We start from the raw sequence: 288358 nt of genomic DNA on the forward strand, positions 1-288358 counted from the left end.
TGTTTTAAAAATTTCCAATATATCACAGACTGTGGCTTTTGTAAAATTAAAACTAAATTACTCGAAAAGTAAAAAAAGCATGTACAGATACAAGCTCCATTTTTTAATTATCAAGATCAATGACATGAAATGATTCTGTCCAATTGTAATGCAAGCCTCTCAACACTTATCTTCAATTTCTGTGCTTATTTCTCTGGAAGCTGACAACCACAGGTTCACAGATAACTCTTGGAGTATCACAGAGTGGGGAACTCTGCCTTACTTGGAGGAAGGTCCACTTAGTAATAGAGCAAAGTTCTTAACCTGGGGTTTGTAGATATAATTCTGAGAGCCTGTGAACTTGGAAGGGGAACATATTTACATATCTTTTCTTTGCTAAATTCTAACTGAAATTTAGAGTTAGGCTGCAAACTACAGTGGTGTTAGTAGTACCTATGAATTTGGTTTCAAGAGAGGTCACAGTTACTTTCACATTATATATTTAAAACAATCTCAAAATATTGTTTACGCTTATCATGTTTTTGAAATTGCAATCACTATTAGACATATTGCTTTATTGTTAGTATATCATTAAAGAGGCACGAACTATAATTTAAGAAATATTAGAGTAACTGTATTTCAATGTAATTGATTTTCTTTGTATCTCAGCTCACTGCAACCTCCGCCTCCTGGGTTCAAGTGATTCTCTTGCCTCAGCCTCATGAGTAGCTGGGATTACAGGCACGCACCACCATGCCCGGCTAGTTTTTGTACTTATAGTAGAGACGTGGTTTCACCATGTTGGCCAGGCTGGTCTTAAACTCCTGGCCTCAGGTGATCTGTCCACCTCAGCCTCCCAAAGTGCTGGGATTACAGGTGTGAGCCACTGCACCTGGCCTAAGAATTAATTCCAAGAGAAGTTTATAAGCGTGTCTCAGCTCAATAAGTTCTTCTTGCCCACTGCCCTCCAAAAAGATCAATGAGAACAGCAGGAATTGCAGTAAATAGTTGAATAATCACAGGGCTGGCCAAACGAGAGCAGAGAAAAACTTCTCAATCCCCTCTCCCCCAGGATTCAAAAGCTAAGGTTTGTAAAGGGTACTTTGGTGGGCATGGGGCTGGGGAACTTGTATAATTGATTGGCGGGGAATGAAATCACAGGAGCACCTAAAACTGCCTTTGTGCAGCTGAGTCAGTTCCCAGGAGGAGTGTGTGTGTTGGGCAGGGGGGCTCAAGACTAGGTGGTGTCTCTTGGTCTACTGAAATGCTAACAAATATCTAAAAGACCAGTTATTTAGGTTTCACAATAGTGATTGATATGGTTAAGCTTTGTGTTGGAACCCAAATCTCATCTTGAATTGTAATCCCCATAATCCCCACGTGTCATGGGAGGGACCAGGTGGGAGGTGATTGGATCATGGGGGTGGTTTCCCCCATGCTGTTCTCATGATAGTGAGTGAGTTCTCGCGAGATCTGATGGTTTTATAAAGCAGTTTTCCCTGCTTTTGCTCACTCTCTCTGGCCTGCCGCCATGTTAAGAAGTCCCTGCTTCCCCTTCCACCATGTTTGTTTCCTGAGGTCTCCCCACCCTTGTGGAACTGTGAGTCAACGAAACCTCTTTCCTTTACAAATTACCCAGTCTCAGGCATGTCTTTATAGCAGTGTGAAAACAGACCAATACAGTGATGTTATCTTTGGTCGTTGGGGAAGTTATAAATTTTGTGACACTGGTTATGTGACTGGGGCAGTAAGCAACTTATAGAAAAACAAACTAAGCCGTGGCAGGACATTGTTTATGCCTATTCTTTAGCACAGTCCAAGCCCCTACCATAATTCCAACCTTGCCTTATGAATGTGGCTTTAAGCTCCAGGCAAGGAAGGGGATCATTTTCCCTTGACTCCAAGTTTAACTATAAACTAAATCCCTCTCATAGGTTTCTTGGCCTTTGTACTAGAATAAGCAAAAAGCCAACCAAAAAAAAAAAAAATCCCCCAGAAAACGTAATTTAGCCTGGGAGGTTAGAAGCAAGATGGAGTCAGCCATGTTAGATTTCTCTTATTTATAGTTCTGCAAAGGCAGTTCAAGAGTCACCAGACTGTTAAAGGATTTCCATAATGCAAACAAGCTTAAGGACACCTTAAAGAAGAAAGGAGAAAACTATTTTTAAAACATTTTTAAAACAACTTCCTTCCATCACAATCATCAGATTGTGCTGCTAAACGTCAATGAGTTCCTGAGAGATTCGGAGTCACTGCAAGAGACCAGGGCTCTTTTGGAATACTGGGGTCATTTATTTTTTGCTCTTTATCATCTCCAAATTGTGTCTGTGTCCTCTTACCAGACATACAGGGTGTCCTCACCACTGATTAAACATTCAGTGCCTGGAGGGGATGGAGTGGGTCATGGGAACTGGCTTTTCCTTCCAAAAGTCTTAGGGATGTCCTTCTTAGAGCAAGACCACGATTACTAATTAACTAAAAATTCTGATCCCGGAAATAAAAGCTGGCCATTCGTTTGCATTTGAAAGCCATTAACGTTTTCTTGATAGGTCAGTAAATAGTTACCAGATCTTTGGTTGCTTTGGTGGACTGTGCTCCTCTGCTTTTATTGCTAAGCCATCCTTCAGACAGAGAGGGAGCGGCTGCAAGAGGTAATGAGGTATGTTTGTGAACCTTGGGTTCTTTTACAGTTACAGATGTGTTTCTACAAGTGTGTGTGAATTTGAGTTGATCTCTTTTAGTCAAAATGCCCTTGTTGGCCGGGTGCAGTGGCTCACACTTGTAATCCCAGCACTTTGGGAGGCCGAGGTGGGTGGATCACGAGGTCAGGAGGTCGAGACCATGGTGAAACCCCATCTCTACTAAAAAAATACAAAAAATCAGCCGGCCGTGGTGGTGGGTGCCTGTAGTCCCAGCTACTCGGAGAGGCTAAGGCAGGAGAATGGCGTGAACCTGGGAGGTAGAGCTTGCAGTGAGCCGAGATCGCGCCACGGCACTCCAGCCTGGGCAGCAGAGCAAGACTCCATCTCAAAAAAAAAAAAAGAAAAAAAAAAAGCCCTTGTTAATTTGTTAAACACAAAGATAAACAACACCAATAATAAATCAAAAATTATGCACATGCATACACATGGAACAAAATTCTCATTTATCTTTTTTTCTTAGTGTGTGTATATTTTTCTGAACTAAGGCTGGATCTATAAGCCTGATTGTAGTGAAACCTATGTGTTTGTGTGTGTTTCTGTGTGAGGTGTGATGAATTATTTAATACTTAGGTTGAGGTAGCAGGCAGAAATTCTTTCAGATTCTGGAGATGAAGTGAGAGAAATGAATAAAAGGAGTTAGAATTTGGGAGTGAGGTTAGAGCATTTTCCCTCTGAAAGGGTGTGGAGTTGTGATTGAGAAAATGTAATTGAAGAACCAATTATAGTCAGAAAATTGAGAAATCTATCACTATGCTTATGGGTTTGGTGCCTCTGTTGATCAAATACAGAATAATTTGAGGGGATAGTCTAAGGATGTGTGTAAAATATTGGGATGCATTTATGAGTTGGTGTGCTTTGGGGAGTAGGAGAGGTTTCCTGTGGAATCTGGAAGGAGGTCATAAAGAGAAAGGTAGGGTATCTGTCCTGGCAGTCATGTGTGGAGTAGGATGGGAGTGCTCGTGGGAAGAGGAGAAGGTGATACATTGTTGTTGGCCCTTAAACTTAAAATAAAAACTTAAAATAAAATACTTAAACTAAACTTAAAACTTAAAAAAAAGTTGGATCATTACTAGCTGCTAGAGTCTAGCTAGACACATGCAGGCATTTCTTTTCTGACTGATTACAGAGGTGGGAAGGGAGAGTTACTCTTGGGGAAAGACAGAGAAATTGAGACTAATCCCCATGGGTCTCCCTGAAAAAGGATACCACTAGGCTCTTGATGCAGGATCTGATCAGTGGCTTTGCTGGGCAAGGAGGACTTCCCAATGTCCAAACTGTCTATAGTCTGGGTCCTGGCATGGGACAGTAAGTGTATGTCTGTAGGTGTGCAAAGAGGGGGTGAGATGGAGGGGGTCATTGGTTTGTTGTGCTGGTAGGTCCCTGTGCTACCAGGGACCAAATGAAGTGGGACGCTAAATTTAAGACAGCTCGTTGCTGTTTCACTCACACTTTCACAAGATGCCAATGATTATTTTTTATTATCAGGCATTCCCTCACAAATACATTTTAACGAGCTAATAAAATTACTATAAAAATTGTTCTATAAGCATGGAATAGAACTAGAAGAGGAAATTTTCCATTTAAAATTGGTTCAGGTGGCAGCTGTGGAATGTGATGAGAAATATAAGCCTTTGCACACCCTGTTGCTGGGCTCAAGGAGGAGTTAGCTGTCTCCTAGAGATGATCCCTTTGCAGTTCAGATGGGGAAACTGAGACCCAGAGGGGTTAAGTGGTTTTTTCCAAGGTCACACAGCTGGCTAGGGTCAGAGCTGACTCTTAGAGCTCTCACTTTGGGTGTGACCAGACTTGCAAGAAAAAAGCCATTCATTAGTTACCTTATCCCTTCCCATTCACCAAGCAGCTGGGAAAGGATGGCCCAACCTACTAATATAGCCCAGTATTTTTGATGAATAGCTATGGCTTGCTGGGGTCCTCTTTGCAAGTTGTTCTTGGTCTATCTACAACGAATCCTCTTTTCCACTAGATGTCTTGTGTTAGCAAAGGATTTTAAAAGAATGGCTTAGACCTCCGTATACACATCAAACACTGACTATAATGCAGAAAAGAGGACAAATATCCAGTTTTTCCAAATTAATTTAGATAGCCATTTTAATAATTTGGGCCCCCATGTGGTTTGTCTACTTTGCCTAAAGAACTATAACGGTACCAGGACAATAAGCGTTGACAATTATTCATATACTGAATAATTCAAGAAGAAAAAAATTCTATTGTTTTTGCATAATGTATATATAGTAATAATTCTTTTTTTAAATTTTACTTTAAGTTCTGGGATACATGTGCAGAACGTGCAGGTTTGTTACATGGGTATACGTGTGCCATGGTGGTTTGCTGCACCTATCAACCCATCATCTAGGTTTTAAGCCCCACATGCATTAGGTATTTGTCATAATTCTCTCCCTCCCCTAGCCCTCCATCCCTTGACAGGCCCTGGTGTGTGATGTTCCCCTCCCCATGTCCATGTGTTCTCATTGTTCACCTCCCACTTATGAGTGAGAACATGTAGTGTTTGGTTTTCTGTTCCTGTGTTAGTTTGCTGAGAATGATGGCTTCCAGTTTCATCCATGTCCCCGCAAAGGACATTAACTCATCCTTTTTTATGACTGCATGGTATTCCATGGTGTATATATGCCACATTTTCTTTATTCAGTCTATCATTGATGGGCGTTTGGGTTGGTGCCAAGTCTTTGCTATTGTAAATAGTGCTGCAGTAAACATACGTGTGCATGTGTCTTTACAGTAGAATGATTTATAATCCTTTGGGTATATACCCAGTAATGGGATTGCTGGGTCAAATGGTATTTCTAGTTCTAGATCCTTAAGGAATTGCCACACTGTCTTCCACAATGGTTGAACTAATTTACACTCCCAACAGTGTAAGTGTTCCCATATATATAGTAATAATTCTTACATTTCAGTAATTTTTTTTCTGACCAACCTAATTACAATTGCAATCCCTACCCCAACATTCCTCATTTACCCCCCACTTTTTCTCCATATACTTATACAGTATAACCTACTGTATATTTATTTATTTTGTTTATTGTCTCTTTTTTCTACTCATGGGAACGTAAGTCTCATGAGGGCAGGGATTTTTATTTGCTTTGTTCATTGTTGTATAGTCAGTTTTTGAAAGAATGCTTGGCACATTGTAGGGACTTAATAAATCATTCATGAATGAATAAATAAACTGCAAGCAGATTTCTTTCTTCCAGACATATAGTTTAGATAATGATGAATGAACATGGCAAATAAGGCACATCAGTGGCTTCTTCTAGGTCTCCCAGGTAATTTAAAACACTGCTGTGGGCCATAAACTTAATGTGTTTTTATTTGATAAAACTATAATCTCACAGAAAGCCCAAGCTTGTGTACACTGTGGGGCATAATAGCATGGAATATAGAGTAATGGTTAAAAGCCATGGCTGTGGAGTCCAAAGCGCAGGTGTTCAAATTGTGGCTTTGCTCCTTATCAGCTGTATGACATCAGGCAGGTTATTTGATGTTTCTGAAGCTTAATTTCTTCATCTGAAAGTGAGGATCGTAGCCATAATTAACTTGCAGTTGTTATAAAAATGGCATGTGACAAATTATGGAAACCTCTTAGGATATCTGCTCAATCACTGTTAACCATTATTATCATTAGCATTAAAATTGCGTAATTATATATTTGTCCTATGAAAAATAGTCAAAGATTAAGGACAGATTGGCAAGTAGCAGTTTTTTGAAAAACATTTTTAAAAGCACTTAACCCTATTTAAATTATTTCCTTTTTTATTTGCCTCTTGCCATTTTTCCTGACCTTAGTTTTTCTTCAGTTGCATTTCTAATTGAGATAGGAAGCTCACCATCAAGGGTTCTATAATGTAGGAAGTAAGGTCAATCAGGTAATGCTGGAGGTTTTTTTTTAAGGTTTAAGGAAACCTTTCTCTTGTACAGCTAGAAAATAGATATTATTGTTCCGCAGAGCAAGTAACCATATTTGAATATATGGAGCAAAAGCACTATTGATAAACAGCAAGCATGTTTTTTAAAAAATGCTAATGATATTTTATTAAAAAGTCATATTTACCTATGCATATTAGTTATCTATTGCAGGGTAACAAATTACCTTACAATTTTGTAGTTTAAAACAACAAACATTTATTATCTCCCAATTTACGTAGGTCAGAAATATGGGGGTGGGTTAGCCGAGTGGTGCTGATTTAGGGTCTCTCATGAATCCAGCTAAGATGTCAGCCAGGACTGCAGTCATGTCAAGGCTTGAATGGGGATAGAGGCTTGCTTTCAAGGGACCTCACTCAGATGGCTCTTAGCAGAAGACCTCAGTTCTTTGCTAGAAATTTCCATAGTCCTGCTTGAATGTTATGACGGCATGGTAACTGGTTTCTTCAGGAAATGATCCAAGAGAAAGGGCAAGGAGGAAGCTGTAATGCCTAGTCTTGGAAGTTAGATGCCATCCCTTCTCCATATCCTATCTGTTGAAAGTGAGTCACTAAGTCTAGCTCATCCTCAAAGGGTGAGGTGGTGGGGACTCAGCCTACCTCTTGAAGAGAGGAGTATCAAATAATTTGTGAAATTAAAAACACCTGCCATGTCATGATTTTAAGTAACATTGAATTATATTTTACTTCACTTATTTACTGAGTGCTGTCTCTATGGATATTTACACTGTCTTCAGTCTTTTGCTATTACATGTAATACTGTGATGAAAAACCTTTATTTGTATATACATTGATTCCCAAATGTGTAAGTGTATTTATAGGATGAATTTCTATAAATGCAATTGCTGGGTAATGGGCATGAGTAATTTTAATAGTTTTTGCCAAGTCTTAATTGAGCGTAGGGTGTTTATAGTTTGACCAGAAATCGGTGGGTGTTTCTTCATAGTGTCTAACATAGTGTGTTAATAAACACTTGGAAAAAAATTAAATATTATTATAAAAAGCAATCTCACATCCTACAACTATTAGCGCCTACCAAAGAGGAGACGTGGTCACTTGGATAGACATTCTAACTACTCATCAGTGAACATAAGATCACTCTTTGCTTTATTAGTTAATTTAATTACACCAGGTATGAGAGGTTATTAATCTTTATGGAATTTAACAAGCAAGTTAAATTTTATAGGATTTCTTATGAAGCTGTTTGGAATGTGAGATAGTGGAGACAGTCATGGTAAGAAAGACTAGAATTGGAGTAATTTCTTCTAGAAAACACAGGGCAATCCTTGTTGTAGAGCTGCTTTCACAGCTCCATTTCTTTTTGCATAGTAAGAGGGCATTACGTTGACTAACAGCAGTTTCTTATCAATGTATGAGAAGTAAATCCTTCTTATTCAACCAGTCCTTGGATAAATGACTAAGGAAGGCTGCTTCCTACTGAAGAGAATGTGGGAGGAAATGTTGATTGGGTGGAGAATGAGACTGCAAGGAAATATCAAACAATTCCTAATTTAGGGAGTCATGAATTAAGACGTCACAGGAGAAGAAAGGGGATGTTCTTTTTGAGTAAAGAGAGTATGATTTACAAGGCAGCCTGGGAAAGCAAGGGTTGGTGGGTTGGTGGAGAAAGTAGGCCTTGTATAGGCAAGACTGCAGCTATGGCTCCTCTTCCCGGCTTTCTGCACCTATGTCCCAGGCCATGCATGAGTCATCCAACACATGGGGCCATAAAGCACTTAACGGAGATCATACCAGAGCAAGCCAACCAGGACAGCAGTCAGCATTGTTCTTCAGCTGCTCCACCGGAACACCAAGTCGGGTGTGGTGACACACTCAGGGAAAGTGGGACTAACATATTTTGTAGGAGCATTCTGTTTCTTACCCAGGACCCACTATCTGTCTTCTCTTTGGTAAATAATGAGACCTATGCTTTATGACTTAGAATATTTTTATTTGATTTCCACAATAAGAAGGTGGCAATAGATAATAACAAAAGAAATTGTCGTTTCATTTTACAGATAAGAAAATTGAGACTCAAGAGTGTTACATAAATTGTTTCAGCTACCACAGCAAAAAATGGTAGGGTTGAGAATCAAGTTCAGGGATTCTCATGCTCTATTTAGCACCGCCCTCTGTTCTGAGAAGAACTTGGGGATAGAATAAAAAAAATAAGACACTAATGAAATGTTTAGCACATGTGTCTTTTGTGAAAGGGAGAAACAGTAGTGTGAGATTTCTGTGACTCACTTGAAAATGACTTTTAAAAACTAATATAGAAGCCAACATCACCCTGATACCAAAGCCAGACAAAGATACAACAAAAGAATAAAACTACAGACCAATATCCCTTATTAACAAAGATTCAAAAATTCTTGACAAAATACTAACAAACTGAATCCAACAGCACGTGAAAAAGATAATACACCACGATTAGTGAGTTTTATTACAGATATGCAAGGATGGTTCAACATGCACAATTCCATAAATGTGATTCATCACACAAACAATTAAAAACAAAACCCATATGATCATATCAATAGATGCAGGAAAAGTATTTGATAAAATCCAGCATTCCTTCATAAAAAATACCCTTAACAACCATGTCATAGAAGGACCATACCTCAAAACAATGAAAGCCATTTATGAAAAACCCATAGCCAAAATCATACCGAACAGGGAAAAGTTCAGTATGATTGAAAGCATTCGCCCTAAATGGAGAGAAGACAAGGATACCCATTGTCACCACTCATATTCAACATAATACTGGAAGTCCTAGCTATAGCAAGCAGGCAATAGAAGAAAATAACAGGCATCCAAATTGGAAAAGAGGAAGTCAAATTACCTCTGTCCACTGATGATATAATCTTACACCTAGAAAACTCTAAACCCTCCAAAAGACTCCTAGATTTAATAAATGACTTCAGTAAAGTTTCAGGACACAAAATTAATGTACAAAAAATTAGCAGCATTTCCATACACCAATAACAATCAGGCTGAGAACCAAATCAAGAACTCAATCCCATTTACAATAAAATAAAATAAAATACAATACCTAGTAATACATTTGACCAAGGAGGTCAAGGATCTCTACAGACAACTATAAAACACTGATGAAAGAAATTGTAGATGACACAAATTGGAAAACATCCCATGTTCAAGGATTGGAGGAATCAGTATCATCAAAATGACCATACTGCCCAAAGCAATCTACAGATTCAGTGCAATTGTTATCAAATTACCAACATTATTCTTCACAGGTTTAGAAAAAACAATCCTAAAATTCATATGGAACCCTGAAAGAGTGTAAGTAGCCCAAGTAATCCTAAATAAAGCTGGAGGTATCACATTACCTGACTTCAAATTACTCTAAAAGACTATAGTAACGCAAACAGTACAGTACTGGTAGAGAAATAGACATATAAATCAGTAGAAAAGAATAGAGAACTCAGAAACATAGCCACATACCTACAATCAACTGATTCTTGACAAAAATATGCACTGGCGAAAGGACTCCCTGTTCAATAAATGGTACTGGGAAAACTGGAATGTCATATGCGGAAGAATGAAATCTCTCACCATGTACAGAAATTAACTCAAGATGGATTAAAGGCTTAAATGTAAGACCTGAAACTATAAAATTCCTAGAAGAAAAATCTAGGAAAATCTCTCTGGACATTGGCATAGGCAAAGAATTTATGACCAAGTCCTCAAAAGAAACCGCAACAGAAACAAAATTAGACAATAGGGGACTTAATTAAACTAAAAAGCTTCTGCACAGTAAAAAAATAAAATAGAGTAAACAGACAACCAACAGAATGGGATAAAATATTTGCAAATAATGTATCTGACAAAGGGTTAATATCCAGAATCTATAAAGAACTCAACTCAATAGGAAAAAGACACATAACCCCATTAAAAAGTGGGCAAAGGACGTGAACAGGTATTTTTCCAAAAAAAAAAAAAAGCATACAAGTGGCCAAAAAACATGAAAAAATGCTCAACATCACTAATCATCAGAGAAATGCAAATTAAAACCACAAATGAGATGTCAACTTACACTGGTCAGAATGGCTATTATTAAAAAGTCAAAAAACAACACATATTGGGGAGGATGCAGAAAAACGGAAATGCTGATACAGTTTTAGTGGGGATGTAAATTAGTACAATCTCTATAGAAAATGGTATGGAGATTTATCAAGGAACTAAAATTAGAACTACCCTTCAATCCAGCAATTCCACTACTGAGTATCTACACACAAAAAATAAATTGTTTTATCAGGAAGACACCTGCAATTATATTTTTATTGCAGCAGTGTTCACAATAGTAAAGTCATGAAATCAACCCAAGTGTTCATCAACAGATGATTGGATTAAAAATGTAGTGTACATATATGCCACGGAATACTACTCATCCATAAAAAACAATGAAATCATATTTTTATAGCAACATGGATGGACCTGTAGGCTATTTTTTCTGCATGAAAAGACCCAGAAACAGAAAGTAAAAAACTGCATGTTCTCACTTATACACGAGAGCTAAACAGTAAGTATATATGGACATACAGAGTCATAGACACTGGAGACTCCAAAAGGAGAAAGGGTGGGAGGGGGGTGAAATACTACCTATTGGGTACAATGTACACTATTTGGGTGATGGGTACACTAAAAGCCCAGTCTTCACCACTATGCATATAAATCCATGTAACATAATTGCATTTGTACTCCTAAATCTATAAAAATTAAAATCAGTACAAAATATTTTTAAAAAGTGAAAAAAATGCTGGTAGGAATATCATAGATCTTCTAGTTCAATTTATTTCCTTTGTAAATGAGGAAACTGAGAATGAGAAAGCTTAAGTAAATTTTCCAAGGTAATCTAGCTGGTTATTTTCAGAATGAAGGTGGCAAAAAAGAGAATCAACTAGATTTAAATTCTCCTGGAAGATGCTATATCATCTATGTACCATTCTTGCTAAAAAAAGAAAATCAAACTTAAATCTGATAAAAACTCTAAAGCTAATAATTAATTTACAGGAACTATAAGGGTAGAGAAACATGTTAGCATGCGTGGAGATGTAATCAACAAAATCCAGATTGCAGGAAAAATCTACAGAACAAATTCTGTTAATTAAAAAATACATAACAGATATAAACCAATTACAAGATATAAATCTTACTTGCATCCTCAGGAGAGTAGAACAAATTATAAAAGTTTATCAGACAATGAAAGAAATTTCAAAATTGACTAGATATTTGATGACAGTAAAGAATTGTTATAAACATACGTTAGGCGTGATAATATTCTGTCTTTTGCAAAATTTCTTATCTTTTAAAGAAACATACTGAGTATTTTTAGATTAAAAGACATGAGACCTGAGATTTGCTTCAAAGTAATTCAGGGGTAGGGAGAAAAGTGGGCCAGAATAAAGACAGAATGAATTGGCCATGAGTTGATAATTTTTTAATTTAGATAATGGGTGCTTGGGCGGCTTGTTATAGTATTCATTGCATACATTTGAGCTTTTCCATTAAAAATCTTAGTAGTTATATAGTAAATCAAATTCACATCTAAAATTGTTTTCTCTTACTTTTTAGAGATGGCAAGAAAGAAGCTGAAAAAATTTACTACTTTGGAGATTGTGCTCAGTGTTCTTCTGCTTGTGTTGTTTATCATCAGTATTGTTCTAATTGTGCTTTTAGCCAAAGAGTCACTGAAATCAACAGGTAAGAAGTAACTCTGGGGCTCTCTCCATATGCTGTTCTTATTAGAGCAAACCTTCATCAATGGCAGGAAAGTAATGCTTTCATGCTCATGTGTGTGTGTGTTTGTTGTGGGGGCTGTTAGATGTGTGTGTTCTATGTGTTTTGGACAGCTCAGTAAATATTCATTGTAGGTTTAAGTTCTGATACTTTGATTTATCAATTAATACATTGCAGGATTCCATAATTGACATTTTAAATATATTTGCCAAATTTCCTTAAATAAGTCTAATTCTGCTAAGAATGATAATTAACAATATCCTTATGTGAAAGGCAAGCGAGTATCTGAGAGACTTCAAAAAGTTTGTGGAAAAATAGTAATATAGAAATAGAAAGAAAGATAGAAAGATAAAAATAAAAAAAAACTTTATTTCTCAGTGTAAACTCCATCAAGTTCAAGACACTTTTGTAAAAGATGATACCAGCCATTTAGTCCATCCATAAGTACTGAGGGTCCTGGGAATTTAACCTTTTTAATGCACTTTTTTACATTATTAACTGAAAAAAATGAGTGCCCTTTGTAGATTTTTTTTTTTTTAAATTAGGAAACTAAAAGAAGTCAAAAGGAGCCAAATAGGAACCATAAGGTGGATTTCCCATCAAAACTCTTGCAAAATTGCCTTGTTTGATGATGAAATTAGCAGGAGCTTTGTGGTGGTGAAGGACTCTCTGTGAAGCTTTCCCGGGTGTGTTTTTCTGCTAAAGCTTTGGCTAACTTTCTCAAAGGACTCTCATAGTAAGCAGATGTTACTGCTCTTTGGCCCTCCAGAAAGTCAACAAGGAAAATGCCTTGAGCATCCCAAAAAACTGTTGCATGACCTTTGCTGTTGACTGGTCTGCTTTTGCTGTGACTGGGCCACTTTCCCCTCTTGGGAGCCATTGCTTTGTGCTTTGTCTTAAGGCTCGTACTGGTAAAGCCGTGTTCCATCTCCTGCTACAACTATTGGAAGAAATACTTCAGAATCTTGATCCCCACTTGTTTAAAATTTCTGTTGAAGGTTCTGCTCTTGTTTGCAGCTGATGTGGGTGCAACAATTTTGGTACCTGTAGAGTAGAAAGTGTGCTCAACTTTCATTTTTCAGTCAGAACTGTGTAAGCTGAACCAAGTGAGACATCTATGGTTTTGACTATTGTTTCTGCCGTTACTTGTCAGTCCTCTTCATTAGGGCATGACAAAATTAATTTTTATCTTCACAAATGGATGTGGATGGTCTGCTGCTGTGGGTTCATCTTCAGTGTTGTATTGGTCCTTCTTAAAATGAGTTATTCCTTTGTAAACTGCTGATTTCTGTGGGTCATCGTCCCCATAACCTTTTTGTAAGTATCAGTGATTTCACCATTTTTCCACCCAAGCTTCACCGTGAGTTTGATGTTTGTTCTTGCTTCAATTTTAGCAGAATTTATGTTGCTCTGATAGGTGCTCTTTTCAAATTGATGTCTTATCTTTCCTAGTGCCTCAAGCTAAGTCCTGTTCAGACATGTTGTAACAACCTACTGTGAGTCTATTTTAGTACCAAAAATATTTGAAATTTATAAGTAGTTTTTTCATAATACATATTTTTCATGGACTTTCTGAAGACCCTCATCTAATCAAAGTTTTTTTGTTTATTGAATTTTTATATCCTCAAAAGGAGCTGGATTATTCTGAGTTATCCATGGTTTCTTATCTGATTCATCTAGGATCAACTTCCTAGGAGAACCAGGCAATCAAGGGTTAACCTGTGGCTTCTCTGCCCCTCCTACCCCATCCCTTGTTACAACAATTTCTACTTTTTGTAGAAAAAAGTCTCAAAGGTTGCTCAACTCTTAAAATTATGTGATTCTAAAGATGTAACTAAAACCATTATGCAGACATTGGTACAATTTGAATTTGAAACCCCCAATGAAAAGAAAACCAATCAAAAGACACTGTTTTGTCCTAATGTCATTATTAATTTATTGCAGAATACCTTCAAGAAAGCTCACCTCCTTATTTTAGGATACAATAAAAATACCTTTTCTAATTTACTGATTTTTAAATCTGAATTCAAAGTTCTCTATCCCTTAGGTAAGTCCTAGCTGTCAGTTTTTAGAGTGGTGGGCTCCCTTTACATCTTTTGTCATATAGGACTTTGTATTTACAGAAGAATGGCGTTGCTCAGAAGCATTCTTTGACCTGGGGATTGGCTGTTGACTGAGCAAGCAAAGCTGAGGTTACTAATTAGGATGGCACTTGTACTGCACATGTTCTGTGTGCCCTTGCTGCTGGGGTTGGAAATAAAGAATCAGATCAGAGGTCTGCAGACTTTACTGTAAAGGACCAGATAGTAAATATTTTAGATTTTGTGGGCCATACAGACTCTGCCATAATGGCTTAATTTTGCCCTAGTAGCACAAAGCAGCTAAAAACAAACGAGTTTGTAATTGTGTATAATATATAACGTGCATGTGTGTAATGTTCCAGTAATACTTTGTTTGTAAAACAGGCTCTGACTTAATTTGGCCTGAAGGCCATAGTTACTGACCCCTAGACTAAAGGAAGGGTGGTCCCCACCTTCATGAACTTCTAGTCTAAAGGCGGAGTCCTTGCTCTTATACATACTATCTTGTAGGGGAGGGAGTTGGGGGTAGAAGGAGATGATATAGAGATACACAGAGGTAAATACAGTCAGCAGGAACAAAGTGACATTTTATAAAGTGAATGCATAAATTTAGAGGTCATCAGAGTGAAGCCTACTCAGTAGTGGAGTTAATTGGAGGTGTTGAGAACTATTGAATGTCTGTGAAATTAAATTTGTCTAATGGTCTTTTTATGTTTGCTTTTGGTATAGCCCCAGATCCCGGGACAACTGGTACCCCAGATCCTGGAACAACTGGTTCCACACATCCTAGGACAACTGGTCCCCTAGATCCCGGAACAACTGCTACCACTCCTGTTTCTGCTGAATGTCCAGTGGTAAATGAATTGGAACGAATTAATTGCATCCCTGACCAGCCACCAACAAAGGTTTGAGTTATGAATTTTGTTTCCATTTTAGAATTTATGCAACTTGATAGTTTATTTTTTTTTGTTTTTGTTTTGTTTTGGTTTTCTTCATTAATGACTCTCAAGAGAGGTGTTTATGTTGCAGCTATTAGTGGCTCAGGCAAATTAACCTGTGTCCATGCTTGTATGACAGTGCAGCTTCGGTAAAGGAAGACCTGGAAAATCCCCTTGGGTTGCCAGCTTCAGCAAATAAAAGTGCGGTTGCCCAGCCAAATTCAAATTTCAGAAAAACAATGAATAAGCTTTTAGTATAAGTGTTTCCTGTGAAAGATTTTGGGCTTACTTACTAAAAATGTATTTGTCTTTTATGTGGCCACACTACATGATTACTAGTTCTTTCTGACTCTGTTCATGCCCTGTATGTCTCTCCTTCTCCTTTCAGAATTTCCAAAGCTCATCTAGGATCTACAGTAAAAATTTATACGCGTGCACAAAACATTATTTAAAATAAGGACAAAGTTTCAAGAGCTATGTTTTAGAAGGAAGAAGGTAATTAATACCAGATTAAAAACAGTGCAGACATCTGGGCATTTACCTTAGCCCAGTGTTTCTAGATTATCGGCTGAAGTCCAGCTGATTATGATGATTATAAAGTATTTTGCCCACACCCTATGTTTGGTGTGCCAAATTTACAGAAAGTTGATGCACATGCATTTACTTTCCCTGTCATATTGTGCAAGTTACTCAATAGCTCAATTGAGCTGTACTCAGTAGCTCACTTGAGCTGTACTCAGTAGCTCACTCATTACTTGGAAGCTCACCTAGATTATTACATTCTCAGTATGTCACGTTACTGCAACACTCCATCTTGTCACTGGGTATTGGTGAACTTCAGATCCAGCCATAGTAATGTTTATTTAGTGCTTTATTGTAAGATCTTTTGATAAATACTGTGGTATCAAGATTGAAGTTCAATAAATGAACTTTGGCTTTTCTACATGTCATATCTAACTGAATTACTCCACGGCCTTGGCATTTATTAGTTGGCATGCTCCTTTTTCGCTCAGCCAGAGAGAAATACTGGCACATTCAATGATTCATTTTCTTGTAGAAGGTACATCTTAGACCTTTTGTTGTATGTTTTATGAATCCTGAGAGCTGTATGCTGATCCAGATTGTTGTTGAGAGCTGAGGCTATGGATAATGATGTGTTTGTATGGTGTTCACATTAAAGGGAATATAGCTGAAAGAGGATGGTGGGAAGAAGTTATGAACACAACAGATAGGCTAGGCAGAATGTTCTGGTGTTGAAGCCATTGCTATATAATTTTATCATTCATATCATCTGTCCTCCAAGATTATATGTAAAAGAACTAAAAGAATAACTTTCTCTGCAGATGATTCTTGGTTGTAAATACCATTGTTTCATTCTCCCAATTATGGGAGGGAATCCTTTTCCAGTACAGGAGGAAGTAATGTATCAAGCCACCCTGACACCCTGAGTACTCTTGGGAGACTCTTCTTTGGAGAGAATGGACTCTAGGAGTCCCCTTCATGGATCTTAGAAAAAAAGATCACTCAATTATCTAACTCTAGTTCGGATCTTTAATTCTGGGCTTGAAGCTGGTTGGAGGGCATCTTCACTGAATCTCTTCCTATCACATCAGCTGAACTCGTTACCTCCTCACCAAATCTGCTTTTCCTTCTCAGCTACCGGATTTCTGTTAGTAGTTCTATTAAGCTTCTAGTTCTTGAGGCAGAAACAACAGAACTTCTGCTTGGCTCATCCCTTCTATCCCTTTGGCCAGTATTCCATGTATTTTAAAATATTTTCCTCAACAATATTTTCCAGAAGAGGCATTTCATTTCCAATCTCGCAGCCATCCCTAGATCATCATTTCCTCATGCTTGGGTTGCTCCAGGTGCCCCCTGGCACCCCTTCTGAATTCCATTTCTCCCATCCATTACGTTACATGTGCGATTAGAATTGCTCTTTTTTACATCCAACTTTTGTTATTATTTCTACCCAACTTCAGTACATATAGTGGTTTATTACTGTATGTTGAGCCAAGTTCAAACACTGTCTTCTGTCATCTAAGACCCTACCTCTGTGCCTCTATAGGTTCACTTAGGCTATATTTCTATGCAGATTTTAAAGACAACTCTCTACACTTACTCCGAATCTTTGAATTCTAAAATCCTTTCCACTTTCCTGATGAAGTCTTTTATCCCCAATTCCAGAACTCAGAGGTGAAAGATCCCATTGATGGCAGGGAGCAGGAATATTTCATCAAATTCCAGATATCCAGCTTAGGAAAGAAATGATAGTTAATATTTTTAAATCCTTTGATTTTTCAGGGCTATAAAGCACTGTGTAAACATGGGAGAGCAGGTCACATGCTTAAAGATGAACCCGCATGCCCAAAGTAAACATTGCAGAGTAATTAAGCTGAGAGAAATTCACAATTGTTTTCCAAGGATAACAATAACATAAATGGTAATCTGAATAATTTGAGAGGTTACCGTATTTCTTAATCAGAAGTTTTGTCATCTTTTACAGCAAACACACTTGGTAATTGTCTACGTATTAGTCATTTATTTGGCTTATGATATCCTTTTCCAAATTCCAGTTTATTATCAATGTGTTGGGGATCATGTTTTATGATATAGCAGGAAGGGTATTGCATTTTGCCAAGATCATTGTGAGTCTTCACCTTTAAATTACTCTGTGTTTACACAACATCAGTTAATAGCCATTATATGGTGCTAGGAAGAGGAGTGAGCCCAGATAAGAACTTAAAGTCTTAAAAGACTTAAGTTTATGTTTGGCACCTTGAAATGATAGTGTAGCCATTGGACAAGTGAAAGGATGTAAGGGAAGCCAGGTTATTGAGTTACTCAGTCCTGGCTTTGCTTCTGGAAAGTTCTTTGACTTGACCAGTAAGTCACATTTTCTTATAAACTGTGAAATCCTTCTAAGTAAAATGAGACAGTATGTGCTCAGCTAAACATACTCATTAAACATTCGATTAAATGACTATTGAACACTATACTAACCTCAAAATATTTTAGAATAGTGGTCTTTAAGGTTCTGGCAAATGTTTCTCTGAAAATTCACCACAGTCTGATTTGGGGGACTAGAAAGACTGGATTATGGGAATGGCAGAGGTGGCAACTTTGTTTTAAAAAGTCTTTGCTGTTAGACTTCACCTTGAGGTTAAATGAAGTGACCAGCATAACAAGCTAAATTTCAAAACCTGACTCAAGATGCACATATTATAAAATAGCCTATAATTAAGATATTTCAGAGTCGAGACTAATTTTATTCATTCGTTTGTTCAAACTTGCTGCACATAAAACAGCTAGAGAACATTTTGATGAATAGAAGGTGATTTGAAATTCCTTTATCATCAAGTGCTTTCAACTTCTAAAATTCCTGCTCTATTTGGAGATGGGATACTTTGTCTCATTCTACTCATTTTCTTCATGTGGAGACTTTCTGGTTCCACCTTTTTTGTTCACAACATCAGGTTCTTTTGTGCTGCAATAACAGAATGCCCAAGACTGGGTAATTTATCAAACACAGAAATTTACTTATCATAGTTATGGATGGAGACTGGAAAGAACAAGACCAAGGTGCTGGCATCTTGTGAGGACCTTCTTGCTGCATCCTCACATGGCGGCAGGTAGACGGCAAGAGACAGCCCACTGTCTCCTTTATAAGGACACCTAATTCCCTTTGTCTGGGAAGAGCCTTCATGGCCTAATCACCTCTTAAAAGCCCCACCTGTTAATACTAACATATTGGCAACACGTGAATTTTGGAGGGGGCACATTCCAGCCAAAGCACCAGTCTAACTGAAATTGCTCTAAGTCTTCTATTTTCTTAGACTTCTGTTTTCTTGGGGCACAGCTTCTCCATTTGTCTACTGAATTACAACCTATCCAAACTTTGTGGTTTGCAGCAACAATTGTTTTATTATATCTAGTGATTTTATAAGTCAGAGATTCTGCCAGGGTTTGGCTGAATGGTTCTGTTCCACATAGCATTTACTGGGATTACATGATATGGTGGTATTTAGTTGGTGGCTGATCTGGTCTGGAGGTTTCAAGATGACTTTACTCACATACCTGGTACCTTGGTGAAAATGGTAGTAAGGCTGACTGCATCCTCTTCCCTTCCATGTAGTCACGGAGTCTCTCTTGGTACTCTCTCCAGCAGGGTAGCTGAACTTCTTACATGGTGGCTCAGTGCTGCAAGAGACAGAGGCGAAAGCTTCCAGTTCTCTTAAATACCACACCTAAACCAGCATAGCATCACTTTTGCTGCATTTTGTTGATCAAATCAGTCTCAGGCCGGCCGAGATTCAACAGGAACAGCGACAGACTCCACCTCTTGACACAAAGCGTGTTAGAGAACTTGATGGCCATTTTAAACAACTGCAGAGGAATGCTTATTTTTTTTTCAGAGTAGCATAAAGGCTGCTATTAATGGTGAAGGCTGTGGTGACCTGGACAATACAGAACAGAGCAGGATGGGGTGGCACAGGTTAGAGGAGTAAGCACTGGGAATAGGGTGGGTGGCAGAGCTGAGTGACTGAGGTCTAACACGAATTGTGAGGAGCTCCTCCTGTTCCCTCCAGTGGCAGGAAATGGCTGGTGCCACTGACTCACTCAAGCTGACTCTGCCTCAGTCTGGGATCGTGTCTTTTTAACCAGCTTGCATTTGTCCTTGCAACTTTGCCCTCTGTCTTTCCTGAATGCTGCAGTTGCTGAAGTTTTGATTTTCTTTTTTTTAAAATCTTAGATCTGCTACTTCCTAATGCCCTAAAGGTTTATGCATTTCAAGGCGCCTGTAATCTTATCAGTAAATTATTTTCACCCCATATTGTGGAAAGACATAGGGAATTACTTCCGAGAAAGTTTCTGGTTGATAATTGATTTCACCTTTAGAATAGGCTTTTGAGAATATAGGGTGGCAATTTCTCTTTTTTATATAAAAATATGTGAGAAAATATTTTTAAAACTAAAAGGCCCACATGCTTACTACAGAAAATGTGTTAGGAGAGAAAGTCTGTGACAGATTCCTTTAGGTTTCTTCTGGTTCTTCTCTCTACTCATTACACTGATCAGCCCACAAGCACCTGGGGCTTCTCTGTTTTCCTGTAAGAGTAGGAATCATGGATTATCATTTAGTAGTTTTCATTTTACTACTTTCTGTTTGCTTCTCTTTTTCTCTATTTCCTATTCTCTGTCCCAGAAATTCTGATTTAATTCTTAAGGAGTGGATCCCAGGCCTGCTTATTTTTGTAATTTGCCAGGTGATCCAGATGTGCAGCTAAGATTAATAACCACTGGTCTAGAGCAGCGGTTTTCAAACATTGTTCTGTATTAGCATCACCTAGAGAGCCAATAAAATCCTTAGCACTCCAGCTTCAGTGAAGGAGGATAGGGCCTGAGCTTTTATACTTTTCCTAAATTTTCCAGGTGATTCTGACAGGGACCATAGTTTGAGAATATAGTAAAATGTGTTTGACACAATGTGCAAAGTTGTATATTTTTTAGCAGTTCTGTAGGTCGTTATGTTGGAAGGGATTTTGGCAAAATATGGAATGTTTTCAGTCTGTGTTTTTATATTGTTAGGCATGATTATTATAGTCTTCTTGGTAATCCAGTATATGAAAGCTTGAAAAATAATGACACATTTGGGACTTGATAAAAGATGGGGAGTTGAGAAAATAGGCAGTTCTATATTATTTTCTGTTATTTATTTTCACAATGGTTTTGATTTTTTCTGTATAGCATTAACTTCTTTGAAATAATTATTAATAAATCTTTAAGATATACAAAAATATATAACCATTATCCAGCTTAAGAAATAAAATATTATCAGCAGAGATGAAGTCCCCTGCTCATATCCCTTCTGTATTATTACCTTTTCCTCCATCCTCTTTAGAGGTAACCACACTTTTGAAATTGATATTTACCATGCATTCCTTTCGACCTTTGCTACTTCTATATATACTTGTAAATAATAGATATATACAGCCTATAAACAAAATGCATTTTTGTTTATGCACTTAACATTGTGAGATTAACTATGTTGATAGATATCTCTAGTTCATTTATTTTGCTGTAAAATTGGTACGCAATTGTATAAAATTATATAACAATTTTATGGCAAAAATAAATCAAAATCACTCTTTCTACAGTAAAAAAATTAGTTTTTCTTCACTATCTTGAAGTTACATCAGTCCCATTCTGAATATCTTTGTAAGTTTTTTTTACTTGCATCTGTGTGATTTTAGATATGTATCTTCAAGTTTACTAGACATTATCAAATTGATCTCCGAAGTGGCTGTGCCGATTTACCATCTCACTGTCATTCTCTGTATCTTCTTTGGAATTGACTCTTTTAAAGTTTTGCCATTTGGGGATTATACAATAGTATTCTGTTGTGGTTTCAGTGCTAATTTTTCTGAATACTAATATTGGTGAACATCTCTCATTTAGTTCTTTTCTGTGAATTTTTCTGTCTTGCCCAATTTTATATTGAGATGTTTATCTTCTTGATGTGTACAAGCTTCCTGTTTGTTCATTCATGTGATTCTGGATCTTATTCTGATCATATATGTTGCAAATATTTACTGTTATGAGGCTTTGCTCATCTATTTTATACTGTCTTGATGAACAAAAGTTTTACATTTTAATAGAGTCAAACCTATCAACAATTGTGACTTGTGTTTTGATAACTATATATTCCCATATAACATTGTATCTGAAAAACAATTCCAAGAAGACTAAAAGCCTAAAGACAAAAAACAAAAAGTTATAGATTTAAGAAGAGAAAAAAAGAATCTAATATAATAATAATTGAGTTATTTATTCTGTTTTTTCTATAAATTTTCTTGAATTTCTACCGAGACAATATTTTGTCTGGAAGTAATGGATGATTTGGCTTCATTGTTTTCAGTCTTGTACATTTTTTTTTCTTGTCCTCTTGAATTGTTAGAACCTCCAGTATATTTTTAAATTATAAGCAATCATAGTGATGGGTCACTTAGGTTTTTTTTTTCTGATTTTAAAAGGAATCCTTTTAATATGTTACCATTTAGTAAGATACTTGTGTACAGTTTTGGTGGATATCCATTATCAAACTAAGGAAGTTGCTTGTCATTCCAAGTTTGCTAAAAATTTTATTATGATAGCTGATGAATTCAAATGATTATATGGTATACTTTTTAAAATGAGTTTTTTTTTAATGAATTACACAAGTAGATTTTCTATGATTAAAGGATCTCCTTTTTTTCTGGAGGAAACACCACTTGGTCATTATTCATTTAATATGTTACTGATTTCTGTTATTAATCCTTTGTGTGCTTTTTCTTTTAGACTTTTGCATGTATGTTCATGGATAAGACTGGGCTGTAGTTATCCTTTATGTTTCGTGTTTGCTTTTGACATAAAGTACTTTCTTTGTTTCTTCCCTTCTCTCTCTTTTAAATGTTAAGAAGCATTGGGAATTGGAAGAGGAGATGATAAGGGTAGAGCAGAGCTTGATTGACTCTTAAGCAGTGTCTTCAGTATCTGGCTTCTCTCTATTTCTGAATTCTATTCACTCCTCCTCTTCGTGTTGGTGAAAAAGCCTGTATAGCTATTATATAAAAAGTAACATATCTTTCCATCTTTTATGTACATTATCCATCAATTACTCTGGGTGTTCTTAAAATATTCTGTTATATACTATCTCCCTTAATTTTACCTTGTGATTCTTTAAACTTTTCTTGTATATATTTTGAGTATAATTAGGTGTATATCAAGTTTGAGCTGTAATATCTTGAAACTTTAATCATCATGTACTGACTCTATGTCTCTCTAATAATGAATTTTTACTTAAAGCCTATTTGCCTGATATTAATATGGCTTTTATTTTATTTTATTGTTTTGAGATGAAGTCTCACTCTGTCACCCAGCCTGGAGTGCAGTGGCACAATCTCGGCTCACTGCAACCTCTGCCTCCTGGGTTTAAGTGTTTCTCCTGCTTCAGCCTCTTGAGTAGCTGGGACTACAGCCACGAACCAGCACACCCAGCTAATTTTTGTATTTTTAGTAGAGACAAGGTTTCACTTTGTTGGCCAGGCTGGTCTCGAACTCCTGACCTCGAGTGATCTGCCTGCCTCCCAAAGTGCTGTGATTATAGGCGTGAGCCACTGCGCCCAGCTGGCATTCTTTTTACATATTTGTTTTCCCCTTTACTTTCAGGGCTTTTGTGAGCTTAAGTTTAGGATGTGTAAACTATAGGAAACATTTAGTTGGACTTACTCCTTTAAATGTAATCTTTGTCTTTTAAATATTTACACCCATGTGATCATTGACATGACACATTCTTTCTACGGTCTCATTTTGTGCCTTCTCTTCATTCTGTTTATGTGCTAGTCCCCACCCCCACTCCTTCATAAACATGTCTTTTTTCTTAATTTTTTGAATCGAGGATTTCCACACTCCCCCCAACTCCAACAATTTTCCTTCAGTACTGTTTTGGTATTTACACATTCTATATTATTTTGGCAGTTTCTCTTAAATTTTTAATTATCATATCCAACTTAAAGGGGCATTTTGTGTCCTGGGCCTAATTCTTTTTGTGTGCCCTAATTCTATTCATGCCATCATTTTCCATAGTTTCTTTCTAAATCTATTTTCCTAGGTTTTACATACTTTGTTTTCTCTTATTATATGGGTCTTGCTCCATGTCCCTTCCCACTTCTTGCAATGGCTCAGCTCTGCTGTAGAAGCTGGCATTTTTAACTTGGCCAACAGAGACTGTTTGCATTCCTTGCTCTTTTGGCCGCTCTGATCTTTGTCCTTTCCAGTTTAATGGAAAAATTATTAAACTCTGGGCTGTATACAAAAATCATTATGCTTAACACCCTTTTCAACACTTTTTTCTTTTTATGCTGAGGTTTCATCTGAGTGGGTTTTACAAGAACAAAGACAAAACCGTGGATCGAGGTTGAGTTCACAGTGAAACCGGATCTTACAGCAGTATAAACCACATATGGACATCATTGTTTATCCCTCATATTGGCTATTAGTGTAAAAAATAGCATTTGATTAAATTTCACTGTTCGTATAACTAAGCAAAACAATTTTCTGACCATTTGCAAGGCTGTATTCTCCTGAAAATGTGCTTAGAGATACTCAACCCAGAGTATAGAAAAAAAGAAATGGATAGTAAGAGAACTAAGTTTTGTTCTTCGTTTCTCAATAGCTGAGTAACCTTTGGCAGGTCACATTACCTCGGAGAAGCTTTACCACTATGGGCCAAAGTTAATTCATCTGTAAAATGATCTGGCAGGAGGTATTAGTTATCTATTGCTGTGTAATAAATTATTCCAAAATGTAATGGCCTAATATGACAAATATTTTCTCACAGCTTCTGTAGTCAGACATCTGACCTTGTCTTAGCCAGGTGCCTCTGGCTCAGTGTCTCTTGGAAGGCTGTAGTCAAGGCGTCTTCCAGGACTATGGGATGATCGTTTTCAAGCTCACTCATGCAATGTTGGCAGGATTCACCTCTTCAGGTGTTGTTGGACTGAGAACCTGAGTTCCTTGCTGACTGCTAGCTGGAGACCTCCCTCAGTTCCTTGCCATGTGAGCCTCTCCACAGTATGACAACTCGCCTTTCCCAGAACGAGGACTCCAACAGAGAAAGTGAAAGAAAGCAAGCAAGACAGAAGCTTCAATCTTTCTGTGATCTAATCTTGAAAGCAGCATCTTATTATTTTCTCCGGTTTCTATTACTTGCACATCACTTGATTCAGCACGCACTCAAGAGGAGAGAGTTCTTTGTCCTGTTTTGTATTTAACCTGGTTGCTTCTCTCACATTAGTTGGTGTGAGAAAGAAACTATCTTCATTTTGGCCTTTACTTGATTCAGTCATTAGTTATGTTAGAAGGCACACACCTTTCTTAAGTAAGAATCTATTTGGGTGTCAAGAAGGACTACCTTCTGCCTCTGGAGGAGTTGAGCCACTGTATACATGTCATATATCTCACATATGTATAATCCACATAAATGTAAAGCATATATTTAAAAGTCAAAACAACACTAGTTTGATTTGAAAGCTTCAGAATAAAGATGATTGCAAAGTCTTATTTTCATTTTTAAAAGTCAAAGCCGATATAAATGAAGCTCCATTTGTAATTTTGGATTACTGGTGATATAACTATATTATTGTTTAGACTATTTAAATATATTTATGAGTTTTTTTGTGATAAAAGTTATAGGATGCATTTTGCTTCCCATACTGATACATAGGAAGGACACTGGTCAGAAAAATTGGTTGTAGGTAGAAGCTCTGCCATTTCTTGGTATATGGCACAATTTATCTAAATATCAGTTGCCTTATTTGTAAAATGAAGTTATCGATACCACAGTCTCAAATTAGATGTTTCATGCTTTATAAATGATTGTGTTCTACAACTAAATGGAGCTTCTTTGACTAACCTCTTGTTTCAGGCCACATGTGACCAACGTGGCTGTTGCTGGAATCCCCAGGGAGCTGTAAGTGTTCCCTGGTGCTACTATTCCAAGAATCATAGCTACCACATGGAGGGCGACCTTGTAAACACAAATGCAGGTAAGCCAGAGTCTGCCATGATGCAGGAGGTGCAGACCCTCTGGAGGTTGACTCTGTATCCCCCAGAGGAGAGCTGGGGCAGCCTGCAGAGTTCTGCTCTGTGGGGCCACATAACCACATGTGACAGAAGGTGGGCACTGCTCTTAATCAAGGACTAGAGTCTATGCAGGCACCAAGGAAAAATTACTCTCTGCCTTGGGAGTTGAGGGACCATGTTCTCTTTCTAGCTTCCCCATTATGGACCTTCATGACTGTGCAATAATCATTGATCATTTTTGTTTTCAAGCTTATCCCTTTTGAAGTGGGGGATTTGAAATCAGTAACCTCTCAGACTACTTCCAACTCTAATTTTATGCTATTTTTATGAGATGGAAATAATTCCAATTTTATAAACATGTTATGAAAGTTACCAGTCAATATAAGTGTTCATGGAGTGAATAGCCCCTCTTCTTCCTCCCACTCTAAAATGCAGAGCATAGGCCGGGCACAGTGGCTCACGCCTGTAATCTCAGCACTTTGGGAGGCTGAGATGGATGGATCATGTGAGGTCAGGAGTTTGAGACCAGCCTGGCCAACGTGGCAAAACCCCATCTCTACTAAAAATACAAAAATTAGCAGGGTGTAGTGGTATGCGCCTGTAGTCCCAGCTACTCAGGAGGCTGAGGCAGGAGAATCGCTTGAACCCAGGAGGCAGAGGTTGCAGTGAGCTGAGATTGTGCCACTGCACTCCAGCCTGGGTGACAGAGCGAGACTCCATCTCAAAATGCAGAGTATAATGATGACCATTCTAGGGGATAGCAGAAGGTGACACTTTAGGGAGGCTCTCAGTATAAAGGAAGAGGCATGTTCCCCTTTCAGATGCTCTTGGCCTGATGGACTGTTCCAATAAGATCTCAACTCTCACCTGGTTTACCATTTAATTAGGGAGATGGCATCAATGGATATAATCACCTGTAACGCAATATGAAAATAACTGAGAAGGAATTACGTATATGTATATCAGGTCTGAGAATGTAAAGGGCATCTAATTAACACCAAATGACTGATGGGCTTGTGGAATGAGTGTCAGGCTTATTGGGGGAGGTTTTCAATCAGATTTTGTAGAAGAGAGACATAGATTTTTATATAATGTAATGATGATATCTAGCTCCAGAATCTGCCGTAGATAGTATGTGCATATGATGGGGTATATATCTGTCTTTTCCCTTCTTTTGAGAAATAAAGGCTTTTCATCAATCCCTTTGACATGTATCCTAATTTTTTTTTTTTTTTTGAGATGGACCCTCACTCTGTCATGCAGGCTGGAGTGCTGTGGTGCGATCTCAGCTCACTGCAACCTCCACCTCTGGGGTTGAAGCGATTCTCCTGCCTCAGCCTCCGGAGTAGCTGGGATTACAGGCATGTGCCACCACACCCAGCTAATTTTTGTATTTTTAGTAGAGATGGGGTTTCACCATGTTGGTCAGGCTGGTCTCCAACTCCTGACCTTGTGATCCACCCGCCTTGGCCTCCCAAAGTGCTGGGATTACAAGTGTGAGCCACTGTACCCAGCCCCATGTATCCTAATTTTTATGTAGCTATTATTTGAGAATTTGCAGAGTCAACTATGAAAACCCTTTCTTTCTCCTGTGTTAGGATTCACAGCCCGGTTGAAAAATCTGCCTTCTTCACCCGTGTTCGGAAGCAATGTTGACAATGTTCTTCTCACAGCAGAGTATCAGACATCTAATCGTTTCCACTTTAAGGTTGTAATTTGTTTATTTTTTTTTGAGCTTTTTTGAGAGACTTTTATTCCATATCTGATGACTGCAGTTACTACAAAATAGAAAATTTTGCTACTGGAGGTATTTTTCTGTACTGCTATTATTAATTAGCACCTGTATGTTAAAGACATATACAGAATAGCCTTCCTTTACTGTGATAACTTCCTGAATACGTATTACAGTTTACTAGTGAGTTTGGCTTTCATTCATTTACTCTAGATAACATGTGGAATGTGGTAGGAAGATAAAATAAGGAAGTATCATAGCTTTCAATCCATCTCTGCAGATGTGCTGTGTATGTCTCTACCTAAAGACTAACTTATGCCCAAAGGTGAACCATTTGAATTTGGTAACATAGTGACTACATCTACCTTAGATATGAGGTCAGTTTGATAAGTGCCTGATTCCAGTATCGTAAGTAGGGATATTGGCAAGCTCTGACAAGTTTTTATTTTGGCTTTCCTGCTATTTCTATCTCTGCACAGTTGACCGACCAAACCAATAACAGGTTTGAAGTGCCCCACGAACACGTGCAGTCCTTCAGTGGAAATGCTGCTTCTTCTTTGACCTACCAAGTTGAAATCTCCAGAGAGCCATTTAGCATCAAAGTGACCAGAAGAAGCAACAATCGTGTTTTGTAAGTTTTGGAAACCTATCTAAGGATAAGAGTAGGAAGGTTATAGGGAGGTCTGTAAGCATGAAGAAGGGGGTGTTTCAACAATATTCCTGAAGGTTGTGAGCCCATTATTGGTGACCAGACCCTTTACTTTCTAAAGTATATATTTTTTCTGGCTTTCTTTCTCTTTCTTCTGTTTGCACAATCATTTTTTTCTCTTTATTTTTCCCTTTATTTCCCTATGTCTGTAATATATAACCAGCTGTCCACCAGTAAATATTTACTGAACATCTCCTATCGTAAGTATAGTGTTCTGGTCATGTGGTAGGCTGTCTGGTCTGGGAGACTAATGTAAGAAATTTGCACATGGTCCCTTTCTTCAAGGAGTCCTAATCTCGTTTTCCATAGAAAAATGTCACAGGAGGGCAAATGGGACTGAATGAATGGGGGCTATTGAGTCACTGAGATATAAAGGATGCTTTTCTAAGCACTTATGTTCTCTCCACCCTGCTTGCTCACCCATCCTTGTGTTCTCCACCTGTGTCTAGGTTTGACTCGAGCATTGGGCCCCTACTGTTTGCTGACCAGTTCTTGCAGCTCTCCACTCGACTGCCTAGCGCTAACGTGTATGGCCTGGGAGAGCATGTGCACCAGCAGTACCGGCATGATATGAATTGGAAGACTTGGCCCATATTTAACAGGGACACAACTCCCAATGGAGTAAGCTTTCAAATGGGACCCTTTCCACTGAATATCATAGTCTCATTCTTGAAGGTCACCTCTAGTATTACAGTGTAGTGTTTAAGAGTAAGAGTCTAGAGTGAGACTACCTGGCTTTGAATTCTAGTCTTGCTACTCACCAGTTACGTGGTTCTGGGTGTTACTTACCTCTCTGTCTTCAGTTTCTTATCTATAAAATGGAAGTAATATCTCAATAGGGTTGTGGTGAGGATGAAATGAACTGATACATGTAAAGTATCTAGAAGAATGGCTGCCAGAAAGAAGGTGCTCAATAAATGCCAACTCCTTCATATTTTCCTAACCAGATATGGAGAAGATATTACTAATATCTGTACTCTCAACAACAGTTGATTGTGATCTCCATACTTTTAGGTTCACCTTTAATCACCAACTCACCAGGTTTATCACCACAATAGGATAAAGTCTCAGCTAAAACAGTCATTTTTTGAATAAAGAATGATTGTGGTAGTGAAAGAACAGACAGAGTTTTGTTGTTATTGTTTTATTTTATTTCCACTTTGTTTTGACTGCTAAAATTTGAAGTAACATTGTTTTCTGGATTTGGCAATACTCTGTTGTTCAGGGCCTTTCTTTTTCTTTTCTTCTTCTTTGTTTGAGACGGGGTCTCACCATCACCCAGCCTGAAGTACAGTGGCGCAACCATGACTCGCTTTAGCCTCAACCTCCCTGGGCTCAGGTGACCCTCCCATCTCAGTGTCTGGAGTAGCTGAGACTAAAGGTGCGTGTCACCATGCCTGGCTAATTTTTTTTGTACTTTTTTTGTAAAGACTGGGTTTCGCCATGTTGTTCAGGCTGATCTCAAACTCCTGGACTCAAGCGATCCTCCGGCCTCGGTCTCCAGTAAGTGCTGGGATTACAAATGTGAGCCACTGTGCCCGGCTGGGCTTTCTTGACTAAGCAGAATTAATGGATGGATGAAAGGAGGTTACAGCAATAATTTATTAGTCAACTATATATATATATATATATATATACACACACACACACACACACATACGTGTATGTGTATATATATTTAGCCATAGAGTCTAGAAAATATAATTTCTTGTTAGACAAAACCGAGGCCCAGCGAAGCCAAGTTAATAGCTCAAGGCAAAAGAGTTTGTAAGAACAAGAATGGCCTGAACCCGGGAGGCAGACCTTGCAGTGAGCTGAGATCACGCCACTGCACTCCAGCCTGGGTGACAGAGCGAGACTCTGTCTCAAAAAAAAAAAAGAGTTTGTAAGAACAGAGGAAGAATCTAATCCCTACTTTGTGTAATTTTAAGCCCAGGCTCTGTACTGTACATATGCCTATCAGAAAAGCAGGAAAGCTGTTGAGTCAGAGCAGCTTACCTAGGAATAGTTGGTGACAATTGTTTCACTAAGGAGCCTCAGATCCTTGCTACTCAAAGTGTGTATATGGCAGGGGAACCACTGTGTGAGAGAGGTGGGCCTTCAGTCCCTTCTTCCATCTATTGAATTGAAATCTGCATTTAGGGCCGGGAGCAGTGCCTCACACCTGTAATCCCAACACTTTGGGAGGCCGAGGCGAGTGGATCATTTGAGGTCAGGAGTTCAAAATCAACCTGGTGAAACCTCATCTCTACTAAAAATACAAAAAAATTAGCCAGGCATGGTGGCGAGTGCCTGTAGTCCCAGCTGCTTGGCAGGTTGAGGCAGGAGAGTGGCGTGAACCTGGGAGGCGGAGCTTGCAGTGAACCGAGATTGAGCCACTGCACTCCAGCCTGGGGGACAGAGCGAGACTCCATCTCAAAAAAAAAAAAAAAAAAAAAAAAAATTAGCCAGGCGGTAGTGGCACACACCTGTAATCCTAGCTACTTGGGAGGCTGAGGCAGGAGAATCGCTTGAGCCTGGAGGTTACAGTGAGCCAAGATCACGCCACTGCACTCCAGTCTGGGCGACCGAGTGAGACCCTGTCTGAAAAAAGAAAAAAAAATCTGCATGTAACTAAAATGCCCATGTAGTTTGTGGATACACCAAATTTTGAGAAATACTTTTCAAGAGCAATAGTTATCAAATGTGACTACATGTTGAAGTTACCTGGGGAAATTAAAAAATAACAGCCATGTCTGCTTCTACCTCCAGAGATTCTGTTTTAATTGGTCTGGGGTGCAGTCTAGGTTGAGAACTCCTGTTCTGGAGTCTTGAAGACAAGCCTAGACTAGAGCTCCATCTAGTTACCTGATTCATATTAAAGCATATTGATGGAGCTTTTGCTGATGAGGTTAAGTCAGGTTAAGACAGGCCTCTTTGAGAGGGCAGCTTTTTGAATTACATTTTAAAAATTCCTATCCTCTTACCTTCTAAAAAACATCACAGCCTTCACAGTCCTTCTAGATGAATGATCACAGCTGGCTCATTCTGTAAGAAAACATGAGTTCACTTAGTTAACATCAACTAGATATAGTCCCCATCTTTTAAAAATGTGTCTTTATGACCCTGAATCTCCTGTCAATTAGTTGCATGATTAAGACTGATTTCCTAAACCAACTCCACAGTGTGGTGCTGAGACTTCTTAGTTGTAAATTTTGGTTTTTAATTATCTTTCTGCAGAACGGAACTAATTTGTATGGTGCGCAGACATTCTTCTTGTGCCTTGAAGACGCTAGTGGATTGTCCTTTGGGGTGTTTCTGATGAACAGCAATGCCATGGGTAAAGGAATATTCATGGAAAAAACAAGCACAAGAGTGATTTTCAGTCCCTTTCTTACAGCACTATGATAAAAGGAATGGATCCCTTTAAGAGTGACTGAGCCATAGTGTAGGGAGGGCCTTATAGAGTCTCTAATTGTGCTATCCCTACTTCATTACCTGTTGATCCATGGCAGCCATGAGTAGAGGATTTTCTCCTAGCTTATGATTTTCCTGAATCTGGTGGCCTCTGTTGGAATATTTTCTATTATCAAGTTAAGGAGCTCACCCTTCCCTATAATTTACTCTGAGATAGTTTCCACCAATGTGTTCTTCTCCGTCTTCAGCCTTGTAGTCAGTAGATCCCAGTGGCAATGAATTGCCACAGGGGAAGAGAAGATGTATCCGAATTTCCCAGGATTGATGGTGGGCATAGGGTATTGATCCATACCGCTTCTTAATTGAGAGTCATCGATTCAATCAGTGCTCCTCAAAGTGTGGTCCCTGAATGGGTCACAGACTATTTCAGGTCTATATTAAGATGAGTATAGAAATGGCGAGTAAGCAATGCTGTAGCCTCCACATGCACACATGAACCTTTTTCTAGTAATTCATTTTCATATTATTTTATGAAAATATCAGCTTGCAGTGAAATGGAAATTAAACAAAATAAAGATCTGATTCTCGACCACAGATACCCGAGAAGCACTCTGAATGATCTAAGATGATTCTAGGACATCTAAGAGATGAATCTAAGACGATTCTAATAGAATCTTAGATGGTCCTAAGGTACTTAAAATACCAAATGACCTAAGAATAGACTGAGATAATATAATATAAGGACGGTACAGTTTTAGATAGGTGAAAGGAACCAGAAAATAAGATGAGTCAGACTTGGGAAAGGCCACAAGATCCTAGATACTCTGTATGAGTTGTTCCTATGACCAAAGAGTACATTGCAATATTTCTCGAGGCATTTTATTCCTAGATGCAAATCAAGGTAATGACTCAACTTTTGAGAATGGTGATTGGCACATAGAGGGGTTTTGAATTTATGATACAATTTCTGACTTTTTTTTTAGTTTGGCTTTTGTTTGATGTGAGATTCACTGAGGATAGTTACCTCCATGTCTAGTTGAATTATATTCTCACAATAATGACGGGGTATGTAGTGGGACATGTTCTGTGGTTGTGAAAGTCAGAGAGGAAAAACTTTTCCTCTAACCTCTTAGGGTTAATTCTTGGGAGCCTGCAAATTAAACTGGCAAAAAGGTAGATTAGCAATAGAAAAGACAGAATTTATTTACACATGTAATATACATACACACAGGAGTTCTCAGTGATGAGTAACTCAAAGCAGAGATTATAACTTGGGGCTTCTATACAATCTTAATTAATAGGTGAAAGGGAAGGGGGAAAGACACTTAGGCGAGAACAAATGACTTTTTGGAAAGATAAATGGGCCCTTAGGAGAATAGGTGGGAGGTTGTGATAGTCTTGTGACACTGTCTATGTGGGAATGGTGCCTGTTGTCTCAGAGAAGATTGGAGGTACTGCTTGGAGCAGATTTATGACAATTGCTTTTTATTGAGTTCTTTTGGGAGGCTCTGCTTTTAGGTACATCAGAGATTTCAGTAACTTAAATGCCTTCAGTCCAAAATAATTTTTTTATGTCACAGTGGCTTATTCTGGACCCCTTCATAAGCCTGGCTGCTTTTTCCCCAGAACCTGGGGCCTGGCACAAGACACTAAGACACTCCGGTCAGTATTATTAAAATCTGCCACAGAAAAGATGCCTTGGCTGCCATGTGCTGTGAGGGTGGACTTGGATGGTCAGGGTTTTCCCTTGGTATTCACAATGTGAGGCACTAGGGTCACTTTGTTAATGTTCACATGGTTAGTGATCCTGTGTTATTTTAAAACTTGGTAGTTACTATTCAAGAATCAATTCTGATTTTTATTTTGTTTATTTTTAACCTTTCAAGAGGTTGTCCTTCAGCCTGCGCCAGCCATCACTTACCGCACCACTGGGGGCATTCTCGACTTCTATGTGTTCTTGGGAAACACTCCAGAGCAAGTTGTTCAAGAATATCTAGAGGTAAACTTAGGATGTCAAGATTATGACTGAGGAAATCCTCAACAGCAAATATTTTAAAAAAGTAAAATTCACGTGCAAGTGTGACCCACAAAATCTGCTGTTATAAATTTGAGATATTAAAGAACAGATTTGATATACGCAATGGAAACTTGCTGTATAGCATTTTTATGTTATAAGAAGGTGAGAGACTATAAAGGTGCCCCAAACATGGCCCTACCCTCAAACATTTATGAAGGGGCTGGAAAAATAGACTAACATTCTAACATTAATGAATCAGTGCATTGGGAAATGGACTATGTTTGGTGCCCTGAAAGCAATGCTTCGAAAAATTTTTATTAAAAACAGAGTATTGCTAATTTTCACTTCACATATTTCTTTCAGCTTATTGGGCGGCCAGCCCTTCCCTCCTACTGGGCGCTTGGATTTCACCTCAGTCGTTATGAATATGGAACCTTAGACAACATGAGGGAAGTCGTGGAGAGAAATCGCGCAGCACAGCTCCCTTATGTAAGCAAGGTTTTCAACAGTTCTCCAAAAGTAAAGAAATTCCCTCGAAGAGAAAGAACAACTGTTTATATTTTCTCTCCCTGAGTTTAATTGATTTATTTATTTGATAATGAAAGAAGTTTTAGATACTCAGAATACTAGACATTTTTTTTTTGTTGGACCAGTAATTTTTTCAAGGAACCATAGTTCTTTATAGTATGAAATAAACTGGGAGACCATAATTACGTGTTGGGAGGCAATCTGTTTTTGTCTCTATTTTTCTTATCATGTATTTTATTAGTAAACTTTTTTTGTGCTTACTGTATTGACTACATTTTACAGGTGTTTTTATTTGAGTTTTCAAGGTATTTGTCTCTTTAGCTTGAATTGTAGCATTTTAATGCTTCTCAGTATGGATTTTCTTGCCTTACACATGTTCTTGGTTTGCTTTGACTCAAAAGTGTCATGGCAGGGACTTAACATAAAAGTTGTATCATATTTTTAGAAATTCCTCTAAGATTCTGGCATAAGATTTCATGTCTAAATTCTTAGGTTCTTAGATTTAGTGTCAGGTCATGAATGATGTAGATCCCCAGGCTCCCTACCTATGTTTTAACAGATATTTTAAAGAGGAATTGAGGAAGCGGGGTAGTTCTAGACCCCATGAATTTAGTTCAAAATAATTATATTGCTGGAACAACCATGAGCCATCTGGGTTAGCATCATTTTTTTTTCACAGATAGTAAATTGAGGCTATCAGGGGGAAATACCATGACAAAGACCACATAGATAATTGATGACAGAACAAATACTGCATGACTACATGGCTGTGAAAAATAATACAAGTTTCAGGTCTGTGTGTTTTTACATTGATATTTTGATTACTGTTAAATTGGGAATAAGCAAAATTTCCCTTTCTCTTTAGAGTGGTCATTTTGCAATTGAAGCCAAGCTTCAGTAGACATTTTTTAATTTGGCAGAAAGATAGTCCATAAATATGAAGTGTAAAAGAAAGTGCTGAATGGAATTGAGATTCAAAAAGCCTAGGAACACTGAGGAGATGGGGGAAGCAGAAAGTCAGGGCAGATAAAGACATTTGGGTGGATGAATGCACTCTCAGTTTGGCTGTGGGTCCCACTACTCATTCTCCAGCATGAAATGTCTTTATACCTGTGGGGGTGGGTTGGAGGAGGGATAACAGAAAAAGTGGTAAAAGCACGACTGAGCCAAAGGACAATTAACGTAGCCACCATAATAATGAACACTACAATGTGGTGAACTCTCGTGGCAGGCAGTGTGCTAGATGCCTTCTTTAGTTATCTCAGCAACTCCATTTTACTATTAGAACTCCATTGGCTGGGCGTGGTGGCTCATGCTTGTAATCCCAGCACTTGGGAGGCCGAGGCAGGCAGATCATGAGGTCAGGAGTTCGAGACCAGCCTGGGCAACACAGTGAAACCCCGTCTCTACTAAAAATACAAAAACAAAAAAAAAATTAGCTGGGCGTGATGGCAGGTGCCTGTAATCCCAGCTATTTGGGAAGCTGAGACACGAGAATCACTTGAACCCGGGAGGTGGAGGTTGCAGTGAGCCGAGATTGTGCCACTGTACTCCAGCCTGGGCAACAGAGCTAGACAGTCTTGAGGGAAAAAAAAAACAACTCCATTTAAGATTAGAAATCCCATTTAGTATTAGAAAACTAGAGGAACTAGTTTTCAAGCCCAGATCTCTAATATCATAGTGGCCATCTCTTTTTTTATGCCACTTTCCTTACATATAGATAGACATTTCCTGTTTAAGTGCTCCAGGAAATGAAAGAATTGGACTATTACTGCTGCCTAGTGGTGTGAGATGTGAGAGGGTGTGTTTAGACAGGGAACTGAACACTATTACCTGAGTTCAGTATACATGTCAAAATCTGGCACATTTAACTGAACAAAAGGATATAGTATGGACATGTAATAAAATATTTTTGTACTTTGAATGGCTAACTTTGAATGTACCTATGATATCGGGTACTATTGGGAGTGAAATTTAACAAGAGATGCAAAGGGAAAAGCTCAGTAGTCTCTAGAATAATCCTCTTCTCTCCCCTACTCTATTCCGTTGGAGCCAAACCTAGGTTGTAGAGAAGGGTACATTTTATTCTGGGCTTCACTGTGTTTATACAGGTAAAATTGGGATAGCATAAACAACAAAGATGTGGGGTAGAAGCGAAGTAACAAAATAAAACGTGGGGTAGTAAAATGAGGGAGATGTGGGAGAGAGACAGTCTCTTCCCTTCTTTATCTTGTGAATAGGGTGAAATTTAGGTCATTTCTTAGGTGGATATGTCTGATTGTCTTAGGGGTTTGTCATAATTGGTGTTGTTTGCTTGATTGATTTTTAATGCCAGAGTACCAGGCAAGGATAGGATGATGCAGTTCACCTGATGGCAGGGATGGGGCCAAGCCCTAGGGAACCAACCAGTCATGTGTTTTTGAAATCACCATTGGAAAAGAAGTACTCAGATGCCAGGAACTGATTAAGAACTCTGTTTAGAGCCCAGAACAGAGTTGTTGTTTATCCTGAATAATAACAGTGAAAGTTTGATTTCGTTTTACCATGGAAATTCCTGGGCACTAATTGTGGACTTTGTATATTCTTTCAGGATGTTCAGCATGCTGATATTGATTATATGGATGAGAGAAGGGACTTCACTTATGATCCAGTGGATTTTAAAGGCTTCCCTGCATTTGTCAACGAGTTACACAATAATGGACAGAAGCTTGTCATCATTGTGGTACGTACTGCCCTCTTTCTCCCAAATTAGGTATTTGCTCCTCTGTATCATACACCCATCTCCCCTGCTTTCTCCCTGAGTTCCCAATCTCCTTTCAGTGCCTCCAGTTTCCAGCTAGTTCCTTCATTGTATTCTTCCTCTTTTTAGGATCCAGCCATCTCCAACAACTCTTCCTCAAGTAAACCTTATGGCCCATATGACAGGGGTTCAGATATGAAGATATGGGTGAATAGTTCAGATGGAGTGACTCCACTCATTGGGGAGGTAACTTAATGGGAAGGCTGGAGGCTGGTGGAGGGGCTGCATAGGGGTGTGTGAAATGTGTGTGTGTGTGTGTGCATGTAATTGTTTTATTGTATATTTTCAGTATATTTATATATGCTGGGGATAAATTCTCCTCTGCCCTTTCATGCCCAAGTGCATGCCGGCCATCCTAGCTTTTTGATTCCCTTCACAGCCAAGTAAGTCCCTTTAAACAACAGTTCACACACTGAGTGTCCACTTTCTCACCTCCCACACACTCTGCAGCTGACTGTGGTCTCCTTTCTTCCCGCATCACTTCCCTGACACTGCTCTGGCAAAAAGCAGTGAGGTTACTTTCTCACTGGTAAGTCCAGTGGAACTGTTTCATACCTCTTCCTACTCCATTTTCCTGCAGTATTTGACAAGTGTACCCACTTCTTTCTCAAATGTTTGTTTGTCCTTGTTTTTTCAGGAAGGTGTTATCTGCTTGTTCACTTATAAGGCCTCTGATGACCTTTTCAGAGTATAGTGTCTGGGGGAAATTGGATAGGAAAGAAAGAGAGAAAAGTAAATGATGTTAGAATCCACAGCTTATTGTGGAGTAGCTGAAATTTACACAATGCTCTTCCCCCATTTACTATTCCCAGAATTAAGAACAAAGAAGTGTAGAGAGTAAAGATGACTAAGTTAGACAATGCCTTTATCCACAAATTTATTCATTAAGGACTTAAACATTTTTTGAAATGCATTTTTCTTCAAGTGACCCTGGCATTTATTTTAAGTATTCCGAGCACTGCACCTTCCTAACTAAAAAGGATGTGTTCCTGGGTACCTCGGTTGCTGTGATCATATTAGGAATTTCTTTGCAAAGTACTTTACTTTATTCTGTGTTTGTTTAATTTACTCTTATCAGTGTTTTTCTTTTTCTCCTGAAGGTCTGGCCTGGACAAACTGTGTTTCCTGATTATACCAATCCCAACTGTGCTGTTTGGTGGACAAAGGAATTTGAGCTTTTTCACAATCAAGTGGAGTTTGATGGAATCTGGATTGTGAGTTGTTTACACTTGGATTATTAGGTGACAAATAGTCAGATTGTGCATATCTGTATCTGTATCTTTGAGTCACGGAGCATAGGGAGAGGAGGAGGAGAAGAAAGGAAGTATAACAATCATTGTCAGTATTCACTATCTTACTAATTAAATAATCTTACTAAAACACATAGCTTAGAATAAAAATCAAAATGTTAGAGCTGAAAGGAAACTCAGAATTTTTTTTCCCCAAGTCTAGCTTTTTTTTTTTTTTTTTTAACAAAGGAATGAGCTGAAGTCAGAATAGGTCATGTACTCCTTACGTTGTTGCAAAGTATACAAATTGTTCAATTGCTAGTTGAAGACTCTTCCTTTTGGACATGTTGAACAAATTGATCAGAGCCAAAGTACTCAGGTGCATGAACAAACTATGCCTGTGGTAAAGAAAAATGTCTCATATGATGTCAGATGAAAGAAAGTAACCTAGCTGAGGGTTATCAAAATTTAGGGAGCTCCAGAGTTGAAACTTTTTTTAAGAGAACTGTAGAAAATTCAAACAATACAGAGAGTTAAAAAGATAAAAGCAAAAATCCTCTTAAATTATAGCAACCAAAGACATTTATTATCAATATGTTGGAATGCATCTTTCTAGGCCTTTATGTGCTCTCTCTCTCCTTTTCTCTCCATATATATGTTTATATGTATTTATATGTGTATGTATTTACAGTTATATTTAGATATATGGAAAAACGTATAAGTTGAAACATGTCATCATATAAATTGAAATTTTTTTCACCTGATATGTTTGGGAATTGTTCATTTTCAGCGATTATAGACATACTATTTGAAGAGAGGTTAAGAACCTTCTTCATGAAGCCTTCAGTGGGTAGACAAGACAAGAATACCTGCTCTATTCCATTTATATAAATACCCCTTTAAAATATCTGGAATAATTAATCTGATTAATTAAAAAAAGACACCATCACTACATCATAAGATAACATGTTGCTTTTTCTTAATAGTTTTTGCTCTTTGTCTTGTAGGATATGAATGAAGTCTCCAACTTTGTTGATGGTTCGGTCTCAGGATGTTCCACAAACAACCTAAATAATCCCCCATTCACTCCCAGTAAGTCTTGGTGGTCAGCAGATTAAAGTAGCCGTATGTATTTCATATTATAAATTCATAAGGACAGATCTGAAAAATCTGGCAAGGGAATTTGTTCATAAGTGTGCATAGAAAAAGAAATATGTGGGTAATATATAAGGAAAACTACGAAGGAAAATAAAAACATGCTATGCTTTCCTAAAAGATGCACAAATTCAAAAGGGGCAATCTAGTACTTCTACTTATAGTCAAAGCTATTTCTAGGGAAGATCTAGAGAGGATAAAGTGTAGAGGCCAGAGGCTAGTGGTAAGTTTATGTCATTCTCAGGTATGCACCCACAGGCCGGGGTTTACCAGAGAGACACCAGGTAACCAGCCTTGGTCATCAGGTGAGGGTTATGTCTGATGTGTCCACAGTGTGAAGAACTGAGTCACAGGATGAAAAGACAGAACTCATGACCTGGGAGGTCAAAGTCAGTAAACGTGATGATACTCAGCTTTGATTGAACTTTGGACAACACTATCTCTCAGGATGTGGCCTTGGCATCATAGCATCGGCCATAGTTTGAAGAATGCTAGAGGTTCAAGGACATATTATATCTTGATTGAGAAAGGAAAAAACTGCTAAGATGATAACAACTTATGAAGGCTTCAATATGGTGGGAAGAGAGGAAATTGGGGCAGGTAGGTTAGAATCAAATGCTGAGGGGCTTGGATGAGAGGCTAAACAGTTCATATTTTATTCTTTTGGTGTTAGAAGCTACTTATCTTTTAGTAAGAGAGAAGCATGGTAGTCAGATGGTTTTGGAAATATGAACCTGGCATTAATATATAGTGTGAACTAGAAATAGATACATAGGAGGTAAATAAGACATGACGAAGCTACTGCAATAGTTAAGATCCACAGATAATGTGGATCTCAACCAGAGTGGTGCAATGGGAGCAGAGACGAATAGATGAATACAGGAGAGATTGGAAATCATTCTCTACAATATATGATCAGGGGACAGAAGGAGTCAGAAATTAATTTACACTTTCATTCAGTATTTCCATTCTTGGACCACTTAACTTAGCTGAGTTTGGAGAATTCAGATTGAACCTCGGGCCTGAATGAATCTTCTTACTTCCAAGTGTCTGCCTCTAATCACATGAGAGCTCCAGTGGGAGGATGTGTGTGGGTCAGCAGAATTCATTTCTATATCAGAGGAACTACTCCAAGTGGATAGCATTCTAATAGTAAGGGAGCAGTGTGACTGTTTACAGGATGCCCACAAAAGTGCCTGCCCAGGGGGCTGTCATTTCGGATTGTGTGATAGTCAAGGAGCAGGAAATGTGCAACTTAGGCTCTCACTGATTGATCCTGCTATTGTTTCAGGAATCCTGGATGGGTATCTGTTCTGCAAGACTCTCTGTATGGATGCAGTGCAGCACTGGGGCAAGCAATATGACGTTCACAATCTGTATGGCTACTCCATGGCGGTCGCTACAGCAGAGTAAGGCCACTATGGCTATGACCTGCTAATTATTGAATATAAATAATATATATATATATATATATATATGTTTTTAATTCTTGGAGATTATGGGGCTAATGCATAAAATTTCTTTCATTTTTTTAATATATTGATGAATTTTTGTTTTTTTTTTGAGATAGAGTCTTGCTCTGTCACCCAGGCTGGAGTGCAGTGGCGTGATCTCGGCTCACTGCAAGCTCCGCCTTCCGGGTTCACGCCATTCTCCTGCCTCAGCCTCTCCGAATAGCTAGGACTACAGGCACCCGCCACCACGCCTGGCTAATTTTTTGTATTTTTAGTAGAGACAGGGTTTCACCGTGGTCTCGATCTCCTGACCTCATGATCCGCCTGCCTTGGCCTCCCAAAGTGACGGGATTACAAGCGTGAGCCACCGTGCCTAGCCAGAATTTTTTTATTGTACTTTAATTTTTAGGGTACATGTGCACAATGTGCAGGTTTGTTACATATGTATCCATGTGCCATGTTGGTATGCTGCACCCATTAACTTGTCATTTAGCATTAGGTGTATCTCCTAATGCTATCCCTCCCCCTTCCCCCTACCCCACAACAGTCCCCGGAGTGTGATGTTCCCCTTCCTGTGTCCATGTGTTCTCATTGTTCAATTCCCACCTATGAGTGAGAACATGCAGTGTTTGGTTTTTTGATCTTGCGATAGTTTACTGAGAATGATGATTTCCACTTTCATCCATGTCCCTACAAAGGACATGAACTCATCATTTTTATGGCTGCATAGTATTCCATGGTGTATATGTGCCACATTTTCCTAATCGAGTCTATCGTTGTTGGACAATTGGGTTGGTTCCAAGATTTATAGTCCTTTGAGTATATACCCAGTAATGGGATGGCTGGGTCAAATGGTATTTCTAGTTCTAGATCCCTGAGGAATCACCACACTGACTTCCACAATGGTTGAACTAGTTTACAGTCCCACCAACAGTATAAAAGTGTTCCTATTTCTCCACATTCTCTCCAGCACCTGTTGTTTCCTGACTTTTTAATGATGGCCATTCTAACTGGTGTGAGATGGTATCTCATTGTGGTTTTGATTTGCATTTCTCTGATGGCCAGTGATGATGAGCATTTTTTCATGTGTTTTTTGGCTGCATAAATGTCTTCTTTTGAGAAGTGTCTGTTCATGTCCTTCACCCACTTTTTGATGGGGTTGTTTGTTTTTTTCTTGTAAATTTGTTTGAGTTCATTGTGGATTCTGGATATTAGCCCTATGTCAGATGAGTAGGTTGTGAAAATTTTCTCCCATTCTGTAGGTTGCCTGTTCACTCTGATGGTAGTTTCTTTTGCTGTGCAGAAGCTCTTTAGTTTAATTAGATCCCATTTGTCAATTTTGGCTTTTGTTGCCGTTGCTTTTGGTGTTTTAGACGTGAAATCTTTGCCCATGCCTATGTCCTGAATGGTAATGCCTAGGTTTTCTTCTAGGGTTTTTATGGTTTTAGGTCTAACATGTAAGTCTTTAATCCATCTTGAATTAATTTTTGTATAAGGTGTAAGGAAGGGATCCAGTGTCAGCTTTCTACATATGGCTAGCCAGTTTTCCCAGCACCATTTATTAAATAGGGAATCCTTTCCCCATTGCTTGTTTTTGTCAGGTTTGTCAAAGATCAGATAGTTGTAGATATGTGGCGTTATTTCTGAGGGCTCTATTCTGTTCCATTGATCTATATTTCTGTTTTGGTACCAGTACCATGATGTTTTGGTTACTGTAGCATTGTAGTATAGTTTGAAGTCAGGTAGCGTAATGCCTCCAGCTTTGTTCTTTTGGGTTAGGATTGACTTGGCGATGTGGGCTCTTTTTTGACTCCATATGATCTTTAAAGTAGTTTTTTCCAATTCTGTGAAGAAAGTCATTGGTAGCTTGATGGGGATGGCATTGAATCTATAAATTACCTTGGGCAGTATGGCCATTTTCACGATATTGATTCTTCCAACCCATGAGCATGGAATGTTCTTCCATTTGTTTGTATCCTGTTTTATTTCATTGAGCAGTGGTTTGTAGTTCTCCTTGAAAAGGTCCTTCATTCCCTTGTAAGTTGGATTCCTAGGTATTTTATTCTCTTTGAAGCAATTGTGAATGGGAGTTCACTCATGATTTGGCTCTCTGTTTGTCTGTTATTGGTGTATAAGAATGCTTGTGATTTTTGTACATTGATTTTGTATCCTAAGACTTTGCTGAAGTTGCTTATCAGCTTAAGGAGATTTGGGGCTGAGACAATGGGGTTTTCTAGATATACAATCATGTCATCTGCAAACAGGGACAATTTTACTTCCTCTTTTCCTAATTGTATACCCTTTATTTCCTTCTCCTGCCTAATTGCTCTGGCCAGAACTTCCAACACTATGCTGAATAGGAGTGGTGAGAGAGGGCATCCCTGTCTTGTGCCAGTTTTCAAAGGCAATGCTTCCAGTTTTTGCCCATTCAGTATGATATTGGCTGTGGGTTTGTCTTAGATAGCTCTTATTATTTTGAGATACATCCCATCAATACCTAATTTATTGAGAGTTTTTAGCATGAAGGGTTGTTGAATTTTGTCAAAGGCCTTTTCTGCATCTATTGAGATAATCATGTGGTTTTTGTCTTTGGTTCTGTTTGTATGCTGGATTACATTTATTGATTTGTGTATGTTGAACCAGCCTTGCATTCGAGGGATGAAGCCCACTTGATCATGGTGTATAAGCTTTTTGATGTGCTGCTGGATTTGGTTTGCCAGTATTTTATTGAGGATTTTTGCATCAATGTTCATCAAGGATATTGGTCTAAAATTCTCTTTTTTGGTTGTGTCTCTACCCGGCTTTGGTATCAGGATGATGCTGGCCTCATAAAATGAGTTAGGGAGGATTCCCTCTTTTTCTGTTGATTGGAATAGTTTCAGAAGGAATGGTACCAGTTCCTCCTTGTACCTCTGGTGGAATTCGGCTGTGAATCCATCTGGTCCTGGACTCTTTTTGGTTGGTAAGCTATTGATTATTGCCACAATTTCAGAACCTGTTATTGGTCTATTCAGAGATTCAACTTCTTCCTGGTTTAGTCTTGGGAGGGTGTATGTGTCAAGGAACTTATCCACTTCTTCTAGATTTTCTAGTTTATTTGCGTAGAGGTGTTTGTATTATTCTCTGATGGTAGTTTGTATTTCTGTGGGATCATTGGTGATACCCCCTTTATCATTTTTTATTGCGTCTATTTGATTCTTCTCTCTTTTCTTCTTTATTATTCTTGCTAGCTGTCTATCAATGTTGTTGATCTTTTCAAAAAACCAGCTCCTGGATTCATTAATTTTTGAAGGGTTTTTTGTGTCTCTATTTCCTTCAGTTCTGCTCTGATTTTAGTTACTTCTTGCCTTCTGCTAGCTTTTGAATGTGTTTGCTCTTGCTTTTCTAGTTCTTTTAATTGTGATGTTAGGGTGTCAATTTTGGATCTTTCCTGCTTTCTCTTGTGGGCATTTAGTGCTATAAATTTCCCTCTACACACTGCTTTGAATGTGTCCCAGAGATTCTGGTATGTTGTGTCTTTGTTCTCGTTGGTTTCAAAGAACATCTTTATTTCTGCCTTCATTTCATTATGTACCCAGTAGTCATTCAGGAGCAGGTTGTTCAGTTTCCGTGTAGTTGAGCAGTTTTGAGTGAGTTTCTTAATCCTGAGTTCTAGTTTGATTGCACTGTGGTCTGAGAGACAGTTTGTTATAATTTCTGTTCTTTTACATTTGCTGAGGAGAGCTTTACTTCCAACTATGTGGTCAATTTTGGAATAGGTGTGGTGTAGCGCTGAAAAGAATGTATATTCTGTTGATTTGGGGTGGAGAGTTCTGTAGATGTCTATTAGGTCCACTTGGTGCAGAGCTGAGTTCAATTCCTGGTTATCCTTGTTAACTTACTGTCTCGTTGATCTGTCTAATGTTGACAGTGGGGTGTTAAAGTCTCCCATTATTATTGTGTGGGAGTCTAAGTCTCTTTGTAGGTCACTCAGGACTTGCTTTATGAATCTGGGTGCTCCTGTATTGGGTGCATATATATTTAGGATAGTTAGCTCTTCTTGTTGAATTGATCCCTTTACCATTATGTAATGGCCTTCTTTGTCTCTTTTGATCTTTGTTGGTTTAAAGTCTGTTTTATCAGAGACTAGGATTGCAACCCCTGCCTTTTTTTGTTTTCCATTTGCTTGGTAGATCCTCCTCCATCCTTTTATTTTGAGCCTATGTGTGTCTCTCAACGTGAAATGGGTTTCCTGAATACAGCACGCTGATGGGTCTTGACTCTTTATCCAATTTGCCAGTCTGTGTCTTTTAGTTGGAGCACTTAGTCCATTTACATTTAAAGTTAATATTGTTATGTGTGAATTTGATCCTGTCATTATGACGTTAGCTGGTTATTTTGCTCGTTAGTTGATGCAGTTTCTTCCTAGCCTTGATGGTCTTTACAATTTGGCATGATTTTGCAGTGGCTGGTACCGGTTGTTCCTTTCCATGTTTAGTGCTTCCTTCAGGGGCTCTTTTAGGGCAGGCCCGGTGGTGACAAAATCTCTCGGCATTTGCTTGTTTGTAAAGTATTTTATTTCTCCTTCACTTATGAAGCTTAGTTTGGCTGGATATGAAATTCTGGGTTGAAAATTCTTTTCTTTAAGAATGTTGAATATTGGCCTCCACTCTCTTCTGGCTTGTAGAGTTTCTGCCGAGAGATCTGCTGTTAGTCTGATGGGCTTCCCTTTGTGGGTAACCCGACCTTTCTCTCTGGTTGCTCTTAACATTTTTTCCTTCATTTCAACTTTGGTGAATCTGACAATTATGTGTCTTGGAGCTGCTCTTCTCGAAGAGTATCTTTGTGGTGTTCTCTGTATTTCCTGAATGTGAATGTTGGCCTGCCTTGCTAGATTGGGGAAGTTCTCCTGGATAATATCCTGCAGAGTGTTTTCCAACTTGGTTCCATTCTCCCCGTCACTTTCAGGTACGCCAATCAGATGTAGATTTGGTCTTTTCACATAGTCCCATACTTCTTGGAGGCTTTGTTCATTTCTTTTTATTCTTTTTTCTCTAAACTTCCCTTCTCACTTCATTTCATTCATTTCATCTTCCATTGCTGATACCCTTTCTTTCAGTTGATTGCATTGGCTCCTGAGGCTTCTGCATTCTTCACATAGTTCTCGAGCCTTGGCTTTCAGCTCCATCAGCTCCTTTAAGCACTTCTCTGTATTGGTTATTCTTGTTATACATTTGTCTAATTCTTTTTCAAAGTTTTTAACTTCTTTGCCTCTGGCTTGAATTTCCTCCTGTAGCTCAGAGTAGTTTGATCATCTGATGCCTTCTTCTTTCAGCTCGTCAAAGTCATTCTCCATCCAGCTTTGTTCCATTGCTGGTGAGGATCTGCGTTCCTTTGCAAGAGGAGAGGCACTATGCTTTTTAGAGTTTCCAGTTTTTCTGCTCTGGTTTTTCCCCATCTTTGTGGTTTTATCTACTTTTGGTCTTTGATGATGGTGACGTATAGATGGGTTTTTGGTGTGGATGTCCTTTCTGTTTGTTAGTTTTCCTTCTAACAGACAGGACCCTCAGCTGCAGGTCTGTTGGAGTTTGCTAGAGGTCCACTCCAGACCCTGTTTGCCTGGGTGTCAGCAGAGGTGGCTGCAGAACAGTGGATTTTTCGTGAACCGCGAATGCTGCTGCCTGATCGTTCCTCTGGAAGTTTTGTCTCAGAGGAGTACCTGGCCGTTTGAGGTGTCAGTCTGCCCCTACTGGAGGGTGCCTCCCATTTAGGCTGCTCGGGGGTCAGGGACCCACTTGAGGAGGCAGTCTGCCTGTTCTCAGATCTCCATCTGCATGCTGGGAGAACCACTACTCTCTTCAAAGCTGTCAGACAGGGACATGTAAGTCTGCAGAGGTTACTACTGTCTTTTTGTTTGTCTGTGCCCTGCCCCCAGAGGTGGAGCCTACAGAGGCAGGCAGGCCTCCTTGAGCTGTGGTGGGCTCCACCCAGTTCGAGCTTCCTGGCTGCTTTGTTTACCTAATCAAGCCTGGGCAATGGTGGGCACCCCTCCCCCAGCCTCGCTGCCGCCTTGCAGTTTAATCTCAGACTGCTGTGCTAGCAATCAGCGAGACTCCGTGGGCGTAGGACCCTCTGAGCCAGATGCGGGATATAATCTCCTGGTGTGCCATTTTTTATGCCCGTTGGAAAAGCACAGTATTAGGGTGGGAGTGACCTGATTTTCCAGGTGCCATCTGTTACCCCTTTCTTTGACTAGGAAAGGGAACTCCCTGACCCCTTGTGCTTCCCGAGTGAGGCAATGCCTCGCCCTGCTTCGGCTCGTGCACGGTGCGCTGCACCCACTGTCCTGTGCCCACTGTCTGGCACTCCCTAGTGAGATGAACCTGGTACCTCAGATGGAAATGCAGAAATCACCCGTCTTCTGCATTGCTCACGCTGGGTGCTGTAGACCGGAGCTGTTCCTATTTGGCCATCTTGGCTCCATGCATAAAATTTCTTAAGACAAAACAAAGCAAAACAAAACATATTTAATGATACAGAATGCTCCCAACAGAGACTCTAATTGTACCGAAAGAGAGTTGGAAGAGAATGGGTTATTCACTTTTAATGTCTTTGGTATTGTTGCTCTATCCCCTGGGCTGAGACAAGCTAAGATCCCACATTGACTCCTTAAATCTCTCTCCCTTGCTAGAGCTGCCAAGACTGTGTTCCCTAATAAGAGAAGCTTCATTCTGACCCGTTCTACCTTTGCGGGCTCTGGCAAGTTTGCAGCACATTGGTTAGGAGACAACACTGCCACCTGGGACGACCTGCGATGGTCCATCCCTGGCGTGCTTGAGTTCAACCTTTTCGGCATCCCAATGGTGAGTTGCTACCTCAAGCTCTCTTATGAACCCAAATTCCCAGGCAACCTCATTCTAGAAAGTTTTCAAACCACAAAGCTCCCCTCTCCTGCCTGCCATGGCTGGGGATTTAATGTCTTGAGAGCATGTGCTTCATCCACATCAGCAGGGCTTTGATACCATGACATTCTTTCCTGTACTATCTTATGAAGACAGAAGGTTCAACTTTGATATGTGCTAGAATATATCTTTCTAAAAAAGTATAACATACTTTATACAGAAAAGTGTATGTATCCTTAAGAATACAGCTGATGAATTTCACCATCCGAACACATCTGTGTATCTAGTACCAAGATGAAGCACTATAACATTGCTAGCACCCTACAGGCTTTGGCATTTTTTAGTTAAATCCAACATATTTATGAATTGAGCTCTTAGAATGTTCAAGGTCTTGAGCAGAGTAGGCATGGTGAGAGGGGAGGAAAGCATAAATATGGTAAAGATGTACCTTCTCTTTGCCCCAAAGGTTTACAGTTTAGTAAGAGGAGACATATGTGTAAACAAATAATTATGACAAACTAGGGTGAAAGGACCAACAGGGACATATGAGTTAAATGTTATGGGAGATCCCGAGAAAGGGATTTATCTGACAAAATTATGAGGGACAAAAGAATCAAGGCAGGGAGTCAAGGACACTTCATGGAAAAGATGACGTTTGAGATTAACCTTGAAAAGTGAGTGTTTTTTCATCTGACTAATGGGGGGGAGGTTCATTTTAACACTGAGAAATAAAAATGAGCACAAACAGTATAAAGGGGATTATTTGATGTATCTATAAGGATCGGTGTGTGGGACTGGAATGAGAAATGATGCTAAAAAGATGGGTTGGAACCAGGTTTTAAAGATCTAAAAGGTTGAACAGCAAGGACGTCCTGGAGATTTTTTAATAGGTGAGTGACATGGTCAGAGTTAGGCTTTAGAAAAATAATGCTGATAGTGGTGAGGTCAAAATAATAATATCAACAGTATTACTAGGTACTATGCATCCAAAAGCTCTTGTGTGTAAAGTGTATTACTTTTATTACCTCAGTCATTACCTGTGTAGTAATTTAGTACTCACTGACAAAATGAGGAAATTGAGGCACAGAAGGGTTAAGTAACTTACTCAAAGTCATCCAGCATTCAAGAGTGGACACAGGCTATGACCGAATTTTGACCACCCTCCTAGCCTTCTCGGTAGGAGGTTTAAGCAAGGTTCAGTTGGGAGGTCTCTGGTGGAAAGCAAAGGAGGGTGGTTAGAAGGAAGTGAGGTATACCTGTTGTCTGTGTGTCCTTCCAGGTGGGTCCTGACATATGTGGCTTTGCCTTGGATGCCCCTGAGGAGCTCTGTAGGCGGTGGATGCAGTTGGGTGCATTTTATCCATTTTCTAGAAATCACAATGGCCAAGGCTACAAGGTAAGGCTCCTAGGAAATAGAGTTAGAATAAATTTGGCATACATTAGGACTAGATCTGTCTGCATCCTTGCCAAGAGATCTGCTGAACCAACCTCTTACCTGGTCTTCACTTACTCTAATTTGCACCATCTTGTGCAATTAACCTGTGCTGTATCATCGAAACGCCCAACGGCCTTAGCCTGTTATTTACTGCTGCATTCAAGGAAATGGCGTGTCTGTAAAGGTCTTTCCTCAAACTTCTGTATGCTTTATCTACATTGTTTGCTTTTAAATAAGAAGCAAACAAGGAAATACTTCAAAATTATTTAAATTGCAGCCTCCCAAGAGAGGAATCTTAAAGAATGAGGGAGGCAGGGTGAATCGAAAACCCAAGGAGAGACACTTACTTGGTACTGCTCAGAAGCAAGGTTTGCAACCTTGGCCTCTGTCATTCAGGAGGGAAATTCTTGGTTGTAATGAATGAGGTCTGGAATTCTGCAGGTGCTTCTGCTATCCTGCAGCCAAACCACAACTGCAAACTCCTATTTCCTCCCAGGACCAGGATCCTGCCTCCTTTGGAGCTGACTCCCTGCTGTTGAATTCCTCCAGGCACTACCTTAACATCCGCTATACTCTATTGCCCTACCTATACACCCTCTTCTTTCGTGCTCACAGCCGAGGGGACACGGTGGCCAGGCCCCTTTTGCATGAGTAAGTTCACCTAACCTCCTCAAATTTTATTAACGCATCTGGAATGACATTGACTATATCATCAAATATCAGAGTGAAAACTGAAACAATTCAGGCAGTTATTCATATCTATCTATATCTATATCTGTAATCTATCTATCTATATTCATTAATCTATCTATCTATCTAACTGGAATACCTAGTTGGTATTTGTAAGCCTTGCCTGTTCCCTTTTGGTGAGAGAATTAGCCTAAAAGTCATCGGACTACAGGTCTTTTCTTTGCTCTGCCATTCACTGACTCTGTATCTTAGACAAATCATTTTTTCCTTAGTTTCTTCAGTCTTAATTCAAAGGATTTGAAATCTTGACTGTGATGGTCTCGTCTGTAATGCACTGTAATGCCAGAACTATGTTCAAGCATAGGAATGAGCCTACAGTATAAATACAAATGAGGATATTATAAAGGATTTATAGAATTTCAGAATTCTTATTTCTCAGGCAATGAACATCTCTAATTTAATTCTAAAACAAGGCACTTAAGAGCATTTTCTTGTCAAAATACAGTCAACTCCCTTATGTGGGTGACATATGAGGCCCTCAGGCACATATCAAGCTATTATATATTCATTATTTTGGGAAGTTTTTGTCAGCTCATGAAATTTCTTGTTAAAAGGCAGATATTCTGAAAGAGAAAAAAGTAAAATGTTAAATTATCTGATATTTTGTATGATCAGATCCAGTTTCTTGACAGTCAGCTGAAGTTATGAAACGTATTGATTATTTAACTTAAGTTTTTAATTTTAAATTTTTGTGGGTGCATAGTAGATGCATATATTTATGGGGTATATGAGATGTTTTGATATAGGTGTGCAATGTGAAATAAGAACATTATGGGAATGAGGTATCCATCCCCTCGAGCGCTTATCCTTTGAGTTATAAAAAATCCAAGTACACTCTTTAAGTTACTTTTAAATGTGCAAGTAAGTTATTATTGACTATAGTCACCCTATTTTGCTATCAAATGGTATGTTTTATTCATTCTTTCTAACTATTTTTTTTTGTATCTGTTAACCATCTTGACCTCTCTCCCAGCCCCTCACTACCCTTCCCATCCTCTGGTAACCATCCTTCTGCTCTCTGTGTCCATAAGTTCTTGGTTTTTAGATCCCACAAATAGGTGAAAACATGTGATGTTTGTCTTTATATGCCTGGCTTATTTCATGTAACATAATGATCTCCAGTTCCATCCATGTTGATGTAAATGTCTGGATCTCAACTTACTTTTTTAAAAAAGGAGGGCTATGGAAAATAGAATTACAGCCTGGGACCTGCCTAGCATACATACTGGAATAGAAACATCTGTTTATCCTGAGGGAAGAATAGGAGACATGAGCTGGGGAAGGGGAATCTGTCTAGGGGTGCAGAGGGGCTTGAGTAGGTGTCATGTCACAGAATAAATTGGGGGGTTTGCCTGGGCAGGTGGCCTGCATGCTTTCAGCAGGTTGTGAGGAGAGCTGTGACAAATCTCATTGGCAGTGGCTCAAATCTCAGTGAACTGTCTCTCTGGTCTTCAGGTTCTACGAGGACAACAGCACTTGGGATGTGCACCAACAGTTCTTATGGGGGCCTGGCCTCCTCATCACTCCAGTTCTGGATGAAGTAAGTGTTCCCACAAAGATACACTTAGGGATCTGTGCTTCTGTTCCTGCTGCCCTGCAAACTCCTCTCTCCTCCTTATTCCAAACTCATTTCTGACATCTGTGACTGAGTCAGCCTTGAAGAGAGTGTGCTAGGTTTTGAGAAGCTAGACATCTAGTAATTACACATTTTTCTTTCTAGAATTTCTTTGTTCTCTTGATCAAGTTCCCAACCAGTTTAGAAGCATCTACTGGAAACTCTAGAGTTACAAGTTATTTTAGGTTGTTCTTGCATTGCTATACAGAAATTCCTGACACTGAGTAATTTACAAAGAAAAGAGATTTCATTGGCTCACAGTTCTGAAAGCTTTACAAGAAGCATGATGCTGGTATCTGTGCAGCTTCTAGGGAGGCCTCAGGAAGCTTACAGTCATGGAGGAAGGTGAAGAGGAGCAGGGATGTCACATAGCAAAAGCAGGAACAAGAGAAAGTGGAGTGGTGGGAGTTGCCACACATTTTCTTTTCTTTTTTTTTGAGATGGAGTCTCACTCTGTCACCTAGGCTGGAGTGCAGTGGCAGAATCCCGGCTCACTGCAACCTCCAACTCCCGGGTTCATGCAATTCTCCTGCCTCAACCTCCTGAGTAGCTGGGATTATGGGCACCTGCCACCACGCCCGGCTAATTTTGTATTTTTTATAGAGACGGGGTTTCATGTTAGCCAGGCTGGTCTCAAACTGCTGACCTCAGATGATCCACCTGCCTCGGCCTCCAAAGGGCTGAGATTACAGGCGTGAGTCACTGCGCTCAGCTGCCACACACTTTTAAACAACCAAATCTTACAAGAATTCACTCACTGACACCAGGACAGAGCCAAGGGAATGGTGTAAACCATTCATGAGAAATCCGCCCTCATGATCCAGTCACCTCCCTCCAGGCCCCACCGCCAACACTGGGGATTACATTTCAACATGAGATTTGGGCAGAGACAAACATCCAAACTCTCTCAGGAGTGGTCCTATTTGTTGTTGGATTCTCATAGCGGATCCTGACTTGCTCCATGCCATGGAAACAGGAGGGAGCACTCCCAGCACTCACTCTGAAGTCAGGCTGATTGGGATGTGATTGTTGTCTCTGCCACTTTGAGCCTGTGTGATCAGGGGTGACTTGTGCTGGCTTCTCATCTGTAGAGGTGTAATAATAATAGTACCCACCATTTGGGAATGTTGAGAAAATTAAATGAGATAATCATGTAAAGCTAGAATGTTTTTCACCACTCATGTTTTATTATTATTATTATTCCTAATGTGGCTACATTTGGGATTTCTCTCTGGGTTGCCAAGTTACAGCTTCTATTATTTGTATTAGAGGAGAAGCCGAAGAAAGGCATAATAGCAGAGGATGGAAAGGGCATTCCTGCCCTCTCTGTGTATGATTAAGAAATTCCCTAGAGAATAAAAAGAAATCCATTTTATTTCCCTCAGGGGACACTGAATTTTTTTAATTTCAGGGTGCAGAGAAAGTGATGGCATATGTGCCTGATGCTATCTGGTATGACTACGAGACTGTAAGTAGCTTTGACTTTTCTTCTACCCCTTAAGACTGTAGCTGCAGCTGTGTAGACAAGCTACCTTTCCAGAGAGAGAAACATCCATCTACATGCTGAGGAGTATTTTTGTAGTGTTTTCTGTAATTTCATAGCAGAACCTGGGTAAAGTTAACCTAAACCCCTAACATCCGTCATGATGAAATGTGAAAAAATACCTTCATATACTTTATTCAGCAATAATATAGGCTGACATAATATCTCATAAATTAATATTGGAGGAACTGATGGACAATGTGAGCTTGGTCAGGAATCAGATTATCTGTTTAAAACTATCAGTTTATATAATATATCAAATAGCCCCAGCATGGCAGAAATTTTTCGCAAACCCCCAACTGGTGGCAGAACATGTTATTCTTGATTTTTTTCCTTCTGTTGTTTGATTGCCTGGCTAGACTGTAATTCAGCTAATTGGAAAAGGGAGAGAGCTGTGGATCACCAGGCACGTAGATAATCAGTGGAGGGCAATATGCTGTCATGCCAATGTGTTTGATTTATCTGCATGCATCAGGGGAGCCAAGTGAGGTGGAGGAAGCAAAAAGTCGAGATGGAACTTCCTGGAGACAAAATTGGACTTCACCTTCGAGGAGGCTACATCTTCCCCACACAGCAGCCAAATACAACCACTCTGGCCAGGTATAGCATGGCTGGAGTGTCCTTTCAGAATTCATGTCCTTGCTTAAACCCTTTGAATTTCTTTTTGAAACACACTAATAGCCAGGTGGTCACCCTCTTTGGTTTGGCCAGGACTGTTGCAGCTTTAGCACCAAAAGTCTCTTCCCTTGGGATGCTTTTCAATTCTGGGCAAACCAGGTCAGTTGATCCCTCTGTCTGCCTTGGCCACACTGTGCATCCATGTTTCTTTACTCTTGACTCACTTGTTCTAATTTCTAGAGAATCTTGACTCTCCTCCCTCCTAGAATTTCAACTTCCTATTGCTTTTCTCCCAATAAGATTTCTTTCTTGTGATTCAAAAATTACCTTATGCAAACCTCAAATCTCCAAGTCACTGAATATTCCTTTATACTTGATTCCAAAAAAAATAGATTCCATCTGTACTAAAGAGGTGCACATTTATATCTTCATGCCTTTGAGAGTATTAGCCTACTTGTCTTTAATAGACTAGGAGCTCTTTGGAAGCCAGCAACCTGTCTGTTCTTTTGAACCTCTCTTACTGCTTTAATTTTCCAAGTTGTAGACTTTTTCTGATACTAATGGAAAATATCCCTAAATCCAATGCCAGTTGGCTTCCTTTTTCTAACTGTTCACCTTCAAGCTGTTCTGCACACTGATACCAAATTGATTTTTCCAAAATGAAAATCGCAACTGGTTGCTCCCAGGCTTGAAGTCCAAATTCTTTCATTAATAGGGTATTCAAGTCCAATCACAACCTGGTTTCACGTTACCTTAACAACTCTATCTCCTGCCATACCTTCATGTACATACAGACCAGCTATGCCAAAAGCTTTCTCTTTCCCAGACATACGTATGTATTTTACTACATTTGGGCTTTTGCACTTAACCTTTCCAACATTCTTTGCCTGGTGTGTTCTTAATGATCCAAATGAAACTTACATTTCAGCAGCAAGAAATCTTTCCTTAATCTTCCAGCAGAGGAAGCACTGCCACTTCCAAGTTTCTGGTCATTTTTAATATATATATATTATTTTATATATATATATTTTTTTTGCTCCTTAGATGATTTTTGTCTTTCTTCTTTAATACTGTTAGTATTTCAATAATAGTTGTATACTCTGTGCTTGAAAATTTTATTATCCGAAATGTTTAGGGGAATCTAAGCCTATTGTTAGTTATCTTTGCTGACTTTCTTTCATGTTGACTTATTCCCTTGTGTGCTTGGTGATCTTATTTTTTTTAAGCTGTGATAATCTTATAAATGTGGGTCTCATTCATCCAGAGATGATTTGCCTTCTCCTCTGTTTGCAAGTCAAGAATTGCTTCCAACTGGCAGTACTAATGTTAGCTTCCTTCAAGGATCCCGGCTTCATGTGGGAATCAGAGGTTCACATTTTCTACCTTGGATCACGAGGCTTAGTAGCCCAATTTTAACCTTGCTATGGGAATTTGCCGCACGGAGATTCTAGGTTTTGCTTACTAAGCCCCCTTTTGGTTTTAGCTCAGTGTTTTGTTATCCTGTTATTGTTTTGGTCTCTTGGATATATTTCTTACTTTCTTGCAAATCTAACAATATTTTAACAGGAATATGTGTTGTGATTTATCTAGGGTCAGGGAGTATTTTACTGGGTAAGTCTCCAGAAGAATATCTGGTCCACCATATTTCTGGAACTGTGGTTCTGGACTCCTAGAATATCCTAACTTTTGTGTTGTTTTCATTGTTCGCCTTCATTTTTTTTTTTTTTTTTTTTTGAGACGGAGTCTTTCTCTGTCCCCCAGGCTGGAGTGCAGTGGCGCGATCTCGGCTCACTGCAAGCTCCGCCTCCCGGGTTCACGCCATTCTCCTGCCTCAGCCCCCCGAGTAGCTGGGACTACAGGCGCCCGCCACCACGCCCAGCTAATTTTTTGTATTTTTAGTAGAGACGAGGTTTCACCGTGTTAGCCAGGATGGTCTCGATCTCCTGACCTCGTGATCCGCCCGCCTCGGCCTCCCAAAGTGCTGGGATTACAGGCTTGAGCCACCGCGCCCGGCCATCGCCTTCATTTTTTAATGAATGTGTCTATTTTTTCCTATAATATTTAAGGTCATTCAGATCAGGAGTTGTGATTTATTAATTTTTGTATCTCATTGACTTCCTAGAAATGACTGCTACTCAGTACATGAATATTTAATGAAAGCAGATGACTTTGTTGATAATAAAAACAACTTTCTTGCATAGTGAGAGGCTGAACTGTGAAAGAATACAATGGAGAATGTGAGTCCAGTGACAGAGGAGAAACAAGAAGAGCAGGAAACTGGGAGATTGCTTAGAGCAGTGATAGAATGAGGAGAGATTCCAAATAAAAATTTCTCTCTCTCTCTCCCCCCCTCTTCCTCTCTGTCCATCTACTTTACCATGTCTTTGAGTAATGTTTTGTGTTTCTTATTCTAAATTATAAAGTAGGTCATTAGAATGATTTGTTTTTCTTTCAAAACAAACTGATAACCAATAATCAGATAAATTACTACTAAATAGATGGATCTTATTATATGTTGTTGCTTTCTGAGTATAAATGGTCCTTAGGCAGGTGAAAATGTATCTTCCTCACAGCACTGGACACTTCTACTGAGGGCATCATTGCTAAAGTGATATAACTGAACCAGCTATTGCCTAAGATTTATTTCTCTTCTCACACTCTGTATTCTAAGTAGTAGTTGCAGAAGCAGCTTTTATTTGAGCTATTGCAGAGACTCTGGTGCTTAAATTCTTGCCTCTAACATAGATGTTATTGTTAGTGTTTGGGGGTATTTCTATCTCTTGTGACACTGTTGATATTAAAGATGGGGCGCCTGTCAATTTTGTGTTCGTGCCTGAAGAAAAGCAGAACCATCTGCTGCTAGTAACTTTTCCAATTTGAAATTTGGTGGAAACATTCTCAGCTCAGTTGGCAAAATTCTCTGACTCCTGTCTTTGTCTCTTGAATGTTGTTCCCCACAGTCGAAAGAACCCTCTTGGTCTTATCATTGCCCTAGATGAGAACAAAGAAGCAAAAGGAGAACTTTTCTGGGATGATGGGGAAACGAAGGGTGAGCGCTGTTACGATAATGTTGCTGTTTCCCAACCTGCACTTGTGACTTATGGTCCTTCACTCCTGCTGGTCATTCAGCCATGGGAGAAATCTCAGCAGGCACAGTAGCAAGAGTCACTTAAGTATTTTGTTTCTGGTCGCACCATTCAGAGGTAGTGGTAGATGACCTACAAAGGAAAGAAAAATACATTTCTATCTGTGGCAATTCTCCTATTTGCCAGTGATGTCTATAATAGGCTCTCTTTTATTTATTTATTTATTTATTTATTTTTTGAGGTGGAGTTTTGCTCTTGTTGCCCAGGCTGGAGTGCAGTGGCACGATCTTGGCTCACTGCAACCTCTGCCTCCCAGGCTCAAGTGATTCTCCTGCCTCAGCCTCCCGTGTAGGAGTACAGGTGCCTACCACCACGCCTGGCTAATTTTTTGTATTTTTGTATGTTTAGTAGAGATGAGGTTTCACTGTGTTAGTCAGGATGATCTCGATCTTCTAACTTCGTGATCCGCCCGGCTCAGCCTCCCAAAATGCTGGGATTACAGGCATGAGCCACCACACTTGGCCAATAGGCTCTCTTTTTATTGTCAATGGGTGCTTAGAAGAGATAGTTTCAAGACTGTTCCCGTAACCCAATGTTAATGTCTTCCTCCTAAAATTCTTATGAGCAAATGTTGATGATACAGAAATCATGCCCCTGCCAGTGAGGCAGTGAAAATATACTGTTGTAGTGTGTACTCACCTACATACTTTTTAGCGTATTTGTGGATCCAGTATACTAACAATTCCCGTGCTTCAAGTTTAGGAAGTAGATTCCCTTGAGGCATATGCCTTGGAAGCCCTTGGAAGGGAAGCTTTGCAATGTTCCAGTAGGAAAGAGAAGGAAAAACAATGGCTTGGCCTTTGAGACTCTTGTCCATCTAATCCAATATGTAGATTTAAATATTTATTTTTTAATTGCAAAGTATTTAATTGGCAAATAAAGATGAAATATATTCAAAGTGGACAATGTGAGGATTTGATATATGTATAGGCATAGTATAATGATTACCACAGCTGTTTTAAGGAACGCATCCATCACCACCCATACTATAGACTGGATCCCCAGAACCTGTTCATCTAATAACTAAAAGTTTGTACCATTGACCATCATCTCCCCATTTTCCACACCTGCAGGCTCTAAGAACAACTGTTATACTGTCTGCTTCTAGGAGCTCAACTCTTTTAGGTTTCACGTATAAGTGAGACCATGCAGTATTTGACTTTCTGTCTCTGGCTTATTTCACTTAGTATAATGTCCTTTGGATTCATCTACGCTGTTGCAAATGGCAGAATTTTCTTCTTTTTATGTCTGAATAATATTCTATTGTATATATATACCACAATTTCTTTCTTCATTCATCCATTGATGGACACTTAGGTTATTTTCATATCTTTGCTACTGTGCAAAGTAAAATTAAAAACTTAAACGTAAGGGCTGAAATTGTAAAGCTCCTAGAAGAAAACAGGAAAAAACCTTCTTGACATTAGTCTTGGCAATGACATTTTGGATATGATACCAAAAGCAAAGGCAAAATAGCAAATAATAGAAAATAATAAACAAGCATGACTACATCAAACTAAAAGGCTTCTGCACAGCAAAAGAAACAATCAACAAAGTGAAAAGGCAAACTACAGAATGGATAAAAATGTTTGCAAACCATATATCTCAGAAGAGATTAATACAAAAAACATAAGGAACTCATGCAACTCAGTAGCAAAAGATTGAATGACCCAATTAAAAACTGGGTGAAGGAACTGAACAGATGTTTTTCCAAGGAAGACATACAAGTGGCTAACTGGCCTGTGAAAAGATGCTCAAATCAATAAACGACACAGGTATGCAAATCAAAAATTACAGTGAGATATCACCTCACACCTGTTAGCATGGAAATCATAAAAAAGATAAGAGATAAGTGCTGGCATGGATGTGGAGAAAATGGAATTTTTGTAGACTGTTGGTGGGAATGTAAATTATTACAACCGTTATGGAAAATAGTATGGAGATTCCTCAAAAAATTAGCAGAACTTCCATACAATCCCGTGAAATCCCACTTCTGAGTGTATATCCAGAGGACATGAAACCAGTATCTTTAAGAGATATACTCACTCCCACGTTCATTACAGCATTATGTGCAACAACCAAGATATAGAAACAATCTAATTGTACATTGATGAATGAATGAATAAAGAAATGTGATACACATATACAATTGAAAATTATTCTTCCATAAGGAAAAGGAAAACTGCTATGTGTGACGACAAGACATAGCTGAAAGGAGTGGCAGGGTGAAATCTGTTCTTCTGTGGTGGGCCAGCCAGAATCTGACTTGTCTTTCTCTCACTTTCAGATACTGTGGCCAATAAAGTGTATCTTTTATGTGAGTTTTCTGTCACTCAAGTGAGTAGCATATTTTTATGAATCTTAGGTGTGGGCTTTGGACTGACCATTAGCACATCTGTGCTTGTATGTGTGATTATATTTGTAACTTTATATGCATTATTGGCAGTAGGTGAGCACATTTCTATTTATGATTTCATTGATGTTTTCAAAAGGAGGCATTAATATAGCAGCTAGTGTTTCTAAATACAGTTTTTAAATGTCTGTGTGTTTTTATGATTGTTTTAAATTAGACGATTATCCAAATAATGTTGTACTTCTGGAACACACACTAGTAGAGAAAGCAGAGAGGCATTCAGGGCAGTGGGGGTATCCGGTCTGGAATGGAATATTTGAGTGACTTGAGAATCTGTGTATTACAGGCATACCTTTATGCACAATTGGACTTAATTGTTTTGCAGAACCGCTTGGAGGTGAATATTTCACAATCAACCTATAAGGACCCCAATAATTTAGCATTCAATGAAATTAAAATTCTTGGGACGGAGGAACCTAGCAATGTTACAGTGAAGCACAATGGTGTCCCAAGTCAGACTTCTCCTACAGTCACTTATGATTCTAACCTGAAGGTAAAACCCATTTTGTTGAGATGGTATATTGAGAATTCTCCATAGCACCATGATGTTCCTTCTTGCCAAGGTTGCATGGGTCTCTGAAGGACCAGAGCACCTTTGAGGCCTGTTTTGGGGAAGTGAGAGGGCTGGGGAAAAAAACAAGGTGGCCAGAGCTAGAATGAGTTGGGTATTTTTCTTCTTATTCTTTCCTCTGCCTATCAGTGTTCCCATCTCTCTAGCTGGTTTCACTTGCTTTTCCCAAAAATAGAATAATAATGATGATGAGACACAGGAACAGCGAAGTTGGAAAGTGGGGAATAGCCTTACATTATTAGACTGTGAATTTTGTATGACTAGCGCAAATAAGATTTGGTATTTGAAAAAGACCAGTTTGGATAGGAAACTTGTGGTCAGGTTTTGGAGGGTCTTAGGTACCAACTTGATTTAATTCTCAAGCAGTCTCATACTGATCCTTGAAGGAAGGCTGTGCTACTGTGTGTGAGCACTGTTGGGAGTGGGAGCGTGGGGTGGGGACTAGTAGAACAGGGAAGTACAAGATGGTTTAGATTGGGAGGAGACTAGGAGAAGGATGATAATCTTTAGAATGTGAGTTTTTTACTCCAGACAAGTGAGAACTTTAATTTGGGAAGTGTTGTTTAAAGAAGTGTCAAGATAAGAAAACTATATAGAAAAATATTAAATATTTGAAGTAATGGTATTCAAGGAAGGTTTCAAAATTGGAGTCTTTGGGCTTAGAGAAATGAACACGCTGGGATATTAGAAATAGAAAGAAATATAATGTTTTTTTCAACTTTTCAATTTTGCCGTTGCTAAAATTGAAACCCAAAGAAATGAAACAGAATACCTGACTTACCCTGATGTGATTATTATGCACTGTATGCCTGAATCAACATATTTCATATAACCCATAAATATGTATACCTACTATATACTCATTAAAATTAAAAATTAAAAAAAGAAATCATTTGTCCAACATTCTACAGAAATGTGGGCATGACAACCAGGTCATATGATTCTTATTGCTGTGTTCTTTCTACCACTCCACGCCAATGGGGGATACTGGTTTGGGGATTGGAGAGCAAGAGGATCAGCTCACTTTAGGATGACACCATGTGTCATCTCAAAGCGGGCTAAGAGGAGTCAGGGCAGAAAAGAATAAGGGGTGATCACAACAGGTTTTATTTGACCTAACTGTTTTCATTATGCTATGTACAAGATTCTGCTAGAGTGGAGACGTTTGACCTGTTGCTGCTAAATAGATTCCCCCAGTGTGCAGTTCTCTTCTTATAAGCTAAAGTCATATGTTGCTTGGATGGTTGAAAGTCTGGTCTAATTTCTATTTTTTTTTTTTTTATTAAAGAAAAGCATCAGATCTTATGAGGCCTGTCTCCCAAAGATGAATTTCCTTGTGATTTCCGCATTCCTACAGGTTGCCGTTATCACAGATATCGATCTTCTCCTGGGAGAAGCATACACAGTGGAGTGGAGCATAAAGATAAGGGATGAAGAAAAAATAGACTGTTACCCTGATGAGAATGGTGCTTCTGCAGAAAACTGCGCTGCCCGTGGCTGTATCTGGGAGGTAACCATGCCGAAGGGGTTCATGTGCATAAAAATCTCCACACCTAATCTGTAGTTTCTTAAGCATAGCAGTGGTACGTACATAACTACTTAAAATCCATAGAAAGGACTTCCTAAGGGACATGATCTGGATGTGACGAGTAGGTGGGGACATGTTGGAAACTTTTTAAAATGAATATTTTGTTTGGAGACAAGGAATTGAAATTTATGTTGTTACCGAGTGATAAGTGATGGGCTAGTTTTATCATCATATAAAATGACTTTACTAACCCTGTTTAGATTAGAGAACTGTAAGACCACATGCTGTGCTGATCTATGACTTTGGTCTTACTTTTCAGGCATCCAGTTCTTCTGGAGTCCCTTTTTGCTATTTTGTCAATGATCTATACTCTGTCAGTGATGTTCAGTATAATTCCCATGGGGCCACAGCTGACATCTCCTTAAAGTCTTCTGTTTATGCCAATGCCTTCCCCTCCACACCCGTGAACCCCCTTCGCCTGGATGTCACTTACCATAGGAATGAAATGCTGCAGTTCAAGGTAAACACAGTACATGTATCAGGTAGTGATTAGACCCTTTTCAGTTCCATTACCTTTTATTGGTCTAGGTCACAGAATCCTAAAATAAGTTAATCGTGCTACAATAGACTAGATCATTATCCAGAGAGCATTGAGAAATCATTGAGGGAACAATGAGACCTGCCCTAATTTTCATTTGGAAAAGATTACTGTGGCTACTCTTGGGAAAATGGTTGGGAGAGCAAGAGTGGGTATGGAGAGACAACTTGGGAGGCTGCCAGTTAGGCAGGTCAGGTGAGGGATTAGGTTTGGACTAGACAGTGGAATGCAGGTGGAGAACAGTGGACCTGTCTGAGGTTGAGAAATTTGGGTTACAGGATCTAGTTCTCGATTGCAAGCAGGTGACAATGGAGAGGGAAAATCAAGAATGATGACCGTGTTTCTAGCTTGCATCTTAATATGGATGGTGCCGACATGAACTCAAATAGGAATACTGAAAAAGTTTGTGCTTGATCAGTGTAAGATGACATGTTCAGTTTGGGATGCTGAATTTGAGATTTCTGTAAAATGGCCATCAATGTGCAGTAATTTCATTCCTTTCCAAGATTTAATTGCATCTGAGGACTAGGGATGGACTAGCTGTTATGTCTGTTTTTCTATTAAACTAAGCTTCTCAAGGACAGGAATGTGCCCTTTCCTGTTTGTGCTTCTGAAATCTACAGAGCCTGGCAGATAGCTAGCGCTGTAAGGTTATTAACAGAGTAAGTGAAAGTGGTCAGGACGTTGTCACATTGCCTGAAAGGTTCTTTACAATCTGATATCAACCCGAATTCTGAGTTCTTGTTCATCCTTTAATGCAGAGAAGAATCTCTTGTATGTTTGTACCCTCCTCATAACACTAGCATGTTTTAGGCACCTAATGGGTTTGAAGTGAATGAACTTCCTTGGAGTTCTAGCCTTAACCATTGCCTACTCTACCTCTTGACCATAGAGTAGCTCTTTCCAAAATATTTGCCTCTTTCTGGCCCACTTTCTCTCTGCCTTCGTGGTTGTTATTCTTCATCAGAATGACTTGATCTCCTTTGTTTGGTTAATGACTACCAATCTTTTAATACTCTAGACTGTATTTCTCCCGTGAGACCATCTCAGTCTCCCAGAAACAATGTTAGGCATTTCCTTTTCTAGAATCTCACAGCACTTCTACATAGCTCTCCCTTAGCACACATCACCCAGGTGTTGTGAGCTGCTCTCTTTCACTTCACATTCGCATGTGAATTTTGTAAAATCATAACACTGCCTTATTCAGCTCACATTCCTAGTGTCTTGCGCAGTGTCAGGCAGGAGATGTAGTAGGTACTCATGAATCAGTTTAGATACCACTTTCAGCAAGGACATTCTGATTATTTTAATCAAATAGATTTCATTTTGGGGAGACAGGTTTTTTTTGAACTCATAACGATTTTAAGGTATTTATATATACTCATATACCCACAGAAAATAACAAATAACATATTCATAAATACCACACTGATACCAAAATGATTTTCCAAGTCAGCACCAATGTCCCATTGAGTATATTAATGTAATAGAGGCCTTAATAATGAGAAATGACAGAAAAAAATTAAATCTGACATTGTTATCTGATATATTAATTAAATCTCAGATATCATAAAGAAGACAGAAACATAGCATCTGAACTTTTTGTCCAAAAATAGAAAAAGTTCTGCTAAGGGTATAGGTTTCAAGAGTAGTATTCTTGCCTAAAATTGATTTCCTCTGGCCTAGATTTATGATCCCAACAACAATCGGTATGAAGTTCCAGTCCCTCTGAGCATACCCAGCGTGCCATCCAGCACCCCTGAGGGTCAACTCTATGATGTCCTCATTAAGAAGAATCCATTTGGGATTGAAATTCGCCGGAAGAGTACAGGCACTGTAATGTGAGTGGCTTCTAGTGTGAGTCAGAGTTGATGGCTACCTGTGCCTTCGCTGCCAGGTCCATTGTCCTTGGATGTATCCTGGTTCAAAACATCACATTGTCCACTTCCAGTTGCATGGATGAGTTGTTTCCTTCAGACCTGTTCTTACAGGAAATCTTTAGCATTCTAGAAATAATTACTGAGGCAGTTGAGTGTGCTTGAGGATTCATCCAACAAATGTTTATGGGGTGCCTTCTCTAGATTATGTGCTGCTCCTTATAGACAGCTGAGGTTTCTCTTCTCATGACAACAAATAATAAGTAAATATCACTTTGAGTGCCATGTAGAAAATGCGCTGAGGGGTGCAAGGGTGGAAGGCGGTGCTAGTGTGGAGTGGTCCCAGCTGAGATGCTGAGGAGTGCTTGGATTTGTATTGTGGAGGACCACTGAAAGGAGGCAGTGACAGTAGGAAACAGAAGAATGATGAATAACTCCTGGGCTTTTTAGCGAGGATATCTATGACATTTTAATCAAATTGAGTTTCTGTTTTATTTGGGAGATGAACAGGTTCTGGGTAGGAATAAAGCATTCTGTTGTCCTTGAAAAGTCAGCTGCTGGAAGCAGAGAGAAAAGCCCATTTTCTGTTTCAAATCTGCCTTTTTGCATTTCAGTTGGGACTCTCAGCTCCTTGGCTTCACCTTCAATGACATGTTTATCCGCATCTCCACCCGCCTCCCCTCCAAGTACCTCTACGGCTTTGGGGAAACTGAGCACACGTCCTACAGGAGAGACCTGGAGTGGCACACCTGGGGGATGTTCTCCCGAGACCAGCCCCCAGGGGTAAGGACAGAGCATTTGGGATCTGTGTCTCTGCTTCTCTCCACCCACACTGCTCAGGCTTTGGGCTTCATCTTCCCAAACTCCACTTGGTCATCACATTCTGCTTTTAGGCGAGTGGGCCAATTCTCAGGCTCGTTTGTTTCGTGTATTTAGTTTATTTCATGGAGAAAACTAGACCCATCTTAGCAAGCACATTTTTGTTGAGTTTCTTTCTCAGGCATGTCTTTTAAACTCCTACTTCTTCTCCCCATGACTCCCCAGTACAAGAAGAACTCCTATGGTGTCCACCCCTACTACATGGGGCTGGAGGAGGACGGCAGTGCCTATGGAGTGCTCCTGCTGAACAGCAATGCCATGGGTAAGGCCATCAGCACCTCCCTTATTTTGGGGGGATACCAATCATGCTTGAGTCAGTTTAGAATGTGTTTAGCCTAACTGTTCCTTGAATTCAAAATTTTCATTTTACAGGCATTGGTGTTTATTTTTTCTTGTGCTTAGCCTTTCTGTTTATTTCAGTCTAGTATCGTGTGATAAGAAGATCTAACCCAACTCTTATTTTGGTATAAATCACATAAGAAGGGATAGTAACACCACATGGGTCCCAAATATCCTGGAGGTTAGCTCGTGGGAGCCAGTTATATAATTTGAATTAGGCTAAAACTATGGGTCAGAGAAGTTAGTCTGGGGGTATGAGGGTGTATAGTACATTGAAAAATTACCTATCGGGTACTATGCTCACTGTCTGGGTGAGGGGTCCATACCCCAAACCTCAGCATCATGCAATATTCCCATGTAAGAAACCTGAACATGTATCTCTTCATCTAACATAAAACTTGAAATGTAAAAAATAATAATTTTATAAGAGTAGAATGACAAAATATAGTAAAGTACCCTAAAGAGAATCAAATCCAGGAATGGGACCTGTAGACTTCCACTGATCTTCTTCAGTTCTGTGTGAGTTTGATAGAAAATGCCTGCTCTTACCACCCTATGATAGGGAGGGTGCAGGAAGATGGAGAACGTGTAGATTTCAGGGCTGATTTGTGACATGGAAAGTTTCCAGCTGGGTTAGCATTTTTCTTCATTTTCAGATGTGACGTTCCAGCCCCTGCCTGCCTTGACATACCGTACTACAGGGGGAGTTCTGGACTTTTATGTGTTCTTGGGGCCAACTCCAGAGCTTGTCACCCAGCAGTACACTGAGGTAGGGGGAAATCCAATTGTTTATCAAGTACTTATACAGCACATCCTGGGTGCCAGAGCCCACATTCATTAGTATAACTCTCAGTTGATAATTGGAAATATTGGTCTTTCTTGGAGAGAGATTATAGAACAAGAAAAAATAAATACATTCTAATTACCATTAAATTTATAGCCTCTGTAAGCATTGCAGAATAGCAGAAGTTATAGTGGTACTAGTGGTGGTGATGGTAGTGATAGTAGTGTGATGGTGGTGGTATTTGTGGTTGTGGTATTGATGGTGATGATGGTGCTAGGGGCTGACAGTGGTGATAGTGATGTGGGAATGGTGATAATGATGGTGCTAGGGGCTGATGGTGGTGATAGTGATGTGGGAATGGTGATAGTGATGGTGGTAGTAGTGGTGTTGGTGATGGTGATGATAGTGGTGGGGGTGGTGGTAATGGGTGTGTTGGTGATGATGATGGTGATAGTGGTGGTGATGGTGACAAGGGTGGGTCTGACGATGGTGTTTGTCATAGTGATGGTGATGATGCTGATGGTGGTGGTCATTGTGGTGGTGGTGGTGACAGTGAGGTGGTGTGAGGAGTGTCATGTTGGTGATAGTGGTTGTGATGATAGTGTTTATGGGGGGGGTGGTGGTTGGGGTGGTCGTGATGGTAGTGAAGGGTAATGATAATGGTAATGATGGTGGTGGGGGCACGATCGTGGTACTGGTGGTGATGGTGAAAATAGTGATGATGGTGGCAGTGATGATGGTGTTGGTGACCATGGTGGTTGTGGCAGCAACAACAGACACTTATATACTACCAAGTGCACATCACTGATTTATCACTTGCTGCATGTTAGAGAACTTCACACATATTTACTCATTCATGCCTCACAGAAACACTACGAGGCAGATGCTATTATTATCCGTTATTTACAGATGAAGAAACTGAAGCACTAAGAGATTACTTAATTTTTGCCTAAGGTCACGCAGCTAGCAGGACTGGAGCCTGTATGCTAAGCCAGGCATTTGTCTCTGATTCTGGGCTTCTTAACCAGTTACTTACAGTGTCTCTAGGAATAGAGTAACATCGGATTTTCCATAATTTTTAAGAAGGAGCTCAAGTCTAGCAGAAAGCTTTCTCCAAGTATCCTAGTGACTGTGTATCCTGTCCGTTTTGGTCTGGATTTCAATTAGTTAGTTGACTAGCTTGGGGCATGGAAAAATATTCTTATTACTTGATGTAAAACTTCAATCTGGTGCCTCTGTTCTGAAGACTAATATTTTCTGTCTATTTTCTAGTTGATTGGCCGGCCTGTGATGGTACCTTACTGGTCTTTGGGGTTCCAGCTGTGTCGCTATGGCTACCAGAACGACTCTGAGATCGCCAGCTTGTATGATGAGATGGTGGCTGCCCAGATCCCTTATGTACGTTCTCAGTCATGGCTCTGGAGTTTCAAAACTAACCCAGGTGCCTCTATGTCTGGGTTCATTTGTCTAATGTTTATGGGATTCTATAAATACATAATGTTCTTTTTCAGACAATATCACAGTTAGCCTCACTCCAGCACAGCAATATAGGTAAGGGCACTTGTTTCCATCTTCCAGAGATGACAGCTCAAGACTCACCATGACTCGCCAGAGTGGGAGATAGGCTGGCTCCAGGGCTCTTTCTGCTCTCCCGTGCTTCCTTCCATTTCTTTCACATGACTTCAAAACATGTAGTCAAAAAAGTCCCTGGTTTCATAAGAATAAATAATATCCCACAGTTCTTTTACTTAATTCTTGAAAAGACTAACCACAAATCAATCAGACAATTGTATATGTGAATACAACCTCAGTTCCTGCATCAGCTCTGAGCTAATAACAGATGGATTAAACAGATCCTGAGATGGGTTTCCAGAGGACATACATATGGAAATAAACCTTATCCTTCCCTGGAGGATGGGAGGGGACCAAATCATCAGAGAATTGATCCCATGAACCATCCCATATTTAATTTTATCCCACTTTTCTATTGTTTACAATTGTTCCATTAGTGGAATGTAGTGTTTCCGTTAGTGGATAGTGAAATGCAATATTACAGTCTCAGGAAGAATGTTGTGTTTGATTACGCTCAAGATTCCGTATTCCAAAGCAACTATACGTCTTTGCTTTATTTTGTAGTAGATTTACCATTAGCCCTGGATAATTAACTGTATTTTTCCTAAACATGAACCACTGATACCAGGGGCAGCCTCTTGGGGGAGGTCATCACAATCACACCGGATAGTGGCAATTTACAAAGCACTTTCCAAATCACTGTTTTTTCTTATCCTCAGAATAGCCATGCTAGATAAACATTCTCATCCTATTTTATGCTGACTTTGATTTTTTTCTGTCTTATCACTGAACATTTGAAAAATTAAGTGAATTTCCCAGCACCTGTACCTAACAAATGGCAGAGCTGGGATTTGAAAGCATCAACAAGAATCTGTCTGGAATTCCACCAGGGGTGGTGGAGGGTTGTTCTCCTGTAAAGCTTGGGCGTGTACAGCAGCAGCCACTCAGCTCCCCGTGTCCTCCCGCAGGACGTGCAGTACTCAGACATCGACTACATGGAGCGGCAGCTGGACTTCACCCTCAGCCCCAAGTTTGCTGGGTTTCCAGCTCTGATCAATCGCATGAAGGCTGATGGGATGCGGGTCATCCTCATTCTGGTTAGTCCTGATGTGAATGTGTGCGTTCTGTTTGGGAGCAGGTATGGGCTTTGGTGGAGAAAGCATTATACTTTATTTCCATGTTACAAGTAGATAAATTGAAGTGCAGTAAGAAATGTGTATTTCCCAGGACTCACAGAAACTCTACCGTGCAGGTAGAAGCCAGCGAGTTCACCCTGGAGGAGTTCTCCTTCATTCTGTTTCTCCTCATTCTCTGGCTTTGGTTTTCCCAGCTGACTTATGCTTTGATTTCAGGATCCAGCCATTTCTGGCAATGAGACACAGCCCTATCCTGCCTTCACTCGGGGCATAGAGGATGACGTCTTCATCAAATACCCAAATGATGGAGACATTGTCTGGGGAAAGGTATAATCCTAAGCGATGATCCACTAGTCCCTAGCCTGAGGGTGGGTCACTGTTAGTGGATCACACGCCTGTGTATGTCATTTTTGGCCTTTTCTATTTGGGCTCTGAGGTCAGAAGCTCTCCTTTTCTCAATCAATATTTGTTGATACAATTAACGACTTTTAAAGTAATGTAACGTGTTATGGAATTCACTTTTCTTTTATGTCAATCCTACGTGATAGTCAAAGTATTATTGCTCCTAGGAGCATGGTTTATCTAATAATTTCTTAGGAAATACCATGTAAGGGAAATTGTCTAGTGCATTGCTACTGAACGTGTTTCTCTCCATAGGTCTGGCCTGATTTTCCTGATGTTGTTGTGAATGGGTCTCTAGACTGGGACAGTCAAGTGGAGGTAAAAGGGTCTTTGTAAATTTGGGTGCAGTCAGGGTTTCTAAGCAGGGGCAGCTGTTCCTGGGATTGTGGATATGCCTGTACCGTGGACATGAGCTTGGCAAGGGAGAAACACTTAGGGGATGTGTCTTGGGTGTCAGTCTGTATGCCCATTACTTTATATGTAGTAATACTTTACTGGCCACTGGGATGTAGATATGTATTATTATCCTTGGAATTTAAGACCAGAGAGCTTAAATTATTTGTCCACAGTTTTAGGTGACAGAGTGGTGATTTCAATTCCAAGGCTGTCAGATTCCAAAGGCCGAAGAAATTTCCACTGGTCAATACCTCCTAAAAGTGCTATCTTTTCTCTGAACTGTTATACTTACTGTTGTTGCCTTGGTTATCCCTTTTAAACAGTCTTCAACCCTCGAAGACTGACTAGGTCTTTTTCTTTGTATATCTTTCTTTTTTTTCCCCATAAACAGGTGTCTCCATCTTCATATTTATGAGTCCTGCCCCAAGCCCCATCATTCCTTGGGTTTCTCAACTTTGCTTTTACCTCTCAGTTTCCAGCCTTATTGTAAAACTTGCTCTCTCCTGGGGACAGTTTGTTGCTTGTAATGGATCCAAGTAGTCCATGGTTCTGGACCTGAATCTTTTTCCTGATTGACTAAGCATTTCTTGCTTGAATGAATACATGGCTTCTTACAGGAGAGTGGAGAAAGTGAAGGCAGAAGCCACAAGGCAAGAGTTGAATATGGACAGGCAAAGCCAGCACCTTGGAGAACGGCAGAACATTTTTATGAAATTGGAAGGGGTCATCCGAGCAGTACTTAGGGAATTTCGTACATCATGGTTGGCCAGGTTCCCCACGTGTACCCCATATGGGATACAATTCTGACTCAGATATGGCTGATAATCTCTTTATTCTAATTCTCCAACCCCCACCCATCCCATTGTTTCTAACCCTGCCTGATCTGGAGCTCTCTGTTTCTGGTGAAAGTTTCTCTTTGTCAGGTTTCGTGGCTTCTACCTCCATTTCCTAACAAAAGGCATCCCTGGCATGCCCACTTCTCTCAAGATTCTTCGTGATGTGACCCACTGTCTTCTCACATCCTTGACAGCCAGACCCATGCAGGTTGATCTGTTTCTGTTTTCTTATGTTCCTTTTTCTGCCCCTTATCTAGACATCTGGGTTCCTACCTGCCTTTTATCTGTGGTGTATAAGAACTGGAGCTCCCCTAGACCAAGTGCTCATTCTGTTGCCTCCCCCACCCTCCTCACCAGCCTTCTTTAGCTCTTTAACTCTTATAATGGTGTGATTAGCATAGTGGAGGCTATTTACTGAGACATACAAAGGACCGTAATGTTCCATAACAAACAACATGAGTATATTAAAATGTATGGACATTTATTTGCTGCTTCTAAGTGGTGTGAACCCACTATTAAACACTGAGTATTTATTTTATGCCAGGTTCTAAGCTGAGCATTGCGGGCAATATAAATATCACTCAGAAGAATATAAAAGAAACTTCTTACTCTCAAAAATCTATAATATAGTTAAAAAGTTGTATCTTGAATCTTTCTTTCAGGTTAAAGTAAAAACACTGCTTTTATTATTTGAGGGAAGAGGAAAGTAAGGGGAAGTCGAAATGTCCTCTTTAAGTCCTCTCCATTTATCTTCCACACAGCTATAGTTTTCATGTGATTCTGAAATTGTAGAAAACACTGAGGTGTACTGGTCTAATATCCTGAAATGTAATCTTATTCCTTCCTCCCCTCTCTCAGTAGGAATGATAATAGGAGGGAGTCCCTGGGTGTTTCTTCCTAACCTATTACCATGCATCTCATGTCTGCAGTCTCTCCCTGGCTTTGTCTTTGAGGAGTGCTTAGGAAATGGCAGGACATTGAGGGTTGGGCATCGAATGCATGAGGTCACTAGTTTGGGTCATTGATTGTCATCATCCATGTGTATATGAAGAGAACAGTTTTAGGATGTTTTCCAAATGCTGGGAAGGTGTGCAAATTGCACTAATTTCTCCTCTCATTCTACATTTCTCTAATAAGTTAATAACATTATTTAGGCCCTATTCAGGCCATCTGTCACCATGCAGTTCAAGTATTTGTGCGAGTTGCATTCTCAGTAAGTGCCTGTTTTCTGTCTTATATATTTGTGTGGGACAAAGAAATTATATATTTTTTTATAGCTATATCGAGCTTATGTGGCCTTCCCAGACTTTTTCCGTAATTCAACTGCCAAGTGGTGGAAGAGGGAAATAGAAGAACTATACAACAATCCACAGAATCCAGAGAGGAGCTTGAAGTTTGACGGCATGTGGATTGTAAGTGTGTCTGTGTCTGAGTACCTGTGGCATTGTCTATCTTTGTGTGCCTAAGTACATGTACCACTGACCTTCAGTCAAGAGGATAGTCATTGTCCAAGGAAGACTTTGGACATATCAGACACTTCATCCTCTCAGGAGAGGAACAGCCCTGATAGACCTGACGCTCCTACTGTAAAACCTCTGAGGCGGGACCAGGCGTGGTCGCTCATGCCTGTAATCCCAGCACTTTGGGAGGCTGAGGTGGGCAGATCACCTGAGGTTGGGAGTTTGAGACCAGCCTGACCAACATAGAGAAACCCCGTCTCTTCTAAAAATACAAAATTAGTTGGGTGTGGTGGCATATGCCTCTAATTCCAGCTATTTGGGTGGCTGAGGCAGGAGAATCGATTGAATGTAGGAGGCAAAGATTGCAGTGAGCCAGGATCTCACCATTGCACTCCAGCCTGGGAAATAAGCGAAACTCCGTCTCAAAAAATGAAAAAACAAAAAAAAAACCTGGGAGGCAATTTACTAGGAATTTCTTGGAAATTTGATTGCCTCACAGCCACCTGGAAAGAGATTTATTTTTTTAACCCTCTAGCCAGTCATTCTGTAGGAGTGAAGTCATCTTTCTAGCCAGTTCTCACCAGGATTTGATGAAGCTCCCAGGGCTAGCATCTACAGGGATTACTGGACATTGAACAATTTATTCACTGCTTCCTTGGCTCAGAATTGGCAGGATGTAATTATCTTAAAAAGTGAGGTATGTCTGTGTTTGGCATTTCTAGGATATGAATGAACCAGCAAGCTTCGTGAATGGGGCAGTTTCTCCAGGCTGCAGGGACGCCTCTCTGAACCACCCTCCCTACATGCCACGTAAGAAGCCTTGGCCTCCTTGGCTGACAGAGCTACGACCGGAAGGATTACACTGGAGGAGCCCCAAGGCCAGGGGTGTTCCCTGATAGCTCAGGGCACATCCTCATGGCTGCTGTGGTTTACTGGGGACCAGATACAAAAGCTCTGCACGCGCTTTACCCAGCCGGGCATGTGCAAGTGACTAGATTCACGGAGCAAATTTCTTGAAATTTGTCCAGAAAGCACTTAGCAGAGCTCATGGCACAAAGGGTTCTCACAGCTGGGTTTCTTAGTTTTTAGGCTCATGTGAATTCCATCACAAGAATTTCTTGTGTCATCAGTGAGTGGAAATTACTGGCTTCCCCTTATCATGGAGCTGATGGACTTTGGAGTTATACTTGGGTTCATATCTTGGCTTCAGGAATTGTTCTCTCTAGGAGTTTTGTGACTTTTCACAGATTATGCGATATTTCCAAATCTCAGTTTGCTAAACTGTAGACGACAGATAATGCGGTCCTCTTCGTAGAATTATGGATATAATTGGCAAGTCAAAAGCCTAAATCAGAGCCTGTCATGTAGTGTTTGACAGCTGTACGTTCTTCCTGACACCTCTGCTTTCTTCAGTGAACTTGATGTTGGAAACACAGCAGGCGCCATTGCAGCTCAGAGCTGGAGGCGCTGTGCTCATGTCTCTGGGGAGATGGAGAGCGACACAGGCAGGACTCAAGTTAGTCTTAAGATCCAGGGCCCAATCCCTTGAAGAGAGGTCAGGGAGAAACAGAATCAGGGCTGGATTTCACCTCACCAGTTCTTCCTCCTCAGATTTGGAGTCCAGGGACAGGGGCCTGAGCAGCAAGACCCTGTGCATGGAGAGTCAGCAGATCCTCCCAGACGGCTCCCCAGTGCAGCACTACAACGTGCACAACCTGTACGGGTGGTCCCAGACCAGACCCACATACGAGTGAGTCTCTGTCTCCCTTCTCCAGCTGTCACAACCTGGAGGGATTGCCAGTGACTGACATAGCTACCCTAGTTTTCCTTTCATTCCCCATTCTAAGGGTTAAGAAGATTCTCATGAGAACTGTGTGATGATTCTTAATTATTAAACAAATGCTCATTGACATGGAGCCAGGCCCTGTGATTAAAAGTAGGACAGCTTTAAATAAGGCATGGTCCCACCAGTGAAAAACTTAATGATCCTGGTGGGAAAGACTCACATGGAGACACCATAATGGTCACACAGGGCAGCCAGTGGAACAATAGCTTTAGTTACAGGAGGTGAATGGAACATGGAGGTCTGGGCATCTTTCCCCTTTATTTCAAAGTGAATCGTCTTTGGAGATATTTTTATTTTTGGCCATTCTTGGTGGAGGGTAACTGGTATTGCACCGAATTAGCACAGTCCCGCTTTGCAAGCTCATGAATAGTATGAATTCTCCTAAGGACGATCTTATAATCTTCACTGTGCTCCTCCTCAAATGTAGAAAACTAAGTATTGAGGAAACCAATAGCAAGATGTAGTAATTCCTTATTATTTTGGGGGCACTCCAGTGAGTTCACTACAGTGAAGTTCTTTGTAAAGCGCTGTGAGAACATGTGACTTGTTATCTCCATTATCTGGGATCAGTGGAGCCCCCATTACAGCTCAGATTCCCATGTTCCCTCCAGTCACGCAGCAAACATTGACCAGTCTCAAGGGCTCTGGGAGCAGAAGCTCTGTGGCCTTTACTCTCTGGCCGTGGCCTCAGTTCACCTCCTTTTCCCCTCCAACCAGAGCCGTGCAGGAGGTGACGGGACAGCGAGGGGTCGTCATCACCCGCTCCACATTTCCCTCTTCTGGCCGCTGGGCAGGACATTGGCTGGGAGACAACACAGCCGCATGGGATCAGCTGAAGAAATCTATCATTGGTGCGTGGGTCCTTCCCAGGGCCTGTGCCTGTAGGGCAGGGAGTTGGGAATCTTGGGAAGAGGTGAGGAGGCAGGTCGTCAGAGCGAGCCTGGTCTGACCCAGCTGTGCTTCTCATTGCAGGCATGATGGAGTTCAGCCTCTTTGGCATATCCTATGTGAGTGTCCTTGGGATCCTCCTAAGCACCAAGAAGGTGGGGACATCTTTCAGAAATCATCAGCAGGCTTGCTTTATTTCTTCTTGTTTCAGACAGGAGCAGATATCTGTGGGTTCTTTCAAGACGCTGAATATGAGATGTGTGTTCGCTGGATGCAGCTGGGGGCCTTCTACCCCTTCTCAAGAAACCACAACACCATTGGGACCAGGGTAGGACAGTGGCTTCTACCTCCAGTGTTCTGAGTCACTTGAAAGACAATCTCCATTTCTGAGCTAAAATTAACGCAATCTGTATTTCCTGGGATATCTTTTAAAAAAGGTGTTTTTTTGTTTGTTTTTTGTTTTGTTTTGTTTTGTTTTTGAAACAGGGATTTACTCTGTTGGCCAGGGTGAATCGTGCAGTGTCCCAATCATGGCTGACTGCAGCCTCAACCTCTGGGGCTAAGGCGATTGTCCCACCTCAGCCTTCTGAATAGCTGGGACTACAAGCACATACCTATGTGCCCACCCAATTTTTGCATTTTTTGTAGAGATGGGATCTTGCCATATTTCCCAGGCTGGTCTCAAACTCCTGGGCTCAAGTGATCTACTCGACTCAGCCTCCAAAAGTGGTGGGATTACAGGCATGAGCCACTGCACCCTTAAAAATTGTTAAGCCCTGGTGTCTCAATGAACCATATTCCTCAGTGTTCTTTAGATTATTATTTTTTTCCCTGTATTTTAGGCAGAATTGTACCAAATGTGCCAAAAAGAATGTCTTACAGTGAAATTTTATCAGCTGTCCTAGGAGAGCTTCAGTGACTCTTTCCAGTCTATTAAGAATATTCTCTGGGCCTCACGCAGAGTTATCTTTTGTTTAGCTGCGAGTGATCTTCAACTGGAATATGCTTTCAGTGACCTTCTTAAATCCCCTAGAAATTCTAGGGCGAGCTCCAAACACTGTTCTCTTTCTCCTTTAGAGACAAGACCCTGTGTCCTGGGATGCTGCTTTTGTGAACATTTCCAGAACTGTCCTGCAGACCAGATACACCCTGTTGCCATATCTGTATACCCTGATGCATAAGGCCCACACGGAGGGCGTCACTGTTGTGCGGCCTCTGCTCCATGAGTGAGTGTCTAGCAGGGATCCCGATGACTAATGGATGACTTACTGCATTCTGTGTGGTGGCATTTGATATGCACAACTCTTCCTAATTAAAGACATGATTGCCTTTTGACATGAGCTCCTCAGGCGCAAACCGTACTTGATTGCTCTCTTTAGCACAGTGTTATACATACCATAGGTCATGAAAAAAAGGCTATTTATTGAATGAACAAAACTGAAATGATGCAGTACGGCATAGAATAGTTTCATTCTAATTTGGCTGTGCAAAGGCCTATCTTTTGTAGCAGTTTGGTTATATGGACCCAGGTCACAAAAGAAGGATTTCAGCAAGAGAATTGAGGGACAAGGGCCATCCTTGCATTTAAAACGTGCCATGGTTAAGAAATGAGGTAATATTTTATAGGAGAGAACACATCTACATCCCATACTTTCTGAAGTTTGAGGCACATCCCATGGGGAAAGCAGAGGCTGGGTGCTCCTGATGAAGCCAGGCCTAGGAAAAAAGCCAGGATGGCTCAGGGGCAGCTCAGTTTCCGACTGGGATCTGAGCTTGAGGAGCTTCTTCAGTCTTGGGCTGAGGCTCTGTTGGGCACCTTCGTTTCCCTTTCCAGATTTGTGTCAGACCAGCTGACATGGGACATAGACAGTCAGTTCCTGCTGGGCCCAGCCTTCCTGGTCAGCCCTGTCCTGGAGCTGGTGAGTGTGGAGGCCTCCGACGGGGGGAGGATCCCAGCTGTGAGGCTTGGGGAAAAGGACGAGGAGAAGAGGCCTGAGCTGGTGGGGGTCCTAACACATGGTTTCCTATTCTACCTGTGTCTCCTCTCCTTCTGAGCCAAAATCCGTCACTTAGGTGTTCTGGGCCTCAGTTCTTCATCTTTAAAATGAGCCTAACAGTTCTGGTTCATAGGATGATCAAGAAGAAAACTCCTTATTCAATGACACAATCATTTCTTCGTTGACTAAAATATGGAATAGAAGGTCAGATGGGGGCAGTATTGTAAAGAGTTTATAACAGTCCTCTAGCACTTTTACTTTTCAGAAGGATTGCTTGGCAATGTGTATACTTGTATTGCTGCTGGTTAACCCTTCCCTTCCTCTGCAGGAGCTCCTCCCAGCAGTAAAAGCCATTTCTTTAGTTCTGTTGTTGATTAGGCTTCTGATTAAAATACCAGTTAATTGCACCACCCCCAAATCTTTTTTTTTTTTTTTTAGAGACAGAGTCTCACTCTGTTACCCAGGCTGGAGTGCAGTGGTGTGATCTTAGCTCACTGCAACCTCTGCCTCCTGGGTTCTAGTGATTCTCTTGCCTTAGCCTCTCGAGTAGCTGCGAGTACAGGCACGTGCCACCACGCCCGGCTAATTTTTTTTTTTTTTTTGTATTTTTAGTAGAGACGAGTTTCACTGTCTTAGCCAGGATGGTCTTGATATCCTGACCTCATGATCTGCCCACTTCGGCCTCCCAAAATGCTGGGATTACAGGTGTGAGCCAACACACCCAGCCCCAAAATCTTATTGTACCCACAAAATTTTCTTCTGCCCAAACACAACCTCAGTTGTTTGTCTCTTTAAGAGGAAATGGGGTAAGTCTATGTCTATAAGCGAACAGTGATTTATTTTTTTAATTAAAGTCCTGGATACCAAAGTGCTGTATGAAAGCCACTTTTTTTGTGTAGACAAATCTCCCGTTTAAAAAAGAAAACTGTAAAAAGGTTGCCCCAATTGCTAACCTCTCGAGCCGTGAGGCAGCTGGGTCCAAAGCCATCACAATTATTTCACCTCTTTCCTAAGCAGTTTGGTTACTCTGTCCTGGAAAATGGTGCCACTGCCTCACCTTGTTTGTGTTTCATTTTAGAATGCCAGAAATGTCACTGCATATTTCCCTAGAGCCCGCTGGTACGATTATTACACGGTAAGTTTCTCTGAACGTTTATACAACACGGGAATATGGTAGAGAGTACAAAGGCTTTAGATCCAGTAGACCTTAGGTCAAATGCTGGCTCTGTAACCCACCTGCTGCATGGCCTTAGGGAAGCCACTTTAACCCTTGTAATCTCAGTTTTCTCACCTCCAAGTGGAGTAAGACCACTTCCCTCATAGAACTGTTGTGAAATAACACATAAAGCATCTCACTCAGAGTCTGGTTTTTTGTGGGTGTTATCTTTGTGTTAGTTTTTAATATTTCCTTATATCACCGCTATTTACAATGTTATGTAAAGGCAGATGCTAGCCAACATTTGAGATTGTGTTGCAAACTATAGTTTTTGTTTTTATTGTTGATATCTTTGCCCACTGTAAGTTTGTAAGCATAGAGGCCGTTTTATCTCTTTTGATTAAATATCTCCTTCCATAGCATAGATGCTCAAAGAAGGGCACTGCACATAATTACCTAAGGCAAGCAAGTGATTAGGCAATGTGCAAAACACACACAGAGGTATGGGACCCAACCCTTGTGTGTCTAAGCAGTGCAAGTGCATTTAGAAATGAGGAAGCAATGAAGAGCTCCTTGCCGCATAGTTTCATTGCCAGTATGATTCCCAAAGACTCAGCTGGGAAGCCAGGGTCTTCCCGGGCAGCTCTGGGGTGGTGATCTCTTGCTGGGACCCTGACAAGTCAGACCCTGATTCTTGGGGAAGAATCAAAGGAGGTATTTCCTTCCTTTCTAACTAGGACTCTTCTTCTGACTTTCTGAGGAGAACACAGTTGAGGGCTGGAAATACAGCAAAGGGGTACAAGCAGGGATACAGGAAGCAGAGCATGTGCTGGCCCCTTCATCCAAGGGGTTGCAGTGAGATGAGGTGAAAACTGGAGAAGGATGTACAATTTTGTTCCTTCTCTTCTCAGTCCATTGGAGCCCAAGTCCTCTCCACAGCCCCAGACTCCTCTTCCTGCTGCTAGTCTGGATCTGCCCTTAGGGTGGTAACATGTTAAGGCTCTGCTATGTGCTTCCCAGCCAGGCCTTCCCCAGGAAGAGGTGGCCAGCTTCCTTTAAGTGAGACTGGCCTTTGTCCTGAGTGAGCATGTTGAGTCTCCCATTCACTAACAGAAGATATCTTTGATTGAAGAGGGAAAGACAAAAGAAGTCATGGAGCAAGCTGTTTAGAAAAAGATGAAATTCGGCCAGGTGCAGTGGCTCACACCTGTAATCCCAGCAGTTTGGGAGGCCGAGGTGGGCAGATCACAAGGTCAGGAGATCGAGACCATCCTTGCTAACACGGTGAAACCCCGTCTCTACGAAAAATACAAAAAATTAGCCAGGTGTAAGTGGCATGCACCTGTAGTCCCAGCTACTCGGGAGGCTGAGGCAGGACAATTGTTTGAACCTGGGAGGCAGAGGTTCAGTGAGCTGAGATTGTGCCACTGCACTCCAGTCTGGGTGATGGCACGAGAGTTTATCTCAAGAAAAAAAAAAAAAAGAAAGAGATGAAATTTTTGATGTTTCATTAAAATGAAGATGAATCTCATAGGATTAATGAAGAAGTGTCACCTTAATTAATCTTCCTAAATTTGGGTAACTGTTACTCGTTCTAGAGCACAAGCTGGCAAACTATGGCCCACAGCCAAATCTGCTTGTTAGCTGATTTGCAAATAAAGTTTTATTGGAACACAGCCATGCATATTTGTTTGCTTGTTGTCAACAACAACTGCTTCTTACCTGTAAAGTAGCAGCTCTGAAATGAGAGGATTTTGCCTACCAGGGGACATTTGGCAATGCCTGGAGATATTTTTGGTTGTCACAACAGGGTGGGGTTGAGGAGGCAATGTTGCTGACATCTGAGGATTCTGCTAAATATCAAAAGGCACAGGATAGCCCCATCACCAGAGAATTTCTGGCCCAAATCTCAATAGTCCTGAGACTGAAAAGCCCTGCTCTAGTTGAGAACATGTAGGATGGAAGGATGGTCCCTTAGGTTCTGATTCAGGTGAGAGAGTAGCAGCTCTTCCTGTTACACATCAGGCAAATGTAGCTTGTACGGTGGAAGCAAAGGCAAGAGACCCTACCAAGATATTATAGCAGCCTTGCAAGATTTCTTGCAGCACTGGGTGAATGGAGAATGGGTAATAGCAGGTATGTTGCGAAGAGTGATGAGCAGGCATAAGTTCACAGGAGAGGATGAGATGTCTGGCAGGATGCACTGTTCAGGGAGGGGCCTGTCCTCTCCTTTGTCATCTCTTACCTTCTTCTGCCCACAGGGTGTGGATATTAATGCAAGAGGAGAGTGGAAGACATTGCCAGCCCCTCTTGACCACATTAATCTTCATGTCCGTGGGGGCTACATCCTGCCCTGGCAAGAGCCTGCACTGAATACCCACTTAAGGTGAATGACAGGACTCAGGTTTTCCTTTACATGTCAGTTAGCTCAACAATTTGTAATGAAGTCCACCAAAATGTAAGCGTCACTCTCAAACCCACATGCAATTTTACTCAACACTTGTTTTTGCTTTGTTTGGTTGCTTGTGTGTTAATTTTTTCGGGTTCTATACTCTTTCACCAATTATTAACAACTCTTTTAAGTCTAAGGGAGTGAGATGATAGGTCTAAGAATGTCATTTTTTTAATCTCACATCTGAGATGGAAGTCAAAATAGGAGCAACCACCATTCACAACAGCTTTTCAGAAGCTGTTGTTTTACAAATGTATCCAATGGATTTTGAAAGACTGTAATTCGTGTCCTTCCTTAAACCCTTTGAATTTCTTTTCAAAACACACTAACAGCCAGGTGGTCAGCCTCCTTGGTTTGCCAGGACTGTTGCAGTTTTAGAACCAGATGTCTCCCCTCTTGGGATGCCTCTCTATTCTGGGCAAACCAGGTCAGTTGATGCCTCTATCTGCCTTGGCCACACTGTCCATCCATGTTTCTTTGCTCTTGACTCAGTCGTTCTCATTTGTAGAGAGTCAGGATCCATTTCCACCCTCCTAGAATCTCAACTTCCTCTTTCTTTTCTCCCGCTAAGAGATTTCTTTCTTGTGATTCAAAAGTGAATTCAAAAATTACCTCCTGCAAACTTCGTAAGTCCATGTCACTGAATTTTCCTTCATATGTAATTGATTCCAAAATTATAGATTCCATCTGTACTAAAGAGGTGCACATTTATATCTTCATGCCTTTGAGAGTATTAGCCTATTTGTCTTTAACAGACTAGGTGTCCTTTGGAAGCCAGAAACCTGTCTTTTCTTTTGAACCTCTCTTACTGCTTTAATTTTCCAAATTGTAGACTTTTTCTGATACTAATGGAAAATATCCCTAAATCCAATGCCAGTTGGCTTCCTTTTTCTAACTGTTCACCTTCAAGCTGTTCTGCACACTGATACCAAGTTGATTTTTCCAAAATGAAAATCTCAACTGGTTGCTCCCAGGCTTGAAGTCCAAAGTCTTCCATTAATAGGGTATTCAAGTCCAATCACAACCTGGTTCCACGTTACCTTAACAACTCTTATCGCCTGCCACACCTTAATGTACATACAGACCAGCTATGCCAAAAAGCTGGCGATTTCCCAAACATACCCATGTATTTTACTGCATTTGGGCTTTTGAATTTATCCTTTCCAACATCTTTGCCTGGTGTATTCTTAATGATCCAAATGAAACTTTACATTTCAACAGTGAGAAATCTTTCCCTAATCTTCCAGCAGAGGAAGCACTGCCACTTCCAAGTTTCTGGTCATTTGTAATGTATATATTTTTGCTCCTTGAATGATTTTGTCTTTCTTCTTTAACAGTGTCAGCATTTCAATAGTAGTTGTATACTCTGTGCCTGAAAATTGTATTATCTGAAGTGTTTAGGGCCATCTAAATCTATTGTTAGTGCTTTTTTTGCTGAGTTTCCTTTATGTTGACTTACTACCTTGTGTGCTTGGTGATTTTTTGTTTCGTACTGTGATAATGTTAAGCGTCTAAATGTGGGTCTCATTCCTCCGGAGTTGATTGGCCTTCTCCTCTGTTTGCAAGCCAGCAATTCCTTCCAACTGGCATCACGTTAGCTTCCATCAAGGATCCCGGTTTCATGTGGGAATCAGAGGTTCACATTTTCTACCTTGGATCACGAGGCTTAGTAGCCCAATTTTAACCTTGCTATGGGAATTTGCCACACGGAGATCCTAGGTTTTGCTTACTAAGCACCCTTTTATTTTTAGCTCAGTGTTTTGCTATCCTGTTATTGTTTTGGTCTCTTGAATATATTCCTTACCTTCTTGCAAATCCAACAACATTTTAACAGGAATGTGTGTTGTAATTTATCTAGGATCAGGTAATATTTTACAGGGTAAGTCTCCAAAAGAATATATAGTCTACCATTTTTGTAGAACTGTGGTTCTGGACTCCTAGAATATCTTAACTTTTGTGTTGTTTTCACGGTCCGCCTTCATTTTTTAGTGAATGTGCCTAATTTTTCCTATAATATTTAAGATCATTCAGATGAGGAGTTGTGATTTATTAATTTTTATATCTCATTGACTTCCTAGAAATGACTGCTACTCAATACATGAATATTTAATGAAAGCGGATGATTTTGTTGATAATGGAAACTAACTCTCTTACGTAGTGAGAGGCTGAACTGTGGAAGAATACAGTGGAGAATGTGAGTCCAGTGACAGAGGAGGAACAGGAAGAGCAGGAAACTGAGAGGTTGCCTAGAGAGTGACAGAGTGAGGAGAGATTCCAAATACAAATTGCTCTCTCTCCCCCTCTTCCTCTCTGTCCATCTACTCTACCATGTCTTTGAGTAATGTGTTGTGTTTCCTATTGTAAATTCTAAAGTAGATCATTAGAATGATTTGTTTTTCTTTCAAAACAAACTAATAATAAATAATCAGCTACGTTACCATTTAATAGATGGACCTTAGCGTATGTTGTTGCTTTCTGAGTATAAATGGTCTTTAGGCAGGTGAAAATGTATCTTCCTCACAGCACTGGACACTTCTCCTGAGGGCATCATTGCTAAAGTGATCTGACTGAACCAGTTATTGCCTAAGATCTCTTTCTCTTCTCATACTCTGTATTCCAAATAGTTGTTGCAGAAGCAGCTTTTATTTGAGCTATTGCAGTGCCTCTGGTGCTTAAATTCTTGCCTCCAACATAGATGTTATTGCTAATGTTTGGGGTGTTTCTATCTCCTATGACACTGTTAATATTACAGAAAAATGCGTCTGTCGATTTTGTGTTTGTACCTCAAGAAACAGAACCATCTGCTGCTAGTATCTTTTCCAGTTTGAAATTTGATGGAAATAGTCTCAGCTCAGTTGGCAAAATTCTCTGACTCCTGTCTTTGTCTCTTGAATCTTGTTCCCCACAGTCGAAAGAACCCTCTTGGTCTTATCATTGCCCTAGATGAGAACAAAGAAGCAAAAGGAGAACTTTTCTGGGATGATGGGCAAACAAAGGGTGAGCGCTGTTACGATAATGTTGCTGTTTCCCAACCAGCACCTGTGACTTATGGTCCTTCACTCCTGCTGGTCATTCAGCTGTGGGAGAAATCTCAACAGGCACAGTAGCAAGAGTCACTTAAGTGTTTTGTTTCTGGTTGCACCATTCAGGGATAGTGGTAGTTGAACTACAGTCGAAAGAAAAATACATTTGTATCTCTGACAATTCTCCCATTCACCAGTGGTATCTATAGTAGGCTCTCATTTTATTGTCATTGGGTGCTTAGATGAGAAGGTTTCAAGACTGTTCCCTAATTCAATGTTAATGTCGTCGTCCTAAAATTCTTATGAGCAAGTGTTGATGATATAAAAATCATGCCCCTGCCAGGAAGGCAGTCAGAATATACTGTTGTAGTGTGTACTCATCTAGCCATACATTTTAGCATATTTGTGGGTCCGGTATACTAACAATTCTTATGCTTCAAGTTTAGGAAGTAGATTCCCTTGAAGCATATGCCTTGGAAGCCTTTGGAAGGGAATGTTTGCAATGTTCCGGTAGGAAAGAGAGGGAAAAACAATGGCTTGGCCTTGGAAACTCTTTTCCATCTAATCCAATATGTACATTAAAAATTATTTATTTATTTAGTTGTAAAATATTTAATTGGCAAATAAAGATTGAATATATTTAAGGTGGACAATGTGAGGATTTAATATATGTAGGCATAGTATAATGGTTACCACAGCTATTTTAATGAACACATCCATCACCACCAATGCTGCAGACTGGATCCCCAGAACTTATTCATCTAATAACTGAAAGTTTGTACCCTTGACCATCATTTCCCCATTTTCCATGCCCGCAGGCTCTAGGAACAACTGTTGTAGGCTCTGCTTGTAAGAGATGAACTTTTTTACATTCCACATATAAGTGAGACCATGCAGTATTTGACTTTCTGTCTCTGGCTTATTTCACTTAGTATAATGTCCTCCAGAGTCATTCACACTGTTGCAAATGGCAGAATGTTCTTCTTTTTATGTCTGAAAAATATTCTACTGTATATATGTACCAGAATATCTTTATCTGTTCATCCACTGATAGACACTTAGGTTGTTTTCATATCTTGGTTACTGTGAAGAAAGAAATTAAAAATTTAAATGTAAGGGCTAAAATTGTAAAGCTCCTAGAAGAAAACATAGCAAAAAACCTCCTTGATGTAGTCTTGGCAATGACTTTTTGGATATGATACCAAAAGCAAAGGCAAAATGCCAAAAAGTAAACAAGCGTGACTACATCCAACTGAAAGGCTGCTGCACAGCAAAAGAAACAATCAACAAAGTGAAAAGGCAAACTACAGAATGGATAAAAATGTTTGCAAACCATATATCTCAGAAGAGAGTAATACAAAAAAATAAGGAACTCATACAACTCAGTAGCAAAAGATCAAATGACCCAATTAAAAAGTGGGTGAAGTACCTGAACAGATGTTTTTCCAAGGAAGACATACAAGTGGCTAACTGGCATGTGAAAAGATGCTCAACATGACTAAAAGACACAGGTATGCAAGTCAAAAATCACAGTGAGATATCACCTCACACCTGTTAGCGTTGAAATCATGAAAAAGAAAGGAGAGAAGTGCTGGTGAGGGTGTGGAGAAAATGGAATTTTTTAGACTGTTGGTGGGACTGTAAATTGTTACAACCATTATGGAAAGTAGTATGGAGGTTCCTCAAAAAATTAAAAACAGAACTTCCATACAATCCCATGAATTCCCACTTCTGGGTGTATATCCAGAGGACATGAAACCAGTGTCTTTAAGAGATACACTCCTCCCATATTCATTACAGCATTACTTGCAACAGCCAAGATATGGAAACATTCTAAGTATACATGGATGAATGAATACAATGGAATATTATTCATCCATAAGGTAAAGGAAATACTGCCATTTGTGACATCCGGATGTAGCCAAAAAGAGTAGGGATGTGAAATCTGTTCTTCTGTGGTGGGCCAGCCAGAATCTGACTTGTCTTTCTCTCACTTTCAGATACTGTGGCCAATAAAGTGTATCTTTTATGTGAGTTTTCTGTCACTCAAGTGAGTAGCATATTTTTATGAATCTTAGGTGTGGGCTTTGGACTGACCATTAGCACATCTGTGCTTGTATGTGTGATTATATTTGTAACTTTATATGCATTATTGGCAGTAGGTGAGCACATTTCTATTTATAATTTCATTGATGTTTTCAAAAGGAGGCATTAATATAGCAGCTAGTGTTTCTAAATACAGTTTTTAAATGTCTGTGTGTTTTTATGATTGTTTTAAATTAGACGATTATCCAAATAATGTTGTACTTCTGGAACACACACTAGTAGAGAAAGCAGAGAGGCATTCAGGGCAGTGGGGGTATCCGGTCTGGAATGGAATATTTGAGTGACTTGAGAATCTGTGTATTACAGGCATACCTTTATGCACAATTGGACTTAATTGTTTTGCAGAACCGCTTGGAGGTGAATATTTCACAATCAACCTATAAGGACCCCAATAATTTAGCATTCAATGAAATTAAAATTCTTGGGACGGAGGAACCTAGCAATGTTACAGTGAAGCACAATGGTGTCCCAAGTCAGACTTCTCCTACAGTCACTTATGATTCTAACCTGAAGGTAAAACCCATTTTGTTGAGATGGTATATTGAGAATTCTCCATAGCACCATGATGTTCCTTCTTGCCAAGGTTGCATGGGTCCCTGAAGGACCAGAGCACCTTTGAGGCCTGTTTTGGGGAAGTGAGAGGGCTGGGGAAAAAAATGAGGTGGCCAGAGCTAGAATGAGTTGGGTATTTTTCTTCTTATTCCCTTCTCTGCCTATCAGTGTTCCCGTCTCTCTAGCTGGTTTCACTTGCTTTTCCCAAAAATAGAATAATAATGATGATGAGACACAGGAACAGCGAAGTTGGAAAGTGGGGAATAGCCTTACATTATTAGACTGTGAATTTTGTATGACTAGCGCAAATAAGATTTGGTATTTGAAAAAGGCCAATTTGGATAGGAAACTTGTGGTCAGGTTTTGGAGGGTCTTAGGTACCAACTTGATTTAATTCTCAAGCAGTCTCATACTGATCCTTGAAGAAAGGCTGTGCTACTGTGTGTGAGCATTGTTGGCCGTGGGAGTGGGAGCTGGGGATTAGTAGAACAGGGAAGTACAAGATGGTTTAGATTGGGAGGTTACTGGGAGAAGGATGATAATCTTTAGAATGTGATTTTTTTACTCCAGACAAGTGAGAACTTTAACTTCGGAAGTGCTATTTAGAGAAGGGTCAAAGATAAGAAAAATATATGGAAAAATGTTAAATATTTGAATTAATGGGATTCAAAGAAGGTTTCAAATTTGCAGCCTTTATGTTTAGAGAAATGAAGACGCTGGGATGTTAGAAATGGAAAGAAATATTATTTTATTTCAACTTCTCAATTTTGCTGTTGCTAAAATTGAAATTCAAAGAAATGAAATATGGCCAGACGCAGCAGCTCACGCCTTAATCCCAGCACTTTGGGAGGCTGAGGCGGGTGGATTACGAGGTCAAGAGATTGAGACCATCATGGCTAACATGGTGAAACTCCGTCTCTACTAAAAATACAAAAAATGATCCGGACGTGGTGGCGGGTGCCTATAGTCCCAGCTACTTGGGAGGCTGAGGCAGGAGAATGGCGTGAACCCAGAAGGCGGAGCTTGCAGTGAGCCGAGATCGCGCCAGTGCACTCTAGCCTGGCCAACAGAGCGAGTCTCTGTCTCAAAAAAAAAAATAAAAAAAAAAACAAAGAAATGTAATAGAATCCTTAATTTACCCTGATGTGATTTTTATTCATTGTATGACTGAATCAAAATATTTCATATGCCCCATAAATATGTATACCTACTGTATACTCATTAAAATTAAAAATTGAAAAAAGAAAGCATTTGTCCAACATTCTACAGAAATGTGGGCATGACAACCAGGTCATGTGATTCTTATTGCTGTATTGTTTCTACCACTCCACACCAATGGGGGATACTGGTTTGGGGACTGGAGAGCAAGAAGATCAACTCAGTTTGGGATGGCACCATGTGTCATGATAAAGAGGAAGTGCAGAGAGACCCTTCCTGACAAGACACAGAGGGCTAAGAGGAGTCAGCGTAGAAAAGAATAAGGGGTGATCACCACAGGTTTTATTTGACCTAATTGTTTTCATTATGCTATGTACAAGATTCTGCTAGAGGGGAGACATTTGCCTTGTTGCTGCTAAATAGATTCTCCCACTGTACAGTTCTCTTCTTATAAGCTAAAGTGATATGTTGCTTGGATGGTTGAAGGCGTGGACTGATGTCTATTTGTTCCCCCCCCACAAAAAAAAAAAGTCTTAGATCTTGCAAGGCCTTTCTCCCAAAGATGAATTTCCTTGTGATTTCCGCATTCCTACAGGTCGCCGTTATCACAGATATCGATCTTCTCCTGGGAGAAGCATACACAGTGGAGTGGAGCATAAAGATAAGGGATGAAGAAAAAATAGACTGTTACCCTGATGAGAATGGTGCTTCTGCAGAAAACTGCGCTGCCCGTGGATGTATCTGGGAGGTAACCATGCCGAAGGGGTTCATGTGCATGAAAATCTCCACACCTAATCTGTAGTTTCTTAAGCATAGCAGTGGCATTTACATAACTACTTAAAATCCATAGAAAGGACTTCCTAAGGGACATGATCTGGATATGACGAGTAGGTGGGGACATGTGCGAAACTTTTTAAAATAAATATTTTGCTTGGAGACCAGGAATTTAAATTTATGTTATTGCCAAGTGATAGGCTGGTTTTATCATCGTCTAAGATGACTTTCCTAACCCTGTTTAGGTTAGAGAACTGTAAGACCACATGCTGTGCTGATCTATGACTTTGCCCTTACTTTTCAGGCATCCAATTCTTCTGGAGTCCCTTTTTGCTATTTTGTCAATGATCTATACTCTGTCAGTGATGTTCAGTATAATTCCCATGGGGCCACAGCTGACATCTCCTTAAAGTCTTCTGTTTATGCCAATGCCTTCCCCTCCACACCCGTGAACCCCCTTCGCCTGGATGTCACTTACCATAAGAATGAAATGCTGCAGTTCAAGGTAAACACAGTACATGTATCAGGTAGTGATTAGACCCTTTTCAGTTCCATTATCTTTTTCTGGTTCAGGTCACAGAACGCTAAAATAAGTTAATCATGCTACACTAGACTAGATTATTATCCAAAGAGCATTGAGAAATCATTGAGGGAACAATGAGACCTGTCCTAATTTTCATTTGGAAAAGATTACTGTGGCTACTGTCAGGAAAATGATTGGGAGAGCAAGAGTGGGTACAGAGAGATAAGTTGGGAGGCTGCCAGTTAGGCAGGTCAGGTGAGGGTTTAGGTTTGGACTAGATACTGGAACGAAGGTGGAGAACAGTGCACCTGTTTGAGATTCAGGAAGTTGGGTTACAGGGTCTGGTGCTCGATTGAAAGCAGGAGACAATGGAGAGGGAAGCATCAAGAATGATGACTGTGTTGGTATCTTGCATCTTAATATGGATGGTGCTGACATCAACCGGAATGGGAGTACTGAAAAGGTTTGTGCTTGATCAATGTAAGATGGTATGTTCAGTTTGGGATACTGAATTTGGGGTATGTATAAAATAGCCACCAGTGTGCAGTGATTTCATTTCTTTCCAGGATTTAATTGCATTTAAGGGCCAGGGATGGACTAGCTGTTATGTCTGTTTTTCTGTTAAACTAAGCTTCTAAGGACAGGCATGTGCCCTTCCCTCTTTGTGCTTCTGAAGTCTAATACAGAGCCTGGCAGATAGTTAGCCCTGTAGTGTAATTGACAGAGTAAGTGAAAGTGATCAGGACATTGTCGCATTGCCTAAAAATTTCTTTACAGTCTGACATCAACCCGAATTCTGAGTTTTTGTACATCCTGTAATGCAGGGATGATGCTGTTGTATGTTTGTACCCTCATCATAGCACTCGCATGTTGTAGGCACCTAACGGGTTTGAAGTGAATGAACTTCCTTGGAGTTCTAGCCTTGACCATTGCCTACTCTACCTCTCGACTATACGTTAGGTCTTTCCAAATACTTGCCTCTTTCTGGCCCACTTTAATTCTCTCTGCCTTCGTGGTTGTTATTCTTCACCAGAATGACTTGATCTCCTTTCTTTCTTTGGTTGATGACTACCAATCTTTTAATACTCTAGACTGTATTTCTCCCGTGAGACCATCTCAGTCTCCCAGAAACAATGTTAGGCATTTCCTTCTCTAGAATCTCACAGCACTTCTACATAGCTCTCCCTTAGCACACATCACCCAGGTGTTGTGAGCTGCTCTCTTTCACTTCTCATTCTCATGTGAATTTTGTAAAATCATAACACTGCCTTATTCAGCTCACATTCCTAGTGTCTTGTGCAGTGTCAGGCAGTGATGAGGTAGGTACTCATGAATCAGTTTAGATACCACTTTCAGCAAGCACATTCTGATTATTTTAATCAAATAGATTTCATTTTGGAGAGACAGGTTTTTTTCAATTCAGAAAAGTTTTAAGGTATTTATATATACTCATATACCCACAGAAAATAACAAGTAACATATTCATAAATGCCACGCTGATTCCAGAATGATTGTCCATGTTAGCACCAATGTCCCATTGAGTATATTAATGTGTTAGAGGCCTTAAGAATGAGAAATGACAGAAAAAAAATTAAATCTGTCATTGTTATTTTATATATTAGTTAAATCTCAGATATCATAAACTTAAAGAAGACAGAAACATAGCATCTGAACTTTTTGTCCAAAAATAAAAAAGGTTCTGCTAGGGGTATAGATTTCGAGAGTACTATTATTGCCTAAAATCGATTTTCTCTGGCCTAGATTTATGATCCCAACAACAATCGGTATGAAGTTCCAGTCCCTCTGAGCATACCCAGCGTGCCATCCAGCACCCCTGAGGGTCAACTCTATGATGTCCTCATTAAGAAGAATCCATTTGGGATTGAAATTCGCCGGAAGAGTACAGGCACTGTAATGTGAGTGGCTTCTAGTGTGATGTAATGTGAGTGGCCTCAGAGTTGATGGCTACCTGTGCCTTCGCTGCCAGGTCCATTGTCCTTGGATGTATCCTGGTTCAAAACATCACATTGTCCACTTCCAGATGCATGGATGAGTTGTTTCCTTCAGACCTGTTCTTACAGGAAATCTTTAGCATTCTAGAAATAATTACTGAGGCAGCTGAGTGTGCCTGAGGATTCATCCAACAAATGTTTATGGGGTGCCTTCTCTGGATTAGACCGCTGAGGTTTCTCTTCTCATGACAACAAATAATAAGTGAATATCACTTTGAGTGCTGTGTAGAAAATGCGCTGAGGGGTGCAAGGGTGGAAGGCGGTGCTGGTGTGGAGTGGTCCCAGCTGAGATGCTGAGGAGTGCTTGGATTTGTATTGTGGAGGACCACTGAAAGGAGGCAGTTGACAGAGGGAAACAGATGAATGAAGAACTCCTGGGCTTTTAGCGAGGATATCTATGATATTTTAATCCAATTGAGTTTCTGTTTTGTTTGGGAGATGAACAGGTTCTGGGTTGGAATCAAGTGTTCTGTTGTCCTTGAAAAGTCAGCTGCTGGAAACAGAGAGAAAAGCCCATTTTCTGTTTCAAATCTGTGTTTTTGTGTTTCAGTTGGGACTCTCAGCTCCTTGGCTTCACCTTCAATGACATGTTTATCCGCATCTCCACCCGCCTCCCCTCCAAGTACCTCTACGGCTTTGGGGAAACTGAGCACACGTCCTATAGGAGAGACCTGGAGTGGCACACTTGGGGGATGTTCTCCCGAGACCAGCCCCCAGGGGTAAGGACAGAGCATTTGGGATCTGTGTCTCTGCTTCTCTCCACCCACACTGCGCATGCTTTGGGCTTCATCTTCCCAAACTCCACTTGGTCATCACATTCTGCTTTTAGGCGAGTGGGCTAATTCCCAGGCTCCTTCGTTTCATGTGTTTAATTGATTTCATGGAGAAAACTAGACCTATCTCAGCAAACACGTTTTTGTTGAGTTTCTTTCTCAGGCATAATGTCTCTTAAACTCCTACTGCTTCTCCCCATGACTCTCCAGTACAAGAAGAATTCCTATGGTGTCCACCCCTACTACATGGGGCTGGAGGAGGACGGCAGTGCCCATGGAGTGCTCCTGCTGAACAGCAATGCCATGGGTAAGGCCATCAGCACCTCCCTTATTTTGGGGGGATACCAATCATGCTTGAGTCATTTTAGAATGTTTTTAGCCTAACTGTTCCTTGAAGTCAAAATCTTCATTTTACGGGCACTGCTGTTTATTTTTTCTTTGTGTTTAGCCTTTCTGTTTATTTCAGTCTAATATCATGTGATAAGAAGATTTAACCCAACTCTCATTTTGGTAAAAATCACATAAGAAGGGATAGTAACACCACATGGGTCCCAAACGTCTTGGAGGTCAGCTCGTGGGAGCCAGTTATAGAATTTGAATTAGGCCCCAGCACTTTGGGAGGCCGAGGCGGGCGGATCACGAGGTCAGGAGATCGAGACCACGGTGAAACCCCGTCTCTACTAAAAATACAAAAAATTAGCCGGGCGTGGTGGCGGGCGCCTGTAGTCGCAGCTACTCGGAGAGGCTGAGGCAGGAGAATGGCATGAACCCGGGAGGCGGAGCTTGCAATGAGCCGAGATTGCGCCACTGCACTCCAGCCTGGGCGACAGAGCGAGACTCTGTCTCAAAAAAAAAAAAAAAAAAAAAAAAAAGAATTTGAATTAGGCTAAAACTATGGGTTAGAGAAGTTAGTCTGGGGATTATGAGGGTGTATGGTTTGTTGAAAAATTACCTGTCAGGTACTGTTTGCTATCTACTGACAGGATTCATACCCCAAACCTCAGCATTGTGCATATTCCCATGTAACAGATGTGAACATGTACCTCCTTATCCAAAATAAAAGTTGAAATGTAAACATAATTTTAAGAGTAGAACGACAAAATATAGTGAAATACACCAAAGGAAACAAACCCAGGAATGGGACCTTTAGACTTCCACTGAACTTCTTCAGTTCTGTGTGAGTATGATAGAAAATACTGGCTCTAGGCCAGGCGCGGTGGCTCACCCTTGTAATCCCAGCACTTTGGGATGCCGAGGCGGGCGGATCACAAGGTCAGGAGATCGAGACCATGGTGAAACCCCGTCTCTACTAAAAATACAAAAAACTAGCCAGGCGTGGTGGCGGGCGCCTGTAGTCCCAGCTACTTGGAGAGGCTGAGGCAGGAGAATGGCGTGAACCTGGGAGGCGGAGCTTGCAGTGAGCCGAGATCGCGCCACTGCACTCCAGCCTGGGTGACAGAGTGAGACTCCATCTCAAAAAAAAAAAAAAAAAGAAAATACTGGCTCTTACCACTCTGTGATAGGGAGGGTGCAGGAAGATGGAGAATGTGTGGATTTCAGGGGTGATTTGTGACATGGAAAGTTTCCAGCTGGGTTAGCATTTTTCTTCATTTTCAGATGTGACGTTCCAGCCCCTGCCTGCCTTGACATACCGTACCACAGGGGGAGTTCTGGACTTTTATGTGTTCTTGGGGCCAACTCCAGAGCTTGTCACCCAGCAGTACACTGAGGTAGGGGGAAATCCAATTGTTTATCAAGTACTTGTACAGCACATTCTGAGTGCCAGAGCCCACATTCATTAGTATAATTCTCTGATGATAACTGGAATTATTGGTATTACTTGGAAAGAGATTATAGAATAAGGAAAAATAAATATATGCTAATCACCATTAAATTTATAGCCTCTGTAAGCATTGCAGAATAGCAGAAGTTATAGTGCTACTAGTGGTGGTGATGGTAGTGATAGTGTGGTGGTGGTGGTATTTGTGGTTATATGGTGGTGGCGATGGTGATGATGGTGGTAGGGGCTGATGGTGGTGTTAGTGATGTGGGAATGGTGATAATGATGGTGGTGGTAGTAGTAGTAGTGTTGGTGATGGTGATGATAGTGGTGGGGTGGTGCTGATGGATGTGTTGGTGATGGTGGTGATAGTGGTAGTGATAGTGACGATGATGGGGGTGGTGATGGTTGGTGTTTGATGGTGATGGTGGTGGTGGCTATGGTGGTGGTAGTGGTGGTAATAGTGGGGTGGTGTGAGGAATATGGTGGTGGTAGTGGTGGTGATGGTGAAAATAGTGATGATGGTGGTGGTGACCATGGTGGTTGTGGCAGCAGCAGCAAACACTTATGTACTACTTACTGCACATCACTGATTTATTACTTGCTGCATGTTAGAGCACTTTGCACATAGCAACTCATTCAGTCTTCACAAAACGACTATGAGGGAGATGCTATTATTATACCTTTATTTACAGATGAAGAAACCGAAGCACTAAGAGATTACTTAATTTTTGCCTAAGGTCATGCAGCTAGCAGGACTGGAGCCTGTATCTAAGCCAGGCATTTGTCTCTGATTCTGGGCTTCTTAACCAGTTACCTACAGTGTCTCTAGGAATGGAGTAAAATCAGCTTTTCCATAATTTTTAAGAAGGAGCTCAAGTCTAGCAGAAAGCTTTCTCCAAGTATACTAGTGGATCTATATCCTGTCAGTTTTGATGTAGAATTCAATTAGTTAGTTGTCTAGCTTGGGGCATGGAAAAATATTCTTATTACTTGATGTAAAACTTCAATCTGGTGCCTCTGTTCTGAGGACTAACATTTTCTGTCTATTTTCTAGTTGATTGGCCGGCCTGTGATGGTACCTTACTGGTCTTTGGGGTTCCAGCTGTGTCGCTATGGCTACCAGAACGACTCTGAGATCGCCAGCTTGTATGATGAGATGGTGGCTGCCCAGATCCCTTATGTACGTTCTCAGTCATGGCTCTGGAGTTTCATAACTAACCCAGGTGCCTCTGTGTCTAGGTTCATTTGTCTAATGTTTGTGAGATCCTATAAAGACATAATGTTCTTTTTCAGGCAGTATCACAGTTAGCCTCACCCCAGCACAGTAATACAGATAAGGGCGCTTGTTTCCATCTTCTAGAGATGATAGCTCAAGACACACCGTGATTTCCCAGAGGAGGAGATAGGCTGGCTCCAGGGCTTTTTCTGCTATCTCATGCTTCCTTCCATTTCTTTCACATGATTTCAAAACATTTAGTCAAAACATCCTTGGTTCCATAAGAATAAATAATATCCACAGTTCTTTTACTTAATTCCTGAAAAAAACTCACCCCAAACAGTCAGACCATTGTATATGTATATGTGGATATGACCTCAGTTCCTGCAGCCCTGGTGCTGTAGCACAGTGTCCCGTCGGCTCTGAGCTAATCACTGATGGAATACATGGATCCTCGGATGGGTTCCAGAGGACATACACATAGAAATAAAGCTTATCTTTCACTGGAGGATGGGAGGGGACCCAGTCATCAGACAACTGATCCAATGTACCATCGCATATCTGATTTTATTCTACATTTCTCTTGTTTTACAGTAGCTCTATTAGTGGAACACAGTGTTTCCATTAATGGATAGTGAAATGCAATATTTCATTCTGCAGAAGAATGTAGTGTCTGATTTCCCTCAAGATTGGGTATTCCAAAGCAACTATACATTGTTGCTTTGTTTTGATTTGTTTTGCAGTAGATTTACCATCCACATTGTATTAGCCCTGGGTAGTTAATATTAATTTTTCTAAGCATGAACCACTGATACCAGGGGCAGCCTCTTGGGGGAGGTCATCACAATCACTCCTGATAGTGGCAGTTTATAAAGCACTGTCCAATCCAGTATTCTTATTTATCCTCAGAATGGCCATCTTAGAGAGGCATTCTTATCCTATTTTATGCTGAATTTGATTTTTTTTATCTTATCACTGAACATTTGAAAAATTAAGTGAATTTCCCAGCACCTGTACCTAACAAATGGCAGAGCTGGGACTTGAAATCATCAACAAGAATCTGTCTGGAATTCCACCAGGGGTGGTGGAGGGTTGTTCTCCTGTAAAGCTTGGGCGTGTACAGCAGCAGCCACTCAGCTCCCCGTGTCCTCCCGCAGGACGTGCAGTACTCAGACATCGACTACATGGAGCGGCAGCTGGACTTCACCCTCAGCCCCAAGTTTGCTGGGTTTCCAGCACTGATCAATCGCATGAAGGCTGATGGGATGCGGGTCATCCTCATTCTGGTTAGTCCTGATGTGAATGTGTGCGTTCTGTTTGGGAGCAAGTATGGGCTTTGGTGGAGAAAGCATTATACTTTATTTCCATGTTACAAGTAGATAAATTGAAGTGCAGTAAGAAATGTGTATTTCCCAGGACTCACAGAAACTCTACCGTGCAGGTAGAAGCCAGCGAGTTCACCCTGGAGGAGTTCTCCTTTATTCTGTTTCTCCTCATTCTCTGGCTTTGGTTTTCCCAGCTGACTTATGCTTTGATTTCAGGATCCAGCCATTTCTGGCAATGAGACACAGCCCTATCCTGCCTTCACTCGGGGCATAGAGGATGACGTCTTCATCAAATACCCAAATGATGGAGACATTGTCTGGGGAAAGGTATAATCCTAAGCGATGATCCACTAGTCCCTAGCCTGAGGGTGGGTCACTGTTAGTGGGTCACACGCCTGTGTATGTCATTTTTGGCCTTTTCTGTTTGGGCTCTGAGGTCAGAAGCTCTCTTTTTCTCAATCAATATTTGTTAATACAGTTAACAACTTTTAAGTAATGTAATGTGTTATGGAATTCACTTCTCTTTTACATGGATCCTACATGATAAAGTATTATTGCTTCTAGGAATATGGTTCATATAATAATTTCTTAGGAGATACTACATAAGGGAAATTGTCTAGTGCATTGCTACTGAACGTGTTTCTCTTCATAGGTCTGGCCTGATTTTCCTGATGTTGTTGTGAATGGGTCTCTAGACTGGGACAGTCAAGTGGAGGTAAAGGGTCTTTGTAAATTTGGGTGGAGTCAGGGTTTCTAGGAAGGGGCAGCTGTTCCTGGGATTGTGGACATGCCTGTACCGTGGACATGAGCTTGACAAGGGAGAAATACTTAGGGGATGTGTCTTGGATGTCAGTCTGTGTGCCCCATTACTTTATATGTAGTAATACTTTACTGCCCACTGGGATGTAGACATGTATTATTATCCTTGGGATTTAAGACCAGAGAGCTCAGTAGACTTGTCCACGGTTTTAGGTGACAGAGTGTTGATTTCAATTTCAAGGCTGTCAGATTACAAAGGCCCAAGAAGTTTCCACTGGGTAGTACCTCCTAGAAGTGCTATCTTTTCTCTGAACTAGTATAATTACTGTTGTTGCCTTGATTATCCCTTTGAAACAGTCTTCAACCCTCAAAGACTGACTAGGTCTTTTTTTTTTTTGTACATCTTTTTTTTTTTTTTCATGAACACGTTTCTGCATTTCCATACTTGTAAGTCCTCCTCTGAGCCCCATCATTCCTTGGGTTTCTCAACTTTGCTTTTATCTCTCAGTTTCCAGCCTTATTGTGAAACTTGCTCTCTCCTGGGGATGGTTTGTTGCTTGTAATGAACCCAAGTAGTCTATGGTTCTGGACCTGAATTTTTTTCCAAATTCACTAAGCATTTCTTGCTTGAATGAATACATGTCTCCTTACAGGTCTAGGAAGCCTACAGCCCCGTCCTCTGGCCAAGATGTGTGTCTCCTGAACTGAGGCAGCCTGTGTGCTTTACTATGAATTGTTGTGACAGTATCCACAGGCAGGGTTGTCAGGGTGGGACCGAGGACTTCCTGGAGAGCAAGTACCTTGCCCTACCTCTTGAGCTATTATTCAATAATGCTTACTCTTTCTGGGCAGGAATTGTAGCAGGGCATGTGTAGTCTATGTGACCCCCACAGGAGAGCTGAGGAGATAAGGAAAAGGCCTCTTTTCTAGGACATCTGCCAGGAATTGAAGGGACAAAGAAGCTGGCTTGTGCAGTCAGCAATGTGGTATATGTTGTAGAGTCTACATACTCTGTCAGGATGAAGTGTTAATCAGACAAATATCCATGTTGTGGAAACAAATCCCAGCAGTTGTCAATTCGGTTAGCAGCCACTCAGAAGCCCAGGGGCGAAGACCTCTTTTGGGAGTTCTTTCTACGTAATGTAAGATCATAGCCCATGGACAGTGGTGCAGGAGAAACATTCATCACCAGGAATGTGACTGGCAGGAGTTAGGCCAAATATTCATGCCTTATCCAGATAAGTTGGTTTTCAGGGCAAGTGGTGAGTCCTAGAGGGAAAGTCAGATATTAACAGAACCACGCAATCTGGAGCCAGGGACTGAGGCCTGGCACAGCTCCAATAGGGTATGAAGAACAGACAGTACTGCAAACCCATGATGCGTACTTCTCTGTTGTCAGTCTCTGACCTCCTGGATCCCAGAGCCAGTTGGCAGCAGTAGCACTCTCGATTTAAAATGAGACATACTTGGGACGAGGTTGCTTGGCTATTAGACTGTCAGTAGATGCTGTAAAACAAAACAAATGAAACAGAAGCTGGGGCTGGTTTGAAGATTGGCAAGAATGAGTCAAACTCAGTTCAAGGCTGTTTTCCTTTTGTCTACTACTGAACAAGTATCTATCTATCTATGTATATCCATGTACCCATCTATGTATCTATCTGTCTATCTGTCTGTCTATCTATCTATCTATCTATCTATCTATCTATCTATCTATCTATCTTCAATCTATCATATCTATGTATCTACCGGTCAATGTATTAATTAATCTACCCACTCTATCTATCCATCCATCCTCTATCTATCTATCTATCTATCTATCTATCTATCTATCTATGTATCTATTATCATCTATCTCCACCTCTATTCATCCACTCACCCTATCTATCCAAATCCCTCTTCTATCTATCATCTATCTATCTATTTATATAGCATCTATCTCTATGTATGTATGTATGTATGTATGTATCTATCTATCTATCTATCTATTTATCTATCTATCTGTCTATCTATCTATACTGTTCAAGGGAGAAGACCTAGCTTCCTGTCCTCTTGTCACCTCTCACAGAGAATCACTTGAAGCTTAGTGGTCCAAGCAGCCCACATGGACGTAGGAACCTGCCCAGCCAGAGAAGTTCTGGGTCATGGGCTTCTTGACTTTTATCAAGTAGTCAGTATCAGAACCCCACAGTTCATCAGCCAGTAGGGGCAACACTGCCATCCTGAGGCAATTTGGAAATCTGAGGGCAGTGTTGGTTATCACAGGGACACCAGAGGCATTCAGTGGGCAGTGGGCAGGGATGCCCATAGCTCTGATTTCAGGGAATTCTTCACAAAATACCTCTCACCTCAAATGCCAGTTGTACCCCTGATGAGAAACACTTCATTAGGGAGTCACGGAATCTGTTAGCTCATAAGAGATTCTTGGTAGATAGGATAATTATAACTATTGGTTGGTACAAAGGTAATTGCGGTTTTTGCCATTGAAAGTTATTAAAAGTAGGCTGGGCATGGTGGCTCACGCCCGCAATCTCAGCACTTTGGGAGGCTGATCACGAGGTCAGGAGTTTGAGATCAACCTGACCAACATGGTGAAACCCCATCTCTACTAAAAATACAAAAATTAGCCAGGCGTGGTGGCGCATGCCTGTAATCCCACTTACTCAGAAGGCTGAGGTAGGAGAATCAGTTGAACCTGGGAGGCAGAGGTTGCAGTGAGCCAAGATTGAGCCACTGCATTCCAGCCTGGGTGACACAGTGAGACTCCGTCTCAGAAAAAAAAAAAAAAAGGAAAGAAAGTTATTAAAAGTAATGACAAAAACTTCAATTGCCTTTGCACCAACCTAATATTTATATTGTTAATAGTAAGACCCACTCGATGAAGCTGGTGAGGATGAAGCCACTGATGTCCAGGTCTGGCTTTACTGACTATAAAACAAATAGCCAACGGCCCCATGAAAAGCAGATTTCTGAGTCCAAAGCTCCAGCGATTTAATACAATAAGTCTGTGATGGGATCTAGGAATTGCAGTTTGTAGCATGCGATGTGCCACAAAAAGAGTGCTAGGTGATCCTGAGGCCCAGTGTGTGGGTGGTTATATCACTGTTTGAAGACTGGAGAAAGTGAAGGCAGAAGCCACAAAGGCAAGACTTGAATATGCACAGGTGTAAGGTAGAGCCAGCACCTTGGAGAACGGCAGAACATTTTTATGAAGTTGGAAGGGGTCATCCGAGCAGTACTTAGGGAAGTTCCTACATCATGGCTGGCCAGGTTCCCCATGTGTACCCCATATGGGATACAATTCTGACTCAGATGTGGCTGATAATCTCTTTATTCTAATTCTCCAACCCCCACCCATCCCATTGTTTCTAACCCTGCCTGATCTGGAGCTCTCTGTTTCTGGTGAAAGTTTCTCTTTGTCAGGTTTCGTGGTTTCTACCTCCATTTCCTAACAAAAGGCATCCCTGGCATGCCCACTTCTCTCAAGATTCTCCATGATGTGACCCACTATCTTCTCACATCCTTGACAGCCAGACCCATGTAGGCCGATCTGTTTCTGTTTTCTCATGTTCCTTTTCTTGCCCTTCATGTACACATATGGGTTCCTACCTGCCTTTTGTCTATTGTATATAAGAACTGGAGCTCCCCTAGACCAAGTGCTCATTCTGTTGCCTCCCCCACCCTCCTCACCAGCATTCTTTAGCTCTTTAACTCTTACAGTGGTGTGATTATCGTAAAGGAGGCTATTTACTGAGACATACAAAGGACCATAATGTTCCATAACAAGCAACATTTATTTGCTGCTTCTAAGTGGTGTGAACCCACCATTAAACAGTGAGTGTGTATTTTGTGTCAAGTTCTAAGCTAAGCATTGTGCAAAATATAAATATCACTCAGATGAATATAAAACAAGCTTCTTGCTCTCAAAAGTCTACAACGTAGTTAAGAAGTTGTATCTGGCTGGGCATGGTGTCTCATGCCTGTAATCCCATCACTTGGGGAGGCTGAGGCGTGTGGATCACTTGAGGTCAGGAATTTGAGACCAGCCTGAAGAATATGAGGAAACCACGTCTCTACCAGAAATACAAAAATTAGCCAGGTGTAGTGGTGCATGACTGTAATCCCAGCTACTCAGGAGGCTGAGGCAAAAGAATCGCTTGAACCTGGAAGGCAGAGTTTTCAGCGAGCCGAGGTAGCACCACTGCACTCTAGCCTGGGTGGCTGACACAGCAAGACTCCATCTCAAAAAAAAAAAAAAAAGAAGTTGTGCCTTGAATCCATCTTGCAGGTTAAAACAAAAACACACCCGTTATTATCTGAAGAAAGATGAAAATAAGGGGAAGTTGAAACGTCCTCTTTAAGTCCTCTCAATTTATCTTCCACACAGCTGTAGTTGTCATGTGATTCTGAAATTGTAGAAAACACTGAGGTGTACTGGTCTAATATCCTGAAATGTAATCTTATTCCTTCCTCCCCTCTCGCAGTGAGAATGACATAGGAGGGAGTCCCTGGGTGTTCCTTCCTAACCTATTACCATGCATCTCATGTCTGCAGTCTCTCACTGGCTTTGTCTTTGAGGAGTGCTTAGGAAATGGCAGAACTGACGTTGAGGGTTGGGCATCAAATGCATGAGGTCACTAGTTTGGGTCATTGATTGTCATCATCCATGTGTATATGAAGAGAACAGTTTTAGGATGTTTTCCAAATGCTGGGAAGGTGTGCAAATTGCACTATTTCTCTTCTCATTCTGCATTTCTCTAATAAGTTAATAACATTATTTAGGCCCTGTTCAGGCCGTCTGCCACCATGCAGTTCAAGTATTTGTGTAAGTTGCATTCTCAGTAAGTGCCTGTTTGCTGTCTTATATATTTGTGTGGGACAAACAAATTATATTTATTTTTTATAGCTGTATCGAGCTTATGTGGCCTTCCCAGACTTTTTCCGTAATTCAACTGCCAAGTGGTGGAAGAGGGAAATAGAAGAACTATACAACAATCCACAGAATCCAGAGAGGAGCTTGAAGTTTGATGGCATGTGGATTGTAAGTGTGTGTGTGTGTCTGAGTACCTGTGGCTCTTGTCTATCTTTCTGTGCCTAAGTGTATGTACCGCTGACCTTCAGTCAAGAGGATAGACATTGTCCAAGGAAGACTTTGGACATATCAGATACTTCCTCCTCTCAGGAGTGGAACAGCCCTGATAGCCCTCACACCTTGTACCAGACCTGACATTACTACTATAAAATCTCTGAGGCAATTGACTAGGAATTTCTTGGAACTTTCACTGCCTCACGCCCACCTTGAGAGAGATTTTTTTTTTAACCCTCTAGCCAGTTGTTCTGTAGGGGTGAATTAATCTTTCTAGCTAGTTCTCACCAGGATTTGATGAAGCTCCCAGGGCTGGCATCTACAGGGATTACTGGATGTTGAACAATTTATTCACTGCTTCCTTGGCTAAGAATTGGCAGGATGTAATTATCTTAAAAAGTAAGGTATGTCTGTGTTTGGCATTTCTAGGATATGAACGAACCATCAAGCTTTGTGAATGGGGCAGTTTCTCCAGGCTGCAGGGAAGCCTCTCTGAACCACCCTCCCTACATGCCATGTAAGAATCCTTGGCCTTCTTGATTGGCAGAGCCGTGATTTGGAAGAAGGATTACACTGGAGGAGCCCGAGGCCAGGGGTATTCCTTCACAGCTCAGGGCACATCCTCATGGCTGCTGTGGTTTACTGGGGACCAGAGACAAAAGTTCTGCACGTGCTTTACCCAGCGGGGCATGTGCAAGTGACTAGACTCATTGCACAAATTTCTTGAATTTGTCTAGAAAGCACTTACGAGTGGTCATGCCACCAAAGGGTTCCCACAGATAGGCTTGTTAGTTTTTTAGGCTTATGTGAATTCCATCACAGGAATTTTTTGGTGTCATCAATGGGTGGAAATTATTGGCTTGCCTTTATTGTGGAGCTGATGGACTTTGGAGTTATACTTGGGTTCATATCTTGGCTCCAGAAATTGTTCTCTGTAGGAGTTTTGTGACTTTTCACAGATTATGCGATATTTCCAAATCTCAGTTTGCTAAACTGTAGAGGACAGATAATGCGGTCATCTTCATAGAATTATGGATATAATTGGCAGGTCAAAAGCCTAAATCAGAGCCTGTCATGTAGTGTTTGACAGCTGTACGTTCTTCCTGACACCTCTGCTTTCTTCAGTGAACTTGATGTTGGAAACACTGGAGCCGCCATTGCAGCTCAGAGCTGGGGGCGCTGTGCTCATGTCTCTGGGGAGATGGAGAGCGACACAGGCAGGACTCAAGTTAGTCTTAAGATCCAGGGCCCAATCCCTTGAAGAGAGGTCAGGGAGAAACAGAATCAGGGCTGGATTTCACCTCACCAGTTCTTCCTCCTCAGATTTGGAGTCCAGGGACAGGGGCCTGAGCAGCAAGACCCTGTGCATGGAGAGTCAGCAGATCCTCCCAGACGGCTCCCCAGTGCAGCACTACAACGTGCACAACCTGTACGGGTGGTCCCAGACCAGACCCACATACGAGTGAGTCTCTGTCTCCCTTCTCCAGCTGTCACAACCTGGAGGGATTGCCAGTGACTGACATAGCTACCCTAGTTTTCCTTTCATTCCCCATTCTAAGGGTTAAGAAGATTCACATGACAACTGTGTAATGATTCTTATTAAACAAATTCTTATTGATGTGGAGCCAGGCCCTGTGATTAAAAGTAGGAGGACAGCTTTAAATAAGGCATGGTCCCACCAGTGAAAAACTTAATGATCCTGGTGGGAAAGACTCACATGGAGACACCATAATGGTCACACAGGGCAGCCAGTGGAATAATAGCTTTAGTTACAGGAGGTGAATGGAACATGGAGGTCTGGGCATCTTTCCCCTTTTATTTCAAAGTGAATCGTCTTTGGAGATATTTTTATTTTTGGCCATTCTTGGTGGAGGGTAACTGGTATTGCACCGAATTAGCACAGTCCCGCTTTGCAAGCTCATGAATAGTATGAATTCTCCTAAGGACGATCTTATAATCTTCACTGTGCTCCTCCTCAAATGTAGAAAACTAAGTATTGAGGAAACCAATAGCAAGATGTAGTAATTCTTTACTATTTTGGGGGCACTCCAGTGAGTTCGCTACAGTGAAGTTCTTTGTAAAGCGCTGTGAGAACACGTGACTCGTTATCTCCATCATGTGGGATCAGTGGAGCCCCCATTACAGCTCAGATTCCCATGTTCCCTCCAATCACGCAGCAAACATTGACTAGGCTCAAGGGCTCTGGGAGCAGAAGCTCTGTGGCCTTTACTCCCTGGCCGTGGCCTCAGTTCACCTCCTTTTCCCCTCCAACCAGAGCCGTGCAGGAGGTGACGGGACAGCGAGGGGTCGTCATCACCCGCTCCACATTTCCCTCTTCTGGCCGCTGGGCAGGACATTGGCTGGGAGACAACACGGCTGCGTGGGATCAGCTGAAGAAATCTATCATTGGTGCGTGGGTCCTTCCCAGGGCCTGTGCCTGTAGGGCAGGGAGTTGGGAATCTTGGGAAGAGGTGAGGAGGCAGGTCGTCAGAGCGAGCCTGGTCTGACCCAGCTGTGCTTCTCATTGCAGGCATGATGGAGTTCAGCCTCTTTGGCATATCCTATGTGAGTGTCCTTGGGATCCTCCTAAGCACCAAGAAGGTGGGGACATCTTTCAGAAATCATCAGCAGGCTCATTTTATTTCCTCTTGTTTCAGACGGGAGCAGATATCTGTGGGTTCTTTCAAGACGCTGAATATGAGATGTGTGTTCGCTGGATGCAGCTGGGGGCCTTCTACCCCTTCTCAAGAAACCACAACACCATTGGGACCAGGGTAGGACAGTGGCTTCTACCTCCAGTGTTTCACTTGAAACACAGCCTCCATTTCTGATCTAAAGTTAATGCAGTCTGTTTTCCTGAGAAATCTTCAAAAAAATTTTTTTCTTTTGAGACAAGGACTCACTCTGTTGCCTAGGCTGGATCGTGCAGTTCCCAATCATGGCTGACTGCAGCCTCGACCTCTGGGGCACAAGTGACTCGCCCACCTCAGCCTCTTGAACGGCTGGGACTACAAGCACATGCCAACGTGCCCAGCTAATTTTTGTGTTTTGTAGAGATGGGATCTTGCCATATTTCCCAAGCTGGTCTCAAACTCCTGGCCTTAGCCTCCGAAAGTGCTGGGATTACGGGCGTGAGCCACTTACCCTTAAAAATTATTAAGCCCTGGGGTCTCAGTGAACCATATTCCTCAGTGTTCTTTAGATTATTTTTATGTTTTGTTCTTGTTGTTTAGGCAGAATTGTAAAAAATATACCAAAAAGAATGTCTTCCAGTGAAATTTCATCAGCTGTCCTAGGAGAGCGTCAGTGACTCTTTCCAGTCTATTAGGAATATACTCTGGGCCTCATGTAGAGTTTCTTTTGTTTAGCTGTGAGTGTTCTTCAGTTGGAATATACTTTCGGTGACCTTCTTAAATCCCCTAGAAATTCTAGGGCGAGCTCCAAACACTGTTCTCTTTCTCCTTTAGAGACAAGACCCTGTGTCCTGGGATGCTGCTTTTGTGAACATTTCCAGAACTGTCCTGCAGACCAGATACACCCTGTTGCCATATCTGTATACCTTGATGCATAAGGCCCACACGGAGGGCGTCACTGTTGTGCGGCCTCTGCTCCATGAGTGAGTGTCCAGCAGGGATTCCGATGACTAATGGATGACTTATTGCATTCTGTGTGGTGACAGGTGAATTCTTCCAAATTAAAGGCATGATTGCCTTTTGCCATGAGCTCTTCAGGTGCAGACCATACTTCATTACTCACTTTAGCACAGTGCTATACATGCCGTAGGTCATTGATAAAAGGCTATTGATTGAACAAAACTGAAATGATGCAGTACAGCATAGAATAATTTCTTTCTCATTTGGCTGTGCAAAGGCCTATCTATCTTTTGTAGCAGTTTGGTTATATGTAGCCAGGTCACAGGAGAAGGATTTCAGGAAGAGATTTGAGGGAAAAGGGCCATCCTCGCATTTGAAGTTTGCCATGGTTAAGAAACGTGGCAAGTGTTTTACAGGACAGAACACATCTACATCCCAGCATTTTAGGCACATCCTGTGGGGAGAGCAGAGGCTGGGTGCTCCTGATGAAGCTAGGCCTAGGAAAAAAGGCAAGGATGGCTCAGGGGCAGCTGGATTTCTGACTTGCATGTGAACTTGAAGAACTTCTTCAGAGTGTCGGGCTGGGGCTCTGTTGGGCTCTGTTGGGCACCTTCATTTGCCTTTCCAGGTTTGTGTCAGACCAGCTGACATGGGACATAGACAGTCAGTTCCTGCTGGGCCCAGCCTTCCTGGTCAGCCCTGTCCTGGAGCTGGTGAGTATGGAGGCCTCTGATGGGGGGAGGATCCCAGCTGTGAGGCTTGGGGAAAAGGACGAGGAGAAGAGGCCTGAGCTGGTGGGGGTCCTAACGCATGGTTTGTTATTCTGCCTGTGTCTCTTCCTCTGTTTCTGAGCTGAAGTCCATCACTTAGGTGTTCTGGGCCTCAGCTCCTACATCTTTAAAATGTGCCTAACAATTCTGGTTCATAGGATGATCAAGAAGAAAACACCTCATGGTATATTCAATGGCACAATCGTTTCTTCGTTAACTAAAATAAGGAATAGAAGGTCAGATGGGTGCAGTATTGTAAAGAATTCATAATGGTCCTCTAGCACTATTACAACTTTTCAGAAGGATTGCTTGGCAATGTGTGTACTTGTATTGCTGCTGGCTAACCCTTCCCTTCCTCTGCAGGAGCTCCTCCCAGCAGTAAAAGCCATTTTTTTACTTCTGTTGTTGATTGGGCTTCTGATTAAAAAACCAGTTAATTGCACCTTCCCAAAATCTTTTTTTTTTTTTTTTTTTTTTTGAGACAGAGTCTCGCTCTGTCATCCAGGCTGGAGTGCAGTGGTGCTATGTCAGCTCAGTGCAACCTCTGCCTCCCAGGTTCAAGTGATTCTCCTGCCTCAGCCTCCCAAGTAGCTAGGACGACAGGCGCGTGCCACCATGCCTGGCCAATTTAAAAAGTTTTTTATTTTTATTTTTAGTAGAAACAGGGTTCCACTGTGTTAGTCAGGATGGTCTTGATCTCCTGACCTCATGATCTGCCCGACTCGGCCTCCCAAAGTGCTGGGATGACAGGCGTGAGCCACCGTGTCCAGCCCCCAAATCTTATTATACACAGAAAATTTTTTTCTGCCCTAGACACAATCTCAGTTAACTGTTTGTCTCTTTAAGAGGGAATGGCGTAAGCCTGTTTCTATAAGCAAATAGTGATTTTTTTTTCCTGAAGTCCTGGGTACCAAAGTGCTTTATGAAAGCCACTTGTTTTGGGGTAGACAGATCTCCCCTGTTTGAAAAAGGAAAAGGAATGGAAGGTTTCCTCAAAAGGTGACCTCCTGAGAGATGAGGCAAGTAGGCCCAAGGCCATCACAATTATTTCACCTCTTTCCTAAGCATTTTGGTTTCTGTGTCCTGGAAACTGGTGCCCACTGCCTCACCTTGTTTGTGTTTCATTTTAGAATGCCAGAAATGTCACTGCATATTTCCCTAGAGCCCGCTGGTACGATTACTACACGGTAAGTTTTTCTGAACATTTATACAACACGGGAATATGGTAGAGAGTACAAAGGCTTTAGATCCAGTAGACCTTAGGTCAAATGCTGGCTCTGTAACCCACCTGCTGCGTGGCCTTAGGGAAGCCACTTTAACCCTTGTAATCTCAGTTTTCTCACCTCCAAGTAGAGTAAGACCACTTCCCTCATAGAACTGTTGTGAAATAACACATAAAGCATCTCACTCAGGTTTTTCGTGGGTGTTCTCTTTGTGTTAATTTTTAATATTTTCTTATATCACCGCTATTTGCAATGTTTTGTAAAGGCAGATGCTGTTAAGACTGTGTTGCAAACTATAGTTTTTGTTTTTAATGTTTATATCTTTACCTGCTGTAAGTTTATAAGCATAGAGGCCTTTTTGTCTCTGTCTTTTTATTAAATATCTCCTTCCATAGCATAGATGCTCAAAGAAGGGCACTGCGCATAATTACCTAAGGTAAGCAAGTGATTAGGCGATGTGCAAAACACACACAGAGGTATGGGACCCAACCCTTGTGAGTCTAAGCAGTGCAAGTGCATTTAGAAATGAGGAAGCAATGAAGAGCTCCTTGCCACATAGTTTCATTGCTAGTATATTCCCCAAAGACTTATCTGGGAAGCCAGGGTCTTCCCGGGCAGCTCTGGGGTGGTGATCTCTTGCTGGGACCCTGACAAGTCAGACCCTGATTCTTGGGGTGGAATCAAACAAGGCATTTCCTTGGTCTCTAATGAGGCCTCTTCTTCTGACTTTCTGAGGAGAACATAGTTGAGGGCTGGAAATACAGCAAAGGGGTTCAAGCAGGGATACAGGAAGCAGAGCATGTGCTGGCCCCTTCATCCAAGGGGATTGCAGTGAGATTAGGTGAAAACTGGAGAAGGATGTGCATTTTGTTCTTTCTCTTCTCAGTCCATTGGAGCCCAAGTCCTCCCCGCTGCCCCAGACTCCCCTTCCTGTTCCTAGTCTGGATGTGCCCTTAGGGTGGTAACATGTTAAGGCTCTGCTATGTGTGTCCCAGCCAGGTGTTTCCCAGGAAGCGGTGGCCAGCTTTCTTTACATGAGACTGGTCCTTGTCCTGAGTGTGCATGTTGAGTCTCCCATTCACTAACAGAAGATGTCTTTGGTTGAAGAGGGAAAGACAAAAGAAATCATGGAGCAAGCCATTTAGAAAAAGATGAAATTTTGATGTTTAATTAAAATGAAGATGAATTTTATAGTTAGGATTAATGAAGAAGTGTCACCTTAATTAATCTTCCCAAGTTTGGGTACCTATTACTCGTTCTAGAGCACAAGCTGGCAAAAACTATGGCCCACAGCCAAATCTGCTTGTTAGCTGATTTGCAAATAAAGTTTTATTGGAACACAGCCATGCATATTTGTTTGCTTGTTGTCAACAATAAATGCTTCTTACCTGTAAAGTAGCAGCTCTGAAATGTGAGGATTTTGCCTACCAGGGGACATTTGGCAATGCCTGGAGATATTTTTGGTTGTCACAACAGGGTGGGGGTGAGGAGGTGATGTTGCTGACATCTGAGGATTCTGCTAAATATCAAAGGGCACAGGATAGCCCCATCACCAGAGAATTGTCTGGCCCAAATCTCAATAGTGCTGAGACTGAAAAGCCCTGCTCTAGTTGAGAACATGTAGGATGGAAGGATGGTCCCTTAGGTTCTGATTCAGGTGAGAGAGTGGCACCTCTTCCTGTCACACATCAGGCAAATGTAGTTTGTATGGTGGAAACAAAGGCAAGGGACCCTACCAAGATATTATAGCAGCCTTGCAAGATTTCTTGCAGCACTGGGTGAATGCAGAATGGGTAATGGCAGGTATGTTGCAAAGGGTGATAAACAGGCATAAGTTCAGAGGGGAGTATGAGATGTCTGGCAGGATGCATTGTTCAGGGAGGGGCCTGTCCTCTCCTTTGTCATCTCTTACCTTCTTCTGCCCACAGGGTGTGGATATTAATGCAAGAGGAGAGTGGAAGACATTGCCAGCCCCCCTTGACCACATTAATCTTCATGTCCGTGGGGGCTACATCCTGCCCTGGCAAGAGCCTGCACTGAACACCCACTTAAGGTGAATGACAGGACTCAGGTTTTCCTTTACATGTCAGTTAGCTCAACAATTTGTAATGAAGTCCACCAAAATGTAAGCGTCACTCTCAAGCCCACATGCAATTTTACTCAACACTTGTTTTTTGTTTGTTTGCTTGTTTGTATTTTAACCTTTTTCAGACTCTATACTCTTCGACTAATTATTAACAGCTCTTTTATGTCTAAGTGGGTGAGTTGATAGGTCTAAGGGTATCATCTTTCAATCTCACAATTGAAATGGAAGTCAAAATAGGAGCAACCACGATTCATAATAGTTTTAGTATACCATTGGGTCTAATTGAATCTTTCCTAATAAAACTATTGCTGAAAAATTGTTTATTCCTCTACAAGATGTTAGAATTCTAGATCAAAGTCTGTGTATAAATTAACCATAACTAACATCCAGTGAGTGCTTGCCCTGTGCCTAGAGCTATATGAATATGGGCATTTCCACGTGGAAATTATCTATTTTTTCTTAGCCACAGGAAAACATAAATTCTGTGAAGTTAGTACTGTTACCACCATTTCATAGATGAGCAAAAAGTCTAAGTGATTTGCTCAGAGTCACACAGCTAGTAAGTACATGAATGCGGACTAAAATTCACATCTCTCTGGTATCAATACTAAAATTCTTAGACTCCCTATTCATTTGATTCTAAAGAGTTAAATAAAAATGAAGAACTTAGAACTTTTGAAAATAGAACTCCCTCTATATGTTTCGGATATTAGGTCAGGAAAACAGAAAGATTTTCAGCATCAGGATTTTCCTTTCAAAAGGGAAAGAAAGAACCCAGTTAGTTTGGTTGTTATTACTTTAAGAGCCTTTAAGGAGAATCCTCTTGATTCATTCACTAATTCATTTGTTCATGATATGAAGTCATATAGCCAGACAGAGACAGAATTAGAACTAAGTCACAAGCCTCTTGAATTCTAGTATGCAGTCTTTATCCCCCAAAGCACTTCCCTTTGCTGCTTTATGTTTGTATGTAAACTCTTGGTTTGTGGCTGTGGCTTTGCTTTTAGCTAATGCCTCTCTCCCCACTCACTGCAGCCGCCAGAAATTCATGGGCTTCAAAATTGCCTTGGATGATGAGGGAACTGCTGAGGGCTGGCTCTTCTGGGATGATGGGCAAAGCATTGGTGAGTAGAGGTTGCCTGAGATTCATGCTGATGGCACTGACTACATTCCTGGATTATCTTACAGGCCTGCTTTCACCTTTTCCCTATTAAAATAATTTTACATTTTAAAATATAATCATTTGTTAATTCAAGGGTATAATCCATATTGGACATGATCTTTATTCCTCATGTAAATAAAGCTCAGTTTTGAATCACCTCCCATTATGCAACCTTTGTAATCCTCTATAGAAGGTAGCAATATGGGAGCCATGGGGAAAGTTTATTTGTAGCCAGCTGAGGTAAACTTTCATAGGATTTATGGTCAAGGACACATTCCCAAATTACATGGTTTACTGTCCCAGTAAGAGGGGTAATACCTCTATCAGTTGTATTATTTATGGGATATTTTCTATTAGGAGTTTATAGGAATTGGTAAACTCTCAGGAGGATTGCTCAAGAAATTATTAGCTATTTCTAGACAAGTGCTGTCCAATAGAACTTTCTGCAGTGATGACAATGTTCTGTATCTTCTGCTGTTCAATATTGTATCTAGTAGGCATATGTGGCTATTGAGCACTTGAAATGTGTGACAAGTGCATCTGAAGAATTGAATTTTTAATTTTATTCAATCTTAACAAGCTTAAATTTAAACAGTTACATTTTACTAGTGACTACTGTCTTACACAGCACAGTTCTAAGGGATAGCCTGTGGCAACTGACTGAGTGGTGAGTCATTTAGAAAAGGGCCAGCACAGTCGGGCTCAGTACATCACGCCTGTAATCCCAGCACTTTGAGAGGCCGAGGCGGCTGGATCACCTGGGGTTGGGAGTTCGAGATCAGCCTGACCAAATGCAGAAACCCCGTCTCTACTAAAAATACAAAAAAATTAGCCGGGTGTGGTGGCACATGCCTGTAATCCTAGCTACTCTGGAGGCTGAGGTAGGAGAATTGCTTGTACCCGGGAGGTGGAGGTTGCAGTGAGCCGACATCATGCCATTGCACTCCAGCCTGGGCAACAAGAGCGAAACTCTGTCTCAAAAAAAAAAAAAAAAAAAGAGAAAGAAAAAGAAAAGGGCCAGCATACCAGAAAGAGTGTGACAGCCACAAGGGCAGGGTGTAGGATGGGAATACTTGAAACCAAGCTATTGACTAGTTCACCTTCACTGGCTATGCTGAACTTCATATTCTTCCTGGGCCTGTGACACACATTCAGGATAAAGGACAAAGAAGTCTTTGAACATCTTTGTTCTCTGGAGATCACATTTTTAAATTTGCCTAATACCTCAAGATAAACCCACCAGTGTTGGTGTTTGCATATGTATGTGCATATAAATGTATGTGTGGAGATGTGTACATACAGCAAAAGCAACCTGGAAATTCTGAGCTGATTAAGAAGATGCTGGGAATGGTGACCACAAGGAAGAGAAGTGACTTAAAAATAGTGTAAGGAAACTGTTATATGAAGTGACTCTGTCAGACAGGTGCGTCTATACACATTCATTGCAAACATTTTGTGTAAACTCAGTGTGGGTGCAGAATTTGATTAGTCTCCATAAAGAGGACTTACATTTTAAAATAGAACCCTCAAAAGGCAGAAATAAAAACAAAGATAAGCCTTACTCTCTCAACCAAGACAAGTAGGCAATTAGAACAGCATTTATATATTCTATAGCATAGAGTTCTACAGCACAGGTCCAGGCCATGTTTATCTTGTTGTTTGTTTGCAGATACCTATGGGAAAGGACTCTATTACTTGGCCAACTTTTCTGCCAGCCAGGTAAGTGTGACTGATATGAAGTGAGAATAGGGTTCCACTGGCTTAGGAGGATGCTGAATATTGTAAGGGCATAAAATACCACCTAGAATTTCTTCATTGCTCATCTTGCTAATTCACATTCTTCTACTTCTCTAGACATCCGGTGGAAATTTACTATGCTCCCAGGAGGCTTTCTGCAATTAAACCTATCCACATCTCATCAGTAATGATCATTATTCTAGTTTACCATGTTACAGATGGATAGGCTGTTTCTGTTATCTAGCCCTTGTTCCTGAGTTGCCTTGGAATGGGCTGCACATTTTGTGATTCCTCCACCTGTACAATATAAGCACTTTGAGTTGAGACTTTTGTCTCCTATAGAGCTCAGGGCAGTGCGAAAGACCCTGCAGCTGCTTGTCAATGCAAAGTGGATGGGAGTTGGCAATAGGACATAGAGTGATGAAATCATGGTTTCCATGATCCAAAGATACAAGATGGTGACTCTGAAGTTGTCTTACTTTATGATCTACACTTGTGCCTAAAAAGAGGTTAGAAAAAATTTGAACTAATTCTGCTATTATATTTTTCTTTTATCTCCAATTCGACAGAATACGATGCAAAGCTATATAATTTTCAACAATTATATCACTGGTACAAATCCTTTGAAACTGGGCTACATTGAAATCTGGGGAGTGGGCAGTGTCCCCATTACCAGTGTCAGCATCTCTGTGAGCAGCATGGTCATAACACCCTCCTTCAACAATGACCCCACGACACAGGTTTGTGACCAGTGAAAAGTGCGAATGGTATTTTCCACCCTTAATATGCCTAGTGCAGTGCCTGACTGCTTCCCTTCCAAATGATGCCCTCTCCTGCCAGGCCCTCCGGGAATCCCTGAGTTTTCCATGTGTTAGGAATGGACCACATGGAGATGAATGAAAAATCATGGTTTATCATCATTTGGAATCCAAGGCCTGGATTCTTTCCATGTTTGTCTTCTTGTCTGCAAACCTATGTAAAACTTTGTCTTGACTCCCTCACCTCTGCCTCAGAGATCAACTTCCCAAACAGGTTGGAACTATCATATTTTATCAAATACGATACCATCAGTGAAAATTGCTTCATTATTTCATGTGCCACAAAGAAAGAAAAAAGGGTGACAAAACTATGATAAAATGCTTCCTTACACTGAATTTTTTTTTTTGAGATGGAGTCTCACTCTGTTGCCCAGGCTGGAGTGCAGTGGCACGTGATCTCAGCTCACTGCAAGCTCCGCCTCCCAGGTTCACACCATTCTTCTGCCTCCCGAGTAGCTGTGACTACAGGCGCCCGCCACCATGCCCAGCTAATGTTTTGTATTTTTAGTAGAGACAGGTTTTCACCATGTTAGCCAGGATGGTCTTGATCTCCTGACCTTGCGATCCACCCACCTTGGCCTCCCAAAGTGCTGAGATTACAGGCGTGGGCCACCGTGCCCGGCCTCAAACTTTTATGATAAACTTATAGAAAGTTTTTGAAACTTCTTTAGACATAAACTTTTACCTATATATTTCAATATTGTAAGTGATAATATGAAGGAAAATGTTGAGTGGAGATACATTGATGATTCTGCCTCAAAGTAATTTAGAAGAGGTAGACCCTAAATGTGAAGAAGCACTAGAAATAGCTTAACCAACTTGTATTTAAATTGTACTATTTAAATTTGTTTTAAAGTGTTTTATTTTATTATTTAGTTTATTATATTTATTATTATTTAGAAGAAAAATATGTGTTACAAATTGGTTAAGATATTTCCTCTGTACTGCAAAAGATGTTGGTGATTCAGCATTTTATAAAAATTCTTCTACTAGTGTCTATGAAGTTTTTTTCCTGAGCCACTAACACACTTTATATACATTTTCATCCTAGTGCTTTCTTGATCTTACTAAATATTCCTTCCTGTAATAATATTTAAATGTTTTCAGCCCATCCATTCATAACATAGTAATAGCAATGAAGCTTACATGGGCACAGGCAATAACAATTATGCCATCAGTGCTGCCTGGCTCACAGTAATTCTATGGTTGTCGATTACAAGACACACTCGCGTCGCATGAATGTTAAATATGTGAAAAATCTATACCTTGGGATTAATGCAGTATGGTGGTCCTGACACTTATCATCCCGATGGTAAATGAAACTTTCTTCCTCGTGTGCTTACTTATTATTTGTTTCCTGAACTTTTTTTCTTTCATAATCCTTCCTGATGATTAAGCCTGAAACAAAAGTTTTCTTTCAGTTTTGCATTTTTTACATTTATTTCCTCATACTTGTGGTTTTCTTGTCAACAACTTCCCCAACTATACCATAAAGGACTTTGCCCAATCCTGTTGCTGACCAGCTCAGGGACAGACATGCAAGCTGATGAGGGCACATGCAGTGAAACCTTCCTGACAGCAGCTGCCTAGGAAGAAGCAGGAATAGTGGACTCTTGCTGGGCAAACACTGGGGTGCTATAGTGGAATAGGAGAAGGAGGAAACAGAAGGATGGTGCCAAGGAAAATCAATACCTCAGTAGAATGGAAAAGAGGGCATTCTCTCCAGTTCGTGCAGTTGTTTCTCTTCAGTGGTTGCATATTGAACTTTTTTTTTTTTTGACCGAGTCTCACTCTATTGCCCAGGCTGAAGTGCGGTGGTGCAATCTTAGCTCACTGGAGTCTCCGCCTCCCGGGTTCAAGTGATTCTCCTGCCTCAGCCTCCCTAGTAGCTGTGATTACAGGCGCCCGCCACCACGCCTGGCTAATTTTTGTATTTTTAGTAGAGCCTGGGTTTCACCATGTTGGCCAGGCTGGTCTCAAACTCTTGACCTCAAATGATCCACCCGCCTGGGCCTCCCAGAGTGTTGGGATTACCAGCGTGAGCCACTGCACCCGGCCCATATTGAATTATTTAAAGGCCCGTCTCTACCACTAATAATCCTTGTACTCTAAAAAATTAGAAAACACCCTTCTCATCTGAAACTTTGAGGGCAGTCTTTTAACTAGACAATACAATGTAGAAGTATTAGGGGGTTATTTGGACCGGATACTTGCACCTGATTTATTTGCATGCAGGAAATTTCAACACCGGATGCCCAATTCTTTTCCTTTGGTTCCTAACAGGTATTAAGCATCGATGTGACTGACAGGAACATCAGCCTACATAATTTTAATTCATTGACTTGGAGAAGCACTCCGTGAATTTTTAGAGCAAGATTCTAACTATGAACGACTTTGAAACTACTTACACTTCATACTCATAAAAATTATTGTGTGTTGCTAATTGGTTCATACCCACTATTGGTGAAATATTTTTGTTAATTTTGTTATATGTTTTTTATGTGCACCCTAAAGGTTAAATCTTAGCCCTGTGGGATAGGCAGTTAGGGAGGTGTAGAAAATCTATGCATTACCTTAATGTCTCTGTGTGGTTAGTATGGTAGTGACTGTTCATCATATGACATTTACTGAAGATGAACTGGGTCCATGATGAAGTGTGTGTATGTCCATGTTTGTAATCATAGAATGGACCCCATTCTTTTGTTAAATACACAAGAGAAAGCTTTCTGAGACAGTTCCAGGTCCTGAAGCTAATCAGCATCTCAAGAAAGTATCCAGAAAGAACATCTGCTAGTTGGTTATAGGCGGCGGGAGGAATAATATACCTAATTGGTTATAGGTGGGGGGAGCATGATAAGCAAAGAAAAGGCAAACACAAGGAAAGATCAGATGAAACGGAAGATGACAGTAAAAGTGATCATAAGTAAGAACATAATGTAAAATTGTCGGCAGCCTCATGGGGAGGAAAAAGGAAGAGTCAACTCACCTGAAGAAGAGGGTCTTGAGAAATCCTTAGCATAAAGGGCTAGTGGTGAGATTGAGATCTGAGCGGGCAAAGCTCAAAAGAGAGTTTGGAGGTTAAAAATAATTTATTTTTGCAGTAGTGTGCTTTGAAATGTGTAAATCTTATTTCTAATGTATAGAACCACATTTCACATAAAAATATGCAATTTATATTCCAGATAAAAATAAAACAAGTGAATTTGCAAGTGATTTTGAATTTTGTGCTATTTTGACCATGAGTAATCTCTGTTTGGGGTTAAGGTTCTTGTTTAGCAAACTCTTATGAATTTGTCTTTCTGGTTCTCTTCGGCATCACAGAACCTGCAGCCAAATCCACCAATAGGATGATAACCTTTATAATTATCCTTTTTCTTACATCTCTGCAAGGAGCCTTTTATAAGATGTAGGTTTGTGGAAGGGTCTATTGATTACTATTTTAATCATCATAGCAGTTGCTATATTTAGGAAAATACCAACTCCAGTAAAAATAGGAGTTGCAACCTTCTTGCTTAAAATTCTATAGGGTTAAAATGTGAGATAAGGAAATTATATATTAACGTTCAACAGGAATATTAACTTTTGATGTTAACTGAAAATTAGTTGAAAAGGAATGTGTTTGGAATGAATGAGTCTACCTGTCTGTGTTTTCTTCTTTTCTTATAACCAGGAAGCCATTCATTCTCCCTGCACACTCGTGTGTCAGCACCTGCATAAGGCTAGAGACAAACAATATTGTTAAATCATCTAATTATCACAATAAAGGGCATTTGGATGAGGGCCTGAGCTAACTAGGAAACTGGTGAAATATGGAAAAGCAGCCATGGGAATCCTTTGCTCAAAAAGGTGGGAAACTTGTCAGCTCTCCTCTAACAAACTCAGGAAGGCCACAAAGATGAAAACATTATTTACTTGATATTTAAAAAATATTTAATGTTACCATCAAGGATATGTTGGTGGAATTTGGCTCTGGCTGCCACAAAGTGCTTAAGGAGAGGCATTCTGACTACATAATTCTGATGGCCAAGGCCCTAGTGAGGCCAGTGGGGCTTTGGAGCATGTGAAGTGTCAGGGACCCCACTGACAGCCTAGTGAAACCTACGGAATTCCTCCTCACAACACTGTTTTAAATGCATCAAGCAAAATGCATGCTATTTCAAAGGAAACTTATCATATTACAATACACTTATCCAAATATTAAAGATGATATAGTAAACCCATGAGATGTATTTTTTTCGTTATCAAATTAAATGAAAAGATCCAACAGTGGAAGTAACAATGCCATAATTTCAATGTAATGATCAACATCAACAATATTTTGGGATATCCACTACAATATCATAATGTAATATGGAAAGATCTGTGATTCCATTTTTGACAAACTCATGTGCTGTGAAAACTACTGTGTTCTGTTGTCTACATTCATAACCTAACAAAATGCTAAATTTCAGCCAGAAATGTGTGAAAAAGACATTATCGGTTGGAACCAATATGGCTCACCGGAGTTAACGAAGAAAGAGCTTGCTGACGTCACAGCCTGAATTTCCACCACAGTTTCATACTAACTCCCTCCCAAATTTACACATGGGACCCATGATGAGGCATGAAGAGATAACTGTGCATGCCTGAGGACTTTCTAGATCTCCCCTTTCTTTCACCAATCTCCTGCTAATCCCAGAATCCACCCCCCTAAGCCTTTTCTGATAAAAATACTTCCTTAAAGCCAGCATAGGAAGACAGGTTTAAGCTGGACTCCTGTCTCCTGTGAGTCGACTTGCAATAAAAGGCTTTTCTTCAAAACCCTTTGTCAGAGTGTTGGCTTCTAGCTCATCGAAGAGTGAGCCCTTTTGCTCAATAACACCCCCAGAGGTTGTTCCTCAGACCACACTCTGAGAACCACCTCTCATGGAACCATATCGATTTGTGGCCATCCCAGAGCAGCCCCTACAACATGGACCTATGCTTACAACTCCTGGCCAGCTATTCAGGAAGAAGCTGGGGGCCTTCCTTTTCCACATATGCTCTGTTTTTCAGATCACATAATTTTACTTTCTTTCTTCATAGGTGTGCCAAAATAAAAAAATAACACTCTCAAACTCTTTCACTTAAATAGGGAGACATCTATTCCTTTCTTATTAATGTTATAACATTAAATGTCATATATACCTACAAAGATAAGGTTATGTTGGCCGTGGCAGGTGTCGTCAAGATCTCATCAATATTTCTTTGTTCTTGTCATAGCAGCAGAGTCATTGAGAGTTTTGCATCTGGCCTTGGAGAAAGGTGTTCTGGAAGTTAAGGGTGACTCATATTACTAGTTTCTGATCTGATGATTCCAACCAGCAGCTTGCTGTGACAACTGTTTGAGTTCTGCCAATAGCTAACTTTGCCGTGCCTTATTACCGATAGACAACTGGAAGACGTCGGGTCACGTGCCTGTCTCTACCCTTAAAAGTGGCTCTGTTATTTTCTCATTGGTCAACACCAGTATGGTGATCCAATATCTTCCAATTACTAGTTAGCAAGAACGGATGGTGAAGGTAGCTATTTTCTGCACTTTAGGAAACAGGTTATAAATTAGCTGGGCCTGTTGGTTACCACTGTAACATAAACGAAGTCACAAATGTGCACAGCATGTGGGGAGTTAAAGGTAAAATATCACACAAAGAATAGAAAGATCTTATGTAACAATAAATCTCCCTTCTTGATCTTTTGCCAGGATGCCTTCCCAATTTGAAATGAGATCTTGGTACATTTCCCCTCTAACAAAGGCCACCTTGTACTGGGGCAAATGAAAAGCTGAATATGTCATTCCAGGAGTTCATAAATGCAGAAACCTAGTCTCTCTCTATCCCTCTCTCTGTCTCTCTCACTTTCTCTCTCTCTCTCTGTGTGTGTGGGTATGTGTGCTTTTCCATATACTGAGCATTGGAAGCAAACACGAAAGATTCACTACTATGAACACTGTTATTTACAGTTCTTAGGTGCCACCAAAAGAGCCCTCTCTACCCTCATATATTACTGGCAGGAATGGGGATGTAAAATGCTGCTGCCACAGTAGAAAGCAGTTTTGCAGTTCTTCAAAAAGTTAAAGACTTATCACATGACCCATGATTCCACTCCTAGGTATATTCCAGGCAGAATTTTAAAAAAACATGTCAGCTCATTAGCAGCATAGTTCATAACAGGCAAAAAGTATCAACAATCTAGATGTATATTAACTGATACATATCCAGACATGGAAAGGAACAAATACTGATACCTGAAATGGTGTGGATGAACTTTGAAAATATTATGCCAAGTAAAAGAAGCTAGACACAGATGGCCACATATTGTATGACTGCATTTATATGAAATGTTCACAATAGGTAAATCCATAAGGACAGAAAGTAGGTTAGTGGCTGCAGAAACAGGGGGAGATGGGAATGGGGAGTGACCACTAATTATTTTTGGGGGGTGGCAAAAATGTTCTGGAATTAGATAGTGGTGATAGTTTCAGAATTTTGTAAATTTTTTTTAAAAAAACAACTGTATAAAAGAGTGAATCTTGTGGTTTGGAAATTATATGTCAATTAAAAAATCCACTTCAGCTGGCTTAAGAAAAATTTTAAAAAGATATTGGTGACTCATTGAAACTCCAGTAGGACTAGAGAGTCAGGTTTGTAGGCCATGTGGCTAGGGACAAGCCCCAGGTTACTCTGTAGCGGTTTCTACTGCCACTGCCCTGAGCACATATCTGGCAGCTTGCAACCCCAAATACTGAGCACAGGATGCCACTAGGTCTCTTGTCCCTGCTGCCTCTGAAACGAGCTATCTTTCCAACATCCTGGATTTTACATGGTACCTCCTTATCTACACCTTCTTTTGGATGTAAGTCACTCACAGGAATATCTCATTCACAAAGCTCCAGCCACTTGCCTCTACCTTGGGTGAAAGAAAGGCTGTGAAAGAGAATTTCTAGCTGTTTCTTTGGGGAGGCAGAATTTGGAGAAAAAGTCCTTAAGTTGATTTATTAAGAGGTTTTTTGTTTTTTCTTTTTAAAGATCCTCTGTTTTTAAATTTTTTTCAACTTTTATTTTAGATTCAGGGTGCATATACAGGTTCATTTCAAGGGTGTATTGTGTGATGCTGAGGTTTGGGGTGTGATTGAACCTGTCACCTAGGTAGTGAGTATAGTACCCAATAGGTAGTGTTTCAACCCTTGTCTCCCTCCCCACCTCCAAGAGGTTTTGAAAGATGCTGAGCCATCAAAGAACATGACAAATATCCACTAGAGGCGTCTTCCCACTTTAGGTTTGTACATGTTCTTTCTTTTTTATTTTATTTTTTGAGATGGAGTTTTGCTCTCGTTGCCCAGGCTGGAGTGCAATGGGGCAATCTCAGCTCACTGCCAGCTCCGCCTGCTGAGTTCAAGCGATTCTCCTCCCTCAGCCTCCTGGGTAGCTGGGATTACAGCCGCCTGCCACCATGCCTGGCTGTAGAGATGGGGTTTCACCACGTTGGCCAGGCTGGTCTCAAACTCCTGACCTCAGGTGATCCGCCCGCCTTGGCCTCCCAAAGTGCTGGGATTACAGGTGTGAGCCACTGCGCCTGGACAGGTTTGTATAATTTCTACTTTAATGGTACTTCACTATTTAGAATAATGGGTGGAAAGGATCGTTTGAATTAATGAAAAGCTGAGTTATACCAAGAGAACTCTGGAGGATGAAAATGGAGAAAAGAACAAGTGATGAACTGAGAGCTAATCCTTCTTTCACTTATTAAATAAATAGCTATATATTTAAAAAGAACTATGGATATTGGGCAGAGTGCTAAGCACAGGAGATACAACAGTGAGGAAGATAGATAAGACCCTAGCTCTTGAGCACTTTAGGCTACATGTATAGATGAGGAAACATGACGTGACAAGTAATCAGATACAGAAGTAACAGGGATACAGAAGAGGGACAATGATTAGAAAAAAAAACCACCTTCCCCTTTTATTAACAAAAGGAGCTTTCATTCTGTGTCACATGGAGAGCAAGGGTTCTTTTATGATCTATTGGAATATGCACTCCCCTCCTCCAGTTGCTGTCAACTTTACAGGGCAATAAATTAATCGTGGCAGAAGCTGGCTACCTCGGCCCAGTTACCTTTGCTCAGTGCTCCCTATGAATTGCTGAGGGAGAGACACAGCATAGAAAAAAAAGGTGATGAGGTGAGTACGCTTCTCCATGCAAGCAGGGCTTTGAACAAGGGCAGGAGGGTCCCTTTCTCTTTATGTGATTTTCTGTCTGCTGCTAAGTGATCTGGATGCCCATGTTTTTCTTCTGGACTTTTTATTTTCTTCCTTTTCCATAAAAGATGAGGAGTGAGGATGAGATAGTTGATGGAGAGGAGACTCGTGTGTGTGTGTGCGGGTGTGTGCGTGTGCGCGTGTGTGCGCGTGCGTGTGTGCGCGTGTGTGAGTGTGTGCGTGTGTGTGCGTGTGTGTGTGTGTGTGTGTGTGTGGTGTCAGTGTTTGGAGGACAGGTTGGGGGAGGTCTGGTGTGAGATCCTCATCTCTCATTGGGATAAATTAAGGACAGGGGAAACAGATGGGATCCTTCTGGAAACTATCTCAAGATGGCATGGGTTTGGAGGAAGGTGAATTCCTCCCAGCTTTGGGCAGGAAGGGTTTCTAAGTAGGGAAGAATTTCTACCTTTAGGAATCCCCATCCTATCCTCTGCCTGAATGATAATAGCTCCTAAGGCAGGAAAATGCCCAGGGTTATTCCCAGAGTGTTCCTGAACTTCCTGAGCTAAGGTGCTGAACCTGCTCCCTCAGGAGGATTGAGGAGCTGTGGACTAGGTCCCTGCTGCTGACTTTTAGAGGCTAGAAAGAAAAAAATCTCCCTGTGGTGAGAAATAATACTTGGAGAGGGAGACCAATTGATGAATAACGCGTTTGCTGTGGTATTGAGTTGTGGGCTGTGTGTATAAGAAACGAAGTTTGATACCATAGCATTCTTGGGGTAGGTCCTTCATACTTCTTTCCCTACCTGAAATTCCACCACTGGAGACCGATCCTCTAAGTCTTTAAGCTCTGCAGCCTAGGATACATTGTGGAGAGGGTATTCAAATACTATTTTAAAAAGTAGCGGCTCTTAGTGTTTGTCTCAGTTCCACCACTAACCGTGACTAGACAAAATTCCTTAATATTCGTCTGTAAAATGGAAATCATGATATCTGTCTGATCAGCTTCAATGCAGGGATTTTATGAGAATACAGTAATATGATATATATTTTATGGGGATTAGAGTATATCTTTTAAATAGTTTAGACTAAAAGAGAGAGAGACAACTGATTAATTTAGGTAAACAGTAAAGAATAGTTAATAAACCCCAATTTTAATCCCAAACCTCATGTCTCCAAGGGCTAAGGGTTCTTCCTAAATGCCTGTTGGCAAATTACCTGTAGATCCTAGTTCCTTACCTCTATTTCAATATTAAAGTGCTTATTTTATGGAATTATTACACATTAACCTAAAGGCTACCGTAATTAAAAATCGAAGCTATATACCTATATAAAAATATTTGTAGAAATGGTCCTGGCATTGGGGAGGAGTTGAGAAGAGCAGGGATGCAGGGAAATGTAAAGTAAGAGGAGATGCAAAATAAACATAAAAATAAGAGAGAGAACATTCTTTGTCCCTGTTGACTTATATTTAATAGCTTGTTGCTGCATAAGTGCTGGTTTAGTATGGTGGGAATATGGGGAGAGGAGAGGCTGAGCGGCTGGGGTTAGGAAATGCCCTGAAGACCTTTGATCACAAAGCTAAAGGGTTTTTGGTTTATTCAGAGATCCATTAAAGGCTTGAATATAGGAGATCCAAATGACCCTGTTTGTGCTGGTCACTTGGGTAATGACCCAAAGATACCGGGAAATTAGTCTGACTGAACTGTTAACTGGCTGTGAGAACTAACAGAAAGAGAGGAATTAAAGAAAATTCCTAGGTTTTTCTTTTATAACGTGATTCTATCCCTCAAGTAATTAATTATTTGAGGAACCGATAATTTGGCCAAATTGACAGGAACTGGGAGTGAGGTGTGGGGAGAGACGATTTCATGTTTAAACATGTTAAATCTTGTTGTATCTGTGGGACATCCAATAGGCAGTTGAATATATGAATCTAAATCCCTGGGCTAGAAATACAGGTTGGATTGCCATCACATGTCACATAAAGTCACATGAGTGGTGGAGATTACTCAAGGTGTTTGCGTAGTTTAAAAAAGAAACCTACATCAGAATTTGGGGGACATCAACATTTAATGAAATAGGGCTGAGTGTGGTGGCTCATGCTGGTAATCCTGGCACTTTGGGAGGCCAAGGCGGGCGGATCACCTGAGGTTAGGAGTTCAAGACCAACCTGGCCAACATGGTGAAACCCTGTCTCTACAAAAATACAAAAATTAGCTGGGCATAATGGCGGTGCCTGTAGTCCTAGCTACTTGTGGGGCTGAGGCAGGAGAATCACTTGAACCTGGGTGGCAGAGGTTGTGGTGAGCTGAGATCGTTCCACTGCACTCCAGCCTGGGCAACAGAGCGAGACTCCATCTCAAAAAAGAAAGAAAGAAAGAAAGAAAGAAATAGGAGACTACAAAGAATACTGAAGATAAGCCAGAAATCGAGGTGGAAAGCCAAGATTCCTATCAAGGAATCCATAGGCGGAAAGTTTCATGGAGGAGGAAGTGGTTAAGTGATTAAGACAGCGCCCATTGTATTCAGCCACTATGTCACTAGTAACCTTGGTGGGAGCATTTCCAGCGGAATGCAGAAAACACAGCCAAGCCAATAACACTTGAGGAAGGGAATACAGAAAGTGTGGAATTATCGTTTTGGAAGATTAGCTCTGGAAGGAAAAAGAATGTTATTATGTTACCTGGAGAAGCACATACAGTCAATAACAGAGTTTGGGGTGATTTGGGGTATATTTATGAAGGAAAGATATTTAGAGAGTGAATTTGATAATGCAAAACAAGAAGAGATAATTGGTGGAGTAAAATTTTTGAGAAATTCAACAACTGAGAGATCTAGATAACAGATGCAAGCATTATGCCTAAACAAGAAGAGGAAAAACTGTTTCATTGAGAATAGAGGGGGACAAATAAGAATTTACCCAGATGTGAATAACCTTTGTGGAAAAGCTTGGCTTGAGAAGCAGAGAGATAGTATAGTTTCTGCAAAATCGTTATTTTTTTGTTATATCAGAGATGATATTGCATGAGAATAAGAGTGTAGGTAACAGAGGTCAGGCCTGAAAAGAAGGATAGAAGGAACAATTTTTTAAATTACTGCTGTGAGGACAGGCACGGTGGCTCATGTCTGTAATCCCAGCACTTTGGGATGCCGAGGTGGGTGGATCACTTCACGTCAGGAGTTCGAGACCAGCCTGGCCAACATGGTGAAATCCTATCTCTACTAAAAATACAAAAAGTTAGCCAGACGTAGTGGCATGCACCTGTAGTCCCAGCTACTCAGGAAGCTGAGGCAGGATAATCCCTTGAACCTGGGAGGTGGAGGTTGCAGCGAGTTGAGATTGCGGCCACTGCACTCCAGGGTGAGACTCCATCTCCAAAAAAATAAAATAAAATAAAAATAAAATTACTGCTGTGAAAAGTGAGAGGCACTGTCAAGACCATCAGTCGGCTTGCAGGCCCAGTTTATTTAGGAGATTATGAGCCTCAGTGACACACATTGAGCTAGGTGTGTCAGCACAGAAGGCAGATGTTTGGATGGAGAGTTTCATCCTGCAGATTCTGTTAGCAGATAGGGAGCAAGGAAGATGAGAGCAATGGCAAGTTAAATAATCAATACTGAGGCCTAGGTCAGTTAGGGTTAACAGCTAGGAAGGGCTAAGAGATTAAAAGGAAATGGAAAGATAACAGCAGCCTTGATGTGATAAAATACTTTATTAAAATAAAGTAAGGCAGACCGGGTGCAGTGGCCCATGCCTGTAATCCCAGCACTTTGGGAGGCCAAGGTGGGCTGATCGCCTGAGGTCAGGAGTTCGAGACCAGCCTGACCAACATGGATTAATCTTGTCTCTACTAAAAATACAAAATTAGCAGGGCATGGTGACGCATGCCTGTAATTCCAGCTACTCAGGAGGCTGAGGCAGGAGAATTGCGTGAACCCGGGAGGCAGAGGTTGCGATGAGCCGAGATCGTGACATTGCACTCCAGCCTGGGCAACAAGAGCGAAACTCCATCTCAAAATATATAAATAAATAAATAAATAAATAAATAAATAAAATAAAGTAAGACAATGAGACAGTAAAAGGACATTGCTCATTTGCATATGGATTTACAATTTCAAAAGTGGAACAGTTCTGGGGATGATAAATTCCAGGGGCTAGCTAACATTTGAGGATGATGGAGATGGAATGGCAAAGAAGGCATTGCAGCTGAGGGCTGTCATGGATCTGTGAGACATGTAATAATGTTAGATTTACTAAAATTAGAGCAGAAAAATGAGAACACATCCAGCGTTTGATCTCATTTTTGTGGATGAAGAAATACAGATCCAAATAGGTAAATAGCCCATCTGTTAGTAAGAAAATCAGGACAAGAATTCAAGCCCTTTGATTCCCAGTTCAGTACATCCTCCAATATAGAAAATATTTTAAATCTTGGGTCAATAAATTATCTTCGGGGTTACTGGGAGCCACCAAATTTATGTGAGTTGTGTGGTGTAAACATACCAGCAAGCCTTATGCTGGGTATCAGGGTCATTTTTGTTACCAGATCCTTGAGCGTGTCAGTGATGTTTAAACAGTCTAAACAGTGGCTTCAGCATCATGCCCAGGGCAGTTGAAAGAGGAAGACTTAGATTCAAGTTTTGCTACTTTCTCTCTCCCTGAGCATACCTTCCTGTCTACTACATTAGGTGGATGTGAAGATCAAAGTGACATCTAAAGGGTTTTGTGAACTACCTCAGCCCCTCATCTTTCTTCTGTGTGTTATTCCACAACATTTTCCCTTCAGTTCTTCATGTCTGATATACTTTTCCTTGGACAATCCTCAATTCCTCTACATGCAAAAAAGGCAAGAGCTCTACAGGTGTTGGAGGTAAAGCTAGAGTTAATTAGGGACACTGATAAGTGGAAACAAATATTCTTTAGATTATGTAAAGAGGATGCTGATAATCAAGGTCATCTTGCAAACAATTCCACGTTTGGATACAATGATTATGTATCCTCTTAGATTGGTGGGGCCTTGTGATTTGTTGTAACCCAATTATCTGTGTCTATCTAGATGGCGAGGAAGCTCCGTGTATTGGAAGTCCTTCTGATCATCTTCTGCATAATTGTGGTGGCCATAGACATCCTCTTGCTGCTTCTTGTGTTGGAGGAAACTTCAGGTAAAGGAGATGCTTGTGGGTTGGAAGGCTGGGTAAAGGAAGTCCCCTCTAAATGCCAAAGAGGTTATTTTGTTCTTTTACTTTTCAATATGCCACCACATTGCAGTATTCAAAATTCACATCCATGATTAGTTTAAGTTCAACTCCAAAAGATAAGTGTTCTTTTTCTGCACTGAAACCCTGAATGCTAGTGATATTTAGGGTCTGCCAAGCCCCATTTGGTGCAATTTTAACAAGATGCAAAATTAGGCTCACCAGATGCTTGCCCTTCAACCCAGAGCCATGAAGTCATACTGCCTTCAATGAGAAGGGACTGTTAAGCTAACAGTGCCCAGCCCCATTATATTATGGAAAAGGAAACTAAGGTTACAGGGAGGAGGTGGGATGATTAAGTTGGCCTGGTTATACCAACATACATAGCTATAGTTTCTTCATATGTGCCTTTGAAACTGTTTTGTCTGTCTGTCTGTCTCTCTCTCTCTCTCTCAGGCACCCAGAAGCATCAAACAGAATGCCTTCTCTTTCATGTACATATTATACTTTAAATAATAAAATGTGTGTAATTCAAAAATGTATTTTCAGTTAAAGCTGAATTTGGGCTTTGTTCTGCTTGACAAGCTCACTTTACAGATGTGAATTGAGCCTACAGTGAAAAGAAGCTGTCCTGATAGTAGAACCCTACCTGTTCCATCTCTTTTCACCTCTCTTCGCAGTAAACATTAAGACACTTTCTAGGAACTATTACAACTTTGAAAGATGATCTGAAAACCATTGATATAAGCCATTTTGAGCTTATTCCTACTTCTCCCCTATAAAACATTTTTTGGGTAACAAGTCTCCTGAGATTGCTATCCAGTGTATATGAATAATTGGTTTATTTTATTTGATATAAAACTAGATCTTCACACCTGCATTCACCCTAAACCACATTCTGATTTATGCAGAGTAGTTCTGCTTTTAACTGTCTTACATACTGAACTTTTCTCTGGTTTTTTTTCTTTTTGAAGATGTATTTCCATGGGTTGAAAGGGAGGCTTTAAAATCAATTTGTTTTTATTGTGGTAAGAACAGAACATAACATCTACCCTCTTACTGGATTTTTAAGTGTGTAATACAATATTGTTATCTATTGAAACAATGTTGCACATCAGATTTCTGGAACTTATTCATCTTGCATAACTGAAATGTTATACATGGGGATTAGCAACTCCGCATTCCCTGTTCCCCCAACTCCTGACAACTACCGTTCTCTTCTTTGCTTCTATGAGTTTGACTATTTTAGATAATTTATGTAAGTGGACTCCCAGAGTACTTGTCCTTTTGTGACTGGCTTAATTCACTTTGCATAATATCTTCAAGGTTCATCCATGTTGTTGCATATTGCAGGAATCCAGTTTTAAGACAAGTTTTTATTGCAATGTATACATGTGTACACAAACAAATGTAGAGCCATAAAGATAGTGATAGTGAATATATTTGGGGGCTTTGTTTTGAATCAAAACGAAAGCATTAAAGGGCACCTGCTAATACCCACAGTAACTGTTTTCTCCAAATTCTGATGAAATTCTGGATTTTAGATGGTTCATGGAGTCCATGAACCAGTCCTACTTCTGCTGTTGTTATGGGGAGAAGATTCCACAAAGTTGATAAAGCCTAAAGTAAGAATAGCCAATGTTGAGTGAAGATGTATATTTCCAATGGGGCCAATAATGTCTTCCTGATATGTAGCCTGAGCCCTCTGGTGTCTTTAAGCAGCTGTGCCTATAAATAAGAAACTAAAGAAAAAACAGTAAGAAAAAATACTTTTCCAGCTATTTATTCAGGGCTTCCCTGGTAACAAAAAAAAAAATAATGTTGGATCCCTACCTGACAACATATATAAACATTAACTCAAAATTGATCAAAGACCTAAATATAAGAGCCAAAACTATAAAACTCTAAGAAAATGTAAATAAAAATGTCTGTGACCTTGGATTAGATAACAGTTTCTTAGATGATACCCAAAGCACAGCAACCAAAGAAAAAAATAGGCAAATTGGACTTCATCAAAATTGAAAAAAACTTTGTGCTTTGAAGCACACTTTGAAGAAAACTATCAAGAATGTGAAAAACAATCCACAGATTCAGGGAACATATCTGCAGATGACGTATCCGATGTTAGGCCCTTATCAGATACACCATTTGCAAATACATGTCTTTTTACATCCTAAGATAATACATTGGAATATAAGAGAACATATTCTCTTAGGATGTATAAAGAAATACTACAAATCCAAATTTTTTAAAAAAAGGTTTCTAAATGAGTAAAACATTTAAATAGACATTTCTCCCAAGGAAATCTATAAATGGCCACTAAACCCATGAAAGTGTATTCAACATCATCGGTTATTTGGGAAGTGCAAATCAAAACGATAACATACCACTTTCACACCCACGATGATGACTATAATTAAAAACAGATAAAAACAAGTGTTGTTGAGGTTACAGAGAAACTGGCTTCTACATGGCTAAAATGGTGTGGTTACTTTGGAAAACTTTGTCAGTTCCTGGAGAAGCTACAGATAGAGTTAACCACATGACCTAACAATTCCACTTCTAGGTATATAACCAAGAAAACTGAAAACATAGCTCACAGAGAAACTTATGCGAATGTTCATAGCAGGATTGTGTATAATGGTCCAAAAGTAGAAACAACCCAAATGTACATGAACCGATGAATAGACAGACAGAATGTGGTCTATCCACACAAAAAAAATGTGATTCAGCCATTAAAAGCAATGAAGCACTGATACATACTACAACATGGATTAACCTGCAAAACCTTACCCCAAGTGAAAGGAGCCAAGCACAAAAGGCCACAAATTTTATGATTCTTTTTATAGAAAACGTTCAGAATAGGCAAATCCATAGTGATAGAAAATAGATGAGTGTTTGCCAGGGATTAGGAGAACAGGCGAATAGAAAATAACTGCTAATGTGTATGTTTTTTTCTTTTTGGAGTGATGAAATTGTTCTGGAATTCGACAGTGGTCATAGGTTGTACAACTTCATAACTAAAAACCATTGACATATACTTTAAGAGGATGAATTTTGTGGTATATAAATTGTATATGTTTAAAAAGCAAACAAAGTAGAAATAAACGTGTTTAACCTTGGGGAAGTGTTAAACATCATATGCAAATATAGCTACCAGCTTGGAGAAGTGTTAAACATTGTATGCAAATATAGATACCAGCAGCTACCGGTGATCTGTTGTGTGGAGAATTGGCAGAAAGTCTGTAACTTTGCTGGCTTCCTTCCTGGAGCTGTGATTACACTACACATTTTCAACTTTATCCTTTAATTCCTATGCAGATACTTCATTTACTCCAGAGTGCCCAGAGATTCCCCAATCGGAAAGGATAGACTGCACACCTGACCAGCAGGTGACCGAGGTCAGAGAAATAAGGTCCCTTTTTGTGGCCTACGGGGTGTTATTGAAAAGAAATGAATATGTGAAGTGGGGAAAGGGCAGGGGCGGCATGGCTTCTGGGCCTCTGATTTGTTTGGAGTTCTTTCTTTCTTACCTTATTGAAATAACAGTATTAAGATCATGAGGGAAGCAGGGTTGAGAAAAAGGAAGAGTAGGAAAAGCTAACAAGAATCTTAATCTGTGGATTATAAAGTCCAACGTGGAGGGCGATTACAGGTGTTACTAAGTGTACCTTAGGTGTGATTCCAAGGATTGTAGTAGAAAGGTTAAATGTTTGTGGGCTAGACTATGTATTCTTTGAGAATAGAGGCCATTAAGCACATGCAAATAGGGAAATCCATAGTGATAGAAAATAGATTAGCATTTACCTGAGTCACTGGCTGAGTCACTTATGGAACTCAGGCAACTTGTTACAAGAGCCCTCTGGATTACGTTATTGGTAATAGAGGTCCCAATGAATATGTGCTAAAGAACACAGGTTTTCTCCCTGAGTAGCTTCCATAAAATAGCAGCTACTTGAACCCTGATTAGTTGTGACTTAGGACTTTTTCATAAAGGTTGTACGTATTTATATATTTAAATTTTATTTCTTGGCCCCATATTCTAAATTCTATATCTTCTTGAGATATTAATTAGGACAGTATTGAATTTTAGGTTAAATTTTAAACAATATTGACATTTTGATAGTTTTGAATCTTCTTGTTACAAAAACATAGAAAGTATCTCCATTTCAGTTCTTTTCATATATACATATATTTCTTTCTTTTCTTTTTTTTTGAGACAGAGTCTCACTTTGTTGCCTGGCTGGAGTGCAGTGGCGCGGATCTTGGCTCACTGCAACCTCTGCCTCCCAGGTTCAAGCAATTCTTGTGCCTCAGCCTCCCGAGTAGCTGGGATTACAGGCGCCCGCCACCACACCCAGCTAAATTTTGTATTTTTAGTAGAGGCAGAGTTTCACCGTCTTGGCCAGGAGGCCTCGAACTCCTGACCCCAGATGATCCACCTGCCTCGGCCTCCCAAAATGCTGGGTTTACAGGTGTGAGCCACCATACCCGGCCCATATATACATATATTTATTTCTTAACTGAGTTTTATGTTTCTCTTGTATGTTTTATTGCATGTGAATTATGATATTTTCCCTAGGTATTTCACTTCCTTGGTTTCTACTGTAAATATAATCCATTATATTTTGTAACTTGTGCTTCTTTTATTATAATGCTTCTTTTCTTACTATTATTTTATTTTTATATTTATTATTTTTACTTTATATTATGTTTATACAGTATATTTATATTCTATTTATTATATAATTGATCAAGTTAAATCTCTTATTGTTTATAAAAATGTTTTGTAGTCCCTTCTCTGGATATTAAGTATAGAATTATATTACAGGAAAATAAGGATAATTTTTCTTTGTATTAATATTATCTTATACATCCATATGTCTAATCGTATTGTCTATTTCTTCCAGAATAATATAATTAAACTGATGATGGTTGGCAACCCTTATTTTATGCTTGACTTTAATGGAAATTCGTGGGCAAAGTATCAAGCACAAAGTTAGCTATTAAGAGAATTGTTTTATTGATATATGTTAGGAACCATCTTTCTATTCTTATTTTAACTTTTTTTTAAAAGAAATGGAAAATGGATTTTTTCCAAAAATTTAGTATTGAACTTTTCAAACAAGTTTACAATAATACCCATTACCTACCACTTTAAATTTCACCATTAATATTTTACTTTGCTTTCTCATATTTATCACTTATCCCACACTTCATTCATCTATTAATCTATCTGATTTCTATGCATTTGAAAGTAAGTTCTAGAAACCAGTTCACTTTTTCATAAATTTCTCACCATGTATATTATTAGCTACAGTCCAAAGTTTGATTATAGTTATTTATCTTCAGATATTACACTTATATACAACGCAAATACAAAGAGTTGTTATTAATACATTTTGCACAATTCTTTGGCACATATTTGTTGAATTACGGCAAATGACTACACACATGTAAGCCAAATCATTCTATACCCAAAGATACAGAATGTTACCATCACCACAGAAAGTTATCTTATGACATTTCCCAATAGTTATTCCGACTTGTACCCCTTAACAGGTAATCACTGATATGATTTATCTCCACCTTACTTTAAGTTTTGCTTGTTGCAGAACTTCATATGAATGGAATCATGTAGTGTAGTGTAAAGCCTCTTTCATTCAGCACATTTTTGAGATTCATCTTTATTGTTGCAAATATTAGATAATTCTTTGTACCATTGAATGATATTCCATTATATGAGTATGCCATAGTTTAACCATTCTTCCCTTGGCATATAGTAGGATGTTGTCCACTTCATCCACATTTTCAAACTTATAAACTTCAAGTTATATTAAGTATGTCTTTTTGTTGTTGTTGTTGGATGGAATCTCGCTCTGTCGCCAGACTGCAGTGCACTGGGGCGATCTTGGCTCACAGCAACCTCTGCCTCCCTGGTTCAAGCAATTCTCCTGCCTCAGCCTTCTGAGTAGCTGGGACTACAGGCATGCACCACCATGCCCAGCTAATTTTTGTATTTTTAGTAGAGACGGGGTTTCACCATATTGGCCAGGATAGTCTCTTGACCTTGTGATCCACCCCCTTCGGCCTCCCAAAGTGCTGGAATTACAGGGGTGAGCCACCGCGCCCGACCCCAAAATTATTTTTATGAGATTTAGCCTATTGTTAGGTATAGTTATATTCTTTTCTTTTTTTTTCTGTATCCACCCTACTCTTGATAGGCATTTGTGAGTTTTCATCTAGAGATTTTTTTTTTGAACCATGCTGCTATGAACAGCACGATTCAAACAAATTTGCATCAAATTTTTGGGTATCTTTGGGTGAACAGTTAGAAGAATTTTTATTGGCTCTATACCTAAGGATGGAACTTTCAGTCTATAGGATATGTACATGTTTAACTTTAGCTGACACTGCAAAATCATTTTTCAAAGTATTTGTATCAATTTGCATTTCTTTTAGGAGTATATAGGAGTTCATTTGCTCTACATCCTAATCAACGCTTGGTGTTTTCTCCTTTTTCAATTTAACCATTCTATGGTTTTAATTTTCATGTTTCTCATGACTAATAAGGTCAAATATCTTTAGAAATGCTTATTGGCTAGTTGGTAATCATATTTATGAAATGTCTTTTTAATTTTTTTGCCTTTTTTTCTACTGAACTGTTCATCTTTTTTTATTGCTTTGTAGTAGTTTTTTGTGTATTCTGGATACAAATCCTTTGTTAGATATATATCTTACTCTATGGTTTGTCTTTTAACTCTCTTAATGGCGACTGTTGATGACAAATAGTTCATAATTTTAAAATAGTTCACTTTATCACTTTTTCAGTGGTTGGTTCATTTCATATTCTATTTAGTAATTCTTGCCTACTCCAAGGTCAGAAAAATATATTACTATCTTTCCCTTAAAAGCATTATTGTTTTATCTTTCAAATTTAGATCTTTTATGAATATAGTACTGATTTTTGTATATGGTATCAGGTAAGAGTCCAGAAACTTTTTTTTGAGTCGGAGTCTTGCTCTGTCTCCCAGGCTGGAGTGCAGAGGCGCGATCTTGGCTCACTGCAACCTCCATCTCCCAGGTTCAGGTGATTCTCACACCTCAGCTTCCTGAGTAGCTGGGATTACAGGCACCCGCTATCATGCCTGGCTAATTTTTTGTATTTTTAGTAGAGATGGGGGGGTTTCACCATTTTGGTCAGGCTGGTCTCGAACTTCTGACCTCGTGATCTGCCCACCTCAGCCTCCCAAAGTGCTGGGATTATAGGCGTAAGCCACCACACCTGGCCCAGAAACTTTTTTTCTTGAATTTTTAATCAGTCCATCACCACTTATTGAACTGCCCATCTTTTTCCCTCTCCATTTTAGCGACACCTTTCCTGTAAATTATGTCTTTATAGGTATGGATCTGCTTCTGGAATGTATTTTGTTAAGTTATTAGTTTGTTCTTTTGCCAATACTATACAGCCTTAATTACTATTGCTTTATGATAGGTCTTAATGTGTGGCTGTAGAAGTCCTCCAAATCATTCTTACTTTTCTTCAAGATTGCCTAGCTTATTCTTTGCCCTTTAGGTTTCTGAATACATTTTAATTTTAATGTCTCTCATACGAGCCTGCCAGTTTTCTCACAAAACTTACTAGAAATTTTATTGTGATTACATAAAATTTACAGGTTAAATTTGGGAAAATTACCATCTTGACAAGGGTGAATATTTCAATTCCTAAACATGGTATATATCTTTCTATGTACTGAGATCTTAGTTTTGAAATTTTTGATATAGAGCTTTTGCACATGGTTTTGCTACTTTTTTCCTGTTTGATTCTATTCAAGTCTTATTCTTAAATTTTAATTTTCTGTTTCTCTGTTGTTGATATATAGATTAAAAGTTGATTTTTGAATACTGATCTTGTAACCAGAAATCTTAAATTTACTTATTAATTGTACTAGTTTGTAGACTCTTGTTTTTTTCTGATATGATAATGTTACCTGCAAATAATAACAGTTGGAAGTTTTTTCCAATGTATATTCCATTTTCTTCCATGTCTTTTAACTCATAGGTTACAAGATTCTCTTTTCTTTCTAAATTGTCAATATAGCTTGAGACAGTTTATCTGAAAGGCAACATGCAGCTATAGTAGGTTTTAGAAAATGGAACTTCCTGGAGACTGATTTTAACTAAACGTAATAAATAACATTGCAATAAAATACTAATTATAGAAGAGGAATTTCCTGGTTTTGGAAGAAGTTGGTTACATATCATTTACAGATTTTCAGCATCTATCAGAGACTCTGTTGAAGAAATCCCTGCATCAAATGAAAGTTATACTAGACAATTTGGGGTCTGGGATATTGGTAATGGTTGAAAACTGAAGTAGGGATGTTACAGCAGACCACTTACCTAAACGTTTATTGCTTTTTATAGAGGTCTGTGGACTTTGAAACCATTTATGACAATGAAACTGACCTTTTGAATTACACTGACCCCAGTTTCAGAGGGAGCAGAGCTACTTAATGTCTGCCTTAGGAAAATCAATTATCTACCGGCCACCCAGACCCCCAAAGTCTTTCTTCAGTGATTCCTTCCAGCCTTTTTTGTTATCTGAAGACAATGAGACGGGAATGTCAATTAGATTTATGGAGAGTTAATAAGTACATTTAAAAAGATTGTATGGTTATAATTACTTTGTTTATAATAGGTATGAAGCACTGACTTAAGTTATATTTACACTGTGGCTTTTCAGGAAAATGACATCAGATGTTAGCATCTGAAATACTTGTCAGCGCTATGCCTTTTTCAAATGAGTAGTGTTGTGACATATTCTTGTTTTTGGTGTCACAATCCACACTGAACAAAGTCCTTTAACAGGAAAGATTCAGACATTATAGTTATGTACAGAATAAAATGAGAAAGTATTAATGTTTCCTGTCTATCTCCAAATTACCCCCTCCAGAGTCACCCAGAATCAAATCAATGGCTTAGTGTATATCCTTCTCTTGATCTTTATAAGCTTTTGCATCTATATATTTATTTTGTTTTAACAAAAATTTGATTATACTATATATTTTTCCAACTCGCTTTTTAAATTTAAGGCATTTGAATTTACCATATTATATTTTTAAAATAGGTTGCTTCCGTTGAGATTACCATATGATTTTCTTTTGTCAGTGTTGTGAATTATGTTAAAATATTTCTTAATTTGGAACCATTCTCACTTTTGCTTAATAAGACCTATTCATATATTGTGTATTAATTCTTTTAATATATGAATGAATTCAAATTGCTAATATTTTATTGATATTTTGCACATCTATGTTTTTTAAGTGAAATGGGCCTATATATTTTTGTTTACTTGCTTATTTGGACTGTCCTTTTTCAGTTTGTTACTAGAACTATTCTAGTTTCATAAAATGAATTAGGAAACTTTCCACCTTTTACTATATTCTGAAAATACAGTATGTATAATATGAGGATATTTTATTCCTCAAATCATTTGGGCTTTTTTTTTTTTTAGGGAAGGATTCTTAACTATCTTTCACAATTTTTCATGGTTACTGGTCATTTCAGGTTTTCTATCTCTTCTTAGACAATTTTGATTATTTAAACTTTTACTGTGTAAAGATTTATTTAATTTAGAGTTTCACATTCATTGGCTAATATTTGTTATGAATAAGTTTGCTCATGATTCTTACTCATTCTTTATATCTGTTGTCATTTTTCATTTTTGTTTTAAGCCTTGTTTGTTTCCCTTTTTTGTCAAAATAAGACTTGATAAGGTATTTCTATTTCCTTGATTTTTCCAAAAACACTCTTAGATTGATTGATTTGCCAGACTAATAACAAAACTTATCCTCACACTATAGTAATATCAGTGTGGAGTTATAACAGGAATTGACGTATAAGCCATTTGAATATAAGAAGTTCCAAAATGCATATTCACATGCTTATATGTATGCACTTAAATTTAGTTTATAATAAAAATGACACTGCAAATCAGTGATGGAAACAAGCTGGATTTGATTAATGGTGGTATCTGTCTTCCTGTCCTTGCTGACAACCCTGTGCCACTGGAATCTGGATGAATTCTTTAAACACAGCAGGCACTCAATGGATGTTTTGAGTTGATGAATGTAGTTACTTGCTTCTTTATAATTACTGCTTTAGTTTTTATTATTTTACACACTTTTTGTGGGTGTATTTTGTACTTTTCCAGTGTCTTGGGTTGTACATTGAGTTGCTCATGATCCATGATATTTTATTTGCTTTTTCTTTCCCTCATTTGTCTTCTCCTTTCTCTTTCTGGAGTCTTCTTAGTTGAATGCTGCTATCTGAGTCTGTCAGTCACTTCACCTATTCTTTCTTTCATATTTTCCATTTCTTTATTTTTTTATATTATTTTCTGGGATAATTAAATTTGATTTTTAAAGTTTTTTCATAACACTTCTCTTTCATTGTTTTCTTTTGTAATTCAGTTTAAATATTAAGGAGCTTTAAATCTTGTTGTTCTAAATCTTAGCATTACACATTCCTCATTGTTTTTTTTTTAATGGAAGTGATATGGTTAGACCCTGTGTCCCCAGCCAAATCTCACCTTGAATTTTAATACTCCCAATGTGTCAAGGGTGGGCCAGGTGGAGATAATTGAATCATGGTGCGGTTTCCCCCATACTGTTCTTATGGTAGTGAATAAGTCTCATGAGATCTGATGGTTTTATAAAGGGGAGTTCCCCTGCACAAGCTCTCTTGCCTGCCGCCATGTAAGACATCCCTTTGCACTTCCTTCATCTTCCACCATGATTGTGAGGCCTCCCCCACCATGTGGAACTGTGAGTCCATTAAATGTCTTTCCTTTATAAATTACACAGTCGTGGGTATGTCTTTATTAGCAGCATGAGAACTGACTAATACAGTAAATTGGTACCAGGTAGTGGGGTGCTGCTGTAAAGACTCCTGAAAATGTGGAAGCGACTTTGGAATTGGGTAACAGGCTGAGGTTGGAACAGTTTGAAAGGCTCAGAAGAGGACAGGAAGATGTGGGAAAGTTTGGAACTTCCTTGAGACTTGTCGAATGGCGTTTCTCAGATGGCGATGAGGAACTTGTTGGGAACTGGAATAACGGCGACTCTTGCTAAGTTTTAGCAAAGAGACTGGTGGCATTTTACCCCTGCCCTAGAGATCTGTGGAACTTTGAACTTGAGAGAGATGATTTAGGGTATCTGGCAGAAGAAATTTCTAAGCAGCAAAGTGTTCAAGAGGTAACTTGGGTGCTGTTAAAGGCATTCAGCTTATGTATTCACAAAGATATGGTTTGGAATTGGAACTTATGTTTAAAAGGGAAGCAGAGTATAAAAGTTCAGCAAATTTGCAGCCTGATGATGCAGTAGAAAAGAAAAATCCATTTTCTGAAGAGAAATTCAAGCCAGCTGCAGAAATTTGCATAAGTAACAAGGAGTCAAATGTTAATTGCCAAGACAATGGGAAAAATGGCTCCAGGGCATCAGAGGTCTTCAGAGCAGTCCCTCCCATCACAGGCCAGGAGGCCTAGGACAGAAAAATGATTTCATGGGCTGGGCCCAGGGCCTCCTCTGCTCTGTGCAGCCTAGGGACTTGGTGTCCTGTGTGCCAGCAGCTCCAGGCATGGCTAAAAGGGGCCAAGGTACAGCTTTGGCCATGGCTTCAGAGTGTATAAGCCCCAAGTCTTGGCTGCTTCTACATGGTGTTGAGCCTGTGGGTGCATAGAAGTCAAGAATCGAGGTATAGGAACCTCTACCTAGATTTCAGAGGATTTATGGAAATGCCTGGATGGCCAGGCGCAAGTTTTCTGCATAGGTGGAGTCCTTATGGAGATCCTCTGCTAGGGCAGCATGGAAGGGAAACGTGGGGTCAGAGCCCCGACACAGAGTCCCTACTGGGGTGCAGCCTAGTGAAGTTGTGAGAAGAGGGCCACTGTCCTCCAGCCCCCAGAATGGGAGATCCATTGACAGCTTGCACTGCATGCCCAGAAAAGCCGCAGACACTCAGTGCCAGCCCATGAAAACAGCCGAGAGAGTGGCTGTACCTGCAGAGCCACAGAGGCAGAGCTGTTCAAGGCCGTGGGAGCCCACCTCTCACATCAGCATGACCTGGATGTGAGACATGGAGTCAAAGGAGATTATTTCAGAGCTTTAGGATTTGACAGCCTCATTGGATTTCAGACTTGCATGGGGCCTGTAGCGCCTTCATTTTGACCAATTTCTCCCATTTGGAATGGGTATATTTACCCAATGCCTGTACCCCATTGTATCTAGGAAGTAACTAACTTGCTTTTGATTTTACAGACCCATAGGCTAAAGGGACTTGCCTTGTCTCAGATGAGACTTTGGACTTGTACTTTTGGATTAATGCTGGAATGAGTTAAAACATTAAGGGACTATTGGAAGAGCATGATTACATTTTGAAATGTGAGGCCATGAGATTTGAGAAAGGCCAGGTGCAGAATGACATGGTTTGACTCTGTGTCCCCACCTAAATCTCACCTTGAATTGTAATTGAGTTTCAATTGTAGTTTTAATTGTAATTGAAATTCAACTGTAGGCCAGGCACGGTGACTCACGTCTGTAATCCCAGCACTTTGGGAGGCTGAGGTGGGTGGATCACCTGAGGTCAGGAGTTCCAGACTAGCCTGGCCAACATGGTGAAACCGTGTCTCTACTAAAAATACAAAATTAGCCAGGTATGGTGGTGGGAGCCTGTAATCCTAGCTACTTGGGAGGCTGAGGTAGTAGAATCACTTGAACCCAGGAGGCAGAGATTACAGTGAGCCGAGACCAAACCATTGCACTCCAGACTGGGCAACAAGAACAAAACTCTGTCTCAAAAAAAAAAAGAAATTCAATTGTAATTGAATTTCTGACCTGCCATATTGCATTTTATTTTGCTGTTTTAAAAACAGATTTGTAATTTTTTTCTTAAAATTATTTCTGTCATTTCATGTAAATTCTGTCATTTCAAGTAAATTTAGGAAGGCGAATGCCTGTGTTTATTCTAACACATTGGTCTCAGTTGCCATTTGTTTTATTTATTGTAACAAAATAATTTTATGTAAATTAACCTGAAAATTATAAGATCTTTACAAAATGAATCTTGCTAAATAACACCAAAAGAATATTTATAATCAAACCACTCTGAGAAAGAACCACGTGTGATTTGTTTTTGCCTTGGACATAGTAGAGACATTGTGAATTTCTATGTTACCCTCTGTCCGAGTTTTATTTTAATCGTCTCTAGTTTTCTTAGCTTCACTTTGCTTACTTTTTGGAAATGCATTTATTTTTCTCCTGTGTTGTTAGCCACTTGCATGACTCTTTCTCATGGGAAAGTCCAAACTTCTTGGACTGGCTTCCAGTCCGCTCATGGTAAAAATACTATGTGATTTCCAGCTTCATTCTCATACTTAATGTTTTTGGCACAAGAAATGTGTGGTTTTTCTGAGTCTGTCATGCACTGCTCCTTTCTCCGCCAGGAATACTGTTCCTCTGTCTAACCTCCCCTGGTGCTTCATATCGGGACTTAACTTTCACTTACCTGGAAGCTCTCCCTACCCCACTCCATGCCTACTAGGCTGGGTACAGTGACTGTGTGTTCCCTCAGCTCCTGGACACACTTGGTGGAGCGCTCATATCATCATACTGTATGTAATTGCTTTCCTAATTGTATGGATTTGCCACTAGACAGTAAGTTTGCTGAAGGCACAAGCTATGTCTTATTTATCTGTATTATCAGTTCCATGTCTGGTAGATAATAAATACATATTGGACAGTTGGATAGATGCAGGAATAAATAAAGAACAAATAAATTAATGAATGTGATTATAACCTATCTTAAATTCTTCTTGGAATAAAATGGGTTATAAATAAATAGATAATACTTTCCTTCCCTCAGTTTATATACTGCTAACTCTGTGTCATTGTTACAGGATATCTGCAGATGGCAATATAAGTGCTGCTGGTCGCCTGTGGCAGATGCCAATGTCCCTAGGTGCTTCTTCCCCTGGAACTGGGGCTATGAAGCCAGCGATGGCCATACAAATACAAGCACAGGTGAGCACTGCCCTGATGTTGCGCCTGGGAACAACTCCTTATGGCCCAGATACGTTAACTGCAAAATAAAATAAAAGCTAAAAGTCAGGCAGGCGTGGTGGCTCACGCCTGTCATCCCAGCACTTCGAGAGGCTGACGTGGGTGGATCACGAGGTCAGGAGTTCAAGACCAGCCTGACCAATGCAGTGAAACCCCATCTCTGCTAAAAATACGAAAATTAGGGCTGGGCGCGGTGCCTCACGCTTGTAATCCCAGCACTTTGGGAGGCCGAGGCGGGCGGATCACGAGGTCAGGAGATCGAGACCACGGTGAAACCCTGTCTCTACTAAAAAATACAAAAAATTAGCCGGGCGTGTTGGCAGGTGCCTGTAGTCCCAGCTACTCAGAGAGGCTGAGGCAGGAGAATGGCGTGAACCCAGGAGGCAGAGCTTGCAGTGAGCCGAGATTGCGCCACTGCACTCCAGTCTGGGCGACAGAGCGAGACTCCGTCTCAAAAAAAAAAAAAAAAAATAGCTGGGCGTGGTGGCGGCTGCCTGTAATCCCAGCTACTCGGGAGGCAGAGGCAGGAGAATCGTTTGAATCTGGGAGGTGGAGGTTGCAGTGAGCTGAGATCACGCCTTGCACTCCAGCCTGGGCCACAGGGCAAGACTCCGTCTCAAAACAAAAACAAAAACAAAACGAAACACTAAAAGTTAGTCTCCGTTTCTCTCTCCCCATATCTTGCCACCCCTAGGATTTACTACCCAGTTGAAAAGGTTGCCATCACCATCTCTGTTTGGCAATGATGTCGCCACCACCCTTTTCACAGCTGAATATCAGACATCCAATCGGTTTCATTTTAAGGTTGGTTTGGGAGTGACTGCTAAATACATTTCTGAAGAAAGCAGTGTGCCCACATTAGGCTTCAAGTGTGGAGGCAGAAGGTACCTCTCCCCGTCTCTGCAGGAATCTCTGGATGGGATGGGCAGGCTAATTTTTATTTGATGGGGCACACGTAATTGGGTGATTTCACAAATCAGGAGCCACAGTGTGAAGAATTAGAAGCTATTCTCATGGGGTGTCATTTGAGATGGAACGTCTTTTATAGCTCTGTCTACAAGGAAGTGGTCTTATCTGTAGATGTCCCTTCTGTTTTTCTTTTGACAGATCACTGACTTTAATAACATACGCTATGAAGTTTCCCATGAAAATATTAACCTGGTTGATGGGACTGCTGATGCCTCCAATTTGAGCTATTACGTGGAGGTTACTGATAAACCTTTCAGCATCAAAATAATGAGGACAAGCAACAGAAGAGTCTTGTGAGCTTTTCAGCCCTCTTGGTGCATCTTTGAACACACAGTTCTAATATTACTCATTCTGATTTACTGTGGGTGGGCAGTGAAATAAGTACAGCTAGAGAAAATGTTTGAATATTAGAAAAATGTCCAAGAGTTTGCTGTAAAATAATAGCCTATCATGCTCATAAAACAAAGAATACTAAAATGTTTGCTAAGTTATACAATTATATAATTTATATAACTTACATAATTTGTATAATATATAATTTATATAATATAACATTAATGATATATTATTAATATTAATATAATTAATAACATTATAATCATATTATAATTATATTTAAATTATAAAATTATAAAATTTCATAATTTAAAATTAAATTAAATTATAAAAATTTAAATATGATTTAAAATATATTAAATATATAATTTAATTATATATTTCATATAATTTATATAATTTACATAACTATATAATTTATATATTTAATATATAATTAAAATAAAAAAAAAAAAAAAAAAAAAAAAAAAAAAAAAAAAAATAATAATATAATTATATTAATCGATATTAATTTATATAATTAATATCGATTAATATAATTAATATTAATTAATATTATTAATTATATTATATATTTTTTTTTTTATTTATTTTTTTTATTTTTATTATATATAAATATAATAAATATATAATTATATTATTAATAAAATAAATATAAATAATATATAATATAATATATAATAAAAAAAATATAATTATATATTAATTAATTTATATAATTAATATAATATAATTAATATTAATAATAAGCAATAATATATGATATATAATTATATAATTATATAATATGTAATCTAATTATAGAAATATATAATATATATTAAATTAAATATAATATATAATATATAACATATGTATTTAATATACAAATATGTCATATTTATACATTAAATATATTTACATATTATATATTCATTTATATTAAAAATATTTAACATATATTTAATATTCATTAATTTATATATTTATTATATATAATTTATATTTTTATTTAATTATATTTTATTTAATTATATTTATATTTTTATTTATTTATTTTTAAATATATGTATTATATATAATGTATAAATATATTATATATAATATAAATATATTAAATAAATATATTTATATATTTATTTTAAAAATAAATATAAATATTTAATACATGTTAATATACACTAATATATTAAATATAAATATATAAATATATATTTTACATAAGATAATATATTTTTATCTATATAAAATATTTATATAAAATTTAATAATATATATTTATATATTTAAATATATAGTACATTTAATATGTTTATCTATTTGTATAATATATTTATACACAGAAATATACTTGTGGTTTACATATATTGTAAAATAGGCGATTTTATTGTTTTAAATTATTATTCATACTGGAACTCAAACTTCATTGTCTATCATTTTAAATTATTATTTACTGTGAATTTTACTATCAAGCAGTGACCAACAGTTTGAGCTTAATTCGCAAACTATACTGGAGTAAATGGAAGTATTAGCGTCAGTAAAACCAGTATTCACATCCTGGTACCAGCAGATCAACAGTCAGCTGTGTTATATATCAGGGAAAATACCTATCCTCAATAGTATCAGTTTCCTTGTCCAAAAAAAGGGACTCAAAATATCCACTTTTGCTAGGGGCAATGAGACGTTGTTTATAAAACACCCAGAGTGGTGCCTAGAATGTAGTAGATGCACATTAAATATGAAGTCAACTCTGCTCTCTTTCCCCAATTGTCCAACCTGAGCTCCTGGCGTCCTGGCACTAATGCTGTCTTCCTCTAGAATCAAAGAACCAGAGGTGCCCTAGAAAGGCCTTCAAAGGTAGCATGAAAATTGCTAACGCCTGAAACAACAGAGGTCTAAGTGTATGTGGAAAGGAGAAGATAGCTTCCTGGCAGAGGAAAGAGTGTTTTTTGGTGATTCTTGCTCTACTTACCCCATGGCCCAGGTTGGACACGAGCATCGGGCCCCTCCAGTTTGCCCAGCAGTACCTGCAACTGTCTTTCCGACTCCCCAGTGCCAATGTGTATGGGCTGGGAGAGCACGTGCACCAGCAGTACCGCCACAATATGACCTGGAAGACCTGGCCCATCTTCACCCGGGATGCTACCCCCACCGAGGTGAGGTGCCTTTCCTCCTGAGTATTACCCATAGTAAGGGATACCCTCCTTCCTTTCCTGAAAGTAGCCTGCAGGAATACATCTATCTTACTTTGCTCATTTTAGATGTGTTAGTGTTGAGTAGTGTTGAGGAATATTTGTTCTTGAGGCCTATAAATTCAGGAATATAGCAATATTAAAAATAAAAAAATTAAATTAGAAATTTTCTAGCAATTCGAAATGCAGCATTTTTTAAAACAAATTTCACTTTTAATGGGAAATACAATTTCATGATTATATTAGAACCTAGTATACTTCTGCCAAATTACTATGTCTTGGTTTAATAACTGAGGAAAGGAAGGCTTCAGTAGGAGCCATGCTCAGTAGAACTCGGTGGACTAAAAATGTCTCTTTTGACAGCTTTCATACTGTTCTAGGTGTTTGCTAGTGAAAGTATGTTTCAGAGACATCAGCGTTGGCATCACCTGGGAGGTTGTTAAAAATGCAGAATCTCAGGCCATAGCCCAGACCCACTGGGTCCAAATCTGCATTTTTACAAGATCCCCAGGTGACTCACATTCATATTAAAGTGGGAGAAAGACTGCTCTGGATTAATGCCTCTCAGCTTATCTGGGGTGAAGGACTAGTTTCTTTAAAAAAAAAAAAAATCCAGCATGGGCAATAATTTTGTAAAATACAATTATAGTATATTACTGAAAAAATGAAATAAAAAAACCCAAAGACATACCAAAAAAGGCTAAATTTTCAGTAGAACAGACATAAGATATTACCCTTTTCAATTGCTATAAAAGAATTTCTAAACTTTGACTTTTGATTTTTATACTTGTCTTGTGGCTGACTGATAACAAAGGGTTTGAGGAGGTGTTGTTCCGTGGACAACGCTTTGAGTCACATAGGTTTGTAGAGCATGTCTTGAAGCCTCCATTGTGCTGATGATATTTCCTGGATCCGTTCAAGAGCTGCAAGTTGAAGTATGGTGCAAGGGAGAGAGCTGACATTTTGCAATTCATATTTGGCAGGAGATGAACAAAGCAAGTAGCACATTAACCTGTAGCCCAGCTACCAGCATCTGATGCAATGGAGGGAGTGAACTTGCTGAGCAGAGCAAAGACAAAAAAAGCAGTGGCCAAAGCATGTAATAAATGTTTGGTCAAGGACCGTGGCAAATATTGAATACTATGAATCGTACTACGTTTGACTTTCTATAGCTGACATTCCTAAATTGTATAGTCACAAATCAGATGTAATGCCTTCCATCCTTCCTGTTTTTCTTCCTTTCTTTTTTCTTTCCTTTCTCCCCTGCTTTTTTCTTTCTTTAAAATGTATTTTAAAAATTTTGTCTGTATGCTATCCAAGTGTGATGCCATTAGTTTTCCTGGCTATAATTTTACATCTAGCTGAGGCTTATTGATCTTCTCAATTTTGCAAATTATGTTGATTCTTTCTTTTCCCTCTCCTGGTATTTACCATTATCAGTATTATTGCCTTATGCTTTGGCTAAGATGATGATACTGTCACACAGGGAACTCGTAAAACATTCTCCGTATTCTAATCTCAACTTCTTTTATTCTTACAGCACTTAGAGTTACACACACACACACACACACAGACACACACACACACACACATTATCTCTTCTTATGTCAGTGCTCAGCACAGCTTTGTCACAGATTTCAATATTTTTCTTTCTCTTTTTATTAGTTTTAAGCTTTTTTTTAACGACTTAAGTATTATATGTTAACTACAGAAACATTAGAAAATACAACTAGGTGTAAAAAATTCAAAATTACTTATAATACCATCACTTTCTGCTAATATTTTGGTATACATCATAGCAAATATGTTTACAAAATAACTTGATTGAGTTATAATTTATAGGCCAAAAAATTCATCTGTTTTAAGTGTGCAATTCAATGGCTTTGAGCACATATACTGAGTTAGGCAAGCATTGTCATAATCCAGTTCTATAACTTTGACATCACTGCAATAGGATCCCTTCTGCCCTTTGAGACTTAAACTTCAGAGCTCCCTTCAGCCCTAACCAATTAATAACCTACTTTCTGTCCCTATAGATTTGACTTTTCTAGATACTTCATATCAATGAAATCATACAATATATGGTTGTTTGTGTCTGTTTCTTTCCCTTAGCATAACACTTTCAAGGTTTATTTATATTTCAGTGTGTATGATTATTTTATTATTGTTGAATGGAATTCTTTGTATAGATATACTGTATTTTGTTTATTCATTTTCCAGTTGATAATATCATTTCAATGCCTTTTTGATACAATGTTAAACTATATGAAGTGTTGACCAAGTATATGTTACAGATGGCTTTTGAATTTATTTTAGGGTGAATGAAAACTTTCTTAACACATAACACTATCACTTTTCTTCTATTTTGCTGATAGGGCATGATTAATCTGTATGGAGCTCATACCTTCTTCTTGTGCCTTGAAGACGCCAGTGGCTCCTCTTTTGGAGTTTTTCTGATGAACAGTAATGCCATGGGTAGGAAGCATCTTTTTATCTTCTGTAGGTAGGAATATGTTTTAGGATTCTGCTTTTATAAATACTACTTTTATGGTGAGATCACTGTTGAACAGAAAGCATTTTGAACCTACAATGCTTTTGTTGAAACTGGAACCTGAAAGTAGGTTAACCTGTCTACAAATCCAGGTCATACTTGACATTATTTTCATTGAAAACCACTTCAGGGGTCTTCTTTGATATAATGTTTCCCCTCATAGTCTGTAGAAAATAGGATCCACTGATAGACACATTCCAAAAATATCTGTAGATTTCACCGTGTAAATTGTGCTTTCTGTCTGTAGGCAACAAGGCTGTGTTTTGTAGGCTGTTTCTCATAGCCCACCCACCCTTTCCCCGCTCTCCAAATCTTCCTTCTCCAGCTTCTGGATTAATGGTACTCTAATAAGCATTTTTATTTATTTTTAAATATTTAATTGTAGTCAAACTCATCTAATAAAATTTTTAAAACTTTTTTTGGGTGAAGCTACTCGCAAAACCCAGGAGCTTGTAATTTTATGTGGCCAGGTTAAAATAAAATTTGTTCTTCTTTCTCTTAAAAAAAAAAAAAACTCAATTCTTTATTGGTGTCTTACACATTCAATACTTTGATAAACTCCAACAACAATCCTCTGATAAAAAGACAGTGTGATTTTCATCCATTTCAAAATGAGACTGAGACTCTTTTAGGTGGCTCAGCTATTTATACTGCAGAGAAGAGTTTACTTCCAACCATAAGATTCTAATAAATCTCCTTATAATTTTTTCAGAGGTTACCCTTCAGCCAGCTCCTGCGATCACTTATCGCATGATTGGAGGCATTCTTGACTTTTATGTATTCCTAGGAAACACTCCAGAACAAGTGGTTCAGGAATACTTGGAGGTATGTCTTTGCATTTAGATAGTCATTATTTACTGCTATTATCTCATATACTCATTATAAATTAATAAAATAAAAATAAAAGGTATTAGTAAAGTGTATGGATTATAAATGCTGGGATAGTGAGTCTTTCATGTATTGTTTATTTATTTTGATGACCTTTATTGGGTGCTTTCTGCATTCCAAAGAGACACTGTGCAAGGCTTGAGAAATGCAAAAAGAAGTCATACGCCATCCTGCTTTCAAGTAACTCGTAGTCCATTCATGTATTGCACAAATCAGCAAAGCTTATTAATTCAATGAGTTAAAATTCAGCAAAAAGGAACTACCTGAATAAACTTTGCTGGCTATTCATATTTGACTCAAATTATAGAAAAGGAAGAAACTTGAGGTCGGACACAGTGGCTCACGCCTGTAATTCCGGCACTTTGGGAGGCCAATGCGGGCAATCGCTTGAGGTCAGGAGGTTGAGACCAGCCTGGCCAACACGGCAGAGCCCTGTCTGTGCTAAAAATACAAAAATTAGCTGGGCATGGTGGCGTGTGCCTGTAATCTCACTCTTAATCCTATCAGTTCTTATTCTTTTACCTTTGTGCAAACCACTATCTGAAATTATATTAGGCATTTATTTATTTCCTCTAAGCTCTCTGAGGGCAGGAGCTATGTTTGCTCTGTGCCACTATATTCCAAGTGCCCATATTAGCCCTTGCCACACTGTGAACAAATACTCAGAAAAACACTTGTAGAATAGTGAATGTCACCGGTTTCCCCCAAGATGACACCATTACTGAAACATTTTCTGCAAATTTTATTAGTGTCTGATGTTGGGAATACATTTATGTACTTACTAAAGAAGGATGTCATTGTGGGATTTCACAAACTATTCTAGCAGATTACTCTTAGCTCTGGTGTTTTCAGCTCTGGGAACTTCACAGAAAATGAAATGGGGCTAATGTTTCCAGAGTTGGGCATGGGGCTACAGTGTTTATGCTAAAAGCGTACACACTTACTTATCTTTTCAGCTTGTTGGACGGCCATTCTTGCCTCCCTATTGGAGTCTTGGATTCCAGCTTAGCCGCAGGGATTATGGTGGCATCAATAAATTGAAAGAAGTTGTCAGCCGAAATCGTTTAGCTGAGATACCATATGTAAGTTGAAACTTCTTTTACCATGCATTTGACACCAATTCCCATTTTTATTTTTTGCATTACATTCAATTTATTTGTAGATAAATCAATAGATTGATAGACAGGCACACTTGCTGGCAGAAATTTGCATGTTAAGTTATGTATCTGCACATGAAAAGTATACTGTTAATGAAGTCTGATAGATATGGCTTTGAATTTTAGCTGTACCTCTTCATAGCTCTGTGCAATGTTGCGCTAGTTAATTAACATCTCTGAGCCTTAGTTTCCACCTTTATAGAATGAGAATGTAAGACTTACTTTGGTGGGCTGGTAGTAAGGAATGCCTTATACTGTGCATGTAAAGCATCTAGCACAGATGGTGAACGTCATCAAAGTTAGCTATTATGTTATTAGAGAAAGCAACACTGGAGGTGACATGAGTAACAAGAGCTGATGATTGTAATGACTTACAGTAAATGAGTTTCTCATGGTGACCTGGTATACTCCTCCCAGATCTGATAAACTCTAATTTTGAAGCTTCATGGTTGCATCAGTATTTATGATGTTCAATGTCCACCAGTAAGTCAAGATAATTATTAAGTGTGTAATATTTGATGATCTTCTCCATGAGATGCATAACATGTGGCTAATGAATTTATCAAAACAATTTATTTGGGGTAGCTCTTTGGGATTTTGAAACTTTGATGTAAGAATATAGTGTTGGCCCAGTGCGGTGGCTCACACCTGTAATCTCAGCACTTTGGGAGGCTGAGGCGGGCAGATCACTTGAGGTCAGGAGTTCGAGACTAGCCTGGTCAACATGGTGAAACCCCGTCTCTATTAAAAATACAAAAAAATTACCCAGGTGTGGTGGCACATGCCTGTAATCCCAGCTACAAAGCAGGCTGAGGCAGGAGAATCACTTGAACCTGGAGGCAGAGGTTGTAGTGAGCTGAGATCGCGCCACTGCACTCCAGCCTGGGTGACAGAGTGAGGCTCTATCTTGAGAAAAAAATAGAATGTAATGTTAACATCTGAAGGAAGACCGAACATGTGGAAATGGCTTTGGCCTGCTTTCAGGGTTCTTCAATCCCATCTCAGAGTAGTGATGAGGGCAGGCAGGGGGATCAATTTTTCCTGTAAAAAAAAAAACAGATGGTCAATGTATTTTGGTGTCAAAGGGGAATTGATTGTATTTAATTTTACTTCTCCCATATCTACTATCCGCAAACATCCAATTCCAGGAAGAATTTTCTTCCACAGGTAGAATCTTTCCCTACATGTGTTTGTGGAGGACACCTGGGTCCTACATGACTGCTCAGTATTAGAACGGTTGATGCCACTTTGAGCAACAGGCCATAAGCCACATTTTCCTTCAAGCCTGTAAGGTCGAGACTCCTACTGTATGATACTTGAGGAACACTTAGAAGAACACTTCCTTTGTCTTTGAGGAAGGTGGCAGATTGGGGAAAAAAAGAGCATCTGAAGCCAAAGAGCCTGTCCCCAAAGCCCTCATCAGCCCCCCTACCTCCCAGTGCATGTATTTTGGGAAATGTCACTGAACTCCCCTACATTTCAATTTGCTCACTAAGAATAACACCTGCTCCCCATAGGCTAGTATGCAAACACAAGGAAAAATGTGTGCATGACAGTTTAGTTGAGTAAGGCTTTATCTTTTTTGTCATTGATCTTTGTTAATCATTACTCTAGCACTTTCATAGGGCAAAAGATCATTTTCTCCTCATATGATATATTCTGGCTTGATGCTTGGGTTAAGTTAGTACATGGTTATAACACTAATAATGTAATTCATTCAAACAATCATTTAAAGAGCATCTGTTTTATGTCAAGCATCCAAGCTCTCAAGTTACAGAGATGAACAAGATGCAATTCCCGCTCTGAAGTCCCTCCCAATAACTTATGACATGCACCTGTCAGGACAAGGAGGTAAAACTGCAATCAAACAGCAAACATGTCTTTCAAAGATGGCTTATTTACTCCTAAGAAGTAGCCAAGCCTTGGAAGTTCCAGGATCATTAGGAAATATGGTTTCATTTTCAATGGTCAGGAACCAGAGCTGTAGTACTTTCCATCAGCACAGTGCTGTTTCCTAGGTTCTGATTGGCTAGAGCTCTCTTTCAGGATGTCCAGTACTCTGACATAGACTACATGGATGGAAAGAAAGATTTCACTGTTGATGAAGTCGCTTACTCTGGTCTCCCAGATTTTGTCAAGGAGTTACATGACAATGGACAGAAATATCTTATTATTATGGTATGTTCAAACACTTGTTATGTTATTTTTTCTTTCGCAGTGCAAAAAATTTATGAAAATAATATTTATATCATATTTCTTTATTAGAATCCCGGCATCTCCAAAAACTCTAACTATGAGCCCTATAATAATGGAAGCCTAAAGAGAGTGTGGATCTTGGGGAACAATGGCTTTGCTGTTGGGGAGGTAATTTCTTAAGAAAATCAAAGTAAATTATGATTGTTTTGGGGAGTTTGTACTTTTGGTATGAAGATGAATGAAAGGCAAGTTACAATTTGTTACTGTTTTCATGGCTTTAGAGGTTTCTTTTATTACTATTTTAAACCAGTAGATATAATAATGGAATGATTAAAAACCTGAAGAATTTAAAAAGCTAGACTTGATCCTCTAATACCATAGATAATTGAGAAGCAATATATAATTAGAAGAAAAATCAGTTACCTAAAGCCCTCCCACCTCCAAATTTCTCTTTCCCAAGACAATAAATTCATTTACAAAAATATAGCAAGATGCTCACAGATTAATGTGGAACTGATCTCAGCTAATACATTTTATTTTTTTAATTTTTATTTTTTTGAGACGGAGTTTCACTTTTGTCACCCTGGCTGAGTGTGATGGCATGATCTTGATTCACTGCAACCTCCGACTCCTGAGTTCAAGTGATTCTCCTACCTCAGCCTCCCGAGTAGCTGGGATTACAGGCACACGCCACCATGCCTGACTAATTTTTGTATTTTTAGTAGAGACGGGGTTTCTCCATGTTGGCCAGGTTGATCTCGAACTCCTGACCTCGGGTGATTCGCCTTCCTCAGCCTCCCAAAGTGCTGGGATTACAGGTGTGAGCCACCATGCCTGGCCTATATTTTAAATTTACACAAGACTTATGAGCACAGTTTTGATTCTAAGGTAGTGGACTCAGGCAGTGGAATAGGCTGAGCTGGGGCCTATATTCAGGATAACTAAATTTCTGAGAGTACTTTAAATCAAATCACATAGGCAATTTCAATTATATGTAGAGTCAGCCCTAGATGATTGGATTCTGTAAGATTTACTCAAATTGGTGCTTCATCTAGAGAGTTCACGTGACTGCAGATCTTGTTGCTCCTGAGTAGTTTATTTTGCGAAACAGTCTTTTCAGGGTTATGGATGATCCCCTTACCAAACTCTGCTCACTTAATTCCTTTCATTGACTCTTTCGATGCTTAATTCCATTTACTTTTTTTTTCATTGATTCTAACTTTTCATGAAGCAGTAGGAAAGTTTTCTTCCTTCTGCACACCAAATCTTTGCTATTAGTGTTTCGTTAGAAGCTAATTTCTAAAATATTAGATAAGCCCATATTTATATACTGCATTTAGAGTCCATAGTCAAATAAAAATTATTTTGCTTACCTAAAATTTTATCCACACTTACAAGTCATTTCAATAGTACTCATATTCGAGTGCTATATCATTAATAATTTGCATATAATTACAAAGAATGAATTACATGGTTGACTTCATTGACCAATAAATGGCATGAATCATTTAATCTAAGATGTTGGCAGAGAAAGCAGTAGTGGAGGTGCATAGTGGTGTGTGTTTTTTGTTTCTTTTTTTTTTTTTTGAGATGGAGTCTTGCTCTGTTGCCCAGGCTAGAGTGCAGTGGCACGATCTCAGCTCACTGCAACCTCTGCTTCCCAGGTTCAAGCAATTCTCCTGCCTTAGCCTCCCAGGTAGCTGGAATTACAGGTGCCTGCCACCATGCCTGGATGATTTTTGTATTTTTAGTAGAGACAGAATTTCGCCCTCTTTGCCAGACTGGTCTCGAACTCCTGACCTCGTGATCCACCTGCCTCAGCCTCCCAAAGTGTTGGGATTACAGGCATGAGCCACCGTGCCGGTCCAGTGGTTTGTTTTAAATGCACTTGGTTGAATAAAATTTGCTGGCCTGCTCTAGGTTGAATGTTGCTGTAGGTGACTATTTTGTGACACCATCTGTTTCCTGGGGTGCAAAGTTACATCTAATTGTTAGTTAATGCCCATCACCTAAAACAAAGAGCCAGGCCGGGCGCGGTGGCTCACGCTTGTAATCCCAGCACTTTGGGAGGCCGAGGCGGGCGGATCACGAGGTCAGGAGATCAAGACCACGGTGAAACCCCATCTCTACTAAAAATACAAAAAATTAGCCGGGCGTGGTGGCGGGCGCCTGTAGTCCCAGCTACTCGGAGAGGCTGAGGCAGGAGAATGGCGTGAACCCGGGAGGCGGAGCTTGCAGTGAGCCGAGATTGCGCCACTGCACTCCAGCGTGGGCGACAGAGCGAGACTCCGTCTCAAAAACAAACAAACAAACAAAAACAAAGAGCCAGGAGCTCAATCCATTTACTGCAGGTATTTCAAGTTCCCATCTTGAGTTTTGAGAATTATCCATATTTTAAAATATGTATTCATTATGTTCCCAGAGTGTAAAGTTGTTCCTAAATTACAATCTATACATTTATGGGGAAAATGAGCAAAAATTTTTCACAAAAACTGGTATCCTTTTAATTAAGAATTTTCAAAAATTTGGCTATGGTTATATCTTTGTTGTGGAAAATCTTTAAAGCTATTGTTTGATAGGCATAGACAGAAAAGGGAGGTAGAATTTAAAAAATGACCTGAGTAAGAAGTGCAAACTTCAACCATTTATAAAATATTGTTTATATGCCAAAAATATCAACATCTTATTTATAATCATAATTATTCAAAGTAGACTTTATGTGACCTTTAATTAACAACACTTGAAAAAAGTTCATTCTCTTGAAAAATAATACATAGACTTTCTAGTATTTTAAACAATTTGTCTCCCAACTGGCCTGACATAATGCAGTTGTACTTTTTAAATTTTCTTTTGCACAGAAAAGGACTTATGGTGGCTTTTCATCGATCTACTCTGTTGCTTTTCCTTTTATTGTTTCTTCCTCTTGTTCCTTGTATGCATTTTATTGTTTAGTTTCTGTTGGGGGAGTCACACATTTTATTTCTAAAATGACAGGCAAAATGAGGCTCCTAGTAGAAGAAATCACTCTCGGTAAAAATGAAAAACCTTCAACCAGGCTCATTGCCACTGCCTTCCTCTTTGTGTCCTAGGGGTATCCGGGACCAACAGTCTTTCCCGATTATACCAATCCAGTATGCACTGAGTGGTGGATAGATCAGGTCGCTAAATTTCATGATCGTCTGGAGTTTGATGGAGTGTGGATTGTAAGTTGTTATCGCTGACTCAAATTTCCTTTGGAAACAGATATGCCAAATTTTCAGATGAGTTTTGACCTTGATGTGTAATAAAAAATAGTTTGCTTTACATAGTAATATTCAAAATTATTTTACTTCTGAGTCTATATCCAGTGAATTAAGCTCCTAAGAGCCTTAGGTTCTTATCCTGCATCTTTCATCAACTGGTTATTTCATTTTGATAAAGTTTTTGCTTTCTCCATTAACTGGTTGTCAGCTTAAAAATACTGTTCATTAAAACAGTATTATAATTGCTACTATTTGTAGCATTGATTCATAAAAATTTAAATTAATCATTAGAGAATAATTTAATGAGGGTCTTGTATTTTTATGGAAGAACAATAGGAATTTCTTCAACAAATATTCTCTGAGTGCCAATGTGCAAGGCATTGGAGCAGTCATTTTCGGAAGCACTCTGATGAATAAGATGTGCAATGATAAAAAAAAATTGTTTGTTACCAAGATTAGACATCACTTATTTTTAATTCATGTAAGAAAATAGATTTGATCTTAATTATATTCTCTTATTGTTCCTCACTCAGAGGAATAAAGGATAGGGACAGTTACACAATAGAAATATTAGTTTATCTTAGGTTCTTAACAATAACAATAAAATCTTTACAATTTGTAAGGCAAGGATCAACCTTTGAAATGGTATTTCTAAATTAGCTGATTGAAATCAATTTATAAAAGGTAAAAATGTGCCCACTGTCATTTAGAAGTGGAACATAGCTTACAAATATATAACCTAATCCAATGACTCAATTTTATAAAAGATGAAACAGAGGGCAAGAAAAATTAAGGAGATTATTTACAATCAAAAAGCAGTTAATAAGGGACCCAGATATCCTGGCTCCTAGTTCAGTAAGCATTTCTCAACAGCTAAATGTAGCTCAATCGCATTTTACACTTTGTGTGTTTTGTGTCTTTGAAGGAAATGAATGAAGTGTCTAGCTTACTCCAAGCTTCTGATAACCAGTGTGAATCCAACAACTTGAACTTTCCTCCTTTTCTGCCTAGTAAGTTTTCACCTGTTTGCTGTGATGTAGGAATAAGCCATGTTTAAAACACCCTCAGTAATACTCAGTGTGGTCAGAAGCAATTTCACTTCCCAGTCCAAGGGGTCTTCTAAACATCCTGAACACTCCTCTACCAAAGTCTCTGCAGTAGTGTTGGGTCTCTGACTACCCTTTTGCTGTCATAACTCCAGGGCAAGCGTGTGACAAAGTCTGAGCCTGCCTACCTCCCCTGGCTGCCCTTCCAGTCTAGAGTTCAAAATGCTTTCATCTTATTCATTTCCCCCAAATCCCTCAGGTGTCAATTTTAAAATCTATGAGAATTTCAGGACACTTTAGGATACAGACTACCTTAAATTGAAGTAAACCCGTAATCTTCTTAACTGTTTTCTCTATTCTTGCCTTCCTTCTTTCCTCCTTACCCTCCCTTCTTTCCTTCTTCCCTTTTTCCTTTTTCTTTTTTCCCTCTCTTCCTTCCTCTCTCTTTGATCATTAACAATAGTTTAAAGCATCAGTGGTGCCTTCAAGGTCCTATTTATAGGTCCCATTTCTAGTCAAGTCAATTTTCCAGTTTCTGATTTTGAAAGAATATGTGTGGAGGTGGCGGGTGGTGGTGGCAGTATAGAATACGCTATGCTCTGGCAACAAATAAATCCCAATATCTTAGTGGATTAACACAATAATCGTTTGCTTTTTGCTCACATCATACTCATCTGTTTTTTGCTCACATCATATTCTGGTGAAGGATGGGTGACTTGAATCCAAGTGGTGACTCAGATCTATGTCTGGTTCTCCCATCTCCTCAGAGACCTTTGTTTCTGGCTTCCTGGGTGAGGGAGAGAGAGGGTGGAGAAGATTTTATGGGCAGGCCTAGAAGGGAGGTGTACCCAATTGGCCCACATTTCCTTGCCAGAATCTGGTCACCTAGCCTCAGCTTAACCTCAAGGGAAGGTATAATCTTCTTATATTTCCAGGAAGAGAACGCTGGCATGTTGGGCATCTGAACAGTCAGTGTATTCTGATTTGCCCACTTTACTTATACCCCTGAGACCAAGGTACAGCTGTTTCTTTAACTCCTTTTGGTCACTTAAGGAGTAAATAATTTTTTGGAGGAAGTCTTGATCTATTGCAAAATCTACTGTTTGCTTTTTCGACTTACTCTTTGTTCTTCTCTGCTCTGTCTGTATTCCCCCATTTTTTTTTCCACTCTGGATTAGTTTATCACGTTTTTTTTTTTCTTAATCTCTCAATCCTCTTTTTGGCCAAAACTAAATTTTGTTGCTGATTTTTTTTTTCCCTACAGAAAACCTCAATCCTATCACTTTCCGCTTGCTTCTGGTGGGCACTCCACTCCCTACCCCCAGCATTTTGTCTACTCACATATGACTGGCCACTTTTGCTCATAGCCAGGCAGCCCCTCCCCTTTCCAGGATTGCATAGTGCACATTAGTTAGCATGAGAAAGAGCACTGAAGTGGTCGTGAATCTCATGCCACACACCAAGCTGTGCAAGAAATAGAATTTTCTTCCCATCTTACATTTCAACTTAATTTCCAACTCCAAACCTTGATTCTGTTATACTGGGTGGGAAAACTCAACCTCAGTCTTTCCTGGTCCCACCACTTTCTGGAATTGTGCCTCACACTCAGGTCCTAGGTATGGGCAAGACTTTGTGAAGGAAGGTAGATACGGCCCCAGTGAAGAGTTCACAAGGAGAGGAAGTGGCAGAGAAGACTGGCCATTTTAGGCTTGAGGAAGGGAAAATGCAAACAATAATTCTCAGAGGCAGGATTTGAGTACTTACACATCAAACTATCAAACTACCCAAATGTCACACCTTATTTTTTATTTTATTTTATTTTATTATTTTATTTTGAGATGTAGTCTCGCTCTGTCGCCCAGTCTGGAGTGCAGTGGCATGATCTCGGCTCACTGCCACCTCCACCTCCCAGGCTCAAGTGATTCTCCTGCTTCAGCCTCCCAAGTAGCTGGAACTATAGGCACACACCATCATGCCTGGCTAATTTTTGTAATTTTAGTAGAGATGGGGTTTCACCATGTTGGTCAGGCTTGTCTCGAGCTCTTGACCTCAGGTGATCCACCTGCCTCGGCCTCCCAAAGTGCTGGTATTACAGGCGTGAGCCACTGTGCCCGGCCTCTATTTTTCTTTTAAGTGTGACTGTATTATAAAAAAGAAAACGTTCCCTTTCTCTGCCTTCATACCTATACATTGTACACTCAATTTCTCTTGATTAAATATATGTAGATAAACATTATATGCTTTATACGTAGGCTCAGATCCACTACGTTTGCTCTGAGCACATTTCTCAGTTGCCTCCCCTCACCAGGATTCTTTGTGAGCTCGAGGGAATGCAGATTAATTTTAATAATGCATCTCCTTGGAGGGCTCAATGTGAGCCCCAGGCAGGAAATAGCATTTAGGATAGAATTTAAAATCTGGAACGGATTTGGTCAGGTGGAGATTGGTGGGGAAGGTACAGTAATCAGGAAGGAAATAATCGGGCCGCTATTTTGTTAAAGATGGTTAATGAGGAAGTGCCTCACTAATGAGTATTTCCCTCCAGGAGTTCTGGATCACTTACTTTTTGCGAGAACTCTCTGCATGGACACGGAGTTTCATGAGGGCCTTCACTATGACATCCACAGCTTGTATGGCCACTCCATGGCAAGAAGCACAAACTTGTAAGGACTTGGTTTTCACCCTAATTCCAGATATGCTCAGGTGGGAGGTGGAGGTGGAGGGTTTTTCTTCTGTTCTATAAGTAATATATTGTTCAAATATTTTTTGCATTTATAGAAATAGAAAAACTCTGTTCTTACAGAGTATTTAAGAGTTCCTCTCATATGCACCCTTGGTTTCTGTACAGGATTATTTTTGATTGGCTTATGGCTAAGGCGCTTATTTCAAGGATACTAGCAGGCAATACTATGTAAGGCATTTAGAGTCCTCAGCTAGAAGTCAGCTCTTGCTTGGATCCTTTTACTGAATGCACTAGGATTGCTTGATTTTAGCAAATAAAAATAGAGGACACCAAATTAAATTTGTGTGGGACATTCTCATACTAAAAATTACTCATTTTTTATTTAGAATTTGAATTTACCTGTATTTCCTTTATTTATGTGGAAATGCTACACCATACCCTTCTATTTCCTTTCCAACGTCCTGCTTGTCTACCTCATAATTCTCCCTTCTGCCCCAAGACACACACACACACACACACACACACGCACGCACACAACTATCACCATCACCACCACCACCACCATCATTACCTAACAGCATCACCATCGTCATAACCACACCATTACCACCACTACCACCATTATTGCCATCACCACCGCCATCACTACCACTACTATCACCATTACCACCACCACAGTTATCACCATCATCCCACCACCACCACCACCACAATCACTACCACCATCACCACCCCCCACCATGACCACCGTTCACCATCACCATCATAACCACTACCACTACCACTACCATCACCACCACCACCATCCCTACCACCACCATCACCATCATCACTATCCCCATCACCACCATGACTATCACCACCACCATTACTGCTGTTGCCACCACCACCTTCCCTGCCACTCACCATCATCACTATCCCCATCTCCACCATGACTATCACCACCACCTTTACTGCTGTTGCCACCACCATCCGTTATGAAAGTCTACCAAGGAGACAAATGTGTTCTGCAAACCATTACATCCTTTATATCTTGTCATGTAGATTGTTTACTTGTGACTTTGTAAATCGAGAAAGAACTCCGCTTCTCACTGTGCAGTTTCTTCTGTGGAAGATGGTACAGTACAATCATTATACCTAAGAGAGCAAAAAAATTTGGGGCCAGGCTTAAGATTTTAATTTGAATTTGCAGCACAGATAGGGAAACTAAAGTGTTAGAAGGGCTGCTGTGGATCCTCCAGTGGCTTAGGAAAGAGCATCTTTGTCTTTCTCGGCTTCTCTTCTCCTGTTTTGGTGTTTCTAGAGCACTGTTATGCTCTAGAAGACAGGGAGACTTTGATGGGTTTATGGGGCCTGTCTCAGTCCTTTTCTTACTTGACTTCTCTTTCTCCGTGGTACTCAAGGCTATAACCATGCCTTTAAAATTAGCTCCTTCAGTCCTTAAGATACTGCTCTGCTGGCTGGGTGTGGTGACTTACATCTGTAATCCAAGCACTTTGGGAGGCCGAGGTGGGCAGATCACCTGAGGTCAGGAGTTTGAGACCAGCCTGGCCAACATAGTGAAACCTCATCTCTACTAAAAAGAGAAAAATTAGTTGGGTGTGGTGGCAGAAGCTTGTAATCCCAGCTATTTTGGAGGCTGAGGCAGGAGGATCGCTTGAACCTGGGAAGCGGAGGTTGTGGTGAGCCGAGATCACGCTATTGCATTCCAGCCTGGGCAACAAGAGTGAAACTCCGTCTCAAAAAAAAAAAAATAGGCCGGGCGTGGTGGCTCACTCCTGTAATCCCAGCACTTTGGGAGGCCGAGGCGGGTGGATCACGAGGTCAGGAAATCCAGACCATCCTGGCTAACACAGTGAAACCCTGTCTCTACTAAAAAAACAAAAAATTAGCTGGGCGTGGTGGCGGGCGCCTGTAGTCCCAGCTACTCGGGAGGCTGAGGCAGGAGAATGGCGTGAACCCCAGGGGGTGGAGCCTGCAGTGAGCCGAGATCACACCACTGCACTCCAGCCTGGGCGACAGCGAGACTCCGTCTCAAAAAATAAAAATAAAAATTAAATAAATAAATAAAAATAAATTAAAAAAATAAAAAAAGAAACTGCTCTGCCTGGTGCCTCTGCTCTCTTTCCAGCTGTTCCCTCTCATTTGTGTGCCTGGATCTTTTCCATCAGCTCTTTCACTGTTGATGATTCTTAGGAATCCATCCTCTGGTCTCTTCTCTTTACAGTCTATGCCAACACATAGGTAATTTATAAGTAATTTATTTCTTTTCATGGTTTTCACTGTAATTAATTCTAATGATTTTAAAATCTATAATTATATCTGGGATGTTTCCCTAATTTTTAGACACAAATATCCAAAGCTATCTTCTGACGTTCCCTCCTTGGATGTTTTGTAGTACCTCAAACACCATTCACCTTGCTCTGTTACCTGTTTTCACCTAATCTTCCCACCGTAGCTGATCATTTTTGAAACTGTTAAATTCTTTTTTTTTTTTTTTTTTTGAGACAGAGTTCCTCTTGTTGCCCAGGCTGGAGTGCAATGGCGCGATCTCAGCTCAACGAAACCTCCACCTCCCAGGTTCAAGTTCAAGCGATGTTCCTGCCTCAGGCTCCCGAGTAGCTGGGATTACAGGCATGCGCCATCACGCCCAGCTAATTTTGTATTTTTAGTAGAGACGGGGTTTCTCCATGTTGGTCAGGCTAGTCTCAAACTCCCGACCTCTGGTGAACCGCCCGCCTTGGCCTCCCAAAGTGCTGGGATTACAGGCATGAGCCACCACGCCTGGCTGAAACTCTTAAATTCTGTATCTTGGTTGGTAGCAACAGCATCCCTATATGCCAGACTCCCAAGTGAGAAGCATGAAGCCATCCTTTATGCCTTTTGTGCACTCACATGCAATCAGTCCTTGATCCTTTTGATGTTACTTTTGAAACATTTCTGTAACCACCTCCATTTTCCCCCATTAATACTTCTTAATTAAGTTATCATCATCCCTCACACAAATCATCACACTAGACCCAGAACTAATCTCCCTGACTTTACCCTTATCTCCCAGTAACCCACCCTCTACCCTTTCTACCTGAAGCATAGTCCAAGGAACAGCTGCATAAGCATCACCAGAAAACATTAGCAACTTGGACCTCAACCCTGAACTTAGTAATCAAAACTTGCATTTTATCAAGATCCCTGGGTGTATTGAATGTATGTTAAAATTTAGAAAGCACTACTGTACATTCCTGACCAAGTGAACTTTCTAAAGCACAGTTTGCTGATTTCTCTCCCCAGTGTAAAATTATTTGTGCCTTGCTATTTTTTATACAGTAAAATTCTTAGCATAACCTATAAGGTACTTTATAATCTAACCCTTTCTTACAATTTTTCTCTCACCTTTGCAGCTTCTTCTTGTTCCCAAATCCAAGTGCTATTCGTTCTTCCATGCCTTTCATGTGCTATTTCCCCTGCACGAGATGGCCTTCCTTACCCTGTCCATTTTGCAAAATATACTTATCTATAAAACCTCACCTCAGATCTCAATTCTGGAAACTTTCCTGACAGTTCTAGGAAAAGATTATTTCCCATTTTCTGTGCCACATTTGTTTATATTCCAATATGCTTAGTATGCAAAAAACATGGTATCAATTTTTAGATGCTAATTTTCTCTCTGCTGGACTGTAAACTTTTTCAGGACAAAGTCACCCCATATCCTTAGCCTTATCAATAGTGTGTGTACTGAAGACACTTTGTTGGATAAATGCCTGGCCTGAGAGAGCGAGGAAGGGCAGGACCCAGCACCTAGGGGACCTGATGACTTTGAGGCAGAGACTGGGTCGGTGTTATTTTCCAGCACAATTTTGTCCTCATGACTTTGCATTATGTTAGATTATCCAGATGAGAGTTCTTGTCCAGAAAATGTAAAAGTTTGTATTTTGGTTAAAAAAAAAAAAAAGCTCTAGGAAGAACAACATATATTTCTGATTCATTATCTTCTCTTTCTTTGTCTTTTCTCTCTTATTCTATTTTTCCTGAGAAATAAACTAGATAAATAAGACTCAATTTCCTCATCTCTGAAATGAGACTTGGATTGGTATTCCCATAATCTCCTGTTCTGATATATTTTATTCTTAGATGCTTCTATCTAAGAATGAGAAGTGGGAAACAGAGTGAGTAGTCAGGGTAAGAAAGAGTAAGAAACGGTTGGAGGAGGGGAAGAAAGTTTCAAATTGCTTTTTTGTCCGTGACTCCATGTGGTAAAACTGCTATAAAATCAAGAAGGGGTTGGTTAATATATTCTAATAGTTGTGGTTAATAGTTAAAAGGTAATTGTGATTGAGCAAATAGTAGGTGTCTTTCTAATTTCTCTGGCCAGGCATAATGGCCTATGCTCCCAGAGGACAGTGGAGATAAGTGGAACTTGGTCTTTGGGCATGAGGCAGGAGTGGATCAAAAAATGTAAATGTTCATTCAATGGGATCTGGACATCAGAAGAACTAAAGTCTGATAAATATTTGGCTCAACCTTAAATGGAAGTATAGTCTGGGGACAGTGGGCCAACCAGGAATCAAATTACTCCTACCTCTAGGCTGAAAGCCGAAGGAGACTAGATTCTTTCAGTGATCACAACCAGATTATAAATTGGCCAGACCTGGGGGATAGAAAAGAGAAAACTAAAAGATAGAAAACACAAAGCCTCTGAGTAAGACTGTTCCTTTAAGATGTTAAAAAAAAAAAAAAAAGCAACCCAGCAGTTATCTAATCTGTTTTACCATAGTAACAGCCTGCCTCTAAATAAACTGTAACCACAGATATCTTCAACCCTGTTTTGGTTTCACTCTGTGTAAGCTGAACGTGTTTCTTTCATGATCGATGACTGCAGAGTATAATAAACCTGCAGCCAGTGGTAATAAAAGCGAAGTGTCGGCCAGTCTACATTAAAGTAGAAGTGGGCATAGGAGTTGAGTGAGTCCTGTCCTTCAACCTACCCCTATTTTTGACAGTAAATTGTCAGAATGAAGCACTTTACTTTCTTAAAGCAGTTTTCCATCTCAAAATTTTCTCCCTTTTGCCATTATAAGCCATTCAGTATTTATAGACTCTCCAAACATCCCTAGGAAAATGAAGTGAGGAGGTCTTGGTGACTGCAATAGTGTCTTGAGGAATTGCCTGGTGCCTGGTAATAAAGATTTGCAGAGAGAGGTTTTAGGAAAAGATACACTTGTCTCAGACCATGCGTTAGAAAGCAGGAAAGAAGAGCTTGCCTGTGAAGAGCTAGCAGCAATTGTGGCTCAGGTCTTACTGTCCTCTAATTGTATTATTGTTCAATTTTACAACTCTGATGGAAGATGTGGGCTTTTTACCACAGGGGGAAAAAAACAAAAGAGGAGAGTCATTTCAATAAAATGCCTATTCAAAAGGTTTCCAGAATAAAAGCTAGGCAAACAGCCTACATCCAACCCTAGGTCACCCCACCGTATGTTCATCCGTGCCCCTGAAGTAATTACCATTCTGAATACTGTGCTTTTAATTTCTTTGCTTTCATTTCATTTCTTTTTTTTTTCTTTTTTTTTTTTTCCTGAGATGGAGCCTTGCTCTGTCGCCCAGGCTGGAGTGCAGTGGCACCATCTTGGCTCACTGCAACCTATGCCTCTTGGGTTCAAGCGATTCTGCTGCCTCAGCCTTCTGTGAATGAGTAGCTGGGGCTACAGGTCCACACCACCATGTCTGGCTAACTTCTGTATTTTTAGTAGAGACGGGGTTTCACCATGTTGGCCAGGTTGGTCTCAATCTCCTGACCTCGTGATCCACCCGCCTCAGCCTCCCAAAGTGCTGGGATTACAGGTGTGAGCCACCGTGCCCAGCCTGCTTTCATTTCTATATTGTCTTACATAATATGTAATATTTTATATATAATACAATGAAAATAATATTTTTCTATGTTGTTTTTAACTTTATAGAAAGTATCAGATGCGATCTTTTGAGACTTACTCATTTCAATGACTCTTATTTTGCATAGATTAAAATTTGCTAACATTGAGAATTGCTAAGAATAAGTCTGAAGTTTCAGAGGAAGGTAGGAATAAGTTCTGAAGTTTCAGAGGTGTACCAGCTGGTGCATGAACTCTCCTCTTAGTCCAGGAGAGGGTGCAGAGCTCCCATCGGAGCAGGTGCTATGCTGAACAGGATTATGCATGGCAGAAATTCATGGAACCGAAGGACACTAGAAAGAAGATGGGACAAAGAACCCAGATCATGGTTCCGATATACTGTTGGCCAAAAGGACCAGACCACAACCAGATCCAACCAGATAGAGAAAACAAAATTGGGGGATGGAAGCCTAGAGAAATTGCTGTGGGGGCTAGAATATAGAGATCTGTGCTGTCTTATATGAGATCTGAAACCTTACCCAAAAATGGGAAAGAAGCTCTTAAATAGTGCTAAGTTTATGACACCCTCCTGTTGTTTTCTCAGTTTGGTTAGAAAGTCCATTGCTGCTGTTACTGTAAGGTGAGTCCCAGACATTCACAGCCCACCTCACACTCCACTGGCTGTATTCCTTTCCAGAGCGCTGGAGACCATCTTCATGAATAATAGGAGCTTCATCCTATCCCGTTCTACTTTTGCTGGATCTGGCAAATTTGCTGCTCATTGGCTGGGGGACAATGCGGCCACCTGGGATGACCTCCGATGGTCTATCCCCACTATCCTTGAGTTCAACCTGTTTGGCATCCCCATGGTGAGTCTTATTTCCAATCAGGGAACTTTAAACCTTTGTCTGTTGACATTCTTTTAATTAGCAGTCTTAGAGATTATCTGAAAAACCAAGGAGCATGTTCCAAGGTGATATGTATTGGAAAAATCAATTTTTATGTGTTACGTGAGCTGCCTTCTGAAGATAGAATGGTAGTACTTTATCATTGAATTGTCATCCGTGGAATCTCTGAAGATAGGAAGGAGACAGCATGAATAAAATGTATTAGTATCACAGGAAAATTCCATCAAGAGAGCATTAGTAAATAAGAAAGTATGAAATTGGGAACTGAATATTAAGGAATAGCCTCAACACAAAGACCACTGTTTGCACTATCAGTGAGTCCGTGATGGATTCTATCTTGTTTCTCTCCTTTGGCTGGAAATGTGCCCTGTGAATCTGGGATCTCCTTAAACATGGGATGATATGACTAAGAAGTTCTCTTTTCCCTTATCATATAAATACTCACTGCATGCTTTCGCCTCTCGTTGACCACAGTGCTTGTATGTGTGCTAATTCTCCAGGTAGGTGCCAACATCTGTGGTTATACCAACAATGTCACAGAGGAGCTCTGCAGAAGGTGGATGCAGCTTGGAGCATTTTATCCACTACCAAGGAATCACAATGGGCCTGGGTTCAGGGTAAGGTCACCAAGAGAAGTGATGGAAACTTTTTGGATTAGCTAACCTACTGGCTTTTAAAGAGGATTTGAGGAAAATAGTACTACAGGTTGGCACTAACTGCAGAAGAAGGATAAAAAAGTCTTGTATCACAGCCTTAAAAATCAGGGTATCAATCAAGGTGAGGGTGCATTGGAAGGGGTATGTATATACTGAAAGATTTTATTCTTGGAAGCTCACCAACAAAGTGAGAAGATTTGTTAAAGTTTCTATGGTGCTGCCATCACTTCTGTTCTATCTTATATAAGATAGGACAATTGGAATTTGTTGGTATTTTATTTCAGTTAATACAAGAGAAATCCCTCATAGGTATGGAGGAGCAAGGAGAAAGAATTTAAAGAGGCTTAGGCCAGTGATCTCAAAATTTCTTTCATCTTGTTACAACATTCTACTTTTCTATGAGTAGTTTGGAGGACTTGCCAACTATCTCTCATGACTCATTCCACCTTTAGGCTCTTCCACCCAAAATAGTATTTTTGATGGGCAAGTACATACAAGTGGGTTTGAAGTCCCTCCTAAGGAGATGTTTATGATGATGGCAGAAGCAAGTAGGGTGAGATGTTCTTTCTTTTAATAAAGTAATCTTAAGTTGAAATATTTCCAATTGAGTGGTTTAACTCTTAATAGGTTCATTAGAATAACTTCCTAATGATCATTTAACTCCAGCTCTTGACTTTGTCTTTAACCCAGGAAAGATTAACAGTCAAATCTTCAAAGCATTTTATCCCTGGGCTTTTCTGGCCACTTGTGATCTAGAGAGAGATGAACTACTTCTAAATGTCTAGGCAGGTGGCTGGGAGCAGGTGGGTAGGTGCTCTTCATGAAGCTGTGTCCTAGAAGACTTAATGTAGGTAAGAACACTCAGATAACCCAGGAAGCTAGGTTTAAGGACATGTTTTCTTTTGACTAAACTAGCTCTATTCAATAAAATTATAAGGAGAGCCGCATATGTCAGTTTAAATTTAAAAAGTACAAAGAGGCCGAGTGCTGTGGCTCACACCTGTAATCCCAGCACTTTGGGAGGCCGAGGTGGGAGGATCACCTGAGGTCGGGAGTTTGAGACCAGCCTGACCAACACGGAGAAACACTGTCTCTACTAAAAATACAAAATTAGCCAGGTGTGGTGGCCCATGCCTATAATCCCAGATACTTGGGAGGCTGAGGCAGGAGAATCTCTTTAACCCCGGAGGCAGAGGTTGCGGCGTGCCAGGATAGTGCCATTGCACTCCAGCCTGGGCAACAAGAGCAAAATTCCATCTCAAAACAAAACAAAACAAAAACAAAGTACAAAGAAACAGGAACATTATTTTAAAAATACTTTATACAGGTCAATGTGTATACATATATATGTGTGTATATATTACATAGCATTATCATTTCAACCTGTGTTTAACACAAAATATTATTAATGAGCTATTTTATATCCTTTTCATTCTACTAGGTCTTCAAAATTTGGTATGCATTTTACACTTGTAGCATATCTCAGTTTATATGCTAAGATTTTCTGTATGCAGTTGAAGTAAAATGCAATTCTACCGAAGCAATAAAGTTGGTTTAATGGAAAAAAAAATTTACATTGATTCAGTTTTAAGATTTATATTTAAAGTAACTATCATCAAATAAAATGGAAAGTTTACTTCCTCAGTCTCAATAAACACTGTTCAAGTGTTCAATAACTTCATGTGGTTCGTGGCCACCATAGTGGGCAGCACAGCTCTGGACTTTTGTCAGTTGACAACCGGGGTGATGGAGGCTGTGGAGTGTTATTCTCTTTAATGTTTGGCCTCAGAGTTTTCATGAGCCCTACACTGGGGGCATAGAGTGGTCTCATGGAATCATTCTATTTAGAGGGGGAGAAATGGGCCTCTTAGGGAGCAAAAGAAAAAAAAGTACAGGTAACTTTATCCAAAACTCAGTCTCAGTAACGCAGTATAGGATGACATGTCAAAAGATGACGTGTATGTCTTTCATATATTCCAAATTACGTGAAAAATGAACAAAATGAATGCCGACCAGTAATGGAAAATTTCCATCTCTGGGTCCAAGGAAAATTAGATTTTTCTTCTGAAGGGTTATTTTTTTACTTTTGGATAAAATCTGCTAAAAACCATCTTCATAATTTATTTGCACAATATATGTCAAAGAATAAATAGAGGTCACTAATCTTTGGGATAGGGAAAATAAAACAAATGTTGATGATGGAAACATTACAGATAAAACTGGACATAAAATGTTAAAATTAAAATTCATACAAGCACATGGAAAGGAAATGGTGGATTACAGACCGTGGTGGCAGGCAATGTGGCTTATAAGGCAGTGGATTTTTTTTTAGTAGTTGTACAACTTATATTATTTTCCAAATAAAATATTATGAGAAACCTCAATATACAAAATAAATTGGAGCAACCCTGGAGGGAGCAGGTCCCACTTTATCTCCATGGCAACCCCTGTGGGGCTTCCATTTCACTCTGGGGCTGCTACAAACTGCCCTCAGAAGACAGACACCAATTTTTTTTAATTTTTATTTATTTTTTATTTTTTGAGACAGAGTCTCATTCTGTCGCCAGTTTGGAGTGCAATGGCACAATCTCAGCTTACTGCAACCTCCAACTCCCTGGTTCAAGCGATTCTCCTGCCTCAGCCTCCTGAGTAGCTGGGATTACAGGCACGCGCCACCACACCCAGCTAATTTTTGTATTTTTAGTAGAGACAGGGTTTCACCATGTTGGCCAGGATGGTCTCCATCTCCTGACCTTGTGATCTACCTGCCTCAGCCTCCCAAAGTGCTGGGATTACAGGCATGAGCCATTGTGCCTGGCTGATAGACACCAAATTTAAACTGCAACTTGCTTGCAATTCTACGTTGGCAAAGTCATATAATCCTTGATATTGTTTTCTCATGTATAAAATGAAGGTGTAGGGTCAGTATCTTTTCAGTTCTAGAAATGCTTTGATGTTCTCCAAGTTGGAGGAACTGGCTACTTTCATCTGGGAAACTTCTTACTGTAAGAGAACTTCTGAACTATGATGGAAAGAAATATTCAGCCGTTCCTTCCATTTTCTCCTAGGACCAGGATCCTGCTGCCTTTGGTGCCAATTCCCTGCTGCTGAATTCCTCCAGACATTATCTGAACATCCGCTACACCTTGCTGCCCTATCTCTATACCCTTTTCTACCATGCTCACACCCAGGGAGAGACGGTAGCAAGGCCCCTTGTACACGAGTGAGTTTCCTGATTCTCAAAGCCTCCCTTTCTGATTGTAGTTTCACTTGACTTTGTTTGTGGTAGCAAGGTTAGTTAGGATCTTGTTGTTACATAATGTGCTGTTGTCCTGTATTGGAGACTTCACCTGCCTTCACTGTGCTACCTTTTTACTAGGTTCTACCAGGACTCAGCCACGTGGGATGTGCATGAGCAGTTCTTATGGGGACCTGGACTCCTCATCACGCCTGTTTTATATGAAGTATGTTTATCCTCTAAACAATGAAAGGTGGTATTGCACTTGTCCTCATGGTTCTATAGCTGGATAAGTTGGTTCCTGAGTATATATGATTGCATTTATATCAAAATATGAATAGAAATGAGAGAGACCATGAAAGTTTAGAAATTTTTTAAAAAGTAGTAAATCTTGGTCCCACTGCCCCACCAAACAAAACAGTTTTTATGTTGTAAAATTGCCTTAAAATTAAAGCCTAAGTCCTTAGGCATATGGCTGCAGCATTGACAATGGCTTTAAATACTTTGGGGTGTATGTGCTGAACATCTGTCTATAGTTTCCTTTGTCCAGAGTGGGTGTGCTCTTGGATTGGGTTAGGCTGGGCTGCAAAGAGAGAATACCTGTGGAGATGAGAAGGGAGGGAGAGAGGAGTGCTGGGCAAAGGGAAGGCGATGTTCTGAAGTCCAACTGTGAAGGACCATGTGTATCCTATTAAGTGTGATTGGAAGCAGGGGTGAGTGGCAAAGTGTGGGGCAAGGATCAGGAAAGATTATGCTGATCTGGTTGTAAACATGAAATATTGCCAATGTACCTATGTCAAAGGCCCTTTTAGCTGGTGTTTTAGCCACACCATCTGATGATAGTTCCCGCTAAACAACCAGTGGCCCTGCTGGGAGGCTTTCCTGGGGCCTGGCTGGCTTACTGTCCTCCCAACTGTCAAATTATGTGACTAACTCAGTGAATGGACTTTCTCTGCTTCTCTTAGAAAGTACAGCAGCTTTGAGCAAAACAAATCATTTTTAGCTACATTCTGCTTTGGGTAAATTGCTCAAACTTTATGTGTCTGTGTTTTCCTTTGTAGAATGGGATGATCTCAACCATCTCTCAGGATTGTTCAGATAAGCACATGCAATGATGCCTGGAGGTGTTTTGTAAACTGTAGAGAGGGGAATGCTAATACTACTCATTGTTGTTGTTTACCTAGGGTGTGGATGAAGTGAAAGCATACATACCTGATGCCACCTGGTATGACTATGAGACAGTAAGTAAGGCAGCCCTGGTTGGCTCAGAGACCTGCCTCTAGCAGAGGGCAATTCTAAAGCAGCAGTCTTGGGAGCTTGCCATAGAAAAATAGTACAAGATTTATAGTTAGTTGATTGTGGTCCTTTTTCTGTGAGAAATGCATCTTAGTTGGTTCAGGATAGTGCAAAAAAACACCTTACACTGGGTAATTTATAAACAACACAAATTTATTGCTCACAGTTCTGGAGGCTGGCAAGTCCAAGATCGAGGTGCTGGCAGATTCCGTGTCTGGTGAAGGCCCTCTCTGCTTCATTGATGGCACCTCCTTGCTCCTCCCTCATGACTTAATCACCTCACAAAAGTCCCCACCCCTTAATACTATCACTCTGGGTATTAAGTTTCAACATATAAATTTTGAGGGTACACAGGCATTCAGACCATAGCAGAAGGCCTTTCCAAATGTACAATGAAATAATTTGAATAACTGGAGTAGATTTATGGAAATTCATTATATCAACCTGGCTATTGTGTAGCTATCAGGACTAGGCTTTGCCATTTGGCTGTGATAGCCTAGAAACTGAAGCCCAGGTGTGGGCTACACCTTGATGTAATGTAAATAAATAAAGGGGGTTGGAGTGTCAGCTTTGACCTCTACTACCCATATGCTTTCAGCAAGTCACTTTACTTTGGGGGTCTGTGCTTTTCTCTTCTTTAAAATATGTCAACTGAATGAGATGATACCTAAGGCCTTTCCTAGCTGAAACAGCTTATTACCTGATCTATCTTTTGTTGTTGTTGCTGATTAGGGAGTGGCCATCCCATGGAGGAAACAGTTGGTGAATATGCTTCTCCCAGGTGATAAGATAGGACTTCATCTGCGAGGGGGCTACATATTTCCCACTCAGAAGCCAAACACAACCACAGAAGCCAGGTAAGCTCCTTACTCTTCTAAGGTATGACTATTCTGGTGCTCTAATGCAGCAGGGCATTATGAGAAAGACAAATAGGGATTTTTGTGGATGAGCCAAGGGGTAAGTCACCCATCAGTAATCATCCCCTACTCCTTTCAAAGTTGATCCAAAATTGGCATCTTAGTCCCTATTTAGTAGACAGTAGTCTGCTAAGGACATCTGCAGAGTCCTTCACTTTGAGATTGAATCAGATTATAGGACTAGTCAAAGTAATCACTGAGGAGGATTTCCCTATGGCCAGAAATTGTCCTTAGGTATATTCCCTACTGTGTGAAAGAATTTGAGTTAAATAGGAGATAAAGGTTATCACGTGGAAGTCAACATCGTTTGAGGGTCAAGAGCTCAGATTCTACAGAACCTGGGTTCAAGCCTTGGTTTGGGCTACATACTGGATGTGTTTACCTTGGGTAACTTACTTCTCTGTGCTTCTGCTTATTATTAGTAAACTGGAGATGATGATAGTTTCACTTTGTAGAGTTATTAAGAGGGTTAAATCAATTAATATAAATGATAATGTGTGCGGGACACTTAGAAGAGTGCCTGGCACATGGTAAGCACCTAATAAGGCTAATTGTTGGTATTATGATTGCAACCCAAAGAGTTTTCAGTAGGAACTGCCTCTGTCCACCCTTCCCTTTATGTCCACTCACTATCAACCCCTGCTGCCTGCCCACACCCAGCTCCCATGTGTCCACCCAATATCAACATCTATGCAGTTTCTGGTATAGACTCTTGGATTATCTGTCCCTGGGGGCTGAAGGCGGCTGGTTTCACACAGTTCCATCTCGTCTACATTCTCTGAAACTGGGAAGTACTCTTTTACAGCCGGAGGAATTCCCTGGGACTCATCATCGCTTTGGACTATAAGAGAGAAGCAAAGGGGGAGCTGTACTGGGATGACGGTGTATCTAAAGGTAGACTTTCTCAAGGCACCATCCCTGTGGATCACTGTGGTTCTCCCTAAAAATTAGTCATCATAGGCTGCCCAGTATGATACTAACCCTATTAGCACTGTCGTTTACATCTGTAGCTTAGAGTCAATGGGTTAAAATCCATTCTGAAAATTCCATTAGCCAGGCACAATGCATTAAAATAGACTTCAAATGCACAAATTATGTGTTGCTGACTCTACCAAAGCAACTGGCATTATTGCATTTAACTTAATTATTCTCTTCCTTGGATATTATTATTAATAACAGATAATACACTTTTTTAATAGCTTTGGAAAATACTGCTTTGGTTTGTGGAAGAAATATCTAATTTGTATAGTGTGTCTTTTCACTGTAAGGTTTCCATGTAAACACCTCACATGAGCTTACGTGATTATATAAAAATCCTGTCCTACATGGAATTAGTATGTATTGTGTTGACCTGGAGGAACTCATGGTCCAGCAGGATAGATACAATGCACATGTAGATACATATAATGCAAATCAAAATGTTTTACATGCCAGCGAAATGATACCACAGACTGACATGTGAATTTAGAGAAAATGGTCCAGGAAATATTTGCAGAAGTTTGAAAAAAACACACAGAACTCAGATGAGCAGAACTAGATGGTTGGTAAAGGAATTCCAGATGAAATGAAGAGAAAAACAGGACTCCCTGGCTGATTGGCTTCCCATAGTAACGGGTACTCCTCTTTCTTTTTTAGATGCTGTAACTGAAAAGAAGTATATTCTATATGATTTCTCTGTTACCTCTGTAAGTACTTTGTTTGAGGAACACACAGCATATGCTCCTTGCTGGGAAGGCTCTTTGAGTTTTTAGTTTAATATAGACACATGGTTATGTGCCACAGAGACAGGGTTTTACTGTCGTGATTCCAAAAAGGAATCAAGTGAACATGAAAGTGTTTAATGTGTCAGGCTTATAAGCTGCTACAAAACCAGTATGAGTTCTGTGCAGAACTTTGTTTTTCCTGGAAAAAAAACCATTGCCCTTGAGTTTTATGTGATGGGTCTTGGCTTCCAAGATGTGCCTTTTTTGAGGTTTGCAAGTGTATACGAGGTGTGGCTGGGTTAGTGAGTGGTATAGCACCTTTTTAAGGTTCTTCCATAATGGCTGTCCTTTGTAGCACATAAAACTTGGCCTTTGGCACAGGTATAAAGTAGTGGCTTTTAAAGGCTGGAAGATACAGAACATCGCTTGCCTCAGATCTATTTCCCAAGGGGACTGAGAGAAGAAAAAGCAGCAAGGCTAGCAGAAAATGAGGGAATTCTGACTTGGTTTTCTTAGAAGCCTGATCGTGTATGGGCAGAACTTTTTTTTGAAGTGGTCTTTCTCTCTCTCTCTTATTTCTCCTTTCTTTTAAATATATATATATGTATCTATATCTGTATATATAAAAATGGATCTACTTTAAGATATAGAATATATATAATATTACATATATAAGATATACAAAATATATATCTTAAAGTAACTTTTTTATTTTGAGATAATTAAAGGTCGCCATGCAACTGTAAGAACTAGCATAGAGTTCCCATATACTCCTTTGCCCAGGTTCTCCTATGGTAACATCTTATAAACCTATAGCACAATTTCCAACCAGAATGCCGGCATTGATGCTGTCGATATACAGAACATTTCATTAGCACAAAGATCTCTCCTGCTGCCCTTTAATAGCGTGTCCACTTGCTTCCTCCCCCTATCCCTCCTCAGCCCCTGGCAACCAATCATCTGTTCGCCATTTCTATAATTTTGTCCTTTCAAGAGTGTTCTGTAAAGAGAACTAAACAGTTTGCAACCTTTGAGATTGGCTTTTTCCTTCAGCATAGTTCCCTCAAAACCCATCCAAGTTGTGTGTGACAATGGCTTGCTCCTTTTTATTGCTGAGTAGTGTTCCAGGTTATGGGCGTACCACCTTTTAAAAATCACTCACTTGATGAAGAGTATATGGGTTGGCTCCAGTCATGAGCTGTTACAAATAAATTAAAATTGCTACTAACATTCATGTATAGGTTTTGATGTGAACCTAAGTTTGTTTTTTGTTTTGTTTTGTTTTGCTTTGAGACAGAGTTTTGCTCTGTCACTCAGGCTGGAGTGCAGTGGCGTGATCTCAGCCCACTGCAATCTCCGCTTCCTGCGTTCAAGAGATTCTCCTACCTCAGCCTCCTGAGTAGCTGGGATTACAGGCATGCGCCACCACGCCCAGCTAATTTTTGTATTTTTAGTAGAGACGAGGTTTGACCATGTTGATCAGGATGGTCTCGAACTCCTGACCTCATGATCCGCCCGCCTCAGCTTCCCAAAGTGCTGGGATTACAAGCGTGAGCCACCACGCCTGGCAATAAGTTTTTTTTTTCTCTTTAATAAGTGCCTAAGAGTGCAGTTGCTGGGTCTTATGGTAATGCATGTTTAGTTTTATAATAAACTTCCAAACTGTTTTCCAGAATGGCTGTACCATTTTCACTTCCACCAGCAGCATATGAGTGATCTAATTTCTTTGCATCATGGCCAGCATCTGATGTTGTCACTAATTTTTTAGGCTTTTCTGATTGGTGTGTAGTTTTAGCTCATTGTGTTTTTAATTTGTATTTCTCTGATGGCTAATGATGTTTAACATCTTTTCATATGTCTGTTTACCATCTATATATTTACGTTTTTAATTTTGATGAATCTAATTTGTCATTATTTTCCTTATAGATTGTGCTTTTTGATGTCAAGTTTAAGATCTCTTTGCCAAGTCCTAGATTCTGAATATTGTCTCCCATTTAAAAAAATATAGTCTTACCTTTTACATTTAAGTCTGTGATATATTTTGAGTTAATTTTTATATAATATGTAAGATTTAGGTTGGGGTTCAACCTTTTACCTGTGTATGTCCAGTTGCCCCAGCACCTTTGTTGAAAAAATCTGTCTTTGTAAAAAATCATTTGGGCATATATGTATGGGACTTCTAATTTTTTAAATTATCAAACTGCTACTTTTTTCTTCAGTCTTAATTTCTACCTTCTTTGTCATAGCTCAACTGTGTCACCTTTGTTCCCTAAATAAGTTATTTAATTTTCTGTGCTTCAGTCTCCTCATCTGAAAAATGAGAGTAATTATAGCTTCAACCTCATAGTCTGCTGTGAAAACTGAATGAAGTAATACATGTCAAATGCTTAGCATAGTGCCTGGCACATAATACACACTCAAATATTCTTAGCTCTTATCATCATTATTAGTAAAATAAAAGGAAAAAAATTACTTGGGCCCTTTTGGTGTATATGTGTATGTCTTTATCTTTGTGTCCCAATGAGGCTCTTATCTTTTTGTTTACTGTGTGAGTACCTATCTTTTCTGCTTGAAAATTCTACAGTGTCAGGGACATATTTTCTCATTAATAGAATCAGTAAAGAACCAGTGAGCCAAAGCAAAGATGAAATATTACTTAAAAATTTAGGATTGATAAGAGTCTGAGTGAACGAGTTCCCTAGGGATGATGACCTAGCAACATTTGAAACTGCAGAGAAAAGGAAACAGCTTGGATCTCAGAAAATGAGACATTGACTGGTATTTAGGGATAATAAGGGTCTGAAGTACTTGGTTTCTAATCTGACGTTTTTTCCCCCTCCCAGAACCATCTACAAGCAAAGATTATAAATAATAATTATGCGGACACTGACAACCTCATGTTTACAGATATCACAATCTTGGGAATGGACAAACAGCCAGCTAATTTTACCGTCTTACTGAATAATGTCGCCACCTCCCATCCAAGCGTTGTCTACAGTGCTTCCACAAAGGTAAGAGATCCTTCCATTCTGCGGCGCCCTTTCCAGAGGCCTTGGCTCTGACAGCCGGCCCTACTTTGCTCTTTTAACTGTGGGCAATCAGACACAACTGACTTGCTGGGAGGTCCAACACATCACAGAGAGGATGCAGGAGAAACGTGTGCATGCTAAAGAAAGACCTCTCTGCTTTGTTTGTATCAGGGCTCTGAAGAAAATAGCGGGAGTCAGAACCCTGAGAGAAGGCAGTTCTTCTCTGGGCACAGTTAAAATGAGACACTCTGATCCCAGCTGTGACATAGTGACTAGATTGTGCAATGGATATTTACACATTGGTCCTCTCATTGAAGGGAGAATCTCTTTGAGAAACAGTTGATATTTGTTCTTACCGTTTTAGGCTATTTTCATACCATTAATAAAATGTGAGTGGAGTAACACAAGGAGAAATCCAGTTTTGCTCTTACTGAATGATTCCCTTACACTGTTAGTTGAATATTTCAAGTTCTGGGAAATTCATTATTTCTTAGATCAGCCCCCTTCCATGTTGACAAGACATATAGCATAGGATAAGAGTTTGATTTCTAGAGTTAGGCAGAATGGGGCTCCAATCTCAGCTCGTGGGGTATTAAGTGTCTCTGTATCTTAGTTTTCTGTTCTGTAAAATGGAGATAGTCATAACATTCACAGCATGGAACTGGTCTCTAGGATTAATGGAGATCATGCTTATAAAGTGGTTATCACAGTGCTTGGCTTGTATGAATGGTCCATAAAGTTTAGCTATTGTTGTTATTACTACTTTTATTAAATTGATAAGCGTCACACCCAGAGGACAGTAAGCCTAATAATGACAGTCCTGCCTGTGATCTACACTCATTAGCATGATGAAAACTCTTCCCATCCAACACTTTCACAATGACTCCATGAAGTGAGAAAACCCAGGAATCAGCCAAGTTCCGAATATCTCATGGCAAAATGGTTTTGGAGGAAGGAATAGATGCCCTTGTCCTGACTTCCAGACTTCCAGCCAAGAACTCTTTCTGGGTGGCTTTCCCTCCCTTCCTTTGTCACCGTGACTATCTCTTTCCCCAGGTGGTAACCATCACTGATCTGCAAGGACTGGTACTGGGACAAGAATTCTCTATTAGGTGGAATCTTCCTGTCAGTGACCTGGAGAAGTTCAACTGCTACCCTGATGATCCAACAGCCTCTAAGGAGAGTTGTAGGCAGCGGGGGTGTCTTTGGGAGGTAAATGACCAAAACAGATGACCACATTGATCAGGAGGTTGTAAAAACTGTCCCAGAAGTAATTAAGCACCTAGAAAACACTTTTCAAATGTCTGTGGCTTAAAGAAAACCAGGACACTGTGCAACATGCCTTTTGCCAACTCTACATGATAGGTCATCAGTATGTTCCTCAGATATCCTTAATCAGGAGAAACTTATTGCCATTCTCATTGCCACTCCAACCATATCATTAAAAACCCAATTTTAAACATAATAATGTACATTGGGTATGCATTATGCATTACATATTTTAACCAATCTTGTTTTGTCTATTGGAGAACACAAGCAGAAAGGGTAAGGTCAAGCTGTTCCTCTTTATTTGAACAATAGAGAAAATGGAAACTAGAAAGAACAAGTGATTTCCTCTAGATTGCATGGGAAGCAATAAGGACACTGGGAGTAGAACCCTGCCTGGAGGCTCCTGTCTCCAGATCAAACTTCCTGCTGCTCCGTCACTGTTCATTCATTATAGAAGGTCAATGTGTGTGTTTAAAAAATGGATGTGTTCATTTGCTAGGGCTACCATAACAGAGTACCACAAACTGAGTGGCATAGAATGACAGGAATTTATTCCCTCAAAATTCTGGAGTCTAGAAGTGGGATCACGGTGTAAGTGGAGCTGGTTCCTTCTGAGGACCTTGAGGGTATTTCTTTGCTTGTAGATGCATCACCCCACTCTCTGTCTTCATAGTCACATGTGTACATGTCTATCTCTGTGTCCAAATTTTCCTTATTAATAAGGATACCAGTAATACCGGATCAAGGCCTATCCCAATGACCTCATCTTAATTTATTCATTGCAGAAACCCTACTTCCAAATAGTCACATTTACAGGTATCAGGGGTTAGGACTTAACATCTTTTTTAGGGGACACAATTCAACCCATAACCATGGACATGTATCAGAGACTTACTCTGTGTTAACCAGCTTCTTCAGTAATGAGAGCTTTAGTGTTGTATCAGGGGCTGAGCAAGACTTTCTCCTGTTATTCCAGGACACATCTACCCCTGGAGTGCCCACCTGTTACTATGACACCATCCCTAATTATGTTGCTAGTGACATTCAGTACCTGAACACCAGCATCACTGCAGACCTTTCCCTCCTGATGGCCCCTGAGTCAGCTGCTGCTGCCGCCTCTGATTCTTTCTCTGCAAAGATCAGCTTCCTCCGCCTGAACGTGATCTATCACACAGCAACCATGCTGCAGGTCAAGGTAAGGCCCATGTTGCAGATTCTGTTTCTCAATATGGAGTTTTTAACTTACAGTTCTGTATGGATAGAAGTCATTAAACAATTAAAACATTTTTTTATTTTCAAGACAGGGTCTCCCACTGTCACCCAGGCTGGAGTGCAGGGGCACAATCTCAGGTCACTGTAACCTCCACCTCCCTGGCTCAAGCCATCTTCCCACCTCAGCCTCCCAAGTAGCTGGGACTATAGGTGTGCGCCAACACACCTGGCGAATTTTTGTATTTTTTGTAGAGATGGGGTTTTGCCATGTTTCCCAGGCTGGTCTCAAATGTCTGACCTCAAGCAATCCACCTCCCTCTGCCTCCCAAAGTGCTGGGGTTACAGGCATGAGCCACTGTGCCTGGCTGAAACAGCTTTTCATCCAAATCCCTCATGTTATGGATGAGGGAGCTAAGGCCTGTAGAGAGGTAAAGGTCAGAAAGTAGACGGTAAAGCCAGGATGTGACCTTAGATCTATGAGGACCATGAATTCCCTATAATGATGAGTATTCTAGGTCATAAACATCATCAAAGAATCATCCTTTAGCCCTGAGAAAAATGCATCTGCTTTGTGGCAAACTCATACGAGAGACATTAACTTAATTCTAATATTAGAATTATTTTCTCTAGCAGTAGTTCTCAAACTGCAGCATGCATCAGAATCTCCTTCAGATCATTTTAAAATCCAGATTTCTGGCCCTCACCCCTAAGGTTTCCAATTCAGTAGACCTGGGCTGGGGCCTAGCCTGAGAATTTGCATTTCTTTCTTTTTTTTTTTTTGAGACAGAGTTTCACTCTTGTTGCCCAGGCTGGAGTGTAGTGGTGTGATCTTGGCTCACTGCAACCTCTGCCTCCCGAGTTCAAGCGATTCTCCTGCTTCAGCCTCCCAAGTAACTGGGATTACAGGCACCCGCCTCCACACCCAGCTAATTTTTTGTGTTTTAGTAGAGATAGGGTTTCACCATGTTGGCCAGGCTGGTCTCAAACTCCTGACCTCAGGTCATCCACCCACCTTGGCCTCCCAAAATGCTGGGATTACAGGCGTGAGCCACTGTGCCCGGCCTCGAGAATCTGCATTTCTAACAAGCTCCCAGGTGAGGCTGATGCTGCAGGTCAAGAGACCAAACTTTGAGACCTACTGCTATGCACATTTAAAAAATACGTCTCCTGGAAACATAATGTGAGCCACACATATCTTCCAGTAGATGCATTTTTAAGTGTATATTTTAAAAGTGAAATTAATTTTAATAATATTTTATTTAACCAATGTGCTAAAATATGATCATTTCACCTTGAAATCAAAATTTAATGGAGATACTTTGCAATCTTCTAATTATGCTAAGTCTTCAAAATCTGGTGTATATTTTGCATTTCTAGTGAATCTCAATTCAGACACTCAAAGGCCATGTGTGGCTTGTGGACAGCACCTTGGACGGCTCAGCTGTAGCCATTGCTTTCCACATTGTAATGTATCATGAATCACTGGGGCAGCTTGTGAAAATAAAAGTTCTAATTCAGAAAATCTGGGGTGGGGCCTGAGGTTCTGCATTCCTAACAAGCTCCCAGGCAATGATGCTGCTTTGGGTCTAAGAAACATAATTTCCAAGCAGGACTTTAGAAAACCTTCACGTGGCCAGGTGTGGTGGCTCACGCCTGTAATCCCAACACTTTGGGAGTCCGAGGTGTTGGGATTACAGGAGGTCAGGAGATCAAAACCATCCTGGCCAACATAGAAACCCCGTCTCTACTAAAATACAAAAAATTAGCCAGGTGTGGTGGTGCACGCCTGTAGTTCTAGCTACTCAGGAGGCTGAAGCATGGGAATCACTTGAACCCGGGAGGTGGAGATTGCAGTGAGCTGAGATCACACCACTGCACCCCAGCCTGGCGACAGAGTGATAATCCATCTAAAAATAAAAATAAAAATAAAAAAGAAAGAAAGAAAGGAGAAAACCTTCACCTAAGCACAAATTTGGGGCTAATAATATGACAAAGAGGATAGTCACTCATAATAGTGTAACTCCTTGTACTTGCATAACACTTTTCACTCCTTTTATTCTTCCCACATGTCAGTCCTGTGAGGTAAGTAGGAACAAGGGGTGGATACAGAAGAGAAACTTTAGGAATGGGAAAGCTGTACAACATCTGGAAGCTCAAACAGTAAGGAGATCTCAGAGTCCATATGAAAACTCAATTCCCTAATTCCTAACATGCATACACACGCACACACACACAAATTTACACATTTCTATGCACATACATGTCTACATGCCACACACTTACAAACATATACACACACATTCTATTTATGAAATTCTATCCCCTTCTATCACAAATTCTTTAGAGGAAGAGCCCTCCTTGGCTTTGAATGGGTTTTACTGAGGCATTTTTGAACTTCAGCATCTGTATGGGGCACAGTGGGCAGGCAGGCCTCACATCCATTCGCTTGGGGATGTTTGATGCCTACTGATATGGTGCAAACTGGTCAAAAACATGGAAACTGAATTATATGGGGTGGCATGAGGGGTTTTAGGTCTGAGACCTTAACAGAAAGTTTTCTTCTCTCTTCTTGCCAGATCTATGACCCCACTAATAAAAGGTATGAGGTTCCAGTACCACTGAACACCCCTCCCCAACCAGCTGGTGATCCTGAAAACTGTCTGTATGATGTCAGGATTCAGAACAATCCTTTCGGAATCCAGATTCAACGCAAAAACTCCAGCACTGTGATGTAAGCACTATTTATTTGATTCTAATTAGAATAGTTCTAGATTTAATTACAGTGGTTACAATTAATTCAAGTGAAATATTAATCTCAGAGACTCTATGGAAATATGTGTGCATTTGTTAGAGTATATCTATTTTTCCCATGCTTTAATGGGTAATTTGTTTTTGGTTAGTCGTTAACAAAAATAATCAATCAAAGTTTAAAGAAATGAAGTATTGTTTGATTTCAGAGAAAGAAAAATACATGTTCTACTTACTGTTCTTAAGTAGAACAGAAAACTCTATTTAATAAGTACAGCAGAAAACCTAAGATACAAATGAGTTCCATATTATGTCTCATTAAGAAATAATAAGAGGCAGGAGAGAGGGGCAAAGGTTAAAAAGGAGAAAGAAATAGCTTCTTATAACATTTGCTTCTGTGGACACAGAAGCCTTCAAGCCTTTTCACAATGTTAAGCATAAAAGGAATTGTCATCTCCCATCTCTTGTCCTGCTGCTGAATAGAATGAAGTGAAGGTCTGGATTTTGCCTGGGGTGAGGTTCCCTATCCCAGTAGAAGCTGTCACCTGTGTGTGCACCTTTGCCTTCCTGTGTATGTCTTCTCTCTTGGGCTGTGCGAGTGATTTCCTCTCTGTTGCCCTCTTTGGTAAGAAGCCCTTTGGCCAACTCAAGAGAAGTTGTTCTAAGAGTTTCACGCTTTTCTATTGGAAAGTTTGCTTAAACTCTATTTGTTTATTTATATATTTACTCAAGCTGATATTCCAGGCACTGAGAACTTGAAATAAATAGAAGAATGAGTGATGGTTCTTGCCCTCAAGGACCCAGAAAAGGAGCTCTCAGTCTGACAAACTACAGAAGAGAAATGTAACATGGAACTTTGGTCCTGAGTCAGGGCCATTGTTATGACCTGGGTCATGTCACAGTATTTGAACCTGGATCTAAATGTGCAATAATTAAGGAGGTTTTGGAATCAACTAGACATTCCAAACACATTCCAAGTAGCTCTGGCCCGTGGTCTCCAGCTCAGCGTGGTCTGCTTTTGTGTTGCAGTTGGGATTCTCAACTCCCTGGCTTCACCTTCAATGACATGTTTCTCTCCATTTCTACACGTCTGCCGTCTCAGTACATCTATGGCTTTGGGGAAACTGAGCACACGACTTTCAGAAGAAACATGACCTGGAACACATGGGGAATGTTTGCTCGTGATGAGCCACCTGCGGTAGGGACAATGGAATAAGTTTAGCAATCAGTTTCTCTCGATGTAAATCTCTTTTAATCCTTATGCTTATATGTGATACCTTGCTCATCAACTTCATCTTATATTGATACATTCTGCTCTAAGTTGTAATAGGCCACATGTCACATTCTTTTGTCCCTAAAAGGCATATATATGTATATATATTTCCCTCGCAAATATATATATATATTTCCCTCTGTCAGTTATGGATTTTATTTATCTCACAAACTTTTACTTAATATATTCTATTTGTCAGGCACATTACTAAGTGCTTAGCTACAGATTTAATAAGACACTGTCTTTGCTCTCCAGAGACTTATAGGCTAGTGAGAGAAATAGATGCAGAAATTGTGATAGCACAGTGGAATCACTGAATTATGTAATAATACATAATTGAATTATATAATAATAAATGAGGAAGGCATGAAGTGGGGAAGACACAGCTTTTAAGTTGGAGTAGAAGGGAGGGTCAATGAAGGCCCAACAAAGGACATGACATCGAGCTGAATGTTTAATGATGAGTAAAGAGTTTGCTGTTTGGGTTATGGTATGAAAACAATATCTTGAATTTTCTTTTTGTTTATTACCCTCGTGACTCCTAGTACAAGAAGAATTCCTATGGTGTCCACCCTTACTACCTGGCACTGGAGGAGGATGGTAGTGCCCATGGAGTGCTCCTGCTAAATAGCAATGCCATGGGTAAGGCATAGGCACAGCTCCCATGCACCACCAGAAACAGCTGTGACTGCTCTATTTTGACCTGGTATCAATAGAAATAGAGACATTCAGGGGGAAAGGGAAATGGAACAAATAAACTTGACTTCCCATTTATTCATCTATTTATTCAAGATTTATTAAGAACTCTGGATCAGGTGTTAGGCATGGAATTTTGATCAATTACGGCTCCTACTCTGGCATAGCCTATTTTACTGTGACACTTTGGCTCCCATTCACAGAGTTATAAAAGTTGCTGAGGTTGCATATTACATTTGGGGTACTGCAAATACACCTCTGATTCTAAATCTTAGAGCAGGTTTTCTGTCTGGGTAATTTACAACTCCAAGGATGTGCCTCATATGTGGTGTTTTTCTTACAGATGTGACATTACAGCCCACTCCTGCCCTGACATACCGCACCACAGGAGGGATTTTGGACTTCTACATTGTTTTGGGGCCAACCCCTGAACTTGTAACTCAGCAATACACAGAGGTTAGAAGCCATTCTGTCCATCAATATATTGTCAAATATTTATTGGCTATTACCACATTATTAGCACTGAGATAGGGCAGTTTTTTCCTTTGACTCTTGAGTGTCAGTACTAGATTATTACTGCCTTTGCTGAAATCATATTTTAGTATTATGGTTCTATAAAGCCATGTTAATATCCCGTGTGTTCCTCACTTGCTAAACAGCCTAAGACTTGTTAATCAGTAATAAACAGAAAATTCTCTGGTTTCCTAGAATGAAAACTCCGGAATATAAAAAAAACTTCAATTACAATGTTTCTATCATTCTGCATGTCCGTAGTTGCTCCACATTTATTGGACTTTCTTATCTTTCTTGGGTGAGGCCTCTTAGACCGTACTTAGCAGAAACACTCAAGTTTATTCAAGTATAAGTCAACCACCTTTTCTTCCCTAAGAAGTCTATCTGGATGCATTTTTCTTTTTATTCTAGTTGATCGGTCGGCCAGCAATGATTCCATACTGGGCCTTGGGATTCCAGCTGAGTCGCTATGGATACCAGAATGATGCTGAAATCTCCAGTTTGTATGATGCAATGGTGGCAGCCCAGATTCCCTATGTATGAAACCCTCACTCAGCCCAAGGTGTAATTAGTTACAGGAATTTGTGGCTAATTTTATATTAGAAGTGCTATGATGTTATCAAAGATAACTTGATACGTCCAGGCTGAATTTTTTTTCTGTGTATATACTTTAATACTATGTACTTATTAAACGGAAATTAGAAAATAGGAAAATTACAAGATGAAAAAATCCACAAATATACCTTACCAAAGTAATCAATGTTAATGATATGCTGGTTTATTCTTTTCCAAATTTTGGCTTATGCACAAGTCTCTGTTTTCCCAAACAAGTTTCACCTAGGGTCATATGGCAATGCAGGGGACTATCCCCTTGGGCTAAAAAGAAGCAACTTCTTTTTTTTCAACTAAATATTAACCACTTTAGTTATTATTCAACAATCATGGTTTGAGTAAGTTTCATGTGCAGGAACCTGGGTTGGTACTGCATAGAGAGAGTAGACATTCAAGGAAGCTATAGAATAATGTACTTCTTATATGTTGGTGTAAGGAAGGGGTCCAGTTTCCATTCTGCATATGGCTAGCCAGTTTTCCCAGCACCATTTATTGAATAGGGAGTCCTTTCCCCATTGCTTATTTTTGTCAGGTTTGTAGAAGATCAGATAGTTGTAGGTGTATGGTCTTGTTTCTGGGTTCCCTATTATTTGCCACTGGTTTATGTGTATGGTCTTGTACCAGTACCATGCTGTTTTGATTACTGTAGCCCTGAGGGGGATCGCCTGATGCCTCCAGCTTTGTTCTTTTTGCTTAGGATTGCCTTGGCTATTTGGGCTCATTTTTGGTTACATACATGAATTTTAAAACAGTTTTCTCTAGTTTTGTGAAGAATGTCAATGGTAGATTAATGGGAATAACATTGAATCTATAAATTGGTCTGGGCAGTATGGTCATTTTAATGATACTGATTCTTCCTATCTATGAGCATGTTTTTCCATTTGTTTGTGTCATCTCTGATTTCTTTGAACAGTGGTTTGTAGTTCTCCTTGTAGAGATCTTTCACCTCCCTGGTTAGCTGTATTCCTAGGTATTTTATTTGTGGCAATTATGAATAGGAGTTCATTTGTGGTTTGGCACTAGGCTTGACTGTTGGTGGTGCATAGAAATGCTAGAGATTTTTGTACATTGATTTTGTATCCTGAGACTTTGCTGAAGTTGCTTATCAGGTTAAGAAACTTTTGGGCTGAGATGATGGAGTTTTCTAGAAAACTTGTCTATATGACAAGATCTAGTATCTAGATACAGGATCATGTCATCTGCAGATATAAATAGTTTGACTTCCTCTTTTCCTATCTGAATGCCCTTTATTTCTCTTTTTTTTTTTTTTTTTGAGACGGAGTCTCCCTCTGCTGCCCAGGCTGGAGTGTCATGGCACAATCTCGGCTCACTGCAACCTCTGCCTCCTGAGTGATTCTCCTGCCCCAGCCTCCTGAGTAGCTAGGACTACAGGTGTGGGCCACCAAGCTCGGCTAATTTTTAAAATATTTTTAGTAGGGATGGGGTTTCACCATGTTGGCCAGGCTGGTCTTGAACTCCTTATCTCAGGTGATCCACCTGTCTTGGCCTCCCAAAGTGCTGGGATTACAGGCGTGAGCCACTGTGCCTGGCCCTTTTATTTATTTCTCTTTCCTGATTGCCCTGGCCAGAAGTTCCAATACTACATTGAATAGGAGTGGTGAACGAGGACATCCTTGTCTTGTGCTGGTTTTCAAGGGGAATGCTTTCAGCTTTTGCTCATTCAGTATGATATTGGCTGCGGGTTTGTCATCTATGGCTGTTATTATTGTGAGATATGCTCCTTTAGTACCTGGTTTATTGAGAGTTTTTAACAATCAGCCAGATTTACTGTAGAAAAAAACCCCAGATATACAATCCTGTTTGTTTCTTAGGAAAGTCCCAGTTTCTACCCTTGAACATTTCAATTAGAACTTTGTTTGACAGACCGAGTTTGAGATTTGAAGAGCGGGAAAGACATGAATTGAGGAAAGGAAAGGGGATAGAGTTCCAATTGGGGAAACAGAAGGAGAAGGAGTGAGCACAGGTGAACTGCACGCAGGCATCAGAAAGCAATTTCAATCTGCAGAATTGAAAAGTCAGCAGAGGGAAGTAATGAGATGAGGAATGAAGACGGGCCTGGACTGGGGCAGGCAAGCAGCAGGACCAGGGGCCTGGTAGAGCAGTTAGTGTGCCCTGCAGGGCACCTGCTGCAGGGTTCCAAGCACCTTGCTGCTTCTTTCTGCAGGACGTCCAGCATGTAGACATTGATTACATGAACCGGAAGCTGGATTTCACCCTCAGTGCCAACTTTCAAAACCTCAGTCTTCTGATTGAGCAAATGAAGAAAAATGGCATGAGATTTATTCTCATTTTGGTATGTATTGAGACAGATTAGATCCTACTTTCTGTTTCCATATTCATGGTTCAAAAATAGCACCATTGTGGGAAACTGGATGAAGGGTACAAGAAATGTTCCTGTACTCTGTACTTTTTGTTTTGTTTTGCAACTTCTTGTGGTGAATCTATAATTATTGTTTTTTAATTTAAAAGCAAATGAAAGAAAGAAATGAAAAGGGGTTTTTAAAAGATGATACTTTATAATATTTATTTTCCATAACTGTCACTGGAATATAATTATTGTTCTCTTGGTAAAGTTAGAACAACTGTGGGCTGAAGCACTGAAGATAGCCAAAAAAAAAAAAAAAAAAAAAAAAAAAAAAAAGTGCGTCTCACTGTTTCAGGCTATGTCTCAGGAGAAATAGCTGTATCTTAATCTCATATTTATGTCAGGGGGTTCAAAAATCTCTTATGTTGTATCATCACTCTGAAATGGTAAGACTCAGGAGACATTTCTTCCTAAACTTACAAACAATTGAGTTGAGATCCAGAATACCAATTTATTATATTACTAGGAAGCGCATCTTGATAAATGCAGAGGTAATTACCTGCAAATGATTCTCCCTTCTAGCTTCCAAAACTTACAGCATTATTTGGTGACTTTTGTTCACTTACTAATTCATGTATTTATTGAACACAATATTTGAAAACCACTCTTCTACAAGTTGTGTGTGCGTGTGTGAGAGTGCATGCATAGTCTAAATTAGCAAGACAGTGCTCTTTTTCTTATAAGGTTTTTATTCTAATGGAGGGAAACAGCCAATAAACACCTGAAAAGATAATTTCAGACAGTAGTGGTTTATATGACAATTGTGAAACAGCCTAATATTATAGAGAATAATTGGGGCAGGTATGGGATGGAGTGAACAGGGGAAGATACTTTAGGTAGACACATTGGGACACAGAGGGCAATAAAGAAGTCTTATGTTTTTGAGGAACATTACTATTATACTCTGGAAACACAATAAATTGGCTCTCTCTGCTTGAGTATTAAGTCTTATCAATCTGGTTTATCTCCAGGAATTGTTTCCAAACACTAGCAAAAGTTTTTCTCAAGAATTTTATGGAGAAACACCAATACATTCTTTTACTTCTCAACTTTCTTTGTAAAAATAGATTTCTATGTCATTGGAAAAAAATCACTTATGTCATATTTAAATTCCTACAGGATTTTTTAACATCTTATTTGTTTGTTTAAATATTTCAGGGTTTAACTTTTTTTAACTTCTATTTTAGATTCAGCATGTACATATGTAGGTTTGTTACAAACATGTATTGTGTAATGCTGACGTTTGGCGTATGTATTAGTCTGTTTTCACACTGCCAATAAAGATATACCTGAGACTGGGCAATTTACAAAAGAAAGATGTTTAATGGACTCACAGTTCCACATGGCTGGAGAGGTCTCACAATCATGGCAGAAGGTGAAAGGCATGTCTTTCATGGTGGCAGACAAGAGAAGAGAGTTTGTGCAGGGAAACTCCCCTTTTTAAAACCATCAGACCTCATGAGACTTATTTGCTATCATGAGAACAGCAGGGAAAGATCTGCCCCCGTGATTCAGTTACTTCCTACCGGGTCCCTCTTAGAACACATGAGAATTCAAGATGAGATTTGGATGGGGACAGACCCAAACCATATCAGAGTATGATGGAACCCATCACCCAGGTAGTGAACATAGTAGCAAACAGGTAGTTTTTCAACCCATGCCCCACTCCCTCCCTCTCCTCTCCTCTCTTATAGTCTTTGGTGTCTATTATTCCCACCTTTATGTCTATGTATACCCAATACTTAGCTCCCACTTATAAGTGAGAACATGTGGTATTTGCATTTCTGTTCCTGCATTAATTCACTTAGAATAATGGCCTCCAGCTACATCCATGTTGCTGCAAAGAGCATAATTTCATTCTTTTTATGGCTGTGTACTATTCCATGATATATATGTGTACCATATTTTCTTTATCCAATCCATCATAGATGGGCTCCTGGGTTGACTTCATGTCTCTGCTATTGTGAATAGTGCTGTGATAGACATACAAGTACATGTGTTTTTTGAGAGAATAATTTATTTTCCTTAGGGTATACGCCCAGTAATGGGGTTGCTGGGTGGTATGGTAGATCAATTCTTAGTTATTTGAGAAATCTCCAAATTGCTTTCCACTGTGGCTGAACTAATTTACATTCCCACCAACAGTGTGTAAGTATTCTCTGTTCTCCGCAGCCCCACCAACATCTATTTTTTGACTTTCCAACAAAAGCCATTCTGACTCATGTGAGATGGTATCTCGTTATGGTTTGATTTGCATTTCTCTATTAGTTATGCTCAGCATTTTTTCATGTTTGTTAGCCACTTGTATGTCTTCTTTTGAGAAGTGTCTGTTCATGTCCTTTGCCTACTTTTTAATGGGATTGTTTGTTTTTGGCTTGTTGATTTAAGTTCCTTATATATTCTGGATTTTAGGCCTTTGTCAGATTCATAACTTGCTATTATTTCCTCCCATTTGGTAGGTTACCTCATTACTCTGTTGACGGTTTCTCTTGCTGTGCAGAAGCTGTTTATTTTAATCAGATCCATTGTCAATTTTTGGTTTCATTGCAATTGCTTTTGAGGACTTAGATTATTTGCTAAGGCCAATGTCAAGAACATTTCCTAGATTTTCTTCTAGGATTTTTATAATTTGAAGTCTTACATTTAAGTCTTTAATCTATCTTGAGTTAATTTTTGTATATAGTGAAAGGTAGGAGTCCAGTACCATTCTCTTGCATATGGTGAGCCAGTTATCCCAGCACCATTTATTAATAAAGAATTCTTTCCTTCTTACTCATTTTTGTCAGTTTTTCTGAAGATCAGATAATAATTGTAGGTGTGTGATAGTATACTTTGAGGTTGGGTAATGTGATACCTCTAGTTTTGTTCTTCTTGCTTAGAATTGCTTTGGCTATTCAGGCTGTTTTTTGGTTTCACGTGAATTTTAGAATAGTTTTTCTAATTATGTGAAAAATGACATTTGTAGCTTAATAGATATAGCATTGAATCTATGAATCGCTTTGGTTAGTGTGGCCGTTTTAATGATGTTAATTCTTGAGCATGAAATGTTTTTTCATTGTTTTGTGTCATCTCTGATTTCCTTCAATAGTGTTTTGCACTTCTTGTAAAGATCTTTCACCTGCTTGTTTAGATGTATTCTTAGGTATTCTATCCTTTCTGTTGTTGTTGTAAATGTGATTGCATTCCTGATGAGCTATAAAAACATTCTCGTTTTCATAGTTCTTCTAGGTGTGAAGTTGGATTGTTAATTTGAGATCTTTCTAACTTGAGATTTCTAATTTGAGATTTCTCAGCTTGAACGTTATTGATGTATAGAAATGCTACTAATTTTTGTACATTAATTTTGTATCTTGAAACTTTACTGAAGTTGTTTATCAGTTCTAGGAGCCTGTTGGCAAAGTGTTTAGGGTTTTCTAGATATGGAATCATGTCATCCTTGAAGAGAGATAGTTTGACTTCTTATTTTCCTATGTGGATGCGTTTTATTTTTTTCTCTTGCCTGATTGCTCTGGCTAGGACTTTCAGTACTATGTTAAATAGGAGTGATGAGAGGGGGCATCCTTGCCATGTTCTAGTTCTCAAGAAGAATGCTTCCAGCTTTTTCCTATTCAGCATGATGCTGGCTGTGGGTTTGTCAGAGATAGCTCTTATTATTTTGAGGTACTTCCCTTTGATGCCTAATTTCTTAAGGGTTTTGCCATGGAGGATGTTGGATTTTATCAAAAGCTCTTTCTACATCGATTGAAATTATCATATGGCTTTTGTTTTTAATTCTGTTTATATGGTGAATCACATTTATTGATTCACCTATGTTGAGCCAAACTTGCATCCCAGGGTTATGGAGGAAAGCCTACTTGAACATGGTCAGTTAACTTTTTGATGTGCTCCTGGGTTTGGTTTGTTAGTCTTTTGTTTAGGATTTTTGCATCTATGTTCATCAGGGATATCAGCCTGAAGTTTTCTTTTTTTATTGTCTCTGCCAGATATTGGTATCAGGATGATGTTGGCTTTGTAGAATCAGGTAGGGAGGCATCCCTCCTTAAATCTTTTGGAATAATTTCAGTAGGATTGGTACCAGCTCTTTGTACATCTAGTAGGATTTTATTATGAATCCATTTGGTTAAGGACTTTTTTTTGGTTGGTGGGCTTTTTATTGCTGATATAATTTTAGAATTTATTATTGATCTGTTTATGGTGTTATTTCCTTTCTGGTTCAGTCTTGGGAGGTTGTGTGTTTCTAGGAATTTATTCATTTCCTCTAGATTTTCTAGTTTGTGTTCATAGAGATGTTCATAAAAATCTCTAAGGATATTCTGTATATCTGTGTGATTGGGTATAATGTCATCTTTGTCATTTATGATTATACTTATTTGTATCTTCTCTCTTTTTTTCTCAATCTAGCTGGTGGCCTATAATCTTGTTTATCCTTTCAATAAAACAGCTTTTGCTTTTGATGATCTGTTGTATGGATTTTTGAATCTCAATTTTGTTTAGCTCTGCTCTGATTTTGATCATTTATTTTCTTCTGCAATCTTTGGGGTAAGTTTGTTCCTGTTTTTATAGTTCCTCTAGTTGTGAAGTTGGATTGTTAATTTGAGATCTTTCTAACTTCTTGATGTAGGCATTTATGGCTATAAACTTTCCTAGTGTGTCTTAGGGATGATCATCTTGCATAATATTTCATAGGGATTCTCTGAATTTCTGAAATTCACATGTTGAACTCTCTAGCAAGATTGGGGAAATTTTCATGGACAATATCTTCAAATATGCTTTCCAAATAATTTTTTGTTTCCCCTTCTCTCTCAGGAATGCCAATGAGTCATAGATTTGGCCTCTTTACATAATTCTATATTTCTCAGAGGTTTCATTCATTTTTAAAAATTATTTAAAAAAATTTTTTTTCTGACTGGGTTGTTTAGAGGGACTTGTCTTTGAGTTCTGAGATTCTTTCCTCAGCTTGGTCTATTCTGTTGTTAATGCTTGCAATTGTGTTATAATTTTTTTGTTTTAATCCCAGAAGTTGAGTTTAGGAAGTTCAGTTTAGCCATTCAGTTAAAATGGCTGTGTTATCTTTCACCTCTTGGATGATTTTACTGGCTTCTTTGAATTGAGTTTCAATATTCTCCTGAATCTTGTTGAGTGTCCTTGTCATCCAGGTTTTGAATTCTGTATCTGTCACTTGGGCCAATTCAGTCTGGTTAGAAACCATTGCTGGGCAGCTAGTAAGATTGTTTGGTGGTCAGAAGATACTCTGACTTTTTGAATTGCTAGGGTTCTTGTGCTGATTCTTTCTCATCTGAGAGGGCAGATGTTCCTTTATCTTTTTGAAGTTGCTGTCTTTTGGATATGGCTTTTTGTTTTTATAGTCTTTATTTTCCTTGAGGGTTTGACTGTGGTGTATGTTGAGTATAGTTGATTGGCTTCATTTCTGGGTGCTTTCAGAGGCCCAAGGCTCTTTAAGAGATCTTTATCTGTGGCTGAATTCCTGCATTGGGTTTCACAGGCACCCTTTTTGTTTGGTGGTGTAATTTAGGCTGCGATACAGTAGATGATGCTTAAGAGTAAGGGCCAGAAGATAGCCTCTTACTCAGCTGCAGGCCTCTTTCATATTTCAGCACATTTGCAGTAGTGCTATGGGGTGGGGGAGATGGGGGATCCAGAGATGGCCCCCTTGCCAAGTCCATCTTTGGTGCTTGAGGGAGCCTCCTCTAATCACTGATATCACGCCTGTGTTTCCTTAGCCCCAAGGGCGTCCCTGACAGGCTGTGCTCTTCCCTCTTAGGCACAGCCTGAGCCAAAGGTCAGGTCACCATGAGACCTACAGCTCCCTGTTGGTCCTCTGTAATTGGCAGAGTCAGAGTGGGTTGTGGGGTATGTCTGGGGGTGATCTGTTGATGCAGCGGGTCAAGGGCAGAAGATCTCAGGCACTGCAGTGTTGCCGTAGGGGTGCAGCTGATATGGTGCCATGATCCAGTATTTTCTGCACAGCAAATGGCTTTGGAGACCTTTCAGCTTGCTCTCCCCCAACTGAGTCTCCTTCCAATGTCTGCTCCAGTAGCTGCCCTTACAAGCTAGTTTTGTCCCAAGCCTTTTGCACCCAGATTGTTGGTCTGTTAGATGTTCTGGGCTGTGGAGCTCCCTTGGGCAGAGGCTGCGGCTGGTAAACAGGCTACATCCTTCCCAGACCAGTCTTGCAGAGGGAGGCATACCCAACTCCCACACCAGCACACAAGCCCATACCTCACTCTTCTCAGTGTTCTGAGAGTAGGGTTCCTCGCCTGCTCAAGCCTCAGCCACAGATCTCAGCTAGAGAATCCTGATTTGTGTGCTTAAACCTTGGTGGGTTGGGACCAGGCCTGCAGCTTTGTTTTCTGGCCTTAGGGTCCAGCACCGGCTCTGCTGGGGGTCAGAGTACTTCCAGGCCACCAGCAAAGCACTCAGGTGGGGCAGTGGAGGCTGTGCTGTGTGCATTCTCTTTTGGGAGCAGCCAAGCAGTGACCTTGGAAGGGGCTGGCAGACGGGTGGCATCAGATCAGATGCACCCTGGTTCTGTAGGAAAGACAACGCTGCTGTCTCCCAGCTCAGCTGTCAGCAGGGGCTAGAGCCACTCAGAGCAAGATGGAGAGCCTTTTCAGGTGGGTCCTCATGGTCGTGTTTTGCTGCAGATGCCCTGTATGCAGAGCCTTCTCGTCTCTGCACAGGCTTGAGCTCTGCCTCTGCCTACTCTCCAGGCAGTTTCTCTTGCCAATTCAAATGTCTATGGTGTTTGTGGGGTCTGTTGTAGCTAGGATCCCGGATGTCTGCAGTGCGAGTTTCCCTTCACTGACCCCTCCCTTGGGACCTGTTCAGTGCCAGGAGCTGGTCCTGGCACTCAGCAACTCTATGTGGGATTTCCAGCTTTCTCCCTCTTACACCTCAGTGTTTGCATTGCCTCTCTATAGACTGGCAGTGTTTTCTCTCAAAAGGTCTGTTTGAAGTGTGATGGTTTACTCAATATTTTGGTTTTTCTCTGTGGGAGAGGTGCTTCCCAGCTGTATCTAGCTGGCCATATTGTCCCCTTTCCTCTCATTTTATTACTTATAGGTTTGGGTGGTAGCTTTTTGTAATATAGAAAGGCTCCTTCATTTGTTGGCACAGATTCTTATACCCTTTGAAAGAGATTACCCCTCATAAGGGTTTTATATCTTACTTTGAGTACTTATGGCACCATCCCTTTTCAATTGGCTATGGTAATATATGCAGTAAGACATAAGGCAAATTATCAATGATTTGTATTTTATTTCATTTGATTTTTGGTATTGAGATTCACCATTTCCTTCTGCACTATGAACTACTACATTTTTGGAGAGAAATTTTCTTAGAGATATTTTCCTCACATTTGCTGTTGAAATTCTTTTACTGCAGGACCCAGCCATTTCTGGCAATGAGACACAGTATCTCCCATTCATTAGAGGACAGGAAAATAACGTGTTCATCAAATGGCCTGACACCAATGACATTGTCTGGGGAAAGGTAAGGCTTGGGGAAGATGCTTACAGTTAATTAACATCACAATGTCTTGAAATAAAACAGCTCTCAATACACATTGGAAAATATATTGGACAATCAATAAATTATGAATGAGTAGAAATCTGTCTGATGCTGATTAGCTCAATAAGCATTAATAAGACCAACGTTACAAATCTCATCCTCTATTATTATTGAGCACTGTCTATTGCCTGGAAATACTCTGATGTCCCCACTCTGTATTTATTCCACATGGTCATTTAACAAACATTAAGAATCCCTTTGAGAATGACACTGAAATCTGTGTCTCCCAGCCACTTACATGCAAAACATGCATTCACCTTTGACCTATCATGCTTAATCTGCCTTCATATCTAAATGAATCATTAAGTCCTATAGATTCTCCTCTTTCTCTTGTTTCCTTTAATTCATCTTTATGGCTTCAATCTTCATCTTCATATGTCTGATTTTTGGCAATAGCATTTTAGGTGGACTTCAGGTGATAATAGCTTTTAGCCTAGGTTCGAATTCTGTTCCTTAATTATACTATGCTACTTCCTACTGCTCTGGGTGTATTCCAGGTTCACTTTTTTTTTTTTTTGAGATGGATTGTCACTCTGTTACCCAGGCTGGAGTGCAGTGGTATGATCTTGGCTCACTGCAACCTGCTTTTCCCAGGTTCAAGCGATTCTCCTGCCTCAGCCTCCTGAGTAGCTGGGATTACATGTGTGTGCCAACACTCCTGATCAATTTTTGTATTTTTAGTAGAGATGGGGTTTCACCATATTGGCCAGGCTGGTCTATAACTCATGACTTCAGGTGATCCACCTGCCTCGGCCTCCCAAAGTGCCGGGATTACAGGCGTAAGCCACTGCACCTGGCCCCATGCTCACTTTGAATATTACCTTCTCAACTTACCCAGATAATATCTTCACTTCAAGATCAACTCAAATCTTACCTTGTTTGAAGCAGTTAGTAACTATTTTAGTTTTTCCTATTTTCCCTTGTCTATAATATTGCCTTCAGTATAGCATACAGTGTAGCATTTATGTACTATCTGTGAACTCTTAGGAAACAAGTACTATTTCTTACTTAAATCTCAGTAAATACAGATCCTGGAAGAGTGCTTGTCATATAGGAAGTATTTAGTAAGTGTCTGTTGATTGAATCAATTAATCAGTGTATATATACTTAATGTCCTGGTAGTTACAGCTAAAATTGGTTGGTACTATGGATTTTTTAATGCTACATATACTTGGAGTCCCCTATAAGTCATGATAGTGCTTAAAAGTATTGAGGTAAGGTGTATGGGTTATGAATGGAAATCAATCTTATTTCTTTAGAGTCACACTTCACACTTACTATGAATTTTGTTATAGGTCTGTGACAAGGAGATCAGAGACCTGAGAAATCACTCAAAAGTTGATTGTTCAGAGGATATGTTTAAAAGAAATTCAGTTAATTATTAAGTTCAAAAATAGAATTTTTAAAACATATAGAATGAATCAAGAGACCCAGCTTACTTTCTCCTAATGTAATTTTGTAGATTCAGCCTTTACAGTTTAATTTATGGCAAAGATTCACAAGCGTTTCATGGAGATGCATGTCATCAGAGTCTAACACATGAAATATCTCATAGTTTGTATGCAAGGATCTGTAAAAGTTTTAATTGCCCTTCTTTTTCTCTAGGTTTGGCCAGACCTGCCTAACGTAATTGTAGATGGATCCCTTGACCATGAAACTCAGGTTAAGGTACAGTTGTATATAGATTTTTGTCAACATTGCCCTAAACATCTGGATATTTACGTCTTTTATCCTGATGAATAAGTAGCTAACCCTTTAGTTAAGTAGCCCTAACTTGAGGCTGCTTATCCACTGTTAGTTTCTTGGCAGAAAGAGATCCTTGAGTGGAAAGCTCGACAAACAGCAAACACAGAAATGTGTAGAAGGAAATCATCAATGAAATCCTCTCATAAGTGTGCTTTTAATGGGCTGTGATTTGTTTGAACTTTATGATGCTTGAAAAATAATGAACCAAAGTCTAGCATTTTCTCACTAGAGGGGAATCCATTATGAACAGACTGGATTTTAATAAATTATCTGCAAACAAAAGAAAATACAAGTCAGTTGAATGAAGGAAAGTTGTTAATCTCAGCCTGGTCATCTAGCATCCCCTCTACTCTGAAGTTCACTTGCCCCTGGATGACAGTCCTCCTTCAACTCATTTGAGTAGTCTAGAAAAAGCTTTTGCTACTATCACACTGATTTTTAAGTAAAAAAAAGAAAAAAAGAAAAAGTATTTGCATTTCTAAAGTTCAATTGTTCAGACACTGTTAATTTTCCAGTCTTGTGATTACATGTCCAGTTATAAAACAAATCCTGTATTTGAAAGGGATTTCAAAGCTATCTAACCTTCTTCTAAGAAAATAAAGAATGAAATCAGCCTTCCCCAATCTCTGCTTCTGTTGTAAACTCTGTAACAGCAGCAGATCTGAGATTAGAGCAGAGACTGATCTGGGCAGGCACAAATTCCTGTTTATCTCCCATTTGTGGTCCTCTGTATAGGCTGAGACCCCGACCATGAGAGTGTGTGTTATTCTTACAGCTTTACAGGGCCTACGTTGCCTTTCCTGACTTCTTTCGTAATAGCACAGCTGCGTGGTGGAAGAAAGAAATAGAAGAGCTCTATGCAAACCCTCGAGAGCCAGAGAAGAGCTTGAAGTTTGATGGATTGTGGATTGTAAGTGCACCCTTGGTTGTCTTTCTTTTTCTTTTTTTTTGGGAAATATTAGCGAGTCAAAACATGGGAAGGAGAGACTAGCAAAGCAGAGACGTAGGGCTGAAGAGATGAAAGGGAGAAATGCTGTTACAGAATCTAGGTGCTGGGACCAAGAGAAGCAGAGATCATTGCTGATCTGCCCAGGGACATATTGTCCGGTGGATGTTGGAGCTGACAGAGGAGATTGCTACTGCTGGAGATGCCAGAGCAAAAGAGAGAGGGAGAAATCACCTCCCATCTCCAATCTCTTGCCAATATCACCCACTGGCCAAATCTACCTGAAAGCTTATTGTAAGGGAGTCTTACAGGGCAGAGCTGGGAGTGGGTGAGGCATGGAGCTGAGAGCAAGTAGACATTTGCCCTAGTACTGGGGCAAACAACTCTGAGGGAATGGCTTAGAGGGCCTGCTCAGACGTTTGTTGTAAATGCCAGTTGGCCTTAAAAGCAGGACTTCCTGAGATGTCCCTGGGATATATGTCCAAGGGCAACTCTATCTGTGTTTTCCTCTGTCCTGATTTCCTTCCCCACTGTCCAGTGGCCTGAAATCTTAAGCAAGCTCTAGGCCAGCTCTGAAGAGCTATTCAGCTCTGGGTCAGACTGGAAGAAGTCTGTGATTCACCCCAGAGACAAAAGTCCACTGAAAACACTGGGGCCTCCCTGGCCACCTGCGCCTTCAAGATAGTTAGGCACAGAGTAGACATGTGAAAGACACAAGTTAACTCAAACAGGCAAATCAGACAGTGAAGAGGTGTGGGCAGCTTTGAGAATAAGACATACTGATAGCTCTGGGGTAGTATTTTTTTTTCCAATGGAGGGAAAGCTGTAGCTGGGTAATTCAAAGTAATGAATAGTTCCTCAAGTATTTTCATTTGCCTTTAATATGTCCTATTTAAAATAGTCTGGCATTCAAAAATTTAACTTTTCCATTGTTGGAGTGCGCAGTGAACATTCCTTAGGAGCCCCTACTCCTTGCATTTAAGTAATAAATTCCCCAAAGTGTGTTTTTATTTCCAAACTTGTTTCTGAGTTACGTACAACTTTTTAGAAATATAATTATGGCAGAAAGTGAGATAACTCTCCTTGTGTTTGGCCTATGCCAATATCAGAATTAGTCCAAGTGACTGGACTAAGAAAAATTAGAGGAAGATAATAGTAACCTCTGGCCATAGATTAAAAAGTGAATAATCCATGCATAGTAAAACAAAGATGGGCTACCTCTGTTGGGGAATTGTATCAAGAGATTTCCTTACGTCCTTTGTCCAGCATTACCTCACTATTTTTGCCACTATAAAACAATCCTTGTAAGTTTTAAAATGCCAGGTAAGCAAGGAGTTTAGCACTCCACTTTGGCCAATACAAATTTTTAGAGTAGATTTGGGTCAATGCCAGGAATTAAACTACACATTTTTAGAGTCCATTTGGGTCAATGCCAGGGATTAAACACAGTGAACTAAACCACCAGCTGAGATGAGGGCTTCAAAAGTCATCTCCCTGAGGTAGTGTCCTTTATAGTCAAAGCCATCCTGCCCCTGACATGACAGGATCTTTTTTTGTTAACTCATTTCAGGATATGAATGAGCCATCAAATTTTGTGGATGGATCTGTCAGGGGCTGCAGCGATGAAATGCTAAATAACCCACCCTATATGCCATGTATGTAAAATAATTACTTCATCAACTTACTTTCCTACTCAAAGACTCCAAAAGTTTTCCTTTTACTGTCAAAGTGAAACCTAATGTTGAAGACAGAAACCATTCTCCAACATGACATGAAATCCCAAGTAAGATAACCTTGAATAAGTGCAGCTAAACGAATTATTAATCAAGCAAGAAATAATGACATGATGTGGTGTGAAAGAAACCAAACAATGCGTGGTACATTTGATTCCATTGATAACTATGAACAGATTGCTAAAATTTTAAATAAACCCTTACACACACACACACACACACAAACACACACACACACGTGGAGAGATGTTCTTTTGATTAGAGTATTAAAACCTAGTTTCTGAAGTCTCTCTGCCCATGCAAACAGACATTTGATGAAGGATACTTTTTGGTCATTCTATGGTACAAACAAAAATAGAATATTGGGATCAAAAGGATCTCAGAAAGTTGAATCTTCTCATGTTGCAGAGAAACAAGGAAGGAAATGACTCACTTCTAAAAGTACTGTACCACGGCTGAGGTGGGAGGATTGTTTAAGACCAGGAGTTTGAGTCTTGAGACCAGCCTGGGCAACATAGTGAGACCCATACGGAAAAAAAAAACACCAAAAAACAGAAAAACAACAACAACAAAAGGCACTATACCAGTAATCTATGGGACAGAATGTAGAATTCAAGTTTCGTGATGTCTACATCACTGTTATGCTGCCCATTTCTCACTCACTCACTCGTTTATTCATTTTCTCCTTCGTTAATTTAATGCAGAGGGTGTTTGACTTGCAATGGTCTGACTTAACGATTTTCAACCTTACAATGGTGAGAAAGTGACACGCATTCAGTAGAAACCGAACTTTGAGAACCCAAATAACCATTCTGTTTTTCACCTTCACTATAGTGTTCAATAAGTTACAAGAGGTATTCAACACTATGTTTTAAAATAGGCTTTGTGTTAGATTACTTTTCCCAACTTAGGCTAATGTAAGTGTCTGAGCACATTTAAGGTAGGTTAGGTCCATTCAATGCATTTTCAAGTTACAATATTTTCAACTTGTCATGGGTTCATGGGGATGTAATCACATTGTAAGTTGAGGATCATCTGTATTTATGTATCAAGCAAATGCTGTCAAATCAGAAAGATTTAGAGACACAAATACAAAAATGAGTGAAGCAAGATTTATTCCCTGGAGAACGTTACCATCTAGTGGAAGAAACAGTCCTAACAATGAAGGAGTTTATTATGTTGGCAAAAGGGCTATGACAACACTCTATAAATTAAATCAGAGTTGGTGCAAAACGAAGGGGAGCTGCTTTTCCCAGCTCCATATTTTATCCTTACCCTTCATTAGTTATAAAGACACAGAACATTGTTTTCTATAGACTAAAATCTCATAAAATTGGGCCTGTTACTGGTAACAAAGTTGTTGACTGAAGTAAAGAAATGCCAGAATGATGGGGATTTCTAGTGAATGTGCAAATCATGTTGTTTAGGAAATAACTCAACATTTCCCCTCAGATTTGGAATCTAGGGACAAGGGCCTGAGCAGCAAGACTCTGTGCATGGAGAGTCAGCAGATCCTGCCGGACAGCTCCTCCGTGCAGCACTACAATGTTCACAGCCTGTACGGGTGGTCCCAGACCAGACCCACATATGAGTGAGTGTCTTTTTGTCACAGCAGCAAAGATAATTTTCCACATCATTCCTTTTGCCATTTCGTATTTGCATTGTGCATGTATCTACGTGATGCCAGTTAAATGGGTTAATGTCAAAATTTCAGGCGTGGTTGCCCAAGCAACCACCTCTGAGCGCATTTATCAAGTAAGTTACTAAATTCACCTATTTAAAGTGAGAAATTAGGTAGTGTTTAGTATATTCATAGAGTTGTGCAACTATCACAAAAATTAATTTTAAACATTTTCAGAACTCAGAAAGGAAAACCTTTGCCCATTAGCAATCATTTCCACCTTGTTCCTACCTCCTGAGCCCTAGCCATTACTCATCTATTTTCTGTCTATGTAAATTGCCTATTCTGGACATTTCATAAAATGGAATCACACAATATGTGCTCTTTTGTATATGGCTACTTTCACTTGGCATAATGTTTTCAAGGATCATCTATGTTGTAGCATGTATCAGTACTTGATTTCTTTTGACTAATAATACTTCATTGTATCGATACACCATATTTTGCTTACCTATCTACCAGTGAGTGAACATCTAAGTTGTTTCCATTTTTTTGGCTATTATGAGTAGTGATTATGTGAATATTTATGTGCAAGATTTGGAGTAGACATATTTTCTTTGTTTTGAATATGTATCTAAGAAGGGAACTTCTGTGTCATATAGGAACTGTATTTTTAATATTTTGAAGAAATATCAAGCTGTTTTCTAAAGAGGTTGTACCATTTTACTTTTTTTTTTTTTTTGATGGAGTCTTGCTCTGTCGCCCAGGCTGGAGTGCAGTGGTGCAATCTCAGTTCACTGCAACCTCCGCCTCCTGGGTTGAAGCAATTCTCCAGCCTCAGACTCCCAAGTAGCTGGGTTTTCAGGCATGTGCCACCATGCCTGGCTAATTTTTGTATTTTTTAGTAGAGACAGGGTTTTGCCATGTTGGCCAGGCTGGTCTCGAACTCCTGACCCCAGGGGATCCACCCACCTCAGCCTCACAAAGTGCTGGGATTACAGGCATGAGCCATCATGCCTAGCCTACCATTTTACATTCTTACCTGAATGTCTGATAAAATGTATAAGGTTGCAATTCCTCCATATCCTTGCCAACACTTGGTGGTATTCATCTTTTTAAATTACAGACATTGTAATGGGGGTAAAGTGAAACCTAATCATTGTTTTTACTTTATTTCACTAGTACTAATATTATTGAGCATCTTTTTCATATGCTATTGGCCATTTGTATATATTCAAATATCTATTCAAATCCTTTGCTCATTTTTGATAGAATCATTTTATTATTATTATTATTGACTTGTGGCCAGGCATGGTGGCTCACACCTGTAATCTCAGTACTTTGGGAGGCCAAAGTGGGAGGATTGCTTGAGTCCAGGAGTTCAAGGCCAGCTTGGGCAACATAATGAGACCCTGTCTCTACAAAAAACAAACAAGCCAGGCAGAATGGTGCATGCCTGTATTCCTAGCTACTCGAGAGGCTGAGGTAGGAGGATCTCTTCAGCCTAGGAGTTTGAGGCTGCAGTGAACTATGGTGACACTGCACTTCAGCCTGGGCAACAACGTAAGACTCTATCTCTACAGAAAAAAAAATATTATTGGATTATAAGAATTCTTTAAATATTCTAAATTCAAGCTTCTTATGAGATACATAGTTTGAGGATATTTTCTCTCATTCTGTAGACTTTTCACTTCTGTAACCATGCCTTTTGAAGCACATTTTTTAAAGTTTTTATGAACTCCTATTTATTCATTTACTTATTTATTCATTTGTCACTTGGGCTTTTGGTGTCATATTCAAGGAACTATTGCCTAACTCAAGGTCATGAAGATTTACTCCTATGTTTTCTTCTAAGAGCTTTATAGTTTTAGGTATTACATCAAGATCTGTCATCCTTTTTAAGTTTATTTTTGTGTATGGTGTGAGGTAGTGGTTCAATTTTATTCTTTCCTCCATTTTATTGTCGTGGCACCTTGTCAAAAATCAATTGACAATAAATGAGAAGGTTTATTTTTGCATTCTCAATTCTGTTTCATTGATCTCTTTATATATCTGTCCTTATGCCAGTACCATACTGTCTTAATTGATGAAGTGTGACTCTTTCAATTTTGTTTTTTCAAGATTATTTTAGCTACTATGCGTCCCTTGCATTTGATATGAATTTTATAATCACTTTGTCAGTTTTGACAAAATAGCAACAGGGATTTTGATAGGTTTTACATCGAGTCTATAGATCAGTTTGGGGAGTATTACCATCTTAACAATATTAAGTCTCTCGATTCATTAGCATGAGATGTCTTTCCACTTATTTAGATCTTTAATTTTTTTCAACCATTATTTTTACTTTTCAATGTATACGTTTTTGGCTATGATTTCTATAAATATTTATCTGTCTCTTTGTCTTTTCTTTTATCCTTCTGAGATTTTGCCATTTTCCAATGTCATTGGGAAATTTCAGACTTGTTCTTTAGTTCTTCCCAGGACAGAGTGTGATCTTTTCTGTTCAACTGCCCATTTCTGCTCAAGTATCTAAGCTCTCTGCCTTCTGTCCCCAGATCTTACAAGAACTTCACACTATTTGATTTTGGGCTATCAACAGGTGATATAGATCATGTTGCCCCTGGTGTTCAACACTCAGGGGTAACATGGTCTTCCAAACAGAAATTTTTCTTCTCTTTCCCACTTTACATCTTCGTCTTTCAGTTGCTCTTTCATACCTAGCTTGAGGCTTTTCCAACTAAGGAAAAACTAATTCTTCAGGAAAACATCCATGTCTATATATGAAATACAAACAAAACAAATAGATGTTTTGCACCCTCAGAGATAACCTTACCTCAGAAGAGTACAAGGATGAATAAGTCACAGTCCCTGCTTTCAAGGACCTCATTGTCTGATTATAGGAGTCAAACATGAGAGGGAAAATCAATTAACTCTACTGGGATAATCCAGAAAGTCTTCATAGAAGAAGTAACGTTTGAGTGTTGGTTAAAGGAAGAGTAGAAATTTTCTTTTGGCAAAGAAGGGGCTTTCAGGGCAAAGAAAGCAGCAATAAGAAGATGTGAAAACTTGATGGAGTTTCTACCAAAAGCTCATCTTTCCCATGCACCATCCCCTCCTCTCTCTTCAGAGAAATTCACTTTTCACACATCCGCATCCCATCGCCATCTTTCTCTTCAGAGAAGCTTGCTCCACAATTGATACTTTTCCATAGGTGCTCGTTTCTTCATGAATTATTTTTATCTTCTTCCTCACTGCTGGTATATTGCTTTAGGATTTAGGCTGTGAAATCTTCTAACTAAACTTTCTCATATTTCAAATTGGAAAAATCATAGCATCCATTGTTATTATAAAAATTAAATGATATAATGAATCCATAAGTACTTGGCATATTGTAAGCACTCAATAAACATTAGCAATGTTTTTTAATTCCTTTTCATCAACATTTGAAAATGTCCCAGTCGTTCTGGCTTTTGCCTATATCCTTCTCCAACCATCATCTAATCTCTCAACTCCCTCTCATATTCAAGCTGTTTGAAGGAGCTCTTTCTGTACATGATATATAGATAGATAGATAGATAGATAGATAGATAGATAGATAGAGATATAGATATAGATATATAGGTATTTATTTATTTATTTTAAATTCCCATACACCTCAATGTTTCTCCCTTTACCAATCACACATGCTGGTCATTCTGACCTTGATCAGGCTAATCCCTTAGCACATACAATCTAAAGACCAACTTACATCTATTTCCTTCATGAAACTGAGAGGTGACAGCGTGCTGGCAGTCCTCACAGCCCTCACTCCCTCTCGGCGCCTCCTCTGCCTGGGCTCCCACTTTGGCTGCACTTGAGGAGCCCTGCAGCCCACCGTTGCACGGTGGGAGTCCCTTTCTGGGCTGGCCAAGGCAGGAGCCGGCTCCCTCAGCTTGCAGGGAGGTGTGGAGGGAGAGGCGCGAGCGGGAACCGGGGCTGTGCGCGGCGCTTGCGGGCCAGCTGGAGTTCCGGGTGGGCGTGGGCTTGCCAGGCCCCACACTCGGAGCAGCCGGCCGGCCCTGCCGGCCCCGGGCAATGAGGGGCTTAGCACCTGGGCCAGCGGCTGCTGAGGGTGTACTGGGTCCCCCAGCAGTGCCGGCCCACCGGCGCTGTGCTCCATTTCTCACCGGGCCTTGGCTGCCTCCCCGCGAGGCAGGCCTGGGAACCTGCAGCCCGCCATGCCTGAGCCTCCCCACCTCCGTGGGCTCCTGTGCGGCCCTAGCCTCCGTGACGAGTGCCGCCCCCTGCTCCATGGCGCCCAGTCCCACCGACCACCCAAGGGCTGAGGAGTGTGGGCCCATGGCGCAGGACTGGCACGCAGCTCCACCTGCAGCCCTGGTGCGGGATCCACTGGGTGAAGCCAGCTGGGCTCCTGAGTCTGGTGGGGACGTGGAGAACCTTTATGTCTAGCTCAGGGATTGTAAACACACCAATCGGCACTCTGTATCTAGCTACTCTGGTGGGGACTCGGAGAACCTTTGTGTCTAGCTCAGGGATTGTAAACGCACCAATCAGAGCCCTGTCAAAACAGACCGCTCGGCTCTACCAATCAGCAGGATGTGGGTGGGGCCAGATAAGAGAATAAAAGCAGGCTGCCCCAGCCAGCAGTGGCAACCCGGTGGGATCCCCTTCCACGCTGTGGAAGCTTTGTTCTTTCGCTCTTTGCAATAAATCCTGCTGCTGCTCACTCTTTGGGTCCACACTGCCTTTATGAGCTGTAACACCGCGAAGGTCTGCAGCTTCACTCCTGAAGCCAGCGAGACCACGAACCCACCGGGAGGAAGGAACAACTCCAGACACGCCACCAAAGAGCTATAACATTCACTGCAAAGGTCTGCAGCTTCTCTCCTGAGCCAGTGAGACCAGGAACCCTCCAGAAGGAAGAAACTCTGAACACACCCGAACATCAGAAGGAACAAACTCCAGACGCGCCACCTTAAGAGCTGTAACACTCACTGCGGGGGTCCACAGCTTCATTCTTGAAGTCAGTGAGACCAAGAACCCACCAATTCCAGACACAAAACCTGCTCAGATTACTCCATCCCTTCTAATTCCCTCCTTCTCTTAACTACTAATATGACAGTATGTCCTACATTTTAAGTTATTTCCTCTACACACTTGGGGAGAAGACCATGTCTTCTTTGCTCTTTTCTGTCCAAGCACTGAACCATTTTTATTTATTTTAATGAAAGTGCCTTTCTTTGTCAGCCCTGAGTGCCCACATTGATGGGAGAGCTCAGCGTGTGTGGCATCAGTGGTCTGATGTGTATGGTTAAATCTATACCTTTTGCTGGGCGTGGTGGCTCACGCTTGTAATCCCAGCACTTTGGGAGGCCGAGGCGGGCGGATCACGAGGGCAGGAGATCGAGACCACGGTGAAACCCCATCTCTACTAAAAGATACAAAAAAAAAATTAGCTGGGTGTGGTGGCGGGCGCCTGTAGTCCCAGCTACTCGGAGAGGCTGAGGCAGGAGAATGGCGTGAACCTTGCAGGCGGAGCTTGCAGTGAGCCGAGATTGCGCCATAGCACTCCAGCCTGGGCGGCAGAGCGAGACTCCGTCTCAAAAAAAAAAAAAAAAAAAAAAAAAAAAAAAAAAAAAATCTATACCTTTTACTTCATTATGTTTTGTCCATTGTTTTTGTTTGAAATTCTTTTCTCTTGTAGAAATCAGGTGGTTTATATATTCTTTCAGTTTTAATAGAACGTGTGTGTGTGTGCATTTCCATTCATTTTTGGATTTGTTTTGGTGTGAAAAATTGGAAGTGACCCAAATGGATTAGTTTACACAACAGTAGTCAGCTCCTTTTCCTGACATCATTTATTGACTAATTCATCTGTGTCTATTGATCTGTGATGCTTTTTTAAGCAAATACTTGGATTGTATACATACTAGGATCTGTTAATAGACTTTCTCTTTTGTTCAGTTGATTTTTCCCTCACACAGTTGTTGTTATTTTCTAAGGGTGCATGCAGATGATCCATCTTCCACTGAAAGATAAACATCTTTTATGTCTATTTGCCTCTGTGTGCAAAACATGTCTTGTTTTTTGAGGTATAGAAAAGCAGAGTGAATATTTCCAAAATGCTGTAGCTTTTATTTGGATCCCAGTTCTGCCTCCTTATTCTTTTCTTCCCTCTTCCCCTGCTTGCCGTATGACTACAGACACACGTGCACCACCCTGCCCAGCTAATTTTATTTTTTTGTAGAGACAGGTTCTCAATGTGTTGCCTAGGCTGGTGGTGAACTTCTGGCATCAAGTAGTCCTTCTGCCTTGGCCTCCCAAGGTGCTGGGATTACATGTGTGAGTTACTGTGCCTGGCCTCCTCTTTACTCTTTTTTTTTTGAGACAGAGTCTTGCTCTGTCACCTAGACTGCAGGGCAGTGGCACAATCTTGGCTCACTGCAACCTCCACCTCCCCAGGTTCAAGTGATTCTCCTACCTCAGCCTCCTGGGTAGCTGGGATTACAGGTGTGCACACCACACCCGGCTAATTTTTTTTTCTTTTTCTTTTTAGTAGAGACGGGGTTTCACCATGTTGGCCAGGCTGGTCTTGAACTCCTGACCTCAAGTGATCCGCCCACCCCGACCTCCTAAAATGCTGGGATTACAGGTGTGAGCCACCACACCCGGCCCTCTTTACTCTTTAAATGACCTTTGATAAGCATTTTAAAGATCATCTTATTTTGTCCAGCTCACTATTTTCAGGCAAATGCCTTTCTAACTTCTCTGAACCTTAGCTTCCTAACAGTAAAAGGAGTGCAAGGAAACCTTTTCATGATGTTATCAGACACCACATAGGAAAGTGACCAGTGTAATAGAGGAATTGTTCCATAAATAGCTATATTACCCCTCACTCCCACCCCTTTCTCTTACTCCAGGGAGATAATCAGATTTTTCAAAAATGAAACCCACATTCTAGGTGCAGATATACCTCTAGTCTTGCTGTGAAGTTTGTTGGGATCTTTAGCATGGCTTTGAGACAGCAGATTCTTTCTGGGAAGAAGTTATCTGACTTGGACCAAAGTACCCTCACCCCCTCATGCTCCAAGCTGCAGTTACTCTCTGTAAAGGAGTTTGTTTCTTCAACTCACCTCCTTGTTCCCCTCCCACCAGAGCTGTGCAGGAGGTGACAGGACAGCGAGGGGTCGTCATCACCCGCTCCACATTTCCCTCTTCTGGACGCTGGGGAGGACACTGGCTGGGAGACAACACAGCTGCGTGGGACCAGCTGGGGAAATCTATCATTGGTGTGTGGGCTCATTCCCAGGGGCCTGTGCTGTCAGGGAGGGCACTGGAGTTTGTGCTGTTCAGCAGCACTGGTTATGTCTCTATCATCATCTAGGTGGGTGGTAAAATTAACAAGAACTGAGTTCTCTCTGGGCATGGATTTTAATTTACACCCATCTTTTAATATTTTCATCATGAGTGGTCCAGGGCATTCTAATGGGGTAAGGAAAAATCAGGCCAAGCCTTCACTCTCCTCCCAAAGTGCTCCTTCATCCGACACAGCTGTGTCTTCTCCTTGCAGGCATGATGGAGTTCAGTCTGTTTGGAATACCTTATGTAAGTCACATTCAGTCCATTACTAATTGCCCAGTCAGATTTTAGTGAGTCAGCGCCTCATGAAATTCCCACCTCATGCTCTCATTGTGCATCTTCTCAGACAGGAGCAGATATCTGTGGGTTCTTTGGAGATGCTGAATATGAGATGTGTGTTCGCTGGATGCAACTGGGGGCATTTTATCCATTTTCCAGAAACCACAACAACATTGGGACAAGGGTGAGGCAGCAGTTTGTGCTCCAGGTGTTGTGTACCCTCAAATCATAACTTCTTTTTAACCCCAAGGAGTATTACACTCATTTCCTGAGAAAAATCAGAAAACATCACCAGAATCTTAATTTCTTGGAAAATCGACAGAGTTCAGAATGCTGGAATTATCAGTAATTTTTAGAAATATACCCTTTCTCATCTCCTGGAGAATTAGTACCCACGAGGAAAAGTTTTTATAGTTCCCCATGGCGCTAAAATTAAAGAAGCTCCCTTTGCTTTTAAGAATATTGAATTTGTATTTTACTCAAATTCATACAAGATACGTTGGTGCTGCACAGAAACCTCTCTCTCTACACATGGAGAGGGCCAGAGCTGGACCTATTCCAGGGACTTAGGAATCAGTGATATAGAGGAGAAAGCAAGAAATTCTAATTTTGTAGGGGCAGAGATGGGGGAAAGGGTAGGCCAGGAATGAAGGGATAAGTGGCTTGTAACCTACATATTGAATAAATGCCCATTGATTCTTTTCTGATGCCACTGGGATGGAATGAAGAAGAGGTGATCCATTATATGCTCCTTTATCCCTACAGAGACAAGATCCTGTGGCCTGGAATTCAACCTTTGAGATGTTGTCCAGAAAAGTCCTAGAGACCAGATACACCCTGCTTCCTTATCTCTATACTCTGATGCATAAAGCTCACGTTGAGGGCAGCACCGTTGTCCGGCCCCTTCTCCATGAGTGAGTACAGCCTCTTTCCCCAAGCATGTCTTGCAAATAATCCTCTGTAGCAGTCGTAAGAGGATAGGTGAATTTTTCCCGTTTATTTTTTAAGGTTTACGGATGACAGGACAACATGGGACATAGACCATCAGTTCATGTTGGGCCCTGCTATCTTAATCAGCCCTGTGTTGGAAACTGTGAGTTCTTCATTGTAGATCAGAAACCCTTCAATCACATGATCTAAAATCATGGGAAAAGCATTTTAAAGATCATCTTGTTTTGTGCAGCTCACTATTTTCAGGTGAATGCCTTTCTAGAACATCTGCAGGAGATCTTTTTCTTTTTTTTAAAGATCTCTCTGTTAATGAAAGCTTTACTACACTGACTGATTTCTCATTTAAAAATTTTGTCATTTGCTTTTTAAAAATACGTTTTTTCTGTAGTTCTGAGGAATAATTTTTCAGGATTTTTCTTAATAAAATCCCTCACATTATTGCAATCACTAATAAAATTTTCATTTTTTTATCTTAATTCTACAGTGTTTTGAAAATGAAAATGAAAAATATTTTTTGAAATATTCATAATGACATGTCAATTTTATGTTTCAGAGCACATTTGAGATCTCCGCTTATTTTCCGAGAGCCCGTTGGTATGACTATAGCACGGTAAGAACTAATATATTTGTGAAGAATCAGTTTGGTCTATGAAGGGTGGAGAGGTGGATAGAGCCTTCTATTTCCAAGCACATATTTTCTAAGGCAATAATTTTGACCTTTTCAGCCTTGGCAAGGCTTGTTTAAATGAAAGCATGTATAAGAGCATACACGAAATCTAAGCACCTACATCTCATTGAAGCTCCCCCCTCACCCTTGCCCTTGCCTCTCAACTTTTCTGGAGAAACGAAGACAAGTCTAGATTTTCAGCCTTAAGCAAAAATGAAAGATCAGAGATTTTCTCTTTAGGTTTGCAGTCTTTTGCTGACTTTCTAACATGCTTCCCAGGAAAGGAAGGACTTGTAATTAAAATATGCTCTCATTTAATATATTTATCTCTCATCATTTTTTGCCTGTATTCTCCTTTCTAGGAAATTAGCAGCAAATCGACAGGTCAGAGGAAAACCCTGAAGGCTCCCCTTGACCACATCAATCTTCATGTCAGAGGAGGCTACATCCTGCCCTGGCAGGAGCCTGCAATGAACACTCACTCCAGGTGAGAAGAGGCGATGTCTAACAGCCTCTTGCTATACCGTAATGAGGAAGCCTTACAGGAGGCTGTCCCACCTTCGCCAGGGATATGTGGATTTTAAACTAAATTGCCAAACAGCTTTACTGGTCAGATCTTGTGAGTGCTTTCTGAGTGGGACCTGGAGGAAGATGAGTTCATAAAGTTAGTCTTAGGGATATATATACACACATATATTTTTGTCTGTAGTGCTGTATCAAAGGCAAAAATTTTCCTGAAGGCAGAAAAATGTTTCTCTTTCCACACTGTTAAAAAGGAATAGGGAATGTTAATGAGCTCTTTGACTTGTGATCGAACAAGGACTAGGTAGGACCGAGTCCTTGTCCTATCCAAGAACTTAGTGTTCATTCCTAGGTCTACTTTGGTCAATCAAGGAAAGATATGCTTGTATGTTGTGTGTGTACATACACATATATAAATTACACATATAATATGTAAAAATTTATAAAATCATTGATTAAACAGAACACATCACATCAAGAAAGGCACATAATAACAAGTCAAAAGGAGAGAAGTTAACTTTCAGCCTTGTGGTGTAACACATGATTTATATGAAAGAGGGCTTTGAGCTGGATCTTTTAGATTTGAATGTACAAAGGGAAAGAGAGATCCTGGTCGATTAAAGAACTGAAGGTGAAAAATGGGTTGAGTTTGGGAACAGTAAACCATCCAGTTTAACTGGAGCACAGATAAAGGAAGAGATAAAATAAGTAAAACTCCAGCAGGTTAGGATCAGATCCTGCGGGGTGGTGAATGCCAACACAATACTTTGGATTTTATTCTGTGGCAACCTGGAAGCTACTGAGGATTCCCTTTTGAGGGATTTTCTTCCTATGAAATTAATATTTCATTATATTACTTGTATGTATATTTGATTTTTGGAAATTGAAGCTAAACCAAATGTTTTATTACATTTTAAATGTTTTCCATTAACTTTTAAGTGTCTTATATTTTATCTATTTTACCTATTTTTAGAACTTTATATGCATATTTAATACATTTCTTTTATTTCTAGAGAAGTAATTTTTTAACATAGTCTGTTCTTTATTCTTACAACCTACAATCTAGAGAAAAATAACTCATTTTTTTTTTTTTTGGTAGTCGACAAAATTTTATGGGATTGATTGTTGCTTTGGATGACAATGGGAAAGCTGAAGGCCAGGTGTTCTGGGATGATGGACAAAGCATTGGTGAGTATAAACTCTCCAGGGTCCCTGTACATCATTGAGAAAAATCATACTATAGAGGCTCGGCATATAATAAGCTTGAACTGAAAACCTCTCTCTGTCTATTGTCAATAAGGCAATAACATTTGGAGAATTTTTCCAACTTTTGCCTGCTCATTTATATTATACTATAGTTAGTATAGACTGGGTACAGTCCCCAGCTTTGTAGGTTCAGGAACTGCTGTTATGCATTCAGCCAGGGATGGTCTATCTCTGTATAACTGTCTCACTCTTGATTTAAAAAGAAGTGTGGATGCAAATATCAGGCTGATGGTTAATTCATTCTCAATGGGACAGAAACATGACTCTATCATCTGGATCAGCCATCTATACCAGGCACCCTGTTCCTCACAAATAGGCCTGCTCAAGAGGCAATTTAGAGGTCAGAAAATTTCTTGGTGACTCGTAAATTGGGAATTAAGTATTGCCCAATGGGTACTTACATCGATGAAGTATTACTTTGTATGCTTCCTTTCCCCAATTGAGATAGAGTATGTTAGTTCTACTTTAGATAAGAGAGATTTGTCATTATCATCAGAACACCCTCTAACTCAGACTTTTCTGTAGAAATATGGACACACTGTTACTAGCTGACTCTCACTTTTCACTACTTATTACTGTGGACCAGAACCTTCTAATCTTGCATCATACCACATTTTCTGAAATTATAGTATGGCTTATTTTTCACTACTAATATTTCTAGAGATTCCTTCTCTTTTAGGTTCCTTCTTTATAAAGATAAGAAATTTCTCATTAAAGGAGTAGATATTCTTTATAACATGTAAAAGACAGAAAATTAGAAAAAAATACAAGCACTTTTAATATTTTTGCTGTACTGACTTTGGCTTTTATATTAAGAAAATGCTTAATTTTTAATATGGCTGAAAACATTCTGCATATTTAATTTGTGAATCCTGTTTATTTTCCTCTAACACAATGACAGAAACATGTGTGAATGTTATTATTTACTCCTTATAAATACCATTATGATGATCATATTCTATTGAGAGGATATGTACAGGATGGTTTTAATTTTCATTGTTATAAATAACATCCTTTTTCTTTTTTGAGTCTCACTCTCATTCAGGCTGCAGTGGCGCGATCTCAGCTCACTGCCATCTCCTCCTCCCTAATTCAAATGATTCTCCTGGCTCAGCCTCCCCAAGTAGCTGGGATTTCAGGTGTGTGGCACAACACCCACTAATTTTTGTATTTTTAGTGGAGATGGGGTTTCGCCATGTTGGCCAGGCTGGTCTCGAGCTCTTGGCCTCAAGTGATTCACCCGCCTCAGCCTCCCAAAGTGCTGAGATTACAGGCGTGAGCCACCGTTCCCAGCCCATATATAACATCCTTGAGTATTAACCATTGTTTCCATTTTAGATTATGTCCATAGAGTAGATTCCTGGAAGTGATAGTACTGTCTTTTAATCACCTTTTAAAAAGTTTTGATTTATACAAATAAAATGTATCTATTTTAAGAATACAGTTAAGTTTTGACAAATGTGTACAGTTGTATAGCCACTACCACAATGAAGATGTGGAATATTTTTATAACCCCGAAAGTTCCCCTTTTATAGTCAGCCTGCGGATTCATCCAACTGTGGTTTGAAAATGTAGTTAGCCTACAATAGTTGCATCTGTATTGACCATGTACAGACATGTTTTTCTTGTTATTATTTTGTAAGCAATACAGTATACCAATGATTTACATAATGTTTACATTGGATCAGGTTTTATAAGTACCCTGGAGATTATTTAAAGTACACGGAAGGATGTGTATAGGTTATATGCAAATATTACACCACAAAATAACTTACATTCAAATAATAATGTCAGATTCATTTTAATGGTCAAAAAATGAAACCACTGAAATATTCATCAATAAGTATATTGGAATAAGTCATGGAATATTACCATGGAATACACCATGGATTATTATTAGGAATAAAAAGCAATTAATTCCTTTTACATGCAACAGCATGGATGAATGTAAAAAGCATTTTTGCTAAGTGAAAGATCCTAAAAATACAAAAATAGTACATACTGTATGATTCTATTCATATAAAATCTAGAAAATACAAATCCAGTCTATAGTGACAGAAAGCAGAACAGTAGTTGCCAGGTCCTGGAAGGAAGGATCAGGACTGGGAAGAAGCTGACTAGAAAGAAGTACTGCTGTCCCTGGGTATCCATAGGCGGTTGGTTCCAGCACCCCTGCGGATATCAAATTCCACAGATGCTCAAATTCCTTATATAAAATGATAATATTTTTATAATTTCAACTTTTATTTTAGATATAGGGTGTACATGTGCAGGTTTGTTACATGGATGTATTGTATGATGCTGAGGTTTGGGGTATGGATCCTGTCACCCAGGCAATGAGCATAGTAACTAATGGGTACGTTTTCAACCCATGCCCCCCTTCCTTGTTACCCCCTCTAATAGCCTGCAGTGTCTATTGTTCTCATCTTTATGTCCATGTGTACTCAGTGTTTAGCTCCCACTTATAAGTAAGAAAATGCATTATTTGGTTTTCTTTTTCTGTGTTAATTTTCTTAAGACTGTGACCTCTAACTGCATCCATGCTGCTGCATAGGACATGATTTCATTCTTTTTTTATGGCTGTGTAGTATTCCATGGTGTATGTGCCACTTTTTCTTTATCCAATCCTTTGTTGATAGGCATCTGGGTTGATTCCATGTCTTTGCAATTGTGAATAGTGCTGTGAGGAGCATAAGAGCACGTGGGTCCTTTTGGTAGAATGACTTATTTTCCTTTGGGACATACCAAGTAATGAGATTGCTGGGTTGAATGGTAGTCCTGTTTTAATTTCTTTGATAAATCTCCAGACTACTTTTCACAGTGGCTGAACTAATTTACATTTCCCCCAACAATGTTTAAGCATTTCCTTTTCTCTGCAGCCTTGCTAGTATATGTTATTATTTGACTTTTTAATAATAGTTGTTTTGATTGGCATTTCTGTAATGATTGGTGATTATAAGCATTTTTTTCATGTTTATTGACCACTTACATGTCTTCTTTAGAGAAATGTCTGTTCATGTCCTTTGGCTATTTTTTAATGGGGTTATTTGACTTCTGCTTCTTGATTTAAGTTTCTCATAGAATCTGGATGTTAGACCTTTGTTGGATGCATAGCTTGTGAATACTGTCTCCTAATCTGTAGGTTGTCTACTCTGTTGATAGCTTTTTTCACTGTAAAGAAGCTCTTTAGTTTAATTAAGTCCAACTTGTCAATTTTTGTTTTTGTTGTAATTGCTTTTGGGGACTTAGCTAAAAATTTTTTGCCAAGACCAACGTTGAGAAATCAGACAAGACACAAATAAATGGAAAAAAACATTCCGTGCTCATGGATTTGAAGAATCAAAGCAATGTACAGATTCGATACTATTCTTATCAAACTAGCAACATCATTTTTCACAGAATTAGAAAAAAACTATTCTAAAATTCCTGTGGAACCAGAAAAAGAGCCCAAATAGCCAAAGCAATCCTAAGCAAAAAGAACAAAGCCAGAGGTATCACACTACCCAACATCAAGCTGTGCTATAAGGCTACAGTAACCAAAACAGCATGCATAGTACTGGTATAAAAACAGACACATAGCAATAGAATAGTATAGAAAATCCAGAAATAAAGCCACACACCTACAACCATCTGATCTTTGACAAAGGTGACAAAAACAAGCAGTGGGGAAAGACTCTATTCAATAAATGGTGCTGGGACAACTGGCTAGCCATGTGCAGAAGAATGAAACTGAACCCTTACCTTTCACTGTATAAAAAAATTAACTCGAGATGGATTAAAGATTTAAATGTAAGACCTCAAACTATAAAAATCCTAGAAGGAAATACTCTTCATGTTCTTCTTTTTCTTTGGTTATTTTAGCTCTTTTGTATTTCACACAGATTTTAAAATCAGCTTGTCAATTTTTAACAACAAGACCACCTTCTGGAATTTTGACTGGAATTGCTTTTATTCTTAAGACCAATTTTTGAATATTTGTCGTCTCTTTTTTTTCTCTGTCTCTTTCTGTCATCCACTTACCTACTTATCTACCTATCTAGCTCTGTATAATTACTGTTTACTTAGATCTTTACTCTCAGCAATGTTTTATAATTTTTGGCATATGGATCTTGTACATATTTTGTTAAATATGTCCTATTTTTAAGTTTTTGATGGTATTTTAAATAATGTTTTAAATTTCTCCTAACAGTTTATGGATAATATATTATAACCTATATTCACTTAATATGATATATAAGAGATATTTTTCAAATGGTTTTATTATCTACTTATGGGTGAAAACTTGCTAAAGAAACAATATGAAGGAATTAAACAACTTCTCTCTTCAGAGCTCAGTTCAGTCTTTGGACTTTCTTTTTAACATAATCTGATAAGAAACTCTAGGAGAGGCATGTGGTATTCTGAAATTAAATAGATCTGGGTTTGAATACCATCTCAGTAGTCTTCTGGAAAATTACTTTAATTTTGTTGTCTCCGTTTCTTCTTCTTTAGTATCTACAACATACACCCATGTTGTAATTTTATGAGGATAAAATGATTTAACATACATAAAACATTCCTGGCACATGAGTTCTGAATAAAATGTGTCATTAATGTGTAAAGTAAATAAAACTCTATTCTAAACGTTTAATATGAGATACTTTACATTAAAATTAGCATGTCTAACTTTTGAAAACAAAATGAAAATAAATAAGTAAATAAAATAAAATTAGTGTGATTAATAAGATAATAAGACAATAAGACACCCAAAAGTCAAAAAGAGGAGGTTGACCAGCCATCCTGAATTTCAAAGCTGTGGCAGGACTTGAGCCTTATAAGGGCATAATATACTACAGTGTCAATTTTTAAATTTAAGAACTGTATTTATTAAATGCATTTTAATATTCTTGTCTCTTGGGAAAGTACATATTTTTTTCTCAAATTAAGCCTTTGTGAAAGATGAACGTTTAATCAAGGGTTTGCTAGGTGAGCAAGGAATGATAATAAAAGGAGTCGGTGCCCATGATTAGACATTCAACACTTTGGTGCCTCAGTCACAGTCTTGCCAATGGGGCTGCAGACCATTTTATGTTGTCAGATCATGACAAGTACTTGGTATATATCCATTCATCAACTGATGGACATTTGGGTTGTTTCCACTTTTTGGCTATTATAAATAATGCTGCTATGAACATCTGAGGATAAGTTCTTGAATAGACACACTTTAAAAAACTCTCTTGTATACTATACATACCTGGGAGTGAAATTTCTGGCTTATTTGGTAATTCTGTGTTTAACTGTTGATGAAATATCCAACTGTTTTCTGTAGAGGCAGCACCATTTTACATCCCAATCAGCAGTGTATGAGGGTTCTGATTTCTCTTCTTCCTTGTCAACATTTATTATCTATCTTTTTGATTATAGTCATTCTAGTGGGTGAAAAGCTATAGTTTATTGTGGTTTTGATTAATTTATATTTCCCTGATAACTAATGTTGTTGAACATCCTTACATGTACTTATTATCCATGTGTACATTTTCTTCAGAGAAATTATTGTTCATATTCTTTTCACATTGTAAAATTAAAGTGTCTTTATTATTGAATCATAAACAGTCTTTATGGAATTTAGATGAAAGTCCCTTATCTGATGATGATTTTTAAATATTTTCTCTCATTTAGCAGGTGCCTCTTTTGAGGCACAAACTTTTAAATTTTGATGAAGTCTAATTTACCTATTTTTTTCTATTTGTTTAATGTGCTTTTGTTGTTATATCTAAGAAACCATTGCCCATTACAAAGTCCCAAGTATTTGCTACTAAATTTTCTTCTAAGAGTTTTATAGTTTTAGCTCTTACATTTAGGTCTTTGCTTCTTTTTGAGTTAATTTTTGTATATGGTGTGAGGCAGGGGTCTAACTTCTTTCTTTTGTATGTGGATTCCAGTTGTCCCAGAACCATTTGTGAAAAGACTATTATTTTCTCATTCAATTATTTTGGAAGTTTTGTTAAAAATCAATAGACCATTACTGTGAGGATTTATTTTAAATTTTCAATTCTATTGCATTAATCCATATGTCTATTCTTATGTCAGCACTGCACTGTCTTGATTACAGTGGATTTGTAGTAAGTTTTAAAATCAGGAAGCATGAATTCTTCAATTTTGTTCTTTTTCAAAAATGGGCCTTATTTTAAAGCAGGTTTTCTCAATCTCAGCAATATTGACGTTTTGAGCTAAATAATTATTTTGTGGTGGTGGCTGGACTGGTTATTATAGGTGTTTAGCAGCATCCCTGCCCTCTCCCCACTTGTTGTCAAAAGCAAAGTTATCTTCAAGATAACTACATGATCTCTAAATATTGTAAAATGTACCCAGAGAGGCAAAATTACTGCTGGTTGAGGATCAATGTTTTAAGAGAACAGAGAAAGTCCTTTGATACAGGTTTAGCTAATTAGGACTAGATGAGTGATGTCATAGTAGGTTAATAACATTGCAATTAGTATGCAAAATCAACCCCCTATGAGCAATATGTTTCAAAAATTTAAAGGAATAAAGCCATTTCATACAAAATTTTAACTTTCGATTACAGCATATTTTAGTCTTAAGGTTAAAAATTAACAGTACCTGAAACTTTCAAACTTTTAAATTTTTATGGAGAAGATTTTTACCCTTTTTAAAAATCAAACAGGCTTAAAAATTCAAATTTTAACTACTAAGATACAGTGTGTATAAGTGTAACTTAAATGTTCTGTTAACAGACTTGGAACCATTTATTTAACTTTTCCTCACACAAGGTGATATAATGGCTAGTTCAAGGATAATCTTAAAAGAACATGTTAACAGAATCCCATTCTTTACAATTTTTTATTAACTGCTAGAAGAGGCTGTAGTGTTTGCCCAGGTTACATTTTCTAGCCAAGACTAAATTTTAAAATATGGGTTGTATAATTGCTTCCATAAAAGTGGAGGTAATTTAGAATACTTAGAGAGTTAGTTGGTTTGGGAGAGAATATGTTGGAATACTGACAAGAGTTGGAATGTTGAGAAGGGCCAAGAACAGACATGAAGTGAAACTGACTTTTAAGAAACAGGGAGTTATAGGAACCATATGTGAAGGAGACATTAAGTAAGGAGTATTTCAAAGGAGAGGTGTGTAGGCAAAGTGGCCTAAAAATCCTGAACAATGTGAGGAGATATTTAGATTTTATATACTATGTTACTGGTGACTTAGAAAGGGTCAGATTCCATGGAAAAAGGAAACACGGGAGCTGGAGTTTAGGAGAGGTAAGATTGAATTATGAGTTGGGTACACAGATATAACAAGCAAAGGCTACATTTGTTTATTTATTTATTTATTTATTTTTATTTTTTTGAGACAGAGTCTCGCTCTGTCAACCAGGCTGGAGTGCAGTGGTGCGATCTCGGCTCGCTGCAAGCTCCGCCTCCTGGGTTCACATCATTCTCCCACCTCAGCCTCCCGAGTAGCTGGGACTACAGGTGCCCACCACCACACCTGGCTCATTTTGTTTTTGTAGTTTTAGTAGAGACGGGGTTTCACCATGTTAGCCAGGATGGTCTCGATCTCCCGACCTTGTGATCCGCCCACCTTGGCCTCCCAAAGTGCTGGGATTACAGGGGTGAGCCACTGCACCCGGCCCAGCAAAGGCTACCTTTTTAAGATGTATGGCAATAAAAAGGAGACGTGGCAGTAGCTTGATATAAATAAAGTAAAAGTGTTATCAGAACAGAGTACTCTGGAGCATAAATTTAGCTTGACAAAGCAGAGAAGGTATAGGAAGAACTGATGGAGTAAATTCTACAGAGGCAGAAGTGCTTGGAATCTGGAGCACTGTGGGAGGATGAGCTAAGAGTAGAGAGAGAAGAATGGTGAAGGTGAAGATTGATTATGACTTCGATGACAGTGAGAAATCAATTTTAAGCACTTATTCTGCACAAGCAGAACATTATGTACCTTATTGCCATCAACTAGGTACTATTATCTCCATTCTATAGATGATAAAATGTTAAGTAACTTGTCTGAGGTTGTACAACTGTTAAGTACAAGAGTTGAGATTTCAATCCATGTCTACCTGACTTGGGAGCCTAAATTCCTAACCACTCGCCTCTGCTTTATCATCATAGTCTTTAACATCATAGCTATGTGAACTGCTATGACTACATATTTGCTATCTCGCACAGAATAACCAAACAGTAGTCTCCACACTTCAGCTAATCTATCCTTTGTTCAACCCATATTCTCTTGCATTTGTAACCTTCTGACCACCCCGGCAAGGTACCCATTTCCATTTGCACATCCCCACACTAACATGCAGTGAAATAGTTTCTTAGCCACTATCTTCAGTACTCCTCAGAGAGGTGAGAATCATCAGTAACTGTGACCCCACTGAGATATTTTCTGACCACTCTCAAGATTACTTGCTGCAATTGAAGCAGTTAGCAGTTGTTTATTCTTTTCTTTTCCTTGTTTGCAGATACCTATGAAAATGGAAATTATTTTTTGGCAAACTTTATAGCAGCTCAGGTAAGACTAATTTACTACATTTTATAAATCTTTTCCCAGTTGTCTACAGATTAAACATTACAGTTAACTGTGTAAATGTAATATCCCGCATCTTAATAGGAGGTTCTTCTTGCCTTTACTTTTATAATGCAGGTCTGTTGTCGTTAAAATAAGGAAGAAACAATCCTTATTTTGGCAGTTTTCCAGTATACCATCTCTATGAAAAGAAACCTGGAATTCATACAATGCTGGGGAAAAAATGGGGCCTTAAATGTATGACATGTTTTCCAAAGATGGGAGATTTACTGGCTGATAAATTTTGAAAGGAAAATGCTATATAAGCTATTTATTATGCAATAATGCATAAAAGACCTCAAAACCTTAGTGGCATCTAACAATAAGCACTTACTTAGCTCATGAGCTTGCAGGGCTCAGAGGATCTGGGCCTGGTCTTGGCTGATCTTTGCTAGCTCACATACATCTCCAGTCAGTCTTGGGTCTGTTGGGCTGTTTAGATAATCTTGGCTGTATTCACGTATCTGGGGGGGTCAGCTGACTCTCATAAGATTTATCATGGCCTTGTGGGAAGGTGTAGGCATGGCTTCTTCATAATTATGGAAGAGGGCTAAAATAAAAATAAAAGTGGAGATCCCTTAGTTCTTTTTAATTTTTTTGTATCGAGTTGACTAATTTCCCATTACCAAAGCAAAGTCACATGGTCAAGCCCAGAGACAGAGGAGGGACAGAATGCCTCAACTGGAGTGGGAGGGCATTGCAAAACTGCATGGAAAGGGGTATGCATTTGTAAGGGTTGAGTATTTCATAACAATGATGCAATCAATGCACCTTGCATGTTAAGTAATCCCATGGATAATCTATATAATTTTAATTAGAGTATGAGGAGGATCATTCTAGGTCAAACCTGGATTCTGCTTCTCTATTTTTACGTAGTCACTTTAACCAAGGAGTAGTATAGCACAAATCTATTTTTTTTTTTTTGAGACGGAATCTCACTCTGTTGCCCAGGCTGGAGTGCAGTGGCGCAATCTCAGCTCACTGCAAGCTCCACCTCCTGGGTTCATGCCATTCTCCTGCCTCAGCCTCTCTGAGTAGCTGGGACTACAGGCGCCTGCCACCACGCCTGGCTAATTTTTTGTATTTTTAGTAGAGACGGGGTTTCACAGTGGTCTCGATCTCCTGACCTCATGATCCGCCCACCTCGGCCTCCCAAAGTGCTGGGATTACAAGCGTGAGCCACCACGCCCAGCCCAAATCTATTTTTTTCTATAACAGTGATTCACATATTTGAAGATGTCTCTCAGTTATTCCTTTTGTCTTCTTAGAAATATATATTACCAGGCTAACTTCATATTTCCTCTATTTCCTGCTTATAGTGGTTTCCAGATCTGATCATTCTGTTTAGACTCCAGTTAACTTAGATTTCTTTTAAAACATCAGAACTGAGAGCATATTTTAGAGCTGTCCTATCCAGTATGATAGCCACTAGCCACATGTGGCTATTGAGCACTTGAAATGTGACCAGCCTAATTTGAAATATTCAAAAGTTAGCTAAAAATAATTCAAAAATGATTTGTGGACTTCCTGGGCAAGATGGCCAAATAGGAACAGCTCTGGTCTGCAGCTCCCAGCGAGACAAATGCAGAAGGCTGGTGATTTCTGCATTTCCAACTGAGGTACCTGGTTCATTTCATTGGGACTGATTAGACAGTGGGTGCAGCCCACAGAGGGCGAGGAGAAGCAGGGTGGGGTGTCGCCTCACGCAGGAAGCACAAGGGGTCAGGGAACTCCCCCCTGTAGCTAAAGGAAGCCACGAGGGACAGTGCTATCCGGCCCAGATACTACACTTTTCCCACGGTCTTTGCAACCCACAGACCAGGAGATTCCCTCAGGTGCCTACACCACCAGGACCCTGGGTTTCAAGCACAAAACTGGGCGACTGTTTGGGCAGACACCAAACTAGCTGCAGGAGGTTTTTTTTTCATACCTTAGTGGTGCCTGGAACACCAGTGAGACAGAACCATTCACTCTCCTGGAAAGCCAGGGAGCCTAGTGGTCTTGCTCAGCGGATCCCAACCCCACAGAGCCCAGCAAGCTAAGATCCATAGGCTTGAAATACTCGCTGCCAGCACAGCAGTCTGAAGTCGACGTGGGAAGCTTGAATTTGGTGGAGGGAGGGGCATCCGCCATTACTGAGGCTTGAGTAGGTGGTTTTCTCCTCACAGTGTAAACAAAGCCACCAGGAAGTTCAAACTGGGCAGAGCCCACCACAGCTCCACAAAGCTGCTATACCCATACTGCCTTTCTAGATTCCTCCTCTCTGGGCAGGGCATCTGTGAAAGAAAGGCAGCAGCCCCAGTTAGGGGCTTGTAGATAAAACTCCCATCTCTCTGGGACAGAGCACCTGGGGGAAGGGGCTGCTGTGGACACGCTTCAGCAGACTTAAACCTTCCTGCCTGCCAGCTCTGAAGAGAGCAGTGGATCTCCCAGCACAGTGCTGGAGCTCTGCTAAGGGACAGACTGCCTCCTCAAGTGGGTCCCTGACCCCCATGCCTCCTGACAGGGAGATACCTCCCAGCAGGGGTCAACAGACACCTTATACAGGAGAGCTCCAGCTAGCATCTGGCAGGTGCCCCTCTGGGATGAAGCTTCCAGAGGAAGGAGCAGGCAGCAATCTTAACTGTTCTGCAGTCTCCACTGGTTATACCCAGGCAAATGCTCTGGAGTGGACCTCCAGCAAACTCCAGCAGACCTGCAGAAGAGGGGCCTGACTGTTAGAAGGAAAACTAACAAACAGAAAGCAATAGCATCAACATCAACAAAAAGGATGACCATGCAAAAAATCCATCCGAAGGTCACCAACAGCAAAGACCAAAGGTAAATAAATCCATGAAGATGAAGAAAATCCAGCGCAAAAAGCCTGAAAATTCCAAAAACCAGAATGCCCCTTCTCCTCCAAAGGATCACAACTCCTCGCCAGCAAGGGAACAAAACTGGAGAGAGAATGAATTTGATGAACTGACAGAAGTAGGCTTCAGAAGGTGGGTAATAACAAACTCCTCTGAACTAAAGGAGCATGTTCTAACCCAACGCAAGGAAGCTAAGAACCTTGATAAAAGGTTAGAGGAATTGCTAACTAGAATAACCAGTTTAGAGAAGAACATAAATGACCAGATGGAGCTGAAAAATATAGCATGAGAACTTCGTGAAGCATACACAAGTATCAATCACTGAATAGATCAAGCAAAAGAAAGGATATCAGAGATTGAACATCAACTTAATGAAATAAAGTGTGAAGACAAAATTAAAGAAAAAAGAATGAAAAGGAACAAACAAAGCCTCCAAGAAATATGGGACTATGTGAAAAGACCAAACCTACATTTGATTGGTGTAGCTGAAAGTGACGAGGAGAATGGAACCAAGTTGGAAAACACACTTCAGGGTATTATCCAGGAGAATTTTCCAACCTAGCAAGACAGGCCAACATTCAAATTCAGGAAATACAGAGAATACCACAAAAATATTCCTCAAGAAGAGCAACCCACGACACATAATTGTCAGATTCACCAAGGTCGAAATGAAGGAAAAAATGTTAAGGTCAGCCAGAGAGGAAGGTTGGGTTACCCACAAAGGGAGCCCATCAGACTAACAGCATATCTGTCTGCAGAAACCTCACAAGCCAGAAGAGAATGGGGGCCAATATTCAACATTCTTAAAGAAAAGAATTTTCAACCCAGAATTTCAAATCCAGCCAAACTAAGCTTCATAAAGTGAAGGAGAAATAAAATCCTTTACAGACAAGCAAATGCTGAAGGATTTGGTCACCACTAGGCCTGCCTTACAAGAGCTCCTGAAGGAAGCACTAAATATGGAAAAGGAAAAACCAGTACCAGCCCCTGCAAAAATAAACCAAAATGTAAAGACCATTGACACTGTGAAGAAACTGCATCAACTAATGGGCAAAATAACCAGCTAGCATCATAATGACAGGGTCAAATTCACAAATAACGGTATTAACCTTAAATGTAAATGGGCTAAATGCTCCGATTAAAAGGCACAGACTGGCAAATTGGATAAAGAGTCAAGACCTACTGGTGTGCTGTATTCAGGAGACCCATCTCACATGCAAAGACACACAGACTCAAAATAAAGGGATGGAGGAAGATTTACCCATCAAATGGGAAGCAAAAAGAAAAAGCAGGGGTTGCAATTTTAGTCTCTGATAAAACAGACTTTAAACCAACAAATATCAAAAAAGACAAAGAAGGCCATTACATAATGGTAAGAGCTAACTATCCTAAATATATATGCACCCAATACAGAAGCACCCAGATTCATAAAGCAAGTCCTTAGACCTACAAAGAGACTTAGACTCCCACACAATAATAGTGGGAGATTTTAACACCCACTGTCAATATTAGACAGATCAACAAGACAGAAAATTAGTAAGGATATTCAGGACTTGAACTCAGCTCTGGACCAAGCAGATGTAATAGACATCTGCAGAACTCTCCACCCTAAATCAACAGAATATACATTCTTCTCAGCACCACATAGCACTTATTTGAAAATCAACCACATAATTGGAAGTAAGACACTCCTCCGAAGATGAAAAAGAACAGAAATCCTAACAAAGAGTCTCTCAGACCACAGTGCAATCAAATTAGAACTGAGGATTAAGAAACTCACTCAAAACCACACAACTACAGGGAAACTGAACAACCTGCTCCTAGATGACTACTGAGTAAATAATGAAATTAAGGCAGAAATAAATAAGTTCTTTGAAACCAGCGAAAACAAAGACACAACATACCAAAATCTCTGGGAGTTTTTAGAGGGAAATTTATAGCACTAAATGCCCACAGGAGAAAACAGGAAAGATCTAAAATCAACACCCTAACATCACAGTTAGAAGAACTAGAGAAGCAAGGGCAAACAAATTCAAAAGCTAGCAGAAGACAAAAAATAACTAAGATCAGAGCAGAACTGAAGGACAGAGAGACACGAAAAACCCTTCAGAAAAATCAATGACTCCAGGAGCTGGTTTTTTGAAATGATTAACAGAATAGTTAGACTGCTAGCCAGACTAACAAAGAAGAAAAGAGAGAAGAATCAAATAGATACAATAAAAAATGGTAAAGGGGAGATCACCACTGATCCCACGGAAATACAAACTACCATCAGAGAATACTATAAACACCTCTAGTTTATAGAATACTATAAACTAGAAAATCTAGAAGAAATTGATAAATTCCTGGAAACATCCACACTCTCAAGGCAAAACCAGGAAGAAATCGAATCCCTGAGTAGACCAATAACAAGGTCTGAAATTGAGGCACTAATTAAGAGCCTACCAACCAAAAAAGCCCAGGACCAGACAGATTCACAGCTGAATTCTACCAGAAGTACAAAGAGGAACAGGTACCGTTCATTCTGAAACTATTCCAAACAAAAAGGACTCCTCCCTAACTCATTTTATGAGGTCAGCATCATCCTGAAACCAAAACCTGGCAAAGACACAACAAAAAAAGAAAATTTCAGGCCAATATCCCTGATGAACATCGAGGCAAAAGTCCTCAATAAAATACTGGCAAACCTAATCCAGCAGCACATCAAAAAGCCACGATCAAGTTGGCTTCATCCTTGGGATGCAAGGCTGATTCAACATATGCAAATCAATAATCGTAATCCATCACATAAACAGAACCAATGACAAAAACCACATGATTATCTCAATAGATTCAGAAAAGGCCTTTGATAAAATTCAACACCCTTTCATGATAAAAGCACTCAATAAACTAGGTATTGATGGAACAAATGTAAAAATAATATGAGCTATTTATGACAAACCCACAGCCAATATCATATTGAATGGGAAAAAGCTAGAAGCATTCCCTTTGAAAACCAGCACAAGACAAGGATGCCCTCTCTCACCACTCCTATTGAACATAGTATTGGAAGTTCTGGCCAGGGCAATCAGGCAAGAGAAAGAAATAAAGCTTATTCAAATAGGAAGAGAGGAAGTCAAATTATCTCTATTTGCAGATGACATGATTGTATATTTAGAAAATCCTATTGTCTCTGCCGAAAATCTCGTTAAGCTGATAAGCAACTTCAGCAAAGTCTCAGGATACAAAATCAATGTGCAAAAATCACAAGCATTTTGATACACCAATAATAGAGAGCCAAATCATGAGCAAACTCCCAGTCACAATTGGTACAAAGAGAAGAAGATACCTAGGAATACAATTTACGAGGGATGTGAAGGACCTCTTCAAGGAGAACTACAAACCACTATTCAAGGATATAAGAGAGGACACAAGCAAATGGAAAAACATTCCACGCTCATGGATAGGAAGAATCAATATGGTGAAAATGGTCATACTTCCCAATGCAAATCAAAACCACAATGAGATATCATCTCACGCCAGTTAGAATGGCCATCATTAAAAAGTCAGGAAACAACAGATGCTGGAGAGGATGTGGAGAAATAGGAATGCTTTTACACTGTCAGTGGGAGTGTAAATTAGTTCAACCATTGTGGAAGACAGGGTGGTGATTCCTCAAGGATCTAGAACCAGAAATACCATTTGACCCAGCAATCCCATTACTGGGTATATACCCAAAGGGTTATAAATCATTCTATTATAAAGCAACAGGCACATGTCTGTTTATTGCAGCACCGTTCACAATAGCAAAGACTTAGAACCAACCCAAATGCCCATCAGTGTTAGACTGGATAAAGAAAATGTGGCACATATATACCATGGAATACTATGTAGCCATAAAAAAGAATGAGTTCATGTCCTTTTCAGGGACATGGATGAAGCTGGAAACCATCACACTCAGCAAACTAACACAGGAACAGAAAACCAAATACCGCATATTCTCACTCATATGTGGGAGTTGAATAATGAGAACATAAGGGCACAGGGAGGGGAACTTCACACACCGGGGCCTGTCAGGGGGTGGGGGGCAAGGAGACAGATAGCATTAGGAGAAATCCCTAATGTAGATGACGGGTTGATGGATGCAGCAAACCACCATGGCACATGCATAATACCTATGTAACAAACCTGCATTTCTGCACATGTATCCCAGAACTTAAAGTATAATTTTAAAAAGTATATATTTGGCTGGGCGTGGTGACTCATGCCTGTAATGCCAGCACTTTGGGAGGCCAAGGCAGGGGGATCACCTGAGGTCAGGAGTTCAAGACCAGCCTGAACAACATGGAGAAACCCTGTCTCTACTCAAAAGCAAAAATTAGGCGTGGTGGCACATGCCTGTAATCCCCACTACTTGGGAGGCTGAGGCAGGAGAATCACTTGAATCCAGGAGGTGGAGGTTGTGGTGAGCCGAGATTGCACCATTGCACTCCAGCCTGGGTAGCAAGAGTGAAACTCCGCCTCAAAAGAAAAAAAAATCTAATGAATAATTTTATATTGAAAAATGTTGTAATAACAACATTTGGCTATATCATGTAAATAAAATATATTTTGAAATTAATTTGCCCTTTTTCTTTTCACTTTTAAAAAAAAGTGACTACTAGAAAATACTCAATTACATATATAGTTTCCCTTATATTTCTATAAGATGGCATAGACTTCCATATTGCCTACTACCTCTTTTTAGCTAGATTCTATATTTTTTCTGCTGTTATTACATTGTGTTATTTTTTAACACATGTATCAGATGTTTGGCTCATATAAATCTCATGGTCAGCTAAGACCTTCGAATTATTCTCATAGACATGATTATCAGGTCATATTGTTCCATTCTGCATTTGGCCTCTCTGAAACTAACTGCCAGACTTTGTATACTAATTAAATTTGTGTATTCTCTGCCCTTAAGAGCAGTTGGGTTGAAGACTCTACATATTTTTTCCTCTCAAATATTATTTTAATGAATATTATTTTAATGATCTGGAAGTCCTGAATTTTAGTTCTATTTCTACTGCTATTACTCAAACTAGGAAAGATACCTTGTTTAATCTGTGTTTTTTAAAAAATTGTAAAACATTAGATTGCCCTTTAATAACATCTAACGTCAAAATTCCATTTTTCTGATAAATGAATTCTTATTTCTGTGATGTTTGATAGATTTTTTCCTTAAGAATAAAGGGCCTGAAATGAAAGAAAGCTCCCAACTTTCCCTGAGGGATAACTATTATCAATGGTTTCCTGGTTGGTAAACCAGCTTGTGGGGGTGGGAGATGATTTGTAACATTTGCTAATTTCTGTAGTGTAGCTACTCCCACCATCTTAAGCAATTTGAAGCATCAGCTGGCTTGCAGAATTCTAGGAAATTTAAAAATCAACTCTCTCAAATCAATAAGAACTAGCTTTAGTACACCCATTTGTTTTGAGCTACGTATTTTTTCCTTGATTCTGCCTGCCCAGTAGCAAAAGTCTTCATAATGCCAATTGAACATGTTTCTTTTTTCTCTTCCTGCTGCAGCCAACATAATTGAGAAATGCATAGCTTCCCTCTGCTACAACTATCTCCTTGATTATTGCATGTAATCTTCAAAATCTTTCCTTACATACCTAACTGGCCTCACGTCTCTGTTTGCTCAGCACCAGCTATGGTTGCCCTTGCACTCCTCAATGAATGTGGCTTTGTTCAATGTGTCCCTGTACCCCTATTTCCTGTCTCATAATAAATCCTTCCCATACTTCCAGGAGTTCCGAAGTTACGTGTCCTCCTAAGTTCTCTCTTGACCCCTTCCTCCCATGTAATTTTTCCTTTCTCTTCACATCCATGAAAAATATCCACTATGATTTTCATTCGGGCCTTCATCATGTGCCACCTCATAATTTATGTCATATTATTTTAACCCTTGTATTGATACTTAAACAATTCATGATTTGGTTAACTTCCTGTTTCTTGCACACTGTCCTTAGTCTAGGGACTGTTTGCTGTTCACTCTAAATTTAACTCGTGCAGTACTATGTACAGGGGCACCTTGTGCTTCCAACTTTACCTGTGTTATCTAGCCCTGTTGCTTTGGACCACTCACTTCATTTTCCAGAGCCTCAGTTTCCTTATCTCTAAGATAGCAATAATGATATTTTCTTTTCAAAATGATTATAAGAATACTTATGGCCGGGCGCGGTGGCTCACGCTTGTAATCCCAGCACTTTGGGAGGCCGCGGCGGGCAGATCACGAGGTCAGGAGATCGAGACCACGGTGAAACCCCGTCTCTACTAAAAATACAAAAAATTAGCTGGGCGTGGTGGCGGGCGCCTGTAGTCCCAGCTACTCGGAGAGGCTGAGGCAGGAGAATGGCATGAACCCGGGAGGCGGAGCTTGCAATGAGCCGAGATTGCGCCACTGCACTCCAGCCTGGGCGACAGAGCGAGACTCCGTCTCCAAAAAACAAACAAACAAAAAAAGAATACTTATAGGGAAAATAACTTTCATAATGCTGGTACAATAAACTTATTTTTGGCATTACCCAATTTATTATAGCAGGCACTCAGGAAGTATATCTTCACGAAGTGTGTAGAGAGTAGAAGTATAGTAACCAGAGGCTGGGAAGGGGTGGGGGCCATAACGAGAGGTTGGTTAGTGGGAACAAAGAGACAGTTAAATAGCAGGAGTGAGTTCTTGTGTTTGCTAACATAGTAGGGTGATGATAGTTAACAACAATTTATTGTATATTTCAAAATAGCTACAAAAGAATATTTGAAATGTTTCCAACACAAAGAAATGATGAATGTGGCTGGGTGTGGTGGCTCACCCCTGTAATCCCAGCACTTTGGGAGGCTGAGGCAGGAGGATCACGAGGTCAGGGATTTGAGACCAGCCTGGCCAACATAGTGAAACCACATCTCTATTAAAAATACAAAAATTAGCCGGGTGTGGTGGCACACACCTATAGTCCCAACTGCTTGGGAGGCTGAGGCAGGAGAATCGCTTGAACCCAGGGGGCGGAGGTTGCAGTGAGCCCAGACCATGCCATTGCACTCCAGCCTGGGTGACAGAGTGAGACTCCATCTCAAAACAAACAAACAAACAAACAAACAAACAAACAAACAAATGTTGAATATTTGAGGTCATGGATATCCTAAATACCCTGAGTTGATCACTACACATTGTATACATGTATCAAAATACCACATGTTCTCTATAAATATGTATAATTATTATGTACCAATAAAAATTTAAATACATAACTAGAAATAGCAAAGTGATATAACAAAAGTAAATTTAGGTTTGTCGATCTTTTAATATGGACCATAGTCTATCAACAATATGTTATGTATTTTTTTCTCTTTATAAATTCTTTATAGAACATCCTGCAAATCCAGACCATACACAATAAGTATTTGAGTGACTCGAATCCACTAAAAGTTGGGTATATTAGAATCTGGGGTGTGAATACCTATGTGACACAAGTCAGTTTCACCTATGACAACCAGCAATTTATGGAGACAAATTTCAAGAGTGACCCTTATAATCAGGTAGGTCTGAAAGGAATATTAGCATATCACAAGTAAATTTTATCATTCTGCAAAATTATCACCAATAATTTTTCTAACAAAATTATTATCATTGTTATATTTTCATGTATTAGATGGTTATAAATACGTGCAATAGATACATTCCTGAAAAGTTGCAAATGTTGAATCATATTGTAAAATGTGCAACATTAATGGTCTTTCCAGTATAGTCTAGGGGTCAGTGATCACTGGCCTGATGAGATCCTCTCCATGTATTTACCAAAGAGACTGTGCTATGTTTTGATAGGTTAGTCTTCCACATTAGCAAAATAAAACTTATTTCTGCTGCAGAGGCTAAAACAAAAGAAAGTGTGATTCCCTAATGCTGTTAAAGGTTGCCCTCATGCTTCCTGCCGTTATTCATGTCCCTGGTCAAATTGATGGATCTTACAGGTAGACGAAAATTGGCAGTAAACTGTGGTAATCATCAAATGAATACATCCCACCTGCGGTATAAGAGAAAAGGTTGCTAAAACAGGGGGACATAAATAGCAGGCCCTACTAGAGGATTCTAGAACCAACTAAACCAGAATTTTGGAAGATGAAATACCAAGTTACCAAAGGCAACCACAAAGAAAAAAGTGTCTCACTTTTAGAACATAAGACATCATAAATACGGAGCCAGCAACCCATAAGGGATGGTTTAGAAAAGTGAAAATGGATAACCATAGTTCTTGTTTTCTAAAAGGTGAAATGAGTGCCCTGATGGTATTTGGACTTTGGAGAATGGCCCCTCTGAGCACTCAAATAGATCTTCTCCCTCTAGGCTCTTCTGGGTATTTACCTTAAAGCATTTTACCTGGACTACTGAGTTCAAAACCACTCCTTGCAAGTAATTGCTTCTAGTTAAGATTGTGCAGAAAATCCTTGAATACCTTATTTTTAAAAACTCTATGGCATATCTGATGCCTGTTATGTGCCAGACACCATACTGTTTGAAATGAGGAAAACATGAAGCCAGTCTGCTGTCAAGAGGACTAAAACCCAACGGCAAAGCAAAGAGATTGAAATAAATGTTGGTTTTAATCACAGCTACAAATATTTGTAAACAATAAGGTTCTGACTAAATGAAGTGAAAAGAAAAGATTTCCAGCAGAGGGATTATGCACACAGAGCATCTCTCTGTATTTATCTGACCAAAATCAACGTGACCTAACCCAAAAAGGAATGTTTATATCCTGTTACTGGAAAAGAATGAATCCAGCATTTTTTGTTAAATTGTAATTTAAGAGGTGACCTACATGTGAGGTTTAAGAAGTTCTAAATTATCTCTTCTTTTCCGGCAGACACTAACTATTCAATTGACTGAGAAGACTATCAACCTGGAAAAGTTAACTGAGGTTACTTGGATTGATGGTGGTCCTGTACTTCCTACTCCAACTAAGACAAGTACCATCCCAATGAGTTCTCATCCTTCTCCATCTACCAATGCCACCAGTTCTGAGACAATCACCAGTTCTGCCAGTGCAAATACTACCACTGGCACTACTGCTACTGTTCCTATCACAACCACATCTTTCCCAACAAGTACTACTAGTGTTACAACTAATACTACTATTCCTGATACAACTTCTCCTTTCCCTACAAGTACTACTAATGCTAGCACTAATGCTACTGTTCCTATCACAACCACACCTTTTGCAACAAGTACTATTGGTGTTACAACTAATGCTACTGTTCCCAATACAACTGCCCCTTTCCCGACAAATACTACTACTGCTAGCACTAATGCTACTGTTCCTGTCACAACCACACATTTTGCAACAAGTACTATTGGTGTTACAACTAATGCTACTGTTCCCAATACAACTGCCCCTTTCCCGACAAATACTACTACTGCTAGCACTAATGCTACTGTTCCTGTCACAACCACACATTTTGCAACAAGTACTATTGGTGTTACAACTAATGCTACTGTTCTCGATACAACTGCTCCTTTCCCAACAAATACTACTACTGCTAGCACTAATGCTACTGTTCCTATCACAACCACACTTTTTGCAACAAGTACTATTGGTGTTACAACTAATGCTACTGTTCTCGATACAACTGCCCCTTTCCCAACAAATACTACTACTGCTAGCACTAATGCTACTGTTCCTGTCACAACCACACCTTTTGCAACAAGTACTATTGGTGTTACAACTAATGCTACTGTTCCCGATACAACTGCCCCTTTCCCAACAAATACTACTACTGCTAGCACTAATGCTACTGTTCCTGTCACAACCACACATTTTGCAACAAGTACTATTGGTGTTACAACTGGTACTACTGTTCATTATACAACTGCCCCTTTCCCGACAAATACTACTACTGCTAGCACTAATGCTACTGTTCCTGTCACAACCACACATTTTGCAACAAGTACTATTGGTGTTACAACTAATGCTACTGTTCTCGATACAACTGCCCCTTTCCCAACAAATACTACTACTGCTAGCACTAATGCTACTGTTCCTATCACAACCACACCTTTTGCAACAAGTACTATTGGTGTTACAACTAATGCTACTGTTCCCGATACAACTGCCCCTTTCCCAACAAATACTACTACTGCTAGCACTAATGCTACTGTTCCTGTCACAACCACACATTTTGCAACAAGTACTATTGGTATTACAACTAGTACTACTGTTCCTGATACAACTGCTCCTTTCCCTACAAGTACTACTAGTGTTAGCACTAATGCTACCCCTGTTCCTATCACAACCACACTTTTTGCAACAAGTACTATTGGTGTTACAACTAATGCTACTGTTCTCGATACAACTGCCCCTTTCCCAACAAATACTACTACTGCTAGCACTAATGCTACTGTTCCTATCACAACCACACTTTTTGCAACAAGTACTATTGCTGTTACAACTAGTACTACTGTTCCTGATACAACTGCTCCTTTCCCTACAAGTACTACTAGTGTTAGCACTAATGCTACCCCTGTTCCTATCACAACCACACATTTTGCAACAAGTACTATTGGTGTTACAACTAATGCTACTGTTCTTGATACAACTGCCCCTTTCCCAACAAATACTACTACTGCTAGCACTAATGCTACTGTTCCTATCACAACCACACATTTTGCAACAAGTACTATTGGTGTTACAACTAATGCTACTGTTCTCGATACAACTGCCCCTTTCCCAACAAATACTACTACTGCTAGCACTAATGCTACTGTTCCTGTCACAACCACACCTTATGCAACAAGTACTATTGGTGTTACAACTAATGCTACTGTTCCGATACAACTGCCCCTTTCCCAACAAATACTACTACTGCTAGCACTAATGCTACTGTTCCTGTCACAACCACACCTTTTGCAACAAGTACTATTGGTGTTACAACTAATGCTACTGTTCCCGATACAACTGCCCCTTTCCCAACAAATACTACTACTGCTAGCACTAATGCTACTGTTCCTATCACAACCACACCTTCCCCTACAAATACTGCTGATGCTAACACTAGTAATACTGTTCCTAATACCACTATGCCTTCTTCTACAAGTAGTACTACTGTGAGTACTATTGCTACCGTTCCCATTTCAGTGACTCCTTCTCTGACAAGTACTGCTGATGCCACCATTAGTACTACTGTAATTATTGCCACTACTTCTTCTCTAACAGGTACTACTGATGTTAGCACTAGTACTACTATTAATAATATAAGTACTCCTGTTCAAACAAATACTACTAATGCTAGCACTAGTACTAATGTTGCTAATATAACTGCTACCTCTCATACAAGTACTGATGATACTGTTTCTAATAATACTGTTCCAATTACAGCTATTCCTTCTCTTGCAAATACTGGTGTTGACACTACTAGCAACAGTTTTTCCATTATGACCACTTCTTTCTCTGAAAGTACTAATGCTATGAACACTACTTCTCCTACAAGTACTGATGTGGCTAGCACAAATAATGATGCTTCTATGACAAATTTTCTGTTAGCTACAATGTCTGCTGGTAATACAGCTAGTGATAGTATTTCCATAACAACTACTTCTTCTGGTAATAGTGCTCCTATTGTGACTACTCCTTCTCCAAGTACTGATGCTACCTCTACAAGTAATAATACTATTCCTGGCATGACTGCTTATTACCAGACTTCTCCTACCACTCCTACCCATACTCTTACTTCTATTCCTAGCTCTATTACTCCTATTGTGAGCATGTTTCCAACAAGTAATACATTCACTACTGATAAAATTACTAATTTTACTACCCCTACAAATGCAAACACCATTATTTTCAACACTCTTGATACAAAAAGTACCATGATAATAGATGCTACGGTCACTACTACCAGCACCAAAGATAACACCATGAGTCCAGATACAACAGTTACTTCCATAGACAAATTCACCTCACGCATCACACAGTTCACTACTCCCCATTCTGCTACTACTACAACACTGGCCTTAAGCCACACCTCATTAGCTCCTACAAATCTTTCTAATCTAGGCACCATGGTTATTACTGATGCAGATAACTCCAGCGTTACGGGTAACACTACACACATTTCTGTTTCAAATATCACAACAGCCTCAGACACAATAATAGCTACTGGTCTAGATTCACAAACTCCCCATATGGTAACAAATTCTGTGGCTAGTTATTTACCTATTACTGCAACCAGTGCTACCACAGATACTACAAATATTACAAAATATGCTTTAAATACTACCACTCCTGACAGTACAGTACATACCTCTGCTACTGCACCTACTTATATTGCAAATGCCATAAATGCTACTCAAGTTCCATAATTACTACTCAAGGCAGGGTAGTTACCTCAGATAACACCTACAAACAACTATTACAGATATAGAAAATCAGTTATGAGATACTCTATCTTATGCTACTTAAGTTTTCACAAATATTAGTACTCTAGCCATAAAAGACACAGCTACTCCAGACACTCTCGTCATTGCAGACATGTTTAGGAAGGTTTACAAACCTTATAGGTTTCACCAAAGAAGCTGTGGATGCTTATTTTGCAGCCATAATATGTGCTCTTATTATTTTAAATTATAGTTATTATTCCTATAACCTCATCAATTAAACTACAGGTGTTTTATGTATCCTATATATCCTTGCTACAGATTTCACAGGTAATTTTGGTATCTCAGATAACACCACATTAGGCCCTGTAAATACTATTGCCTTAGATGTAGTTATTGAAATAGCCCAACTTGTTTCTTGGGTCACATGACATAATACCATAACCAAGAGCACTGGTGATACCCCCGGCACTCAAATGGTTTCTATGCCAACAGTTATTAATATTACAGTAGAGTATGTAATTAGTAATGCTAAAAAAATGCACTTTATTTTCCTGTGGACTTTTCCAAATGCCATAGCTACCAATAGAGTCATTTGCATTACACATACTAATAGTATTATTTCTTCTGAAGAGATCCTAGCTGTAGCTACAGACATGGAAAATTCTACCATTGAAGATCTTGTATAACCTTACTTCAGGCACTGAAATAATTTAAATTATAAATATTACATGTGGGATTGACTATCATAGAAAATAAAATGATTATAGATCCTAAAAACTTAAATTCCTGAACTTTGCAACCCTTATTTCATAGGTACTACTAATACTCTTACTACAGATTTTATAAGTACTTCCACTTATAGACAGCGGAGCATTCTCAGAAAATTAGAATTAATCTAAATTATGAGATAGTCTTAAAGTCTCACTGTTACCACCAATGACTGGCTTTGACTCTAGTATAAATCAGAAATTATCCAGACAGAGGTGAGAATGTAAATATACAGCATAAGGAAGACAGCCTCCACATTGGAATCAGAGTTCATAATCTTATTTGCGTTTTCTTCTATTAATACAAGCTTTTCCCTTATAATTTCACTGTTCAGATCTCCTTCACTGTGTTAGGGTTTTCAGTCTATTCCTGGTTTTTCATATCCAAATTCATCATTCATCCTTGATCCAGTCTTTTCTTAGATCACTCAGACCCCCATGAGTAGACCCATGGTCATTACCAAATCTGGTCAGTTGGGTACTATTGTAGGTTTGACCCTAGGACAATATTCTCGAAGTTTAGTTCAGGGATCCAAGGGGGTCCCCAGGACTTTCTGGGGCACACAGGTTCTTCAAATCTACTTTCATGATGATACCAAGTTATTTGTTTTTTCAGTCTCATTGTCTCATTAGTGTATAGTGGCACTGTCCAGATACTCTATGCTGTATTGTGTCATAATAGATGAATATAGAAAAAGAAAAAAGAATCTAGCTGTCTTCTATTAAGCTAGACATTAGACAGATTTACAAAATGTAAAATAATGCCATTCTTCTTACTAATTCCTTTTGCCTTGGAAAATATAGTTATTTTTCATTAAAAACATATTTATGTTATCACAAAGTGAATATGTTATTTTTTATGAATGAAAAATAAATATTTAAAAAATATTTTACAAATGACTCAATTTGATTTCTAATGCAGTAAATATTAGCAGATATAACCCACATAAATAAAGCACAGTGCCCTCACCAATTGTGAATGTAAAGGGGTTCTGATACTAAAGAGTTTGAGAACAACTTCCTTTAAGTGGGCAGAAACACTGTATTTCCACTCTCATGTCCTGGTCAAGTATATTACCAACTTCCCCAGCATGTAGGTACTCCAGCATCTGTGACTTACTCCACATGAATATCTTCCGCTGTCTACAAACACATCTGCCCAGCTTTTTGTTCTGCCAGCCCAGCTGTACTATTGTCCAGACAATTTGATGGTGCTCCAGATGAGGGGCACAGATTCATCAGTCAGCAACATTTGCTTTTGGAATCTGCCCACAAGCTACAGTCCTCTGATCAAAGTTGATAGACCTTATTCTTGTGTATACATGACTCTTGACCTTCCAACTCAAAACAAAACTCAAAATTCTATGGGCTTGGTCAGACTCCCTCGCTTGTATCTTTACTGAGGGAGACTTAGTGCATTTGTCTTGTTGGCACCACAAACTGTGATACAGGACAAAGTGCTCTGTGTGCTAGGGCACTGTGAGATTCTGCTGCCAGCCCACCATACCAGTGCTCATTCACTGACCAACAGCTTTACTTAAAGCAGCTGGGATTTGGAAAACTGAAGATGAATCTGCTTGAACAAGCGTAGTTCTGAAGCCACCAAAGTCCAGCCTCTTAAAAACGCAAATGGAACATAATTGAAAGCATGAACTTTTGAAAAGGTAAGAAATACTTTGAATATACAAAAGTCTCGACTTTGGTCAGACGTTTGAAGAGACTTGAGAATTGAAATTCAGGAGTCGATGCACAAGTAGTGGTACTGGAACCAGGTTCAGAAAACATAAGGGCAATGTTGACATGCTAATTCTACCATTGACAACACTAGCAAAACCTGTGCATGGACCCTGATTTATAAGGTCTAGAGAAACTCCTAAGCTCCATAATGACTGGCCCCACTGGATCACCCACATATGTGATATTAATTCTGCACTAATGATTGTAACTCATGTTCTAAGTATAAAGAAATTTACTTTTCTACACTTCCGGTACTTGACACAATCCTACCTTTACCATTACTGTGGACATCATTATTTTTACACCTAAAATTTCTAGTTATTAATTTAAACTTCATTTTCTAGTATTCCAAGCATCACTATGTAAACACTATTCATGTTGACTATTTAAGAGATGTCACACATAGTGCATGATTAATTTTCCAGTGAGGAATATAGATAACAGATGTTTTGGATTAACAGGAAACTCGCTGGGAGTCTAAAGGTATTTAGGAATACTTCAAGGAGTATGGGAAGCTGGGAGGTACCCTGTAGCACAAAAAAGAGTCAAGGAAAGCCTTTCAGGTGGGAAATGAGTTGGACAAAGAGACTGACTTTACGTGGTGTGATTAGGAGATATAAAATAGTCCACTCTTTCTACAGCAGGAGCATTGTGAGAAGAGACAAGATTTAAAGTTTATCAATTTCCATCACCAAACTTCAGTGTATATGAGATTAGACATTCAAATGAGGGTTGAAAGAGCGTTCATGCCAGTAAAGGAACTTACAGGACTAGAGAATGCTTTGGTTTTCACATCCCCTTCCCCATGGGAGAGTGGAGTGGTGCTCTGTGTGGAGGGCACTGCAGAAGAAGTGCTCATGGAGATTAAGAGTGCCTGTGAGGAGCTGGGACTGGCATCTCACTCCCAGCTGGGCACTCTCTGAAATGAGAAACTCTTGCCTCTCTTCCCCACCAGGTGATACAGTGGAGCATGGAGCATGGGCAAGGTTTTCAGAAACCTCATCATGCATCTCCCAGTGTGTGGAAGCCAATGAAATCACAAAGAAAGGCACTAGGGTCTTGCCCAGAGAATTCCAAAGGTGGCAGGGATTGGAGACCCTGCAGTAGTGGATGCGGAGCCAGGGAAGTAGTGGTGCAACCTGGACTCAACAGTGTTCAATGGACAAGGAAGCTGAAGCTCCTCAGGTGGGTGTGGGGAGATGGCTGGGCTAGGGCTGTCATGAAGCAATCTGTCCAGAGGAGAAGGGACTCTAGTGATGAGAGGTCGTGGATGGACTTCCAAGAGTAGAAACTAAGTTTGTAGTGGGGAGAGGTCAAAATAGGTCATGCAGATTGCATCTCACCTCATGTTAGATGCTGCACTTGGGGCCTCTGAAAAACTCACTAATGTGCCCATGAGAAGAAATCAGCACTGGGGTCCTCTCACACTGAGGGTACCCGCGGATGCCTTGCCATAGCATCCATCACATGGGAACCTTTGTCTTTTCCTTTAATTTCCATCTGGCTGTGAAGGATACCGAGAAACAGTCAAGGAAGAGGAAAAGGAGAATATGGAAGTGTAAAAGCATAGACCATAATCCCCTTCTTCACTGCTGGAGGTGGTCTCTGGGGAAGGAGAAAACTTGACATGGATGCGCAAATGACATAGCAATTTAGATGATACAAATTCTTGAAAACTTCCAAATGACCAGAAAGTGATGAGGTCTGCTGACTGGATAAGAAAAGAATTTCAACTCAGCATTGAGGAAAAGGTGCTAAGGTTAAGAAAAAATGAAAAGCCTGAGAATGCTGAAAAGACACACACTGCCTCTTTCACATTGTTCTTACCTGTTAGACTGATGGGTGAACATTCATCTTTAACATTGTAATGCTTTATAAATCACTTATTCCAAGGAAAAATGGAGAATGGCTTGGAGTACAAAAGTTAGATCTGGGCCCCAAAGGACATTTGAGGTTTTCTCACCTTAGGCAATCTCTGATGGCTTCAGAGAAGGTGGTTTTGGAAATTTTTTACTATGTAATTGAGAAAAGTTTAGCTCAAGAGAAGAAGTAAAGGGGTCTGTACAACCTATGGGCCTTGTTACTTAAAAACAACATCTTATATTTCACCATAATCCACAGTTTGCAAAGGGTCTCACATAAATGTTTTATTTTGTTCCACTCCTGCTGTGAGGCAGAGAGGGAAGGAATCTTTACACTTTTTTTCTCAGAGGCAGAAAGGAAGACTTAGAAAGGTTAAATGACTTCTTCAAGGACACAGAGTCTTAAAACACAGTAGAGCTTGGCCTTCTGATTCACTTCCTATTACCCGTCTGCTTCAGGGTCCCATCTCCTGAGGAAAGTCCATCTTTGCCATGACGTGATGAAATAAAATAAAATAAACAAAACACTTCTAGAACCAAATAAGTCTTGTAAAAGAGTCCTGATATTATTCCTATCTATTTATGTGACCTGGATCAACTTGCCTGAATTATCTGAGCCTTATTTAATTCCTTCATTGGTAAAATAGTAGGATTGAGAGAGTGCCTAGGAAAATAACTAGTATAGCAAGAACCCATAATTTGGTACTCTTTTTGGTATATCAAAACATCTTGTAACCTTGAATATATACAATTTTCATTTGTCAATTATACCTCAATAAAGCTGGAAGAAAAAAAAGAGCTGACCACTCTATTCCTTACTGCTAATACACCAAGATGATACGTCTGGCTTCCTAGGTCCTCTCTCCCAAATTCTTCCCTTTTTGATAATAATTTTAAAATGAACAATAAATAGATAAGTTGTGTTGAGTTTGCCAATGTGTTAGAAACACTGATTGGAACTTACGAAAAGGAACCCCTTATGAAAGCTGTAAGATTCAAAATGGAGTCACTTGTGCCAAACCCTGGCAAAATAGAGTTGGGGAAGGTCCTGACAGAGGGCTCTCACACATGATTTGTCTGATAACAGGAACTATCACAGGACATTTTTCCAAACTGCAGCTTTTTACATGAGTCACGCCAAGACAGCTAGCTGCCTACACAAGAATACTTGCCTGACACACTATCTCACAAACCTAATCCCTGCAAGGGACCTACAGTAACTCCCAGATTACAAATTCCACCTAGCAACTACAGACTGTTGCCGATCAGAACTCGCCAGCTCTTGTAAGATACTGCTAGTGCCAATGAACTTTCTTTCAAAACAACTTGCATACCCTTCTCTTTCCCCAGTAAAACTCTAATGTTTTCCTTTGTTCTCTGGATATAGCAGAGGCCACCTTGTTGTGCCTGTATCCCAAATTGCAGTTCTGTTTTCACATTTTAATTCCAAATAAAAGTTCTGTGCTTTGGGAACATCTCTACATTTTTTCTTGGAAGTTGACACCCTTTAACTCTGCCTTTGCTTTCCTTCTTACCCTCTTTTGCTGGGTGGAAATATGGAGTCAGACAGTAGCAGTAGTGAGTTGTCTCTAGATGCCCACAACACCTTGGAGGGAGAGCCCGAGAGCAGCTCTGCATGCAGAAAGTAGGTGTGGGCAGAGTAGCTCTGTCATGTGCCTCCACACAGGAGTGAAGCTTGACATGGAACATGGTCACCATATGCCATTTGCTCCTCCCTCTGATTCAATGACTTCTCAAAAAATACCACCATTTTAATATATTTGTTATTCATTTTTAAATTTCCTTTTACTTAAATTAGTAATGCATTGGCAGTTTTTGTAGAGGAATATTCTTATTTATTGACTGTCTACAAAAAGAAAATTGTAATCTTTCTTAATAAAAGGAAAACCCAAATTTTTGAGGGTGAGTTATGCAAAGAACCACTTCAGGGTGCATGTGTTTGGACATAGAGGTGGTGATAGAGGGAGAATTGACAGACCTTGTGGTCCTAAATCTTCCCCTGGGAGGTTAATTGCTCCTTAGTGGTCACTTACTGATAAATGGCACCTCCATATACTGACATCAGGCAGAAGTGGAGTGCTGATGCAGGACAGGCAAGCCTCTAAATTGGGGCCCAGCCAGACAGGGTTCTTGGCTTTACCCAGGAAAGAATTCAAGGGCAAGTAGGTGGTGCTAAACAGAAACTTTTACTGAAGTGGCAATGCATAGCAGCAGCAGAGGCACTGCTTCCTGTGGAACAGGGCTACCCTGTAGGCAGTGCATCCAGAGTAGCAGCTCAGAGGCAGTTCTGCAGCCTCATTTATACCTACTTTTAATTACATGTAAATTAAGGGGCAGGTTATTCAGAAATTTCTAGAAAAGATGTGGTAACTTCTAGCTTGTTGCCATAGAAAGGGTTGTAACTTCTGGCTGTTGCCATGACAATGGTAAACTGGGAAGAGGTAAAGTGACATGGCATTGGTGGATGTGTCTCAGGGAGAGGTGCTTTTGCCTCTTCATTATTTCAGCTAGTCTTCAAACTGGTCTGGAGTTCAAGCCCTACATCAGTGCTGCTTCCAATACTCTGTCCAATAGAGATTGTTATCTTTCTCTTATTTTAGAGTGCAGTTGAGATAAGATGGAACCACTGAATGTTTTAGGAAAGCATACTAGACAGGAAACAAGAGTATAAGAATTATGATATTTTTCTCTGTAAGATAAGAATCCATCCTTTCTTCCTGAGTTCTCCAAGAAAGGATGCCTGAACTATGTCTGCCTGTTAATTAGTCCATTTTTCTCTTTCTTAGGTCCTAACTTCCTTCTTCTTCCTTTCCTGAGGGGAGTCCTAAGAAGATGACAATTAGTTATTTGAATAAAAGGGCATTTTCTTAAGTCTACTAAAGATTTAATCTACTAAATTTAATCTACTAAAGACCCTGTGCTAAGCATTTTAATTCTATAGGCATGTGAAATAGAAAAACAAAACTGTTGTTCACAGAGTTAAGCAACTGGTCTGATACTGTTTATCAGGTTAAGCGTTGGAGAAACGATTACAATGAGATCTGCCTGCCTGTAAATAGCATTATAATTTCAAACTTCCCCCGAGGAAGAACGCTTGGGGTTCCTAAAAGCTGCTTTAGGGTAAGGGAAGGTCAAATTCTTCCTTCCCAGTTGTATCAGAATTGCTTTGTTTTTTGTGTTTTCTCTTCTGTATTTTTGTATAAGATTTTATTTGAAGAAAGGACATCATGTCTTAAAAAAATTGAGGAAAACCAATTCTGAACAATGCCATACTTTCGATAATTTCTGCTGTATGAGTTAGACAGTATTTTGTGGGCTAGCTCAGGAACCTAACCAACACGCATTCTAAGTAGGAAGCATATTACCTATAAATCAACTATCAGAACAAAATCTCCATGTAATCTAAGAACTTTATGTCAGGATACAAAGATGGCCAAATTGAAGAAATCCTTAAAGAAAATGTTGGGAGATTAGGAGAAGTGAATGAAAGCCTCTTCCTCATGATGGCGGGAGATATCTGGTTCTCAGGAGAGGGAAGACTACAGAGATTGTCTGGGACTTAGGCTGCCTTGGCCTCCAGGACTTGCCCTATCTGTTGTGCAAAGGATAGACTGAAGGAACAGCTCTTCTGTTTTTGAATAACCTCTTTAGTACGACCTGTTACTCTCCTGTCATGGCAGCCCAGAGAAGCGTGGGATTTTTTTTTCCATTACATGTTTTCCATTTAATGGGATTATAATATGAACTATACATTTAAAGGTAGTATTCTCCATTTTTTCCAAGTCTTTGTTTTTTTTCATTTTTTATTCATTTATTTAAAAATATAATTTCAATTTCATTTTAGATTCAGGGTGTGCATGTGCAGGCTTGTTACCTTTGTATATCATGTGATGCTGAGGTTTGGTGTATGACTGATCCCACCACACAAGTAGTGAGCATAGTACCCAACAGTTTTCCAAATCTCATCCCCCTTCTTCCCTCCCCACTCTAGCAGTCCCCATTGTCTGTTGTTGTCATCTTTAGGCCCATGAATAGCGAATGTTTAGCTCCCACTTATAAGTGTGAACATGTGGTGTTTGCTTTTCTGTTCCTGCATTAATTTGCTTAGAATTATTGCCACCAGCTTCATCCATGCTGCTGCAAAGGACATGATTGCATTCTTTTTATGGCTTAGTATTCCACGGTGTATATGTACCAAATTTTCTTTATAACAAGGAATTTTTGAACTTGTCATTTGTGGTTGTGTAGGGAATTAATCACATTGTACGGGGAATGATGTTTTAGGCAAAAGTCAGCTTGATAGCTATCATTTACATTATTTTGTGGCATTGTACTAAATGTATTACATGTGTTATCTAAGTAAATATGCTGCATACAAGTCCAAGGATCTTTTCACTTGATTGGACTTGGCTTTTATGGAATTTTCCCAGACATAAGGGAAAACTCTGTGGCATAGCATTTAATAATTCTGGCTCTGCCATCAGATGACAAGCGTTCAAATCTCACCTCTACTACTTACGAACTTGCCATCTTGTGATAATGATTTAACTCATATAAGCTTCAATGTCCTCATTTATAAGATGGAAATAACATAGTATTTCTTTATATTTCTAGTAGTATTTTTTGTTTTTTTTGATACGGATTTTTGCTCTGTCACCCAGGCTGGAGTGCAGTGACACCATCTCGGCTCACTGTAACCTCTGCCTCCAAGGTTCAAGCCCTTTTCCTGCCTCAGCCTCCCGAGTAGCTGGGATTACAGGCATGCAGCACACATCCAGCTAATTTTTGTATTTTTAGTAGAGACAGGGTTTCACCAGGTTGGCCAGGCTGGTCTCGAACTCCTGACCTCAGGTGATCTGCCTGCCTTGGCCTCCCAAAGTGCTGGAATTACAGGCGTGAGCCGCCGTGCCCGGTCAGCAGCTTGCTACTTCTGAGTCCTGAGTTCAGCTGGCTCAGATGCCAGATCCCAATGCATATAGTAGACTCCATTAGACCAGCGCTAAGAGCACCACCTGTAGGTGCTGTTGCTTCAGGTGGACACTTTTTTTCCTTTATTGCCTCAGTTCCCACATCTGGAGGATGAGGTAAACATCTGAACTACAATAAAGTACATGGAAATGCATTTTCAGTCTGTAAAATGCTGCACAAAGGTTTACTATTATTTATTACTGTTATTCTATAACATATAATTCTATAATCTCTGCCTGACTAGCACAGCAATTTGACCATCCTGGTGGGTGCAGATTTTGAATGCAGTTTCTGCTACTTGCAAGCTCTGGGGCAGTCTCTTAATTTCTCTGAACCTCAGTTTCTGTGTCTGTAAAATGCAGACGGTAACTCTATTCATCTTAGAGGATAGAGTCTTTCCAGATGGAAGGCATGGCATCAGTTACAGTTGCTGGTCTCCTCTTAGCCGATCACGTGTTTTGGGTGACATCTATCTGCCTCCAGAGGACATGTTGGGGAGGAGGTCTGAGCCTCCTGGGGACTCAGGAGCCCTGGGGACCTTTGAATACTTCTGCCTTCCCTATTCCTTCAGGAAGCCCACCTCTGTTTGAGAACACCATCACTGAGAGACCCTTGGTCAGGGCTGCCAAGATGCTGTTAAATACGGAGGAGATGGCAGGATAAAGAGGCCCTGAGCCGCTGCTCCTAAACGAAAGCAGAAGCCCAAGGTAGTGGGAAAAGTCGACTTTTTCTACTACCTTGCCAGCAGCTTGCAAGAAGCTGGCAGATCTTGCAACAAGGACAGCCTCTCTGTGGCTGGAGTGTTGAAAGCTCTGATGCGTCCCCTTTACCTCAGTCCCAGATAGCTCCCTGAAAACTTTGCAGATGGAATTCTGCTCAGTTGGAGCAAGAACTATGCTTTGATATCATCACCTAGACCCTCAGTTCTATGGTGACTAAACCAGCCCTCCTAGACTGGCACACTGCAGGGGCTGAAACAGTGCTTTTTGATTGAATGAATTATGTTATTTCCCTGTTATTCAAACAGGAAGTATTGATCTATGTGGTGTAAGTGTTCTGCCTTCAGGCCAATAAAAATTGTATATATATACATACACACACATGTATATGCACACACGTTTGTGTGTATACTCATGTATACGTATACATATATGTATAAAGTACATTTACCTTCATTTTTTTAATTTAATGCTTTCAAATACCATTTACTTTTTTTTAAAAAAAATAAGAAAATGAATGCTCAAGAGCTTGAATGACTTACTTGAAGTCATATAGTTAATAGTAGTGGTAGAGCCAGGTCTCCAAATACAGAAATTCTGACTCTAAATACAGGACTATCTATAACTCATTATGCTGTCTTTCTGAATAATGGAATGAAGTGGGTAGGCAGAAGAGAGTTCCCTGGCAGGAATTGTTGCCCCCTTCCAGAAAGCCAGCACACACCATGTTGCTGGTGGTGCCATCAGAATAAGCAGAGGAGGCCAGAGAGTGTAGGGAGGCCACCCACACATTACCTGGCAACCAGTCAGGTGAATGTCCTGAAAGGCAAAAGGAGAAAGGACCAAGCTAATTACCCTGCAGACTCGTCTGAGGCTTCAACAAGGCCAGAGGGGAATAGGTGCCTGGGAAAAGTGACTGGGGTCTTGGTATATGGGAATGTGATGGAGGGATGAACAGCTTATCCCTCTTATGATTTGAGACCATACTGAGACAACCCTACCTCCAAATAGTTTTCATACCCTTCTACCATAACATCTAGAATCTCATTATAACTTTTTTGGGGTTACAGCTCTATCTATGATTAAATAAGAAATATACCTGATTATATTTATATTTAATCAGGTATGATTAAATAAGAAATATACCTGATTATATTTAATCAGGTATGATTAAATAAGAAATATACCCGAAGAAGTAATTCTATAGATTCATTAAAGTAGTTATGAACACTTGAATATGAATACACCTTTCACTACCTGAAGGCAGGATCAACCTTATGGGAGTGGAAACTAGAACTTGAAAGATTAGAGATGTAGGAAAGTTGGGGAAACAGATCTTTTCAGTGGGGTCTCTCCCTGGCTGGAGAGCACCTCATGAGGGATCATGGGTAGCCTTGGGGTACATGAGAGTGGTGGAGGATATTTTCATGAAGAAGGGGGAAACCAAGAGTAGGAGAGACAGCCCCAAAGACAGACCTTTTCTACTACCTTGCTTTGTCATTTTCCCTTGGCCCAGCCTTCCTTTAAGGCCCCTACCTTTACGGTTACCACTAAAAGCTAAATGTAGGTTCTTGACAGATACATGTTGAGTGAATGGGTAAGAACTGTTCTGCAAAACAACAATGGTTCTCCCTTCCCACCCTAGTGGCTGCATCCACCACTGGCTACGGGGCTGAGGGCACAGCAGACCCCTGTAGCAGGTCCTGTGACTTTGCCCCTCACTACCAGTCTAGCATAATTACAGCCACCTCCTGAACAAGACTGGCTTTTCTCCCATCAAGACAGGTGGGTACTGGAACTCACAGTCACTTAAGAATCCCATCTCTAAGTCTTTGCATGGCCCATATCCTAAGTCTAGGGAACCTTCATTTCTTCCATATTACACATCCAACTATGGATTCATTTCTTTTCAGGTAGCTCTCCATAATTAACCCAACTACAATCAAATTACTTATTCATTCAGTCTGTCTAAATTTTGCATACGCATAACTCAGTTTCCTGGATACCCATTGGCACATTCCATGAATTTATTATCCCTCTCTGTTTTGTCCCCTCATCAGATTGGAGGTTCTCCACGACAGACAAACTGAGGTTCTCTTTTGATTCTGGGGTGGTTGACTTGTGATCCTGCCTAGTCCTCAGATTGGAGGGCGTGATGTCCTGCACCTCCACCATAAGAAGGAACATATTTAATCGGGGAATGGACATAATTTTCCCCAGAAGAGTGAGACTATTTCAAGTATATAGAACTGGTTTTCTCCTCTATGCAGCATTCTGCTCTGTATATGTTCATCAGCATGGACTGATTTACCTTCCTACACTCATATTCCTTTACCAACAATCTACCACCCAAACTCATAGCTCTCACTCAAAGTGTCACCCCATCCATGTCCCTCTTGGGTACATGAGGTCAGTCTCATGGGAATTACATGCCTATTGAGGAGCGCTGAGCTGGATCGCTGAATATGTGTGATGTTTCTGTTAATAGTTGAGCTGCTGTAAGCTGGGATGCAGAACAAACCTGGCCACCAGAAAGAGCTTCTCTAATGCATCCCTTAGTGTCCCCTCCACTCTTGCCTGGAGTCTGCTGAAGGGGAAGGGGGTATATTAGGAATCCCACTTTTTAGGACTCTACTGTCCTGATCTACTTTGGGGCTTATTCCCAGTTTATATGCTTTTTATCTACATACAACTATATACAATACAATAGTTTGTATACTTCAGGAAAGATTACTCTGAGTTTTTAGTTATTGTCTGAACTCTTAACCTAGGCAGAACTCTCTGAGGCTGATCTCCTGAGACAGAGGATTATGTCTTACTGATTACTGAATGCTCCTTAAAAGTAAGGTCTTGACTTCTTTCCCTACCTTTCTTCCCACATAGTGTTTGTTGCAGAGTTGTTGTGCTAAGGGTATCTTCTGGCTGTGGTTCTGCCCCCAGGATGGCTGAGCCTCACGGACTGAAGCAGCCATAGACTCTATGCCATTCCTATATCCTCCAAGAGCTCCTGTGCAGGCTGAGCTGGGATCCCCCACAGATATGAACATTTTTTAAGTTCAGAGGCACTTGGAGTTCAGCAGTGTTCTGGGAATAGTTGTAACTTTCAACAGTCTTCACAGAAGAAATACGTGGCTAGAGAGGAGGGGACGGTTCGGAGGAGAATTACACTAATTAAACCTAATCACTTGGAGGAAAAAGTACTATGTTTCTTGATTGTGTAATCAGGCTTTGCACCATAGTTATCTCTTCATATTTTGGATTAGAGTTGAGATTTTGTAATTTTAGAGGGAAAGGATGGCTGAATAGATGCAGCCAGGAAACACTTCTCCCACGAAGGCAGACCAAACTATCAAGTAAACCACCATAATTTGGGCAGATCTTCACAGAGAAAACACCAAGAGTGGATGGAGAGGTGATGCTGAAACTGAGGTTCAAGAGGGAGGAACTGGGAACCCTGCGCAGGGTATCCAAATGCTAGTTCTCAGTCATAAATGTCTCCTGGGAAAGGGGTGAGTTGGGGAACAAAGGGACAGCTCACTCTTGCTATGGACCTCTGGAATCCTAGCTACAGGGGACATTGCCTCTTTCATGAATGTGTAAGCAGGCAGGGGGATCTCCCCAGGGAGCAGACAGAGACGGGCCCTCAGACAATGCAGAGCATGGAAGCTTTTGGGCACTGGGCAGTTCTGGTGGAGAGCGGCCATAGACACCCATCCTCCAAGGCTCCCTATTCCCTTTGGGGATGCTGGACCCAGCTGACCCCTGAGCCAGGTGAGAGTAAGGCTGGCTTCCCCGTGGGACTGGGGCACATCTGTTCTGCAAGCCTTCCTACATGCCGGCCCCTCTCCTGCAGAGCTCATGCCTAGCCACCCTGCAGGAGCGAGTGCACAGTGCAGCCTCTGCAGTTCAGCCTAAGTGCGTTGCTTCACCTGAGTACTTGGGCAGTGATCCAGGAGCACACTGGATCCCCTAGCATAGCTGAAACCCAGCCCTGAGTGGTGGGGCATCCTGGTATCCCCAGGGCTGTCATGCACAGCTTGGGAGTACTAAGCTGAGATCTGTGGTTGACACTTGAGCAAGGGAGGAGCCTCCACCCTCCGAGCACTGATGGAAGCAAGAATGTGGGTTTCTGGTCCAGGGCAAGAGCAGGGTGTCCCTCTCTCCACAGAGCTGGTCTAGAAAGAGAGTGGCATGTTTCTCTGCTGCAGCCTCTGCCCCAAGGAGCCCCATGGGCTGGAACACCTGACAAAAGAAATGCGAGCACAGCACCAGTGATTGGAAGGGGCTTCCCCAAGGCCCAGGAGTGGACTTGGTGAGGGGGTTATCTCTCTCCATCCCCCATCGCAGAGCACACCTATGAATGCCAATGCGAGGAAGTACGGTAGAGCTGGATATTAGCCTTGCTTCTAGCCATTACTCTTAAGTGCCATCTACTGGATCGCAGCCTAAACTACAACACCAAAAGTTATGTTATATACACCTGTGAAACCAAGTGCAAGAATTCAGTCACATATAAAAATCCTGTACAACACCTTGGCCCTCTACAAATGAAACCAACTGAATATACTCAACTTACAAGACTGTGAAAAAAACACCTACTCTCCAAGATGAGAAAGAATCAGCACAAGAACTCTGGCAAAATATTTTATATTGCATGTCTTATCAAAACATTTCATATACCCCACAAATATATATATATATACACCAACTATGTACTCACAAAAATTAAAGATAAAAACATAAAAATTAAAACTCTGGCAATTCAGCAAGCCAAAATGTCCCCTTACCTCCAAACAAGTCCACTAGTTCTGCAGCAATGACTCTTAAACTTTCTGAAATGACAGACATAGGATTCAGAATCTGGATGGCAAGGAAGCTCATCGAGATTCGTGGAAAGTTGAAACCCAATCCAGAGAATCCAAGGAATCCAGAAAAATGATCCAAGAGCTGAAAGATAAAATAGCCATTTTAAGAAAGAACCAAACTGAACTTCTAGAGATGAAAAATTCACTACAAGAATTTCATAACCATGCTGAGGAAAGAATCTCATAGCTCAAGGACTGGTACTCTGAATCAACTCAGTCAGACAAAAATGGAGAAAAAATAATTTAAACAAATAAACAAAATCTCCAAGAAATATGGGATTATGTTAAGAGACAAAATCTTTGATTCACTGGCATTCCTAAAAGAGAAGGAGAGAGAGTAAGCAACTTGGAAAATATATTTGAGGATAAAGTCCATGGAAACTTTTCTAATCTCACCAGAGAGGTTGACATGCAAATCCAAGAAATACAGAGAACCCCAGATAGATACTATGCAAGACACCAGCCCCAAGGCACATAGTCATTAGATTCACCAAAGTCAATGCAAAAGAAAATATCTTAAAGGCAGCTAGAGAGAAGGGTCAAGTTATATACAGAGGGAATTTTATCCAGTTAGCAGCAGACATCTCAGCCAAAACTTCATCCCAGCCAGAAAAGACTGGGAGCTTATTTTTAGCGTCTTAAAAGAAAATAAATTCTATCTAAGAATTTTATATCCCACCAAACTAAGCTTCACTGGTAAAGGAGAAATAAAATCCTTCTCAGACAAGTACATGCTGAGGTAATTCACTTCAGTTAGACCAGCCTTACAAGGAGTCCTTGAGAGAGTGCTAAACATGGAATTGAAAGAATGATACCTGCTACAATAAAAACACAATTAAGCACATATCCCATGGCACTGTAAAGCAACTACACTATCACATCTGCAAACAACCAGCTAACAACATAATGACAGGATCAAAATCACACATATCAATACTAACCTTGAATGTAAATGGGCTGAACACTCCATTTAAAATGCTGGCAAGCTGGATATAAAGACAAGACTCAACCATCTACTGTCATTAAGAGACCCATCTCATATGTAATGACACTCACAGGCTCAAAGTAAAGGGACAGAGAAAGAACTACCATGCAAATGGGAAGTAAAAAATAATAGGAGTCACTATTTTATATCAGATAAAACAGAATTTAAACCAATAAAAATTAAGAGTAACAAAGGAGGGCATTATATAATGATAAGGGGTACAGTCCAACAAGAAGAGTTACCTACATAAAAATATATTCACCAAACATTGGAGCACCCAGATTCATAAAACAAGTTCTTCTTGGCCTACAAAAAGACTTAGACAACCACAAGATAATAGTGGAAGACTTCAGCGTTCCACTGACAGCATTAGACAGATCACCAAGGCAGAAAACTAACAAAGAAACTCTGAATTTAAACTCAACACTGACCAATTGAACCTAATAGACATCTACAGAACACTCCATCCAATAACCACAAAATATACATTCTTCTCATCTGTACACAGAACATATCCAAAGATCAACCACATGCTCTGTCATAAAGCAAGTCTTAATGAATTCAAAACAATTGAAATCATACCAAGTACACTCTTGGACCACAGTACAATAAAAGTATAAATCACTATCAAGATGATCTCTCAAAACTACACAAATACATGGAAATTGAACAACTTCCTCCTGCATAACTCCTGGGTGAATATTCAAATTAAGGCAGAAATCAAGAAGTTCTTTGAAATCAAAAAGAATAAGGACAAAACTTACCAAAATCTCTGGGATGCATCAAAGTCAGTGTTAAGAGGAAAGTTGATAGCACTATATGGCTACATCAAGAAGTTAGAAAGATCTCAAATTAACAAGCTAACTTTACACCTAAAGGAAACAGGAAATAAAGAAGAAACCAAACTTAAAGCTAGCAGAAGAAAAGAAATAACTAAAATCAGAGGAGAATTTAATGAAATTGAGATGCAAAATCCACACAAAAGATCAATGAAACCAACAATTGGTTCTTTGAAAAAATAAACAAAATTTGATAGACCACTAGCTAGATAAACAACAAAAAAGAGAGCAGATCCAAATAAGTAAATCAGAAATGATAAAGGTGACATTATGCTCGATGTCACAGAAATAAAAAGGATCCCCAGAGAATAGTATAAACAACTCTATGCACAAAAATTAGAAAATCTAGAGGGGATGGTTAATTCCTGGAAACACACAATCTCCCAAGATTGAATCAGGAAGAGATTAAAACTCTGAATAGATCAACATCAAACTCGGAAATTGAATCATAACAAAAAAACCTAACAACCAAAAAAAAAAAAAGCCCTGGACCAGATGAATTCACAGACAAATTCTACCAGACATACAAAGAAGAGCTGGTATCAATCCTACTGACACTATTCCGGAAAATCAAGGAAGAGGGACTCTTCCTTAATTCTCATTCCATGAAGTCAGCATCAGCCCAGTACCAAAATCTGTCAGAAACATGACAAAAAAGAGACAACGTTAGGCCAATATCCCTGGTGAACAGAGACACAAAAATTTTCAACAAAATACTAGCAAACTGAATGCAGCAGCACATCAAAAAGTTAATTCACTATGATCAAGTAGGCTTTATTCCTGGGATACAAGATTGGTTCAACATATGCAAATCAATGAATGATTTACCACATAAGCAGAATTAAAGCAAAAACTATATGATTATCTCAATAGATACAGAATAAGCTTTTCATGAAATCCAACATCACTCCATGTTAAAAACCCTCAACAGATGAGGCATCAAAAGAACATACCTCAAAATGATAAGAGCCATCTATGACAGACCTACGGCCAACATCATACTGAATGGGCCAAAGATGGAAGCATTCCTCTTGAGAACTGGAAAAAAGACAAGGAGGCCAGCTTCCACCAATCCTATTCAATGTAATATTGGAAGTCCTAGCCAGAGCAACCAGACTAGAGAAAGAAATAAAAGGCACCCAAATACGAAGAGAAGTCAAACTGTTTCTCTTTACTGATATTATTCTATACTTCGAAAACTCTAATGACTCCACCCAAAGGCTAGACTGATAAATGATTTAAGCAAGGTTTCAGGATACAAAATCAATGGACAAAATTCAGTAGCATTTCTGTACGTCAATCATGTCCAGGCTGAGAATCAAATCAAGAACACAATTTCATTTACAGTAGCCACAAAGAAAATAAAATACCTAGGAATACAGCTATCCAAGGAGGTAAAAGATCTTTACAAGGAGAACTACAAAACACTGCTAAAAGAAATCAGAGAGGACGTAAATAAATGGAAAAACATTCCAAGCTCATGGATTGGAAGAATCGATATAGTTAAATTGGCCATACTACCAAAAACAATTACAGATTGAAAATGAGTCCTATCAAACTACTGATATCATTCTTCACAGAATTAGAGAAAACTACTCTAAAATTCATATGGAACAACAACAATAAAAGCCTAAATAGCCAAACCAATCCTAAGCAAAAAGAACAAAGCTAAAGGCATCACATTACCCAACTTTATACTGTAAGACTAAAGTAACCAAAATAGCATGCTACTGATACAAAAACAAACATACAGGCCAATTGGACAGAATAGAAAACTCAGAAATAAAGCCATACACCTGCAACCATCTGATCTTCAAGAAAGATGACAAAAACAAGCAATGGGGAAAGAACTGTCTGTTCAATAAATGGTGCTGGGATAAGTGGCTATCCTACGCAGAATAATGAAACTGGACCCTTACTTTTCACCATATACAAAAATGAACTCAAGATGGATTAAATATTTAAATGTAAGACCTCTGCCAGGGGCAGTGGCTCATGCTTGTAATCCCAGCACTTTTGGAGGCTGAGGCAGGTGGATAACTTGAGGTCAGGAGTTCAAGACCAGCCTGGCCAACATGAAGAAACCCTATCTCTACTAAAAATAGAAATATAAAAAATTAGCTGGGCATGGTGGCATGTGCTTGTAATCCCAGCTACTTGGGAGGCTGAGGCAGGAGAAATGCTTGAACCAGGGAGGCATAGGTTGCAGTGAGCTGAGATGGTGCCACTGCACTTCAACCTGGGTGTCAGAGGGAGTCTCCATCTCAAAATAAATAATAAATAAATAAATAAATGTAAGACCTCAAAATACAAAAATTCTAGAAGAAACTAGGAAATACCCTTCTTGAAACTGGCCTTGGCAAATGTTTCGCTAAGTCCCCCACAGCAATTACAACAAAAACAAAAATTGACAAGTGAGACCTAATTAAACTAAAGAGGTGCTGCACAGTGAAAGAAACTATCAACAGACTAGACAACCTACAGATTGGAAGAAAATATTCACAAGCTATGCATCCAACAAAAATCAAATATCCAGATTCAACAAGGAATTTAAACAAGAAGCAATAAATCAAATAATCCCATTAAAAAACAGGCAAAGGACATGAACAGACAGTTCTCAAAAGAAAACATACAAGCAGCCAACAAACATGAAAAATGCTTATCATCACTAATCATCAGAGAAAGGCAAATCAAAACCACAATGAGATAGCATCTCACACAAGTCAGAATGAACATTATTACAAAGTCAAAAAACAACAGGTGCTGGTGAAGCTGCAGAGAAAAGGAAATGCTTATACATTGTTGGAGGGAATGTAAACTAGTTCAGCCACTGTGGAAAACAGTTTGGGGATTTCTCAAAGAACTTAAAACAGACCTACTATTTGACCCAGCAATCCCATGACTGGGTATATACCCAAAGGAATATAAATCATTCTACCAAAAGACACATGCACTCATGTGTTCATCCCTATGCTGGCCACAGTAGCAAAGACATGGAATCAGCCTAGGTGCCCATCAATGGCAGATTGGATAAAGAAAATGTGGTATATATACACCATAGAATACTATGCAGCCATAAAAAAGAATAAAAGCATGTCCTTTGCAGCAACATGGTTGGATCTGGAGGCCATTATCCTAAGCAAATTAATGCAAGAGTAGAAAATAAAATACACATATTCACAGTTATAAGTGAGAGCTAAACATTGAGCACACATGGACATAAACATGGGAACAATGGACATTGTGGACTACTAAAGGGGGGAGGGAGGAAAGGGGATGTGGGTTGAAAAACTACCTATCTAGTACTATGCTCACTACCTAGGTACAATATTCCCGTGCAGCAAACCAACATATGTAGCCCCTGTGTCTAAAATAAAAGTTGAGATTTAAAAAAAGTATTTAAGTATATTTTTTCAGTAAGTACTAAAGTGACTTCTCTCTGCTTAATTTAACTTTAAAATCTGAGAAAATGCCATTGCCATACCACCAAATAAAATTATTTCAAATTTACCTTGTGAAAAATTACAACTTCTAAGAAAGAAATTTGAATTTTTACTGTTCATATGAACAAAATCCATTACATGCTTGCCAGTAGTCATCATCTAGCCATACTCAGATAGATTAATCATCTAATTTAACTATTTAACTAACTGGGTATCTACAACGGAGACTGTCACTAAAGAGTCCAATTACAGGAAATTCTCAACTACCCTTATAAATGAATTAAAAAACAGTCTGTGAAAGGAATGAAGATCTTACTAGACCACTTTTGGTGGCTTAGTTATTCAATTTGAGGTTAAATTTATTGCTCTAAAATTTGGAAATTGTAGAAAATAAGAAACTATGGGCAAGAAATAAAAAGTAAGTTTCTAAGACAGTATTGCTGATTTGCAAACAGGTTTACCAAACTGTAAGTAAATAAAAGATAATTACTTCCTTTTAATTATCTATTAATTCACAGCTAATTTTTTTTTTTTTTTTGAGACAGAGTCTCGCTCTGTCACCCAGGCTGGAGTGCAGTGGCGCGATCTCGGCTCACTGCAAGCTCCGCCTCCTGGGTTCACGCCATTCTCCTGCCTCAGCGTCTCTGAGTAACTGGGACTACAGGTGCCCGCCACCACGCCCGGCTAATTTTTTTTGTATTTTTAGTAGAGACAGGGTTTCACCATGGTCTCGATCTCCTGACCTCGTGATCCACCCACCTCAGACAGCTAATTATTAATGCTCTTTCTACATACATATATATGTCAATATATAGGTATGTGTATAATACAAGCATATAAAACAAATAATTATTTCACAAAAGTCAGCTAATAAAATGGCCTAATTTTTGAAATGTGAATTTATACAACAATTAAAATAGATATTACTTTATATCATAGAAAGGATTTTTTTTTTTTTTTCGAGACAGAGTCTCGCTCTGTCGCCCAGGCTGGAGTGCAGTGGCGCAATCTCGGCTCACTGCAAGCTCCGCCTCCCGGGTTCATGCCATTCTCCTGCCTCAGCCTCTCTGAGTAGCTGGGACTACAGGCACCTGCCACCACGCCTGGCTAATTTTTTTTTTTTTTTGTATTTTTAGTACAGACGGGGTTTCACCGTGGTCTTGATCTCCTGACCTCGTGATCTGCCTGCCTCGGCCTCCCAAAGTGCTGGGATTACAGGCGTGAGCCACCGCACCAGGCCTCATTTTTTTTTTTTTTCTAGCAAAGAGCATCCTGAAATATTGAGCTGCAAACATAGGTAAGAAAGCTGGAAACTTGCATGGGGAGATGCCTGCAGCTACACCAAAAGAAAAGGTGTACCTGGGGGCCAGGCATGTCCACCATGGAAGCTTCATCTTCCCTTTTTTGTTAGCACATGTACAGTAAGAAAGAAATGGGCAACATGGTGCAGCTCAGGCCAGAGGGAGTAGCTACTTGTCCTCACTCAAAATAACATATTCTGAATTTGGTTTTTCTTTCCCCTGCCACCGTTACTGTCCTAGCATCACATTCCTTGGATTCTCTGAATGCCTTATTGCATTCCACACAAAAATGATGTATTCTCCAACCAAGGAGGTCACTTCACAGTGCTAGTGGAGTCTTACGGATAGTGCCAATGCTCATGGAATCCAGTGGCCTTGCCATGTTTCACCACCTAGGATCAGCTGGCCTTACGCAATATCACTATGACCTATTGAAATCTTAGGACCAGCTCAAGTTGGGAGACATCTTTAGAGGCTAAGGTGCTCCTCTGAAAAATGGTCTCCAAACCATTTTCCTCCCCAAACTAAAATTTCAGTTAATAAAATATGTGAAGATGAAGCTCTCACAGTTGCACTTAATAATTCACACTCCAAATTTAGCTTCTCAACACTGCAAGCTAGGCGTTACTGATTTAGGGGTTTTAGAGCGCTGGATAGATCAAGTTTTCCTACTGGAACTTCTGCTTCCTGAGGGGATTCTCTTCTTCCCTAGCTGGGCTGAAAGACTCCAGTAGTCCACTTGTAGCAGCCACAGGCTGAACTCTCTAAAATCTGTTCTTGTTTTTGTTTTTTTAAATACTCAGTCAACTGGCCAAAAAAACACCTCCCCACTTAAAACTATCAATTAAAACTCTCAAGAGGTAACAGACTGCAGGGTGAAGTGAAGAGAGAAGGAAAGAAGGGAGGAAAATACTATAGAGTATGAAAGTAGAGTTCCTGGGCAACTAGCTTTATATAAAAGGCAAGTATGTACTAGGAAAATCTGTCATTGATTTCCCATTTATCTGCTGTGCCATAAACCTCAGTTAACTTTTATAATAACTCCTCACGTCTCCAGTAAACACTCAGAATCCTGCAACATGAATGACCAGAATCCATCGATGGCATTGAGAGTTGTATGGGCAAGGAGAAGCTAAGTGTAACATCTCCCTCTCACCTTTGCCCTTCTATTTAGATCACTCTTTATTAGACTTCCTTTTTTCAATCAGCATAGTAATGTGCCAAAATCACACATTGTCTACTTTGGTGCATGTAGTAAACGGTTTTGTACCCCAAATGGCTGTGGAGTTGCCTTTATTTTATGTCAGTTATCAATTCATTAGAGAGAACATAATTCCCACTTCCTAAACTTCAATTATCTGAGGAATTTTGGGTTTTCCATCCTTATCCAGAAGGCAAGAAGAGTTGTTATGAATAATCACAGTGAAGATATGTACAAGTAAAACTGCTCAAGCACCCACTCTGTTTAGCAGAATTGAGGCAGGTATGCATGGGGCAATGTGAGGAGTTAATTTATATTTAATTCTAAAGGTGAACGATGGGGACCAGCTGTGTCATATGGTCCACAACTGCCGCAGGAGCTCAGTTATTTTGGATTACATTTTCAATCCAGGGTATATAGTAAAAAATTTTGGCATAGATGCCAACATCGGCTCTCAAAACACATCCATCCGCAAAAGACAGGATTCCTTGAAGCATCCCATTGCAGATTGCCGGGGCAGCAGAAACTTCCTGCCAGGAAAACAATAAGAACAACAACAAAAAAGCAGGTTATCTTTCTTGCAAGACAGAAGGAAGAAAATGGGAAAATTAAAGCATAGAGAGTATTTCACCTTGCAGGGCTGCCTCCTTCCTGGCACGATGCCCACACACAGCATATTTTCCTTGATGGTGTAGGTTTTATAGGCATCGCGACACTGAGGCTTGGAGATTACAGAGATGTTCACAGTTTGCAGTGAATCGGGCTCCTTGTCTAAAGAAAAGACAGAAGTCAAACTTCCTTTAGAGTTCTGTTGGGTATTAAACCTTCTTTTAAAAAACTTTTCTTCTTCTACCATCAGAAATTAAAAGAGAAATCAGAACTGTGACATTTAGGACAACGAGGGTACAGGAGATGATCAGATTAACAATTTCTCATGATGCAAATGTCTGTGACTTTATAAAAGTGATCAAATTCTTGGGAGTTATATGTACATGTGAGACACTCCAGCAATGAAATGAAACACTTTGTTTCAAACTTTTCTGGAAATTTGGCTGGGCACAGTGGCTCACGCCTGTAATCCCAGAACTTTGGGAGGCCAGGACGGGTGGATCACCTGAGGTCAGGAGTTTGAGACCAGCTTGGCCAACATGGTGAAACTCTGTCTCTACTAAAAATAGAAAAATAAGCTGGGCGTGGGGATGAGCGCCTGTAATGCCAGCTACTTGGGAGGCAGGAGAATCACTTGAACTCAAGAGGCAGAGGTTGCTGTGAGCTGGGACTGCACCACTGCACTCCAGCCTGGGTGACAAGAGTGAGACTCCATCTCAAAAAAAAAAAAAAAACTTTTCTGGAAATTTAAACATTCAAAGGGTTTCCTTTGAGATGTAATTTTTGGGGTTTGAAGGAATTTGCAGATATCTGGCCTACTTTCTCAATTGTCAGGTCAAAACAAAACTGAGTATCTGCAGAAAAAAGTCACTGAAAAAGCAGTTTTCTTAAACATATAAAGCTAGTGAGTGGTAAAGTTAGGATTTAAAACTGGGTTTCCTGGTTCCTAATTAAAGTTCTTTTCTTTGTATCAATAGTCCACAAATACTGTGAATTGTGCACACTTATAACAAAATTTGTCCAATCTGAAACAAAATGAGAAAAACAACAAAGTAGTATGAACACATGTGGCAAGTGTTCTTTCCATGGACGTTTCTTTGGGAAGAAGTACTATATTTTAAGATTTCGGTTTTTTTAATAATGGAAGAGTACGTTTAATGTTTTTATTTGAAAATAATGTATTAGTTCTTGAAAAGAAAATGTATGAGATCCTTCACTTTATTTTCCAAGCAATACTTTCATGGCTAAACATTTCTTTTGGGAATACGTCTATAGGAAATGATTACTTAACTACTTGGTGACCCAGATCAAAATAAGATGCATTTTTTTTGAAGTCATATCTCATTTTGACCCTCATGCCATAACCCAGATGAATCAAACATACTGCTCACAGAAGGACATTTGGCTCTTTCCAAAAATCAAATTGACTCTCAGAGGACAAATAATTTCTACTTCTTGATATAGTCAAGAAAATGTGCTCTAAATCTGAAGGTATTTGCTAAGGAGTAGTTTTAAAAGGCTTGAATCATTGCAACAATGATAGAATAAGTGTATATCTGCCCATTGGTTTCTATAAAACGAAAGTAGTGATAGATAGATGAATGTAATCTGACAGGTTTGTTTCAAATAAATCTCCTTTTCATACTATGGTATCTAGTGTATGATGTATATTATACATACTCAAACTTACTCATGAGTAAGGTTGCATTAATAATTCTTCATAAGGGATTATATCATTGTTCTATTTTGCTAATAGGTAATCAACTCCCCTTCACCACTACTCTCAACCCTCGTAATTAACAACTATGGACAGTTAATTAGGGTTTGCATAAAAATTTGGAGATGGGGTAATGGGCAGGTGGGGATGCAACTTAGAAAACAGAAAGCTGCCTTAAGTTGTGGGTGTTTTATGGAATATGAAATATGAGGCATAGAACAAAGCTTAGATAGACTATCTAGTTCAGGAGTTTCAAATTATGTATAGAAAACTTCCATTGATAAAAATAATGGTAGCCCTTTGTCAGTTTTCTGAAGAAATGAGTGAATGCTTAGAATGTTACCAGTTTAAAATGTTTATTTCAGAAGTTCTTTTTAAAACTTTAACTCTGTATCTTTATTACAATCTTTCATAAGGAAGTTCTATCTCATTTAGTAAAATATTATGTATTTATCTTACATTTAATACACTGATATTTATTTCATGACTTTTCAAGGCTTCAGGTTGCTTTATTGCCTGAAATGATTTGAAAATATACAACATAGTAATCTGCTTTATTTTAGAGTTAAGGAAATCGAGGCTCCAAGGTAAAATGACCTGCTGTCACATAGAAAATTAGGATTAGAATACAAATGTTTTCTTTCCACTAAAACCACTTCTATCATATATGAAAGAGAAAAAGATAGAAAGATACAGTGGGTGAATAAAAAAAAACCCAAAAACTTTGAAGCACTCCTTCAGTGAGGTACAGAGAAAAGGAAAGGGGAGAAAGCTTCACTAGGCAGAACTGAAGAAGCCAAGGGTCGCGAAGGTGTAGAAGCATGTCTAATTCTGAGAGAAGAACACTGTCTTGAACTCACAGATATCACACACGTTGTAGCTCCAGGTAGAGACAGAGCACATGGTATTTTCAGAGATAGTTTGGTAGGACAGGGTGGCTAGTTTCACATAGTCATTGAGTTCAGCTTCTGTTTTCAGCTTGATTAGCATGATGTCATGATCAATAGAAGTGAGTGAGAAGTGTGGATGATGAATCATCTTCTCATAGCCAATCACTTGCAGATGTTTTTCATTAGAGTCTGCTGGGATTGTAACCCCCAATATCACCCGAAGCTTTCTGGAACAATATAGACGTTTATGAGAGGACTTAACAGAGATGGTTTCTCCATCCTTATGAGCCTCTATTATCCCTCGCCACAGACCTTTTTCTGTACCCTCGTATGTCTCCCAAAGGCCTTTCTAATCCTATTTAATTGGGAGATGGTCTCAGACAGGGGTGAGAGTCTGTGCCCAACCTGAGAACCCGAAGAATGGAGTGCCTTTGAAGGCTTATCACTCACGGTAAATTGCAGTGTGCAGCTGTGATCACCCAAAGCGGGTGGATCAGGACTCCAGCGCAGGGCAAGTAGTCAGATTTCAAGTAGACCAAGTAGGGGGGAGTGGAGCTGACTGTGTAATCTGGATTAAAGGCCAAAGCAACTGGAAAGAGAAGCATAGACAAGAAATTCCAAGATTTCTCAGTCATCACCAGAAAAACTTCAGGAAAGTCATTTAATAGGCTCCAAGTTCCCCTATCCTTTTCTCTAGCAAATTTATCTGTAAACTAAATCTGTAAAATGACTTATTTTGTTCTAAAACATGAAGAAAATGATAAGTGGTAGAAACATATCTCTTTTGAAAAATAAGAGTTTGGCTTTTTCATTATCAATAAAATCTTTCAAATTAAATGTTCAACTTTCTTAAATACCTTCCACAATTTAGTGGGTTGTACGCTAAATCAACGCATTTTTTTTTTACTATTTTTACCAATTTTAGAATGCTTTAATAAGTCTTAAAGCACTCTTATTTAGAATGATTTAATAAGTCTTAAAGCATTCTTATTTAGAATGCTTTAATAAGTCTTGTCTCTTTTTCCCAACAACAACTCAAGACAGAATTATATAAGTATCACAACAAGAACAGAACAAATGCTAAGAGTCTGAGGAGGGGAAAAATAATAATTGTTTTAACAAATATACATTGAGCACCTAGTATATGTGAAGCTCTGTTTTAGGGGCTTGGGCTATATAGTGAACAAAGTAGATATTCCTGCTTTCATATATTACAATTAATGAAGATATTCAGTAATAACAAACACAACACACAAACTATGTAGGATGTTAAATGGTGATTAGTGCTATGGAAAAACACACAAGTAAACTATATATGATGTTAAATGGTGATTAGTGCTATGGAAATAAAAGTAGGACAGGGCAAGAGAGAAAGGTATTACCACTTGTGGGTTGGGGGAGAAGGAGGGGTATCAGGCAGTATTTGTCTGTTGTTTGTTTGAGACAGGATCTCACTCTGTTGCCCAGATTGGAGTGCAGTGGCAAGATCAGGCTCACTGCAGCCTCAACCTCCTTGGCTCAAGCAACCCTCCTGAGTAGCTTGAACTACAGGTGTGTGCCACCATATCTGGCTAATTTTTAAATTTTTGAATTTTTTTTATAGAGATGGAGTCTTGCTATGTTGCCCAGGCTGGTCTCAAACTCTTGGTCTCAAGTGATCCTCCCACCTCAGCTTCCCAAAGTGCTGGGATTATAGGCGTGAGCCACCACATCCAGCCTCAGGTAATATTAAACCAGTCATCAGAGTAGAACTTCATGGGCAATGTTGAACAACAACATGAAGACGGGGAGAAGTTGCTAGTCAAATATCTGGGTGAAGGGACTTCAGGCAGAGGAAACAGCTGCAGCATGGGTCCTGAGGCTTGTGTCAGTTACATCACAGAGGCCGTGGCTGCTGACCCAGAGTGAATGAAGGGGAGCAGAGGAGGAAAGGGGCTCAAAGATGAATGGAGGGTTTTGTAGACCGTTGTAAGAACTCGGCCTTGTTTCCTGAGTACAAGTGGAACCACGCAAGGATTTGTGCAAAGGAGTGATGACAGTCTCCTCATGGAGAACCTGTAGAGTGTAGAAGTAGAGAGGTAGAGGGGTCTGTTAGGAGAATAATCTGCTAATCCAGGCAAGAGGTGGTGGCTTAGATCATTGTGAGCAGTGGAGATGGTGAGATGTGATTGGATTTAGGATACATTTAGAAGATAAAGCCAACATTTTTCTAAGAGATCAAATGTGGGGTATGAGAGAAAGAGAGGATTTATGAATAAACCTGGGTTTATGCCTGAGTAACTGGAACTGTGCCAGGAGATATCTGATTCTTCAATGTTCTGCTGTGCCCTCTGTGGTGCAGAACGTCAATCCTGTTGCAGACAGGTCCAGAGTCAGGTCTTACAAGTGGGTCTGGTATTTGAGTGACAATGTCCACGCCTCCCCCAGAAGCACACAAGCAATCCTCCTGCGGCAGGCAGGCAGGCACTATCAACAGGAGGAAACTTGATGGGAATGGGGCAGTGGGGAGGGACAGAGAACCATCCTACACTTGAATTCTGGAATGATGCCTCTCGCTGTTACCCATCTTTCATGCTTTTCCCAGGATTTCTCTTTGGTGAGTAAAGAGACAAATATGCACACACTCACCAGTCAGATTCAAGAGAGCCCAGAGGAGGAGAAACTTCATGATGATGTTGAAAGCCCAGTTTAGCTCCAGTCTCTGGAAAACATGGAAGACAGAGAGAGAAAACGACTAAATAAAACAAAGCAAGATTGTAGAATCGGAAAAATATATCATCTGAATTATTTTAGTAGCAGGATTCAGTTTTAGAAATGGTGTCCATTACTCAGAGGAGGGTGTAGTGTCATCTGTCAGAGAGATGAGAATAGAGTCAAGTGACTGGTCCCCAATTCAGTTGAAAATGGTTCTGGAACTCAGAGTTCTGCCCTCTGTCTTCGGGGAAGAAAGTACCAAAGCTAAGATAAGTTGAAGTTCATTATGTTTCTACAACCGCCTCCTGTCTGGTCTCCTTTTTGCCAGCTTTGGCAGGCAGCTGTCCCTCTAAACTATGTGTGGGCTGCTGCCCCTCCTGTCTGTGTGATGCTAGCCCTCACTGTGTGATGCTGTTTTTCTCCAGGGGACATAAGGTAGCCCTCTGGTGCTGACATTGCTTCCTCTGCCTGACACTAAACTCCTCTTTGAAATACGTTAACCTTTTCCTTCATGTCACTGTTTATCCGTTTATTCTGTGAACCAACCTGCAAATTATCTATCTTATGTATCTAACTTGTGCTAGGATCTGAGCTTGCTGTTGGGGTTGCCTCAATTTAAGGACTTCTTCCCTACCTTTCAAGAGCTTACAGACTGGTGGGAATGATACTTAAGCTGATGGTTATGAAACAAAGTATTCAGGGCTAAAAATTGAGATATGCCACAGACCAGATAAAAATATTTGCAAAACACATATCTGCTAAATAATTCAAGTATAGGGAAATATTAAAATTCAACTTTAAGAAAACAAACAACACAACCTAAAAGTGGGCCAAAGATCCTTACCAAATGTTTTAGTCTGCTTGGACTACCGTAAAAAAATACCACAGTCTGGGTGTCTTACACGACAGATACTTACTTTCTTATAGTTCTGGAGGTCAGAAGTCCATGATCAAGGTGTTGTCAAATTCAGTTACTGGTGAGGCCTCTCTCCCTGGCTTGTGGATGATTACCTTCTTACTGTGTCCTCACATGGCCTTTCCTCTGTGCACACAGAGAGGAAGAGGGAAAGAAAGCTCTCTGGTGACTCTTTTTATAAGGACATAAATCCTATTGGATCAGGGCCCCACCCTTCTAACCTAATTTAGCCTTAATTGCTTCCTTTTAGGCCCTATCTTCAATACAGTTGCACTGAGGTTTAGGGCTTCAAACAGATATATTTTGCAGTGATGGGGAAAATAACACCAGAGAATATATACACATGGTAAATGGCATATGAAAAAATTCTTAACATAATATGTCATTAGGGAATTACAACAACAATGGGATGCCACTACATAACCTGTGGAAGGGCTAAAATCCAAACACTGACAACAACAGATGCTAGTGAGGGTATGAAGTATCAAGAACTGATGCTGGTGAGAATTTATTGCTTATGAGAGTGCAAAATGGTACAGTCACTTTAGAAAATAGCTTGGAAGTTTCTTATTAAGCTCAACATAACCTTACTATATGATACAGCAATTACACTTCTCGATACACCAAAAGATTTGAAAATTTTTGTGTTCACAAAAATCCTACACATAAATGTTTATAGCAGCTTTGTTCAAAGTTGCCAAATCTTGGAAGCAACCAACATATCCTTCAATAGATAACTGGATAAACAAAGTGTGATTCATTCATATAATGAAATGTTATTCAGAGATTTTATGATTTAAAAAACTTAACTCTCAAGCCATGACAAGACATGGAGTAAACTTATATGCATATTGCTAAGTGAAAAGAGCTAATCTGAAAAGCTTATATACCATGTAATTCCAATTATATGACATTCTGGGAAAGGCAAAGCTATGGAGACATATGTGTGTGCAAGAACTTTTTTCCTATAATGACTTCTTTTCCTCTGGATAGATACCAAGGAAGGGGATTGCTGGATCAAATGGTAGATCTACTTTCAGTTCTTTAAGGAATCTCCACACTGTTTTCCATAGTGGTTGTACTAGTTTACAATCCCACCAACAGTGTAAAAGTGTTCCCTTTTCACCACATCTATTCCAACATCTATTATTTTTTGATTTTTTGATTATGGCCATTCTTGCAGGAGTAAGGTGGTATCACATTATGGTTTTGATTTGCATTTTCCTGATCACTAGTGATGCTGAGCATTTTTTTCATATGTTTTTTGGCCAGTTGTATGTATTTTTTTAAAGAATTATCTATCCATGTCCTTACCACACTTTTTGATGGGATCGTTTGTTTTTTTCTTGCTGATTTGTTTGAGTACCTTGTAGATTCTGAATGTTAGTCCTTTGCCAGATATATAGATTGCAAAGATTTTCTCAGGGCTGTCTGTTTACTCTGCAGATTATTTCTTTTGCTGTGCAGAAGCTTTTTCATTTAATTAAGTACCATCTATTTATCTTTGTTTTTGTTGCATTTGCTTTTGGGTTCTTGGTCATAAAGTCTTTGTCTAAGCCAATGTCTAGAAGGGTTTTTCCTATGTTATCTTCTAGAAATTGTATGGCTTCAGGTCTCAGATTTAAGTCTTTGGTCTATCTTGAGTTGATTTTTGTGTAGAGTGAGAGATGAGACCAGTTTCATTCTTCTACATGTGGTTTACCAATTATCCCAGCACCATTTGTTGAATTGGCTGTCCTTTCCCCACTTTATGTTTTTGTTTACTTTGTCGAAGATCAGTTGATTTCAAGTATTTGGCTTTATTTCTGGATTCTCTATTCTGTTCCATTGGGCTATATGCCTATTATTATACGAGGACCATTCTGTTTCGGTGACTATGGCCTTATAGTATAGTTTGAAGTCAGATAATGTAATACCTCCAGATTTGTTCTTTTTGCTTAGTCTTGCTTTGGCTATGTGGGCTCTTTTTTGTTTCCACATGAATTTTAGGATTATTTTTTCTAGTTCTGTGAAGAATTATGGTGGTATTTTGGTGGGAATTGAATTGAATTTGTAGATTGCATTTAGCAGTATGATCATTTTCACAATATTCTACCCATCCATGGGCACGGAATGTGTTTTCATTTGTTTGTGTCTTCTATGATTTTTTTCAGCAGTGTTTTGCAGTTTTCTCTGTAGAGGTATTTCACCTCCTTGATTAACTATATTCCTTTTTTTTGTGGTTATTGTAAAAGTGATTGAGCTCTTGATTTGATTCTCAGCTTGGTTGCTGTTGGTGCATAGCAGTGCTACTTATTTGTGTACATTAGTTTTGTGTCCTGAAACTTTGTTGAATTCATATTCCAGTTCTAGGAGCTTTTTGGATGAGTCTTTAGGGTTTTATAGGTATATGATCATGTCATTAGCAAACAATGAGAGTTTGACTTTCTCATTACTAATTTGGGTGCCATTTATTTCTTTCTCTTTTCTGATTGCTCTGGCTAGGACTTTCAGTATTATGTTGAATAGAAGTGATGAAAGTGGGCATCCTTGTCTTGTTCCAGTTCTTAGGAGAAATGCTTTCAACTTTTCCCCATTCAATGTAATGTTGGCTGTGGGTTTTTTACAGATGGCTTTTATTACCTTAGGGTATGTCCCTTCTATGCTACATTTTGCCGATTTTGCTGAGGGTGTTAATCATAAAGAGATGTTGGATTTTTTCAAATGATTTTTCTGCATCTATTGAGATAATCATATGATTTTTGTTTTAATTCTTTTTATACAGTATATCACATTTGTTGACTTGCAGATGTTAAACGATCCCTGCATCCTTAGTATGAAACCCACTTGATCATGGTGGATTACCTTTTTGATATGCTGTTGGATTCTGTTAGCTAGTTTTTTGTTGAGGATTTTTGCATCCATATTCATCAGGGATATTGGCCTGTAGTTTTCTTTTTTGTTGTGTCCTTTCCTGGTTTTGATATTAGGGTGATACTGCCTTCATAGAATGATTTAAGGAGGATTCCCTTTTGGGAATAGTGTCAATATCTTTTGGAATAATGTCAGCAGGATTGGTACCAACTCTTCTTTGAATGTCTGATAGAATTCAGCTGTGAATCTGTCTGATCCTGGACTTTTTTTATTGGCAACTTTTTAATTACCATTTCAATCTTGCTGCTTGTTATTGGTCTGCACAGAGTTTCTATTTCTTCCTGGTTTAATCTAGGAGGGTTGTATATTTCCAGGAATTTATCCATCTCCTCTAGATTTTCTAGCTTATGCATGTGAAGGTGTTCATAGTAGCCTTGAATCATCTTTTGTATTTCTGTGGTATTGGTTGTAATGTCTCCCATTTCATTTCTGGTTAAGCTTATCTGATTCTTCCCTTTTCTTTTCTTGGTTAATCTCACTAATGGTCTATCAATTCTATTTATCTTTTCAAAGAACCAGGTTTTTGTTTCATGTATGTTTTGTATTTTTTTGTTGTTATTTCCATTTCATTTAGTTTTGCTCTAATCTTGATTATTTCTTTTCTTCTTCTAGGTTTGGGTTTGGTTGGTTCTTGTTTCTCTAGTTCCTTGAGGTGTAACCTTAGATTGTCTATTTGTGCAATTTCACACTTTTTGATGTAGGCATATAATTCTATGAACTTTCCTCTTAGCACCACTTTTACTGTATCCCAGAGGTTTTGATAGGTTTTGTCACTATTATTGTTCAGTTCAAAGAAGTTTTAAATTTTCATCTTGATTTCATTGTTTCTGCAGTAGTTCTTGGAGAAAAAGTTCACGATGTGGGTATCCACATGCTGCTCTGACCCTCCAAGTGGGAGCTGCAAGCTAGTCCTGCTCCTATCCACCAATATTTTCTTGAACTCCTCCTAAATGTGTATTTTTATTAAGCCATTAAATTTGTGATGTTTTTACACGGCAATAGAAAACTAATACAAATGCATACTGGATGCTGGCATTGTATTCGATAATGATGATTCCATGGCAAGGGAGATGAGAAGCTTGCTCTCATACATCATAATGCTTAATGAGGGGGAGACAGATGTAATAAGAACAATTATCGTGAATGTCAAAGGAAAAGAGAGGTAGAGAAGCATGTCATGGGACCCTAACATAAGGTCAGAAGAAGACCTCCTTTGGGAAGTGAAGTTTGAAACTTGAAGGATGAGTAGAAGTTAGCCAAATGAAGAGATGGGGAAGAAATCTCCAGGTGGATGAACCAGAGCTCTAAGGAGAACACGGAATGCAAAAAAGAGAATGAAGAGAGAGACAGGCAAGGAGACACACATAGGAGAATCATATGAAACAGACTTTGTAGGATTTGTTGAGTAAGAACTGCCTGCAAAGGAGATAGAGGAGGCAACCAGAGAGTAGGTCAAAGAAACATGCCTTTGGGTTCTGTATTTTAGATGAGTGAGGCTTTATTTTCCTTAAACGATAACAGGAAGAAGGCGATAGATAGGGAGGATTGGAGATAATCAATAAAGCAAGTCCATGAGGAAGTCAGACAAGATGGGGTCCACTTCACAGGTAGAGATAGAGGCTGTAAATAATAAGGTCTTGCTTTCACTATAGCAGGAAGAATGAAAAAGCAAAAAGGTGGGGGAAAGCAGGTATGTTTGCAGTTTTGGTGGTGGCAATTTCAGGGAGGTATCTTCTGCTGGTTTCAGTTTTTCTCTACTCCCACACTAGAGGTCATCTGCTAAAAGTGAGCATTAAAAGTTTGAGGAGAGAGGAGAGGGTTTGAAATTGCTACTGCGGAGAATTATACAAACAATTTATTGGAGAAGATAGGATTGCCAATAAGTGCTAAAGATGTAATTCAAGAGTTACAAGAAGTAATTAGTTGAGCTCTATAACCCTAAGCAAATTAACACAGGAACAGAAAACCAAATATTGCATGTTCTCACTTATAAGCGGGAGCTAAACATTGAGCACACATGGACATAAACACAAGAACAATAGACACTGCAGATTACTAGAAGTGGGAGGGAGGGAGAGAGGCATGGGTTGAAAAACTACCTACCAGGTACTATGCTCACTACCTGGATGATAGAATCCATACCCCAAACCTCAGCATAACACAATATACCCATGTAACACACCCATGCATGTCCTTCCTGCATCTAAAATAAAAGTTGAAATTAAAAAAAACTCTGGCACAAATACAGACATGATTCATTAAGGGTGCTTTGGGCCGTGAGTCAGAGACAGGAAACTGGGGAAAATGTGAGAGAAGACTGGCAAACTGAGGACGTGCCGTTTGGTTGGGGCCAGAGATTACAGAAAAAAATAATCATACAGTGAATGAAATGGCCTTAGTATCTAGATTTGAGAACAAAGAAAATTTCTGTGAATGGACCAGAACAAGCTATTGGTCTTAGATGCACCTAAGCTCTCTGGTTTTGGGTTTTTTTTGTTGTTTTGTTTTGTTTTTTTGTTCTTTTTTTTTGAGACGGAGTCTTGCTCTGTCTCCCAGGCTGGAGTGCAGTGGCGCAATCTCGGCTCACTGCAAGCTACGCCTCCCTGGTTCACGCCATTCTCCTGCCTCAGCCTCTCCAAGTAGCTGGGACTACAGGCGCCCGCCACCATGCCCAGCTAACTTTTTGTATTTTCAGTAGAGACGGGGTTTCACCGTGGTCTCGATCTCCTGACCTCGTGATCCGCCTGCCTCGGCCTCCCAAAGTGCTGGGATTACAAGCGTGAGCCACCGCGCCCGGCTAGTTTTGGTTTTTGTTGTTGTTTTAGAGACAGGGTCTTGCTGTGTCACTCAGGCTGGAATTCAGTGGCACAACAATAGCTCATTGCAGCCGTGACCTCCTCCCCTGTCAGCCTGCCATGTAGTTAGGAGTTTTTTTTATTACTATTTTATGTAGAGACAAAGGTTTCTCTATGTTGCCAAGGCTGGTCTTAAACTCCTGGTCTCAAACAATCCTCCCACCTCAGCCTCCAAAAGTGATGGGATTATAGAACTCAGCCACCGCATGTGGGTTTTGTTTTGTTTTGTTTTAGGAGAAGAGAAAACATATTCAGGCATCTAGGTTCAGGGTCCAAAAACCAACTCACCTCTGCAGCCTTTATAGATGCCCTAGATTCACTGCACCCCTCAAGGGAAGACACCTCAAACCTCTTTACACCTCCCACAGGGGGTTTCTCCTATGGTGTGGTTCTCTGTTCCCATCTCCACTGGCCTCCTCTGCCCATCTTTTCTTTTTTAACAAAAGATCCCTTCCCTATGTCCTATTGACCCTTTTCTCCCTGTTGCTTTTTGGTCTCTCGTATGTCACTCAAACCCTTAACTTTGGGGGGCCACTCAGAATCCCCTTAACTCTGTCTCTGTTTTTAGATGCCTTGGTCAGTGGCTATGGGATGCTGCACATCTCCCCAACATATGCCAGTGTGAGAGAAGGGCTGAGCACCCATCACAGCTCTTCTCCACAGCAGAGAGCCCTCCCAAACCCCGCAGCTCCCACCCACCAATGTAGGACTCCTATTTGTTAGTCACTCCTCAGGCAGCATCTGAGTTTCAGATCACTGTCTCCAACTGCCTGCTGGAAATAACCACCTCCACATCCTTAAAGGATCTCAATATAGCAGGCCACCTGTCTCCTCATGCAGGACCATGCTCTTGATACCTTGCACACAAATGCACTTGTTATCCTCATATTATCTTTGAGAATTACCATCTTACCTGTTGTCCAAGTCAAAAACTTGGGAGAGTTATCCCTGACATCTCCCTTGCCTTTTCTTCTTACAGTAAGTATGTCCAAATCTTATAGATGTTACTTCTTTAGTATCTCTCAAATCAGAAATCGGATGGTGTTTTGTTTACTGTAAAAACTTCAATGACACCCCCTCTAATGCCTACAAGACGAAAATCTAAGTTCCTTTATAGAGCAGGTCAGGCCCTTCATCATCAACCTTTGCCTGCCTATATAGAATAATATTTTATCATATTTTTCCTTTTCTACAATTTATTTTCTGCCCTCAAGGATTGCTTATTTACATATATTTTCCAGACTATACCATATCTCCATATGCTTTTTTGCCTTTTAATAAACTATGTGCTCAGTTTTACAATATCCTCCCCTAATTTGTCCACCTCTCTGGTGTTACTTCGCCTGACACTGCCACTCAGAATATTTTATTTGTTTTCGTGGAGCTTACTGCTCATCTCTCTTATAACAATTATCAAAAGGTATTATAATTAGCTAACTGATGGCCAAGGTCATGTCATAGTCACTCAGGCATCCTTAGCAAAGGCAGTGCCTACTAAACAGCTAGTGGTTAGTTTTTGAATGAATAAATGAATGAACAAACACAAGGTGAAGAGGTTGCTAAATTTCTCATTATCCTCAAAGTTTACATGACAAAGACAGCAGGAGTCATGGCACGGGTTCTTAGCTACTCATTTTTTTTTAAATCAGATGTTTCCTCTTTGGATTTTGTTCCAAAATAACAAAGATGAAGAGAGTTGTAGATCCAGTGTAGCAATTATAAAGAGGTGGTACTGAGGGGATATGGGAACAGAGGCGCCTCAGTGGGTATCCATAATTTTCAAGATCCATCTTGCATAGTGATGAACACCTGTGAAGAATCCTTCACTTCCTAGGGTGACACTTCCTTCTTCCCAGGACAAGATTCCATGCAACCTCCCATTGCAGATGGCTGGGGCAGCCGAAACTTCCTTGTAGAGAGAAGGAACAGAAGGTCAATGTGTCCTTGTCCTTATGGAACAAGAGTAAATGCCAGCTGGGTGCGGTGGCTCATGCCTGTAATCCCAGTACTTTGAGAGGCCGAGGTGGGTGTATCACAAGGTCAGGAGATCAAGACCATCCTGGCCAAATGGTGAAACCCCATCTCTACTAAAATACAAAAATTAGCCGGGCGTGGTGGTGCCTGCCTCTAATCCCAGCTACTCAGCAGGCTGAGGCAGGAGAATCGCTTGAACCTGGGAGACGGAGGTTGCAGTGAGCCAAGATCGCACCACTGCACTCCAGGCTGGGTAACAGAGTGAGACTGCATCTCCAAAGAAAAAAAAATAGTAAATGCCAAAAAGTGGCACATAACAGTAGCGAAACCATCTAAGAGAATGGGCTTATTTTTCTTGAGGGGGGTCAGACCTCTCTTTACATCCACATAAGTCTTACCTCTAAGGTTCAAGCTTGACCCAACCCGAATGCAAGCAAGAGAAAGAACAAATAGTGCTACCCCAAATCTCTCCCACTCTGAAAGATGAGAAGGGCAATGGTTAGAAACCCAGAGGTGAGTGGGGAGGGGAGAGGGACTTCAGCTCTCTTTGATTCTGCATTATCACCACTCCTCCCATGGGACTCTAGCTATCTTCCTGTATAGAGGAGTGAGAAATACCTTGTTTTTAGATAGGATCCTTAGAGGGTGTCCCACACAAATGATGTTTCCTGCCTGTTCTTCTTTGAGTCTATCCTGACAGTCATGGAATGGAAGAGAATATTGGTTGATCCATGTCAGGATGTCAGGATCACTGACTGTAGGAAAGAGAAAACAAACTCCAGAGTGACTCTTCTTATCTCAAGGGCTCTTGCAACCAGATCCTGTTTTATAAATAAATTCAGTCCTGAGAATATTCAATGCAGGTAGCAGCAGACACTCCGTTCTCTGTAGAATTCCTTGTTGAGTAATCTCCATGTTGGAGAAGTAGGTTTATAAGTCCCCTTTGTCAGATATCAAATCCATAGTTCTTTCTGTACTATGCATCATTTATAAAATTTTGAAAAAACTGTGAGTTATTAGTGACCACAAGGAGAAAGAGACAGTAACGAAACCATTGTCCCAAAGATTTTCCCCCTACACACACACCTTTAATTGGGCATCTACCTGATCTTTTTCACATTTAGTTATAAAGGGAGAAACTATTTTCTATGCATATAAAACTGCTTTTTGAGTTAAACAGATTACTTATAAGTGTTTATAGTATGTGTATTGATATAAATATACATATATATTTCCCCCTAAGAAGTTGTCATGTTGTTTATCTCCATAATAGCAATTGCTATTATACTGTCAAACTCAGGATACAGGGACTTTAACCAAGGTATTATGTAATTTAAATTTCTGGTGGAGAATAGCAAAGAGAAAGGAAACAAAAACACTGAACAGAGATTGCTCAGGCTAAGTCCAGTGTTGTTTAAGGAGCAGGATTTTTTCTGATGGAGTGTATCCAATCAAATGCCCTAAAGCAGATTAAGCCAGAAGGTGTAAGGTCAGAGAAGAAAGAGAAATTATGTTCAGTTTTATGTTTTTATGAGAACTCAATTAAAATATGTATAAAAAACTAGGTGAAAGTAACTTAAGTTACTTGAAATAATGAATTTCTAATAAATATTGGAAGCCCTGCACCAGAAAGCTTATAGAGGTACAGTTTGTCACTGTGATTTTGACATGCAGAGCCTATATACCTCTGAATAGTTTTGTTTTGTTTTCAAATTGTACATAATAAATTAATTCTGTAAGTTGTGATTCAGTTACTTTGAATAAGACTTATAAAGTCAAGGACAAAAATCATACAAGCTGTAATTGTTCAGAAAACATGTTCACTTAGATTCCCAAGTACTTGCTTCTAAATGGAAAAATGAATCTGCAAAATACTGAGAATGTAATAGTTTCTGCTTTTTACTTCTGTTTTTTACCAAAGACTGACTTCTAAAATTCCACTTTCACTTGCTTTTGCAGAGCAGGTGCATTGTTCCGTAGCCACCAGAGAAAGATTTAAACCTGATTAATAGATTCAGGACAACTTGCTTGAGTGAACGTAGCTTTTGCAAGATAATCAATGTCAGCCTTCACTTCTTAAAATCAGCTGATCAGGATCAGAGGTCCTCCAAAAAACACGTCTCAGAGCGCCAACCTATCAACAGCAATCCCCCTGAAGTAGCCAGGCCTCAACAGATGACGGAACCCATTCATACCTCTGAAAGTCCTCCAATCCCTCAACACCAAGCTTCCCACAAACCCCTTATGCTAATCAGCACTCCACTCTGCTCAGTGGAATGGTACCTGGTCAGCATTGCTCTGACTTGCTGTAATAAGCAATAGATTTAGATTTGGCATTTCATTTCAGATATCAAGTGGTGGTATCCTCATCCTCAACAATACCTAAAGAGAGAATAATGGAGTAACAGCCAACAAGGACCAACAAACGCATTAGAAAGTAATTTTCTTCGTAAGTGTTCTTTATTAGACAGACTCCTGCAGAGACCAGATCTTTCTGCTCATCCCAATTTCAGCTCACAGGGGAGATAGGTGTGTGCTTACAACATGGGCTGCCACTGTTTTTCCCATGAGGCATGTCAGGCCAGGGAGATAACAACTGATTATGTCATAATAATCAATTTCCCTATGAACCACCCAAGTCTCCACCCCTAAGTGGGAACTCTGGGATGGAGCAGTGGGTATGAGTAGCACTCTGTGCAGGGAACCAGCTCTGGTGACAGGACAGGTGCTCCCTCAACCATTCTCTTGTCTCTCAGGGCTCTCTGCACATAAATGGGTTCTCTGTGGAGGGTGTAGGAAGCATCCTCTGCTGCTTCACTGCATCACATATATTTTATGTTCATTTCCCCCACTGTTCTTCCACTGTGTGATGGGCTTTCAGCAACTATCAATGAGTAAGTCACCCTCCCACAGGCTGCCTTCATACTATCTTTGTGCATGAGGACTTCTATTTCTCCCACCTGTATTTCAATCCAGTTCTCTGGACTCTTGTCTTCAATATTCTAGAGATATAAAAATTACTGTCTGCTCCATTTGTTGGTGTCAGAGTGGCTGCCCTTTATCAGTCTCTTTGAATTTTATCTTTGACCTCCAGTGATGGTGGTTTGGGGCACTGGCAGGAATCCCTCTATGGTGGACAACATTGTCTCATAGCAGCAATTTCCATTAGGGACTTCCCTCTACATTTTTTCCCAGCTCCAACCTCCTCACCATAAAGAACACAGCATCCAACACTTACGGTTTTTATATTCATTCCAGGTCCAGGTTGGAATAAAGCAGGACTCATTAAATGGAATGGGTTCCAAGGCTATGGCTATAGTCCCCACATGGGGGTTGAGTGAAGCAGGTGTTGACAGTTTGATCATCATTAGGTCATTGTTCAAGGATTTTGCATCAAAGTCAGGGTAGGTCACAACTGATGAATAGTTTCGTATCTGTTGTTTCTTGTTTGTGATGCTAGGTTGAGGAACTCCCAGTCGAATTTCAACACTTTGGAAGAAAGACGGCAGAGAGATGAGAAGAAAGAGAGTCATAGGATGACAGATTAGAAGAAATTCTACAGGCCACCCTCTTTAATTATTTTAACTTTATTTCTTAACCTGAGAACTGACATGGCCTTCCTTTGTCTATAAAGCAATAGCAATAATTTACATAATTGTTGTATTAGAGACATAAATTTGTAAAATGTCTGACATGGTGTCTGGCAACTAAAACACAGTCAGTGGAGCCTTGTTATTAAGATTTTTATCATCTGAATTAGCAGCTAATAGAGAGGCACCACACATCCAGTTCATGTGTTAAGTGTGGATGTAAGAAAGAACATCTGCTTTTTCAATTCTTATTCTGGAAGGATGTGAACTATATATTTCCTTTGTATTTCCCATATACCACAGAGCAGAGGTTAGTCTGTGTTAAACTAAACTGCCTTGAACAGCCAGATTGCTAAGATTTCTGAATTTGAAAGGACCCTTCTATACTCATGAAACTGAGTAGGTCTTGATCACACAACACATTCTCACACACAACAGAAACACTGAGATTTGCAAGGCATTGCTTTATTTTGTGTCATGCTCCTTTGCCCTCTACTGTCACTGCATGATATGGCTTCTGCCTAAGTCTTTGACCTCATCCTGTGAGCATTCCCCCTGCTCATTACCCTTAATTCCTGCTGATTTCTCAGCCTGCCAAATACCTTAATATCTTTGCTACTTCAAGGAGTATATGAATATTGTTCCCTTGGTCTGGAATATCCCCCAGGATTTATTCATTTGGCTGGCTCCTTCTCTTCCTATGGACCTCACCTCTTCAGAGATGATGGACATGACCACATTAACTAAAGCAGATTTCTTATTTCATGCCCATATATTACAGCTTACCATTAAAAAAATACTTTGTTTTTGGCCATTTATTTGTGGTGGCTACTCCCTCTACCAAAATGTAAGCTCCATGAGGGAACACTTATTTTCATCTTGTTCCTTCACTGTTTTCTCAGTGATTAAACAGCCCTTGCTAGATAATAAATGTTTAACAAGTATTGTTGATGAATGAATATTATTTACTGTCCATGAGAGGGGATCCTCTGACATCTTCCTACTGATCTCCTCCTAAACTGCCCAAATTTGTATTCTATTTCCCAATGGGAACAAGAGTATCTCTTTTACCGTGTCTTCTGATTTTACTAAAAATTTTCTGGGATGCTTCACCAGATCTACATTTGTTTGAACAGATTCCTCCCAGCTCACAAGAGAAAGGGATACTTACGGTAAGGGGCAGTGGGCAGCCGTCAATATCCAGTCAGGGTGAATGAGAGACCCCACGCAGGGTTCTGGGAAGGACTGAAGATAGACCATGTAAGGAATAGTAAAATTATATGACAACTCCTGATTATCTTTAGAGTCTTTAGCCAGAACAGCAGCTCCTGGAGAATCAAGGGGCCATAGGTGGAAAGGGAAAAAGAAGTTAAAAGGCCAGAACTGGCTAGGGTAGTTTTCCCTAACCTAAGGTTTTCAAACGTAATGTAAAGGTCTTCAATTTACCTTTTATATTTTAATCAAGGAAAAGTATGCATGTCCCCTAAGTTATACACAATAAGAAAATTGACACGTGGCTTTGCTGAGATGAAATTACATTAAAATTCTGTGAAACTAACTTACATGCTGATCAGAAACTCTTATTGGCAGTGCTGTGTGTTACAAAGATGAAAAAAATAATGACTACTTGAAATTTTTTTTTTAATTCACTTTTGCCATAAATGGGGGTAAAAAAATAGGGCCTGAATTAAATTTTTTTAAATTCACTTTTGCCATAAATTGGGGTAAAAAATTACTGCTTGACTTTGGTGATGAAAGAAATAGAAAAGCTTAGGGCTTCCAGAGCCCCTGACCCAGCTCACCCCCCTTTTCCAGGCCCATGTCCTCTAATGTGCTTCCTTTTGTTTTCTTCAACAGTTGTTTTATTTAAATGTCCTCCACTTCCTAGCTCTTTAGTTGTGCCCAGCTACTCCTCTTTCCAATCTTTCATAGACTATCCTGGGTGTCATGCTAGGCAGAAACAAAGCCCCAAACTCTCACCAGCTGTCCCCAAGAGAGCGACGATCAGAAAACCCTTCATGGCAGACTGATCTCGCCAGGAGCAGACAAGTTGATCAAGCTTTAAGCTGTCCCAGTCTTTAGTCCAAGTGTCCTTGCCAAGAACAGTTGTGGAGATTATGGGCAGAAGACAGATGAGAGGAGAGCAGTCTTCAAATGAGTCCTTATCAAGACCCAAATATATACAGCATTGCTGGGAGCCGTCTCTGATGTGGGTGAAAGAGAGTGGCACAGACCAAGCCAAGGTCCTGGTGCCTCCTTTCCTATCCTACAAATCTTGCCCGGAGTTATTATGTACCTGCTGATTTTCCCTCCCCTCTCTGTGACACAATCTTTCTTTGTTGTCTCCTCCTCCCTCTGTGACTTAAACCTCCCTCCCTGCCCATCCTGCTGCCATCTCACCTCTTCCAGAGACTTCCAGAAGATTGGGGTATGAAATGCACTTAATAAATCATTGCTTTTTTCATTCCTTGTAATTTTCGTGATGAGGAAACTGTGATTCTCTTGGAAGTTAGTGGCAAAGTCAGGACTCAGAACTAAGTCTCCATATTCTCTATGTCAAGGCTGAACTCTATCTTAGCCTGTGTTCCCAGAAAAGAGCAATGGTTAAGAAATCCCCCCATCGTTTTGTGTTCTTGGAAATGAATTACCACAAAGAACTACCTTTCCCATATGACTTAGATAAGACTCTCTGCCCCTTCTTTCTCCCAACTCTCAGAAAATTTCTCATGGTTCTCTTGCTTACCTGTGATGCATTAAACACAGACCTTTCCTCTTTTGCCCGGACTTGCTGACATGGCCAGACACGGACCATCCGACGCCCCATTTTTTGTTTCAAAAATGATTAGCTGAGATTAGAATGGTTTGTCTCCTCGAAACTAGCTACATTCAAAAATAAACATTTCTTATTCAGCCAACTAACTGAGGCTTCCCCCGATTGTAAAACAACCCCAACTATAAATCTCCCCACCTCAAACTTATCTTTTTTTCCCTATACAAATTCCAAGGCAAAACCACCCTGCCAAGATACTTCATAATCTTCAGATCTTGGATGCTCTCCTATTGGATAGTCTGAATGCAACCAGTCTCCTTATTAGTTCACTTTTTGTCTTCTATGCCGATTACTCTCAAAATGCACCCCATTTTTTCTTTTTATTAGCTACCCTTATATGATAACTTTCAGCCTGTCCCATAGAGACGGGTAATAACAGTAGGTTCAATCCCACATTTTATATTGAGTAGACTGGACAAATGCAAACTATATAGGATCAAGCTGATCTTTATCAGAGTAATTAAAGAGCTGATCAGTTATAAAAGTCCATAAACATAACATTCCTATATCTGTAAAAATTATAGGCAGACTTAGTTTTCCTAAAATATAATTCTTAACTTAAAACATCATTGGTATGTTCCCATGTACTCTAAACTTTTGGGGACAATATTTCTTTAGTACCCAAAGGTTTTAAAATAATAATAATTATAATAATAAAGTCAGTATTTGTTTTGTACCATGTGACAAATACTGTGTTATATGCCCAGCATGTGTGACCTAATTTATCCTTTATCACAGGCCTATACATTAAATATCATTATTACTCACTTTCAAGCTGAAGCTCTGTATGGTTAAAAACCTTGCTCACAACCATACTGTTGAGGCCCATCATCCCCAACATTTTAAGAAATCCAGCATCCCTCTACTTGTTCCAGTGATTTATCTGGTAGGACTGGGCCTTATTTCTGCTAAGTTCTTTGCTTATCTCCAGCCTTCTTTGTCCCAGCACATGAAAACAGCTGTCTTCATTTTATTTCTTAATTCACCACTAACCTAATGCTAGGGTGGGTTTCAGACTTTAACTGAAGCTTTGGAGATATCACAGGAAATTTTAGCACCAGCCTGAAAACGTCTTTAAATAGCGTATCAGAAATCACTTTGTGAATGTTTATGAATCACCTGCACTCCACGGAATCTGTTACCTATAGCCTGGTTTCTGCCATATTGCTGGAACCTACCCTGAATTCCTTGTCTTTTTTCTCATTTTCTTCACGTCTTTTGTCAGCTCTTATTTCTGCTGCCCAGAAGCCCCAAGTAGAGAGAGACAAACATCTACCCTTTTAAGCTATCAGAGGAGAACTGAAAATTTTTGTTACTATCTTACATTGAGAAATCCATATTTTCTCTCTCTGGTCTCAATCTCTGCCTCCCTCCCACAAAGCCTTACCAATGAGAATATGAAGGCAATTATTGTTAGTTTCCTTTCTTTTAAAATGTCTTTTTCTTTTCTTTTCTCATATGGAAAGAATAGGCTAAATACAACTATTTGCTTCACAAAGAAGTGAGAGGATACAATTTATTTAATGGATATAAGAGATTATACTCACTATCTTCTTTATAATTTCTCATATAATATTCTTATAAAGGTCACTCAATTGTGACCTCGGCAAGCATAATTCACTGCGGGGGCAGTGGCCTCGAGCTGTCAGTTTCCCCTGGAGGCTCTGTCCAGGGAGTTGCTGAGTTGGTACTGGCTTAATAGTTCTGGTGAGGGGTGGCTGGAGGCCCAGGCCTGGAGGACCTGCCCAGTGAGGAGATATGGGAATAGGCACCTACGTACCAGTCTGGCCACTTTTCTGTAGGGTTGCTGCCATATGCTTGGGGCCTGCTCCAGTCTCTAGTCACCTTGGATTTTCTAGAACCTGGAGGTGTCACCAATGAAGGCTGCAAAACAGCAAAGATGGTAGCCTGTCCCTGCCTCTGGGAGCTTCGTCCCAGGGAGGTACAGATATATTGGCAGCCCAAAAGCACCTGTAGGATGTGGCTGGAGAAACCTTACAAGCCAGAAGAGATTGCGGGCCTATATTCAACATTATTAAAGAAAAAAATCTCAACCAATCATTTCATATACAGCCAAACTAAGCTTCCTAAGTGAAGGAGAAATAAGATCTTTTTCAGATAAGCAAATGTTGAGAGACTTTATTATCACCAGATCTGCCTTGCAAGGGATCTTGAAAGGAGCACTAAATATAGAAAGTTGTATCAGCTAATACTAAAACACACAGACCAGCATCACTATAAAGCAACCACACAAACAAGCCAACATAATAACAAGCTAGCAGCACAATTACAGGATCAAATTCAAACATCAAAACTAACCTTTAATATAAACAAGCTAAATACTCTACTTAAAAGGCACAGAGTGACAAGCTGGATAAAAACACATGACCCAATGGTATGCTGTCTTCAAGAGATCCATCTCACATGTAATGACACTCATAGCCTCTAAATAAAGGGATAGAGAAAAATCTACCAAACAATTAGAAAACAGAAAAATGCAGGGGTTGCAATTCCAATTTCAGACAAAACAAAGATCAACAAAAGACAAGGAAGAGCATTTCATAATGGTAAAGGGTTCAGTTCAACAAGAAGACCTAACTATCCTAAATATATATTCACCCAACACAGGAGCATCCAGATACGTAAAGCAAGTTCTTAGAGACCTACAAAGAGACACAGATCCCTACACTATGATAGTGGGATATTCAACATTCCACTGACAGTATTATATCATCAAGGCAGAAAATTAACAAAGATATTTAGGACCTAAACTCCGCATTGGACCAAATGGATCTGATAAACCTTCACAGAAGTCTCCACCCCACAACAAGAGAATATACATTTTTCTCATAAACACATGACACATGGTCTAAAATTGACCATGTAATTAGACATAAAATAATCCTCAACAAAAGAACCAAAATCATACAATCACACTCTTGGACCACAGTGAAATAAAAATAGAAGGCAACACAATGAAAATTCCTCAAAACAACACAATTACATGGAAATTAGCATGCTGCTGAATGAGTTTTGGGTAAACAATGAAATTAAGGTGGAAATCAAGAAGTTCTTTGAAAATAATGAGAACAAAGATACAAAAAAACAGAATCTCTGGGACATAGCTAAGGCCGTGTTAAGAGGAAAATACATAGCACTAAATGTCCACATCAAAAAGTTAGAAAGATCTCAAATTAACAACCTAACTTCACAACTGAAAGAATCAGAAAGGGAAGAACAAATCAACCCCCAAAGAGGATAAGAAATAACACAAATAAGAGCTGAAATGAAGGAAATTAACAAATAAACCATTCAAAAGACCAAAGAATCCAGGAGTTAATTTTTTTAAAAAATAATAATAATAAAATAGGCCACTAGTTAGCTAATTAAGAAGAAAAAAGAGAAGATCCAAACAGACACAATTAGAAATGATGAAGGGAATGTTACTACTGACCCCACAGAAGTAAAAACAACCATCAGAAACCACTATGTACACCTCTATGCACACAAACTAGAAAACCTAGAGGAGATGAATAAATTTTTGGATACATACACCCTCACTAGACTGAGCCAGAAAGAAACTGAATCCCTGAACAGACCAGTAATGAGCTCCAAAATTTCATCAGCAATAAATAGCCTACCAACCAATAAAAGCACAAGACCTGATGGATTCACAGCCAATTTCCACTATATGTACAAAGAAAAATTGGTACCATTCCTACAGAAACAATTCCAAGAAATTGAGGAGGAAGGACTTCTCCCCAACTCATTCTATGAGGCCAGCATCACCTTGATACCAAAACCTGGCAGAGAGACAAGAAAAAGGAAAACTTCAGGCCAATATCTCTGATGAACAGAGATGTAAAAGCCCTCAACAAAATACTTACAAACTGAATCCAGAAATGCATCATAAAGCTAATCCACCATGATCAAATAGGCTTCATCCTTGGGATGCAAGGTTGGTTCAACATACAAAAATCAATAAATGTGACTCATCTCATAAACAGAACTAATGATAAAAATCACATGATTATCTCAATAAATGCAGAAAAGACTTTTGATAAGATTCAACATTACTTCATGTTAAAAACTCTTAATAAACTAGGTATTGAAGGAACATACCTCAAAATAATAAGAGCCATCTATGACAAAACCACAGCCAACATTATACTAAATGGGCAAAAGCTGGAAGCATTCCCCTTGAAAACTGGCACAAGACAAAGATGCCCTCTCTCACCACTTCTATTCAACATAGTATTAGAAGTCCTAGCCAGAGCAATCAAGCAAGAGAAAGAAATAAAAGGCAACCAAATAGGAAGGGAGGAAGTCAAACTATCTCTGTTTGCAGATGACATGATTATATGTCAAGAAAACCCCATAATGTTGGCCCCCAAGCTCCTTCAGCTGATAAACAGCTTCATCAAAATTGCAGGATACAAAATCAATGTACAAAAATTACTAGCATTCCTATACACCAACAACAAACTGAGAGCCAATTAGAAAGGCAGTCCCATTCACAACTGCCATGCACAAACAAAAAAAAACCCAAAACCTAGGAATACAGCTAATCAGAGGGGTGAAAGATCTCCACACTCTGAATTACAAAACCCTGCTCAAAGAAATCAGACAAGACACAAACAAATGGAGAAACATCCCATGCTCACAGATAGGAAGAACCAATATCATTAAAATGGCTATATTTCCCAAAACAATTTATAGATTCAATGCTATTCCTGTCAAACTACCAATGACATGCTTCACAGAACTAGAAAAAATATTTTAAAATTTATATGGAACCAAAAAAATAAGCCCAAATAGCTAAGGCAATGCTAAGCAAAAAGAACAAAGCTGAAGGAAGCAAGTAACCTGACTTCAAACTATACTACAAGAGCTACAGTGACTAAAACAGCATGGTACTGGTAAAAAAACAGGCACATAGACCAATGGAACAGAATAGACAGCCTAGAAATAAGGCTGCACATCTATGACATCTGATCTTTGACAAGGCTGACAAAAACAAGCAATGGGACAGAGCCTCTCTATTCAATAAATGGTGCTGGGATAACTGGCTAGCCAATGGACATTGAAACTGGACCCCCTCTTTACACCATTTACAAAAATCAACTCAATATGGATTAAAGACTAAAATGTAAAACTCAAAACTACAAAAACCCTGGAATACAACCTAGGCAATACCATTCTGTACCTAGGAATGGGCAAAGATTTCACGACTGTATTAGTTTGCATGCTGCTGATAAAGACATACCCAAGACTTGGCAATTTACAAAAGAGAGAGATTTAACTGGACTCACAGTTCCATGTGGTTGGGGAAGCCTTACAATCATGGCAGAAGGCAAGGAAGAGCAAATCACATCTTACATGATGGCAGCAGGCAAAGAGAGAGAGCTTGTGCAGGGGAACTCCTCTTTTTAAAGCCATCAGATCTTGTGAGACTTATTCACTATCACAGAAATAGCATGAGAAAGACTTGCCGCCATGATTCAGTTACCTCCCACTGGGTCCCTCCCACAACACATGGGAATTCCCGATGAGATTTGGGTGGGGACATAGTCAAACCATGTTAATGACAAAGACACCAAAAGCAATCACAACAAAAGCAAAATTTGACAAGTGGGATCTAATTAAACTTAAGAGTTTCTGCACAGCAAAAGAAACTATCAACGGAGTAAACAGCCAATCTTCAGAACGGGAGAAAATTTTTACAAACTGACAAAGGTCTAATATCCAGCATCTATAAGGAACTTAAGCAAACTTACAAAAGGAAAACAAATGACCCTATTAAAAAGTGGGCAAAGGACATGAACAAACACTTCTCAAAAGAAGACATACATGTGGCCAACAAGCAAATGAAAAAAAGCTCAATATCACTGATCATAAGATAAATGCCAATCAAAACCACAAGGAGATATCATCTCACGCCACTCAGAATGGCTATTACTAAAAAGTCAAAAAGTAACAGAGGCTGGCGAGGTTGCAGAGAAAAGGGAACGCTTATACACTGTTGGTGGGAGTGCAAATTAGTTCAACCATTGTTGAAAGCAGCACAACAATCCCTCAAAGAGCTAAAAGCAGAACTACCATTCGACCCAGCAATCTCATAACTAGATATATACCCAGAGGAATATAAAGCATTCTACCATAAAGAGACATGCATGCATATGTTCATTCAGCACTGCTCACAATAGCAGACATGGAATCAACCTCAATGCACATCAATGACACACTGGATAAAATAAATCTGATACATATACCCCATGAAATATTATGCATCCATAGAAAAGAATGAGATCATGTATTTTGTATGAACATGAATGGAGCTAGAGGCTATCATCAAATTAGCAAAATAACACAGGAAAGGAAAACCAAATACTGCATGATCTCACATGTAAGTGAGAGCTGAATGATAAGAACTTATGAGCACAAGAAGGAAACAACAGGCACCAAGGTCTACTTGAGGGGGGATGGTGGGAGAAGGGAGAGGAGCAGAAAAGATAACTATTGGGTACTGAGGTTAATACCTGGGTGATATAATAATATGTACAACAAACCCCATGACAAGTGTTTACCTATGTAACAAACCTTTACATGTACCCCAAAACCTAAAATAAAACTTTTAAAAAAGCATAATTCAGTTTCCAAGAGATTTTTCCTGGATATGAGATGATGTGGTGGCTTAGAAAGTATTCCTTTATTGTTTGGCTCTCTTCCCTACAAAATGCAAATTCTAATTTGGTTCCTCTTAAATATGAACTGGCATAATTTTGGAGAACAGGTTCTAAAAGTCAATAAATTTCCATCTGGCTCTCTTCTTCAAATATTCTTAGAGTACATCTGCTTTGCTATCAGTAAGCTGAAGCCATCCCATCTGGAGGCACATAGAGAAGCCATGCACAGGTGCTGTGGCCAAAAATCAAGCTGAAGTTCCAGCTGACAGCCAGTATCAGCCCCCAGACCTATGAGTGAGGAAGTCTTTGAGATGGCTCCAAGCCCAACCACCTGCTGCCTGCAAAACATGGGAGATTCCCAGCAATGACTGCCTAGAGGAGCCCAGTCAAATCCTAAAGCCACGAGAAATAGTAATAACAAGTGATTGACATTGCTATATCCTGCTAAATTTGAGGTGGTTTTCTATGCAGTAATCAATAACCAGGACAGGAGTCAAATCATTTCCAACTCTACTACGTTTTCTAATGGTGATAGGTGAACAAGTATTCCAAGAGGGTGATTCTGCCTGAGTGGTTCCGGGGTCCCTGTTGTGTCCTCTCAATCCTGAAGGACTCGAAAGCAATTTATCTGGGTCCATTAGTTTGCTCTAATTTCATGTTTAAGCCTCAAATCTGGGGAATGGTGGCTTGATGGAGGGAGGGATCAAGATCATCCGGAGAAGGGTTTGGCAGGGCAGTTTAAAGTGAGCGTGAGGTGTGATTCTTTCCACCTTTAGGACTAAAATAGAAAAAGGATTAGACAATGCTCCTATGAGAGAAGATGTTGGAATCCACGGTGGAAAAGATAAGAGTATGAGTTGTTCATAATACACTGCCTGTAATTCTCATGGCAGCCTCTGAAGCTTGATCATAATGAGCTCTGATTATGACACATTTTGTAGCCATACGCCCTTGGGCAAGTTTCTTATCTCTGTCTTTATCAGTTTCCTTTCCTGTAAAATGAAGAGCCCATTACATCGATTGTTTTTAGGAAAATGAAAAGAGTTGGTGTTTTTAAAGTGGCTTTGGACACTGCCTAACAAATAGTAAATGCTATTTAAATGTTGGTTAAATAAAATAAAATAACTGTAACTTTAGGATTCCTATATTTTCCAGGCTTTCAGGGACAGTAATTTATCGTATGTCAAAATATCGTTGTGAAGTTCTTAAATCTTTGTGTTTTCTTGTTTCTTTCTTTCTTTTTTTTTTTTGGTTAACATGGTGAAGAGCGTGGGCTTTGGAGTCAGCCTGACAGGGTTCAATTCCTATTGACTCACCAGCTGCCTTATCCTGAGAAGGACATTTAACTACCTTAAGCCTCAGTATTCTAAGCTATGAAATGGAAAGAAGATTAGTACTTACCTCATAAGATAGTCATGAGGATTAAATATTATTTAAAAACACTTAAGCATAGTATATGACACACACAAGATAATAAACGTGAGTTATCATCACTACTACATTTTTCACCTCTGCAGAACTCCTGAGTACTCGAAAGAAGAAAACCTTCTGGCTGCTCCTGGTTCACAGGATTGTGTGATTTGGCTCCAGCAATGTCCTGGAACTGGGTCCCTTCTGAAGTCAGGGATTCAGAATTACTGGACTTCTTAGGTTTCAGCTCTTCCTAGCTCAATACCCCTCTCTCTAAAGAGAAAATGTATTACCCCCTCCAATTCTACTCATGTTTCACTAGGGACATCTCGTGACTAGCATGAGCCTCAGAAAAGATGTGGAGGGATGAGAGGATGGAGCAGGTCAGTGCTGGGAAGCCTCCCAGCCTGACTGGGTTGCATTCATTGTCAGCTGGCTTTCTTCCTGCAGATTAGGGTGGATTAAGGGATTTTTGTAAGGTGAGAAAGATTAATACTACATTTTATAAGCCAGACATCCTGGACATTTCATTAAAGACAAATGTTATCTTTGTTTTATAAAACCTAACACTTGTTTATCAAGAAAAATGCAGAAAAGGAACAACATAAATATGAAACAACAATAAAAACCTGCAACTCCTTTTAGAGTTGTTCGCATTAACATGTCAGGCACCACATAATGATCTTTTTGCTTTGCCCCATTCTTTATATTTTTTCCCTTGCCAAAACAGTAAATAATTCTTCTTTTTCCTCTAGTGATTCTCCTGCCTCAGCTTCCTGAGTATCTGGACCTGCAGCATGCACCACCACACCCCGCTAATTATTATTATTATTATTATTATTATTATTATTATTGTAGAGACAAAGCCTTGCTATGTTGCCCAGGCTGGTCTCAATCTCCTGGCCTCAAGAAATCCTCCTGCCTCAGCCTCCCGAAATGCTGGGATTGCAGGCATGAGCCACTGCAACCGGCCGAAAGTTAATAGTTCTTTATACTAAAATTTATCCGCTTTATATTGCTGATGTGGTTTGTATTTCCTGAATGAATCTGGAGTAATACAATGTCTGAGGAAAAATCTTTGGTGGAACCCAGAGCTATGGGAAGATGAATTTTCTATGGTGTGAAGACACTTTATTTCTAATATTTGGTAACTGCTATGATTGACAAAGAAATATGCCTTCCCCATCCTGCCTCATTCTTGTTACCCAGATGTGGATCATCTTTCGCCCCAAGCCAGTGTTAAAACTCATCTAACTACTATTTTATTCCATTCTCCAAATCAGATTCAAAACTAAAATACAGTAGCAAAAATAAAAATTGTTCTGGACACTACACAGGAAACTAAAGAAGAGAATTTGTATTATATTACCACACAGTGTAATTTTCTAAAGATCTATTTATTTTTATTCTTTTTTGAAATTTCTTCCTAAGTCTTATCCTACCTTACCTCTTTTCTTCTTCTACGTCTCTAATGTCTCTCTCTCTCTTTTTAAAAAGATTATTGTCTTCACCATTAGATCCAGCCTTCAGTTTGCATATCTCACTCAGTAGAACATGGCAGCTAGCTGTCCCATGGCTTAAGAAGTTATCGATTGAACAAAAATGTAGCTGATTTGGGTTGAAAGAAGGGGGTTAAATTACATACTAAAAAAAAGAATAAAATATTTTGTTATGCCTTTTTCTCAAATGAAATGAGAGATTTTGTCTTTTTTTTGATAAACACATGTAAAACAATGTAATAATGTGGAGACCATGCTAAGCTACGGTGAAGAAAATTTATTTTTCCTAGACATGGCAGTAAATGGAAATTTCTTTTTCGAGGGCAAAATAATCCTAGTAGTTAAACAGGAAGAAAATGAAAAGGACTTCAGGGGATTAAGGAGGGAGTTTCTGATTTTAAAACTGCAGTTTCTGAGTTCAAAGTGTTGATCATCAAAAACGGAAAATGTGATTTTGAAGTGAGGAAACCCCAAAAGAAAGTTATATGATAATTCAATGGTGAGAGTCACATCGCAGCAGTGTCTATAATTCTGTGTGAGTGCTCCTTGGAAAAGAAAATGGAGGAAGAGGTCCTGTGGGAGAGGCAGTTATGTGTAAAGAAAGTTTAGAGGCTTGGACAGGCGTTTCTCAGAAATCTGCCCAGCCTTTCCATTCTACATGCAATAGAGAGAAATGCAGTGGGGTGATGAGGGAAGCTTCTAACATGCCAGGACAACAATCCAGTGACTCCCAGGGAAGCATAATCTTTTCCCTTATAATTTTTTTAACTGTAGATATAATACATGAGTGGTTTGAGAAATTACCACAACACAAAAT

The 288358-nt window shown here is 39.8% G+C and overlaps 4 protein-coding genes across 4 annotated transcripts; 2 read left to right on the top strand and 2 right to left on the bottom strand.

Annotated features, from left to right (window-relative positions):
• Window positions 1-12240: 12240 nt before the first annotated feature.
• On the top strand, window positions 12241-115020 carry MGAM (maltase-glucoamylase). Its single transcript, XM_030826773.1, has 70 exons — window positions 12241-12367; window positions 15214-15389; window positions 25888-26008; window positions 27644-27753; window positions 28257-28408; window positions 28936-29107; window positions 31706-31805; window positions 33769-33881; window positions 34263-34388; window positions 37018-37149; window positions 37297-37413; window positions 38328-38441; window positions 39464-39548; window positions 40903-41020; window positions 47736-47907; window positions 49226-49342; window positions 49878-50032; window positions 51587-51671; window positions 53158-53214; window positions 53765-53889; window positions 56868-56956; window positions 59341-59390; window positions 59792-59959; window positions 61395-61547; window positions 61885-62085; window positions 63850-64004; window positions 64655-64823; window positions 65085-65181; window positions 65915-66027; window positions 67315-67440; window positions 68583-68711; window positions 68967-69077; window positions 69408-69470; window positions 71662-71796; window positions 72567-72654; window positions 73456-73594; window positions 74408-74541; window positions 74663-74697; window positions 74790-74906; window positions 75656-75804; window positions 76413-76497; window positions 77654-77710; window positions 79993-80117; window positions 83092-83180; window positions 85207-85256; window positions 85658-85825; window positions 87618-87770; window positions 88101-88301; window positions 90081-90235; window positions 90882-91050; window positions 91315-91411; window positions 92722-92834; window positions 93942-94067; window positions 95261-95389; window positions 95645-95755; window positions 96081-96143; window positions 101091-101225; window positions 101700-101787; window positions 102594-102732; window positions 103546-103679; window positions 103801-103835; window positions 103928-104044; window positions 104738-104886; window positions 105492-105576; window positions 106764-106820; window positions 108785-108909; window positions 109978-110066; window positions 111774-111823; window positions 112411-112581; window positions 114943-115020. Exons 1-70 carry the CDS (start codon window positions 12241-12243, stop codon window positions 115018-115020), a joined length of 8238 nt encoding a protein of 2745 aa, XP_030682633.1.
• A 10913-nt stretch (window positions 115021-125933) lies between these two features.
• Window positions 125934-234232, top strand: MGAM2 (maltase-glucoamylase 2 (putative)). Its single transcript, XM_030825795.1, has 49 exons — window positions 125934-126039; window positions 129394-129473; window positions 140030-140153; window positions 140887-140996; window positions 141300-141454; window positions 143461-143632; window positions 146044-146143; window positions 146932-147044; window positions 148064-148189; window positions 150311-150442; window positions 150530-150628; window positions 153550-153663; window positions 154628-154712; window positions 157294-157411; window positions 163993-164164; window positions 164704-164820; window positions 167928-168082; window positions 168239-168323; window positions 169282-169338; window positions 170126-170250; window positions 171116-171204; window positions 171946-171995; window positions 174857-175024; window positions 176099-176254; window positions 177288-177506; window positions 180100-180254; window positions 181301-181469; window positions 182090-182186; window positions 182584-182696; window positions 183165-183290; window positions 185551-185679; window positions 193156-193263; window positions 194947-195009; window positions 195863-195997; window positions 197604-197688; window positions 199219-199357; window positions 206543-206676; window positions 206958-206992; window positions 207093-207209; window positions 207791-207939; window positions 208034-208118; window positions 208530-208586; window positions 209006-209130; window positions 210265-210353; window positions 218900-218949; window positions 229246-229416; window positions 230742-231210; window positions 231931-232174; window positions 232777-234232. Exons 1-49 carry the CDS (start codon window positions 125934-125936, stop codon window positions 234230-234232), a joined length of 7527 nt encoding a protein of 2508 aa, XP_030681655.1.
• A 23106-nt stretch (window positions 234233-257338) lies between these two features.
• PRSS58 (serine protease 58) lies at window positions 257339-262852 on the bottom strand. Its single transcript, XM_003270837.4, has 5 exons — window positions 262803-262852; window positions 260625-260763; window positions 260145-260401; window positions 257590-257729; window positions 257339-257488 (listed from the first exon to the last, which is right to left on the bottom strand). The coding sequence occupies exons 1-5, from the start codon at window positions 262840-262842 to the stop codon at window positions 257339-257341; spliced, it is 726 nt and encodes a 241-aa protein (XP_003270885.2). The 5' UTR covers window positions 262843-262852.
• An 8459-nt stretch (window positions 262853-271311) lies between these two features.
• On the bottom strand, window positions 271312-277574 carry LOC100591219 (serine protease 58-like). The gene is made up of 5 exons (XM_003270838.2): window positions 277097-277574; window positions 276288-276444; window positions 274765-275015; window positions 272145-272281; window positions 271312-271461 (listed from the first exon to the last, which is right to left on the bottom strand). Exons 1-5 carry the CDS (start codon window positions 277134-277136, stop codon window positions 271312-271314), a joined length of 735 nt encoding a protein of 244 aa, XP_003270886.2. The 5' UTR covers window positions 277137-277574.
• Between the last annotated feature and the right edge of the window lie 10784 nt (window positions 277575-288358).

Source organism: Nomascus leucogenys, chromosome 13 (assembly GCF_006542625.1).
Source record: "Nomascus leucogenys isolate Asia chromosome 13, Asia_NLE_v1, whole genome shotgun sequence".
Classification (NCBI taxonomy): domain Eukaryota; kingdom Metazoa; phylum Chordata; class Mammalia; order Primates; family Hylobatidae; genus Nomascus; species Nomascus leucogenys.

What these genes read in the sequence shown, in the direction of transcription:
- MGAM (XM_030826773.1), top strand. Translation starts at nt 12,241, where the DNA reads ATGGCAAGAAAGAAGCTGAAAAAATTTACTACTTTGGAGATTGTGCTC. An exon ending in ATGAAATGCTGCAGTTCAAG is followed by an intron (nt 62,086 to 63,849) that starts GTAAACACAGTA and finishes CCTCTGGCCTAG; the next exon opens with ATTTATGATCCCAACAACAA. An exon ending in TGCGGGTCATCCTCATTCTG is followed by an intron (nt 95,390 to 95,644) that starts GTTAGTCCTGAT and finishes CTTTGATTTCAG; the next exon opens with GATCCAGCCATTTCTGGCAA.
- MGAM2 (XM_030825795.1), top strand. Translation starts at nt 125,934, where the DNA reads ATGGCGAGGAAGCTCCGTGTATTGGAAGTCCTTCTGATCATCTTCTGC. An exon ending in ATGGCAAGAAGCACAAACTT is followed by an intron (nt 157,412 to 163,992) that starts GTAAGGACTTGG and finishes ATTCCTTTCCAG; the next exon opens with AGCGCTGGAGACCATCTTCA. An exon ending in AGAGTGACCCTTATAATCAG is followed by an intron (nt 229,417 to 230,741) that starts GTAGGTCTGAAA and finishes CTTTTCCGGCAG; the next exon opens with ACACTAACTATTCAATTGAC.
- PRSS58 (XM_003270837.4), bottom strand. Translation starts at nt 262,842, where the DNA reads ATGAAGTTTCTCCTCCTCTGGGCTCTCTTGAATCTGACTG. An exon ending in GGCTCTCTTGAATCTGACTG is followed by an intron (nt 260,764 to 262,802) that starts GTGAGTGTGTGC and finishes TTCTCTTTCCAG; the next exon opens with TTGCTTTGGCCTTTAATCCA. An exon ending in GAAGGAGGCAGCCCTGCAAG is followed by an intron (nt 257,489 to 257,589) that starts GTGAAATACTCT and finishes TTTTCCTGGCAG; the next exon opens with GAAGTTTCTGCTGCCCCGGC.
- LOC100591219 (XM_003270838.2), bottom strand. Translation starts at nt 277,136, where the DNA reads ATGAAGGGTTTTCTGATCGTCGCTCTCTTGGGGACAGCTG. An exon ending in CGCTCTCTTGGGGACAGCTG is followed by an intron (nt 276,445 to 277,096) that starts GTGAGAGTTTGG and finishes TTGATTCTCCAG; the next exon opens with GAGCTGCTGTTCTGGCTAAA. An exon ending in CTGGAATGAATATAAAAACC is followed by an intron (nt 272,282 to 274,764) that starts GTAAGTGTTGGA and finishes TCTTTCCTACAG; the next exon opens with TCAGTGATCCTGACATCCTG.